Source organism: Equus quagga, chromosome 6 (assembly GCF_021613505.1).
Source record: "Equus quagga isolate Etosha38 chromosome 6, UCLA_HA_Equagga_1.0, whole genome shotgun sequence".
In the NCBI taxonomy this organism is placed as follows: Eukaryota; Metazoa; Chordata; class Mammalia; order Perissodactyla; family Equidae; genus Equus; species Equus quagga.
In genome coordinates this window covers 107,808,570-108,058,068 of record NC_060272.1, presented here as the reverse complement: position 1 = coordinate 108,058,068, position 249,499 = coordinate 107,808,570, and the positions used below count along the sequence as shown (strand labels likewise).

Below are 249,499 nucleotides of genomic sequence, written 5' to 3'. Positions count from 1 at the left end.
AAGTTGCTGAAGACTGAGAAAACCTGAGACTTCTGGGAACCTCCTGTGAATGTTAAAGAGCCCTGAGCGGCAAAGCCTAGGAACTCACGCTCAGCTGTGGCCCGATGGCTGCTAAGTGCTAATCAGCTAACAAGTCATTGCCTGTGGAGTAAAGGGGTGTTGGGTGGAGAAGTTCTGAAGGTGGAGGGGCAGTGTTGGTAGAGACGGGAACAGGGTGAAGATATGTCTAGTGAGGGCCTGAGGGGGAACCCCTAGCCGGCTGGGGCCACTGGAGGACAACGGAGCCCCCTCCTGCCTCAGACACCCAAGAGCAAGAGTCAGCCTCTGCTGCCTCAGGCTGGACTCTCAGGAGGGAGTTGGGAGGACTTTTCAGTTTCCCCTCCATCAGGAAAGTTGATCCAGGAGAACCAGCCTCAGCCCCGACACAGGCAGTGGCTGGCTCAAGGTGAGAACCATGGCCAGTTCCCAAGGCTGTTCAGGGCGGCAGAGAAGATCACCGATAAATCAGAAGTGGGATTTAATAATCCCATGGCCACTTCTGACCAGTCACTATCAAGAAGGATGGGATTGCAGGACTGGATTAGAATGACCTTTGGGGTGGAAAGATATTGAGGGATCCACCTCAGTGTCTTCTGTGATGTCAGATAATGCTAGAGACACCCCAGATTCCTGCCCAGGGTACAGCGGGGATATTGGTCCTACTTGGGGGCAGGAGGCACAGGAGAGATTTCTCAGGAAGGTGAGCTGCATTTGAGTCTGGAAAGGTAAGCAGGGGTTCACCAGGCATGGGGGGGGGGGGCATTCCATGCAGAGGATGAGTAAATGTTCACCAGTCACAACTTGGGGTGAGGGTGGGAAGGTGACATCCAGGTGGAGGGAGGGCTCAGAGGCGCAGAACAGCCTGGCTGGTTTGGGGAACTGCAAGTAATTCTATATGGCTGGAGCTCAAAGTACCAGAAAGCGTACCTGAGGCCCAGGTCCTGAATCTCAGAGTACCTGGAGCATTATGCTGAGGCTTTTGGACTGACTTTGCAGGCTGTATTGAATCACAGAAAGGGTTTTTGGTTTTGTTTTTGTTTGAGGAAGATTAGCCCTGAGCTAACATCCGTGCCCATCTTCCTGTACTCTATATGTGGGACGCCTACTACAGCATGGCTTTTGCCAAGTGGGGCCACGTCTGCACCCAGGATCCGAACCGGCGAACTTCGGGCCACCGAAGCAGAACTTGCACACTTAACCGCTGCACCACTGGGCCAGCCCCCACAGAAAGGTTTTAAGCAAGGGAAAAATGGGGGCTAAGACTTGAGGTCAATCTACTTTCCAGGGTCATGAAAACATTCAGGTGGCTGTGAGGATTACATGCATTATTGTATATGAAAACATTTTGTAAACTGTAAATCATATTGACTTGAGATCTAGAAGCAGCAGCTTGTCCTTAAGTGGCAGGGCATTGGATTGGTGACATGGAGGGATGAGTAGGAGAAAGCCTGGGCTTTGGATTCTGCTTCAAATGCTGGCTCCAGCATGGACTGGTTGTGTGTCCTCGGGTACACAAGGCTCTCAGCATCAGTCTCTTCAGCTGCAGAATGGGAACACAATATTTCTGTCTCTCAGGGAGGCTGTTAGGTGAGGGCTCCTATGCCTCGGTTTTCTTTGGGTGCTTGCAACAGAAACTCAACTCTGGCTACTTAAGGATATAAGGAAATTAACGGGAGGTTATGAAGGTGTCACAGAGATCTAAAAAAAAATGTGAGCAAACCAGGCCTTAAAAAGGAATAGAATGGAGCAGTTCTGTGGACACAGAAGGAATTAATGGAAGACCCTTCAGTTGTTGCCATCAGAAAGAAATCAGCTCTAATCATGTTCATCCTTGTTTGCGTACGAGATTTAGATTCCTTGGAGAATCTTGAGTAGCTTGGGTCTCATGCCAAATCCTTGCCCAGGCATGGAGTAGTCTTGGGTGTGGGGGTGTTTGATGCCCCCTCAAGGCTGATAAAACAGGCAAGGAGAAATTTTCAGAGGGAATCTGGGCTGTCGTTACCAAAATAAGAAGGAAGGGACGCGAGAGAGACAAAGACAGAGCTGCCCTCTACAACATTTGGCAAATGGTGACTGTCACAGTTCTTAGGGCTCATCAAGCTAGGATTTCTCCCTGAGAAGTCTCCTAGTCTTTGCTGCTCCTACTAAGCACTGGGAGAGGAAATCCTGTCGGGACTATGGAAGGCTGCCAGGTGCTTGCTGTGTGCACTCCCATCCTACCACTTACTGCATGATGTTGACATCTGCTCATCTCTCACATTTCTGTGGGTTCCTGAGCTTCTAGCGGGTAAGGTTTACATATCGTTGTATTTCTGTTGCCTAAAAGAACTGGGTTCAAAGCCTGGCATGTGGTAGAACATCAGTGAGCTGAACCATTGCTCACATCTCATCTCCAATGAGGTTTTTAAGAAGTAGCACAGTCAAAGAAAATGGGATGATATTTCAACACTAAGGACAACAATTGTCTGCTTCAGTATATTTTTCTCTCTTCAGTTTGAAAGAAGGGGCCAGCCTGATAGTGCAGCGGTTGAGTGCGCACGATCCGCTTTGGCACCCTGGGGTTCGCCGGTTCGGATCCCAGGTGTGGACATGGCACTGCTCATCAAGCCATGCTGTGGCAGGCGTCCCACATATAAAGTAGTGGAAGATGGGCACGGATGTTAGCTCAGGGCTAATCTTCCTCAAAAAAAAAAAATCAATTTTGAAAGAAATCTTCCTTTCCCTACCAAACTACCATCACCCAAAGCCTGAGGTTTGATGCTGGGAAAGGGTTTCACTCACTGTTCACAACTCTTCAACAGCTCCTGTCAAGCAGTGTTCAGAGGGGAGAAGGGCTCCGGAGCACGCAGCCCTGAGGGTCCCCAGTATCCTGGCACCCGCTGGGGGAGGCAGCTATGATCTCCACGCCTCCCTCTTCCGCTTTAGCATCAAAGAATAAAGGGGTTCAGAAAGTTTTTGTAATCTTTTAAGTATTAGGCTGCCATCTTCCCCTCTGTCTCTGGACGCTCTTGTTCCCAGGTTTCCCTCCATGGCCGTGAAATCTACAATCCCACGAGAAATTCTGGCTTCCAAGGGTTTTGAGGTTCCCATAGTTTTTGTACTTGATGTGAGTCACCATTTGTGACTGAGGCTCTTGACTCTGCTTCAGTAAGCGAGGGGCATTTGGCTCTCCCATAAGCCCTGCTGAGTTCTGCCTTCCTGCTGTTCCCCTAAATTGCTTGAAAATAACCCCCAGACCTTAAACAGGTGAAAACACCAACTATCTCTATGCAAATGAATATTTTTTGTGTGTGCCGGCAGAAAGAACAAACTTAAAGGGGAATTAAGTAATTTCATCCATCTGGGGTGAGATCTTGTGATGTCAAGAGTACTGTACTAGTAGGGGAGAGGGTAAGAATGGAAATTGAAATTGCTCAAGGTCAGAGTCAGGCCTTATAATTTCTTCCTGACCATGTCTTCGTAGATCATGGGGCAGGGAGGGGGTCAGAATATGTGGTCTAGGTCAGACTTTTTAAGAGTTAAAGAACTCACTCTCAGTTTCTTTTTAAAAAGAAAGTTCTACATAGCATTTTGATTTTGTTAAAAAATAATCTGTTTAACTTGAGTTATCATCTGAATGGGAGATCCCAGCTATGGGCTTTTTTAGAATAATCGTCACGGATTGAATAAATCTGTCATCTCTGACATTCTGCTGGTAAACAAGCTGAGACCTAGAGAGACTGACCTTGTGAGTCAGATCATCCATTGCCTTATCTCTCTGTTTTCTTCCTGTGAGTTATCCCTGAGTTTTTTCAATTGGTCCGGCCCAGTGTCCATTTGTCAGTTAATTAAGGGAAATTTCATGGGCCCAAGTTTGATGCCTCATTTTAAAGAGGCAGTCATGGCCCCCAAGACCAGTGAGGGAGATCCCCAAGGGAAAGGTTCCTTCAGAGGACAAGGGTCAGGGCTGCTGGCTTTGGGGATTAGAGTTGAATTTGATCAAGAGAATAGCAGCTCTCCTTTTGCCAGTTACTGTGCACATAGGTTTGTGCAGCCCTTTGGGGATGAAAAGAAGGCAGCTCAGCCAGAGTCTTTTTTTTTTTTTTAAGATTTTATTTTTCCTTTTTCTCCCCAAAGCCCCCCAGTACATAGTTGTGTATTTGTAGTTGTGGGTCCTTCTAGTTGTGGCATGTGGGATGCCGCCTCAGCATGGCTTGATGAGCAGTGTGGTGCTATGTCCTCGCTCAGGCTCCGAACTGGCGAAATCCTGGGCCACTGAAGCAAGTGCACGAACTTAACCACTCGGCCACGGGGCCGGCCCCTCAGCCAGAGCCTTAAAGGGATGAAGCCTGAGAGCATCTGACCATGGTGGGATCAGGGACTTACACCCCAGAAATGAGGCTGTTGGTATGTTTCTTGATGTTTCTTTGTATTTTTCTAGAGGTGTTCGGTAAATCCTTTGTAATATTTCAGCCATTATTAGCTCTACCAGGAGGAACCAAGAGTTTTAATGAGACATCAGAATAGCCATGGAGGTCAATGGGATGGCAACAGCAGAAAGTCAAGTGAGAAAACCCTAATGGAAAGGAAAAAACCCAGAAAGAGGCAGGACCTCTTTCTCCGGACCCGACCATTTCTCTCTGCCTAGAGTTTCCTTCCAAGTCTAAATTTCAGGAGTTTTGATTTTTCCAGAGTATGTTATTGGTCTAATAAGGTTGGAAAACACTGAGTTAAATAGACATTTCTTCATTACAACTCTTCTGACATCCTTAATGTATTAATGCACATTATGAATCTTTAAGGGAGGCAACCGCCAGGAGTCTCTCAAACCATTTTATCATGGCGTAAGATCTCGCCAGCCCCGGTGCTCCAAGGAACACCCTTTGGGCAGTGTCACCATGAAGAGCCATTATAAGTCCAAATTCTCGTGTGATTGGTCTTTTCCCTCAAGTATTTAACAAAAAGCCTACAAAGCAGAACCTTTCCACAAAGAGTTCAGTCCGTAAATGTATATTAAATGTATTTTTACTGTGTGCCAGAAACAAAGTGATTAACATGGATTTTCTCATTTCCTCCTTGAATCCCCACAGCTGCACTGTCAAGTGGGTGTTGTTATTACCTGCACTTAAGGGAGGAGGAGACTAAGGCCCCTGAAAGTTGAATCACTTACTCAAGGTCGCTAGATAGTAGTAACTGGCAGAGTAGAGATGGCCAAACTCCCATTCTGAAACACGGTGCCTCCCCTGGGGGAAAACTGCCCAGGAGTTGAACACAGTCCAGCAGAAGACAACTTTAAGACTAGTTACTCTTCCCCAGGGTCAGTTATTTCTTTAGAACATGTGTCCAGGAATCCTCCACATCCGTTAGTCCTTGATCTTCTCAAGGGCAGGACGGTGTCTCACTCACCTTTGCATTATCAGTTGCTGGTACAAAGCAAGGCCTCAATAACTATTTCTTGAATGAATGAATAAAATAATAAATGAATGAAGAGTTGGCTTTACAACTGACCCTGATGATACATATTTCCTAATAGAGACATTGCCCGAATTGTTTCACCCAGTCAATAAATATTTGTTGAGCACCTACAGAATGCCAAGGACTGAATTCAGTAGCCACCAAAAATATTTGAGTTGCTTTTGCCCTTTCTGAATCTGTAATGCTCCATGTCATGTGAGAACGATGTGACATGTGAGAAATATGTCCTTCTCAGACTATACATGGACAACATGAGGCATACACCCCTTTCCTGCATGAACTCATCATATTAGTTGCTTGGGGAGGTGGGTACTGGGCTAGTGGTTAAGAGTCGGAAGGATAATGCCTCAAATGAAAGAATTGCATGAACTATTCTCTCAAAGACTGGGAAACATAGAAGGCATTTATGTTTATTAGAGAAATACATGCAGAAGTGCAGAATTGAGTCCTGTTCTGGGCCCCCAAGCCAGAGAGGGAGTGATCACCTTCTTAGCAGCTTGTCACAGTCACTACCTGCTGGGCACCCTGCCCATGGTGTGGCCATTTTGTGCCCTTCAAGGGGCATTGACTGAAATATGGGATGCTAATAATAGAATCCACCTCACCTGAACAGTCTTTGCTTGGGCCTTTCCCCTGAGAGAATATCAGTTACAGTGGTAAAATAGAAACCAGGAGTTCAAGTCCGATTATCACAGTTTATTAGCTATGTGACCTTGGATAAGTTGCCTAACCTGTCTGAGCCTCAGTTTGCTCAACTGTAAAATGAATATAATAATTTTTTAATTTAGAATTATTCTCTTTTTTAATTGAGTTGATAGGTTACAAACTTGTAAAATTTCAATTGTACATTAATGTTTGTCAGTCATGTTGCAGGTGCACCACTCTACCCCCTGTGCCCACCCCCCACCCCACCTCTCCCCTGGTAGCTGCCAATCTGTTCTCTCTGTCTACATTTTTAAATTCCTCATATGAGTGGAGTCATACAGAGATTGTCCTTCTCTAACTGCCTTATTTTAGTTAACATAATTCCCTCAAGGTCCATCCATGTTATTGCAAATGGAATGCTTTTGTTCTGTTTTGCAGCTGAGTAGTATTCCATTGTAGATATATACCACATCTTCTTTATCCATTCATCTGTTGCTGGGCACTTAGGTTGCTTCCATGTCTTGGTTGTTGTAAATAATGCTGCAATAAACATTGGGGTGCATAGGACTTTTGGAATTGCTGACTTCAAGCTCTTTGGATAGATACCCAGTAGTGGAAAGGGTGGGTCGTATGGCGTTGCTATTTTTAATTTTTTGAGGAATCTCCATACTGTTTTCCATAGTGGCTGCACCAGTGTGCACTCCCACCAGCAGTGTATGAGAGTTCCTTTTTCTCCACAACCTCTCCAACATTTGTTACTATTAGTTTTAGATATTTTTGTCATTCTAATGGGTGTAAGGTGATATCTTAGTGTAGTTTTGATTTGCATTTCCCTGATGATCAGCGATGATGAACATCTTTTCATGTGCCTATTGGCCATCTGTATATCTTCTTTGGAGAAATGTCTGTTCATGTCTCCAGCCCATTTTCTGATCAGGTTGTTTGATTTTTTGTTGTTGAGTTGTGTGAGTTCTTTATATATATATATTATGGATATTATATAATATGGATTTGTCAGATATATGACTTGCAAATACTTTTTCCCAGTTAGTGGGTTGTTTTTTTGTTTCAGTCCTGTTTTCATTTGCCTTGAAGAAGCTCTTCAGTCTGATGAAGTCCCATTTGTTAATTCTTTCTATTGTTTCCCTTCTCTGAGAAGGCATGGTGTCTGAAAAGATCCTTTTAATACTGATGTCAAAGAGTGTACTGCCTAGGTTTTCTTCTAGAAGGCTTATGGTTTCAGATCTCACCTTTAGGTCTTTGATCAATTTTGAGTTTATTTTGGTGAATGGTGAGAAAGAATGGTCAATTTTCATTCTTTTACATGTGGCTTTCCAGTTTTCCCAGCACCGTTTGTTGAAAAGACTTTCTTTTCTCCATTGTATGTCCTCAGCTCCTTTGTCGAAGATTAGCTGTCCATAGATGTGCGGTTTTATTTCTGGGCTTTCAATTCTGTTCCACTGATCTGTGCGCCTGTTTTTGTACCAGTACCATGCTGTTTTGATTACTGTAGCTTTGTAGTATGTTTTGAAGTCAGGGATTGTGATGCCTCTCGTTTTGTTCTGTTTTCTCAGGATTGATTTAGAAATTCGGGGTCTTTTGTTGCCCCATACAAATTTTAGGATTCTTTCTTCTAATTCTAAAAGAGTGTCATTGGGATTCTGATTGGGATGGCGTTGAATCTGTAGATTGCTTTAGGTAGAACGGACATTTTAACTATGTTTATTCTTCCAATCCATGTACATGGAATGTCTTTCCGTCTCCTTATGTTGTCATCCAATTCTCTCAGAAAGGCCTTGTAATTTTCATTGTATAGGTCCTTCACTTCCTTAGTTAAATTTACCCCCAAGGTATTTTATTCCTTTTGCTGTGATTGTGAATGGTATTGTGTTCTTGAGTTCTTTTTCTGTTAGTTCATTATTGGAGTATAGAAATGCTACTGATTTATGCAAATTGATTTTATACCCTGCAACTTTGCTGTAGTTGTTGATTACTTCTAAGAGTTTTCCAATGGATTCTTTGGGGTTTTCTATATATAAGATCATGTCATCTGCAAACAGCGAGAGTTTCACTTCTTCCCTCCCTATTTGGATTCCTTTTATTCCTTTTCCTTGCCTGATTGCTCTGGCCAGGACCTCCAGTACTATGTTAAATAAGAGTGGTGATAGAGGGCATCCTTGTCTCATTCCTGTTTTCATGGGGATGGTGCTCAGTTTTTGCCCATTGAATTTGATGTTGGCTGTGGGTTTGTCGTATATGGCCTTTATTATGTTGAGGTAGTTCCCTTCTATGCCCATTTTGTTCAGAGTTTTTATCATAAATGGCTGTTGGATCTTGTCAAATGCTTTCTCTGCAACTATTGAGATGATCATGTGGTTTTTATTCCTCAGTTTGTTGATGTGGTGTATCACGTTGATTGATTTGTGGATGTTGAACCATCCCTGTGTCCCTGGTATGAATCCCACTTGATCATGATGTATGATCCTTTTGATGAGTTGGTGAATTCTGGTTGCCAAAATTTTGTTTAGAACTTTTGCATCTATGTTCATCAGCAATATTGGCCTGTAGTTCTCTTTTTTCGTGGTGTCCTTGTCAGGCTTTGGTATCAGTGTGATGTTGGCCTTGTAGAATGTGTTAGGAAGTGTTCCATCCTGCCTAATTTTTTGGAATAGCTTGAAAAGGATAGGTATTAAATCCTCTCTGAAAGTTTGGTAGAATTCCTCAGGAAAGCCATCTGGTCCTGGGGTTTTATTCTTTGGGATGTTTTTGATTGCTGTTTCAATCTCTTTCCTTGTGATTGGTCTGTTCAAATTGTCTGCCTCTTCTTGAGTGAGCTTTGGGAGATGGTAGGAGTCCAAGAATTTATCCACTTCCTCTAGGTTATCCATTTTGTTGGCATATAATTTTTCGTAGTATTCTCTTATAATCCATTGTGTTTCTGCAGAGTCTCTTGTTATTTCTCCTCTTTCATTTCTGATTTTGTTTATTTGAGCTTTCTCCCTTTTTTTCTTTGCAAGTCTGGCTAGGGGTTTGTCAATTTTATTTATCTTCTCAAAGAACCAGCTCTTTGTTTCATTGATCCCTTCTACCGCCTTTTTCGTTTCAATAGCATTTATTTCTGCTCTGATTTTTATTATTTCTCTCCTTCTGCTGACTTTGGGCTTTGTTTGTTCTTCTCTCTCTAATTCAGTTAGATGTAGTTTAAGATTGCTTATTTGGGATTTTTCTTGTTTGTTAAGATGTGTCTGCATTGCGATGAATTTTCCTCTTAATACAGCTTTTGCTGTATCCCATATGAGTTGGTACGGCATGTTATCATTTTCATTTGTCTCCGGGTATTTTTTAATTTCTTCTTTAATTTCTTCAATGATCCATTGCTTGTTCAGTAACGTATTGTTTAGTTTCCACATCCTTGTGCCTTTCTCAGCTTTTTTCTTGTAATTAATTTCTAGCCTTATAGCATTATGATTGGAGAAGATGCTTGTTATTATTTCAATTTTTTTAAATTTGTAGAGGTTTGCCTTGTTTCCCAACATATGGTCTATCCTTGAGAATGTTCCATGCACACTTGAGAAGAATGTGTATTCTGCTGTTTTAGAATGAAGCACTCTATAAATGTCTATTAAGTCCAATTGTTTTAGTTTTTCGTTTAGCTCCACTGTTTCCTTGTTGGTTTTCTGTCTGGATGATCTGTCCATTGATGGGAGTGGGGTATTGAGCTCCCCTACTATTATTGTGTTGTTTTTAACATCTTCCTTTAGGTCTGTTAATAGTTGCTTTATGAACTTTGGTGCTCCTGTGTTGGGTACATAGATATTTATAAGCATTATTTCTTCTTGATGAAGTGTCCCTTTGATCATTATGTATTGTCCCTCTGTGTCTCTCTTTACCTGCCTTATTTTGAAATCTGTTTTGTCTGATATAAGTATTGCAACACCTACTTTCTTTTGCTTGCTATTAGCTTGAAGTATTGTCTTCCACCCCTTCACTCTGAGCCTGTGTTTGTCCTTGGGGCTGAGGTGTGTTTCCTGGAGGCAAAAAATTGTTGGATCTTGTTCTTTAATCCATTTTGCTACTCTGTGTCTTTTTATTGGAGAGTTCAATCCGTTTACATTGAGGGTGATTATTGATGCATGTGGACTTAATGCTGTCCATCTGTTGCTTGTTATCTGGTTTTCCTGCATTACCTTTATTTCCCGTCCTGTGTGTTTTAGCCTACCCATTGACTACTGCAATTTCTTTTGCTGGGTTTCTTAGATTTTTCCTTATTTATGTTTTGTGTCTCTGTTCTGTTTTTTAGTTTAGTGGCTACCCTGAAGTTTGTATTTAGAATCTCGTGTATAATATAGTCTATTCTCTGATGGTGTCTTACTTACTTGGCCTAGACTAATTTAGTCCCTTTCCTCTTCCTCTCCTAAATTATTATTTTCATTTCTTATTCTAACTCGTGTTATGTTTGTAGTTAGGGTGATAAGATCATCTTTGCTTTGGTGGTTTCCTTACCTTTATCCTAATGCTATAGTTGAATATTTGCTATCCTATTCTGGTTCTATCTATCTGTCTCCCTACTCTGTGGTTTGTGACCCCTTTCTCCCTTTTTTTCTTTTTTCAGGTATGAGAGCCTTCTTGAGGATTTCTTGTAGTGGAGGACTTTTGGTTACAAATTCCCTTCACTTTTGTTTGTCTGGAAAAGATTTAATTTCTCTCTCATATCTGAAGGATATTTTTGCTGGATAGAGTATTTTTGGCTGAAGATTTTTATCTTTTAAAGTTTTGAATATGTCACTCCATTCTCTCCTAGCTTGTAAGGTTTCTGTAGAGAAATCCACTGAAAGTCTGATAGGAGTTCCTTTGTAGGTTATTTTCTTCTGTCTTGCTGCCCTGAGTATTCTTTCTTTGTCTTTCATGTTTGCCATTTTTACTACTATATGCCTTGCAGTAGGTCTTTTTACATTGACAAGTCTAGGTGATCTGAAAGCTTCCTCCACACACATTTCTCCCTCAATCCCTAGATTTGGGAAGTTCTCTTCTATTACTTCATTAAGCACACTTTCTGCTCCATTTTCCTTTTCCATGTTCTCAGGAATTCCGATGATCCTTAAATTCTTTCTCCTCATTGAATCCGCTATTTCTCTAATATTTTCCTCATTCTTTTTAATCCTTAGTTCTCTTTCTTCCTCTGTCTGTAGCCATTCAGCCTGTCTATCTTCAATTATGTTAATTTGCTCTTCTATGGTGTCTACCCGAGCATTCAGGGAATCCGTATTCTGTTTTATCTGGTCCATAGTATTTTTCATCTCTAGTAGTTCTGTTTGATTCTTCTTTATAATTTCAATCTCTTTTGTGAAGTAACTCCAATACTCATTGACTTGTTTCTCTATCTTTTCCTCTACCTCATTGAGTTTTTTGATGATAGCTACTCTGAACTCATTTTCACTTAGTTTACCTATTTGCAAGTCCTCAGGACTTAATTCTGTGTTTTTATTGTTTTCCTTCTGGTCTGGAGCTTTTATAAATTGCTGGATGGTAGAGGGGCGGTTTTGCGCATGATGTTAGTATTCGGTTGCAGTTACAGCCGGTCGCCACTAGATGGGGGTTGAGAGCCACGTGTTCTGAGCTCTCCACCTTCAGGCAAGATGGCGGTGCCCAGCGCAGGTTGGGGGAGGAGGGGCAGTTTCTCTCACTCGCAGATCTGGATTCCCATCAGCTCTCGTTCTCTGGTCTCCCAGGACCCTGGCTCAATGGGGTCCCCGCACACGGCAGCTTTCCTCTGTCAGCGGGTTTCCACTGCACTGGTGGCAGGAGTCCTGGACCATCCCCCTGTTGCGCGGCCCCTCCCCCACTCCTTCCCTCACCAGCAGCAGCAATCCCAGTCTCTAGGGGAGGGAGTGAAGTTCTCTCCTACCCCATTTCATCTCCTCCAACGCTGGCAGCAGCCTCTCCGTCTTCTGTCATCTTGGTGCTGTGGGTTTCTGATGGTCTGGCATTAGGTTTATTGGCTGAAATTCAGTTTTTCCAATCCTTTGTTGTAGTTTGGAGGGGAGAGAGTCCCAGGTCAGCTCACCCTGCCATTTCGCTCTGCCCCTTACCCCAATTTAGAATTATTCTTATTTGTTCAGGCTCTTCCAGGTTGCAAACGGAGACCCACAAGTGGTCTCTGATGAGGAAGAGAAGTGTATTGTTAGAAGGGACAGGACATTTCCAAGGCTGAGCTGGCAGCTGCTTCATGGAGACCTGGGGCAAACCCCATCTTCATTAAGGCGATGACTGCAGCTATAGTGACTTATCAGCAAAGGACACCCACTGCTCCTTCTGATACTTCTCATTACCTCCTTATCACTCTTACACAGGTAAAGGATCCGATTGGGCTGGTTTGTCACTCTCCAGAATGGAGCTCCCCCATTGGGCAATGTCTTTGCACCAGGCCACCTCACATCCATAGCTCTCCTTGGCTCAGGAAGGGTACCCTGGTCCTGCCAGTTGGAGTCAAGGCACTTGAAGAATGACAGTCATCTCGAGAGAACAGCTCAAGGCCAGTTTGGCTTGTAGTGTGTGTTAGTTTCCCAGTGTTGCTGTAACAAAGTAACACAACCTGGGAGGTTTAAACAACAGAAATGTATTGTCCCTCAGTTCTGAAGGCTACGACTCTGAAATAAAGGTGTCATCAGGACCTTGCTCCCTCAAACCCATAGGGGAGAATCCTTCCTTGCTTCTTCTAGCTTCTGGTGTGTGCTGCACTCCTTGACCTACAGTGCTTCCTTCCAATCTCTGCCTCTGTTGTCAGGTGGCTGTCTTCTCCCCGTGTGTCTGTCTTCACATGGTGTCGCCTTCTCTCTGTGTGTCTGTGTCTTCTTATAAGGACACCAGTCATATTGGACATAAGGCTCACCCTACTCCAATAGGACCTCATCTTAACTAATTACATCTGCAGTGACCCTATTTACAAATAAGGTCACATTCTGAGATACTGGGAGTTAAGACTTCAATATATCATTTGGGGGACAGAATTCAACTCAGAGAGTTTCACAGACTTCCAAGCATCTACCCAGCTGGGTTGTGGTGAGCATAATATGAGATGGTATACATATAGTATCTACGATGATGTCACATAAAATAAAATTGTTTTCCCGTAGTTCAGTGCTTCTCAAAGTTTAGTCCTCAACAAGCAACAGCAATAGCCCTTGGGGACTAGTTAGAAAAAATATTCTCAGCTCCCCACCCTCAGACCTACTGAATCAGAAACCCTAGGAGTGGGGCCCAGCAATCTGTGTTTTAACAAGCTCCCCAGGGGATTCTAATACAAGCTCAAGTTTGAGAATCATTTGCTTTATTCAATTCTCTGCCCTGGGAAGAAATGCAGGCTGGTAAGAAAAGTCCCTGAAAACCCATCCCAACAGATGAGTCCACCCCCAGCTTCTTAGGAAAGCTGTCTGAACAGCCCCAAGCCTGGGCCTTCTATTTCTTAGAGGACAGGAATGTCCCTTAAGCTGCCCCTCCTTGGCCTTAGGTCAGTCCATCCTGGCAAGGCCTGTTGATACTCTCACATGTTGGGCCAGGTCTAGTCTGCTAAGACTATGTCTTTATGGAAATATTCTCAACCTTACAATCTGGGGGCAGTAGCTCTAAGGACAGAGGCACACCCCACCCTTCCATCAGACGTCTGGCCAACTCTGCCCACTCCTCCCTTTCACTGTCCCCTGCAGAAAGAGCAGGCTGGCCTAAATTAATTTAATGCAATGAATGATCTCTTCCTAGGGCAGTGGCAGAGACAGAGAAGTGAGATGACCTGCCTGGGTCACACAAAGGTCTCTGGCAGAGCCAGGCCTATCTCCAGTGCTCCTGGCATCTGCTCAAGAGTTCTTCCACCTAGCATTGGGAGTCCTGTCCCTGGCATCAGATTGGCTGATACTGTGACATGATTAGACAAATACCTTAACCGACAGATTTGTTCTGAACTAAGCAGTCCCACCATCTTTGACGGAAGATGACCAAACTAGGAGACCGTGTTTTGGCACCAGAGTCCCTGGCAGGAGGGACCCGGCCTGTCTTTGTTTCTGCAGGCGTGTTCAGCTCTGAGAGCGGGCAGGTCTCTGAGACATAAACCTAGCAGGCCTTTCTGTTTTTGGTACGAGCTCAACATAAGGTTGACATAGAGGAAGCCATATTATTAGAAAAGAAACTATATTGTAACTTTGAATGGGCTCTGATTAACTAACCCTGACATGCTCTATAGATTTTACAACTCCTCCCAGCTGCTATAAGTTGATAACTTTATTCTTTTGAGTTCCTTAGGAATGTGATGACCCTGGGGCAGAGAGTCTGTGCTGATAGCCATCATCAATGACAACTGAAAGATCAGGGTGTAGGGCGTTGCTCCAGTCTCTGATGCACATCCAGCAAAACAAAAGACTATCAGGACCTAAGACCAGCTGCCTCCCCGCTGGGAGAACAGTCCCGTATATAACTGGCCTGTAGTCTTTGTTCTGGAAATGGTTCTTTCCAACGTTAGTCAGCCATCTTCCCTCTTGCTAGCAAGCTGTAATAAAAACTCCTTTCTCTCCTACCACCTTGCTTCCTGAATATTGGGATGTCTTGTGGCAGGCAGGAGACGCCCCTCCTTGGGCAGTAACGGTTTCATTTCCCAGCTTCCCCCTCCTGCCCCAAAAATGGCAGCCTGTGCCCTCTTGCTCCATTTCAGTTCTCCTGAGCATGGGACTTGACGTTCTAATCTCCAACCTGGGGATTTCCCTGTCTTTGGCTAACAAGAAACAAAAATAGGGAAGAAAGCTGTGAATCATATATTTTCCCCTGAAGGTTGCTTCAAGCTAGAAGTACTTGCAAGGACAAAATGGAGGCAAGCTCAGGTAGATGGCTGTGCCTGCAGTACCTGGTCCATTGCTCTGATACAGAGCCATCTCTGGGCTGTGGGAAATTTTCACAGCCCCCGTCCTCACGGGGCCTCTGGTAGGCACTGGCTCGTTGCCTCAGTGTTGCCGCTTCCTGTGGTCAGAGGACTCCCTTCCATAGCCTTGCTTGCTTTTTTTCTTTCCTTGGGTCTAGAGAGAGACTGCCGCCCTGATTGCTAACTATCCAGCTCCTGGCTGGAGAGGAGGCTGTTTTATGGGCAGGTTTGGGCCTCCCTTTCCTCCTCTCCCCACCCAGGGGAATTCCAGGCCCTCAGCCCAGGTGGAAGGAAGAGGCCCTCACCCAGGCCTGGGCCAACTCACTGTGCCCTGACTCTTCACCCTGGGAGACTACCTCCCTCCTTCCCTTTTCCTTGAGGGGGCACGTCCTTACCCCAAGGACTCTGAGTCATCCTTCCTGCCCTCTTCCAGCCACAATACTCAGTCTAAACGCACATGACCAGGGGAATGTGAAATTTTGCCTTCATTTGTTCCTTTTCTAACACTCTTCCTTTCCTTACCTAGATCTGAATTTCTTACCTATATCATTTTCCTTCTCGCCAAAGAATTTCTTTTAACGTGTCTTGCAAGGCAGATCTACTAGCAACAAATTCTTTTTTTTTTTTTTTTGAGGAAGATTAGCCCTGAGCTAACTACTGCCAGTCTTCCTCTTTTTGCTGAGGAAGCCTGGCCCTGAGCTAACATCCGTGCCCATCTTCCTCTACTTTATATGTGGGACTCCTACCACAGCATGGCGTGCCAAGTGGTGCCATGTCCGCACCTGGGATCCAAACCTGCGAACCCCGGGCTGCCAAGAAGCGGAACATTCGAACTTAACCACTGAGCCACCAGGCCCGCCCCACAAATTCAATTTTTGTTTCTCTGATTTTCTTTATTTTTCCTTCACCTTTGAAAGATAATTTCACAGATACAGAATCCTAAGCTGGTGGTTTTTTTCTCTCAACACTTTAAATATGTCACTCCAGCCTCTTTCGTGGTTTCTGAGGAGAAGTTGGATTAATTCTTATCATTGCTCCTCTGTAGGTAAGGCAGTTTTTTCCTTTGGCTTGTTCAAGATTTTTTCTTTATCTTTGATTTTGTTCAGTTTGAATATGATAGGCTTAGGTGTAGGGGGTGTTTTTTTGGCATTTGTCCTGCTTAGTGTTTTCTGAGCTTCTTTTTTTTTTTTTTTTAAGAAGATTAGCCCTGAGCTAACTACTGCCAGTCTTCCTCTTTTTGCTGAGGAAGACTGGCCCTGAACTAACATCCATGCCCATCTTCCTCTACTTTATACGTGGGACGCCTGCCACAGCATGGCTTTTGCCAAGCGGTGCCATGTCCACACCCGAGATCCTAACCGGTGAACCCTGAGCCTCCAAGAAGCGGAACATGCAAACTTAACTGCTGCGCCACCAGGCCAGCCCCTTCTCTGAGCTTCTTGGATCTGTGGTGTTGTCTGACATTAATTTGGGGGAAATTCTCAGTCAATCTTTCTTTTGTTCTTTTCTTTCTTTCTTCTCCTGCTGTTGACATTTCTAAAAATAAAATAAGAGATCTTTTTCCTTTAAAATTTTACACTGATGAGCTTACTATGTGTCCAGCACAGGAAAAAAAAAAAAAAATGCTTGGGCTTATAAGCACCCTTCCAGCCCCATCTGCCCACACACAGATAACATCACCACTTGGCCTTTGTATGAATGAAGTGCAGACATCACATGGAGTCCTCACTGCCCCAAAGGGATATGGTTGAACTTATCTCCAAATCTGGTTCCTGGCCTAGTGGGAAACCAGCCCTTCCCAGATTTCAGCACACTCCTTAGCATTACTTCTTCATGCTTCTGCTCCATACTCTTGTGTCCACATCTGCTGCCCTGGTTCTTCCCCGTGTCAGTTCAGAAGCAAAGCCAAGCACCTTCTGTGGTTCACACCAAAAAATCCACTCAAACCACTCCAGCTAATAATATGCATGCCAAAAATGTTTAGGAGTGAAGTATACCGATGTCCTAGTGCCCACGTCCCCATTCTCCTGCCACTACAGGTGCAGGAGGGAGATATGCATTGGGGACACTGCACGCAAAAGCACAGCGTTTGCTATTGACTAGCTTTTGGCTCCAGACTGCTGTGTGGATCCTCCAGACCTGTCAAGCTGAGCTAGAGCTCACCGGAGCCCAGAGCTCTAACTTTATACCTTTGAGCTAAGGCTTAGCCCCTCTACTGATTGCCTTCACGGCTGTTCCCAAGGCCCATGCCCTGATCTTGGTCTTGGAGGACTCACCACAGGAAGAAACAGGATAAGACAACCTAAAAGAAAATAGAATGTTCCTCCCTAAGGCCTTGAGCAAAACTGGACTAAGTGCCTCCACTCCTAGACTTTTCCAGGACATGGCTGAGGTTCAAGTGGGAGTCAGCCTCAGGTGTATCTTGTTACTTCAAGTTCCTGGAAAAAGAGACCCCAAAGGCCATTACCTTTCCCTTTCTCCATGGAATAGCACCCCCTTCTTCTGAGAACCTCCCCTCCCAATGCCATGGGTAGATGTGGGAGTTTTTATGTTCTTATAGAACCTGTCCTTCTGGCTTGGTTGATTGGTCCAGGGGTAGATACCTGATGGGGGAAGTTCTGATATCACTTGACTCCCTGGTCCCTATTTCCCCTGAGGTCCAACTATATCCCGACCCTTCCCAGTTTGATTACTTTGGTAATCTTCTTTTGATTACATAAGATACTCCAGTATTCTTCTGATTGATTCCCCTTTTGCTTAAGGCAATTTGAGATGGGTTCCTGATACAGCAGGCCAGGAGCCTAGAAAACAGAATCTCCCAAAGCAGGGGCACACACAGAGCGGCCCCTGTGTGGACACAGAGTTTTCCACCTGTCGCCATTGAGAGCCTCACCTTTTAGCACTGTGTTCTGAAATGATTTTGCCTGGACCTGTGTCATCTGTCCCCCTCCTCCTGTTCATTCCCAGAGCGCCCTGGAAGGGGGGCTTTGCATTCTCCCTAAGGTAGGAGATTGCAGAATCCTAGTGAGTCTGTGTCTGGGATTTCAACCCTAGGACACAATCAGAGATGTGCACACATATTGAACTACGAAAGGTTTAGGGCTGCATTGCTCACAGCTGTAAAAAACTTGGAAATAACCTAAATGTCTAATAATGGTTAAAAGAATTATGGTCCGGTCATTCAATAGGATGTTGAAACTACTAAAAATGATATTTTGAAGAATATACTTAATCACCTGGAAAAGTACTCATGATATAATATGTGAAAATCAGGATATAAAGTTTAATATGCGTTATACTCTCAATTATATCAAATTACATAATATTATGTATATGTACTTGAATGGCCAAAAAGAATCACACCAAAATGATAATTTTATTTTCTTCGTTGTTTTCTGGACTTTCGAAATTGTTTATGATGAGCAAGTTTTATTTTTTAATTCTGTTATTATGTTGTTTTGTTTTAAATTAGAACATTTTTTCCTGTAGAAAAGTCAGATTTCTTTGTCTGCTGTTTGCTCTTGGCCTTTACCAGACAGCTACATGACCTGTTGTGACTGTGAGGCCCCATTTTTTGCCTTGCGGTTCCTTCCGGAGCACCTGTTCTCAGGTCTCCTGTGTCCCTGGAATGCTGGGCCTGGTGGTTCAGGAGGGCTGCCGTTCCACCCCCAGGGGCAGGGTTGTTTCTTTAGCTGGCAGATGGCTTTTAGCAGCAAACTAGTAACCAACCTTTCACATGAGCTTATTTGCAGTCCAAAACTACCTCCGGTAACTTGGCTGATCCTGTTACCTGCCTTATTGCAGCTCTCATTCCAGCCGAGGTTGGGAGCCTATGAATTCCTGGGCCCGACAGATGTGACAGAGCTTTTTTTTTTTTTAAAGATTTTATTTTTTTCCTTTTTCTCCCCAAAGCCCCCCGGTACATAGTTGTATATTCTTTGTTGTGGGTGCTTCTAGTTGTGGCATGTGGGACGCTGCCTCAGCGTGGTTTGATGAGCAGTGCCATGTCCGCACCCAGGATTCGAACCAATGAAACACTGGGCTGCCTGCAGCAGAGCGTGTGAACTTAACCACTTGGCCAGGGGCCAGCCCCAACAAAGCTTTTAAGGAGCTCATGTCTGACACCTAGGACAGATTTTAGCCTGAAGTCACCAGTGTGGCAATACAGGAAGCACAAAGGACCCAGGCTCGTGGAGCCAAGCTTCTCAGCCTCCCTGCGCTGCCCATGTGAGCTTGGACAAGGCCCTCTTCGAAGCTCGCTGCCACCTGTTCACAGGTGCAAACCGTGATGTGAGGGATCGTGCAGTCTCCAACACTTTTCCTGACCAAGACTATGTTCTGTTCATTCCACAGAGTATGACCAATAGTAAGAGCGAATGCTTGCCATGTGCCAGAGTTCTAAATGGTTCATATATATAAATTCATCTTATCTTCAGACAACTCTGCGAGCCAGGTTCTGTCGTCATCATCGTCATCATCTCTGTTTAGTCGATGAGGAAGCTGAGGCACAGGGAGGCCAAGTAACTTGCCCAAGTGCACACAGTTGGGGCATGGAGGGACAAGGATTCAAACCCAGCAGACCTGAATGTCTAATCTAGGCCATTAACCACTCTGCTGCCTCTCAGTGACATGATTTCAGCTAACCTATTTTCTGCCTTCATTCCGAACTTGGCCAGAAGTGGTCAGTAGATCACGGTGACTCACCAGCAAAACCGCAAAGGAGGTGAAGCCCATCTCCCTTGCCGTCTAGCCACCCAAAGTCGGCCTCCAGGGGCCCTGACCTATGATTCTCCTTCCTCCCCGGCTCTGCAAGGATGGCAGAGGCCTCCCCCTGCCATCCAGACTCCCTAAGATATGTCAACGGGTTGTGGGTTTCCCACTCACTTAGGCCTCATATTCTGAAGTGAGAAAGCGCTAATTTCCTGGTTTGGGGAAAAAGAGGAAATACAACATGCATCACTTAATGAACACACTCTGCACGTCCACATATATGTAAATTAACTCATTTGGTTTTCAAGTCAACTCATTCTTGTTACTTGTCCTATTTTACAAATTAGGCCAATGAGGCTTAGGGAGCTTGTGTGACCTGCCCACAGGCCCACAACCAGAAAAGGAACAGGAAACACTGCCCAAATATATGGACCATACTCTTTCTCTCCGTCTCTCCACCCTCTCTTCCCATATCTGGTTGTCTCATCTCCCTGACTCTCTCATCACCAGTCTAATTTGTGTGTGTGTATGTGTAGGGGGGATCTTTAATAATATTATTAATTCAAATTAAGTATTTTGGGTTTAAATACCTTCTCTTCAAATTTGATTGTAATTTTCCTGGAGTTTTTCATGTCTCCAGTTCTATGAAGTTGAAAGTTGAACCATCCCTGACCTAAATCAGTGTTTTAGAGTGGTTGAAAGAGAGGTAATGCATGTGCAATGATTTCAAAAGCATCAAGTCATCTACCAGTGCTGGGCTGCTGTTTTGTCTCGTCTTTGTTAATGGCGTCTGGCACAGTTGCCAGGCTGTGCGGAGGAGCACTCCTGGGAAGCTCCAGAACAGCGCCAGCATCATCCAAACCTGATATGTTTTATTCCACCTAAAACCACAAAGGCAACTGGGACTTGTTCTACCAACATCATAGTCCTAACACTGGTGGAAACTGACGTAAACGGAGGGGCTCACTACCATCAACCCCAAACCTGAGGGGCTTTCATTTCCACGAGCAGCCTCAGAGTCTTCTCCACATATAATGAATATGCATATGGTAATAACATGGCTAAGTTTTTGAAATCTTTTATTCATTTATATTCTATCATATATACAATCACATAATAATAAAAAATGTTGATAATTTCTTTGATTAAGAAATGTTATTTTAAAAGTAACACTTGGTTATTGCCAAAAACTTGGAAAGTGCAAAAAGAATAAGGAAGAAAATTTAACTCAATATTAACTTTAGAACCCAGATATATAACCCCTGCTAACTTTCTGTTCTATTTCTTTCTGGACTTTGATTTGCATATGTATTTTAAAGTATAATTGGGCATCATATATATATATACTGTTTTGTATGTATAATTTTTCACTTACCTTTATATAAAGAAACACTTTTCTATGTCCTGATAATCATTTTTAATGATGGCATAACTATTTTTCCCGGCCTTATTGAGATATTATTGACATATATGTACGTTTAATGTGTACAGTGTGATGATTAGATACATGTATGTATTGCAAAATGATTACCACAGTAAGGTTAGTTAACATCTTCATCCCTTCACATAATTATGATTTGTGTGTGTGTGTGTGTGTGTGTGTTGATAACATTTAAGATCTACTCTCTTAAAAACTTTCAGGAATATAATACAGAACTGATAATTATCGTCACCATGCTGTGCATTAGATTCCCCAAGTCTTATTTATGTTAAAGACGGGGATCTGTACCCTTTGACCAGTATCTCCCCATTTCTCAACCTCCTGGCAACCACCATTCTACCCTATTTCTATGAGTTCGGCTGCTTTAGATTCCACATATAAGGGAGAACGTACAATATTTGTCTTTCTCTGTCTGACTTATTTCACATAGCATAATGCTCTCAAGGTCCATCCATGTCATCACAAAAGGCACGATTTCCTTTGTTTTTAGGATTGAATAATATTCCATTGTGTGTGTATGTATATACATATGGTATATATACTGTGGCATATATATATATATGGTATATATATACTACAGTGACTGCATAACTTTTAATCCAGCAGATGTACCATAATTTACTATCCCATTTCTGAATGGTTGGCCAATTGTTTTGCAGTAAACATCTTCGTGAATACAGAGTTTTTTCCCCCATAGTAACTTTTTCCCTAAAACAACTCCCAGGAGAAATATTGGGTCAAAGGTTAGGACCCCATGTTGTATCTGAAGCAACCTAACATCTTGCAGATATGGTGCCAGCTTATTCATTTTAATATTAAGTGACTGTACTGCAACTCAGCATCAGCACACACATTAGGCACCAATAGTTGCAAAGAACTCTGCAGAGGACCTGATAACCCAAGCTCAGAACCTAGGCTCTGGGGGTACAGAGGCTAACAGTAAAATGCCAGCCTCCTGTCCCATGATCATCCTCTTCTAACAGGCCAGCCTATCTCCTGGCAAGGAGGGTGCTAGAATTCTTATAGATCTGGAAAGGTTGATTTCTTCCCTCACAAATATCTCTACCATCCCTTGGTGAAGCTCTGTCATTTTGACAGCTTTGATCATTTAGCTTAAGGTTTTTAAATGTGTTAAGTGTAAATACCCGAGGAAAGGGTAGCTCAGCAAAACTGCTATCAATCCCTTCTTCTCTGGCATAAATGAGCCTTCAATTTTTTTTTTGACAATGAGTTTTGATGGGTGAAGGAGGGGTATTGAAGCCTCATGTGGGAGGATGGGATTTTTTCTGCTTTACAATGTTTCTCCAGGCTGGTCCCCTTTTCTTTTTCTTTTTTCTTTCTTTCTTTCTTTTTTTTTTTTTTTTTGAGGAAGATTAGCCCTGAGCTAACATCTGCTGCCAATCCTCCTCTTTTTGCTGAGGAAGACTGGCCCTGAGCTAACATCCACACCCATCTTCCTCTACTTTATATGTGGGACGCCTGCCACAGCATGGCTTGCCAAGAGGTACCATGTCTGCACCCGGGATCCGAACCGGCAAACCCCGGGCCGCCAAAGCGGAACTTGCGCACTTAACTGCCTCGCCCTTAGGCCGGCCCCTGGTCCCCTTTTCTGGAGTGAGTAAATAGTGGCATCCACTGATCGCATTAGTGGAGGCTAGAAGAATGTAACAATTCTCACTCGGAGATATTGTTTCCTTTTGAAAATGGCCTCAGGCAACAAATCCATGAGCAAAATATACAACGTCATTGGACAATGAAATATAAATTAAAACAACAATCAGTCAACAATTTCCAACAATCAAATTAGCAACATGATACTCACTACTAGTGAAAATGTATGATATAGTAGACATTTTTTTCTGGAGGTCGGTTTAGCAATATCTATCAAAAGTGGTTTTTTGGTGGCCAGCCTGGTGGCGCAGTGGTTAAGTGCGCACCTTCCGCATCGTGGGGCCGGGGTTTGCTGGTTTAGATCCTGGGTGTGGACATGGCACTGCTTGGCGAGCCATGCTGTGGCAGGCATCCCACATATAAAGCAGAGGAAGATGGGTGCAGATGTTAGTTCAGGGCCAGTCTTCCTCAGCAAAACGGGGAGGATTGGCAGCAGTTAGCTCAAGGCTAATCTTCCTCATTAAAAAAAAAAAAAGAGGAGGATTGGCAGCAGATGTTAGCTGATTTTCCTCAAAAAAAAAAAAAAGTGTTTTTTTGTTTTTTTGGGGGGGGGGGGGTGAGGAAAATTAGCCCTGAGCTAACATCTGTGCTGATCCTCCTCTATTTTATGTGTAGGATGCCTCTACAGCATGGCCGATGAAAGGAATAGGTCCCTGCTCAGGATCCCAACCCGCGAAGCCAGGTCACCAAATCGGAGCACAAAAAACTTTAACCACTCAGCCACAGGGCCAGCCCCAATCAAAAGTTTTTTTAAGTGGACATAGACAACAGAAATGTATTTTATAAGGCTGTCCACCAGAATGTTCTTTATAAAAGTGAAAAATTGGAATAATTGAGTTTTGAACTATCTGATAAAAGATCTCATAAAAGTATAGTAGATCTATATTACTAGACTATTACTCAGTCACTAAAAATGATGTAGATAAATATTTGTTAACACACACACACAAAATGGCCTATACTGTATTGTTAGGTGAAAGGTGCAAGTTATAGAACAGAATGACCTCAGTTTTGTAAAAAAAAAAAAAAAATTGGTATATGTGTCTGGGAAAGATATAACTAGTATTCTAAGTTTTGATAATGAATAAATGTGGCTTCTGTGATAAGAAAATTGTATTTTAAAGTTATTGTTTGAAGGCTCTAAGAATCTCTGCTCGGCTTGCAAAGGGCAGGCATGCCCTTCATCTTCCCCTGGCCCTTATTGGTGTGTCAACAATGAGGCTTGTGCACCCAAGCTAGGGAGGGGGCCTGTGCCAGCCTCAAAGAAAGCCTTCTGGGCATTCTGCCCTCTCTGCCCCTCAATACACCCTCATTATTGTCACTGCTGGGAGGAGCAGGCTGTGCCTCACAGCTCTTATCAGTTTCATTTTCTTACCTCAGTAAAAACAACAGTAGTCCTTTTTTTTTTTTTTTTTGAGAAAGATTAGCCCTGAGCTAACTGCTGCCAATCCTCCTCTTTTTGCTGAGGAAGACTTGCCCTGAACTAACATCCATGCCCATCTTCCTCCACTTTATACATGGGACACCTACCACAGCATGGCTTGTCAAACAGCACCATGTCGCACCCGGGATCCGAACTGGTGAACCCCAGGCCACTGAGAAGCAGAACGTGAGCACTTAACCGCTGCGCCACCAGCTGGACCCATAAACAACAGTAGTCTTGATGCAAGGAGTGAAAATGGGAAATTGGCTACTCTATGCTTTGGTCATGAAAACGTGATGGTGATGGAAAGGCAATCCTTGGAATGTTCCAGGTCCCAGGTTATGGCACAGTGTATTTTTAAGTCACTGCGTGACAACATTTGCAGAGATTCCTGCTACAAACGTACTGTCTTTAAATTCTGCTGCCCTGCAGTAGCGCAAACGCCCTGAAGCTGCCCGGTGTCAGACATGCGACTTGTCTAACATTATATGTCTGATGGGGCCCTTAAACTGCCATTAGTCAAAGACAGCAAGGGCTTTGTCCTCTCCCTAAGGACATGGGATTTCTCACTCCCGTAATTATGAGATACTGGTGGAATTTCCATTGCCCCCAGAGCTGGCTCTCCAAACTCAAAGTAGAAATTGTATTTCCACTTTGACCCTTTCTCTGAATCCCTGTGCTACCAGAAACAGATGTTTCAGTCTGTTCTCCTACACAAACTTGGCTCCATTAACTCTGCCACATCTAAGGGAGACATTTGGATTCTTGCTTTTCTATTGCATTTCATTGTATTGTCACACACCGTCTTGGTTGGTGTCCCTGTAAAGTCCCTTTATAGGACTTGAGACTCATCTCATGGCCCCAACAAGTAAATACCCCTTTGTCATGAGATCTTGCTTTAGGGATCAGCTTGTGTTCTGCAAAAGTGAAAGCTGTGGGCCTTAAGGATTAAGTTGGCTGAGAACCTTTGATTTTAATACAGGAATTCAGGTTTAGGCACCTATGCTGTATGTGAAATGAAAAGTGTGATTGTCTTTTAACTCTATACTTTTAAGGGATTGGTGGTTGCCTTGTGTCTAGGCGGGTAGTCTCTGAACATCTGGCCACTTTTGATAACTGGAAGGACTACACTCAACTGGCCCCTATGAAGAGAGGGGCCAGGAGCCATCTGCCAGGGTGGCGTGGGGAAGCAGAATGAGCAGTGTCCCTCCCTGATGCTGCTAATGACCTACTGAGACCCTTGGGCCTTGGAGCTTCATCCCGTTTCCAGGATCAACACTATGAGCTCTGTCTACACTGGGAGAGAGTACACTCTTGGCTTCCCCCACTGGCTCAGTACCTTCCATCTCCTTTTTTCGCCAGGTCTCCAGAGGCCCTTGTGGGTCTGAGTCTCCAGTTAACTGTCCACGCCTTAGAGAGAAACGAACCTGCGGTTAGTGCCATCTTGGAAACTAGACAAATGGTCTTTAACCAAGACTGAGGCTCACGGCTCCTGCCTCCTCCTCCTTAAATGCCTCAAAAAAGAAGTAAAAAAATCAGCAGGTATGACTGTGAAAACTCAGCCATGTACCCTGAGTAGAAAGAGGCTGGAATATGTTTCCCCAAATCTTCCTTTTTGAGTCGGTTCCAGCAAAGCCTGAGGCCAACAATGACATTCTGGGACAATACTTTGAGTTATTAACTGATTTTTTCCCTCCCTGGTGGTTTATTGTTTTCTTGGATTTTACACACACACACACACACACACACACACACACCCACACACCCATAGGCTATTGTGTGTTCAGTGTCTCTCAGAGAATGCAGAAATATCCCGTCAGAGAGCGCAGCATCTTAGCAACCCCCCACCTCCTCCCAGACTAGGAAAGAGTCCCTGACCTCAAATGGGGGCAAAATAACAGAAGGGAAGTGATGAGGTTGGTGGGTTCCAGACAGGCTCTGGGCTCTGCTTCTCTGGCAAGACCTCAGACAGGGGACCACCGTAGAGGCAGCTCAGGCAGGCAGGGCCTTTGATGACTTCCCTGAGGCACGAGAGGGCAGAATGACTTCTGTGCTCTGCTGCTGGCAGGGTGGGAGCAGAAATATCCCCCAAGCAAAGGGGCCAGGAAGGCAAGAACCCAAACATCTCAGCAGGCATTGACAAAGACACACAGCAGCGGGGCCCTGATCGAGCCCCTGTTTCATGAGGTTTATTTCAGCTACTCCTGGGAATTGGGCACTTGACACAGAAATTGAACTGAGAAACTGAAAAATAAAGCAAATGCCATTTCTTGCTTCCTGAGTCTACGCCTGACACGCCCTGCTCCACACTATCTGTTCTCTTGGGTGAGCAGGTCATCCCAGGGTCACAGGCAGGCCTGCAGGGAGCTGAAGAAGAAATGGTATCGGAATGAGGATAAATTCAGGGATGTTCAGGCTTTCTAGGAACATGATTTGGGGGTGTACCTCTTCCTGGTGCTCTCACCAAGCAAAACTCATGCTTTGGATTCAGGATCTCAGGGAAGTTGGTTCTCTCTTGCCCTCACATAACACCTTGGCCAGACTCAGAGCCCCACACTCTCTCTCCCTCCCCTGGGGCAGAGGCTGTTGTCTCATACGTGGCAATCGGGGATCTGAACACTACAAGAGCACCTTGACTTTCTGGCCTTGCTTGTGGCTATTTGCTCCTTGGTATTTGTAACCACATTTGCACGCACCCACATCCACACATACACACAGAAAGCACTCACCAATGACATCATCTGAGAAGTCTAAAGTGTTCTTATTAAGAGCATTTTAAAAGAAAATGTGCACCAAAGGTGTAGGAATTGTCCTGGCAACTTTCATGGACAGTAGTTAAATGTCCTAGTCACTAGTTAAATTATCAGCAAATGGCTCTCAGCTTCATTCATTCGCTCACTCAGTCGTTCATCCTCTATTAATGCCCACAGTGGGCCAGACATTGGAGACGTAAAGATATATAGAACAAAGCTCCTGTACTCACGGTAAACCTCACTGGCGGTGAACTTCATGCCTAGAATATTAACAGTTGCATTTATCCTATATGTAAGTGCTGTCTTTATAATTTGATTTAAGCTTATTTGGTGTCTAAGAAAGCTTTATTAGGGTTCTTTTAATCCTGGTATTGAAATCTGTGTACAAAAGAGATGTGTTTTTCTAAGATATGTCTAAAGCCATGTGTGAGAAATATGTTTGGTCTTTTTCCCTGGTTCCTGGCACAGAGCTCCTAAAACCCTTGGACTCTCCAGAGTCATAAGAGCCTCCCATATGCTAATGAATGACTGGTGGCTGGGGGCCACTAAAGAGCTTCAGGGTGGGTGCTGGTCTCCAAAAAGGCAAGGGCATGATTGGGGGTCGGAACATTCACCCGACCCCAACCACCAGGGAGGGGAGTGGGGCTGAAGATTGAGTTAATCACCGATAGACAATAATTGAATCAATTGTACCTAGTAATGAAACCTCCATAAAAACCTCTAAATGACAGGGTTTGGTGAGCTTCTGAGTTGGTGAACACATCAGGCGCTGGGAGGGTGATATTCCCAGACGGGACTTGGGAGCTCCACGCCCCTCCACCGTACCTTGCCCTATGAATCTCTTCCATTTGGCTATTCCTGAGTTGTATCCTTTAATAACAAAACAAAACAAAAAAAAATAGGAAATGTAAGTAAAGAGTTTTCCTTAGTTCTGTGAGCCATTCTAGTGAATTATCGAAGCTGAGGAGGGGGTCATGGGAACCCCCAATTTATAGCCAGTTGGTCAGAAGTACAGGTGATGACTTGGAACTTGGGACTTGAGACTGGTATGTGAAGTGGGGATGGCGTTGTGGGACTAAGCCCTTAACCTGTGGGGTCCCTGCTAACTCTGGGTAGTTAATGTCAGAATTGAATTGAGTTGTTGGGCACCTAGTTGGTGTCCAGAGAGCTGCAGAACTTATTGGTGTTGGGAAAAACATCACACATTTCATTACAAGTGTTGAGTAAAAACAACTCACCATGGGGCCGGCCCAGTGGCATAGTGGTTTAAGTTCGCAAACTCTGCTTTGGCAACCCGGGGTTTGTGGGTTCAGATCCCAGGTGCAGACCTAGCAGTGTTCATCAAGCCACTCTGTGGCAGCATCCCACATAAAATAGAGGATGATTGGCACAGATGTTAGCTCAGCAACAATATTCCTCAAGCAAAAATAGGAAGATTGGCAACAGATGTTAGATCAGGGCCAATCCTCCTCCCAAAAAAAGACAACACACCATGTTTAAGTTTAGCTGAATCTGAATGTTTATGAGCAACTTGAATGGCTATAAATGTAGCAATGTAGCCTGCCATGGTACCTGATAAATAGTAGACTCAATAAATCATCGTTGCTCTTGTACAGAGCATCAACTATGTGCCAGGCTAAGAGAATTAACATAATTCTTCATTAAGGTAAGAAATAACATAAGCCTTTGAAATAGTTATGGTAAGTCAGGATAGCAAATACTAAGTATGTGTGCCTCCCTTTATCTCTTTCCCCACCTTGGCAGACATTGCTAATCAATTGCAGGTCTCGTTCCCATTGAATCTGAACTTAGCCTCAGAATCCTTCTTTCAGTAAAAGATAGAGCCCATTTGCCTTTCCTAGGCCAGGAGAAAGAGACTGGAAGTCTAGAGATTCTTTCATGTGTTGTCTCAGGGTAAGGGTGCATGACTTTGAGATAAGTCACTACATTCCTCTGAGTGTGTGTTTACTCATCTGTAAAATGGAGATCATAACTTCCCCTAACCTATTCAGCTCTTGGAAGGTTTAAATGCTATGAGGGGTGGGAAATGCTTGAAAGGTTAAAAGATCAAGGCTCTCCCAAGAGGGTAGCAAGAGCTCTCGGAATTCATAGAAACAAAAATAGCATCTTTACTAGATGACAAAATTCCATTAAGACCCGTTTTAAACAGAGAAGATAATTGTTTCAAAAGGACTTCCTTCTTACTGATTAGAAAAAGGAAAGGAGAAGAGGAAGGAAAATGGAAAAAAGAGAGAGAGAGGACATGACTGGAGGTAGAGGCTTAGATTCAAGTCTCAGATCTGCCTCTCACTGGGCATGGAGTTGGAATGAGTTTCTAACCTTCTCTGGGCTTCACATTCCTCACCCATTAAATGGAGGAAACAATGTCCACCTCTCATGGTCATTGGAAGTGTGAAATGAGTTCGTGTCTGTGAGAGGGGCTTGGCAGAGCCGGGCACACAGTAGGGACTTGGTGAACTCCCAGCCTCAACGAGTAGAAGGAACCACAGCTTGGAGCCAGCCCAGTCCTACACAGTTTGAGAATGTAGGTTTTGCTGTGTTCCCATCCATCCATTCTTCCTCCCAACCTCTACTGAGTGTGCCCACTTGATGCTAAGCAGGGAGAATCTGTGCATTGTTACTGAATATTTCCCTTACCCCAAGGCTGCCTTGAGGGCAAAGAGGTCCGTGTTGCGTGATATGATTTGAACAGCTCCCCAGTATCCCACTTGCCCACTATTTTATCCTCATTAAGCTTTTGAGTCTCTCTTTAGGGAGCTTTGCTTACAACCCTGAACCTTGAGCTTCACAGGGGCAGGGTGGCCTCCCTGGGCAATTAAAGGCAGCTATGGGCTAGAAGAATGAGTACCACTGAGTGGGGATGTGTGGGCGCTGTGTGTGGCAAGCACAGAGGATGGGGCTTTGTAAACAGTCCCTTTAGGAAACTCCCTTCTAACCCCACTTAATTATGCCATCTTTTTCCTGCCGGAATCCTGACTAATACTGGCAGTTTATGGAAAATTCCAGCTGTTTTCTTTCTAGCTTCTAAATACCAACAGGAGCACGGCCCCATCTCCTCCCTCCAGTCCTGAGTGGATCTTCCCGCACAGAAGCTCCTTTCTCTCCATTGTCAATCCAACAGGAGGATGGATAGTCCTTGCTCTAGGGCAGTGCTACTCCACGTGGTCCCCTGACCAGCAGCAGGGGCAGCCCTTGGGAGCTTGTTAGAATTGCACATTGCTGGGCAGTTTTAAGCAGGGCATGAATTTCCCTTTGTGAATGTGGTATAAACTTACCCAATCTCCTGTACCAGGATGAGAGAGCTGCCACCAAGATGAGTCTGCATAAACAGACTAAAATAACACTTGTCTTCTACCTTCCATTAATTTCCCCCAAATATTTCCTAGTCACTTGCACAGTTTATTGCCCCTAGACAGCCAAACCCTCTTTCGTTTGTCTAGTCACTTCTCCACTATTTTTCACCCTTTGTTAAAATGGTACATAAGCTCCCAAATCTAACTGCTTCTTTGGGTTTTCACTTCTTTTCTGTGAAGCCCCTGTGCACATAAATATATTAACATCAATAAAATGTGCATGCCTTTGCTCCTTCTGTCTTTTGGCAGTTTAATTCATGGGTCTCAGTGACTGAACCTAAGAGAATAGAGGAAAAGTGTTTATCCCCCCTCTACAGTAGAAAGAACTGACAAGCGGGATGGTCCTGTGGCTTTGAAAGAGGAAAAGACTTTCCTCCCTCTTATAAAAACATGTCTCAGTGTAGTAAATGGAATCTCTTCTGTTGCTGTTATTAATTTTCTATAATCTCTCTTATTCCAAAATGCAGCTTTGAGGCAGATTATTAAGATACATATACTACAAGGTTAAAAAATAAATAGATATCCTTGGGGCTTATAAGTTGTTCACTTAAAACATTATTAAAATGATTGTCTTCTTTGCCGATATAGTAGCAACCAAGGATTCCAGTGTTAGCATCTAACAGACTCTGCTGCTTACCTGTGCTGGAAATAACAGCATCTACAAGGAAAATTTAAGAAAAACTTAGTGACTGCTAGATTATTCTTCAGGTTCTGCATTCTCTGCAATGTTCTTGGTTATTAAAAAAAATATTTGTCACAGAAATTCAATTAACATCTGACAACTGAATATGGATGTCACTTAGATAAATGTAATTGCTGTAAATGTCTGTATGATCTGGGATTTTTTTTTAAATGAGTGCCTTTTTGTTTACGAGGCCTTAAAAATCTAGAAGTGTTTCGGTAAAGAAATGAGACTTTTTTAACAAAAATGCCTTGCTGACTCACTGTGAAATCAAAATCTCCCCAATTTGTTAATAGACTACTTCATGCTATTTTAGTATTTCTTTACAAATCACTTTAAATGTAGTGTTATAACTTTCCCTCAATTTTTTTTGCTTTACTATAAATTTTATAGTGTGTGTGCATGTGTGTGTGTGACTGTGAAAAGGAAGGGCATTCCTTCATGTTCTTTTTTTAATACATAGTCCCGATACCTAGTACTCCAACTGCCAGGCCTTCGTGTTGCAACTCCTGCTGCCACTGACTTAACAGCTGGACTGACTTTTAATACGAATGAAAGTGTTAAAGAGTTGACTACAAAGGGAAGTTTTCTAAAATTCTTGTGAAATTGCTATGAGCAGATTGACTCTTGTCCTTGGAGACATCACACTGTGTAAGGTTCACACAACCTTGACCTTGGCCCTCTTTCTGTGTGCAGGTGCTTCTTTTCTCAATCTTATTTGCATGCGCCTTTCTCTCTCTCTCTCTCTGACCCAAGAGAAAGAAAAGCATATTGACAATAACTCTTTCAATAGTGTAATTCGTTCATTTACAGCATGTCAAAAAAAATTAAGAGAACATTTGTTTGAAAAAAAAAAAAAGGATAAACAGAGAAACAAGTGAAGGAAAAATCATGGAAGGAAAATAAGATGTGGCCCAGAGGTAAGATCATACAAAATGCATAGGTGCTGTATAATTGCTGACAGTGAGCCTCAAATTTGGCTCTGAGCTTCATAATAGAGCAAAGAAGAGAACAAATCAATTATAAGATTCACTGTGTCCATAAAATGGAAACACTCCAGAAGCTTTGCTTGATTCTAGAACAGCTGAGATGTCTCCTAAGCGGCCTCAGAGGGAACACTCTGGAATCCCGGGAATATGTCATTAGGGAAGGACGTCAGGTTTGGGCAGTTCCTTCTTCTCTGATTCTCTTCTCTGAATGAGGTTACTGATCCAAAGTGCTGGCGTTCTCAGGGGACCCAAACTTGCTCCTCATTCGTTCCCCATTCTCCCTAAGTCCCGCACTTCCTCCTCGGAGCCTGCAAACTAGGATGAGGCCAGACGGATAGGGTTGATTTGAAGGATAGGGTTACCCTGATTTTGGAGTGTAGTGTTTGTTACCACTGTTCACAGGCCTGTGAGTTTCCAACTCTACACATTAGAATAAGTTGAGAAACTTTCCAAAATTATATAATTGCCTGGGTACCACCCAGATTAACTAACTGTAGACCTCTGGGATCAGGCCCAGGAATTCATATATTTTTTAAAATGCTCCAGCTAATTCTTATGTACAGCTGAGTAGAGACCCACTGACAGTTGGGTATACTCAGAGGTTTACAAACTTGAGTGTGTATCAGCGTCACCTGAGGAGTTTGTTAAACATTCAGACTCCCCGGCCACACTCTTCCTCCTAACGCCCCCAACCTCCCTCTCAGAAGGGCAGGGAATTCTATATTTTGAACAGGAACTCCAGGTAGTTCAGATGCAGTACGTCCACAGAGTCACACTAGTCCACAAAATTTAAAAGTGGAAAGACCTGGCCTCTAGCCTGCTCTGACAACAGCAGGCTGTGTGACCTTGGGCCTATTACTTAAGCATTCTAGTTTTGTTTATTCATTCTTAAAAGGGTTATAGAAATAATCTGCTATGACTACATCTCAGGTTGTTGTAAGGATTTCCAACTGCCTCCCAACTAGAATGGGAGCCCCACTAAATTAGGGACTAGGGTCTGTTAGTTTTTGTATCCATAGCACCTAGATCAATGCCTCGAACATAGTAGGTACTTAGCTAAGTTGAAAGTGAGCCCATATTTGGGGAAGCAGATTAGAAAGAATTAAGTAGGTCTTTGGCCACCAGGTATGTATATTTATTCGGGGGGTGTGAGTGTATACAGGGGACTGCATTGAAATCCACAAGCCCATGATGGATATCCAGTTCTCTGGTTTCATTCATCTCAAGCCTGTGGGTGTGAAATTGGGGCATGGGTGGAGGAGTGCTCTTTGGTCTGGTTTTGTCTATCTTATGTCTAAACGTGTGTGGATTTATATGTCATCCAACAGGCAGATGGTTACATTTGCCACTACCAGCACAGGCACTTCTGCAAGAACTGAACATGCCAAAGATGTGCTACAACCGAATGATTTATTTTTATAACACATGTGGCTCTGAAATAAGCCTGTTATAACAGCATGGGTTTTATTGGCCAAGTATAATAGGACAATTTATTGACACATGGACATCTCTTGGTGATCTGAAAGAGTGTCTACAAATACCTCTTTCTGAACAGTGACCAAACCATGACCTTGTTTATGTGAAATGCCCAATTAGTGTACACAAAACTTCACCAAGTGCCAAGATGAGAGAAATAGGTAAAGCAAGGGACTGGGGCCAGGGTCTGGGTCTGGGTCCAGGACGCACTGTGTGCCTTGGGCAACTCAGCTCTCCTCCCTGGGACCAAGTTTCTCATCTATAAAATGAAGGGGCTGAATGATTATCCCCAAAGGTCCCTTCTGTCCCCCGCAGGCTGTGACTATCTGATTGGAAGACTGAAGCTCAGAAAGTCTTCTCCATTCATTTTCTCTGCTAGGTCAGAATTGCCGCGTCTGATCATCATGAGCCACATGGGTCCCTCCTTCTCTTTCTGGCATCTACCTGCACTCAAACTGACACCCCTGTAAACCAGTCCACACCATTCACTCTTTTATAAAGGTGATATTCAAGTGGCCTTATGAATAATTTCCAGTACAAATGGTATATATTTTATGTAGCAATCCCTATTAAACCAGAATTCTAGATACAAACAACAATCTTCAAACAACAAGGGGCTTTTGGGGGAGTGGAGGTGGGGAGAGGCCATTCATCTCAGTGGTTAGAAGTTCAGGCTCTGAGCATTAAAAAACAATTACAATTCTAGGGGCCGGCCCAGTGGCGCAGCGGTTAAGTGCACGCCTTCTGCTTCTTGGTGGCCTGGGGTTTGCTGGTTCGGGTCCCGGGTGCAGACATGGCACCGCTTGGCAAAAGCCATGCTGTGGTAGGTGTCCTGCATATAAAGTAGAGGAAGATGGGCATGGATGTTAGCTCAGGGCCAGTCTTCCTCAGCAAAAAGAGGAGGATTGGCAGTAGATAGCTCAAGGCTAATCTTCCTCAAAAAACAAAAAAGTCCACACATAAATAAATAAATAAAACTTCACCTATATAAAAAAAAATTACAATTCTAGAGGCTGGCCCTATGGTGCAGTGGTTAAGTTCGGCATGCTCTCTTCAGTGGCCCAGGTTCATGGGTTTGCATCCTGGGTGGAGACCTATACCACTTGTCAGCCATGGTGTGGTGGCAACCCACATATAAAGTTGAGGAAGACTGGCAACAGATGTTAGCTCAGGGCTAATCTTCCTCAGCAAAAAAAATAATAAAAATAAAAATAAATAATCATAATTACAATAATTGTAATTGACAAAATCACTGAAACTTTTCCCTTTCTGCCACTTCTTATATCAGTATGTGTTTTAGTTTCCTATTGCTGCTGTAAGAAATTACCACAAATCTAGTGGCTTAAAACTACCCAAATTTATCTTACGGTTCTGGAGGTCAGAAGCCTAAAATCGCTCAGCTGGGCTGTGTTCCTTCTATTGGTTCTAGGGAAGAATCCATTTCCTTGCCTTTTCCAGCTCCAAGAGGTTGTCTGTACTCCTACGCTTGTGGCCCTGCACCATTCTGACCTGTGCTTCCATCATTACTTCTCCTCTTCTGACTCTCCTGCCTCCCGCTTTCCCTTGTAAACTATCTTGTGTTTCCATCAGGCCCACCCAGATAATCCAGGATAATCTCCCCATCCCAAGGTCCTTAATTTAAACGCCTCTGCAAAGTCCCATTTACAAAGCAAAGTAATATATTCACAGCTTCTCGGATTAGGGTATAGACGTCTTTAGGAGGCTATTAATTCTGTGTACCACACAGAGGTATCTTCAGATCCCACCTTGGTGACTTATTGTCTGTTTGACCTTTGGTAAATTATATCCTTTCCCTGAGGCTTAGTTTCATCAATAAAAGTGGGTTAGTAACAAATCCACCTAATGGGGTTTTGGGGGTTTTTTTGCTTGTTTGCTTGTTTGGTGAGGAAGATTGGCCCTGAGATAACATTTTTTGCCCATTTTCCTCTTTTTGCTTGAGGAAGATTGTTGCTGAGCTAACATCTGTGCCAATCTTCCTCTATTTTGTATGTGAGTTGCCACCACAGTGTGGCTCGATGAGCAGTGTGTAGATCCATGCCCAAGATCCAAACCTGCAAACCCTGGGCCACCAAAGCAGAGCATGCAAACTTAACCACTATGCCACTGGGCCAGCCCCTTGTTTTGTTTTGATTGGTTGCTTTTTGACGATTAAATAAGGTAATGCTTGTTGAGCATGTGGTATACTGCCTGCCTGGTATATGTTATTCATAAGAGAAGGAGAAAAATTGAAGTTTTAGTTTAAAAAAAGAATCTGGGGCCTGTCTACAATCATCAACATCTTAGCATCACTGTGTAATAAGTGATGATATCCAGGACGATGACTCATGTATGGGAAAATGTTAATCTTCAAAAAACCCTAAGTAATTCTTCAGGATATTTTCCTAATTAAGGGAGTAAATGGAAGAGCAATGTTTTAGAGAGACTTTTAATTACAAGAATTGGGGGGCAAGTATTTTCTAGATGTAACAGTGAGAGAAACAGAAAATTCCATTTGCCAGAGTTTCCTCCCCTCTCCCCTGGGCGTTCTTGGTCGCTGAGGCCTGCCTGGGGGTGCCTGTGCACTAGTGCTGAGGGGATGTGGTAGGGAAGGTACTGAGACTGGTGGAAAGGGTGCCATCACAGTCTCTGGTAAACTTGAAAGAAATGGGTCCTGTTTTCAGGAGAAGGCATCTGCAACCCGTCTTTGTAGCCTACCCATTTGGAGTTTTCTAAAGAAAGGGCCTCTAATTCCATGTCAAACGGGAAAATCAACTATTCTGCCCAAGAGGAGAGTGAAATGTGAGAGAGCCCAAAATAGAAAAGAACACTTTCCATCAACACAAATGAGTCTTTCATCCTTTCAGAGAGTAATCATTATCCACCAAAATAAATTAAGTGATTGACATTGAACTAGAGGGATAGCCAGGTCCGGGGACACGGACCAGTGAACATTTTGTTGTTGAGTCTTCGCAAAGGCTCTGAAGGATGATGAAACAGATCCTGGCTCCTGCTCTCCACACTCAAGGGCGCAAGTCCTCACCAGTCCTCTGAGAAACGTAGTTAGAGATGGCTATTACTCATATGTGGGTGAAACTTTGCAATGTGATTGACAATCATAGATGACGTTTGCAAAGTACTTTGGCAGCTATACAGAGCTTCCTCACATGTATTTCATTTAATCCTCAGGGTAACTCTGGGATGTAGCCAAGGGAGATTTTATTATTCCTGTTTTTACAGATGAGGAAACTGAGACTCCGAAGGATGAAATGACTTTCTTAAGGTTACACAACAAATAAGTGGCAGAGCCAGGATTTGAACCCAACTCTATCTGCTGTAGGGGGTCTTGTTCTACTCTTGGCTGTCTCCCTGTAAGACTGTCCATCTGTTGTTTTAACAGTGAAGTGGATGCAGACTGCTTTGTCTGCTCTCTCCTGCCTCTGCCATCCACCTTACCTTTATGCTGTCTCTAGCTCCCCATATACTCTACCATATTGCTTCACAAAGCAGGGTTATCTAGTGTGGTAAAGTAGCAGCCCCAGAATTATCAGGAAGCCTATCACAAGATGCAGAATCTCTCCCACCACAGACTCAGATCCTGGGTATTTCCCATGCACAGTCAAGTTCAAGAAGCCCTGCTTTACCATACCTGCCCACCCAGGCTGCCTGATACTCCAAAGTGGCTTCTCTTCCCTTCTTCCTGTCCCAAACCCCGTGAGGGCCTGAACAACTGAGTTTCACTAATTCCCTCTCTCCTTTTGGAACTTCCCCTGACTTTAGTCAGTGGCTTTATAACCTCAGAAGAACTCCTCTGGCCCACTCAGCCCCCCTCATTTTCCCTTAAGCCCTCCCACCTTGGAGTCCTGGCTCACTCTAGCAAGGAGTTCACTCAAGGAAGTTTCCTCACAAAAGTGCTCAGGGAGCCCTGAGGAAGGCTGTGCTCCCCTGAGAGGCAAGAGCTGACCCCACTGTTTGCTCTAAGAGGGGCCAAGATAAGACCTGGACACCAGCGACCTCTCTGGTATAGTCAAAGGGAACTAATTTGAGAGTTTTTTCCCTCCCCTCTGGCAGAAATAACAAAGGCACTGGCAGCAACAGGAGAGGGGAGAGAGGGGGAGTGTGTGATTAACCCACAGGTGGGAAGAGCCTGAATAATCAATCATTTGGGAGTGAGTTTGTGAGAGAGAAAAGAGAGAAGATAAATAACTTGAGCAAATTATTCTCTCATTCTCATGCTTTCTCTCTTTCCTCCCCACTCCCCCAAACTTTAATAAATTTCTTTTTTAAGTGCACAAATAACTGTCAAATCCTCTCATGGTCACAGATCAGGAGCATTACAAGTTTAAAAATAAACAATGATTTGAGGGGAAAAAAACCAACACAAGAAGAACACTAAAATTTGCCTGGTGAAAACAGACACAGTAAAACATAGTGATACAGGTTTTAGGCTCAGCAAATGTCAGTTTTAAGTTTCAGAGTCCCAACACTGTTCTCACGGAGGGGCCAGACAATGTGGAGGGGGCATTTTCCCCTGTTCGTGTTAGCAGGAAACCCAGCTAAACCACCAATGAAGCTAGGGTGTATCTAGCACTCTGGAGAAAACCAGAAGGCCAACGTGCTCAAACCAGCCATAATTTATGGTAGACCAGTTGGAAAGAATGTGGTGTTTGTTGATTTTTATCTCTATAGCCAGAACTGTATCTCTGGAAGGAAGAACTGGGGTTGACATACCAGAAAGCATGAGTGTCAACTGAATATCTATTTATGGTTTCCTGTAGGGCTGATAAAGCTGCAAAACTCACCCACATATAAACAAAATTGGAGGAGGAGGGATGTGGGTCACACGCCTAGGTTTCTTCTAGAGGGGCCAATTTTAGTTTGACCCAAGTGGCTTATTGTCAGGTCTCAGCAAGGTGGACTGGAGAGGTTTCTCTTTAGCTCTCAGGAAAATAGAATTTAATCTCCTTTGCTGGGTCACTGTAGCTACCTGACCACTTATGTCTGAGCCTAGGCAGAAAGAGCTAGAAGAGTGCAGGAAGAAAGTCTCAAGATTTAAGATATTTTCTAGTTGAGGGTGTCTAATTTCAAGAAGAAAGTGTTTTCCTTAACATCAGAACCAATTTGTAGGTTTGATTGAGTCTCAACTGCTGGAAATGCCATCATAGTTTACAGATGATTACACTTCAAATTAAGAGTCTGTGCTACTGATGTTGGCCAAGGACTGGAGGGATGCTGTTTATTTCCAGTACTGTGGGCTTTATTCTGGGCCCGCTCACTCTCTCTGCTTCCCTTCTTTCCTCCTCATAGGACGCACAGGAAGAGTAAAGCTGCCTAGTCCCAGGCTTGGTCCAAAATCTAGAAAGGTGAGACAGGGCTATAACTATGCTTTTCAGTTTCACGCTTCAATGTGTTCACAACTGTACCGTGTTACAGGATGGGGGTGAGAGAGAAGGATCCAGTTCAGAACCTTCAGCTCTGTATCAGCATAAACTTCAGAAAGTGTTCTCCTCTTTATTCCTTGTTCAATGCAAAATAAACAGAGCAGTGGCTAGAAATGGGGGCTGAGGAGTAGGGGGAGGGAAACATTTGACGAAACTCACCTCCCCTCTAAGAGAGAGAGAAGAAAGAGGCCTGGCTAGCTATATCTGATCTACTCCAGTGCTGAGAACGCTCCCTAAATTGAGAGATAAGAACCCCGAGCATACCTTGAGTCTCACTCAGGGAAAATTTTATCTCTAACAAGAACGTCCTTGAAGGTTTAAAGTGAGGGCTCAGAAGTTCCAAACTGGCAGCCAGTGGGCGGGATCCAGTCTGCAGACCTGTTTTGCTCGGCGCACACATCGGCCTTTTCTTTTTAAATTAGTTTCCAATGTTAACGAAGCAGAAGGTTTCACATAAATGTCTGAATTTCTTGAAAAATGAGATGATCTCTCTACAGTGAGCCTCAAATTCCACAGAGCAATAGTCACTGATACTGGTTTGCGTGAGGCTTGGGGGTTGTAGTTCACCCAGGCCCTATCACTCCCTGCAACCCTAATCGAACCTGTTTTATTCTGACCTTATCTGCCCATATCAGGAAGTGGTTTGTAAATGCTCTGTTCTGTCACTCGGGCAGTTAAGTCACAACCACCTTGCTGACACAATAGCATATTTGAATAACCAAAGTCTGTCACTTGGGTTTTGATCTCTGAGTCTCTCAGTGTGGGCTCCCAGTCGTGCAGGAGTCCCTTAAAGATTAGCCTTACCCATGGCTAGGATATTTGGGTGGCTCCTTATGTTAAGAGAAATTAGAACCATGGAGGAATCAAAACTTGAGGCTATGAACGAAACTCCTTCCTGTGCCTTCTCTAAAGAATCAGCCTCTCTGCCACAGATCTGTTTATTGATTTTCTGTAAAAAATCTGAGAGCAGAAATCCTAATTTGAGTTGCTTGGAAGTACGAAGCTATTGAAACTCAAGGCCTTTATTATTATCATCACAGTTTATAATGATAGCAGGGGAGTAGCAAATTGCTTTAACGCTGAGCTTGGGCAGGCGTCTGTCTCTGGAGCTAAAAATTCTTTTTAAATTCTATTTGCAATAGTCACCCGTGAATAATTTATAGTGAATAACATTTTAAATATTGTTATTGAGGTGAAATTCACGTAATATAAAATTAACCATTTTAAAAGTGAACAATTTAGTGGCATTTAGTACATTCGCAATATTGCATAAGCCACCACCTTTACCTAGTTCCAAAACATTTTCATCACCCCAGAAGGAGACCCTGTATTCGTCAAGCAATTGAGCCCATTCTCTCCTCTTCCCCTATCCCTGGTAACCACCAATCTGCATTCTGTCTGTATGGATTTACCTATTTTTGATATTTTATATGATCAGAATCAGACAATATATGACCTATTGTGTTCATCTACCTTTTGAGAGTCATCCACATTGTAACATGCATCAGCACTTCATTCCTTTTTATGGCTGAATATACTGTAAATGAGTTTTAATTATTAAAAAACCCAGAGCACCTATTCTTTTTTCTTTTTGAGGAAGATTAGCCCTGAGCTTACATCTGCTGCCAATCTTCCTCTTTTTGCTGAGGAAGACTGGCCCTGAGCTAACATCTGTGCCCATCTTTCTCTACTTTATATGTGGGACGCCTACTACAGCATGGCTTGCCAAGCGGTGCCTTGTCCCCACCCAGGATCCGAACTGGTGAACCCTGGGCCGCTGAAGCAGAATGTGTGTGCTTGACCACTGTGCCACCGGGCCGGCCCCTGGAGCATCTATTCTTGCTACTTAGGGGGTGTTTGCTCATTGATTGCTTATGTACCAAGGATGATGAAGACTTGAGATGAGAGAGGAAAACAGGTTTTTTACAAACCCTCTCACCAAGAAGGTAGGAGTAAAGAGGAATGTACACATAGAAACACATAGGGATATGACTGTGTGTATTTGAAGGGGTGGAGAGAGCAGAGTGGTGATAAACACTTAAATAGTTCCCCCCCTTTTTTTAAAAAAAAAAAGATTGGCACCTGAGCTAACATCTGTTGCCAATCTTGTTCTTTTTTTTTTTTTCCTCTTCTTCTCTCTCCAAAGCTCCCCAGTACATAGTTGTATATTCTAGTTGTAGGTCCTTCTGGTTGTGCTATGTGGGACACCGTCCCAGTGTGGCCTGATGAGCGGTGCCATGTCCCCAGGATCCAAACTGGCGAAACCCTGGGCGGCAGAAGCAGAGCACGGGAACTTAACCACCTGGCCATGGGGCCAGCCACTAAACATTTGCTCTTTAGGTTAAGATAGAAGTGAAGTTTCCCTCAAGTTTATGTTGCAAACTGCCTTTCACAACTTTTTAACTTAGGTCGCTATAAAAGAGTTTGCCAAGAACGTTCTAGTTTCCTTCCACCCACATGGCCACCTACAGAGGAGTGATTGCAAGATTTGGAAACTGAGTCAGAGACTCAGAGATGTTATCTCCCCAGCTTCTGAATGTCCTGCAGATGAGGTCCAGATCATGGAATAAGGGCAATAGCTGTCACATCTTGAGCTTTTACTGGGTCTCCGGGTCTAGGGCCCCAAAGCAGCCCCATTAGCCCCACTTCTCAGATGGAAAACCTGAGGCACAGCAAGGTTAAGTACTTCCCTGGAGGTTACACAGCAGGTTGGTGGTAGAGTAGCACATATCGAATGGTTTGAGTACTCTTAACTACTATACCCATCTGCCTCTGGCATCCTTGTTTTCTGACGTGGTATGGCAAGGTGCTACACAGTTCTCCTGGCCATTGAGGTTAGGGGATGGGCGTGGCAGGGAAGAAGAAGGCGGGGATGCTGACTTGATCTTCATAAAGGTGAAGGAGGGACGATCTGGCCCAGGTTCCACTCACAGTCAGCACATGTGTAGTCTTGGACATGTGGACCAGAGATGGAAGACCCTTAACTACACTATGGTTCACCATTTTGGAGTATGTAGGAATCACAGGTTCCATGGCTGTATCTCCAGAGAGTCAGATGCACTAAGTGGGTAGGACACAGGAAGATGATTTTTTACCAGGAACCCAGGTAATTCTCGTGTTACGTGGTCCTCAGGCTACACTTTGAGAGATATTTGTCATTCTCATCCAAGATCCACTGTTGTCCCTTTTCTCTTTTGAGCATCTTGGAAAAGCAGCAATTACAGAGGCTATTTTCAGCCAGTAAGGACCCGATGAAGGTCACAGGCTCACAGGCCATGTGAAACTAGTCCAGGACAAAGCCTGCAGGAGGGGTTCAGGGGCTGCAGGAGAAGATAGCTACTTAAAGGGGGCTCAGGAAGAGATGGGGTCTCCAGGTGTGCACTCCTAAACACCCCGAGCCTTTGGTGATGCACAAGGTCATTAATTTTTAGTAGACTAAAACAACCGAGCTTCAGCATGGAGTCAGCACCCAGCCCCAAACTGCTGAGTCACTCCCCTCTGTCCTGGCTCACCTGCCCTGCAGCCCAGGGAGAAATGCAAACAATTTCTGTATGTGACCCCCCCAAATAAATCCCTAGAGACTTTTGGCTTCCTAGGTTCTTTTCCTCTAATACAAGGAATGTGCTATGAAGGAGGGAAAAGAAAATTCAAAATCCAAAGCCATTTAAAAATCTATGTACCAATTCTTCTGAGTCACAGGCTGAATTTAAAGAATGATAATTGGGGCTGGCCCAGTCGCGCAGCGGTTAAGTGTGCACATTCCACCTCTGGGCAGCCTGGGGTTCGTCAGTTCAGATCCCGGGTATGGACATGGTACTGCTTGGCACACCAGTCTGTGGTAGGCGTCCCACATATGAACTAGAAGAAGATGGGCATGGACGTTAGCTCAGGGCCAGGCTTCCTCAGCAAAAAGAGGAGGATTGGCAGCAGTTAGCTCAGGGCTAATCTTCCTCAAAAAAAGAATAAAATAAAAAAAAATAAAGAATGATAATTAAGTGAAAATTCTCTCAAAAATTTATTGGTTTAGCAATTGATTAATTCCTGAATCTTTACTGTAAACTTTTTTACTCTAGAAATGTGCTTGAGGAACATAGGCCAGAGATGAGCTTTTTGACATTGCCTTCTTGTTGGATAACATCCATGCTGGAATCAATTTATAAACTGCCTTCCTAGGGATTAAAATGCAGTCAGTTTTAAGTGTCTTCCTAGGCACAGGGCTGCTGGAGCCTGACCTCACGGCCTGAGGCTTTTAAACGGAACATTGATGTCAAGGTAGAAAAGGAGGAAAATAGAGAAAAGAAGAAAGAAGAAAAAAATCACCCATGGATAACCACTGTCACTGCTTCAGTGTATTTCCTTCCATGTATTTAATAGTCATACAGAATATTCTTTACTTTTGTATCTTTATTCTTTCTCAGTATTTATAACATAGCCTTTCTCCCATATAATTGAATGGACTTTGGTAATGTTGCATTTAATACTACGTGATGTTCCACACTCTGGATGTACTCTAACTTATTTGACCTTTCTTTTATTTTTATATACAGAAGTATTTTCCTCATATTTGATTTTTATAGATGAGCATTCGTTTGCATTTTTCTTTTTTATCACATCTTCAATAGATTCCTACATCTGACAATACTACTTCAAAAACTGTGAATTCTTTTAAGGCTCCTGGTACATATTGCCAAACTGCTTTCCAGAAAGGTCACTCTGATACGTATCCCACTTGCATCAAGTAAAAGTGCCCATCATTATCCTAGGCCAGCAGTGCAGATAATAATTAAAAACAAAATTCACAAAACTTTTTCAATGTGCTAAGTTAAAAATGGTCCATATTTAAATGCAAATCAAAACTACACTAAGATATCACCTTACCCCCGTTAGATTGGCAAAAACATCCAAAACCAAGAACGACAAATGTTGGAGAGGTTGTGGAGAAAGAGGAACCCTCATACACTGTTGGTGGGAATGCAAACTGGTACAGCCACTATGGAAAACAGTATGGAGATTTCTCAAAAAGTTAAAAATAGAAATACCCTATGACCCAGCCATCCCATTACTGGGTATCTATCCTAAGAACCTGATATCAGATATCTCAAGAGTCCGTTGCACCCCTATGTTCATCGCAGCATTATTTACAATAGCCAAGACGTGGAACCAGCCTACATGCCCAGAAACTGATGATTGGATAAAGAAGATGTGGTATATATACACAATGGAATACTACTCAGCCAAAAAAAAAGATGAAATTGGCCCATTCACAACAACGTGGATGGACCTCGAGGGCATTATGTTAAGCGAAATAAGTCAGTCAGAGAAAGACGAACTCTATATGACTCCACTCATAGGTGGAAATTAGTATATTGAGAAGGAGATCTGATCGGTGGTTACCAGGGAAAAGGGGGGGTGGGGGGAGGGTACGGAGGGGGAAGTGGTGTACCCACAACATGACTAACAAAAATGTACAACTGAAATCTCACATGGTTGTAATCTATCATAACATTAATAAAAAAAAAAAAATGGTCCATATTTTCATGTGTGCCTTTGAGACAAAGGGTGAATGGTTTACACATTTTTCTATTGAGGCTTTGGTATTTTTCTTACTGATTTTTACTATCTATTAAGTATATTAAGTAAATGATAAATTATATAATATACAATCAAATATAAATATATAAACTAAATTTATCATCCATCTATATGGAGAGACAGAGTATAAAGCATATTATCCCCTTGTTTTTAAAATTTGTTGAAAATAATGTTCCAAGCTTGTCATTTGACTTTTCATTTTTTTGGTGATTGTTTCTGACATATAGAAGTTTTCCATTTTGTGTAGTCAACATGTGATTTTTCCCTTTATGATTTGTTCTATTTCTTTTTGATTGAAGAGTCCTTGTCCCTTTTGAGTCTTAATTGTTATAATTTAATTACGTTTACCTTATTTTTTATCAGTTAAAAAGCCGTGTTGATGTTTAATTCTGAATTCTACTTAATTTTTTTTTTTGGTGTGTAATATGGTGTGAAGTTCCAATTTGACTTTTTCACCCCAAAGAGGCAATTTTCTCAGCCCCATTAGTTTTTTTTTTTTAATACATAGTGTTCTATAGAATGTCCTTTTTTTTTTTAAGATTTTATTTTTTTCCTTTTTTCCCCCAAAGCCCCCCGGTACATAGTTGTATATTCTTTGTTGTGGGTCCTTCTAGTTGTGGCATGTGGGACGCTGCCTCAGCGTGGTTTGATGAGCAGTGCCACTTCCGCACCCAGGATTTGAACCAATGAAACACTGGGCCACCTGCAGTGGAGCACGCGAACTTAACCACTCGGCCACGGGGCCAGCCCCAGGCCCATTAGTTTGCAAAAAGGCGTTTTCAGCCAGATACAGGTTCTTCCAAAAATCAAAGAACGTCGTTTCCAGTTGGCCATGGAAAAAGGTAGTCTGACATGGTGGTTTCAGCTAATAATGTAGCGGGACTGGTTTTCTACCTCTTAGGTGGTTACCAGCTATAGAGAACTAGGGAGCAGGAGGGACCAACTTGGAGTTTGAAGGGGATGGAAAAGTGGGGCACCATCGTTCTCTCCCTGGGCTCCAAGGACAGCTCAGCACTGTCAGCTGTCAGGCTGCCTGGCTTATTGGAGGTGCTTCCTGTAGCTGACCGTTGTCACCAGCTCCCAAATGTTCCATTGCAGAGCTCTGTAGTTAGGAAGACAATTGTCCACCAGCACCCTGAGGCCCCTGCTTAAGCCTGAGGGGGTCCAACACTTCCCTCCTCACCCCCCAAAAAACTCAGGACATGAGCTCCATCCCTGGCCCTTTAAACAAAGCTGGCCCACCCTCATGCCACCTCAGTGAGCACATAAAGCCCAGCTGTAGACAACAGTACCTGTCTACAACATTTACACAAGATCCCTTTTGCATTTGTAATCTTTGTTCTTGGTTGCTCAATCTTTGACTTGTTCTGCCTGTCAGCTTTGGACATCTGCTTCTGTCTTTTGGGGCTGGTTTGGCTTCTTTTCTCATCCCTTGGCTTGACGCCTCCCGGGATTTTAATGTCACTGTAACATCAGGTAAAAGGCGTCATTCTGCCAGCCTCCGTCCCAGGGAACTTTCACCGGTGCCCTAGTAGCTCCTCTCCAAAGAAAGAGGCACACAGGGGCCGGCCTGGTGGCGCAGCAGTTAAGTTCATATGTTCCACTTCTCGGTGGCCCGGGGTTCGCTGGTTCAGATCCCGGGTGTGGACATGGCACCACTTGGTAAAAGCCATGCTGTGGTAGGCATCCCGCGTATAAAGTAGAGGAAGATGGGCATGGATTTTAGCTCAGGGCCAGTCTTCCTCAGCAAAAAGAGGAGGATTGGCAGTAGTTAGCTCAGGGCTAATCTTCCTAAAAAAAAAAAAAAAAAGAAAGAGGCACATAGGCTGTGGGATGACCTCTGTGGAAGACAGAGACTGGCAATTCACCTGAATCCTGACAGCTTACATGTCCTTCCACTCACCTTGGCCAGGTCACTAGGAAGTAGTGGGAAGATGGCAAAACAAAAGGGACTTGGGGCATCTCTAAGCCTGTTGGTCAGTCTAGCTCTCACTTTGTCATAAAGGGGCACACAAGAAAAACATAACTGTCTGCCAAGCCAGATGAATTGAGTCAAGCCCACTGATCAACAGCTCACCAGATGGGGCAGCTGAAGCCTTTCACAGCCTGTTCCATCCTCATCAGCAATTTGATGTGTGGGAACTAGAGTAGGTGTTTCAATTCGCTGTGGTCTACTTCCCACACAAATAAAACTACAGGTCAATGGCCTCAAACACTTCAAAGGCCAGACATTAGCAAAGTCTTTTATTAGCCTCTACGATCTAGGTGTAGTCATCATGATGCTCTGCCCAACACTGAGACTCTGAGCGACCTCAAAAAACATAACTTAGAGCCTGACCTTTCACTGCCCAAAACCACCCCAGAGTCCTTGCTGTGACCTGGGAGGCCCTCCTTGCACCAGCCCCTGCCTACTTCTCCGACCTTCCCTCTATCACTGCCCTCCTTGCTCAGCCTGTTTTAGCCACATGTCACTTCTGAACATCCCAGTTAATTTCCCTCTGCCTAGAACATTCTTTCCTCAAGCTTTCATGGCCCCATTCCTCACTTGATCCACATCACCTGAATTCTCCTCTCCTCAGAGAGGTTGTCCCAATCACCATACTTAAAACAGCAGCCTCCATCAATTCCCTGCTCTATTTTTCTTTTTTTGTTTGCTTTTGTTTGTTTGTTTTTGAGGAAGATCAGCCCTGAGCTAACATCTGCCTCCAATCTTCTTTTTGCTGAGGAAGACTGGCCCTGAACTAACATCTGTGCCCATCTTCCTCTATTTTATGTGGGATGCTTGCCACAGCATGTTTTGATAAGCCGCTGTCTAGGTCCACACCAGGGATCCAAACTGGTGAACCCTGGGCCACGGAACCAGAATGTGTGAACTTAACCGCTGCACCACCAGGCTGGCCCTTTCTATTTTTCTTCATAGCACTTTATCTGACATTTTATTCACCTCCCTCCACCCCCCCCCCGACACTCTTGTTTATTGTCTCCCCACTAGAATGTAATAAGCTCTGTGAAGGCAGAAATATTGATTTGTTCTTCTCTATGTTTCCCCACCTGGATCAGTATCTGACAGAGTAGATATCCAAAAACCAGTAGCTTAAAAATACTTAAATGTGAATACCACAGTTTGCACAAATCTAGAGGAAAACTCCCTTCTAAGAACCCCACTATAACAATTCAGCTTTTGCCACCTGGGGCTCTCTGATTAACATGACAGGAAAATGGCTTTTAATCCAATCTTCAAAGGATTGTATATGAAGGAAAGTTCTGGAAAATAGTATTTAATGAGATTTATGTGTGAAGATCTTTCACATGCCTTAGCTGATTAATCCTCATTGAAGCTCTTTAAGCCAGGCATTATCTCCATTATCACAGATTAAGGACACAGACTCTGGGACTGGAACTTGTAAGGCCATGCGTGTCGAAGGTACACAATTCAGGAACTCAGATCTATCTGACTTTAACAGCCAGGCTTTTTTTCTGTTATCGTACACTGCCTCCCACAAAATATTGTCACAGATGCTTAACATACATTATTCATTCAGAAAAAGCTCAAATGATTTAACCAGTAACACAGCTCCTGAGAGGTGCATCTCATCCTTGGGTTTTCTGACATGTACCCAGGCCAGCAAGTGACAGCATAAGAGATGTAAAACTGAAAAGACCAGGGAACATTTGTGCCCTTCCCCTAGGCATTAGAGACCTCCACATCTTATTATGCTGCCGTGGAAGGAGTCGTTTCTAAGATCTTATCTTCTGAAGATGGTGGAAGCACCAGAGGTTTTGGAAAGAGAATAGCAGGACAGCTGGTTCTTATAAAGACAATATACACTCATCTGTTCATTCAGTAAACATGCACTGAGTGATGACCATGGGCGAGGCACAGAGCTAAATACTGGGGACATGGTGATGAATAAATAAGACATTGTCTTTGGTCTTATGGACCTTACAGACCAAAAAGGATCTCATCGAGCTAAAATTACGCTGCTGCCATAAAATTGTGTTTTCATTTATTCACTCAATCAGAAAGATTTATTTTCTACACAGTACACGGCATGCTTTGTTGTGTTAAGAGGCGGGAATAAAATGGTGAGCAAAACCAGACATGATTCTTGCCTTCAAGGAGTTTACAGTCCCATGAGGAAGATATTAAGTAATTACATGCATACATGGTGCTATGAGATCCTACAAATAGGGGAAACTGGCTTCATTAGATTAGGAGATTCTTGCTTGAGGAAGTACCACTTAAGATGAGAGATGTGAAGAATAAGTAGGGGTTAACTAGGCAGTGCGAGGAAGGAAGGACATGCCAGGCAACTCAAAGAGCGTGTAAGAACTTCTTGTAGAAGGAAAGATGGTGAGCAGAAAGGACTTTGAAAGAGGCCAGTGTGAGTGGAGAGCTGGCAATAATGAGCAACCTGGTGTCAAGTGGGCCTGAGCAGTAGGCAGGAGCAGACCTGTAGGGTAGGACACCGTCCAAGTGGGTCTCCAGGTTAATGATCATGCTGCCACAGCAACTGCGTGCTGGAGCACAGAACTCTGAAGCAGAGAGGCTCGCCGCATCGGCAGGCAAGAAGACGAGATGATTGTGAGGACCTACCAAAATCAAGGCTCTGCCTCCTACCACCCAGGGGGACACGGAGGGAGGAATAGCTTTTCTAAACCTTCCTTTCCAGGTGCCATATTCGGTAGTGGGACAGAATGCTGTTTTGGGAGCCGGCTGAACTAGATTTAAGTTCTTCATCTGTTACCTGTATCAGCTATTAAGTGGGAATAAAAATATTTCCTTTTCAGGGTTCTTAGGAGAATCAAATGAGATAATGTATTAAAGCACTTAGCACAGTGCTTGGTTCATGGCAGGTGTTCAATAAATAATTGCTATTATTTTTCTTCATCTTTTAAATGGAGACAGTGGTACTGCCAGGGACCCCACACGGTTATGAAGATCTGTGATTAGATGACGTGTGTGGACGCATGAGGCTGGGCCTCCTCTGCGCCATCCTATTTCTAATTTTAAGAGCCAGGAGCCTACTGTTTCCAGAGCCTGTTCTAACGCTCCTTATGAAAGCTGGGCCGTGGCCTTCATCGGCGTGGTGCACCACGCGCATTCTTTTAAAAGCAGTACCTCATTTTTCTCGGGTTTCTTGGTATCTTTCCATTTGGAAATCTCTGTCCCACGCCAGGCAAGGAAGCCCTGCAGGAGATGGCACATCCATTACGCTCAGCCAGGGCCGGTCCTGCCGCGGTGCCCGCCAGCCATCTGCCTGGAGGCTGGGTCGCAGCGCGGCGGGACGGGCCAATCAGAACAAGTTTGGCCCTCTGCAGTTTCCGTCCGCTCACTAGGAGGCGCTGCTGCCGCCGCGGCTACTCCCGGGGCTGTAGCGGGCTGGGGTAGTTGTGCTGGCGGCGGAGGCTCGTGGCTATGGAGTGGGGTTCGGAGTCGGCGGCCGTGAGGCGGCACCGCGTCGGAGGGGAGCGCCGGGACGGCCCGGGGGCCACGCCGCAACCGGAGAGGGAGGCCCCGGCGCAGGATTCCCTGGCGGACTCGTGCGGTGGCGGCGCAAGGACGCGGAAGCGGAGCGGGGCGGGCAGCGCGCTGTCTGAGGCGCCCGCCGCGCTGGGGCTGGCGCTCTACCTGCTCGCGCTGCGGACGCTCGTCCAGCTCTCGCTGCAGCAGCTCGTGCTGCGCGGGGCCCCTGGGCACCGCGGGGAGTTCGACGCGGGCCAAGCCAGGTACCGGCTGCTCCCTCCAACGCCGAACGTCCCTTTGCGGCCCCTGCCGGGGCCCGGGCACCACACCTGTGTGCGCCCGCCCCGCGGGACCGGCCGGGCTCGCCGCCTCCGCCCGGCTGCACCTGTGGTGGGGTGGCCTTGAGGGTCCCTCTTCTGGAGTCCCAGTTTACCTGACTCGGGGCTTGCGTGCGCCCTTGTCAAGCTCGTGGTGCACATAGGGGTAGACAGGGGAATTGCGCCTGCTTTTCTGCCCCACTTTACAGATGTTTGGTTGTTAGTCGTCCCCCATCTTCTTGAGCAACTTCCACTTTTTACTAGTCGTCCTGCTTTCCAAATGAAATGAAGGAGAGTGACATTTGTGTACCTAGACCATTTTATAAATGCGCTTTTGGGGGAGATGTCGAAGGGGATATTACAGTGATCTAACTTTTGGGGGACACAATCCTGAAACCTGGGAGTTATGGAGACTGCCTGCAAGACCGCATGTTCAAAATTTTACAATTTCAGAAGTGCTCTGGTTCCTGGAGCTTGTCCTTGGGCCCCTGGTGTGTAAGGTTTGACTTTTTTTTTTAAGAAAAACAAAAAAGACTGTACTAGGGAAGATGATTAAGTCAAAGGTATGGTAATGTAAGTGTGTCAAAGCTCATAAAATCGTTAAGCTAGAAGAGTTTTCAGTAGCCATTGTGTTTTAAAAACTTTTGAGTACAAAGTGCAGGAAGTTTATTTTCCTAAGAACTTTCTAGAACCCCCCTCCTCCCACCTTTTTTTCCTCTCTTGGAATGCAGTGAAAAGACAAAAAATGTTGTTTGTTTTAGGGGTAGAGTTGGTTTGGGCCTGAATTGAAGTTACAAGGCCTTGTGTGCACACCAGGAGGGCTAAGTCCATTCCTCACAATCAAAAGTTTTTCTTTGCTTATCGGACCTCTTGACTTAATTGGCCTTCTTCATTGGTTTCTGCTACTTAGAGTCAGTAACCCTGGATCAGTAACCCTCCCCAGTGTGGCACAATGGAGTTGTATCCTGTCCTGTGTGGCCTTCAGCAGTTACACGTTTTGAATGGAATCCCTAGTCTTTGTAACGATTGGATATGGGGATTGGGAGAATTTGGGAATAGAGGGGGTGGAGAAAACTCTGAAGGGATGAAGCCATGGGGGAGGCAAAGTAAAATGATGGAACTTGACAAGTGATTTTCACAGGGTGCCTGAAATAATAAAAGGCAGCCTTTTTTATGTGAGAAGTCCAAGAACTTGTTTTTGGTGGGGAGGGGGAGTGTGGGGGAAAGTTCCTCTGTGCTAAGCGTTAAGTCTAGCATGCCTGGACATCATTCTTTTGGTCACTTCCAGGGATTATCTTGAACACATAACAGCTATTGGCCCCAGGACTACAGGAAGTCCAGAAAATGAAATTCTGACGGTGCATTACCTCCTGGAACAGATTAAACTGATTGAAGTTCAAAGCAGCAGCCTTCACAAGATTTCAGTAGATGTACAGCGGCCCACAGGCTCCTTTAGCATTGACTTCTTGGGTGGTTTTACAAGCTACTATGACAATATCACCAATGTTGTAGTAAAGCTGGAACCCAGAGATGGAGCCCAGCATGCGGTCCTGGCTAACTGTCATTTTGACTCAGTGGCAAACTCACCAGGTAGGTACCTATTTTTTAGTCATTTTGAAGTTGTCACAGCCCAGAAAGCTTATTAACTCCGAGCTGCTTAGGCACCTGTGGGGCACTGTTTTCACAGACAGCCCTTTTTTCATTGTGATGGAAGGCGGGATAATTAGAATAGTATCATTTAGTTTAAGATCTAACACCTCACTGTTTTCTCAATGCTTTGTTTATTTATTTTGTAAACGTGAGTACCAGCAGCCCAGTGACACTGAAGTAGTTTTATCAGTGTTACCAGGAGATGTCCATGAGTCCTACAGTTAGGTTCTGCCGCTTCAAGTGTTTACTCAGCTAGGTGTTGTACTAGGCTTTGGGGATACAGGATAAAGGAACAGTCCCTGCCTTCAGGGGACACAGGGTTTGGAGGACATCTCTCCTAGCAGTTTCTTTCAACCTGTGAAGTGAGAATTTTGGTCTCCTGGGGATGCCGGACTGTTAAGGTACCTCATTAATCCATAAATTTTGCTCTGAAAATACTTTGACAAAATAGAACTCTTGATGTGTAGGACAGTGCGTGACACAGTGAATATTTGTTGAATGAATGAGAATCCCCTAAATTGAACTTCCATTTTTAAAAATAAGACTCATCAGAAAGTTGTCTTCAGTAGTTAGATTGTAAGTAGGGAAAAATAGAAAATAGTAGCATTTTACAATGGAATCATAGCATTTTAGAGGTAGACGAGACTTAAGATGGCATCTGGTTCAACCTCCTCATTTGACACAGGAATCAACTTAGTTGATCACCACTGATCAGAGACAGAGGTGGGACCATGTGCTGGGTTTCCTGGCCAGTCAGTTCTTTCAGCTGCATTTGAAAGGGTGGAGAGTAATAGAGTGTGGTTAATGACTCCTTTGGTAAACTGCTTACCCTCTTCTTTCCTCAGTTTCTCATCTGTAAAATGGAGATAATAATAGTACTTTGCTATTGGCATTGCATAGAGGATTAAATGAGGATTATATACAAGTAAATTACTAAAATAATACCTGGCACAAAAAATCCTTTTTTTTTTTTTGCTATTAATTGTTATGTAGTATTAGTATTTCCAGATTGCTTGAATTTATAGCAGGCCCAACATGAACATCTAGAGTTATGCCAAATATAAAATAAAATTTATTTGCTTGGTAAAATGATTCATACTAGGAGATCTTTAATAAGAAAGCTTGCCAGTTGCATTCAGAATGTAAAATGCTTTTTCAAAAATCAGTATTCACACATCTGTTTTATAAAGTCAGAAATACCTTTGTGTGTGCTGGGGAAACCAGAGATCTTTTATGCCTATTTCAAAGCAGTTATAAAATAAGTGTCACCCTATGCCCACTATTATTATGCTTAAATTCTAGGAAGGAGCAAATTAATACCACGGTTATTTAAGAACATTATATAAGAAAGATGTGTATACAAATATCAGAAACATAGTGCCAGATGTTACACACCACATATATGGAATCCAATAATGAAAGGATGACATTTTTGTGGGTTTTTGGAACCCATTTTTAACTAAAATTTATTTATTTTTTTTGAGGACAATTAGCCCTGAGCTAACATCTGCTGCCAATCCTCCTCTTTTTGCTGAGGAAGACTGGCCCTGAGCTAACTTCCGTGCCCATCTTCCTCCACTTTATATGTGGGACACCTACCACAGCATGGCTTGCCAAGTGGCGCCATGGCGACATCCGAGATCTGAACCTCGAGCCCCAAACCCCGGGCCGCTGAAGTGGAACGTGCGAACTTAACTGCTGCACCACCAGGCTGGCCCCTAAAATTTTATAAGAATACCTGTACCAACAATCTCAAGGACATTTCTGTCAATAATAAATTGTTAAAAATAGTTTAAAAACAGACTCATAAAATAGACTATCACCTAAATCCTTTTAGTGGATGAACTAATTGAAACATGGGTATTTTTTAAAAGTTCTTCTTGGCATTGTATCTGGAACTCAGGGACTGATACCAATTAGGAGTAATATTACCCACAGAAAGGCTTTAAATATTTTGGGTTTGCTGTGTGGTTCCAGGTTGTTGGTAGAAGAGACATTGAGTTATTTTACGGGTGGTTTCAATTTCAGGGTTAATTCTAAATGGAAAGGGATGGTTGGTTAACCACCCAGCCTTTATAGATACTGTCCTCTAATTTACCTTCACTTTCTTAGTGATATATGACCCTTCTCTAGTTCTGTTCTCAGACACCAGAACCATTAAAATAAAGGAAGATAAATGGACAGTTTAACTATTTTTTTTTAAAGATTTTATTTTTTTCCTTTTTCTCCCCAAAGCCCCCCGGTACATAGTTGTATATTCTTCGTTGTGGGTCCTTCTAGTTGTGGCATGTGGGACGCTCCCTCAGCGTGGTTTGATGAGCAGTGCCACTTCCGCACCCAGGATTTGAACCAATGAAACACTGGGCCACCTGCAGTGGAGCACGCGAACTTAACCACTCGGCCACGGGGCCAGCCCCACAGTTTAACTTTTTAATCAACCCTATCTAGATATATCTCTTTCAGTTTCCCTCTTTGAATAAAGAAAAATTTTATTGTTTGCTTTTTATATTAAAGTTACTCACAGTCTGAAAGTTAAAAACCATTAATTTCATTTGGTTCCTGAAAGGTGGCACTTTTTACTGATAGCTACAAATACTTCCTACTTGATAGTAATTAGATAATTATTGATTAAATTACAATCCTGTACTCACAACCGAGACAGTTATAGCTAATAAGTAGTTACTTCTTGGGTAGGGATGGAGTCTGGAATTTACTAATGCCAAGACAAGCATCTTAGCTGGCTGCAGAGCCTTCCTTAAGTTTGCAAAGAGAAGAAGGAAAAACTAAAATTGAATGTGGACCACTTTATCTTATAATCCTCACAATACACCTGTGAGGTAGATATTATTAGCCTGCTTTCTAGACCAGGAAATTGGGTGAATGACAGAGCTAGAACTTACTTCCAAGTCTTTCTTCAGAAACCCACGTTAAACTCTGTAGCACCCTGCCTCCTACTGTGTAAAACCAGAAATGCAATTGCTTGTGTTATTGCTGTGCCTGCTTACTTTGATGACTCTTTAAAATTTTTATTATGGAAAATTTCAAATATGTACAAAAATAGAATGTTTAATGAACCTGAGTTTACCTATCACCCAGCTTCAACAGTCTGATCTTGTTTCTTTACCCCATCCAGGCAACCCTTGATTATTTGAAGCAGATCTCAGCTGTATCAGTTTCTTCATAAGTATTTCAGTCTATATCCCTGAAAGATGAGGACTCTTGCTTTTTTTTTTTTGAGGAAGATTAGCCCTGAGCTAACATCTGCCACCAAGCCTCCTGGTTTTTTTTTCTCCCCCTGAGGAAGACTGGCCCTGAGCTAACATCTATGCCCATCTTCCTCTACTTTTTTATATGTGGGACGCCTGCCACAGCATGGCTTGACAAGCAATACAGAGGTCTGCACCCAGGATCCAAACCAGCAAGCCCTGGGCCGCTGAAGCAGGATGTGCGACCTTAACTGCTGAGCCACCGGGCCAACCCTAAGGACTCTTTTTTGGCATGCCCATAACACCATGAAGTACCTCACCTAAAAAACTTAACAGTAATTCCTTAATATCATCAAATATTCAATGAGTTCCTTTAACTGCTCTTAAGCGCTTTAACAAAATCAAGACACTAAAAGTCATCTTTATAATCAGTTTTAAATTAATATGTAAAGTTTCTGAATCAAGAAGAAGTTAAGTGATTGATGAGGTCCTCTGCTTTATCAGTGCTAGGACCAGGGATAATACTTAGGTCATTAGTCTCCTTCCCTGTATCTTACTAGATTTGGTTCTTCTTTGTACTTTTGATCACATGATCCCCTTGGAGAAAGCTTAAAAATTGCTACACCAGGGCCTGACCCCCATGGCCTAGTGGTTAAGTTCAGCACACTCTACTTGAGCAGCCTGGGTTCAGTTCCCAGGCATGGATCTACACCACTCGTTGGCGGCCATTCTGTGGCAGTGACCCACATATAAAATAGAGGAAGACTGCACAGATGTTAGCTCAGGGCGAATCTTCCTCAGCAAAAAAAAAAAAAAAAAAAAAGCTACGCTTTCCAAACTGACCCTCCTATCAATGTGGAGTGATCTGCAGCTTTTATGATTTTGGCGGGAAAACAAGCAGGAAAGGAGAGGGTGGCAGTGGGAGATGATATAGGAAGCTGTGAACACGAGAAATGAGAAGGTTACAGAGGATGTGGAATAAGGATAAAGAATGAAACAAGTTACCTTGGGTTGATGAAAATGCCAGTTTTCAGTGTCAAATTTAGGTCCCATCTGGTTGGTTATTCAAAAAATATTAAGTGAGCATCTACTTTTGGCTATGTACAGTTCTTGACATTGAGAGTAAGTCAGCAAGCAAACCAGATAAAGATCCCTGCCCTCATGGAGTTTACTGCTGGTAGATCTACTCATCCCCAGATGACAGAGTGAGCTGTGCTTCTGCAGCTTCTGTGATGAGAACACCCCATTCCTAGCCATGATGGTTCCTACTGTGAAGGTTTTAAAGTCTGAGAAGCAAATCTCTTTTTCTGATTTAAAGGTGCCAGTGATGATGCAGTTAGCTGTTCAGTGATGCTGGAAGTCCTTCACGTCTTGTCAACGTCTTCAGAAGCCTTACATCATGCTGTCATTTTTCTCTTTAATGGTGCTGAGGAAAATGTCTTGCAAGTGAGATTTTACTGTTTTAAGTACTAAGCTTGACTAATAATAATGAGAGTAATAATGATAATAGTTAACACTTATGCCTTTTGGTTATTCATTTAAGTGGTATTATAAAATGACGTGCAAAAGAAACATTGTACCTGGCAGTAGTTTAAAAATTCCATAGTTATGCACACATGTTCAGTATTTGAAAACTCAGCTTAGAACAGATCATCTTGTCAGTGTTTGATTCCTAAAAGGATTCTGCGATGGCATAATTATTCACCTCAGGGTTTCTTTGACAGCGGAGTTTCGGAGATGTTTTGAGGCAGGCACACAGTGTGAGGCAGGCACCCACCCAGGCAGATCATCCCTTCTCCCCTATTCTTTTGCGCTTTCTTTTGCACAGCCTCACGCTTACTAAGGACGTTGTTGGCATCACTCATGGAACTCCGGCTGCCTCCTGTGATGACGACTTTCCGCTCAGCAAACTGCACACAGCCATCATGCGTAGAGAGAGAGCCAGATAGATGTCTGTTAGATACCACCTTTGAAAAAATGGTTATTTTCCTGTTCTTCCCCTCATCAACGTAGATGTTCTGTCTTTAAAGTAAGCAAAATAAAGACTAGTAATTTAAGATTATTTAACCTCTGCTTGTTCTGTTTCCTTCCTATTCAGGCCAGTCATGGTTTCATCACTCAGCACCCCTGGGCCAGCTTGATTCGTGCATTCATTAACTTGGAGGCAGCAGGTGTAGGAGGAAAAGAACTTGTGTTCCAAACAGGTATTTGAGGCTGTATTTTATATTTTAATGTAATTGCATTGTATATTTTAATGCAATTCTTGTTTTTATAAAAGTGGAAATTTTTTGAACGTAAGTAATCTCTCTAATGAAATGAACATTCTTTTTAGAGCATGAGATAGTTTTAGTTTGTCTTTGTAAAAAAATTTTTTTTTTTCCAAGGAAAATTTGCCCTGAGCTAACATCTGTTGCCAGTCTTCCTCTTTTTGTATGTAAGCTGCTGCCACAGCATGGCCATTGACAGATGAGTGGTGTAGGTCCACGCCTGGGAACTGAACCTGGGCTGCTGAAGAGAAGCGTGCTCAACTTAACCACTAGGCCACCAGAACTGGCCCTGTAAAAAATTTCTTTTTTTCCTGAGGAAGATTTGCCCTGAGCTAATATCCGTGCCAGTCTTCCTCTATATTTTAGTACGTAGGTTGCCAGCAGAGCATGGCTGCCAACAGAGTAGTGTAGGTCCACGCCCAGGGAAAAGAACCTGGGCTGCTGAAGTGGGCTGGCCCTGGCTCTGTAAAAACTTTTAACAAAATAATATTAATAGCACCTGTGATATTATGATTTATTATAAGAACTATGTATTTGGTCTTCATCCAGTTTCTGGCTCACGGCTCCTAAAACCCATGGGATTTCTTAAGTGTTGAGAGTGATATAGGTGTCTTGTTTATGTTAATGAAGGTGACTTTTGGATCCCACCCAAGAGTGGGGGCTGGTTGCCAGGAGAACTAGCCAGGCGATCAGAGGATTGGAACCTTCAGTCCCACCTCCTGATTTCCATGGAGGGGGGCGCTTAAGGTTGAATCAGTTGCCAGTGGCCAATGACTTTGTCAATCATGACTGCGTAATGAAGCCCCCGTAACCCCAAAGGACAACTCATTGCCTCTATTTTGGAGATGGGGATTGGTGAGCACATGGAAGTGCTGGGAGCGTGGCATGCCCAGAGAGGTCATGGAAGCTCTGTGTCCCTTCCTACATACTTGTACTATGTTTCTTCCATCTGGCTGTTCCTGAGTTATATCCTTTTCTAATAAACTAGTGATCTAGTAAGTAAAATGTTTCTCTGAGTTCTATGAGCCGTTCTAGCAAATTAATTGAACCCAAGGAGGGGATTGTGGGCACCTCTGATTTGTAGCCCATCAGTCAGAAGTATATAGGTAACAACCACGACTTAATGATTGGCGTCTAAAGTGGAGGGTGGTCTTGTGGGACTGAGTCCTTTATTGGTGGAATCTGATTCTGATTTTGGGTAGATAAGGTCAGAATTGAGTTGAATTGTCAGCTACCCTGCTGGTCCAGGAGCCCTTTGCAGCACCTAATGCTTGTATAGCACTTATTATGTGCTGGGTGTTGTTTAAACATTTTTATATACTATATTGAGTCACTTAATCCTCAGAACAATGTGAGAAGTTATGTGATAAGAGGGATAAGTACTGTCATTACCTTTATTTTACACATGAGAAAACTGAGGCAAGAGAGATTGTAACTTGCCTAAGGTTTCACAGTTGGTAAATAGCACAGTGAGATTTGAACCTAGGCAGTCCAGGTGCAGAGCTGTTGTTCTTAACCACTAAGCAGATTATCATATAGGCGGTGAACTTTCTTTTATCCATTATGGGTGATTATGATATAAATAAATGACAAAAATTTCATGAATTAAAATGAGAAAATCTCCTTGAAGTTAAAGGACTTTATCATTGAATTAATTTGAATGTTGTAATAATCCAGCAATATTTAATCAGCCAGAGAAATATTTTTGATCTAAGGATAACAAGATTAAGTTGATAAGTATCAGTTGTCACCTTTCTTAGAATTCAAAGCTCAGATTTGTTCAGTCAGGGTATACTAAAATCTGACGTTGGGAGTTCCATGCCATTTCCCCACTCTGTTAGAAATTTGGGTAATGCATTTTAGCCAGAGAGGTAGCCTTTGCTGCAAGTTTTCTGAGTGTGTTTGGGACCTGAGATGGGCTGGGAGAAGTTAGTAAGGTGATACGGCACTTGGTTTTTAGTACTCTTTACAGATGTTGTATTGTTTGTTATGAAGATAGCCTGAGTGCTAAGTATGTCTTTATAACCTAAACAATACCACATTTTAATATTTTCCATCCAACTTATTTTAAACCTTACCCTTCAAAATGCAAATATATTTTACTTCAGCTAACCTTTGAGAATCTCAAGGTCATAAGGTCAGAAGTGAGGTTCTACTTTCTTTTCAACTCGCAAATCTTTCTGCTTACTCTTGTCTAACTAACGAGCACCTGGTATCTAATATCTATAGGAGTAAGTAGATGCTACACTATTAGCCTTTTCCCTCTAATTCTTGGATTCAGTCATGATACGAGGAACACTTAGTATAACAACCACTACATCAAAAAATAGTGAGAGAAAATTCTGTTAGCAAAGAAGAGACTGTCTTTCTTCGCTCTGGTGAAAATGTCAGGGCTCCACATGGGCAGGAGCGTATGTTAAATGCCTTCATATCCATGCTTTTAATTTATTATGACAGCACCCTACCCCTGTACTCCTCCGAGCCAGAGAAAAGCCAGTCTTAAGGTTTAGTTTGTAACTTTCCTGAATTTTTTCTGTGGATGTATATGAATGCATACATATTCCATGCATATATGTTAATATATTTTACATATATTTAGTCCAGAGAGGTTAAAACACATTTACCTAGGGTTAGTGAGGTCTTGTCCAAGTCAATTCCTCTATTTACATTTATTGAGCAGTCACTTTCACTAGGCCTGACTAGCTTATAGTCTGTGCTCTTTTTACTAAATGTAGATCATTTTACATAAAAATTGTACAGTTGCATACATTTTTAGATATAATTACATTATTTGGGAGTAAACAAACCGTATAATAACAGTCACTGCCAGATGGTACATATTGGCTGGTGGAGCTGTGGTGGGTGTGACTGGAGTGGAGGAAGGGGCAAAATGTGAAAAACCAGTTTGAACTCTCCATTGCTTCATGAATTTAAAGCCAGACCTTGTCATTACTGCTTTACTTATACTCTTTATAGTTTGTAGTAGTCTTTAAATTTTTGCATTGCATATGATTGCTTTTAATAATAACGCAAAAACAGACTTGTTACTAGTTAGCAATATACATAGATATAATTTAAATGTTTTACTCATTCTAAATAAAATCCCCACATTTCAAAATTAATTTTTTCTGGAGTGGCATCCTACAAAAGATTTGGAGAGAATGTTTCCTCCTTTTTCTAAGTTTTATACAATGTTTTCCCTCTAGGTTTTGGTAGCTTCTTGGGGCTAAACTATACCCGACAGCTTTCTGGGCACTTTCTGACCTTCCAGAACCTGTCCCAGTACCTCTGTCACTTCCAGATGCCGCTGCCCACAGATGACTAGTGTTCTTGTGGGGATGGCGTTCAGAAAGCTAATTAGTGTTGCTTCCACGTTTGACTGAAAGGAGAAAGGCCTCCTGGATTTGGGGTTCGGCGTGAGAGTGTACGCTAGATTGCTCTGTCCTCGGCTACTTCAACAGGCCCTTTCTTTCCTGTGCGAGTAGCACTTGTCCTGTCCTGGAAACTTTTCGGTTAAAACAGTTTGTACTCTGTAGTGCTCCATTGTCACTTCAGAGAGAGACGTTCCTTGGGGAGTTTTTAGTGACTAGGATAATCATTGCTACCTAATTTTTAAAAGGCCAGAATGCATGAAAGAATGACTTGATTTAACAGACTAGTGATTCATATTGTAAGTCAAGAAGGTTTGATTTAATAATTTTGAAGGTGTTACTATTATTTTAAAATTTAAACAGATTAAATTGGTAATATATCTTGTGAAAAATTCAGCTACTACCAACCTTGAGTAGAAGAAAGCCCATAAGCAAAGGGGTCAGAGAATCCTTTTTTCCCTCTTGTGAAAAATATCCATGACCCTGTAATCCTACCACCCAGAACAAACTAGTGTTATAATTTAGTCTCTACCCTTCTGGAATTTTTTCTATATGTATACATTAATATATTTTATATATGTGTGTGTAGGTATATATATATTTTTTTCTTACAAAAATGGGATCATACTCTAACTGCTGTTTTATAACCGGCTTGAGACTGCATTCTTCTTTTAAAAATTACAGTGTTATTGAGATATAATCCACATACCCTACAATGCACTCATTTAAAGGTAAAATTCAGTGGTTTTTACATATGTTCACAGAGTTGTGCAGTCATCCTTATAATCAATTTTAGGGATTTCCATGCTCATTACCAGTCTGGCTTCTTTCACTGTGTATGTTTTTTGAGGCTCATCTATATTGTAGCATGTATCAGTGCTTCATTCTTTTTTATGCCTGAATTATATTCCATTATGTGGATATACTGCATTTTGTTGATCCATTCATCAGTTGATAGACATTTGGATTGTTTCCACTTTGAGACTATTATGAATAATGCTGCTATGAACATTTGTGCGTAAGTGTTTGTGTGCACATATATTTTCATTTCTTTTGGGTGGATACCTCGGAATGGAATTCCTGGGTCATGTGGTAAATTCATGTTTAACTTTTTAAGAAACTGCCAAACTAAACAGTTAAGTTTTATTTTAGAAGAAATGTAAATTCAAATAACAGTAAGAATTTTTTATATTAGATTTGCAAAAAGTAAGTGGAATGATAATGCCCAATGCTGATGACTATGGAGCAACCGGCATTTTCATACTCCATTGATGGAAATGTAGACTGATGCAATTTGGGGCTGTTTGGCTATATGTACCACTTTAAAAAATGTGCAGACCCTTCTCTCCAGCAGGTCCACTTGTAGGAATTTATCCTACAGAAATAGTTGCACATAAACACATAGGTCTAAGTACTGCATCATCTTCTTGGCTCTTTTATAAGAGTGAAAAATGGAAAACGCCTTCCAGGTCCACACATAGGAGACTGGTGACTTAAACATTTTTTTTCTTTCTTCTGTCATTAATTTTTCCCTCCCTGTGCTTTTTCTCTCTTCTTAAACATACATTTGACTCCCCGTTACCCTCCAACTACTGCTCATTTCTCTATTCCCATCTATTGCAAAGTTCCTTGAGAGAGTGGAATTCCTTTGCTTCTGTTCTTGAACCAGTTGTAGTTAACTTTAAATTCGCTCTTGTAAAAGTCACATTGCTAAATTCAGTGGTCAGTTGTCAGACCTCATCTTACTTGGCTTCCATAACAATATTCACTGCTGTCAGTCTCCTTTATTAGTTCCTTTTTTTTTTTCCTGCTTCTTCCCAGAGCCCCCCCCAGTACATAGTTGTATATTCCATTTGTGGGTCCTTCTGGTTGTGCTATGTGGGACGCCACCTCAGCATGGCCTACTGAGCGGTGCCATGTCCGCATCCAGGATCCAAACCATGGAAACCCTGGGCCCCCAAAGCGGAGTGCATGAACTTAACCACTCGGCCACGGGGCCAGCCCCAGTTCCTCCTTTTTTTTTTTTTTGTTTTTTTTTGTTTCTTCTGGGTGTTGATGCCACTACCTGAAGTTAGAATGAAGTAGAGCAGTGGGAATGATGCTGTTTGACTGAGTTGGGTCTTCTTTTACTGGACTTCCAGGGAACTTTGACTTTTCATTCTTGACGCTGAGATCTGCCTCCCCTCAACATCACACATACCCATATCCATTGCATTAAGGAAGATGGGGCTCATTCTTTAAGAAGAAATGAATGCACAAGAAATGGGAAGCATCATAGGATTTACATGATGGCAGGAGAAAGAATGTAAAGTGAAAATATTTCTGTATCTGCCCGCCACCTTTCTCTACGAGATAATTAAGAGCTTTCTGGGGGAGGCAGGATAGGGTTGTGATTAAGAGCACAGGCTGTACTCAGATGACCCAAGTTCACATCTCAGCCATAGCACACCCTGTGTCTCAGCCTTGGACAAGTCACGTAACTGCTTCCACACTTCAGTTCCTCATCTGTAAAAATGGGGTAGCATTAGTACCTACCTCTTAGGGTTAATACTCACTGAGTGAAATCCTCAAGTGTGTAATTTCTTGTCAAAGGGCTCTTTTTGCCTTATTTAAATCATGGAGAGTATCTTACTCAGGAACTGATCTGCCTTCCTCATCCCAATCTTCCTAGTCTGCCTTTTTACACCAAAAGTTGACCTGTGGATGACCTCTACACCTCAATGGACCATCAGTGAGAGGCTGGAGTAGGGCTGGAGTACCAGCATGCGGCAGTGGGATCTATGTGGGGTTAAAGGCCAGGTAGTAGATAATTTAAAACTGTAAATCTGTTTCCTGCTAATGGGTCTTATATTTTTCTCAAGTATTTTTTATGGTGCAATGCATAAAATGAACTTTATCATAAAATGAATTTTATCTTTAGGTGTCTTTGTTTCATCTTTTATTATAATGTAAGAAAAGCACACAGCTCTGAGTGTTCAGCCTAAGGAATTTTTACAAACTGAATATAACCATATAACCAGAACTCAGAGCAAGATTGAGATTATTGCTGGCACTCCAGAAGCCTCCTTTGTGGCCCTCCCCAGTCATTCCTCCCTCAATAGGTTACCACTATTTTGACTTATGTCTTGATGGATTTAATTTTGTTTGTATTTGAACTTTCTATAAATTGACTCATGCACTATGTTTTCCTATGTGTATGGCTTTTGTTCACTCAACATTATGTCTGTAAGACTAATCTATGTTGTGTTTGGTAGTAGTTCATTCTTTTTCATTGCTGAATAATATTCCATTGACAAGGATATCCGTTCTACTGGGGGTGTTAGATTGTTTCTAGGTTTTGGCTATTATGAATGATGCTCTTATGAACATTTTTGTAAATGTCTTTTGGTACACGTGTGTATACACATTTCTGAGTGGAATTACTGAGTTATAAGGTGTGCATATGTTTAGCTGTAGTGGATACTTTTGGTAGATAAGTGCCATACTTAGATGCAAAAATCCTAAATAAGATATTTGCAAACTGAATCCGGCAATGTGTGTGTGTGTGTATGTATATATGTCTGTATATACGTAAAAAAAGATAATGCTTTCCACCAAATTGAGCTTATTCCAGGAATACAAGATTTTTTTTAAGTTTCAGGTATACCATATAATGATATAATATTTGTATCTACACTCATGCACTGTGTAACATTTTGGTCAGTGATGGACTGTGTACACGACGGTCCCATAAGATTGAAGTGGAGCTGAAAAATTCCTGTCACCTAGTGATGTGCTAATGTCATAGTGCAGCGCATTACTCAAGGCTTTGTGGTGATGCTGCTGTAAACAAACCTTTTGCACTGCCAGTTGTATAAAAGTGTAGCACATATAGTTATGTACAGTACATAGTACTTGATAATGATAATAAACAGCTGTGTCACTGGTTTGTGTATTTACTATACTTTTTATTGTTATTTTAGAGTACAGTCTTTTTACTTACCAAAAAAAGTGTACTGTAAAACAATGTGCTGTGTTAACACCGGCAGCAGCCTCATACATCTTATGCTTACCACGTCTCTTGATTATTTCATTTTCTCTTGTGCTTGATTTAATCTTATGTTCTTGTTCATCATGGCCCCTGAGCATACCAGATCCACTGCTAATGTTAAGAGACCACATCAAGTGATTGACCTGGAAATGAAATTAGAAGTGATTAGGACTATGAAGGTGGAAAATCAGTAATGGTTATTGCTTGCCAGTTAGGCATGTCCCATTCTACCATAACTACGATCTTAAAGAACAAGAACAAAGTGATGGAAGCTGTTAAAGGATCTGCTTCATTGAGGGTAATGAGACTAACAAAAATCGAGAAGGGCCTATATCAGACATGAAGAAACTTCTGATGACCTGGATTGAAGACTAGACACAGAAGCATATCCCTCTTAGGAGTATGATGATCATGGCCAAAGCAAAAAGTTTGCATTGTTGAAAGAGAAGACTGGACCCAACTACGATGTTGAATTTACTGCTAGTTCTTGGTATTTAAGTGATTCAAGAATCGTTAATCATTACATAGCATGAAAGTGAGTGGTGAGTCTGTGAGTGTTGATGTGAAGGTAGCTGAAGAATCTTTGTAAACTCTAGATAAGCTGATTGTGGAGGAAAATTACTTGCCAGAGCAAATATTCAGTATGAGTGAAGCTTCTCTATTCTGGAAACAGATGCCTGAAAGGACTTTCATCCATAAGGAGGCGAAGTCAGTGCCAGGTTTCAAGGCTTATATTGAAGCAGTGTTTCTCCTTCCAAACGCTGCCACTTTAGTCCAACCGGTGGACCAAGGAGTTATAGTAGATGTTAAGGCCTACTACCTGAGGAGGACCTTTGCCCAGGTTATTGCTGCAGCTGAGGAAGACACTGATGCACTTCTGGAAGGATTATGACACCTATAACTGCATCAAGAACCTTGCTTGCACCTGGGGTGATGTCACCAAGGAATTTATGAATAGCGCCTGGAAGAAGACACTCAAGAGGTTTGTCCATGACTTCAAGGGATTTTCCAAGGATGAGGAGGTTGCAAAAATCAGGAAGGCTGTGGTTGAGATGGCAAACAACTTTAACCTGGGTGTGGATGAGGATGACATTGAGGAGCTCCTCGAGGTGGTTCCTGAGAAATTGGCTAATGAGGAATTGTTGAAACTGGAACAGGAATGCATAGCTCAAGAAGAGGCAAGAGAAAAGGAAACTGCAGGAGAAGAAAAAGAACAACGTTCGAGAAAATTCACAGTGAAGGGTTTAGCAGAAGCCTTTGCAGGCCTCAGCAAGTTCCTTAAAAAGTTTGACAACGTGGACCCCAACACTGAAAGGTTTTCGTTAATAGAGAGGAATGTTCATGGTGCATTATCTGCTTACAAGCAAATCTATGATGAAAAAAGTAAACCAAGCAAACCACCATGGACATATTTCTGAAAAGATTGACACCTCCTGAAGAAGAGCCTCAGGCAGGTCCTTTAGGAGGTGTTCCAGAAGAAGGCATTGTTATCGTAAGAGATGACAGCGCCATGTATGTTATTGCCCCTGACGACCTTCCAGTGGGACAAGATGTGGAGGTGGAAGACAGTGATATTGATGATCCTGACCCTGTCTGGGCCTAGGCTAATGTGTGTGTTTGTGTCTTAGTTTTTAATAAAAAGGTTTAAGAAAAATAAATATTTTTTTTAATAGAAAAAAGCTTAAACAATAAGAGTACAAAGAAAAAATATTTTTGTATAGCACTACAATGTGTTTGTATTTTAAGCTAAATTATTACAAAAGGAGTCAAAAAGTTTAAAAAAAGTTTATAAAGTGAAAAAGTTACAGTAAGCTAAGGTTAATTTATTCCTGAAGAAAAAAATAATTTTTTAATAAATTTAGTGCAGCGTAAGTGTGCAGTGTTTGTAAAGTCTACAGGAGTGCACAGTCATGTCCTGGGCCGTCACATTCACTCCCCACTCACTCACTGACTCACCAACAGCAACTTCCTGTCCTCAAAGCTCCATTCATGTAAGTGCCCTATACAAATGTACCATTTTTCATCTTTTATATCATAGTTTTACTGTACCTTTTCTGTGTTTAGAAACACAAATAGCATTGTGTTATGATTGCCTGTAGTTTTCAGCACAGTAACATGCTGTACAGGTTTGTAGCCTAGGAGCAAAAGCCTATACCATATAGCGTAGGTGTGTAGTAGGCTATCTAGGTTTGTGTGAGTACACTCCGTGATGTTCACGTAATGATGAAATCGCCTAATGATGCGTTTCTCAGAGTATGTCTCTATCATTAAGTGACGCATGACTGTATTGCAAAATCATGACCACAGTAAGTCTAGTTAACTTCTGTCACCATACTTAGATACAACTTTTTTCTTGTAATGAGAACTTTTAGGATCTATTTTCTTAGCAATTTTCAAATATGTAATACAGTATTATTAACTATAGTCACCATGCTGTACTCCCCAGGACTTATTTATTTTATGACTGGAAGTTTGTACCTTTTGTCTATCTTCACCCATTTCACCCACCCCATATCCCCCACCTCTGGCAACCACTAATCTGTTCTATCTGTGAGTTTGAGTTTAGTTTAGTTTTTTAGATTTCATATATAGGTGAGACCATACAGAATTTGTCTTTCACTGTCTGACTTATTTCACTTAGCATAATGCCCTTAAGGTCCATCTGATGCTGTCACCAATGGCAAGATTCCCTTCTTTTTTATGGCTGAATAATACCCCATTCTGTATACGTACCACATTTTCTTTATCCATTCTTTCATTGATGGATACTTAGCTTGCTCCCATGTCTTGGCTGTTGTTACTAATGCTGCAGTGAACAAGGGGGTGAGGTATCTTTTCGAGTTCAGTGTTTTTGTTTCCTTCGGATAAATACCCAGCAGTGGGATAGCTGGATTATAGGGTAGTTCTATTTTTAATTTTTTGAGGAACCTCCGTACTGTTTTCCATAGTGGCTGCACCAGTTTACATTCCCACCAACTGTGCACAAGGGTTCTCTTTTCTCCACATCGTTGCCGACACTTACTTCTTTTTTCTTTTTTTTGTAATAGCCATTCTGACACATGTGAGATGACAATCTCATTGTGGTTTTGATTTGCATTTCCCCTGGTGATTAATGACATTCAGCATCTTTTCATGTACCTGTTGGCCATCTGTATGTCCTCTCTGGAAAAATGTCTATTCAGATCCTCTGCCTATTTTTTAATTGGGTTGTTTGTTTTTATGCTGTTGAGCTGTATGAGTTCTTTATATATTTTGGATATTAACCCTTTATCAGACATATGATTGGCAAATATTTTGTCCTGTTCAGTAGGTTGTCTTTTGATTTTGTTGATTGTTTCCTTTGCTGTGGAAATGCTTTTTAGTTTGATGTATTCCCATTTATTTGTTTTTGCTTTTATGGCCTTTGCTTGTGGTGTCAAATCCAAAAAATCGTTGTCAAGACCTGTGCCAAGGAGCTTACCACCTATGTTTTCTTCTAAGAGTTTTATGGTTTCAGGCCTTATGTTCAGATCTTTAATCCATTTTAAGTTAATTTTTGTGTATGGTGTTAGATAGTGGTCCAGTTTCATTCTTTTGTGTGTGGCTGTCCAGTTTTCCTGGCACCATTTATTGAAGAGACTGTCCTTTCCCCAGTGTATATTCTTGGCTTCTTTGTCAAAAATTAGCTGTCCGTGTATTGTATGGGTTTATTTCTGGGCTCTCTGTTCTGTTCCTTTGATCTATGTGTCTGTTTTTATGCCAATACCATGCTGTTTTGATTATTATAGCTTTGTAGTATAGTTCAAAATCAGGAAACATGATGCTTCCAGCTTTGTTCTTCGTTCTCAAGATAGCTTTGGCTATTCAGGGTCTTTTGTGGCTCCATACAAATTTTAGGGTTGTTTTTTTCTATTTCTGTGAAAAATGCCATTGGAATTTTGATAGGGATTGCATTGAATCTGTAGATTGCTTTGGGTAGTATGGACATTTTAACAATATTAATTCTTCCAATCCATGAGCACAGAATATCTTTCCATTTATTTGTGTCATCTTTAATTTCTCTCATCAGTGTCTTAGAGTTTTCGGTATACAGATCTTTCACCTCCCTGATTAAATTTATTCACAGGTATTTTATTCTTTTTGATGAAATTATAAATGGAGTTGTCTTCCTAATTTCTCTTTTGACAGTTCAGACAGTTCATTATTAGTGTATAGAAATCCAACTAATTTTTGTATATTGATTTTATATCATGCATCTGTACTGAATGGTAAATGAAGATGGCTTAATATTTGAAGATCGAGTTATGTAATTCACCACATTATCAGAATAAAGGAGAAAAATGATCTCAATTGATAATCTCAACATAATTGTCACAGTAGAGAGAGAACAAGGATATATTCCTTCATAACAGTACATTTATCACACTCCAAAAATATTCCATTAATATAAAACTATTAGCTAATAGTGCATATTCAAATTTCTCCGATTGTTCTAATAATGTCATAGTTAGTTGTATTTTATTTTTTAATCTGAGTTCCAATCCAAGATCAAACATAGCATTTAATTGTCGTGTTTTATTAGATATATCACAATCCATTATATAACACACTTTTAAAAAATATGAAAGTGTAAACTTAATTATTGTAAGGTGGCTACCCCTCTAATCTCACTCATGAAAGATAGACTTTTGCTACACCCTTTCAGAAGTTTTCCAGCTGCCCCTTCTCAAGTACAACTCCTTCCTTCTAATCTTATCCTGATTTTTATGACACTTTCTTACCTTTATAGTGTTGCTTTACCTGTTTTTTCAGTATGGTTTTAATAATACCTTAATAGTATAATTTTAATTATTAATATCTAATTGTACTATTACAATTAATTATACAATAATTGTAATTATTATAATTATTAATCAAATTTTATTATTTAATAATAATATTTTAACGTGATAAGGTTTGGTAATCTGTGTTTCCCCACCTTTGTTTTTCTTTTTGCTTTTACATTTGTGTCCTTTTCACTGCATCACATTAGGGGGCACATAATGTCTGTCTGATTACTGATGATATTAACTTTAGATCATTTGATGACAGTATTTGTCAAGTTTTTCTACTTTGTAAAGTTACTATTTTCCCCTTTGTAATAGGTACTTTGAGGCTATGAAAATCTCTCATTTCTCATAAAACTTTGATCCTAGTTTTCTAGCTCCATGATTCCATCTATAGTTAATGTTTGGAATTCTGCTAGAAGGAAGGCTTTCTATTCTCCATTGAGTATGTATTTCAGTGTTTCGTGTGTTTTTATTTTATGAGTTATATATTCTGTTATTATCATTTTGATGCATGAAGTGTCCCAATTTGGGCCAGTGGCAGCCCCTTCAACTGGTGCCTGAGTCCTTTTGACATGTCTCTGACATGTTCCTTTGAGCACTTTCTGGCCCCGGATCTGGAATTAACTATTTCTCTAAGGAGACCTGGTCCTTTTAGTTGATAATGGTATTTAGAAGCAAAGATCTTGGTGCTAAGTTTGTTTTTTCTTTATATTTATCCTGTTTAGGGTTTGTAGAGCTTTTAAATTCACAGCTTGATGTTTTCTTGTGTTTTGGAAAATTATTGGCTATCACCTCTTTAAACATTGCTTCTGCTCCATCTGTCTCTTCTTTTGGGACTCCCGTTACTTATATGTTAGACCTTTTCACTATATCCCATATGTCTCTTCTACACATTTCTATATTTTCCATCCTTTTCCTTTTTCTACTTTAATTTTGTTGATCTATAATCCTTTCTTCTGCTGTGTTTAACCTTGTATTAAACCATCTATTAAAATTCTTTTTTTTTTTTTTTTGAGGACGATTATCACTGAGCTAACATCTGCTGCCAACCCTCCTCTTTTTAGTGAGGAAGACTGGCCCTGAGCTAACATCCATCTTCCTCTATTTTATATGTGGGACGCCTGCCACAGCATAGCTTGCCAAGTGGTGCTCTGTCCACACCCGGGATCTGAACCAGGGAACCCCGGGCTGCCGAAGCGGAATGTGCGCACTTAACTGCTGAGCCACCAGGCTGACCCTATTAAAATTCTTAACATCAGTTATTATGTTTCTCAGTTCTACGGTTTTCATTTGACTTTTTTTAATAGATTTTACTTGTCTGGTAAAATTCTTGCTATCATCTGTGTTTTAGGACATGTTAATCATAGTTATTTTAAAATCTGTGTCTGGTAACTCCAGTATCTGGGTCACCTGGGTATCTGGTTCTATAATGTTTCTCTATCCCTCCAGCCCTTCTATGGTCATTTTTAAAAAGACTTTATTTTTTCCTATTTCTCCCAAAGTCCCCCGGTACATAGCTGTGTATTTTTAGTTGTGGGTCCTTCTAGTTGTGGCATGTGGGATGCCTCCTCAACATGGCTTGATGAATGGTGCCATGTCCGTGCCCAGGATCCAAACCATCAAAACCTTCGGCTGCTGAATCAGAGTGTGCAAACTTAACTACTCGGCCATGGGGCCAGCTCCCCCTTTTTTGTTTAATATTTTATTTTTTCCTGGTCATTTTTTCTGTAGGAAAGCAATTTGATTATCTGTTTATAAAGGTATAAAAATGTTAATATTCTTAGATTTCCTGAAGTACAGTTACTCGATCTCTCGATATCAGTCAACTTTTTGCTAAATTTTGTTGTAACCACCCCTGAATCTCAGTGGGTTACAACAGCAAAGCCTTACTTCTTGCTCACATTACATTGTGGTTCCTGGATAACTGTAGTTATATTCCATGGTTATTGTGTTCCATGTGTCTTATTTATTTTGGGGATCCAGGCTGAAGAAGGAGGCCTCATAAAGGATGTATTGATCTCAGGGTCAGAGTTATTGAGAGGGATGGACCATGTGATGTTTCCTAAAAGTCTTCTTCGTTGAGGTTCTTGTGTCTCCCTTTCACAATCTGTTGGCCAAAGTGATTCATGTGGCCGAGCCCGCAGTTAACAGGGTGAGGAAGTGTATGTGCTACTTCCACAGGGAGGCATTACAAGTTACATGGGAGGGAGGAGTGAATAATTGGGAGCAATAATACAATTTATCTAACTATCCTAAAGACAAAGCTCCCACATTTGGAAAAAGCTGTGTATGTATGAAGATGTTAATGCAGAATTATTAGTAAGGATAAAAAATTATAAGCATTAGTAATAAAGAGCTTTACAGTATATTCAGTGAAATGTTATAGTGAAATGTTGTACAGTTATTAAAATGATCTTTGTAGTATCTAGCAACATAGGAAAATGCATTTAATATGATATTAAGTGAAAGAACAATGTACAGAGTATATATACTCTGAGTACAGCTGTGTACACACAATCATACATTTGTAAGAAAATCGAAGATATAAAAATGATAATAGTGGGGCCGGCCCTGTGGCCGAGTAGTTAAGTCTGCGAGCTCCACTTTGGCAGCCCAGGGTTTGGATCCTGGGCGTGGACATGGCGCTGCTAATTAGGCCATGCTGAGGCGGCGTCCCACATGCCACAACTAGAAGGACCCACAGGTAGGATATACAGCTGTGTACTGGGGGCATATGGGGAGAAAAAAGCAGGGGGAAAAAAAATTGGCAACAGTTGTTAGCTCAGGTGCCAATCTTTAAAAAAAAAACATGATAGTAGTTATCTTAGGATGATGGACTTATGAGTGATTTTTCATTATAAACTTAAACTTTTTATAGTGCTTTCATTCTATAATTAAACATAATTTTGTTTTCTGAAAGATTATTTTTCATTCTAAAAGCCATACACGTTATCAAAGAAATGTTCGGAGGAAAAGCCTTAAAAAATCAAACTCTGGAGCTGTCTCCCCAAACTACCACAGTAACTATTTTAAGTCTGTTAAAAAATTAGTATTTTAAAAAAATTAGCGGATTAACCTTGTATTGTTGTGTTTCATTTCAGGTCCTGAAAATCCATGGTTGGTCCAAGCTTACGTTTCAGCAGCTAAACACCCTTTTGCTTCTGTGGTGGCTCAGGAGGTTTTTCAGAGTGGAATCATTCCTTCAGATACTGACTTCCGTATCTACAGGGATTTTGGGAACATTCCAGGTATTTTGTTAATTGTTATGGGTTATAGTGTGACAGTGATTAATCAAAAGCGAGTTAGACTTTTTGGAATTTGTGAGTAAACAGCCTTTTCTGAGAGCGTGTTCTCTGTGAGAGAGCGGTATGTTCTGACTCACGAGTTCCTAGTGTTTTCCTCTTCTTTTGAACTCCAGTCTAATTTAAATGCTTGCCTTTGTTAAAATACGTCATCTTGCCCCAGTGTGGCAGAACAGGGGAGAACTGTTTAGCACTTCATTTCCAAAAGACAAGGTCTTTGACTTTCGCTGTTATCTTGCTTTGCCAACTCCCTTGGCAGCTTGTACAGCTTATTTGAAGTAAAAATTTGGCTCTGGCCTGGCAAGGATGTAGATGGCAAAGTTTTGATGACTTCTCAAGCTCAGTGTTTCTGCTCCTTGCCGTGTGACTCTTAATGCCTCCCTGTGCAGCAGTGCACTTCCTCAGTCCTTGTGAATTGAATTATGTACCATAGCTATAGATTTTGTAAAACATTAGAAGAGCGTTTACATCATTTGTTCATAAATGTAACAAAGCAATCATGCCCTGGCTTTGGCATTCTGTCTTTTAGGAAGTTGATACATTAAACAAATAGGCCTAAAGCAAGGTTGATCTTTAAAACAAAATGACTTTTTTTTCCCCCTGTATGTCTTAGGAATAGACTTAGCTTTTATTGAGAATGGATACATTTATCACACCAAGTACGACACAGCGGACAGAATTCTAACAGATTCCATTCAGAGAGCAGGTTGGTATTCTCATTTTGACTTTTGATATATGGCAAGATGGAAGGTTAGGGATTACCTATAGATCTGTAAATAGTCCGTGGCCTGTGCATTAGGGAGGCTAATGTATGGTGTGAATGAGCTGGGGCTTTGGAGCTAGAGAGAAGAGGGTTTGAATTTTAGCTTTGAAATCTAGTTTAACAATTAGGAACATAAGACTATTTATTGTGAGGAATTGGAAAGGGAGAAGAAGCCGAGTCAGGGCTGTTCCAACAGCAATTTAAGTCTGGAATAATGAGGACCCTAGACTGTGGTGTTGACAAAAAGTAGAAATGAAAGGGGAGGCATGGAAAATTAGATACACTTTGAAGGTAAATTCCACAAGACTTGACAGGTTAGATAAAGGGATGAATCAGATGGATGGCAGCAAAGATGATTGCAAAGTATAAAGCCTGGCTGGCTGGGGAAAGATTATGCCATTGACCATATGTGGATGTGAAAAGGCAACCCTCATCCAGAGCAGTGATAGAGAGGGAAGGAGACCATGAACTCTGTCAGACATATTAGATGGAGGGGGTCTGTGAACTAGATGAAAAGATAGATACAGTGTTAGAGTTCTTGGCAGAACTGTGTATATGGGTTTAGGAATTAAAGGCATAGAGAAAACCACAAAAGTATGGAGAATGGAAATGTTTTTTGAAAGAATGAACCAAAGGTGGAGGACTAAACCTGAGCTTTGGGGAAAACACATTTTAAGGCAGATAGAGAAGCCAATGAAAGAAAGCCCTCTGGAAGACAGTGTGGTGTCTTAAGTGAAAAGAAGAGAGAAGGATGGGATGAGCAGCAGGAAGAAATGCCAATTATTCAAGGCTTCTTAGTGCTCCTTTGTTGAAGCTCAAACTCATTCATTCATTCATTGATAACAAATAGTCATTATAGACCTCTGATGTGCCAGGTTCTGCCTGATAAGCACTTCCCCGCTTTCCAGCTTCATTGCTGAATACTCTCTCCTCATTCCGGACTTTCTTGCCTGTATTTGGAACTTTCCCTCCTCAAGATCTTCATCTACACAGTTCTCTCAGTCTGGACGGTCTCCCCCATTGCAGCTAGCTTCCTGTTCATCCTTTAGCTATAAATACTGCTTCCTCAGGAATGCTTCCCTGACTTCTCAAACTCTATCAGTCTCCCCTGATATGTTCCAAGGGGACTTTAATACCTCTCCTTATTAATTCTTTTTTTTAATTGAGCTATAATTGACATTCCTTATTAATTCTTAACACACCTGTAATGGCTTGTTCGGTGTCTGTGAGCTTCATGAGAGGCCTTTGTCTCTTGGGTCAGCACTGAGTTTCTGGTGAGTAGAGCAGTGTCTGCTACATTAAATGTATATTAAATGAATAGGGACTAGGAAACAGCCTTTGGGTTTGTCAACAGTGAGGGCACCATTGATCGGAGAATAGTTCTAATAGAAGGGAAAGGATGAAGGCTGTTTGGCTGGGTTTCTAAGTGGAGAGGAAACAGAATATGGGGTGTGGACCTTATTTGAGAAATTTAGTAAGAAAAGTAGGAGAGCAGTAGGATAGTAGAAACTATTTCTGTTCACATTCTTTCTAGGTATTACTTTACTAAACACTGGATGGTTTATTCAACTTTGTTATCTTTTTATTAATAGGTGACAACATTTTAGCAGTTCTTAAATATCTAGCTACATCTGATATGTTGGCCACTTCTTCTAAATATCGACATGGAAACATGGTCTTCTTTGATGTGTTTGGCTTATTTGTCATTGCCTACCCCTCTCGTGTTGGCTCAATAATTAACTACATGGTGGTAATGGCTGTTGTTTTGTACCTGGGCAAAAAATTTTTGCAGCCCAAACATAAGAGTAAGTATTTTCCTTTAAAACCGCAATACTGGCATGGGTATAGAATTTGCCTGAAGTTTTTAAATCAGTTTGCTTATATCTTTCCAAGAAGTTAAAAATCTTAAGAAAAATAACATTTGATTTATATTGTAAGAAATTTCTAAATGAATATGAGATTCATATGCTCATTATACTTTTAGTCTTGGTAAAGCAGGCAATTTTGATGAACTTATGCACTCCATGGAAGTACTACATAGATGGGGGCCGGCCCGGTGGCACAGTGGTTAAGTGCACATGTTCCACTTTGGCATCCCGGCGTTCGCCAGTTCGGACCCCGGGTGCGGACATGGCACCGCTTGGCAAAAGCCATGCTGTGGTAGGTGTCCCACATATAAAGCAGAGGAAGATGGGCATGGATGTTAGCTCAGGGCCAGTCTTCCTCAGCAAAAAGAGGAGGATTGGCAGCAGTTAGTTCAGGGCTAATCTTCCTCAAAAAAAAAAAAAAGTACCACATAGAAACTGGTTTGTACAGATTGGCTTTTAGTGAAAAGTCCCATTAAAGTCTTACTCACATTACAGACCAGTAGTAGCACACTGTTCTGAAGTATGAAAGAACTGCTTCTGGTTAAATTGGTCTCCTTCTACTTGAAATGTTTTGTAGTGTAAGTTGGTATGTGCTGTTAAAAGATAAAATATTTAGCAGCAATTTAAATAATCCTTTATCACCAGTTATTTTCCCATGCTCCTTCTCTTCCTATGTTAGCTCCTTTTGGCAAGACTTTATATGGAATTTTGCCTCCCATTCTTGCTGATAGTTTGATATACACGGCATCCCAAAGGTGATGAAGATTAAGACGGCCCATTTCCCTAGTCAGGAATATATCTGAACTATTCCTGGAAGACTTCTCTCTTTTGAGTCTTCAGTGCCCACAGACTCTTAGTAAATGTTACTTGAATATTATTCATCGATACCTTTCCTGTTCCAGTGTTTAACAAACCCTACCCCTAGGACATTTCAGTACTTTTCAATGACAATGGTGAATTTTTTAACATTTTCCCATTAAACCCTACTGACTGGTTATGAAATTGATTTGATAAAGATGGTGCTCTCCACTTTGTGTTTTCTCATTAGCTGCTAACTACACGAAGGACTTCTTCTGTGGACTTGGCATCACTCTGATAAGCTGGTTCACTAGCCTGGTTACTGTCCTCATTATAGCAGTGTTCATCTCTCTTATCGGACAGTCTCTCTCATGGTATAACCACTTCTATGTCTCCGTTTGTCTGTATGGAACTGCAGCTGTAGCCAAAATAATATTCATACATACCCTCGCAAAAAGATTTTATTTTGTGGTAAGTGATAGGCATATTTATTGATTTCTTTTTGCTACCTTCAAGGATTGAAGACAAACTCAAGTGGGATTCATTGTATTTGGCCTTTTGAGCTATAAACCGTTGTTTTTCATGGTTATAGGAAACTGGCTCCCAGAAGCGTGTTAATTTTCTGGAAAGTTTCTTATTCTGAGGGTTTCGTTGCAGACTTTAAATGTGGCTGTAAAGCTATAAACAGTGTTTGGGGTGGTGGTGACAGCCTTCTGCCTCTGCTGAATCTGCTGCAGTTTTTGTAACTATGCTTTTGAATCTACCGGCCCTCCCAGGGCTCACCTAATTATTCATGTTTGAATCGCTCTGTTCTCTACTGGACGGTCAGCTCCCTGAGGGCCGGGGTGGTTTTGTTCATTATCCCCTGTACTGGGGTGTGTTTGACAAATAGCACTAACACACAGTACGTAGTTGCTGCCCTAAGCTTGTTGCACTTAAAGAATGTTGCACTTAGAGCTGCACTTAAAGTTTTCTCTGTAATTTCCTTCACTTTTTTTTTTAAACCTGTATGTTGTTGATGCAGATTATGACAGCACGCATATTTGTATGGGGGTTAGAGACACATTGCTAAGGAAAAAAGAGGGAAGGGAGGTAGAGTTCCAAAATGATTTATGCTGATTTAGAGAATATTGCCATATTGTTATGGTTTCAACTGTATAGATTTGTTTGGTAAAAATAAAATTAGGAATTAGGGTTATGAAATAATAGGACTAAAAATAAATTACAGTGAGAGAGCAAGCCATGGTTTTCTGATTTTCTGAGTTAAAGGGAAAATCTTTCTTACCTCCATTATTTTCAAGACAGCCAATGTACGCCTGTTTTTTCAGTTTGTCCTGCTAGGGATTAGAATGGAGGCATGGAAGATTATACTACAGCATCCTTCCAAAAGGATGTCTTTGGTACCTGAAGCTTGGTCTCAGTTTCAGGTAATGCTGGAATGTGGTCTGAGGAGCCCTTCCATGTTAGCAGGCTCTATTGAAGAAAGGTTCTTTGAGGTTAGCCATCTGTTTATTGTTGAGCTAATACTTGTATCTTAGTGGCTTCAGATTCCAAAAGAATTACACCGTGGGGTTCAGTTTCACATGCTTATTCTTAGTGCAACGGTGTGTAACCAGAGTGTGGCTGACTATTGTTGATGTGGCGGGGTGGGGGAGGGAGAGATAGAAATGCTTAGTAAAATTCCATTTACTGTGACTAATTTCAGTTGTTCGATCATAAGACTTTGGGCTGAAAGCACAATGGAAAGCGTAATGTGTTTCCTTTTCATTTCACAAATATTCTTTGAGCATCCAGTGGGCTTTGTACCATGCTAAGGCCTGGTGATACACAGATTCATAAAGATGTGCTCTCTTTCTTTGAGGAGCTCACAGTTTCATTTGGGAAGATAGGGAAACCACAGTGATTACAGTACCTTGGGATGAAGTGAAATAGAGTGACATATTTACAGTGCTATAGGAATATAGGGCCAGAAGAGATGAATTTTGTTTGTGGAAGTCAGGAAGCCTTCATGAAAGAGGTGGTGACATTTGAACTGGACTTTTGAAGCATGAGTAGAAGTGTGCCAGACAGAACAGCCTGATGGGCAGTCAAAGGTGGGAATGTACAAGATGCATGTGGGTCACAGTCAATAAAAAGACACCTTGAAGACAAGGTGGTGGCACAATCACTGGAAAAGTAGGCCAGGGCGAAGTTGGAGCATGACCCTAAAAATCAGTGGGGCTACCATTAAAATTTTCTAAGCAGGATAGTGAGCGAGAGAATTTGTGATTTAGTATGAAAACTCTGGTCACGGTGTATAGAATTGGAACGGGCAGAGGTGGGAGGGATCAATAGAGATGGGGAGAAGAGAACTAGATTTGAGGTATATTTCTTTGATCTTTGGGTGCAATTTGGGAACTTAATATAAAACATATTTTCAGTTATTACAGTCTTCATTGTTGAGATCTTTGTTTTTAAATTTCTCAGTGACGTTCGGCTTCAAATTTAATCCTAAGAATTATTTTCTTCTTTTTAAAGACGATGTCTCTTGATTAACACTGTGTTGAACATCTAAGTATTTAACGACCATAGCCTGTTTTTCTTTGTCCAAGGGGGTTTGTCAAATGAACTTTAACTTACTTTGAAAACATGTGACTGAAACTCTTTTGAGCTCTCAAAGTAGGGTCCCATATCACAGACATGCCCTGGGCTATACAGAAATGAGAAGGCAGAGGAGAGAAAAACTTAAGTGTATCTATTTCCATTTTGGTATTTCTGCACTTTATAACTTTCATGTTTACATTAGTGGAATCACTGGTGCAGATGTTAAAATGTATTAAGTTCATATGACAGCTTTCTTCTGACGAACTCAAGGTGCTGCACAAGAATCCTCAGACTTCAAAGTTCAAAAAATATAGATCAAATTTGATAATGTGAAAGCACCAGGAATCCAGGACGTGGGCAGAAGTGCACTACAAGACCAGAGGAGATAGAAAAGACTCAGGAATCAAGCAAAAAAAATCAAGCAAAAATATGGCCCTGTGCTGTAAAGTCCTGCAGTTTTCCAGGTGTGTGGTCGGTGGCACTGCAGCAGCCCATACTGTTCTTCACAGGTCATTTCTCTAGTTTGCTTGAAATTCTTTGGAAGTTGCATAAATAGAAAAGCTTACAGAGGTGAACGTGTTTTAGAAGTCTTTTCTTCTATTTTAGAACATTTCCAAAGGTTACTTGTAGCCCAGTGGAGGAAAAGCTCAGATTCTATGCAAGTAGTGATGTTTTTACTGTCTGGTTAAATTCCCTTTCCTGTGCAGCAGTGTGAATTTAGTGCTTCGTAATAGGAGCTAGCTTTGTTTCTTTTAGAGTTTAAAGGACAGATTCTGCTAAAACAAAATGCAGCTCTTCTGAGCACGGAAATTACATGACAGTAGAAGATCTTTATGAGTAGGCCCCGAATGAGACCACTTGTGTCTTTTTCTTTCTTTCAGAATGCCAGTGGCCAGTACCTGGGAGAAGTATTTTTTGACGTCTCGCTGTTTGTGCACTGTGGTTTCCTCATAGCTCTCACTTATCGAGGACTTTGCTCGGCCTTTATCAGCGCTGTCTGGGTGGCGTTCCCGTTGCTCACAAAGCTTTGCGTGCACAAGGGCTTTAAGCAGCACGGTAGGGTATTTTTGGTTTTGATATAAATGGGAAAATATCTTAAAATACATAAGATAAGGCTTCCAGGGACTATTTCTTTTTTTGATCTTTTTGGATGGGCTTTCTAAATCGTTACTGTTTTGTTTTTTTAATTTTCAGATCACACGGATTTTTATCTTATGCCTTATACCCTATCCCATTCTCACATTTATGAATACATGCTAATATATTACTTATGTATTTTGTTAATTCTTATTTGTATTTTATCCTCTGTGAGTGAAAGTATTTTATCTCACCAGATAACAAGTCCCAAAAGGGCAGGAGACACATCTAACCTAATTTCCTCTAGGTGCCGAGGTACCTCAGCACTATAAAAATCTGTATCTCATTGTAGAATTTCAGAGATGTGTGTTTCCTTTCTCTTTTTCCCTAGGTGCTCAAGGAAAATTTATTGCCTTTTACCTTTTGGGGATGTTTATTCCTTATCTTTATGCATTGTACCTCATCTGGGCGGTATTTGAGATGTTTACCCCTATCCTTGGGAGGAGTGGTTCGGAAATTCCACCTGACGTTGTGCTGGCTTCCATTTTGGCTGGTTGTACGATGATTCTCTCTTCCTATTTCGTAAGGAAAAAAAATTTTTTTTTTAATTTTCTTCTTTCTTCATTTTTTATATAAATATGTGATGAGTTTAGCCATACTAGATTCTATGACATAGTGTTGCTTATACTTTATTGAGAAAATCTTAAGCAAAAGACATAGTGAATGGCTGTGCATATTGTGGGATCGATATGGTAAGAAAATGTAGAGTGGGGTTTTTGTTATTTTTATCTCCTTATGCTCCCACATACCCTGATTATACTGCTTTTCAGACTACCTGAATGTGAATTCATAGAATGCGTACCAAGCGAGAATTGGTAGAGCTTGCTTGGTGGTAGATTTTTAGAAAGATTGCTAATCATGTGTTTTGAACTTTAATTAGAGGCAAATGTTAATAATGGTAGTTTATTAGTGCTGTTAGAGCTAACGAAGGAAGACTAATTCTGATGAGGCTTCTTCCCTTATCATTCAGCTTCCTCGCTGCTGGTGCAGCAAAGTTCATTAATTGAGTCTGTCTCCTTGAGTGATATACACTTATGATACCCAAATATGCGTTCATCTACCAAGTAATGAAAGAGTATAACGGCCTTGTCATTTTGCTGTATCAGTGTTCTGCCCTTGTATGGAGAGCCCTACGTTTGCCATCACTGCTTCCTTTCCCTGGGACTCTCCAGAGGGAGAACGAGACATGATGAAGAGTTGACAACCAGACACCCCTTTGTTAGAGCAAGCTCCAGGCAGAGTTCTGCTCTTGGCATGGTGTCAGCACTCTCCAGGACTCAGGCCTGGCTCCTGTAGAGGAGGCAAATCCTTGTTTTGTGGTTCTTTTCATTGGAATTCCTAAGAATAGGAAGTACTTACTGAATACCCCTAGGTACACTCTGAGATTTGAGGCTAGGGGACTAAATAGAAAGGTAGTTATGACTTTATTATAGTTCTTTCCTCAGTGTGGATGATAGTGAGTTTTTCATGTTGATATAGAAAGGGCCTTTCATGGGAGGTGAGGATCTAGAGACAGCAGGTAAGAATCCCACATGCATGGATGGTCAGCACTATCCATGGAAGTCCCTTAAACAGCCACTAAGTAGCTGTATATGTGACTGCAAGTATAGCCCTGTAGAGCAGTTCTTACACACGCTGTGGTTTGAGGTCAGCTGTACTAGTCCTCAAAGAAATCTGAGCATTCTAGCCATTTTACCTTTAATATAATGATTACGGCCTTACAGGTATTTGCAAGGATTGATGGAATTCTGAAATGTTCTTTGTTGCTTTCAAGGTTTACTTCTTCTGGTTTTAATATTAAGCCTTTAAATCCTCTGTGCTTGTTAATAGATTGCTGTTGTGAGGATTAAAGATGTTGGAGATTTGTCATATGTAGATTAGGTTCTGATCTAGAGTTGGTTAAATTTTGAACTGGACCCCCCAGTGTATTTAAATTATGGTCAATGAATGAAAGCTATTGATGCTCATAAAAGATTATCAAAATGTGGGACATTTCAATCCTGTTCCATATGGAAGGGGATAAAATGAACCCTGAAAACTTCAGTTTGGAAATTGAAAATGACCCCAAAGCATGGAAATCTTGGAAAGCATAAGAAAGAGGGTTAAAGTATATTATCTTCTAAGTTATATTTTATTAGGAAAGCTTTGGAGAGTGCCTCTTGGAATACTTTGAGACTTCATTTAGTTTTTATTATAATGTGAAATAGCTTCCCTGCTCTTTGATGCTGTGAGTTATCACTGTCTTCATTATTTTCTTATTTGTGTGTAGCAGTGATGATGGCTTGTTAACAGAGTGAGCCCATTCTCCTTGGGTAATGGAGAACTGAACCACGTGCATATTTCAGAGAGTGTTTCTTTCAGTCCTTGGGGATTTATTAAATATATTTGCTAGAAAGCAATTAAATTCCTGTCAGGTGCTCAGTTACCAGGTTTCCTGTGGTTATCCTGTGCTGGGGCTGTTCTGTGAGACTGCGGACAGGAGTGGGATCAGGAGGAGCCTCTCAGAGAGAAACAGAGAAACAGCCGGGACACGTTGGGCACGTCACAGTCCCTTCTCCTGCTTCTCTTCATTTTATTTTGTACCGCTTTAGAACCTAGAGGGTTGTAAGATGTAACATTTACGACAGTGGAATCCAAACGCATTGTTGCTTAGGCCATCCTCTTCTTCCGTCTCCTCTGCTCTGTGATTGCCATTTCACGTGTCACCATTACCAGACGTCTTCCAGAAGGTGGGTGGAAGAGGCGGAAGATGAGCTTCATGATTTGGAGAAGAGGGGATGTGGATGTAGCAACTGTAGCTTAAACCGAGGTTTTAGGAAACTTTGGGTAGTAGCTGGCTTGAGAATGGCAGGAACCACAGCGTTATGACAGGGAGGTTTGATTTTGACCTGAAAGACTCTACCTAAACTTACCAGCCTTCCAGTGGAGGGGAAGTTCGTTACTTGGCACGATACTTGCTACTGTTCTAAGGAGCCACATTTTAAATATTGTGACTGCGAGGGGAAAAAGGGACAGACAGGGTAACAAATTTTGTTTTGATAACTCACTGCCTTAAGTCTTTGGGTGCTTTCTCTTATTTCTGTGCTCACAGTGTCAAAACATCCGATCTTTGACCTAAGATAAGTACTATTTTGCTGGAGATTACCCTGGAGGGGAACCCCTAAGGGATCTGTGAGTCATGTGTGTCCTCAACAACTTTAATTCAGTGATTTCATTACAAGTAAAAAGCTAATATAAGCATAGCTAGGATTTTCTGGATGCCCTCCTTGAGACTGAGCCACTTGCTTTTCCTGCTCGAGTTCAGTGTTGTTGTCTTGATTGTTGGCTCACTCAGCACTGAAAGGGGCAGTCTGACTTTGTATTGCAGTTGTTCCTCATATGCAGGTCCACAGGCAGTCTTGAAGGTACGTCTTAATGCTCCTTTAGATGAAGCAGCACCTTGACATACCATACAAGCATTATGAGCAGAACTCTTGAGTTTTGTTGAAATAGGCCTGCTTATGCTTAAAAGCTTACTTCTGGTTCTTTAATGAAAGCCTAATGTCATGATGTTTGGTACAGTTAAATAGTGTCTAATGTGCAGTGTTAACTACAAGGCGTTGATAGGATCAGAAATAAAATAAGGTCATGGTTTGACTGGTGATGGATCTACATTCTCTAGTCTCTGCCCACTGAGCAGAGACACTTCTCAGTTTCCTTTTTGTTGTCTGGCTGCCTGTCCAAGAGGCCCTGTCATGGAGTTGGGGGCATCTTTCATTTATCTAGGCTCTGACTCATGATAGAAATCCCTTATAATTAGTGCTGTATTTACTGGGTGTTGGAGTATGTTAGCACATGCTGATAAATATTCTTCACTGTCTGTCAGATATTATTGTTACAAAATAAAGTCAATTAAAGCCACCTTTTTGCCAATGGTAATTTTTCTATTTTTGTGTTTTAGATTAACTTCATCTACCTTGCCAAAAGCACAAAAAAAACCATGCTAACTTTAACTTTGGTGTGTTCAGTTACATTCCTCCTTGTTTGCAGTGGAACATTTTTCCCATATAGCTCCAATCCTGCCAGTCCGAAGCCAAAGAGAGTGTTTCTTCAGGTAAGGGCAATTTTGTGTGAGCTGTTTGAGATTCTGGAGAGGAAAGCCTTGTCTATTTTGAGCTTCACTAGTTAAAAGGAAAATTAACTGACTTTTCTACTGTTGACCTGTTGTTTGTACTCAACCATTTTGTGTAAAGCGGTGAGGAAAAGACTGACCATCCAGAGGTGTTCTTATTAGCTAGACACACTTCTCCCAAGAGACTGAATCGGAAATGTCCTCTTGTTGTTTTTATTACTGTTCAAATTATAAAAATGCACCTGAAAAACAGAAGCAAATATGTATCATGGAATAATGAGCTTTTAGAAGTGTAGATTGTAAAAATGTCTGCAGGCTGAGTAAAAATCTGAACTCCTATCAATTGGCAAAATAAAATAGATATTTTTAAATGCTAGTAAAATTGACCTTAAGTATAATGTTCAAAGAATGTGTGATAATGAAAATATAACTTAGAAAGGGATCAATAAAATGAGATTTAGACTTACTTAGGTTTCAGATTTTTCTGCAAACTTTTTAGAGCTGGTACTGTAAAGCAGTAAAAAGGACTAAGTTGCCTTATTTCTAGTCATCCTCTTTGTGGAGGTTTGTGCAGTGGCCAAACAGAAAAACCAAGAGTCCTAATATAGATAATTATTCAAGGACTTGAATAAGTAATAATAGTATTTGAACTTAAATATCAAAAGTTTTGAAAAAGGGCCCAACTGTTCCTTGTTTGTAGTCCTGGAGGACACAGTGATATATTTTATGTGACAAATTTTAACAGTTTGGAAAAGCTTTAGTGAAAAACAGTTTTTAGGATATTCAGTGTGTTTTTAGTGACTTGCTAATTTTTATAATTATGTCAGTAGTATTGAGGAAAAGCTAGATTTTTATTTTTAAAAACTCCTGATTTGTTTGGGGGGGTTCTCTTCTTCTCCAGTGCCAGAAGTTGGCCAACTTTTCCTGTAAAGGGCCAGATAATAAATACTTTAGGCTTTGTCAGCCCTGTAGTCTCTGTCGCAGCTACTCTGTTTTCATAGAGTGAAAGCAGCCATGGACAGTACCTAAACAAATGAGCGTGGCCATGTTCCAGTGAAGCTTTATTTATAAAACTTGTAGTGGGCCATTTGGCCTGTGGGCTGTAGTTTACTGACCCCAGCCCTATGCAATCCTTTTTCTTTTCCTTTTTGATATTCTTCAGGCTGGTTTCTGCTGTTAATAAAGCGATTCCAGGTGGAGCATGGTGCCTTTTCATAGCATTCTGTTAGGCACAAGTCTGTCTTCTAGTGGTGATCTGTGAGTCCTGTTTTTCTCTGCACATGAATTAGCTTCATGTAATACATGGACAGGGCAACGTGTATGTGTGTGTTTGTGTATGTATATTTATCTTAGGATGTATTTGTTTTCAGTCCTTATCTAAAAGGAGTTCTAGTAAATCCTAAATAGTAGGTTTTCAGAAATTTTTATATGAAATTTAAATATATAAATATACTTGTAAGAAATAATAAAATGATCATCTGTATGTTCATTATCGAGTTTACAAGAAAATACTAACAGTATCTTAGAAAGTCTGAGTGTTCCCTTTGTGATCCCAACTTTCCCGTCCCGTTCTCTCCCCACTCCCCAAAGAAGTACTCACTATCTTGAAGTTTGGAGTTAATTATTACCTTACTTTTTTTTTATTTTACCACATAAAATGAATCCCTAAACAGCAACATATAATTTCGTCTGTTTTTGAACTTCTTACAGATAAAGCCATACCCTAAATATTCTTTGTGACTTGCTTCTTTTTGCCCAACAGCATGTGAGAATCTTCCATGTCAATTTTTGTCACTGTAGTTCGTGATTTTTCATTGCTGAATAGACATCTGTCATAGGATGAAGCCCCAATTTATTTGCCCATTCTACTGTTAATGGACATTTGGGTTGTTTCCAGTTTTTGCTAATATGGACAATGCTGAATGAACACTCTTGTACCTTGCAGGAGTTTCTCTAAGGTCCATATTCAGGAGTGGGCTTGCTGGTTTGAAGGGTATGTGCATGTTAACTCTATTAGGTAACACTAAACAGTTTCCTGAAGTGATTGTGCCGCCACACTCCCACCAGCAGTGTGTGAGGGTTCTTGTCACTCCATAGCCACATCACTTCTTGGTATTGTCACACTTACTCATTTTTGTTAATCTGTGGTGAGGATGTAGGTGACGGAGTTGAAACAGTAGTTTTCTCATTAGTCTTGTTCTTCTCAGCATGTGACTAGAACATTTCATGACCTGGATGGAAACATAGTTAAACGGGACTCCGGAATATGGATCAATGGGTTTGATTATACTGGAATGTCTCACATAACATCTCACATTCCCGAGATCAACGACACCATCCGAGCTCACTGTGAGGAGAGCGCGCCCCTCTGTGGTTTCCCCTGGTATCTTCCAGTGCACTTTCTCATCAGGTTGGTTCATTACTTTTCTGCTTTAATTAGGGTTTAGTTTGTTCTCAAGTCCTATCACTGTATTAGTACTTCATTATTTAGACTGGTTAAACAGAAGTGAGGCATCATGTATACTGTTTTTTCTATCACTACAGAAGTTTTACGTTTTTTTTTCTTTTTTTTAAAGATTGGCTCCTGAGCTAACAACTGTTGCCAATCTTCTTTCTTTTTTTTCCTGCTTTTTCTCCCCAAGTCCCCCCAGTCCATAGTTGTATATTTTAGTTGTGCGTCCTTCTAGTTGTGGCATGTGGGACGCCACCTCAGCATGGCCTGATGAGCCGTGCCATGTCCGCACCCAGGATCTGAACCAGCGAAACCCTGGGCCGCCGAAGCAGAGTGTGCAAACTTAACTACTGGGCCATGGGACTGGCCCCAAAGTTTTATTTCTTTAGTGGCATAAAGCACTCACAAGTGTAAGTTTGCTTTTTCAAATTTAGGAACTCTCACCATCTTCTCCCCATTCTGTATGGGAGGAGGTAGCCATTATTTGTCCCAACCTGAGGCCCCCTCTCTGGTTTCTTATTTGCAGTTACTTCATTTAAAAAAAATATCCTTTTCTGGAAAAAAAAATTAGGAAGTCTTTCCTCTAGAAACCTGAGTAGTTAGAAAGGGTGGCCCTCTTAACTCATCTAAAAGATGGTAGTTAGTGTCCATTACAAACTGCTTGTCTTATTTTTGGCAAGTTTTTATGGTTTGGCAGTGAAGGACTAGACGAGAAGAAATAGGACGGGTAGTGAAATCAAGATCACCTAGGATCCTCTGTTCTTAACTTTGGTAAAGTTTTATTACACAACAACCTGGGCTTCAGAGGAATTGGCATGTTCTTTAACACATCCATCAGAGTTTATTTTCATAACCCAAAATGTGTTTCATATTTTCTGAGCATTTCCATGAGATAGATAGTTACCAACTAAGAGAGCATCGTAAATATTGAAGCTACCTTCCCAAATAGGAAAAACTGGTATCTTCCTGCCGCAGAAGTTTCTCCAAGAGATCCTGCTCACTTCAGACTTGTGTCCAAAGAACGGACACCCTGGGATTCTGTAAAGCTGACCTTTGAAGCCACAGGTGAGTCTTAGGACAGTTTTTTCTTCTCTCCTTCATTTCTTAAAATTTTTAATAAGTAGCATGTATGTTTTTCCCTCAAATTTATAATAGTAACCAGCAACTTAGGAAGAACTTAGTATTTCTAAAAGCAATTGAAGCTGGTTGTAATTGTTTACAGAAAATTTAATAGACTTTATTTTTTAGAACAGTTTTACATTTACAGAAAAACTGAACAGAAAGTAGAGTTCCCATATCCCCCTCCCCTCTCTCGGCTTCCCCTCTTAGTAACATCTTGCGTTAGTGTGGAATATTCATAACTGATGAGCCAATACTGATACAGTATTATTAACTGAAGTCCTTAGTTTACATTAAGGTTCAGCTCACTCTTTGGTTTGTATGGTTCTGTGGGTTTTGACAAATGCAAAATGTCATGTATCCACCATTACAGTATCATACAGAATAGACACACTGCCCTAACAGTCCCCTGTGCCCCACTTATTCATCTCTCTCGCCTCCCCACTCCCCTTGGCAACCACTGATCTTTTTACTGTCTCTATTGTTTTGCCTTTTCCAGAATATCCTATAGCCGGAATCATACAGTGTGTAGCCTTTTCAGATTGGCTTCCTTCATTTAACAATATGCATTTAAGGTGCCCTCATGTCTTTTAGTGGTTTGATAGCTCACTTTTTATTGCTGAGTAACATTATATGAATGTACCACAGTTTATCTCTTCACTTACTAAACAACATCTTGGTTGTTTCTACTTTTTGGCAATTATGAATAAAGCTGCTATAGACATTTGTGTGCAGGTTTTTGAATAGACATATAAGTTTTTAACTCATTTGGATAAATACCTAGGAGCACAATTACTGGATTGTATGGTCAGCCTATATTTACCTTTGTAAGAAACTGCCAAACTGTCTTCCAAAGTGACTGTACCATTTTGCATTCCCACCAGCAATGAATGAGGGTTCCTGTTGCTCCACATTCTCACCAGCATCTGCTGCTGTTTTAGTGTTTTGGATTTTAGCTGTTCTGATAGTGATATCTCGTTGTTTTAATTTGCAATTCCCTAGTGACATAATGTTGAACATCTTTTCATATGTTTATATGCCATCTGTATATCTTGTTTGGTGATGTGTCCAGATCTTTTGTTTTTTATTAATTGGGTTTTCTTATCGTTGAGATTTGAGTTCTTTTTTATGTATGGATATAAGTCCTTTATCAGATAAGTGTTCTTGCACATATGTTCTCCTAGTTTAGCTTGTCTTTTCATTCTCTTAACAGTATTTTTCACAGAGCATAAGTTTTTAAATTTAATGAAGTCCAATTTAATAAGTTTTTTCTTTCATGGATCTTGCTTTTGGTATCATATCTACAAATTGTTACCCAAGGTCTCTAGATTTTCTCTGGTGTTATCGTGTAGAAGTTTTTTAGTTTTGCAGTTTACGTGTAGGTCTGATATATTTTGAGTTAATTTTTGTGAAAGGTATAAGGTTTGTGTGTAGATTGTTTATTTTGCATGTAGATTTCCAGTTGTTCCAGTACCATTTGTTGAGGATGATCCCGTCTCCATTGAATTGCCTTTGTTTGTTTGTCAAAGATCAGTTGACCATATTTGTGTGGGTCTATTTCTGGGTTCTCTGTTCTGTTCTAATTATCTATTTCTCTATTCTTTTGCCATTACTGCACTATCATGATCATTGTAGCTGTATAGTAAGTCTTGAAGTTGGGTGGTATCAGTGCCCCAAGTTTATTCTTCTTCAGTATATTGCTAGTCTTTCATATATCAGTTCATCGAAATCCATAAAAATAACTTTCTGGGGTTTTAATTGGAATTGCATTGAATCTATAGATCAAGTTGGGGAAAATGACATCTTAACAATATTGACTCTTCCTATCCATGACATGGAATGTCTCTCCATTTATTTGTATCTCGTTTGATTTCTTTAATCAGAGTTTTGCAGTTTTCCTCATATGGATCTTGTACATATTTTGTTAGATTTATAACTATTTCATTTTAGGGTAACTAATGTAAATAGTACTGTTCACTGATGGTATATAGGAAAGCAATTGAATTTTGTATATTAATCCTGTATCTTGCAACCTTGCTGTAACTGTTTATTAGTTCCAGGAATTTTTTGTTAGTTCTTTCTGATTTTCTACATAGAGGATCATGTCACCTGCAAACAAAGAGACTTTTATTTCTTATTTCCTAATCTTTACACCTTTTATTTCCTTTCCTGTCTCATTGCATTAGCTGGGACGTCCAGTATGATTTTGAAAAGGAGTGGTTGAAGGGATGTCCTTGCCTTGTTACTAATCTTCACGGGAAAGCTTCTCGTTTCTTCCTAACTATGGTGTTAGTTTTATCAGGTTGAGGAAGTTCCCCTGTATTTTAAGTTTGCTGAGTGTTTTTATTGTGAATGGATGTTAGATTTTGTCAAATTCTTTTCTTTCTATTGATATGATCTTGTGATTTTTCTTCTTTGGCCTGACAATGTGATGAATTACGTTAGTTGATTTTCAAATGTTGAACCACTCTGACATATCTGGAATAAATCTCACTTGGTTGTAGTGTATATTTCTTTTCATACATTATTGGATTTGGTCTGCTAATATGTCAAGGATTTTTGCATCTATGTTCATGAGAGGTATTACTTTGTAAGTATTCTTATAATGTCTTTGTGTGGTTTTGGTATTAGGGTAATGCTGGCTTCATAGAATTAATTAGGAAGTATTCTCTCTGCTTCTGTCTTCTGAAGAGATTGAAGAGAATTGGTATAATTTCTTTCTCAAATGTTTGGTAGAATCCATCAGTGAACCCATGTGGGCCTGGTTCTTTCTGTTTTGGAAAGTCATTAATTATTGATTCAATTTCTTTAGTAAATATAGGACTACTCAGATTTTCTGTTTCTTTTTGTGTGGGTTTTGGCAGATTGTGTCTTTGAAGGAATCGGTCCATTTCATCTGACTTACCAAGTTTGTAGGCACAGAGTTGTTCATAACATTCTTTTATTATCCTTTTACTGTCCATGGGATCTGTAGTGACGTCCTCTCTTTCATTTCTGAAATTAGTAATTTATATCTTAGCTCATTTTTTTCTTAACCTGGCTAGAGGCTTATCAATTTTATTAATCTTTTCAAAGAACCAGTTTTTGGTTTCATTGATTTTCTCTATTGATTTCCTGTTTCAATTTCATTGTTTTCTGCTCTATTTCTTTTGTGTGTGTGATAAAGATTGGCCCTGAGCTAACATCTGTTGCCACTCTTCCTCTTTTTGCTTGAGGAAGATTGTCCCTGAGCTAACATCTGTGCCAGTCTTCCTCTATTTTGTATGTGAGACACTGCCATAGCATGGCTTGATGAGTGATGTATTCATCACTGGCATCTGAACCCACAAACCCTGGGCCACCGAAGCAGAGCATGCAAACTTAACCACTCTACCACTGGGCCAGCCCCTAATTATTTGTTTTCTTATGCTTAGTTTGGATTTAATTTGGTCATCTTTTTCTAGTTACTAACATGAAAGCTTAGACTATTGGTTTCTATATTAGCCTGTTTGTTCACAAGTTACCACACTTTTAATTATAGAAGCTTTATAATTTAATGATTGGGAGGGTTAAAATCCTTCAGTTTTCTTCTGTATTTTCCTTGCTATTTCCTTGCTATTTTTGCATGTTTGTTTTTCCATCTGAACTTTAGTATTAACTTGTCTAACTTCAATATAAAACTTACTGCTAATTGGTATTTTGGGGAGCATGAATGTATAAATTAAGGAGAACGACATTACAGTGTTGAGTCACCCCATCTGTGAACTGGGAGTGCCCTTGGATTTGTTCAAATCTACTTCTGTGTCTGCCAGGAGTGTTCTAAAATTCCCTCATCTATTATAATTGGGGTTTTCTCCACCATGATGTTCTCTAACTGGTTATATTTTGTGTGTATGAAGGCAGTTGACCCCTGTATATTAGTTTTGTATCTTGCTACCTCACTGAATCTTTTATTTTTTGAGTTAATCATTGATAGTTTAGGTTCTCCAGGTATACCAGGAATTGCCAAACTTTAAAGGGCCAGAGAATAAATATTTTAGCCTTTGCCATATGTCTCTGTTGTAGATTTTCTTTTTTTGTTAACCGTTCTTTAAAAACCTAAAAACCATTGTTAGTCTGAGAGCTGTACAAAAACAGACCTCAGGTATAGCTTATTGACTACTGCCTATCATCTGCAAAAATAGTTTTATTTCTTCTTTACCAATTCTTATGCCTCTGGTGATTTTTTTGTCTAACTGGCTAATACTTCTAGCACAGTGGAGGACAGTTGTGGAGACAGTGAGCATCCTTGCCTTGTCTTGATTGAGTGCAAAGGTTTCTAGTGTTTCCTATTATGTAAGATACCAGCCTGAGGATCAAAGTACATATTTTGTATCGTGTTAAACTAGCATTCATAAATTCTGATTTCTTGAGCATTTTTGTAAGGAATGGGTTTTAATTTTGTGAAAGGCTATGAAAAGATAATCACAGAATTTTTCTTCCTTGGATCTTTTAACACGTTTTATTCCACCAGGCCACAACCTATTTATTTTCTTAGTGTGATGTTGGATTTTGTTTGCTAGTATTTTATTTAGAAATTTTGCATCAATACTCATGAATGATGTTGGTCTTTGTGTGTGTGTGTTTCTCTTGTTTTGGTACTCTGTCAGATTTAGGTATCAGTGTTATACATTATAAATGTGTAAACATCATAAATGTTATACATCATAAAAACAGTTGGTAAGTTTTCCTTAATTTTCAGTACCTTGGAACAGTTTATGGAGCGTTAGCACTATTTATTTGGCAGAAAAATTGGCCTGAATTCCTCTCTGAAACTGTCTTGGCCCAGTGCTTTTTTTGTGTTGTAGTTTAACTTTTTCTAGGGAAATTGGTCTTCTTAAGTATTATGTCTGTGTTCAGTATTGGTAATCTGTATTTTCCTAGAAACTATGCATTTCATCTGGGTTTTCAAATTTATTAGTATAGAGGTGTGCAAAGTAGTCACGTGATTAAAAAAATTTTCTTTTAAATTATTTTTCTTCTCTTTTGTATTTCTCTTCTCCCCTCCACCTCTTTCTTAATCAGGTTAGCTAGTAGTTGTCTCGTTAACTTAAAAAAATAACAGATTTCTAATTGTTTAAATTAGATCTGTTTTGTTCTGTCTCTATTTCATTGATTTCTGCTTTTATTTTTAATATTTCCTTCCTTGTCCTCTTTACTTTGTTGTCCTTTGTCATTCTTTTATTTTACTGAAACAATGTTTATTACTCTAGATTTCCCTCTTATCACCACTTTATATGTATCCAAGTTTCTATTTTCATTTTTAAAAAATTGCCATAATTTTTCTATTTCCTCTTTCACCCATGAGCCTTTTAAATAGAAGACCTTTTGATTTCCAGCTAGAAGGCCGCTTGTTTTGTTGTTGATAATTTCAAGTTTTATTGAATTATGATCAGAGTGTTATTTGTAATATTTCAGTTTTACAGAACTGATAGTTCCTTCTTCATTGATCATTTTCTTTAATCTTTTATATCAGTTTTTTGTTCAATTGATGTGTCTTGTATTGAGAGTGGACTATTACAGTCTTTTTTTTTATTTTTTAGATTGGCACCTGAGCTAACAACTGTTGCCAGTCTTTTTTTTTTTTTTTGCTTTTTTCTCCCCAAATCCCAAAACAGTACATAGTTGTATATTTTCATTGTGAGTCCTTCTAGTTGTGGCATGTGGGACACCGCCTCAGCATGGCCTGACCAGTGGTGCCATTTCTCCGCCCAGGATCCGAACCAGTGAAACCCCGGGCTGCCAAAGTGGAGAGTGCGAGCTTAACCACTTGGCCACGTGGCCGGCCCCTACAGTCTCTTATTTGTGTGTTTATATATCTTCTTGCATCTCCTGTGGTTTTGCTTCATAAAGTAGTTGCTGTGTTATTTGCTGCACAGAATTCACAATTTTTATATCATTGTGAATTACAGCTTTTGGTATTACAAAGTGCCTTTTTACGTTTAATGCTTTTTGTCTTGAATTCTGTTTTTTCTGATATCAAAATTGTGTCCACTTGCTTGGAATGTCTTTGTTCATACCTTTCTTTTTACCCTTTCTGAATCTCTGTATGTTTCTTGAACATAGTATATGACTGGGTCTGGCTTTGCAAGCCAAGTTGTAATTTTTTTTCTTTTAGTGGCTGAGTTAGGTCTACTCAGATTTATTTTTATGACTGATAGTTTCACTCAACCTAGTCACAATATTTTTTATAACTGTGTTTTATTTGCTGTATTCCTTTTTCTATGATGTGTTATCTTTGCTCTTTAATTTAAAAAAGTATTTTCTGGCATTTAAGGTGGTTTATATTTTTCTTTTACTCACCTATTATTTAACCTTCTGCTGTCTAGTGTCATTCGCTCATGGCCTTCTTCACTGCCGCCATGAGCCTGTACAGTTTGCTGATTCTGTTTCTCCTTCCCTCTCTCTGTGTCGGTTACATGTAACATTTGCACATTAGTCGTCCGCCCTCACCGCAGCGTTTATCTGTCTTAGTAATCTATTTGGATGTAGTCAGATTCTCACTGTCAGTTCTTTGGCTGTAGTTTCTGAAGTCCTCTCTTGGTTAGATGAAGCTTATTTTCTAGATTTCTGAAGAAGGGCTCTTGGATGTTAGGTTCTTGTATGTTGAAACGACAGGGCCAAGGCTTACATAGGTTTTCTCATTGTAAATTCTATGCCTTTTCTGCTGCACCTCATTACTTACCCTTTTTGATACGCTGAATGTCCAAATTGGCAAACCTCCATTAGGTTTGCAGTGAGTGTCTTTAAAGTGATAGAAGGCATGAACTTCACTGGTTTGGGTGGCAGGTTAATTACTTTTTTTTTTTGCTTTCTTAAAGACTGTTTTAACTAGTCTTCCTTCCTATTATCTCACAGGACCAAGCCATATGTCATTCTACGTTCGAACCCACAAAGGGTCAACACTTTCTCAGTGGTCTCTCGGGAATGGCACCCCAGTGACAAGTAAAGGAGGGGACTACTTTGTATTTTATTCCCATGGACTTCAGGCCTCTGCATGGCAGTTCTGGATAGAAGTACAGGTGGGACTTTCCCAGCAATGCTGGTATCATTGATCAGGTTCCCAGTTGGTATTTGGTAAGAACCTTGGGGATCAGTATTCTGCCTTCACAGAACTAGAGAACTAACTAATTTTCTCTGCCAGGTCTTGGAAGAACAGCCTGAAGGAATGGTTACTGTTGCCATTGCTGCCCATTATCTTTCTGGGGAAGACAAGCGATCCTCCCAGCTGGATGCTCTGAGAGACAAGTTCCCAGACTGGACATTTCCCTCTGCCTGGGTGTGCACCTACGATCTCTTTGTGTTTTAATCTTGTGGATGAGCTCTAAGTACGTGCCCAGTGGGATACTCCATGTGACACTGGTTTCTCCCTATGTTTCATGGATGTTTGTAACGTCAGTCAGTGAATTTTAATGAGCATATGTTCAAAGAGCTTTGTGGGTAACTCTTCAGGGCCAAGCAGTATAATGGTTATGCTGTGGGGTACTGATTCATGGCCTTTTTGAAACTTGAAAATGCCAGTTTTCTGGCGCTTAAGCACATGTGGGTACTGCCACTACACACGTATGTCATTTTATATGACCTCAAGGACAAGAGCCAACAAACCACTTTAATAGTTGTCCCCTTAGGATCTAGAAGGTAGTCTAAGACCATTTGTTAATGAGACATGACATTTCCAATTAAAGCCCAAGACCACTGGTTGCGTCTGTGGATGGGAGGTAGAGTATCATTCACTGGGGTGATGATTCCCCCCGGACTCATTAGAAAACAACTGAAATAAGGACTCGGGAAGAACCATGGGCCTTTTGAGGCCCTAGCCTGTGCTGACGGCTGTGCTGCCTCACGCAGCCTCTAGACTGCGCTGCATCTCTGTAGTGAAGCCCGTGACCTCTGATGTGGAAACCTTGCTCAGCTGGTGACTCCTGTCCTTCTAGAAAGTGTGCACTGAGATCCATCGTTGTGATCCTCTTGAGGTTGTTTTCAATGCCTCTTTCCCTCTGAAACATCTCTGTTCCCCGCGTCACCTTATCATTTTGAGAAGAGGAGCATTTGTCCAGCTCCATTTCCCTCTGCATTTTCACAGGCTCTTTTGGTTCAGAATGGTGGCTTGCGCAAGTACACAACCTTAACTTCCTTCCTCAGAGCACTGAGTTGCCATAGTGGCTATTCTTGGCGGGGAGAGGCTGGGCATTTTATAAATATTTATTCTCTTTGTTTTGTAGGAGTCTTCTGTTATCCAAGGTTAATCCTTTAGGGCATCCTTTTATTGATGCACTGGGTCCTTATTTGTATCTGTTTTCCAGCCAATTGAACAGATTAGTTTCTCAGTAACTTACTGTCTGGAAGAGCTGCCTTTCCTGAGACTTGAGCGTGTGGCTTGTACTGGAACGAGACCACTATACCTACAGCTGTTGGTGTTCAGATCCTGCGCAATGACAGCCCAGGTTAAAGGTGCTTTTCATTTTGAAGAAGATGGCTGTGTAGCTGGGAGGTTGTACCACAGCAGTGCCTCTCATGGCTTCTTGGCTCCAGCAGTGGAAAGGCTTGGTGAGATCAGTGATAAATTCCACTAGCTTTCTTTTTTCCATTAACAAATGTAAAAAGTTGGAGGAATTTTGAGTTGGGCAAGCATCAGCCAAGCAAAGCCATAGTAAAACAAACAAAGTAGCACTTGGATCCGCCTGAACAGAAGAGCATTTTAAGTGTGCGTTGCAGGAGGAAATTCTTTTTGAAGCTGCTTGTGTGATGTGTACATTGTGCTTTCTTAATCATGCTCCTCACATTGCCTGCCTAATCTGTGACTCCTTAAAAACTGACAGGGCCCATACAGACAGCAGGGCTGCAGCCATGGACACTGGAGCCATTGCTTTTCCCAGACTTCGTAGAAACTACATCTATTACTAGTCTCAAGTGCTTCAAGCGTCTCCTGCTACATGTATCTGTCAGGTGGTACATAAGGTTTGCAGTGTTTAAAGCTTGAATAGAATCACAGTTGTGGAGAAAAAGTTAGAAACATCTCAATGAATTTAAAAATACAGGCATATTTCCTGTGGTGACTCTGAAATAGAGTAGAAATTATTTATGGGGGGGGGGGAAGCAAAATCCCAAGTATTGAGGAAGGACATTGTATGAAAACAAATAGTTTCCTGTGATTTTTTTCCCTTGGGAAGTAAATAAGCATCATAGGATTCCTAAAATGTTACCACTGAGGGGACCATAAGCCAGTTTGCTGACTCAGGAAGCTGTAGAAGAATGATCATGTCTGTCCGTTTCTTTTTACTGGTTTGCTCACTTGTTAATTGTTGCCTTACTGTTACTGAAATAAATTTTTAACATACTAAGGTAGTATCGTTAACAGAAACACAGATCTTTATTGTGTTCTCCTGTAGCCCCATATTTGAAGTTATTTCAAGTCTATAGAGCCTTTTAAAGCCTTTTTAAAAATAATTGCTGTAGAAGACCTAGATGGCTTATGTTATTTTAATGGGTGATGTGAGCAAAGAACTCAACTCAACATGGAAGTGCTAGTTTACTTCACCTGGAATCCTTTTTGCCATGGAATGAAATTGTGCCGCTCAATTTCACATAAATTAATGACCTGCTTGGTAAATGTTAAGCTTCAGCACACTTAGCAGTTTTAAATCATCTCCACTGTCAAAGAAAATCACTGAAGGGCTCATAAAGAAGGATGTCTTTATTGGTGGGTAGGGATGGGAGGGAGGGAAAAAGAAATTGTCTTTCAGTCAGAGTGACCTGCTACTCATTCTGATCTCCACACAAGGGAAGGGCACCACTACTCCCCAAAATAGAATTGTGAGTCCAAGGTCTCTGTGCAAGTTATTTCATTTTCCCAGTGAATTCCCTGGAAACAGTTCAGCACAAGGTAAAGCAGCTGAACAACTTCTATTCCTAATACACTTTGCCTTCTTTTAGGGCCAATAAAGCCAGAATACGTTTATTTATGCCTCTTTATGTCTTTTTTTATTTGAAAAATATCTAAGGTAATTTTGAAGTGCGTTAATTTTTTTTTGATACTACTACTTCCTTGATTTGTAAAAATGTTGATAATTTCTCCAAGTTTGGCCCTACACCCATGAGCAATTGGGATTTATCCCAGGAATGCAAAGTTGGTTTGACACTTGAAAATAAGAGAAAAGACAACCACCATATAATCATCTCAATAGATGCTAAAAAAAATTTTGACAGAGCCTAACACCTTTGCATGATAAAAACACTCAAGAAACATAATAGAAGGGAAGTTCCTTAATTTGATAAAGGTCATCTATGAAAAACTCACAGTTACATCATAATATATTGATGAAAATCTGAAGACTTTCTCCCTACAGTCAGAAAGAGGATAAGGATGTCCACTATTGCCACTTCCAGTGAACATGGTACTGGAGGCTCTAGCCAGGGCAATTTGGCAAGAGGCATGCAGACTAGAAAGGAAGAATTAAAACTATCTCTAGTTGCAGGCACCATGATTGCCTATACAGAGAATCCTAAGGAATCCACAAAAAAATGATTACAGGGGCCAGCCCAGTGGCATAGCAATTAAGTCCACATGCTAAGAAGCTTCAGCTGCCCAGGGTTTGCAAGTTTGGATCCTGGGTGCAGACCTACGGCACCATTTATCAAGCCATGGTGTGGCAGGCATCCCACATATAAAAGACAGTAAGATGAGCACAGACGTTAGCTCAGGGCCAATCTTCCTCAGCAAAAAGAGGAGGATCAGCGGTGGATGTTAGCTCAGGGCTAATCTTTGTCACCAACAAAAACCCCCAAACTATTACAATAAGTAAATTCAGCAGTGTTGTAGGATCCAATGTCAATATACAGAAATCAGTTCTATTTCTATATAATAACAAAGAACAATCCAAAAATAAAGAATAAGCTTAACAAAAGTACAAGATTTTTACACCTGAAACTATAAAACATTGTTAAAGAAAGTAAAGACATCCCATATTCATGGTTTGGAAGGCTTAATATTAAGATGGCAATATTCTCCAAATTGATCTACAGATTGAATACATTCCCTATCAAAATGCCAGCTGCCTCGTGTGTGTGTGTGTGGGTGTGCACATTCACATGCACAAATTGACAAGCTGATCTTAAAATTCATATGGATATGCAAGGGACCTAGAACAGCCATAACAGTTGAAAAAAACAAACGACTTATGACCCACACTTTCAAAACTTCCTACAAAGTAGCAACAGTAATCAAGACAACGTGGTACTGGCATTAAGGATCGACATATAGATCAATGTAGTACAACCGACAGTCCAGAAATAACACCCAGAACATTTATACTCAACTCATCTTCGACAACTCAATAGGAAAAAATCTTTTCGGTAAACGGTGCTGGGAAATGAATATCCACATACAAAAGAACAAAGTCGGACCCCTCACTTCATATCATATATAAAAATCAATTCAAATTGGATTAAAGACCTAAATGTAAGAGAGAAAACTATAAAACTCTTAGGAGTAAAACATAGGCATAAATCTTTATAATCTTTGATTAGGCAATGGTTTCTTAGATACGACACCAAAAGCACAAGCAGCCAAATGTTAAGTTGGACTTTACCAAAATGAAAAACTTTTGAATGAAAAAAAAAAACCAAACCTTTTTTTTATGCTTCAAAGGACAGTTATCATGAAAGTGAAAAGATAAATGACCCAGTTATGAAATGGGCAAAAGATGTGAATAGACATTTTTCTCCAAAGATATACAAATGTCTAATAATCATGAAAAGACATCAGCCATCAGGGAAATGCAAATTTAAACCCTAATGAGTTACCACTTCATATATAACTCGGATGGCTATAACCAAAAATACAGACAATAACAAGTGTTGATGGTAGAAACTGGAAACCACCTCCAGTGCGAGTGGGAATGTAAAAAGTGGCACAGGCACTTTGGAATACAGTTAGACATTTCCTCAAAAAATAAACCTGTTATCAGAAGACCCAGCATTTCCATTCCTAGAGAGAACTAAACACATATGTCCACAAAGAAACTTGTACATGAATGTTCATAGTAGCATTATTCAACGTAGTCAAAAAGTGGAAACCACCCAAATGTCCCTCAACTGATGAATGGGTAAACAAATGTAATACTATGCATAAAACGGAATTAAGTACTGATATATGAAGATGAACCTTGAAAACACCATGCTAAGTGAAAGAAGCCAGACAGAAAAAGCCACATATTATGAGATTCCATTTATATGAAATGTCCAGAATAGGTAAATCCATAGAGACAGAAAGCAGATTTAGGAATATAGGAAAATAGGAAAAATTCACAATCATTTTTAATCCCACCTATTAGAGATGATGCCTAGTCTCCTCTACACTTAAATATAAAATTTTGTTTGGTGGAAATCATGGTATGCATAATTATTTTTTCAACATTTTCTGCTTCATCAACATGGACTGTCTGTTCCACTCTCCTACTGTCAGGCATCTAGGATGCTGCCAACTCTTGGTTCTCCTATTCTAAGTAATTCTGCATATAAACAAATTTTAAATAAATCGGTCTGAATTTCTAGTTATTTCATAAGGAAAACTCTAAGAGGTGGAATAATATAAGGAGAGTATTTTTGTGGCTTTTAATACATACACTTTTGCTGTTAACCTGAGATGATGAATAAACAAAAGTTCATGTAATGGTTTTATTGCCCTTTACCAAGCAAAACAATACACATTACAGTAGTAGCAGCAACTTTAATTACAAGCACAGGTTGACTCTACCCCCCAAATGATTTCTTGTTTTGGTATCAGCAAATAATTTAAATGTATCTAGTAAACTTTAAATAGTTATACTAAATATTTAAATTCACTGGTTAAAATTATGGCTTGGTTTAAACAGTTGATATGTGAACCAAACAAGGCAAAATAAAAAGGGGAAGTTTTAAAAATAAGAGTATATGACAAATTACCAAAGAGAAATTTTCTGTAAACTTGCCATTTTTTTGCCTTGGGGCCACTCATTTCTGTTAGTTGAAAAACAAGTATTTTATAGAAGAAAAGATTCATTCATGGCATTAACACCAGGAATACAGTTAACTTATTGGTGCCCTGCTTTAAAGAGTGCAAGATGAACCCAGCAGCATATTAGTGTATTTGAAAAGATCACAGCTGTTTACAATGGTAAATAATTTTTATTGACAATATTCACATCAGACACAAAAATAATGCTAGTTCTTCTCCTAATGGACTAGGACAGGAGAAGAAATTTCAGTTTAGTTTCTTGCTGGGCTGCGTGTACTCACATGGAAACATTATTTTCTAAAGATTCAGAGAAAGGTGGTTTAAAACAAAGGTTTAAATAAAAGTAGCACCAGAAGGACCAGGTACCAATAATCACATATTCCACCCATTCAGGAGTTTTAGTATGTGAAATTATTGCACTTGTAAATGTAAAAAGTAAATGATAGTAAATTACCAATCTCAAGAATTTAAAATAGTTTGATGAATTTTGAATTAAGCAATTTCAAAATATTTTTGAGTTTCCCCTCAAAGGAAACCTGGCTAGGACAACTAAATCTAGCCATTTACTTTAAAAAGCTAGGATAGAGGACCAAGCTTTATTTCTAAACTGTAATTGCACTAGGAGGAGAGAGGCTGTTTTACATAGTGGTACGAATTTGGTCCACATCAAATACGTTGTCATTATAAAAATAAACAAGTTTGTTTTTGTAAAAAATAACATTGCATTCCTTTGTTCAAATTGCACAGTACAAACAAGCTATCTAAATTAATACTGTTATAAGGTAATTAGAAGTACATACAGTGGATATGTGTTTAGTCTGAAGCAATTAAGGAGTATGCAGTTATGTTTTCATAATGTATGAAAACTAAAATTTGTCATATCTAGAAATACATAAAATATTTAAAAAGTTCCAATGAAGAATGCATTTGTTACATACTAATTTTTAGTAGCCGTGATAATGCAGGATTCAGCAGTCTATTTACATAAAAGTCCATTTTTATTCAATTTACAAAAGCAATAAATAAGAAACATTAATTTGCACAAAACCTGTTTCATTTCATGATCAGTGTGACCATTTCTCTATGACCAAGCCAAAAAACCTGTCTTCCTCCAATGAAGACTGCTCATATCTGGAAAGAGCAAGCCCTGTCTTTATTCCAAGAGTGAGTATCTATAGCCATGCAGAATCCAGCATAAAACCTTACAAATTATAATACAAGCCCTAAAAATATGAACAGTGCCTGTGAGTATATTTACACAAGAGTATTCACAAAAAGATACAGTTCTTTGATACAAAATAGTTCAGTGGTATCTAACAGCATAATTGGTAAGAACCCCTCAGACCTCTGCCCTCGCTCACCTAGCAGGACTCCAGCTTGCTACAGCGGGCACACTGACTCACAGGTCAAGAGCTCCCCTCACTTCAGGACTGCAATTTAACAGGCTAGAAAAGCCACGGAGCGCGTGTTGTGCCAGGGCAGGCATCTACTCAGGAGGCCCAAGGAGGGAGTCCACGCTTGATCCAAGGGGCACGCAGGCAGCTCAAGTACCTGATGAGCTACAGCAAGCACCTTAACATTTATTTTTAAAAAGCAGTCTGGACACTTGCTGAACCAGAAAACATGTAAGAAGCTATCAAGTAGTGAAAAGTAAGCTCATCCGGGGCAAAACATTCCCTATGTTTAAGAGCTACCATCCTTTAAATAAAACCAAAATATTCTTGTGTACATCTGTACAATATTCTTTATTACTTTCCACTGCAGCTTAAAAAATTTTTTTATGAAAGATGATTTATTTGATATCACATTTTTATGGAGTCGAGATTTCTTAGAAGAGAAAGAGTTAGTTAAAATTTACTAATACCTTACCAGAGTCTCTGAGCTAAGTTCTCTCCCTGGTTCAATCATCCACCTAGGTCACAGTGTCCTCAGTTGCACGCGGCTGATTAATACTGCCCTTGGTGATGGTACCCACTGTTGTTAAGATACACAACAGTCGTAAGTCCCGTCCTGAAAAGGTTCCTCCTCTTCTGCTTGGGTTGTGTCCTCCTCTTTCCGGCTGACCATACTGCTACCTCCGACCTCACCCTGGGGGATGCTTCCATGGCCAGAGGAGCCCCTGCTCTCCTCCGCCCGGGGGCTGGTCTGTTCAGGAGTCTTACCCGCAGTTATTGGCTGGAAGGCTTCAAGCTGAACCTGCTCTTCTGTTATCTCACTGAGCTTCTGTAGTTGTGGCTTAATGATGTTTAAAAATGGCTTATATCCAGGACTAAAGAGAGGAAAAAGGAAATTAGCTCTCATCTGCTACATTTAGACGGCTCCACAGAGTGCTATGGATAAATCCCTACTAAACACTGATACAGTAAGGTCAGTGATAGACTATGGGGGAGGGAGCAGGCGCAGGGAGGAAAGGCTGCTTTGATGCCCTGGGCAGCAGAGGGGAGCTGCACATAGCATCAGTGTGATTCAAGTTTCTGAGCACTAAGAGCAGAGACTGACATTCTTTATTTCAGTATTGCAGTTAAAAATCATAGTCTACAATCTAAGGACCAACAGGACTTTAGACTTGAAAAAGGACCTTCGGAGAACATCTAACCTAAATGAATCTGCCAGTGAAGGAAAACTAGATCCAAGGAAGGGAAGCCTCAAGTCCACACTTAACTGGTGACAAAGGGCTAGAATCTAAGACTCCTGACTTCCACTCACTACTCTTAATTTTGGCTTGCCAGTAACTGCCATGGAATGTTAAATGCACATAGACCTTAAATTTTTATCTTTTCAAGAGACATTTTTAGATTATTACCTTCAATTCCACAGAACGACAAATCTCAAGTTTCAGTCTGAGATCATTGGGACTGCATCAATCTTAAGTCAGTGACATACATTCACATATAAACTGACCAACAATATCTAAATGGACATTACTCATTTAAATAGTTGGGTATAGAATGGTAACTAAAGAAAAGAGCCTTAAAAATGAACATATGAAAGCATCTTTCTCCCAACCTAAAAATCTCCAAATAAAGGAACCAGAACTGAGCCTGAATGTGAAAGGGCAGGATTTACCCAAGGACAGCCAAGATGATAAGCTTAAGGAAAGCAGCACTTACCAATCTGTAGAGGCCCATCGGTCCACTGCATGTAGCCCTGTCTTTATGTTCTGTAACATCTCTCCATCTACCTCTGAAGACTGTATAATAACCAAAATCTGGTTGATTATTGAGGATTCTCTAAGAATCAGGCCTATGACAATGCACCAGTCCAGACATCCTGCCTCCATGAAGATGTGCAGCAAATACCTACATACAAGCAGAAACAAAATGACTGATGCTAAGAAAGGTCTACAGATGGACAGAAGGGCAATCGTTATCAGGTAAGTAGACCCTGTACCCTATTTGCCCAAATACTGAGGAGGCATTCTGTGCTTTGAAAATGCTGAGAAACTCACCTAAGCTGGACCTGGGATTTGTGAGGCCCTTTACTTGCCAACTCCATGGAGATGTGCTCCAGCTCTGACTGAGTTAAACTGAGTGTGGAGAAATTTTCGTCCACCATTGTCCAGTCTCCATCCACCATGGAGCTACTTTCAGTCAAGTCTGTGGCTGAACCAATACTGCATTCATCACCTGCTGAAGAATTGCCAAAAGTTATAAACTAGGTTCACGTAGAAAATATGTTTTCCTTTAACTTTAAATATTAGCTGTTTCTCAGATGTTCATTTCTCCACAGGAGTTTGAACCCAAAACATTAAATCCACTGCTGAGATTCCCATGTTACATTAACAGTGGTAGATATATATACATTTTTTAATCATTAGAGAGATAACCAGGCATTATGTGCCTTTGGATGGAAAAACATGCTCCTACCTATGAAGTGGCCTTACCTGCCTCCAAAAAATTCTAGGTATAATTTGATCAAGTCTTTAGCTTCAATTACCAATTTACAAGAAATAAAGAGGAAACGGTTCAACTAAACCATGAAGATGCAACCACCAAAATCCACATTATGAGAAAACCCACAGAAGCAAGTTTCTTCAATGAATAAATTACAAGGAGGAATAAAAAAGAGATGGGGAGGAGAACAATCACTAGTCAGAGAATTAAAAACAACAATCACAATGTGTGAACCTATTTGGATCTTGATTCAAACAATTAAAAAAATTTAGGACATTATGAAGCAACTGGTATTCAAATATTACTGGATATTTGATGGTATTAAGGAATTGTTAAATTTTTTGACGGGTGATAATGATATTATGGTTACATATATATTTTTTTCAAGTCTGTCTAGAGATACATACTGAAATATTCAGATAAAATATATCGTGTCTTGGATTTGGTTCAATAATATAGGGGGGAAGTGGATGAAATAAATTTGGTCATGAGTTGGTAATAAGTGAAGTAGGAGGCAGGGTGGGGAGGTAAGGGGTCCATTATGCTATGATCTCTACTTTTGAAATATGTTTGAAATGGTCTCTTTAAAAAGTTAAAAAAAAAAAAAAACCAATGTGGTTTATACATACAAGGGAATATTATTCAGCCTTAAAAAGGAAGGAAATCCTGATACATGCTACAAGAGGGACGAATTTTGAAAACATTATGCCAAGTGAAATAAGCCAGTCACAAAAAGACAAGTACTGTATGATTCTGCTTATATGATGTATCTAAAGTCAAATTAACACACAGAAAATAGAATAGTAGCCTCCAGTAGGTGGGGAAGAGAGGAATGGGGAGTTGTTATTTAATGGATATAGAGTTTTAGTTTTGCAAGATGAAAAGAGTTCTGAAGGTTGGTTGCATAACAAAGTGAATGTAGTTAACACTACTGAATTGTACACTTAAAATGGTTAAGATAGTAAATTTTACATGCATTCTACCACAGTTAAAAAAATAAGTAATGGCAGCTATAAGCCTCTGCACAGAGCAGAAGCTCAGGTAACAGTAATAACAGATATAAAATCAAGTATCAGGTGAATGCCTGCCTGCCCATTAGAAAACTGCAGAAATAAACCTAAACAACAAAAATCAATTTAAAACTTCTTTAATTTGTAATTTACCCATCATTTTTTGGTAAAGGACCAGACAGTAAATATTTAGGCTTTGAAGGCAAAGAGTCAAAATTAAGGAGATTATGTACGAACTCACAAGAGAAAAAAGAAAATTTCCACAAATTTTTATTGATAAAATAAAAAATACAGGATAATCAAGTATAATTTTTTTTATGATACAGGTCTACTTTTGAGTAGAATGGAATTCTTTGTCCAGGGATAACCCTTTGCTTACTTGAGGTTCAAAGTTAGTGTTTCTGTGTCATCAGAATCAATTGCAAAGGTTCATCTATTAGCGCTGATCTGGGATGAGATTTTACCTATTTCAGTTATCCAAAATAAATATGGTAAAGTATAGTCAAGGCCAATTTGGCCTTGTTCTAGTAACTACACCCCTCTCCAGCAACAGCTAATCCTCAAGGACACACCCTGAAAAAGCGTGAAGCTCTATCTCTGAAGTGCTGCTGTACATAAATAAGCTCTCCTCCAAAGGAACTGCAGAAGAGCCAGGATTTAAAATGACATTTACCTTTATTAGACAAAGGTGACAGGAAAGCATCTTGCATTTGTGGTCCATGGGATGAGGCCGTGTCTATCTCATGATGAGTGGGGCCGATGTTGCCGAGCCAGCTCTGACTTCGCTGGACATTAGAGACTCCAGAGTCTATCTCTAAGTTTAAAAAAGGGTCAGCTGACTGAGACTTTAACAGCTGCTCTCCCACTGCAAGACAGGTCCAAAAACAAAACACAAAAGGGAATTCAAGATGCATACATTGCCATTTCCAGTTTAGTTTTTCTGCTTCTCTCCCATTCAACCCCAAACACTCAAAGTTCAAAGCCAATTACTGTCCTGCACTGCATCATCCACCTATTAAACCAAGGATGTGGGATTGTAACAAAATAGACTGACTACATAATGCCGTCTAACAGTCATCCTATATCATCACATTTCTTCTTAGAACCAGGCCACAACTGTATTCTGTTCATCTTTTAAGTGATCTTCCTTGGTTCTTAAGATGACATGAAGTTTCCTAATGCCAAAATAACAGGTTTCTGTTTAAATTTTCCTAAGTAATTAGAACATTCTTCTCTATTTTTTTTGAGGAAGATTAGCCCTGAGCTAACATCTGCTGCCAATCCTCCTCTTTTTGCTGAGGAAGACTGGCCCTGAGGTAACATCCGTGCCTATCTTCCTCTATTTTATGTGGGACGCCTGCCACGGCATGGCTTGACACGTGGTGTGTAGGTCTGCACCCGGGATCTGAACCAGTGAACCCCGGGGCCACCAAAGCAGAACATGCGAACTTAACCGCTACGCCACTGGGCTGGCTCCAGAACACTCTTGTTTAAAAGGCCTGAACTATAAAACTTTATCTTTTATCAAAATATAGTTTCACTTTGTCCTCTGCTGTTTAGAAGATGGCCCAAAGCTCTCAAAGATGCATTTTTACCATTTCTCTGGAATGAGTCCTGTCAGGTAAATCACTACTTAGCTTATTTTGTGGTTCATGACTATCCAATTCAAGACTCCTTCCCACAATAAGATAAGTGTGGTAGCTACTATAGCCAGCCAACTCTCAACTTGTTGATAACATGAGATAATAATGGTTGGATTCATAAACTAGACTTCAAGGTCACAAGACTTAGAGACATAGGTTCTACCTTATTTACATCCTTGGTCAAATGGTGGATGTTCCAACTGATGTACAAAAAGTTGGCTTTTATCTGTTCCTGAGTTTGGAATGAAGCCTTCCCTGAATATCAACTAACAGCAAAATGTCTAAATACTTGGACTAAAATACAATTCTCCTTGTACAAGTGATACAAAGCCTACGTTACCTGTTCGGTATTTTCCATTCTTGAAAGGAGAACTGAGAGAAGAGGCTGGGATGATGGGAAGTGGCCACAGGAAATCTTTGTGGAGTCTCTTCAGGGCTATCACAAAGTTGTCTACCCGGGCAGCTCGGGTACGTTCCTTGCATAGCCAACTAATTAGTTCAAAGCCCAGCTGGGCTGCAAAGCAGCCGAGGTCCTTTAGCCGAACTTCTTCTAAGAGACGCCGAGCATGTCTCCAGAGCATCATGTCAATATACATGTTCTCAGCACAGTCACTGTCTTTGCTCCATCTGTAAGTAGGAACACAAGAAAGCTAAAGAACAATCTTTACTGGAAGACTTCACATACTTTTATGCAGTAGCATTGATAACACTGACAAGGAGGTAAGAGATCCAAGATCTAATTCTGACTGAAGAGGAATATAAAGTATCAGGGCTCTCCTCCATATGATACCATGACCTGTTGAACAATACCTGGAACACAGCAGGCTCTTAAAACATATCTGTAGAATGGATACATGGAATAGGAAAAAACAGGAGACAAAGCCAAACCAGGAAGAGGGTGGTGACTGGCCGAAGCAAAGAACAGGAAAAATAAATGCTCTATTTGAAAAGACCAATGAAAAGAGGGAAGGAGAACAGATCAAAGAAACCAAGGAGGGAGGAGCAAAGCGAAATGAAGTCTTCAACATGAGTTATGCAGATGCATAAAAATAAAAGTGATTTTTAAAAATTAATGACTTGACTAAATACAGTCTGTTATCCCTTACTCACAGGAACGTATACCTGGTTTGGTAACAGTAATGTGGTGGTTTCAGTGAGAGGCAGTACTGGAGCACAACTGCCTAGAGTCAGATCTTGGCTTTGCCACACATTAGTTGTGCAAACATAAGTTTATTTTTCTGGGCCTCTGTTTCTTCACCTGTACAATGTGGATAACAACAGCATCTACCCTTACGGAGTTGTAAGGATTAAAAGACATCAGCAAATGCTTAGAACTGTAAGTGGTACACAGTGAGCACTCAATGTGTATTTGCCAGCATTTAAATTCAGGGTATGGCTGAGAGGCTCCTGTTTGCCTGGCAGTTGTTTATAGTCCTCTGTGGTTGCATTTTACTTGTATACAGCCCTGACTGTGTGTATGCTGGCAGTGGGGTGGTGTTAATGGCTGTGATAAGAAAAAGCAGTATCACAATAAAAAATGTTCAAAATGCTCTCACTATGTGCCAGGCACTGTAGTAAGAATATAGCATATAAAAGAAAGGATTAGGGAAGAGAAAAAACAAAAGCCAAGAACATGTAACAACAGAGGAAGGAATACAAGGACCTCACAAACCAGAGGAAATTCTATTTTATAATGTCCAGTACGAGTTCATAGTTACTTCTCAGGAGACAATAACCCACCTATGGGTGATATGGTTTCAGTCTCCAGGATACATTTCCTCTTGGCTCACGGTCTCATGACTTCTCCAATCAAGAGTCCCAGGAGAGTCAAGTACATGTGCACTAAATTTTTACTTTTTGTCAAGAGGTATCGTTGGAAAGAAGAGTAAAACTATTGACTGTAAGAGGGCTTTTGGATTATCTGCATATTTATTTATCTTCCTTTTTATTCTGGTCCTCTATTGTTAGAAGTAATTTAAAGTTAGTTGCATTCAGAACAGGTACATCAAGACCTACTCTAGTACAAGGCGCAGAATCTATACGAAGAGTAAAGAAGTGAACTTTGGAGGAAGAAAAAAGGGAAGCTTTTTGTGTGGTCTCTAAGCCTTCTGGGAATGGAAAAAGTAATTACAATTGGATCAAATAGTTGTTTTCATAAGAAGCAATTTCACAAACGTCCTGAAATGCAATGTGTCACAGAAACGCCCTAAAAGCAGTAACAGCTCTTTATTCTTTTACCTTTTTCCAGAAGGACCAGATGGCATACTTAGTGTTTTCTGTAAGCTGAATTTACCAGCAGGAACAGTGTCAGCTGACTGGGATAAACTGATGCTTCGATTCCTGAAGAACTCAAATCCACCACTTGAACTGGGTTCCTATGATTACACACAATGCGCAGTACAGTTAGAGAAAGATACCATAGAGCTGTATGGCCTAGAGAAGCAGTGCAATTTTGCAACTAACCTGAGCTGTAGGTGTGGGTGGAGGTGTCTCAGATTCTCCAGAGCCAATGGCTTTAAGAAATCGAATCATGTGTCGACATAGGTCCCACTTGCCTTGTTCCAGGGCTGTGTTGAACAGAAGGGTGGCATGCTGCCTACTTACTGCTGGGACTTCCATATTCTATAAAAACAACCAAGACAGACAAGCATAGCATTCCTTTTATACTGCAAATGATTTGGGAAGATATGAGCAATTCTTTACCTCCACTCAGAGAAGGAATACAGCCAAAACACTGTAGGGAATAGTTTAATAGTAAGATTAAAAGGAGCATTAGAAAGCACCATACAAGGAAAAATGAGGTAAATACTCTGCTGGTCTAATGTAAGTTACAACTTACTGAACTCCCAGGACATGCCAGCTACCCTACTTTAACCTTACATACATTCTTTCATTTCTTCTAGTGACTCTGCAAAATAGGTATATTATCCCTATTTTACAGATGAGGAAAGTGAGTTAAGTAACTTGCTGATGATCAGCAGAAAAGCAAGAATTTTTTAAATCTAGATTTGCCTGACTCCAAGAAACCTCAGGTCTGTCTCCTGTGACAAGAGAGTTTTCTGAGGATGTGACCTAAAAAAATCTCTGCTTTGGGCAATAGTGTGTACTGCTGCTATGAAATCAGCACCTCCCATAATTCTCTCACAAATCTGAACTCACCGCCTGCCTCGGCCTTAATGGAAAGGCGCCTAATAGACAAGTTTAACTGTAATTATTATCTGATAATGCACAGCAACTTAGGAATTCTGATAGAGAAAAAGTTCCCAATTCCATTACTTGGGAGATCACTGAAAGTCTAAGGAGTGACCTAAAATGAAAAAACAGCTGCTTTATTTTGTTTCTATTTTTATGATTCAAAGAACACATTATTTTGAGAAAAACCATGTCCTCTGAGGGTAATTCCTGTGGAAGGACCGAGTCTTCTCAGCTTGCTATGGGGAGCCTAACATGAGGTGCTCTGTTATGACCCATGCTTGCATCAGAATCCCCTCAGCAATGCCACACTATCAGGAAACAAATCTGTTATTGTGGGGGACTCAGACAAACCCAATAATATTCAAAATAATTATTATTATGTTTCTTATGTAATGTCTGCATGTTGTTATATGTATTATAATACATACATTTCTTCAATATTATTCAAAATAATACTGTAAACTCATTAATCTGTTTTAGGCCCATTTATGGACAAATAGGATTAAATACCCTGCAATGTTACCTTATGATATTCAAAGAAACTTTCTGCCGTCAGACTGAGCTCTTCAAAAAGAAAGACACAAACTGAACAGAAACCTGACTGTATTAATTCCTTAAACACAACCACAGTGCCAACACAGAACCTTTTTTAAGTTTAAGCTCATTAATTCTTGTACCTTTATAAGAAGAGAATTGTACCTGTAAGATAATAAGGTAAGAGGCAGCAGTGTCCAAATCCTGAGCCATCAAACATTCCTCAAACAAGTCCTTGGGGTTCCCAACAGCTGCAAAAAGGTAATTCCACAGGGCATATTCAGTCTTCCTGGCACAATGAACAACCGTCTGCAGGAAGAGGGGGAACTCGGTGATAAATTTCGCCACAGTGGGAAGCAGAGGGTCGGGAATGGGCTCCCGTGAGGTAGCTTCTTCTTCCAGCACTTCATGGAGCATGAGCTCCAGCACGTGAGGGAAGTAAGGTAACGCGGTGCAGGACTGGGCTAAGAGCAAGGCTTGCTCCCCAAGGTTCCTGACCAGCAGCTGACGGAGAATGTGGTGGAGGTAGATCTGAGAGGTTCTCTCCACAACACAGAAAGGGAAGAGCACCTCCAGCTGTTCCCTAGCACTGTTCCGGGTGTACAAAGAATCATAGAGTAAAGTGTCATTGACAGCACCAAGGACTAACGCGTCTTCAAATAGAACAGCCAGGGGGTAAATATTGATGTGAAAAGGCAGCATGATCCGCTGGGACAAGAAGGAATGGGGCTTGCGGTGATCCCTAGGGAAGAGAGGGAGCCAAACTTTCATTCCTGCACCTCCACAGCTCAGCCAGAGGGCCTCCAGTAGGTGACGCTTCTGTTTATTTGCTCGACATGTGGTCCAGACATTTTCAACAGACTGGGCTAATACAACAGGAGGACAGAATGGCAGCTGGAGAAGGAGAGACAAGAAGTGGTTGTTTTCATACTAATCTTGTAAGTTCATAAGTTTCTAGGTACCCGTTTTCTAAGTCTTTCAAAACAATAGTACAACTTCTTGGGAAAATTAGGAGAATCCATTTAGTACCCTGCCTTTCAAAGTATGTGTATTCAAATCTAAAAGCAAAACAAAACAAAACAAAAGCAACCCCCAAGAACTTCACCAGTTTATCCTATTTTCCCATTAGAATTCGCAAATGTAACACTAAAGCAGCAACATCTGGAGTATGGAACATTTTATCATCATTTTGGGACCTTATCCTTTCCCCTTCACAAATAGTCTTACACCCACAGGCTTAAGACTAATTTTCAGTACTTTCTCAGTTTCCAAATCACAAGACGATATTCTCCTCTTAAATTCTTTTATTCCTTCATCCCAATACCATATATTCTTACTGTTCTACATCACTTGCATTTTACTCACAAGTTTCCTTTGGTTGGGGTGACTGTCCTTCTCCCGGATCTGAGGGCCTGATCTGTCTCTTTGCATCATGATAAGCTGTCCTGCAAGATTTAGCATAATGCTCTCTGCATCACGAGCCTGAAAGAAAAATAAATCAGATTCATACTCATTAACAGGTATGTTTTCAGCATTTTCCCCTCAATCCATAATGTTTACAGGTTAAACAATCAACAATATTTACCATGTGTGTACTATAAAAAGCCATTCTGTTAGGCTTTGTGGGACTATGAGGAGCTTTCCGGCTAGGGTAGAACAAGCTAAACACAATTCAATTAATGAACAATGCAAGTGAACATAAAACAGAGGGCAGAGCTGAATTATCCTGGAAAAACTAAGAGAACGTAGCACGTTCATAAAAATGAGAGATCACTTCAGTGACCTAGCTGGCATGGCTAGAGAAGGCTCAAAGATGAGGTGGAACTTGAAGGGTGAGGAAGACATACATGAGTAGAAGAAGGGATGGTACTTAGTTGAAGGATACAATGTAAACGACACGGAGATAGGACAGAACAGTTCCACTAGGAAAGTGAGAACAATCTGGCTAGATTAGGGATATTATGGGAAAAATGCTGGATGGCAATACACCTTCAGGGAGGGCTTGGAAAGCCAGGTAAAAAAACAGCAGGAAATAAGCCACTACTTAACAGTTGCTGAATAAGGGAGTTATTAAAAATTCTGAGTTATTCAGGGTGGGTTACTGGCGAGAGGCAGATATTATGGGTGTTGACTTCAGGAATGAAGGAAATAGTCTGCCTTTTTATTATGGAAAATTTCAATCAAACCTCAAAGTAGAGAACCTAGTATAATGATTTCCCATTGAACCCTATCACCTAGCTTAAAGTTTGAGAGGAACTGTTTTAAAATGAATCTCAGATATTAAGTCATTTTCACTTGCAAAAGGAAGAGCATTTTGATTAAAAAACAAAAAACAAAAGCTTACTGATATTCTAGACATGAAGAGTAGAAAATGAGAACTGAATCAAAAATGATTTCAGGGTATCAAATCTAAGTGCTAGAGAAGTTGAAGTTATCACCGATAGAAGTTAGGAGGAGAAATTAGAGAAAACTGAGCTGTTTCATTTTACTGCCCATTAAATCTGAAAGAATCTTAAGACCTTCAAGTAAAAATGTTATAAGAGATGACTGAATCAGAGATGCCTATGCCAGAATCAACCATAAAGGCGAGGCTGGTAAACTGAAGCAAACAAGTTTGGGGCTGAAAGAGCAGAGGACTATCATCTAAGCTTCTGAAGACAGGAAGAGAACCAGGAGAGGATGCTGTCACATAAACCAAGGAAGGAAAGGATTTTAGGAAGGAAAGGATGATTATTCAGAAGATGTGGGATGGTGTCCCAGCTTTGACACTTGCTGGCTGGCCAAATTTAAGCTGCCAATATCATTTACAGTTTAGTCAGGAAAATGGCAGCCACCCTATGTATTCTACTTGCAAAAAATAATCAGATATACAAAATGCTCTTTTGTACTCCCTTCAGACACTTACAAGGGACTGCGTACGAAGAAACAGCAAAAGGGTCCAGAACATTCAAGGACGGTGTCATTTTTTTTAGACCCTATCTAGGTAAGTAATAAGCATGGTATGAACTGTTGTTAATTTACAAAGTACAAATGTAAAAAATAAAAACCATAAAATCTCCAAGAAGCTGTCATAAAGCCCAAGAACTTTACTTGGAAAGAAGTCTTCAGTTCTCCATTTAGCACATAAAGACATGAAAACTAAAAATTTGAATATCGTCCATATCACGTGAGAAACAGCAAACAACTTGGAGGTAGGAGAAGGAAAAATGGAATTTAAAAGGTGTGTGGGAACTATAAGAACTAGAGGCAGAGGAAAAGGAAAAATGAACATGCAAACACAAGAATCAAAAAACAGTATGACTGTTGGGGGACAGGCATAGGAACAAACTCTTTAAACACTTCAAAAGACCTTAAGAGCACTTACTGCAATTCACCACAATGTGACTAATGTTCATAATGACCACTTTTCAGTTTTAAGATGGTAAACTTCCTACTACCTCATTAGGGGGAAAAAAAGGTAAAACACTTCTCTTTTCTTCAGCTGTATCCATGCATTCAACGTTTTCTACCGATAATACTGCAATAGGTAAGAAGAGACGAGAGCAACAGCACTCTCGGGCAGCTTGAATGAGCTTTTCAGAAACTTGTTGTAACATAAAAGCAAGGACTATCTGTATCCTCGAAATCTTAAATTTGAAGGAACCCAACACACCATCTCTTAGCCTTAAAAATCCCTGGCAGATGATTCTCATTGGGAGTTTCAGGGACAAGGAGCTCACTCTTTCATGAGGGAGGCCATCTTACTGTTGAACAGTCCCATTGTTAGTTTCCTAAAATTAGCTTGCTTTGCTGTAGCAATCTTCCCTCTGTGAAAGATGTAATCAGTCTATTTCCTATTATATTTTAACTTCTTAATCTGCTCTTCACCAAGTGAGATATCTCCTTTTTTGTAAAAGGCCCTCTTAAAATGGGGTACCCAGTACCACTCATGCCACCGATTGCCTACTATATCTGGGATATAGAAGGAGTCCCTTTTTTTTCCTAGTATGAAAACTTCAAACATGATCAAAGTATAGAGAATAGTACAATGAACCTCCATATTTCTATCATTCAGATCCACAACTATCAAGATTTTGCCCTATTTGCTCCATCAATCCCTTTCTTCTCTTTATTTATTTTGCCAAAGCGTTTTAAAGGATGGTATCACGTCATTTTATCTCTATACACTTAATATGCATCTCTAAAATATATGGATATTTATTTATATAATCACAGTGCCAGTATCACATCTAATAATATTTATAATTATTTCTTAGTGTCATTTCTCAGTCTATATTTAAATATCTCTGATTGACTTAACAGGGTCTTTTTACAGTCAGTTTGAATCAGGCTACAAAATAACTTACACATTGCATTTAGTTGTTTTGGCTTTAAAGTCTTATTTAGAAGAGTGTTTTTCCCCCTTATGTTACTGACTTCTTGTAGCTGTCCTATAGAATGTTCTACATTCTGCCTCCCTGTAGTGTTAAACTAAACCTCTATCCTTGTATTTCCTGTGAATGGAAGATGATTCTGGAAGCTTGATTCAGTTCAGTTTTAGTGTTTTTGGTAGTAATTCTTCATATGAATGTCATCTTGCCTCACCCAGGATGCCACACCTGGTTCTTTCACTTTTAATAATGTTGAGATTGATTAATAAGGGTTGGGTATGACAACCTGATCCCTTCATTGTGAAGTTCCCCATCAACCTTTCATCTGATGGTTTCATCTAAAGACGACCACTGCCTGAATCAGTTATTTCCTCAGGGGCTACAAAAACGGTGATTCTTTCTTACATTCCTTCCACATCTTTTAGCCAGAATTCTTCTGTAAAACAGAACTTTCCCTTATCAACTGGGACCATCTGGTTACTATGAAATATAATTTGCAGAGGAAATGGGACCTATATTTTAAAGAAGATCAATGAAAGTGACTTAATAGGAAGTAAAATACAGACTGGGAAGACAGGGATGACAAATAAACCTACACACAGTTTTCCTCTGATGGGTTCCACCTTGACATGAAGTTTGCAAAACACTGGTATAATGGAAGGAACCTTGGAATAGGAAGTTACGCAACGTGGGTCCTGGTGGAACCACTACATACACAGTTACTTTAACCAGAAACTATGGGATTATCCTCTTTCCTCCTAATTAACTAGTCATGGAGTCCTCTGTATTTTACATTCATTCCATTTCTTTCCATCTTTTTCACTGCCCAAGTTTAGGCCACTAATACCAGTCACTTAGATCATTACAATGGCTCCCAGCTATTCTCCTCTTGTCCAGTTCGTTCATTTTCCTTCTTACAGTTAAAGCATATGTTACAAAGCTTAGGTCTAGTAATACCCAGCTTACAATACTTTGGATTTTAGACTCATATCCTCTCTCATGCTTTATGTTCCAATCACTCTGAAGTTCTTCCAATTTCCTGAATGTGTCATGTTCTCTCTTATCTATGGGCCTTTACACTCCTGTTCCCTCTGCCTGAAATTCCCCCTCTCTTACTTAGATAACCACCACTTGTTCTTCAGGTTTCAATCTAAATGGCAAAGAAATCTCTGATTGTTTAGACTACTCCAGGTTTTTGTTATACACTCTTAAGAGTAACCTGCACTACTTTTTGGTACACACATCACAATTAGGATTAATTATTTATGTAATTATTTCTTTACTGTCTGAGCAGAAACCATGTTTGTTTAGTCTGCTACTGTAAACAAGCATCTTTTCGCACAAGGCACATTTTAGACACTTAGTATTTATTTGCTGAACAAATAAATAGTTCCTGATATCAACTTAAAACACTAAAAACCAAGACGAAATGGAATGGTACCTGCTGTGGCATTTTCAGGGTGATTCCATTCTCTGTACTCACTGAAGTCAGAGTGACAGATACTACAAGGAAAGGGTGAGGAATGTAGCGTGACATGGAGACTTCCTGAAGAACCTGAATACTAGCAGTAGTATTTGGACTGCAAAAAAAAAAGAGAGAGAAAGAAGCCCACACACCTCAACAACAATGCTAACAAGGTTTTTTTTCCTTTTCTGTTATTAATAGCATTAGAGTTCATGCTTATGGAGGCCCCAAATACCTTCTACCTATTGTTCCCTCCTCCCCAGGTGTCCTTCAAGAAGCAGGCTGACAAGGGTGAGGCATCCAAAGAACACACATGGGGATGAGGGAGAAAGAAAGGGAGTAAGATGAAGAAGGGAAGAAAAAAACTGGGAAGCTGCTATAGGAATAGCTTAGTTGGTTGAGAAATAGTTGGTTAAGAAAGGATATGGGTTCTGTCCGAGGCTAGTGAGATTTCTTAATTTGTATCTTTAAATTACTCCTCAATCACTAAGCTACTTCAGCAAATACACAATCCACGGCTGTTTAAAAAAAGAAACAGAAAACATGGGAGAGCCAGCCGTGATGGCCTAGCAGTTAAAGTTCAGCACTCTCACTGCTTCAGCGGCATGGGTTCAGCTCCTGGGCGTGGAACCACACCACTTGTCTGTTGGTGGCAATGCTGTGATGGCAGCTCACACAGAAGAACCAGAAGAAACTACAACTATACATAACTATTTACTGGGGCTTTGAGGGGAGACGGGAAGAAAACAGGAGGAAGATTGGCAACAGATATTAGCTTAGGGTGAATCTTCCCCTGCAAAAAAAAAAAAAAAAAATCTGAGAGCGAAAGACAACTTAAGAAGTATGGTCTAAATGCTGCAAGACAACCAGATGACAAGAAGAACAGAGGCCACACACAGCAGCAACGGGACTGCTGGTTTTCTCTGCCCCAGAATATAGCCATCTAGCTCAGCGGAAATGTGAGTGAGTCTGCTAAGGAAATGCTTCCTAAGGGCTTAAAGCTGTGGAACTCCTTCGAATTTCCCCAAGTTTTTAGAACACTAGCAAACAGTTAGTAATCACCTGTTTTCAAGGTTGTGGAAAAAAATCCAAACTATCCCAAACTCTATCCCAAACTAGATTTTTTTTCAACTGAATCCATTAAGATTAGCTGAAGAGGTTAGTGCAGGCTCTTCTATCTAATCTATCTATGTAGCTAAAAAATAACTACTACATGAATATCAGTAATTAAAATTCATTGCTTTTTTAACTCTTAAGGCAAAGGAAACTAAATATAAAGTTAGAATAACTGTTTTGAGAAAATGAAAACTACAGAGGAAACATGATAAACAGGACCAAAAAGTGATCTGTCATATACTATATACGTACCCATCAGATTTTCTTTCAATACTGTAAAGGCATATTGAACAGTCTGCTCTAAATACTATTACCATGTCCCGAAAGACACTAAGCAGTAATGTTTCTGCCGGTGCTTTGGTGACGTGAGCAAAGGCATTGTCCAGATTTGATGTTCGCAAGTAAACTCTGAGCTGAAGGAAACAAAAATAAACTGTAAAAACAAGATGCCTACCATGGATGAGTAAATACTTTAGACACAGTGTTTATCTACTGACTTTTTTTCAAGTAAGAGGAGTTAAAAGACTAATCTGAGCATTAATAATAAATGGATAATGTTTACATTTTGACAGGGGATGCTCATTTTACAAATAACCAAAAGATGAAGTCATCACAACTGTGAATGTACTATTACAAGACACTCCTTTTAGACCTCCATACTAAGACATGACATAAGGAGACCAGCAGTTTCTCAAAAAATAAACATACGCATCAATAAATTAATAAATCTCTAAGGACAGCCATCCTTATACTTTTCTGCTTTTAACTATTTTTCATTATTTACAAACTTTATAGAGAATATCTAACAGCTAAAATCCTTAGAGAAGCTCTCAGAAGGCCTTATTACCCCTTTAAAATTTTTTAAAAAGTAGTAAACTGAAATGAAAATTCCATGTTAAAAATACCAAATTCTTACTTGAAAATAAAAGCCAAATTCTTGAAACATGTTTTGTTCATTTTGCACTAGATTATCTTCTATATAAAACCAAACAGTAGTGCTTAGTATCTTTAAAATATAAAAATATGTTATTTCTGAGAGAACAAAAACTTACCTCTTCTTGATGGTCACTTATGTTATAACATGCAAGGACAATAAAATCATTCCACCAGGCTAAGCCACCTGTCACAATCATATTTTGCTCCTTAAAAGAAAATTTTAAAAACCATATTTACTTTTATTTATGCTGCCAGAAATTACGATAAGTAATACACTTATAAAATATTCCTAAGCAAAGTTCAAATTATTTCTGCTCTACTCTCTATCTCCCCAATTAAATATTACTATCGAGCCTTTATTAATAATGATTTATATCCTATTCTGAAAAAATAAACATTTCTCTAAGACAGAAAATATATCATTCAAAATAAGTGGGTACCATGCAGCATCATTATTCCCACATTTGACAGACCTTGGTTTAAATTTTGACTTTATCTTTTATCAGCTGCTTGACTCTGAATCCTAGTTTCTCTTTTACAAAATGGTTAGTAACAATAGTGCCCTCACTGAGTTGTTATAAAGATCAATAAAACAACATTTTTGAAAGCACGCTGAAGTGCCTGATACACATTAGGCACCTATTAAATGTTAATTTCCTTCTCTTTTCCTATTTGATTTTTACAAAATCCAACTGCATATGTTTGTATGCTACCCAAGTATTTCTATCACATACAGAAAAGCAGGGAATGATCTCAAATTTTGTGGAAATTTATTCTGATCTTATTCTGATGAACTCAGCCTGGAATGTAAAAGTAAATCCTCAGGTTAAAGAATTATAGTGCCTGATCTTAACGAGAATTAAAAACAAACCAAATATCTCGATATGATCCTTTATCAAATATGAAGTACCTTATCAGAATTAACTCAGAAATAATCCAACATCAGTTTTTAAATATTTGATTGTATTTTTTATTAAGTAAACAGTGGTTTACTTTATAGTTATTTCATATTGTAGTTCTCTTATACTTTGAGAAATAGATTTCTAATTTCAAAAAGACTAACCTGGGTTATGTTTCCAAAAAGCTTCCATTTTTTGGTGAGTAAAGAGTAATGTGCAAAACCAAACTTGCCAACCACAGCGATATTCTGTCCAAGCTTATCAATAGCTGAAAACTGATTGAAAAAAAAATTAAAAACTCTTCCTTGCAAACTTATATACTTTATTAGATATAAAGAGCTTAGTATTGTGTCAGGCAGATAAACTATTAATAAATGTTTGCTAAGTGAACTAAATGTAAAATGCTAAATTTAAAAATCTGAATATTTATACACAAGTTATGTTTGACGAAATTATGGATGCTAATACACTAACAATGTACAAGGGACCAAGCATTAAAATTTTACTTTTATCAATGCACCCACTGAAAGGCTCAATTTCCAGAATGCCACATGCAGTAAATGCTATCCAATGAAAGTTAACACCAGCAAAATAACAACTCACCCGTATAGGCCAATTGCTCTCTAGATAGATGCTGGAAATCTATAGAAAATAACACATCAGTTTCATAAGACTTCTGAAATGCATTTAAACCGAAAGCATTTAAAGCATTAACATCACAATATGATATTCATCTTCCTGTACAATGTTTAAAGTGCTCCCAAATAATGGTATTACTAGTAGAGTACTTGGAATTTACCATTTGTAAACCAGCCAGTATTTCACATCTCCTGTCTTAACCACCTCATTCTAAGTTTCTAGACATCAGGATTTCCTCCTTTTTCTCTACACTGTTTTTGTTTGTCTGTTTTAAATACTGAACATTCAAAAATACAGACTGACAAAAAGATTTTTAGAGACGCACCCATGAGGTCAGCCAAGAACTGTGCAGATGAACAGTTCGCGTTTGCTGATCTGAACCATCCCAAAACAGCCTTATCTAATAAAATCAGAGCCTCAGCAAGAATTTTCTTTTTGTTTTTTAATGGAAATATTTTTATTTTTTCTGATTAAAAAAACATATGCTTATAAAACAATATAAAAATGTACAAAGTACAAAATGAAATTCTCCTGTTATATCACTGCTCAGGGATAACCAGTTCTTACTCTATCTCTAAACAAACGTCCATATACCTGTAAACATGTGTCTAGGCTACTATTTTTGGTTGAGGTGTTCAACTTACTCAGCTACAAGAACTTTTAATACATTTCAGATATTAACTCTTTATCTGCAACCTAAGTAGTAAATATATCTTCCTATGTTGTCTGTCTTACATCTTTGTACATGGTGTCTTTGTATCACTCTAACAAGAATTTTAAATTTAAAGAATCCTCTGTGAGATATTGATGTAAATTAAGTAAATTCTAGCTTTACTGAGACTGTGATCTCTCTACAAGCCTACTGATTAAGAGTGCAGGGTGAAAATTAACAGAGCAACAGCACAAGGGAAGAATCTTCTGTTCCTGGAATAAGAGAACATTCAATTTACTCAAATTTATTTTTGTTTTACTCAAAGAAAAATTATTACATATTTAAAAAAGAAAGCCAAATTAAAAAGCCAAGTAAACAGAATCAAATCCAATAAGATTCTCTGTGTAATGCAAAGACAAAACAAAAATCAAGTAAAAATATGAAGAAAACATCTGTACTAACCTTGATAAAATTTATTCATAAAACTACTTTTGTTAGACTTCACTTATTATCTAGTAATTCAACCTAAAATCTAAGTAAATTAATAGCTTTTAGTACATTAGGAAGTTCTTAACCCTAGTGCTTGTTTGTGGAAGCCTTACCTTACAGAATTAAAGATAACAGTGTCACAATATATTCTTGAAGAATGCTTAACTTTTATCTTAACAGATATGCTGTACCATTCAGGCCAATTAATAAAATTCACTATAATGGATAAAATTAGTTCAAAAGAATGGTAATCTGAGGTAATGATCAGGTGGCAAAATAATAGTTGAAAGTAGTTTTGTAGGAGGCTGTAAGTGAAATTCTTTTTTTGAATGAAGAAAATAAAAACAGTCACTTGCAGAAGGAGATACTTGGAGTATTACTGGGCTAGCCACGCAAGACACTAAAAAGAACCCCCACTGAACCCAAACCTTGGTGTTTCCTAAGTACTTAGGAAATGTGTGCGAGGATAAAGTGTGAGGTGGGATCTCACCGACAAAGTGGACTGCAACATGAAGAATTTCCAATCATGGGAACCAAGGTTAAATCTTATCATATGATCACACTCTGATGAATATCGTAGGGGAAAACAATTTATTCTTTTAACTTCCAAAAGTGTATGAGATGCCACAAATGGCAAATGGTTTATTTTTAAACTTAAAGTTTAAGTTTAAAATGAAGCCTTATTTCTTATGCAGATGCTATGAAATGAGAAGAAAACTTCTTCTCCAGTAGGTCACCTTTATTGATGTATGGGTCACCTGAACTTTGAGCTCTATCCCTAATACTGAGAACAGGAAATGGCAGAAGTAAGGAAAGAGGCAGCTAATGAATAATGAAGAAACTCAGGTCAGGACTGCATACTCAGGGCACAAAAGTCATGCCACATCACTGGGAAATGAGTGCTAAGGTACAGAATCTCTACTCTTAACATCTTAGGATTTTTCAAACTCTCAAAGAACCTAAATCTTCCTCCCCTCGCCCCCAACTTAAAGTCATTCTGCTAAAATCCTGTCTCTTGCCTAGACTACTTTAGTCTTTAATTGGTGAGACTACGAAAGCCATCCTCCCAAAGAGATTTGACCTGTGCCAAATACCACGCCTAGTACATTTTATAACTGTAGGAATGAGAACAAATTGTTTATAAAGGAAATAGCCTTTAAAATCTTCTCTGTTGACACCCCTAACGTAATGCTCGATACATTGTAGGTGCTTATCTCCCACATTTTGTGAATCTTATTCTTTCCAAATAGTTAGCCAGGTTAACCATAAAACCAACATTTCAGAATGCGGGGTGATAATGATTCATGCACCTTCCAAAAACAAATGTTTTATACCATACAAAATACTGAGTATTAACATAAATGGCAGTTCAAGAAGGAACACACATGAAAACCATAAGGGTGTTGTTGCTGTTTTTTTTTTAAATTTCACATTATTTGTGCTCCATCTGTCAACAAACTACTTTCAAAATTTTAAAAATTTATAGCTAGAAAATATAAATTAAAAAAAACCCCAAAAAACAAAAAAAGCACCATCTCTACCAGCAGCTACTAACCCTGCTTCTGACAAGTACGTGTTTGTGGGGGTTTTTTGCATGTGAGGAAGACTGGCCCTGAGCTAACATCTGTTGCCAATCTTCCTCTTTTTGCTTGAGGAAGATTGTCAAAATCTGTGCCAATTTTCATCTATTTTACGTGGGATGCTGCCACAGTGTGGCTTGATGAGCGGTGCTAGGTCTGCACCTGGGATCTGAACCTGCGAACCCCAGGCTGCCAAAGCTGAGTGTGCGAACTTAAGCACCACACAACTGGGCCGGCCCTGTATCTGTGTTGTTTTAAAGGAAAAAACATAATTAACAGAGAATCTTCTCATCAGGAAACTAACGAGTGTAAGGTTTCTACACTTAGGCTTAAACAAACAAAAAAATCCAGTAGTCTACATGAGGAACAGACAGAGCAGCAGAATTAGTTGGAGCTCATTTGATGAACTCTAAGCTGTACGAGAAGCATACAAAGAATAAATCACGCAAACAAAGCCACTTTGATGGAGGATGCGGGCACTTATCCTAGAGGAGAGCATATGCTGAAGAGGGAATTGAATTATAGACACCCATGTTCTTCAGGGAATCATTACTAATTGCTAAAAAGCCTGGAAGGTAAAGCATTAGCATTGTGAGCACATTGTAAACCAGCTACCAAAACACCACCATAACACTGTGTTGACTCGTGTGGTGGGTGTGCCAGCAAACAAAATGTAGGGCAACTCCAAATAAAAACACTGCCAAATAGGCTCATTCTATGTTTTAGCTCAAGGTCAGCAGTATTTTATATGATTCAGCATTTAGTATCTAGGTTTTAAAATAGGTTAGATTGTTACTTTAATTTATATCATGATAAGGATAAGTCTGCCACTAACTGGCTGTGTGACCTTGGGCAAGTCACCTAACTTCCCTGAGCCTCAGTTTCCTCATGTATAAAATCCAGTTGGACTACATGATCTCTAAAGTCCTTCCAGCTCTAAAAATTCTATGAGTCTATTAAAACTTAATTGTTTGGGGAGTGTAATTCTGGCATTATTTTTATTAGTTTTAAGGAAACTGAAAAAATTAGGTAAAGCTAGAGTTAAACAAGTTCATCTTTCTGAATATTTTAGATATCTAAAGAACAGAATGACAGAAGAATCTTGCTAGTACCTACTTTGTCCAAAGTTGTAATATTAGTGTTATATGCTTCTACTATGGGATACTTCATAGATGGCTAAGAATCACAGAATCACTGAATTTTTGAGCTGGAAGGAATTCAATTTTTGTTATTGCCTGATGGATTTTTGAGTTCCAGACCTACCTTCTTTGATCCTCTGCTCTACTTGGCTCTCTGGCAACACAGACCTGGCTAGGCAGAACTGGCATTGATGCTAGGTCAGTGTAGAATGAATAGTTCAAAGTATGGGGAAATGAAAATAGCAGAGAAATGGCTATAGGAGAGAAGGGAGCAGTGGAAAATTTTAGTCAAGGAAGTAGCTGATGCAGTTTTATTTAATAATTGTTACTAATTATAAAATGGTATGCACATTGTTTGATTTTATGAATTTATTAATGTAAGTTAAATACATTTTCTTTTAGTGTATACCACATGTCATCGTAGGAGATACTCCTTCAATTTGCACATAATGACCATTCTTCTGTCTTTCATTATCTCCACTCAAAGTCAACTGAAAATAACATGTGAGCTGAAGTAAGCTAGTAAGGTAAAAGTATAGAATGTAGGAGGCAGGCAAAGAATTGTGGAAACAGAAACTGACTAAAAGAAACTAATCCGAGAGTAGGCTCTGATGTACCTAAGACATTTTGGCATCAAAAGGGGGAAAAAAGCACTCAGGACTTTGAAATAGTCTATGAAAGTTTCTTTCAAGAAACTCCAATTTATTGATTTACCCAAATTAATTTTATTTGGTATCAAAATTCAGAATTAATTTCCACGTTAAATGCCAATTTATCAGAATTACTAAAAGAAACTGCTAATTTAAAAGTTATGTCAGAATGAGTAAATTATATGGAACAAGATTAAATAATAACAAAATTATTAACCATAAAGTTCTAGACTGATCACAGGTCTGCAATTTGCATCCAAAGTCAGGTAATTAACTTCAGTGTTAGGAAGTTAATTAGGACCACAAGGTCAGCTGCACAGGTTACTAATCCATATTGTCACTTTCCATGAAATAATTACACTTCTGAATATGCAAATCCTCAGAGCTAAATTTACACCCAAATAAGGCCAGAAGTAAAATACAGTTTTGCTCAATAAGAAGGCAAAACATAAACTTCCAGTTTTTGAAACTGTTCACTACTAATGGACTTACAGCAGGTGGGGATACACTCTAATCATGTGGAAAGCAAGGAAGGAGAAGACACGAGGACAGAACACAGAAAAGCAGGAGAGAGACATGACAGTCAAAAAGGTTAAAAAGCTTCTCAGTTTTCTAAAGCAACAGACGAAATATTTAAAAAAAAGCTCCATGTGCTATCTTACCAGGGACTAAGCAATAGGCAACCGTAATTGAAGACTTACCTGTACCACATGCCAATGCCGATGTCCAAGTAAAGTGCTTAAACCCTGAGACTCTAAACCACCATCTGCAAAAGGGCTCTTTTCCCGACTGGGCTTATGCTCACGGCGTGCTGAAGAACTCCTGGGATTCTGGGTTTGTGAGGCCTCTCCACAGTTCAAGTACAATCGATCTTCTCCCTGAAGCAACACTTGCTCTTGGTTACTCTAGATGAGGGAAAAAGGAAGCAGAGGGGCAAAGGAGGAAAGCAAACAAAAACAACTCAATATTAGGTGGGGGAAAGTAAGTAATACATCAACTTAGTTTTATTATAGGAAATGTACCATATATCTCAAAGCTGATTTTCCTCACAGAGAACTAGATGACCCAATGATCTCACGTGGAACAGGTGATATTTTAATGATCACTTCTCAGCGTAAATTAATCTTTGTTAAAGTCTGTTTTATCACACAGATTCCAAAACATGCCCAGGTTTACAACTGCTACAGCACTATCTTTCATTACTACTTCAAAATGGCAACGCTATAAGAGATTTTCCATATCAAAACTGAACATAACTACTCACTGTCTACAGTTTACAAACTAGTTTCACATAAACTACCTGAAGAATGGTGGTAAGAAAACATGTCTGGTCAAATAGTTTGCGTGTGTACGCTCACCCACGTGCCCACATGCAAGGAGGAGGGGTGGACTGGGAACAGGAATAACTGGATGCTGCAGGACCTTTTAAACCATGGAAGGTTTAACCAGGGGAGGGGAAGAGGAGCCTAAGTCTGTTGTCCTGGTTCAGAACAATGGAATACTTGGTTAGCGCCGAGGACTGTGCCAGGTTCTGAGGATATTTAGACAAATAAGATAGTTTCTATTCTTAGTGATTATGTCTTGGTTTTTAATTAGAAGGCCAGTGTTCTCAAACATGGGCAGATTCTTTACTGACTATTCAAATCAGACAGATCAGCACCCCAGCCCCTCACCTTTCCATTGTAGTTCAAATGTGATCTTGACATAAAATTCAAGGGTGCTTTTAAATTATTATTTGGCATGGGGGAGGGGAAGGAAGAAATACTCTATTCTTCTTTCTCTGGGGATCCTTACTCTTCAACTGCAGTAATGAGATCTGAGATCCAGGCTATTTTCACATTCTTTCTCAATGTGCTGTAAATTTGTTTTTTTTATTTAAAGATTGGCCATGAGCTAATATCTGTGGCCAATCTTTTTTTTTTTTCTTCTTCTCCCCAAAGCCCCCAGTACATAGTTGTATATTCTAGTTGTAGGTGCTTCTAGTTCTGCTATGTGGGATGCTACCTCAGCATGGCTTGATGAGTGGTACTAGGTCCATGCCCAGGATCCAAACTGGTGAAACCCGGGGCCACTGAAGCACAGTGCGTGAATTTAACCACTTGGCCACAGGGCTGGCCCCCTGTCTTGTAAATTTTAATTAGACACTGCCTGCATCAAATATTTAAAAACCCATTGGTGGTCGATATTATGATATGCACTCCTAACATGTAACATATACTATTATTATATATTAACAATATTAATACGTGTTATTTCAGATTGATAAAACATGATGTGTTTATATTATACTTTGGGGCAGTGTTTCCCAAAGCAGGTTTCTAGACATACTTTCTTCAAAGCATTCCTTAGAAATTCACAGTTAAATAAGTTTGGAAAACACTGCTTTTAATATACCAACTCCTGGATTTTCATGATGCACATTAGCATATTAAAGACTTTGGAGTTCAACAATAAAGAAATCTCTAAAGCTTTAACACCTTTATTTCCCACTTACATGACAATATAACTTTTTCTTATCCTGTGTAATTGCTATTGATATCTCTCAAGCAGTGTCTGGTGGAACACACTTTTGGAAATGCTATTCAGATAAAGATCAAAGTTTTTTAAGTTATTCAAGTAAATGTGTAAATAATGCTTTCCCTCCAGTTGCTTGTAATTCTATTAAAAAAGACACCCAAAACCAAAACCTGCTCAGAAACAAAATTTTGGTGTAAATTAAAAAGAAACATAATAATTACAGAAAATAGACAAACGAAGATAATACGACAATTTTAGGAGTATACTCAACATATTTGTGTCATAAGAAAGAGCCTGATATTCCAATATGAAAGCCACTAAAAAAAAAAGCCCAGACTTTTAATTAAATAAACTTACCATACAAGGATTTACGGTGAGCACACTCTTGATAAACTGAAATAGCAGAATGCCAGGCTGTTTAACTAAACTCTTGGGGTCAGACTCAATTTCAGTATTTTGAGAACCAAATCCGCTGATTACCCATAGGTGATAGCCTTCCGCACCCCAGCTCTTGGAGAGAGAAGGAGGGGGGAAAAAATCAAAGCAATAAAAAGTTTCTTGTTATCCTTTCCTATTTTCAAATATTCCAATTCTGACATAACCAACAACACCATTATTAATAACTTCTGAAGGTTGGAGAAACCATGATGGACAACGCAGACAAGAATCATACCTTCAACTAGTACATCTCAGCCATCTCCAGTGGAAACCATCACTTCTCTCTACCTATAACAGTGCAAATACTACATACCTATCTTAGCTCCAAATCCTAAGAAATGCCTACTGCTCTCTGTAACTTCTCCATTAATTTAACTGCCTCTCAAATAGAGTCATGCATTCCTTAATGACAAGGATATGTTCTTAGAAATGCACCACCAGGTGATTCTGTCGTTGTGGAAACATCATAGAGTGTACTGGAGGGGAATGAAATTTACCACCCCAAAATGTATCTCCTTTATGTGAGGATTATTTTAGGCTGATTATTTTATTTATTTATTTATTTTTTTAAATATCTACATTCTCCAGAGGATTTAATTTAGTTCAATTCAGTGATTTTTTTTTAAGATTTTTTTTTTAAAGATTTTATTTTATTCCTTTTTCTCCCCAAAGCCCCCCAGTACATAGTTGTATATTCTTCGTTGTGGGTCCTTCTAGTTGTGGCATGTGGGACGCTGCCTCAGCGTGGTTTGATGAGCAGTGCCATGTCCGCACCCAGGATTCGAACCAACGAAACACTGGGCCGCCTGCAGCGGAGCGCGCGAACTTAACCACTCGGCCACGGGGCCAGCCCCTAGGCTGATTATTTTTAAGAAACAAAAGACTCAGAAAGCTTTTCTTGTTACCTCTTCCTTAACTGCCTAAAAGAATTCAGATTAAAAAAATCTGTCTCAGGAAGAGAGCTATCACTTTAGCATAACATGAACTAGGTGGCAGACAAGGAGGAACCTAGAAAAGCCTGTTTGTTGGACTCCCATCTGTGTTCTTCTGTTTCTGTATGGCCAAACAGTTGTTTTCCAAACACGTGCACTCCTTTTGACCCTACCTATGAATTATCTTTCCTTCTCTTTGAAGTCCCTGACTCCCTCCACTCCCAACATCTTTTGTTTTTAGCTGAGGATGGTATTTAAGGTGGTGGCCTTGGTCATCTTGGTGGGTTATTTGGTTTTCCTGGGTTTCTCCCATGTATACATATATTAAACTTTTGCTTTTCTCCTGTTAGTCTGTCTCATATTAATTCTTAGACCAGCCAGAAGAACCTAGGGTAAAGGGGAATTTATTCCTCCCCTACTGTACTTACACAAACCTAGATGGTATAGCCTACTACAAACCTAGGCCATAGGGTACTAATCTTATAGGACCACGTCATTTATGTGGACTGTCATTTACCTAAATGGTGTTATGCAGTACACGACTGTACAAAGAAATTCCTTACAGGGGAAGACCCATGTTACCTAGCGGAAGCTTGACAAGGAACCACCCCAAACAGATAGTTTTGTATAGAGCAAAGAACACTGGATTGGAAACTAGGAGGCTAGGGTTTTCATTCCAGCTTGGCTACCATTTTGTTGTATGTATTACCTTGGCCAAGCTATTTGGTGTCTCAGGGTATAAGTTTTCTCCTCTGTAAAATGGGAAGGTTCAAATAAATTCCCCAGGCCCAGGCAATTTTAATATTCTATAACTAGATTTCACAATAGTTCTTTTTAAAGATTGATACTTTCCCAATCTGCGAGGCCAAGAAATTAGTAACAGCAGGGGTGAGGAGGCGGGGGTCCCCTGAATTGTTGCAAAATTTCAAAAGCTTAATAGAAGTTTTGCTTTCCTATGATAAAAGTTGCACAAGCTAACTAAAATGTTTAGATTCTTAGTTTGTGACTGAAATATCAACTAAGTGAGGCTGATAACACTGGTTGTTGCATGCTGCTCAGGAACATTAATTGGTAGTTATAGAAATGGTATTTGTTCAAAAACATTTTAAAATATGGAAGTAGGGAGAGACATCGAATGGGGTCCTTGGGGATGAAAGGTTGGAAACCACTATTTAAGGCAACCATGGTGAGAAACACAAGATCAGAAAATACCTTCCTCTACAGAGCAAGAGAGAAAGGAAGCAATAAGCTTCATAGCTACTAATTTCACAAAGATGGCACATGGAGGGGCTATAGTAAGAAAACGTTTTTTATGTAAAGATAGGGGTTACACTTCACTGCTTTCTACAGCAACTCTTGAAAATAAGTAATAAATAAAAACATTGTTACAAGAGTGACTATAATTCTCCTGACATACATCTATGGAAGTTTTAAAAATATGCTGAAATACCACACACATGCATGTCCTCCAGTAAAAACACCCAAATGAGCATTTTACTTTAGATTAAAAGAAAGGAAGGGGGCTGGTCCAGTGGTGTAGTGGTTAAGTTCGTGTGCTCCGCTATGGCAGCTGGGAATCGCAGGTTTGGATCCCAGGCATGGACCTACACACTGCTCATGAAGCCATGCTGTGGCAGTGTCCCACATACAAAAGAGAGGAAGACTGGCAACAGATGTTAGCTCAGGGCAAATCTTCCTCACCAAAAAGAAAAGAAAGGAGGCCATGAGAAGTGAGTGCTAGGCTAGTGAGTCACATAAGAAATGGAGGTATGCTTTGGAAAAACCAAGGCCTAATTTCAACAGTCACTATGTTCTCAAAGACGTCAGGGGCTTGATGGACACATCTAAGCAAAACCAAAATCAAATACTGAAAATTGGGCAGCATCCTGATTCTTAAAAAAATACTTTTATCAAAACAAGAACTATATGAGTCTGCTAGGACTAAAATACCTTGTAATTTTATCAGACCAACATGAGAGAAAAAGGAAGAGGAAAAATCCAAGTTTTTTTATACCATACCAATATTTTATAGAAAGTACTTACCATAGAGTTGATCTTAAGGGGATCTTTTTTGGTTCCATCAGATCTATAACTGAAACAGAAGAGAAAGTTAATTTAAGAGCGTCCTCTAATTACATATAACAAGCTTTAATTTAAAGAAAAATCAAATTGATTTTGTTGCTTCAAAATAGAAATACATAATAACACATGAAATGTGAGACTGCTGGTTAATATACCTAGGCATATCACCGAGACACAGTCTTCCAGTCCTAAGTAACTTCTTGACAGGGTCATGTAGTTTGGGAAGGTGTGCGCATTTCATCAGGACCGAAATTCAGGGTAGTATATGAAGTCAGCAGAGATATCAACCCACTCCTATCAACCCACTAGGTTAACATACATTAAACCAATGAGATAATGTAAGTTTCCATTTTCTACTAGTTATTCATATACATGGCTTACCGCTCTTATTAGATAATAAGTTCCTTGAAGGCAGAACCATGTTGGATTTAGCCTTGAATCTAACATGCTACCATATACACAATTAGGGATTCAATAAATAAATGCACTTTTACTGAATGAACAGTCAGTTTTAAGAGGATGGATCTTCAGAGAAACAATACATTCTGAACAAATTAATTCTGAACCTTACAAACTGTTTTAGACTAAGAGTCAAATAAAGCAAAAGGGTAGCTGTATGACACAAAGTTTCTGTGTATGTATACTGTCTGGGAGATAATGGAGTAATTTTATCTAAAATTTGTCTTTATTGACTCACGCAAAATCTCCTCCAAGTGTACAAATCAGCTGGGCTCCAAACACACTCCATAAAGAAAGGCCTCCGTATTCCCAGGTCACTATTACAACACTATTGTCAGGAGACCATCTGACCAATTTAACAGCTCCTGTTTTATTCCAAATGTCTGTTAAGAAATCACAAGAAGAGTTAAAAATAAATGACAGCTATAGAAATACTTAGTATTTACTACAGTCTATATCTTCAAGTGAAATAAGCAGAAAGGTATGTCTGCTTCAAATAATGAGATGAACCCTGCTCATTTAGGGCTATTTAAAATCAGTAAGGCCATTAGCCTTGACTTGACCTAAGCAGAACAAACTCAGTGCCCAAGTGATTGATAAGAAGTAAAAGCCATCTGGCCACTATTAGCTTGAATAACTACAACTGGTGGTCTTAAAAGTCTTCGGGTTTGGGAAAATTAGTTTCTGTAAAATGTGGGATAATAGCTCCCTTAAATGATTTAACACTGAATGTCAAAAGTACTTTGCACAGTACTTTTGAGGTGTTTTAAAATGTAAAATAATATTTTACCACTATCTTCATGATCCATTGGCAATATCAGAGGGATCCAAGTTAAAATAAATTGAAATTTAATCTATTAGGATTAAGTAGGTAAACTCCAGCTTGAGTATTCCAAGGTGCTCATATCTTCTTTTAACTAATAATAGTTCTTTCAATGCCATATATAATTACTAAAGGAGAAAACTTTGTGTAGTAAAATCCAAGTTTCCTTACAACAGAGTTAAATGAAATATGCCAGCATTTCCTATCAGCAATTCAAAAGCTATCTACAGCATCACTTTCTTTAAAAATAAAATTCTTTCCATTTGCAGTATTAACACATTTTTGCTATATTTGTTACAAAGGGGAGATATACAGATTTTAGCCTACAGAAGACAGGCTAAGTTAACAGAGTAAGAACTTTTTTACTCTGCCTGTTTGAATCCTCACATTAGCACTTCCCACCATAATTCATATACATTTTCCAACCATTATACATATATTAAATCTAGTCAAAGAGATATACAATAAAATATTAATCATGATTAACCTAATCTTCAGGCAGCAGGATTACAGGAAATTTATCTAGCTGGTAACCTACAATAAATATAGATTATGATAATCTGCATAACGAGAAAAATGTTAAAAAGTAATCCAAAGACTTTGTTACAGAGTTGAACTTCCAAAAAAGGAAGATCTCCAGGAGCTAAAAGAAAAGAGAGAACTGAAAGCAAGACTGGTTAGCGCTTGAGCTAAGGGAGCTGGGGGGCGAGGTTGGAAATATAGGGATAGAAGGTTGGGATGAGCCCTAGAAATGACTAGGGAGTTGGGGTTTCTCATCTCTTACAAAGACAAAAAAGGAGTCTCAGGCCAGCATGAATGAAGGAATCTGAATGGAAGCTGCTGGATCATGTAAGGACTCTGGAAGCACTGCAACCTATAAAAAATCAGCCAATGGAGCCAGAAGAAAAGAAGGAAGCCTTGTCTCAGTTCAAGATGTAGGAGGACAACAGAAGTCTCCCAACATCTCAAGCAGGTTTATAGCCTAAAGTTATATAACTCAAGGGGGCAGAATTCTCCCACAACAAAGACCACAAGAGTGAGAGTCAGTAGATAACCAAAGGGAGCAATTGTATTCCATGAACCTGAGAAAAGAGAACAATCTAAAAAACTCAACACAGTCTTGTCCAACAGAAGCAATCAACAGAACTTCCTCTAATGATGTAAACATTCTATATTTGCTCGGTCTAATAGCTAGCCATGAGCTATATGTGGCTATTAAACATTTAGATGTTACTGAGGAAATAAAGTTTTAATTTTCTTCAATTTCAATTAATTTAATTTAAATAGCCACATGTGGCTGGTAGCTACTGTATTAGACAGCACAACATAAGTATGGATAAAAAAATAAACAGATAAAAGGGTCAGAAACCACAATTAAAAATACACAGTACTCTGTTCTTGTAGGTTACAGCAAAAATTGTCCATAGAGAAAAATATCTGCAGGTTTTTAAAGGGCGTACAATAAGAATCACAAAACTTAAACAAATTTCTATTTCTGGCATGATAGCAAATTAGACACCTTGAATAACTTGCTACACTGAAACAACTAAAATGTTGAAAAGAACACTTAAACATCTCAAAACAATCAAAAATACTGAGAAGTAAGTGAGTGTACAAAGTACTTCTGCCCTGAATTTTTCTGCCAAATCCTGCAGACCCTGACTTCTATCTATCTCTGATTACTCACAGCATGTGAGGAACAGGAGACAAAGTTCAGAGCTTGGTCAAGGCAGGGAATCTAACAGAAGATATCCATGTAATGCTGGGACTATAAAGGGGTACATCCATGGTACAAGGGAGAATGAGAACTAAACTCTACCATGTGGAAGATCAAGAAACAGGATGGGACACTTTCATGTTTTGTCCATGGTACTGAATGGAAAAATAAAGAAGCTCCCCTGAGAATCTGCAACCACAAGTCAGTCCTCACTCTGATCCATAATTTGTGCAACTTGTAAAATTCAAAAAAATCTCTGAGAATATAATACAAAGAGTTCCAGATTGATGTAGTACTCCCAGGTGACTGGCAGAAACAAACACAAATCCTCTCTGGAAGAACTCAAATTCAATCTAGGTCTCAAAGCATTCACATAAGTAAGTATCCAGGAAAATACTCAGCTCTCAGTCAAAAATTCTAAAATACATAAACAAATGAATGAGAACTCAAACAACCAAGACAGCAAAAATAGAACTCAGAAAGGCTTCAGATATTGAGATTAACAGAGAATATAAAAACCATTTTTTCTATCTAAAGAAACAAAAGAATATTGCAAGTAGGAGCAGGATGCACACAGATTAGAAAAGACCTAAGTAAACCTTCTAGAATTAAAAAAATACAATAATTGAAATTTAAAACTCAATGGACAGATTAAGCAGCATATAAGACTCAAAGGAAGAGAGAATTAGTGTACTGGAAGACAGATATGGAAAAATTTTCTAGAATGCAGTCTAGAGAAACAAAGAAATGAAAAATTTAAAAAGGTTAAGAAACATGGGAAAAAGTACAACATAAGTCTATTAGATTTCCAGAAAAAGAGATTAAAGAAGAGGAAATATTTAGAGAGATAATATTTACATATTTTGTTTTCAGAACAGTTGAGAGAGAGAAATTCTCAGATCCACTAAGTCTGAGTCTCAAGTAGAAGAGAAAAAAAAAAGTATTCACCTATCACATCACAGTGAAACTGCAGAACACCAAAAACAAAGAGAAGGTCTTAAAGGTAGCTAAAGAGAAAAAGCCAGTCTCCAGAAAAGGAAATAACACTTGACTGGAGATTTCCCATTAGTATCAATGAAACCCAATGACATTGGAACTTCTTCAATGTACAGAGAGAAAATAACTGTCAATCCAAAACTGTATACCAAACCAAGTTAAACTATAATTAAATCACAAGGGAAAAAGTACATTCTCAGACAAAAAAAAAAAAAAGAGTTTACCACCACAAAAACTTCACTAAAGGAAATCCAAAAGGATGTATTTCAGGCAGAAAATGGTCTCGAGTGGAAGTTATGAGTTGTTAAAAGAAATCACAGCAAAAATATTGGTGTTCATGTGGGTAACACTAAGTACTGTTAACAATTAAATATTCTAATGTTTAACTGAGATTACAACATGAGATACATCAGCTTCCTGCTTGAGGCTAATAAGATTTTTATTATTGAATTAGATTAGATGTAGATGGGTGCTCTTTTTTATTTGACCTTTCTTTCCTGATGCCAAACATGAGAAAAATTTGTATAGTCTTATGGCAATTATTCTTAATATGGGAGCATATCATTAACTGTACATTAAAAACGTTAAAATAAGAAGGAAAAAAAGGAGGACTCACCAGGATATTGTTTTGCTGTTAGCTCTAGCTTATGAGACAGCAGCATAGCTCCAGTGGTGTTATCTATTGTATAAACCTGCACAGAACCACTGTGAAAAACAAACAGGCTTTCAGTGGAAAAAGACAAATACAAATATGAAAAGCGTTATTATGGGAACTATTACGTTCTGCTGGTAGGAGTGTAAACTAGAACAAAATCATTTTGTAAATAATTTGTAGTTATCTCAAATTTGAACAAATGTATATTCTGTAACGTAGCAATTTCACCTCTAGATATACCCCAGAAATAGCCTTGCCTATGTTTAACAAGAAACACGTGCAACATTCATTACAGTATTGTACATAAGTGAAAAAAAGGGAAAAAAAATCTGAGTATCAATAAGAGAAAGAAAAAATAAGCTGCAGTATACCATATAGCACTGAAAATGAACTTTAGTCGTGCATTAAAATGGATAGCAAAAAAATAAAATATATATATATAGAGAGAGAGAATCATTCTGTTTCTATATAGTCAAAAACATTCAAACACAGTAGTTATATACATTTGTGGTAAAGATACAACAAAGAGCTAATGTACACAAATTCCAGATTATTGACTGGCTGGTGGAGAAAGGAGAATACTAAGAAGAGGAGAAACAGAGGGCTGCATCAGCACTGGTAATGTGCTATTTCTCATGCTGGATGGTAATTTATACAGAATTTCATTTTATTATTTTTTATATCTTATATTATTTTTTATATCTATACACATGATACATGTGCTTTTGTATATATAGTATATGTAATTATTTCATTTAAAAAATCTTTACAGTGGCCAGCCCAGTGGCACAGTGCTTAAGTGTGCACGTTCTACTTTGGTGGCCCAGGGTTCACTGGTTCAGATCCTGGGTGCGGACATGGCACCACATGGCAAGCCATGCTGTGGCAGGAGTCCCACATATAAAGTAGAGGAAGATGGGCACAGATGTTAGCTGAGGGCCAGTCATCCTTAGCAAAAAAGAGGAATCTTGGGAGCAGATATTAGCTCAGGGCTAATCTTCCTCAAAAAAACCCAACCAACCAACCAACCAACTCTTTACAAGAGTCAAATTTTAAGGACCAGAAACCAAAACTAGAAATCTACATATTACATCTAAGCTACATTTCAAAATTGAACTAAATGATCATAAAAAATAGTGTTTTTGCTTATGGAGCTATTTTTAGATCAAAAATTTAACAGAAGTGTTGTTTTTAAAATACTTTACTTTTCCACACATTAGAATGACACTGGCTTATGACTGCTAGAATGTTCTGGCACTTATGTGCACTCCTTCGTGGAAGGAGAAGTCAGATGGTTTCCCCAAAGCAGCTATGATCCATTTCCGGCCAGGTCTGACAGTCCTCAAAGATTAAGACTGGGACTAAATAAAACATCTGCAATAATAGGCCACTTGAAGTTATCCCACAGCTTACTGATGCTTTGTTTTTAATTCTTTTCTCTGTGTTTCATTTTGGATAATTTCTCTTGTTATGTTCTTCAAGTTTATTAATCCTTTCTTCTGTAGTGTTTGATTTGGGTCTTTTCTATATCTTCCACGTTTCAGTTTAATACTGAAAAGGGACCCTCTACAACTTTATGGAGTCCTTTGTGCCACTTTCTCCTCTTTGGTGTCTGTCCTGTGAGCCCTAGCTGCTTTGGTCTCTCCAGACTCTCATTTCCACATACTCAACTCAGGAAATCTGCTACGCTCTGTCTCCCCCTCCTCATGCTGCACCCTGGAAACTCTCTCAAAGTAATTAAAGTTGGGGCACTCGAAGAGTTTTCTTAGTTTCTAATCTTTCAGGGATCACTGTTCTTTCTTGCCTGATGTCCTATGTCTTGAATTCAAAACACTTGTTTCATATTTTTGTTCATTTTCTTGGTTGTTTCAGGTAGTTCTCTGAGAGAAAATCTGATCTGCTATTCCATCTTAGTCAGAAGCCAAATGCCTGGAACAGATATCTTTCTAGACTACCTGCCCAATGAGACACCTCGCTGAAAGATGGCACTAAGTGCCTAGCAAGTATTTACTTGTTTTTGCTTTGCACTTGACAACTCTCAAGTGTTAACTCTTGGCTGCTAAGCTCTAACAAGTCAGTGAGGATCCAAATATTTCTAATGTAAGAAGCAGGTGCTAAGTCAATACATACAAAAGACTCACAATTAACCTTTGAGGTATTCTATAGTGCCTATATTCTGTAAATTATTTTTCTTTCCATTTCTCATCAGCCCATTAGGAGAAAAATATTTTTTCACTAAAAAGACACAACTTACTAATTTCAAAGCAAAAACCACATCTCTATAATAGAGATATAGCTATTATCACCGTAAGAGATCAAATTTAGCACCATTAATACTGGGACAATTCAACATTATTGCTACATGATGCCACAGGAAGTACACACATCACCTAATAACAAAAACATTTAACCAGAATCTAACTATTAAACATGAACAGGCTGTAAGACACATGCCCTACAAACTGGCATCCTAAAAGAAACCTGGCTTCTTTTTTTTTCCTCAAAGATTGGCATCTGGGCTAACAACTGTTGCCAATCTTCTTCTTTTTTTTTTCCTCTGCTTTATCTCCCCAAACCACACCCCCCGCCCCCGTAGACAGTTATACATCTTAGTTGCACGTCATTCTAGTTGTGGGATGTGGGACGCCACCTCAACGTGGCCTGATGAGTGGTGCCATGTCCGTGCCCAGGATCCAAACCCTGGGCCATCGCAGTGGAGCATGAGAACTTAACCACTTGGCTGTGGAGCCGGCCCCAAAAGCTGGCTTCTTATAAAACTCTAAGGACATCAGCTACAGCCTAGTGTTCCAGGCAATTAATTGTGTAAGTGCTGACAGATGAGGGCTAGAAGTCACTGGTCTGTTATGTCACACAGCTACAAATCACTTTCACCCCAACCCATGATCATGCCAGAAGAGCTGTTACTCTCCCAATCAATGGAAACTGAGGTGACTGAAAGGCTGAAGGTCCAGATTCCACCTTCACTATCCTGGGGGAAGGGGAAGAGTACCTCTCCTGGAATAGACATCTAACATCTGGCCTTGCTAGACCCCTGGGTGCTAGCCCAGAATGTAAGCGATGTGGAACTGCACACCCACCACTGCTTCTGTCTCTGTGAATTTCCTCTAAATGCTGATGTGGTGTGAGCTTCCTAGTCATCTGACTGTACCTGCTCAATAAGAACCAGCTTCAAGGTTCAAGTCATCACAGGTGTTAGAGAAACCAATTAAATGCCATTATGAGGAAACAATGAGACAAATTTAGAATGTAGGACAATCTATAAACAATTCTGGACTCTTAAAAAGTTAATGGCATGAAAATAAGAAGAAAGGTGTAAAGACTGTTATAGGCAAAAGGTGAACAAAGAGAAATAAACCAAATATAATTCATAAGTTTTGACTGATTCTGGTTGGAACAAAGGCACTATAAAAGAAATTTTGTGACAACTGGGTTAATTTGAATATGAATTGAGTATTAGATCTTACTAGGGATTTTTCATTAATTTTCTCATGTGTGATAAAGATATTGGGTTTATATAAGAGAATCTCTCTTGTTTTGGAAGCCAGGAAATAATGTAAATGTCCTTTAACAGAAAATCAGATAAATTATGGTATATTCATACACCAGAACACTATTTATAAATCAATCCAAAAAAACTATTTCAGCTACTGGCAAACAACATGGATGAATTTCACAATGGTAACTGAAGAGAAGCAAGACACAAAACATAGAATATGATTCTATTCATATAAAGTTCAAAATCATGTAAAAGTAAATTATGTTATTTAGGAATTGCATACATGGGAGGTAAAACTATAAAGACAAGGAAATGATTATCACAAAAGACAAAAGTCTGATTACGTTTAAGTGAGTCAGGGAGGGGAATGGATGGGAGCTATGATTAGAGAGTGGCAAGGGTAAAACTTCTATCAGCTGGCAATATTCTATTTATCAACCCAGTTGTGAACAGATGGGTGTTAATATTAGAATTGTTTTGTAAAACTATGAATATTTGAATTATGCACCTTCCTATAAGTTGCGGGTTTGTTTGGTGGTTTTTTTTTTTTGGTGAGGAAGACTGGCCCTGAGCTAACATCTGTTGCCCATCTTCCTCTTTTTGTTTGAGAAAGATTGTCACTGAGCTAACATCTGTGCTAATCTTTCTCTATTTTATATGTGGGATGCCACCACAGCATCGCTTGACGAGTGGTATGTAGGTCCACACTCAGGATCTGAACCTGCAAACCCCGGGGCCACCAAGGAGAGTGTGTGAACTTAATCCCAAGGAGAGTGCGTGAACTTAATCACCATGCCGGCCCCAAGGATGTTTTTATTTTACAATGTGAAAGTTAAAATCTAAATATTCTTACATCTATTTTTAAAACTGAACTGAATCAGTAATCCAGAAAGTTCCTACAAAGAAAATTCTAGGCTCAGACTGCTTCACTGAAAAATTTGATCACACGTTCAAAGATGAACAGAGAAGAGAAAGAGAGGAACCCTTCCCCAACTTTTTCTATGAGACATGTTAACCAGGAGAGGAAGAAGAAGAAAATCATCAGCAAAATGCACTCATGAACATATATTTAAGAATTCTAAACAAAATGTGACCAAATCAAATCCATGAATATGAAAAAAATATAGGCTTTTCCTTCTTTCTTGTACTAAGTTAAATTTACTTATATTTCTACATTTATCTCCTCAATAAGAAGCAGTGTGTTGAGGATGAGGATTCCCCACTTTACAAAGAGATTACCGACAGTGCAATGAAGGCAGTAATTTATAACGTGTATTACTTATACTAATAAAAATATTTTAATACCTAACTTATGCAGCTGGAGATTATACTAGATATATATTTTATAGAACCACTAAGTTTTACTGTAAAGGCAAAATGGAATTTTGCGTTTAAGAGTTCTGAAGACTAAAAAGCACTACACAATGTAAGGCACTAGAAATATCTGATAGAATCTTTTTATTTGAGCCAAAATATAAACTTGACAAAGTCAGTTATCTTTGTTGTTTCCTAATGTATCACAAGTGCTTAGAACTGTGCCTGGTACATGGCAGACACAAAGATATTTGTCAAATGAATAACTGGTATGCAACTTTACTTCTTAAACCTGCATTATCCGAATTAAAGCAAGAAACTAATTTATAAAATTCGCTAAGGCACACACACTAATTCAAAGGCAACGTCAATACTGATGTCTTAAAAAGAAAGGATTATTTAAAAAAAAGAAAAATATCTTACTGATCCTTTTTTTTTTTAAAGATTGGCACCTGAGCTAACATCTGTTACCAATCTTGTTTTTTTTTACTACTTCTTCTTCTTTTCCCCAAAGCCCCCCAGTACATAGTTGTATTTTCTAGTCGCAGGTCCTTCTGGCTGTGCTATGTGGGATGCTGCCTCAGCATGGTCTGATGAGCAGTGCCATGTCCACGCGCAGGATCCAAACCAGCAAAATCCTGGGCTGCTGAAGCAGAGTGCGTGAACTCAACCACTGAGCCAGGGGGCCGGCCCCTGTGATTCCCTTTTAAACAGTACCTAAATTTTAACTGATTTGCTCTTTTAACTTGTAACTCAACTTCCTACCACTGAAGAAAAGCTCACTTTTACAAATTCAAATGCTTAATCTCCAAAATGTGCCCAACTTTAATTTGTTGGCTTCAAATTAATAAAATACTTTTGAATTTTATATTAAGGCTGACTCACAAGTTATGACGGGCATGACAAAGTTTACAACTATGTTAAGAACATCTCATGTTTAAAAAAACAAACTATTTCTGGCATAACTTTTAAAATGCAGAAGTCTATACCAATTACCTTGCACAACCAAATGCCATTAGTCGATACTTGTTATTTACTGCTACACAAGTTCCATCAACAACATCTTGTGGCCAAACTCCATGAAGCTGCTATAATAAAGAAAAATAGTTAAGGTTTAAAAAGTGTTCTCCAAAATATACTGTACCCAATATATTTCTCCTTTAATAAACATAGTTTCATAAGGCTTTATTTGGTTTCATGTACATAGGAAAATATCCCATCAGGACTATCATCTGAATTTTCTCCCCAAATTTCACTAAATGGTTCAATAAATATTCCCAAATGAGCTCAGTCTAGTACCAGCTAATCTATTTACAAAATAATAAAAAAATAGATATTTGATCTTCAAATCTTTTCTAAAATTCTTGATAGCAGAAACTGCATCTAACTTGCTTACTATTATTATTCTCATCATCTAGCACATACGCAGAGTTTAACGTCCCAATGAGTGGAAAACAGTAAATTTTATGTGGTCTATCCTTTAGAAGCAATTCATGATTTGCAATTGCTTACTATTCTCTATTACTCCTTTGCTTTATGGTATAATGGTTGATAGCATGGTATCTTGCAGCCTGACATAACATCTCATTGTCTACCACTCACTTGCTTAAATGATTATTTGGCCTTTCCAAGCTTCTGTTTCTTATCTGCAAATTACTCACCTCTTAGAGTGTTTTGAAGATTAAATAAGAACACACATACATGTAAATCACTTAATACAATGCCTAGCATTCAACAAGTTAAGCATTCAATAAATAAAAAGCTTAAATCTTAAGCTTAAATGCTATTTAATTCTGAATATAAATACAGAATAGATCAGCTCCATTGTCTTTTTTTATTTGTAAAATCAAGAGTACCTTACATTATAAATTCTAAGGCAAAAACTATAATGACTGTGAGTTAGTAAGCACTAAAAATAGCACACTACAATACAGCACTTTTATTTTTGGATAATCCCAATAGTAAACATTAGAGAATCCAATATAATTACAATTCTGTTTGAAATGTAATACTACAGATTTTATTTAATTCCCAAATGAGTTATATATTCTACTATCTAAACACGGAATATCTGCTTTTTTTTTTTGCAGGAATTTTATTTATTTTTCAATTTTAATAATAAAACTAGACATTATTTTAGATAACAAAAAATGGTAAAGATAGCATTGAGCATTGTTTCTCTGGACCACTGCTTCAACTGAAATTCATTCATTCATTCCCATAACAAATATTTTCCAGATGCCCACTATTCTCATCAGGCACTGCTCTAGGAGCTGAGGATACATGGCAGGGATTCAAACACACCAAAATCCCTACCTGTATCCCTGCCTTACATTTGTCAGGAGACTGACAAGTTAAAAAAAATCACAATGTGTACTGGAGGGTGGTAAAAGCAGTTACAGGAAAGAGAGAGTATGGGGGAAAGATTTAATATTAAATGGTTTTCCCTATGAAAGTGTCTTTTGAGGAAAGTACTGAAGAAGATGTAGGAAATATAAAGGCCCTATTGTAACAGCATTTCTGGCATGTTCAAAGAACATCAAAGATGGAGTGAAGTGGAATGGAGGAAGGAAAAGTAGTAGATGAGGTAACAGGTAGAAGGCCCGATTTATAAGGCTTTGAAAGCCACTATAAGAACTTTGGCTTTTTCTCTAATTTTTATTTGGGTAGTCACTGGAGTATCTTTAACTTCTTTAACCTTTTCTATTTATGAACTATAATACATCAGAGAAGAATGCACATAACAAAAATGTACACCTCAGTAATATCACAAAGTAAACCCTTGTGGAGTTACCACTCAGGCCAAGGATTATCAGTACTCAAAAGTCCCCCAAGTGTCCCTCCTGATCAATAAACCCTCACCCCTACAACAAAAGTAACCAATATCCAGACTTACGTGGTAATCACTTCCTTCTTTTCCTTTAAACCATTACCACTTAAATATGTATCCATACAAACTCTAATTCAGAACTGCCTATGTTTTTATTTTTCCTTTAATTTTATATAAAATAGAGTCACAGTACGTATTCTTTTGTGTCTAGTGGTTTTCACTCAACACATGTGTGAGATCCATCTGTGTTACTGGATCTAGCCGTGTTTGTTCACGCCACTGGGCTTAGCTCACTGGGCCTCTGGCCTCCCCTAGCCTGGTAGTGCTTTACTCTCGTTTGTTCTCCAAAGCCCTTAAGTACATTAAAAAAATATTTTTTCTCCAGCCTTTCTAGTTGTCCTCAGCAGGTTTTGTCCTAATTATCTAGGTCTATTGAAGGGTTCTGAGCAGAGGAGCAGCATAATCTGACATGTTTTAATACATCTTTAAATGTATTAAACAATGCCAAATAGAATTTTTCCAAAGCACTTAAATAAATGCCTAATATAAATATGACATTAGTGTATTTCCCAATTACTGGTAATACATATGTTGTTTTCTTGTAATTTATAATTTTTATTTATAACTTATTTAATAATGTCCATCTATTTTTCATTATTTTTTTAAATCCTTAATTTACTGGAAAAATTTCTTTAACCAAATAATAATAAAAGCTGATACTCAGAAATGAGTCAATCACTTCTTCAGCTCTAATATTTTTGTTTTCAGTAAAAACACTTAAATGCTTAGCATACATCAACAAAACAAAAAGGCAAGCTACTGAACAGAAGAAAATAATTGCAAATCATGTATCTGATAAGGGGTTAATATCCAAAATATGTAAAGAATCCATATAATTTAATAGCAAAAAAACTCCAAAACAATCCGATTGAAAAAATGGGCAGAGGATCTGAATAGACATTTTACTAAAGAAGAGCTCAGACAGGCACAGGTACATGAAAAGATACTCAACATCACTAACAATGAGGGAAATGCAAATCAAAACCACAACAAGATATTACCTCACACCTGTTACAATGGCTATTATCAAAAAGAGAAATAACAAATGTTGGCAAGGTTGTGGGAGAAAATGGAACCCTTGAGCACTATTGGTGGGAATGTAAATTGATGCAGCCACTATAGAAAATAGTATGGAGGTTCTTCAAAAAATTAAAAAGAGAACTACTATATGATCCAGAAATTCCACTTCTGGGTATTTATCCAAAGAAAAAGAAAACACTAAATCAAAAAGATATATGCACCTCCATGTTCACTGCAGCATTACTTATAATAGCCAAGATATGGAAACAACCTAAGTGTCCATCACAGATGAATGGATAGAGAAAATGCGATATATAGATACAATGGAATATTATTCAGCCATAAAAAAGAATGAAATCTTGCCATTTGTGACAACATGGATTGCCCTTGAGGGCATTATGCTAGGTGAAACAAGTCAGACAGAGAAAGACAAATACTGTATGATCTCACTTATATGTGGAATCTTAACAAAACAAAACCAAACTCATGGATACAGAGAACAGATCGGTGGTTGCCAGAGGTGGGTGAAATAGGTGAAGGGGGTCAAAAGGCACAAACTTCCATTTATAAAATGTATAAGCCATGGGGATGTAATGTATAGTATAGTGACTATAGTTAATAATACTGTATTGCATATTTGAAAGTTGCTAAGAGAGTAAATCTTTAGAAGTTCTCACCACAAGAAAAAAAACCTTTGTAACTAAGTATGGTGATGGATGTTAACTAGACTTACTGTGATGATCATTTCTCAATATGTACATATATCGAATCATTATCTTATATACCTGAAACTAATATAATGTTGAATGTCACTTATACCTCCAAAAAAACCCTAAAAAATCCCAAACATAATTACAAATATATGCACCTTGTAAAAAAAATTAGATTCTTCAGAAGCTTATTTTTATTCTTATTTATATATTGACATGTTTTGATCACAAATGTATTATTTAGTAAATTACCACTTGAATAAAGTTGTTAATGGAAAATATTTTATTAGGAATCAGAAAGCTGATACGATGTAGAGAAAATATGCCCTTCAAAACTTAAAATCCTTTCCAGTTTAAAAGAGCAGACTGAACATGAATATTTAGCTTCTTTGACTCTTAAAACACCAATTTTTGTAACAGAAAAGATTTTTTTCAAAAAGCATAAACTGGTAAGGACAAGAATGGGAGAGGAGGTAGCATCAAAAATTTTGGAAGCTGAGAAGCATACGGATGAATAAAATCCTTAACTGGCAGTAAACAATGTTGAGAAACAGTTAAATTTACATTGTAGGGTACACAAAAGGCTTGGGAATTTAGATGTCTCTGAAAGGCTGAACTAAAAGCAGTAGGATTGGCTCAAAGCCTACTTAAGCAGCTAGATCTTCTTAGAGTACCTCCCAATTTGAACAGCTAAGAAATACCCTACCTCCAATCCAACAAAAAAACTGGTCTCTAGACCACAATGAAAACAGGGATAAGTAAGTGAATGTTTACATGCTGAATGTGGTCCCTCTATGCTAACACTGGATACAGAGAGGGCAGGAAAGGAGATAACTCAGTTACCTCCTGAAGCATGGTGAAGATCAACCAAACCCAGAGAGGTTCCAATGAATCCAAATTTTTATTTTAAGTCTCTGTCACAGTAACCAAATTCATATATTAATCAATCATATATTAACCATTAACTATGAAAGAATCTCATCCAAATAAAGAATAAAAGGAATCCTCAGGATGATGATGATGGAGAGCCCAAAAGTACAATTGTGTTAAAGGTATGTATAGTGAGCCACCAATCCAGTTGGGAGCACGTGAGAAGGTTCCAAGAGAAATTTCTTCAAGAAGATGAAATGGACAGAACACCTAACGTGTTTGAAAGAATCAAGCGGATATTTACATAACCAGCAGACAGTTTGAGGTTGAGTTATGGTATGTACATAAAAACTAAGCAAACGTAAAGAACAATTATTAATGCCCAGGGGGAGGGGAAATCTGCAGTAACGGAAAAATAATCATAACTTATCATATGGCTCAGGTACTAATGGATTTTACATAGCAATAACAATATAAACAATGAATAGTAATCTAATCAAAATCACAATAATCAAATTGAGACGGTGAGAAGAATATGAGTGTGGTGCCAACAAGGAAGAGGAAAGCAAGTGGTCATTTTCCACAGTGGGAAGTCAATGAACACAGCCTAAAAACTAAAAATTACAGGAAATATTCAGATTATTGAAAATAAATATCAAAATAAGCAGTAAAGGAATAAAAAGTAGTTGCCTCTGAGAATGAAACTGGGCCCAAAGAGAGCAGGGAGGAGGGCAGGAACTATCATTTTTCTTCAACATGTCTAATACATTTGTCTACTTACACTATTTATATGTATAGTTTTGATTAAAAAAATTAATTGACAACCATCACTAAAATCTCAAATAAGGAAAATGGCGGAGAGATTTAATAACAAAGACTAAAATTAATAAATGTAAAATAAAGAAAATAAACAAAGTTTTAGTAAGTCATACCTCTGCAGTAAATCTACTCGACACTGGCGTAATAAATCCAACTTTACCATCGTTAAACACAACAGCAAAACCATCAAGCGTGGCACAGTATTCCATGTCTCTGATGTGCACATCTGCAAAGCCCAAGAATGAACCTGCTGATGAAAAAATAAGTATGTGAAATATGAATACAAATACAGTAAATAATTCCCTCACATTTTTGCTTGCAAACTCTGTAAGGACAGATAAAAGGACAAAATAATGAACTAACAACACTAAACAACTAAAGTACTCCTTCCTATTGACACACACACACTCCTCTCTTGCATAATTAATTCCAAAGTAGAAAACTCAATGTTCATCTGTAGAAAATGTCTATATCAAATATTAAACATCTGGTTCTACCCCATGCAGAAAGTATAACTACCTCTAGATGACTGCAGATCTACTGAAAAGGGTACTGTGCAAAGATTAATAGCTTTCCTTCCATTTGTCATTCCTTCCCAGTGAATAAGATGAAGAAGTCCATCAGAAGTAGCAACCAGGAGATCTTCCAATACAGACTGCAAACTGTAGGGAAGTAAGCAATTTAGAATCAATTACCTTTTAAGGGAGCGTACTGGGAAAGCAATGAGTAGCAATATAACTGCTCTGAAGAATATTCTTGCAGAGAAGATCAAGAAACTACTTACAAAACTGCCATTTATCTAAAATATAGCTATATTACAGCTTTATCTATGTGTAATTCAATCTAGAATCAGAAATTGTGGAAGAAATGAAAGACTATGGGTGGCAATAGTCACAGATGGATTAAAAACTAGAAATGCTGCAACAGCAAATTAGAAGATGGAAGGATAAGTGATAGCTGACAAGAAAGAAAAGAGGCAGAGAAACCATAAAAAGAACTTATGACAGGATGACAATCTGGAGCCATGAAGTATAAATCTAACAATCCTCTAGCACTGTCCAACAGAACTTTCACCAGCGACGGAAATGTTCTATATCTGTACTAACATGGTAGCCACTAGCCACATGTGGTGATTGTATGTTTGAAATATGGCTAGTGTGACAGGAGAACTGAGTTTTTAATTTTGTTCACCTCTAACTAATTTAACTTTAAATAACTTCATTTGACTAGTGGCTACTGTATTGGAGAGCACAGTCCTAGACCACTGGATTTCTAGGGTATTATTTAGTCTCGCATTGTTCATTCATTCAACAAACACTTATTAAACCTGTGCTCTCATGACAGGTGCTACGTTGTGTGTTGGAGATTCAAAAGTGAATAAAACATGGTTTCTCCCTTCAGAAGACATCTCAGTTGACTAAGTATTGAAAAGTAATTATGGAGTATGATCTCAGCACTTATTGATACGTGCAAGGAGATTTAACATTTACTTACCTAATGGCACATAAATGCCTACTTGGCTTACTCTTATATGCCCAGCCCCTGGGGCAGTACTAGTTTTATCTGGCATTAACTATTTGTGGGAAGAAGCAAAGAAGAGGAGAAAGGACAAGAGAAAAGGTGAATCCATAAATAAGACTGCAAAAGTACTGGCAGAGGAGCCAGCCCAGTGGCATAGCGGTTAAGTTCAGCATGCTTTGTTTTGCTGGCCTGGGGTTCATGGGTTCAGATCCTGGGTGTGGACCTACACCACTCATCAAGTCAAGCTGTGGCAGCACCCCACATACAAAATAGAGGAGGACTGGCAAAGATGTTAGCTCAGGGCCATTCTTCCTCACCAAAAAAAAAAAGTACTGGCAGAGAGAAAGAAAAAGAGACCCAGGGAAACCAGTGGAAATTAGTATCAAGAAAGCTAATGGAATAAGATGGATTTAAGAGTACTCAAGAATATCACATGCTATAACAAATTTAAGTATAAGAAAGAATGAAAAATGCTGTGTCTATAATATATACTCTATTACATATTATTAAATTTCCTTTCATACTTAAGAAGTTAAGAATGTATTTCAGAAATATTTTACTCCATAATGATGAAAAAAATGTTGTTAATGTTTTAATTCTTAAACTAAACCTTCAATTCTTTGTAAGGTTGAGTTCAATCACTCATTCCCCAAGGACTTCAGACAATGAATAATCTATTGCATTTTCTTCCCCAATTATAAAAATACTGAAAAAGATTAATGTATCCCCTTACCCAGCTTCATCTCTTGAACTTCAGAGCATATGTAATCAATTAAAATTCCCAGTTTATAGAAAGTTCACCTTTTAAAATATTACACAAGTCAGTCCTTCCTATCTGTGGGTTCTGCATCTGCAGATTCAACCAACCATGATCTTGTAATGCTATGTTACCATCCATGGTTGGTTGAATCTGCGCATGCAGAACTTTGGTTACGGAGGGCTGACTAAGGGACTTGAGCATCTGGAGATTTTGGTATCTGCAGGGGTCCTGGAACCAATCACCCATGGATACCAAGGGACAACTGTATAGTCTTTCATTTCAAATATATATTTTAGGGATAAAGTGTATGTGTAGCAGGTGGTGGGTAGAATAGATCTGCTACAACATTTCAAGAGAGGTAATTTAGTGGTCATTGGCTTAACAGAGGTCTTCATTCAGCAAGAGTCACACTAGGTTTATTTATTTATTTATTGGTTTTGTTTGTTTTTGAGGAAGATTGGCCCTGAGCTAACTGCTGCCAATCCTCCTCTTTTCACTGAGGAAGACTGGCCCTGAGCTAACATCCATGCCCATCTTCCTCTACTTTATATGTGGGATGCCTACCACAGCATGGCGTGCCAAGTGGTGCCATGTCTACACCCAGGATCCAAACCGGCAAACTCCAGGCCGCCAAAGTGGAACGTGCACACTTAACTGCTGTGCCACTGGGCCAGCCCCCAGACTAGGTTTTTTAACACTATACTCTCCCTCTCCCTGCTCTTATCTTCCTGGAAGCATCACTGCATATGAAAGTTAAGAACAAGATGAAGGTTACCCTCCAGTAATTTAACTGTCTGCAAGGCAAAACTCAATACTCTTCTGACAAAATTAACATAATTCAGAATCTCCACATTATTATCCACAATTCTGTGACAAAAAAAATGGCCAGACATACGAATAAACAGGAAAACACGACCCAGAGTCAAGAGAAAAATCCATCAATATAAATAGACTCAAACACAATTTTGATGTTGTAATTAATAGATGACTGTGACTGTGATAAACATGATGTAGAATCTGTAGAAAAAGGTAGATATATCCTCCTCAATTAACTGAAAGTAAACAAACTCATTAAAACATAGGCTGATGTCAGTTATTAAAGTACTGAGTATTTCCATAAAGTTTAGTTAATAAGCCTTGTTCCAAGCTACCCAAGTGCTGGCCCACCACTGATTCCCTCCCTCACAAAGATATAACAATTAAAGAATTAATTCTTGGCATCAGAGGATGTCAGGACCCTGTACCAATAATCAATATCCCATGTACTTTCATGCTATACTGGTTTTTAAATATTTTGAAAAGCACCCTTGGGGTTAAGTACACACAAAACACACATAAATGTACTCTAAGTTATGTCCTCAAAGAACTTCTCCAATCACTGACTTCATGGGCTTTATAGCAGCTATCTGGTATCCCACAGATGGTGTTTTTTGTTTGTTTGTTTGTTTGTTTTTAATTTAGGATCTTAGAAGTAGAATCGTAGGATCTTGGAAGTAGAATAGTTTTTCTGATTAATCAAATATTCTTAATAGGGAAATATATAATTCATAACCACTAATCCTCAAATATGTAAATATATTTAATACCTAATATTAAATACTATATACTACATAGGGCTTTCCTAAGGGCCTGAGATGGAGGAAGACACAAAATAAACTGTGGTATTTATTAGTATTGATTATGTGGTATTAGTTAGAAATAGACTAAGAGTTTTAATTATAAATTACATTAGTAGTGTTTACCTTCTCCACATTCTCTATCTTCAATTAATAACAAAGGTTGGATGCTTAATCCTATTCTTTGTTCAAACAAAAATTAAAAGATGGCAGCACCACTGCAATCTTATGCCTATAAGCAACAACATAACCATTATCCCTAACTTCATCTGACATATTTTTGGTAGTGGGAGGGAAAATAGTTGGTTATGAAGCCCACATATCATGCGGTCTCACTCAATTCAAAGTCATACAGGAAATCTCTAATCAAATTTCCAGCAAGTACATGTTATAGATGCTAATAATAATATAATTCTAAAACCATAATTATTTTACTGAGTTTTGAGAGAAATCTAAGAGATTTCCAATCACCTAAATTTGTTGATTAAAAACTAGCACCTGATCAATTAAACTTGTACAAGATGGCAGGAATGTTTTTTTTAAAGGTTCTTTTTCTATCCCATTTCCATGAACCAAATATTTTTTACCACCAGATGGAAGTAGAAAGCCATGCTTGTACAGTTCCACCTAGCTTGTACCACAGAAATTCAAAATTCCTTATGCAACAAGTTACCTTCTTGAAAAGGATCTTTATGCTGAAATAAAATCTGAGGTGAAGAGTAACTTTCTGACCAAGGTGATGAGTAACCTGAACTCAATCTTTTGTAACCTGATCACATTTAAACAAATAACCAAAAAAGGGGAAAGGATTCTTTTTCTACGAAGAGAATAAAGTAGAAAAAGATAGATTAAACAAGGCAAGGCAACAGTCAGCCACTTGCATACGATTTTATTTACTATTTTCTAGTATCTGTATTATATTCTAACAAGAGAAATGGTGAAAGAAGCCTTTTATTAGAACTGTGAATCAGAAGGGTTTAAAAAACATGGGTATTACGTTCATATAGTTCAATATATGCATACATTACATCCACACAGCTCAATATTTAATAAGAGTATATGGTAAAAAGTCTTCTCAAACCCATCTCCTCAGCACTGAGCTCTCATGCCCAGTTTCTTATGTATTCTTCCAGAACAATACATACTCTAACACCACCAGCTGCCTCTTAAAAACAAATAGTAGCATTATTATATAGAGTACACCTTGCTTTTTTTACCCAACAACATATTTGGGAAGTTTTTTTCAGTAGAGAGTGCCCCCTCATTGTTTTTACAGATGCATATCAGTATCTTTTTCAGTAACATCAACTGTGTTATACCGTTCAAACAATTTTAGATCTTAACAAAAAATACAAATTTCTAAATAAAATTACAGTTGGTATACCCAATTATGGGCTTTATTACAATAATTTAATAATGTACCATCTGTGAAACTTCACATTTTTTATAAGAGCTAATCAAGCATTTCTAGGACTAAAAAAATTTACCTCAATGAAAATAAATCAACTTTTTTATTGGTCATGTGATTAACCAACTATATTGTATACTGTATATTGTCATCACAAAATGCTAAATTTAACCAAGGTACTGTACCTCATGATGGGTGCTTGTAAATCCAATATTTTCCTCATTTCTAAATCTAATGCTGGAGCACACTGTTCTTCCTTAAAGTGGGGTGTCCCCTTCATTTGTGGACTTCCTCTAAAAAAAAAATAGCAAATACAGAGGATCAAAGAGAAATATATTGAATTCTCCTCCACTCTATGACTAATATATACCCAATCAAAGTAAAAAAAGTCAAACTTAACAAATCAGGTGTTCGTCCTTCAGGTTCTCAAACGAAAAACAGATAAATAGCAGACATATCTACCTATCAACTAGAAAAAAATGCATGACCAATGTAGCTTGTGTTATCAAAGAATCCTAGGAAAAAATCCTTAAGATAAAAGCAAACTCTCAAGGAAATCAATAGATATTCTGTTTAAAATGATTGATGGCCCTTTCTGCTTTGGGAAGCTATGGAAGATATATACCATTCCACATAGTGCATGTCCAAAGTGATCCAAATCCTTACCTCATCTTACCTTACTCCACACCTTATCCTTGACTGCTATCCTTTGGGTATGTTATCAGAATTAAGGTCAGATTCAGGGATGCAATTAAGAGATGTTTCACATAAAACTTGGTAATAAATAGCAAAATGGCTAAATGTGAAAACTTCCTGGCATTAAATGGTTGCACTAGAGTGAGTGGCTGGGTCAATGCCAACACAACTGAGCTATCACACACAATCCCTCAAAAGGACTATAAACCTGTTTTGGAATCTTTATCTCCACATGGCACAGAACCATTCTTTCTCAATGCCTGTGCTGGAATTTAACAGCTATCTGTCTCTTCCCTTACTATCAGCTATCACTTACTCTTGGCAACAAGTAGCCTGCCTACATCATCTTTCCCTCTTCAGTCACTTACAATCCTGGAAACCAGTCTGCAATTATTAAAATTATGTATAAAGAGTCTAACACATTCAATAGCTTTTAAGGTTCCTGGCTTTACGAAAATTATTTTGATGCTCAGAAACCTTTTTGCTTACTTTTTAGTTTTAGATTATTTTCCATATAGAAGCTTGTGGTGCTTTATTACCATCCTGTTCTGCTACTGCCATGACTTGGAATATTTGATTCCTTCTATATGTCTGAATGGCTAATGTTTAACTACACATGTCCACGTTTGATCTGACAGCCCCTAAAAAGAACACCATGAGTTATTAGTTTATCAGAATCATATCTAAACTGCTAATCACACACACACACTGTGATGAATTCCCTGAGACATTCTCCATGTATATCTAATTTTAAGGTTATTTTTTCAAAGTAAGACATACACATAATTTAAACAGTCAATAGTGTTAGAAGGCTTATGACAAACAAAAAAACCCCACAGCAGTCATTTAGTGAGGAGACAACCAGCTTCAATTCTTTTAGCTGTGTTCTTTATTTACCTGCATATTTTTAAACAGTATTTTACACTGCTTTACATCATTATTATAGACATTATCTGTTAACTTTTCACTCTCATTCCCCATTTTTTCCCCATTCTCCCAACATAATTCTACCAAATTGTTGTCATGATGATGATTAAACATTTTTCACTTCTGGGTCAAGTAGTATTCAGTGACTACATTTCTTTCTTTACATAATTTGTTAATTTTCCTGAAGTTAACTTTACCACATGCTTTCATTTCCTTGGTTTTCTTTAAACTTATACCTAAGTATTCTCACACCCTTAATAGCTCGGATAAAAACAAATCTCAATATAATCTTCTCTACGGTCAAACCTGTTACTAAACCTATTATTCCCTTTTTTATTTCCCCCTGGAAGCATCGCTCCTGATGCCCACTGCCCTACTAAGTCTGCACAGCTATCATCCTGATATTTTCCTTTGTCATCATCCTAATGACTTCTTTGTTTCCTTCCTATGTTAGATCATTTATTTTATAGATCCCATACCTTCTACTTACTTGCTTCACATACTCTTGGGGCTTTACAGAAAGGTGTATGAGAAGCAAATTTAGAAATCTCAAGTCTGAAATGTCTTTATTTTGATGCCTAGATGAATGTTTGGGTGTAAAATTTTAGGCTGCACATAATTTCTCAAAAATGATGCTCACACAATGCAATTTATTACAGGAAAGACTAATAATCAAAATATGTATCACAATAGGGCTGGTTGAATTCATACAACAAAATATTATGCAGCCAAAAAAGGAAAAGTAGAAAAACTCCCTGAAATGATCCGCAGCATCTGTTGTTAAGTGAAAAAGTAAGGTACACAATACTGTATACAGTATGCTACATTTGTAAGACACGAAGGGAAATATGTTTATATGCATGCACTCCTATTTTTAAAATGAATGACAACCAAAACCAAATGAAAATGTATACCTACAAGAGAAGGGAGACTACAGGGTGAGGGATGTTATTACTATCATTTTTTTTAACTTTGGGACGTGAAAATGTTTTATATAATTAATAAAGGAAATTAAAATGAAAATCAACAACAATCTCTAAAAATAGAAAAGAAACAAACCTAATTGTACATCAAGCTAACAGCAAAAATAATTATTTCAAGTAACTTTGGAACACAGTAGTTTGTGCATCCTTAATGGAAAATTTCCTAAGGAAAAACCATAAAAGAATCAAACTGTATTCAGCCATAATACTGTTATAAGAATATTGATATTATTTTGGAGCTACTATGAGTACAATAGGATAAAGTAAACAAGCAATTATGTTTATGTTCTTGGGAAACAAGGTTATCAATAAGAAAAATACACAAATATAAAACTAGAGAAGTAAATCTTTAACTTCACTTTTAAAACTTAAAAAAATTTCAAAGGTTTTAAAAACTTTAACTTATAACAATCTTTGCATTGGAGATATCAGTATTAACTCACAATGTATTTTTTCCCTTTCTAAAATTTACTTCCTGGAGAGATGCCAAGATGGCGGAGTATGCAGACTCTGAACTCATCTCCTCCCACAGACACAACAAATTTACAACTACTCTGGGAACAATTACCTCTGAGAGAGAAGTGAAAACTGGATTAAAAAAAAAAACCCCTGCAACAAGGGACAGTCCTGACTGAGGTGGAAAAGGACGAAACTCCTTTCTGGAGAGAAAAAAAGCCACCTTCGCAAGCCATGAAACTTCAAGGCCAGCCAGGAGCAATCCTAAGGTATGTAGCCTTCCCTGGAGGAACAGGGGCCCTGAGTAGGGGAGCATTACCACTATAAGCATTCTTTGGACTCAGCAGAACTGAGACGAGTCTCATAATATCTGGCTTTGCTGGCTACTAACAACAATAGGGAATACCCTGAGAAAAGCTTTTGGACATAAGGGAAAAAAGTTGGTTCTTCAAGGGTCCATGCACAAATTCACCCATTTTGGAAAGCAACAGAAAATCACAAGAAAGCCACAGTCCTTTGCTGAAAAGAGAATAACCTGATAGGCTCTGGGTACATCTCAGTAAGAGATGAGACCCCTCCAGGGACTGAGACATTGGCAGCAGCCATTATCGTGACTGAGTACAGGTGTGCTGATGCAAATACTGGCAGACACCATTGGAGTTCTTCCCCTGGCCCGTTAGCCCAGGGTCTGCCCCACCCACTAGAGCACTGATTTAATCCAGCTCAGCCAGGGCAGGCAGCCCACCCTAGGGACTGGTCCCACCAACAGCAAGCCCTTGGGCAACTTGTGGGCCTGCACAGGCTGGGTGTCTGGATCCTCTGCAGCCAGACGAATGGGTCTGCCTCTGAGGGACAGGGCCTGCACGAGGAGCAGAAGGACTGTGTGGCACGTCGATGAAGTGTGTGGGGCCTCTGCAGTGGGGTGAGTGGGTCCGATTCAAGGGGTCAGGAGGCGCATATGGGGCAGGACTGCATTGACGGTGTGTGTGCCCCTGTGGGCAGTGGGACTTGTCAGTCACAGAAGACTTGTGCTTTTCAAACAGCCACATAGGGGATCAGCCCCACCTTTCAAAGCCTAAAACAATTAGGTGCTCCCATGCCTGGGGCCAGCTCCACTCAGCTGCAAGCCTGAGAGAGCTGATAACAGTCTTGCAGGCGGGATGCCTACAGTAATTATAAGCCCCTGAGCATAGCAACCAGCCAAGGTGGGGGCCTACTCATATAACAGAAAAACTGCAACAGGAATGTGCTATCAGACCTTGTAGCCAACTGTGCTGGGGCTCCCCATGCTCGATAAAGTGACTGGAGAGTCCACAGCAGCCATGTGCAGCTGAGAATTACAACCAGTCGGCCAGGGGGACAGCCTAGCCTCCCTGAGCACCGGCAACAAGAGCAACCCTGCCACAAGAGAAGGAGACACAGAGCCCACACAGGGGTCACTTCTGGAACATTTGGAACTGGTGATGAGGGGGTAGCACACTGCTGGGCGTCATGAAGCATCTCTTACAGAAGGCCACCTCTCCAAGATCAGAAGATGTAGATGACCTGTCTAATAGACAGATATAAGCACACAGAAAGAAGGAAGATGAGGAGGCAAAGGAATAATTCCAAGTAAGGGAACAAGGACAAACCCCCAGAAAAGGAACTAAATGAAACAAAAATAAACAATCTATCTGACAAAGAGTTCAAATAAAGAGTCATAAGGATGCTCACTGATCCTGGGAGAAGAACGGATGAACTCAGTGAGAACATCAACAAAAAACTAGAAAATATAATAAAGAACCAATCAGAAATGAAGAATACAATAATGAAAATGAAAAATTCACTAGAGAGACTAGAGGTAGAGTAGATGATACAGAAGAATGGATCACTGAGCTGGACGAAAGACTAGGGGAAATCACCCAAGCTGAATAGGTAAAAAAGAATTAAAAAGAATGAGGACAGGGGGCAGGCCCCGTGGCACAGCAGTTAAGTTCGCACGTTCCACTTCTCAGCAGCCCAGGGTTCGTCGGTTCGGATCCTGGGTGTGGACATGGCACTGCTAGGCAAAAGCTATGCTGTGGTAGGCATCCCATGTATAAAGTAGAGGAAGATGGGCATGGATGTTGGCTCAAGGCCAGTCTTCCTCAGCAAAAAGAGGAGGATTGGTGGCAGATATTAGCTCAGGGTTAATCTTCTTCAAAAAAACGAAAAGACAATCTAACAACCGGGAGAAGATATTTGCAAACCATATAGCTGATAATGGCCTAATATCCAAAATATATAAAGAACTCATATACCTCAACAACAACAAAACAATCACCCAATTAAAAAATGGGCAAAAGATCTGAACAGACCCTTCTCCAAAGAAGATATAGATATGGTCAACAGGCACATAAAAGGATGTTCAACATCATTAGCTATCAGGGAAATGCAAATCAAAACTACAATGAGATACCACCTCACTCCTGTCAGAATGGCAATAATTAATAAGACAGGAAACAAGTGTTGGAAAGGATGTTGAAAGAAGGGAGCTCTCATACACTCCTAGTGGGAGTGCAAACTGGTGCAGGCACTATGGAAAACAGTAGGCAGATTCCTCAAAAAATTAAGAACAGTTGTACGATATGATCCTGCTAATTTCACTGCTGGGTATTTATCCAAAGAACATGAAAACACAAATGCATAAAGATACTTGCACCCCTATGTTCACTGCAGCATTATTCACAATAGCCAAGACTTGGAAGCAACCTAGGTGCCCATCAAGGGACGAATGGATAAAGAAGATGTGGTATATATACACAATGGAATACTACTCAGCCACAACAATGAAATCTGGCAATTTGTGACAACATGGATGGACCTTGTGGGTATTATGCTAAGTGGAATAAGTCAGAGGGAGAAAGTCAAATACCATATGATCTCACTCATAAGAAGGAGAAGATAAAAACAACAACAAACAATCATATAGAGACAGAGATTGGATTGGTGGTTACCAGAGGGAGGAGGGTGAAGGGGTGATTAGGCACACGTGTGTGGTGATGGATTGTAATTAGTCTTTGGGTGGTGAACACAATGTAATCTACACAGGAATTGAAATATAATGATGTACACCTGAAATTTATATAATGTAATAAACCATTACTGCAATTTTTAAAAAAAAGTTCCATAAAAGAAAAATTTACTTTTTACTTTTAGCTCTGTTCATTAAAAAGTCCTAAAAGCAAATACAACCAAGTAACAGCATCAAGTCATGGTCTTCAAAATACCATTGAGCACTGAAAGAAACAAAAGTTCCTTGGAGATTTGACTTATTCCAAATCAGGGGCAGGAAATGGTAAAACGAGCCTTGTGACTGAAAGCAAGGATGCCACTTAAATGACAGCATTTTTATCAGCTCCTGCATAGGCTAAAGATGTGACAATTAGATCACTGAAAAGAATGACTGCAATTGATTAAAATTCAAATATATAAAAACCCCTACATTCACAACAATACTAAAAACACTCAGTTATCTCTGGAAGTTCTTAGGACTTATTACTGTAACAACAAAAAGGGAAAGAATCGAACATCTCTCTGTCTTTCCTGTATGGACTATATCTCAGGGTAAATATCAAGGAGACAATGAAAGAAAGTTCTTCTTTATATGATCACAGCTAAAGAATGCAGAAGGAATGGTAGAATAAAAAAAAAAAATCACAATTTCGTAATCCTTAAAAAAATAACAGATCCAGGGAACGATCATCAGATACAGCAGACAAAACCATTAGGTAAAAGTGGAAACTTAGGACATATCCATCAAATGCAATGGATCCTGGTTTGAAACAACTCCTAAAAAGACAGTTTTGAGTTAACATGGAGAAAACTGAACACAGACTAAGTATTTGATAATATTAATAAATTATTGTTAATTTTGTTAGGTGTAATAATATTGTGGCTGTTTCTTTAAAATGTCTACCTGTTACAGATAAAACTAAAGGATTTAGGGTTGAAATGATACAGTATCTGGAATTTGCTTCAAAATACTAAACGTATGCATGCATACAGGAAAGGGTGATGTTGGCAACTTCTGAATATGGGAGATGGGTACAAGAATTATCATTATACTGTTCTCACTAGTGTGTGCTTGACGAATTCCATAAAAGCACAAGTCAATATATTTCTCTCAGCATTTTAAAGGCTTTGCACCAATGTCATTTAGACTCTGGTCTGTGGCTGTGGAGTTCAATGACAATTTTTATTCACAGAGTTTACGATCTGTTTTTTCCCATCTGGAAGTTCTTAGGATCTCCTCTTGATCTCTAGTGAGTTCTGAAATTTCAGAATTAATGTCCCTTTCTACAAGTATGAGGACCTATCACTGTTTGCACCAAGCACTTGCAATCTAGTGACTGATGTCTTTAGTTCAGGTCTGGAAAATCTACATGTTTTGCTTCCTTAATATACTAATAAGGCTCTCCATTTCCGTTCTCTCTTTCTGGAACTCCTCCTACTGTTACATATTGAACCTCATATTAACCTCTAATTTTCCTTTTTCTCTCTTATTTTGTCTTTTGTTCTATATCCTGGGAGAGTTCAACAACTGTTTCTTCCAATGTTTTCACTGGATATTTTCTTTCTGCTATTGTACTTTTCATTCCAGGAACTTTCTCACCCACCTTCCCTATTTTCTTCTAGCACCCTTTGTTTTTACTAAGCAATATCTGTCTGAGGTTAATTATTATTTCCTCAAAGTTTTTGTGTTCCCTGCATGGCCTATTTCCTCTGAGTTTCCTTTTTTCTGTTGTGTGTCTCTCTTTTATATTGGAAACTTTCCTAAGATGGCTAATAATCCTTGGCTGTTTGTTCAACAGGTTAATAAGAAAAAGTTAATTATAAGCTCTGTGTATTCAAGTTAGATGTCAACTGGTGAACCTCAGGGTAGTAGCCCACTGGCATTTTTGTCGAGGTCTTCAAATATCAGGGCATGTTAGGTCATTTTCCTGGAGTGGTTTAATTTCCCCAAGAAGGATCCCTCAATTCTGTCTGGGATATCTAAGCATGGAAGCCAAAAGTCTGGAGCCAAGCAGGGGAAGAACACTTGACATCCTACTGTTCAGTATGACTACTTTCACTTAATTCCCATCTTTAGTTTACATCTCACCCTTGCCCTACTCTGTCTGGAATCCTTCCGGTTCAGTCAGACAATATATTTCCTGTCTCCTGTGAGGTGGAAACATAGTAATACTTATTCAGATTTTTTCAAACAATTCCTCTGTTTACAGCCCCCAACTATATTCTGTGGTACTAGCGCATCTAATTCCTGAGACTCTCCAGGTTTTTACAGATCAAACAAGTTGTTTTTCATCAATATCATGTAGGTAACCTTAGGCTCTCAGGTTTGATATTCTTCCTAAGTCATTTTATTCTTTCTCATCCGATTTTTAACTCAAGGGTTAGAGATATCTCTAGCTTTCATCAAAGATGGAAATAGTATTTCAACTTTTTGTTCTGTTGGTGATTTTCATGAGACAGATGGAAACTTCATTATCCATCTTGAAACTGGAAACCCTCTATTTTCCTTTACATAAACAGTGATTTATTAGTGCTAAAGCATTATGATAAGAATTTAACAGCAAATTTAAGTAAATCTTGACTTCTCAATGACTTTCATTACAAAAATTAGAGAAAAATTTCACAGGAAAGTTGATATCCCTTCTTCCGAACATAGTAATATGCAGTAAACTATTAAAAATTACATTGATTTAAAAAAATCTAACTTTATGATCAAAAATATTATTAGTTAGGTCAACGATAATTTGAGAGTATAGCATCAGATTTTTGGAAGGGAGTCATGGAAAATGAGACTGGAAGGATAAGTTAAAGCCAGATTATGAAGAATTGGATGCCAGGAAAATAGTAATAAATTGAGCATTTACACAAGTGTGAGTGTGCAAAATGTTCTGCACACATTATCTCAACTGATTGTTTATAATCCTTTGTGACAGGCATTACTATCCTCACCTTTCCAGAAAAGAAACCAAAGCTTAGAAATATTAAGAATTTTGCTCATGGTCACAGAGCTATTAGGTGAAGGAGTTGACATATGAGCCAGTAGCTTCAATTTCAGGTCCTAAGAAACTGAAAAATATTAGAGAATTAAGGAAATGAACAATAACCTTTGTCTGCACAAAGAAGTATTAGAATAAGTGCTAAAGAATGGATTGAGGATAAAGTGGGAGAGGGAAAAGAGATTGTAGATTAATTAGGAGACTGTTAATAAGAGTATACAAGGGCCTGGACTTGGGCAGTAGAAATGTCTTTTCTGAAACTTTATCATAGACTTTTTGAAGGGAGATAATAAAAGCACATTGAGAATTATAGTTCTTGCTTAGTAAGAGAGGCTTCTCAGAAACAGACAGGTATAATCACATTGCATGCATACCTGGTTGTCCTTCAAGCCACTGACAAATATTAGATTCTTCATTCCTGGGCACATAGAAGAATTGTGCTTTTCTGCCCACATAAAATTAAGTATGGCCACATGATTTACTTTGGCCTAGAAAACATGAGGGGAAGCAACTTGTGTCACTTCTGAGCAGAAGCTTTAAGAGTCAACACTTGGTACACAATGCTCTCTTTTTATCCTCTACCACAGGGACTTAAGGTATACCGATTTATAGTTACACTACATCAAATAATGGATGGTTGTTAGACTGTGGTCCAGTAAACCCAACAAATTAATAGTTAGTGATTATAATTTATGAGTGATTTTATTAACTATGTAATCTGAGGAGCAGAAAGAAAAAATGAAGAAAAATGAACACAGTTTAAGAAATTTGTGAGACACCACCATGTATAACCAACATATGTATAATGGGAGTCCTAAAGGAAAGGCAAGAGAAAGGAGCAGGAAGAATATTTGAAGAAATAATGGTTGGAAAATGTCCCAAATCTGATAAAGACATGAATCTAACCATCCAAGAAGCTTAGCAAACTCTAAGAAGGATAAATTTAAAAAGATCCACAACAAGATACATTGTAATCAAACTACTGAAAGACAAAGAGAGAATCTTGAAAGCAGCAAGAGAAGTGACTCATGTGGAAGGGATCCTCAGTAAGATTTGCAGCCAATTTCTCATCAGAAACCATGGAGGCCAGTGGGATGAAATATTTCAAGCGCTGAAAGAAAAAAAGGGAAGAATTCTATATCCAGAAAACTATCCTTCAATAATAAAGGAGAAATTAAAGGATTCCCAGATAAACAAAAGTTGATGGATTTTATCCCAAGTAGTCCAGAACTATAAAAAACACTACAGAGTCCTTCAGGTTGAAATGAAAGGACACTCACTAGACAGTAATACAAAGCCATATGAAAAAGCAAAGAACACTGATAAAGGTAACTACATTGGTTAAATATAAAGCCAGGAGTATTGTATTTTTGGTTCAGAAATCCACTTTTTTAACTATATGATTTAAAAGACTAATGCATAAAACAGTAATTATATAGCTATGATATGGGCACACAATGTATAAATATGTAATGTGTAACAATAAGAACACAAAAGAGGAGGGACAAAGATGTACAGGAGCATAGCTTTGGTATGCTATTGAAGCTAAGTTATTAATTCAATCTAGGTTGTTCTAAGTCTAAGATGTTAATTGGAATCCCCAAGATAACTACTAAGAAAACAGCTAAAACATATACAAGAAAAAGAAATGAGAAGAGATGCAAAATGGTACACTGCAAAAAATCAATTAAACACAAAAGAAGGCAGTAATGGAGCAACTGAGGAACAAAAATGATACAACACATCAGAAAACAAATAGCAAACTTGCAGAAGTCTTTCCTTATCAGTAATTATTTTATATGTAAATGGATTACACACTCTAAGCAAAAGGCAGACCTTGTCAGAATGGTTTAAAAGAACATATGATTCCATTTCAAAGTTTTCTAAAGGAGACTCACTTTAGATCCAAAGACACAGATAGGCTGAAAGTTAAAGGATGGAAAAAGAAATTCCATGCAAATAGTAACTAAGAACTGGGTGGTTACAGTAATATCTGAGAAAATGTTTTAAACCAAAACTTGTTACAAGAGACAAAGAAGGACAATATATACTGATAAAAGGGTCAAATCCACTAGAAGATATCACAATTATAAACAGATACACAGCTAACAACAGAGCCCCAAAACACATGAAGAAAATACTGAAAGAACTAAAGTGAAAAACAGATAGTTCTACAATAATGGTTGGAAATTTCAATACCCCACTTTCAATAATGGATAGAACTACTAGACAGAAGATCAGTAAGGAAATAAAGAACCTGAACAACACTGTAAGTCACTTAGACGTAAAACACATACTGAATATTCCACCCAACAAGAGAACACACATTCTTTCTCAAATGTACATGGAACATTCTCCAGGATAGAAGGTATGTTGGGCCACAAAAATGTCTTAATAAATTTTAAAAGACTGAAATCATAAGAAGTATCTTCTCTGACCACAGTGGAATGAAACTAGACATCAATAACAGAAAGAAAAGTAGAAAATCCACAAATATGAGGAAATTAAACAACACTTCTTAAACAACCAAAAGGTCAATGAAAAAAAAAGGGAAATTTGAGACTAATGAAAATGAAAACACAACATCATGGGATGCAGTGAAAGCAGTACTTAGAGGAAAATTTATAGCTAACATGCTTACACTAAAACAGAAGAAACATCTCAAGTCCATAAGCTAACTCTACACCTTAAGGATTTAGAAAAAGAAAAGCAAACTAAACTCAAAACTAGCAGGAGGTTGGAGTGGATTAAAGACTGGAGTAGATATGATCAAAACAGAGAAGAGAAAAACAATAGAGAAAATCAATTAAAGCAAAAATCGAAAAACCTAAGGAAAAAAGAGAGAAGATTCAACTTGCTAAAATCAGAAATGAAAGTGGGGACATTACTACAGACCTTAGAGAACTAAAACTATTATAAGAGAACCCACATAGTTAGTGAATCCACATATTTAGTTAACTTGAATGCCCTTCTTTTCTGAACACATACCCATTGTCTTAAATAACCAGAGGAGGCAGATTACATTTAATAATCCAAAAGACAAGCTAGACATTAGTAACAACTGAAACTTATTAAGAAGCTACTAACACATTTTTCTCCTTTTATAGCATAAAAAGTAACTCAAAAAGTAGCTTTTCCAAAGTCACTGCCAGTAAAAAGTGGAACCTGGATTGGAATCCAGGTGCCTCTAATTTCAAATGCCATTCTCTTCTCCACATCTATAAACTGCTGTATATTTATTCGAAGCAGTAACACCAGTCCAATATCATAAGAAATAAGGAAAAATGAAATTAACCCAACTTGAGAAGTTTTACTTTACTAATGTATTCTTCATGAATTAAAAGTAATGTCTCCCAGTTTGGCATTCATGTCAATGAGTGGCCCCTAAAGGGCAATGAAACATGAAATTCTCTCATAAGGCAGGTCAACTACTAGTCAAACTTCTCATAGCCTTGAGGAGGGCGTACTTTGCCATCAAATTGACAAAAATGAAAAGTCAAACTACAGTGCTCAAAAACATATCATAAAAATTATAGAGAAGTCTTAAAAGAAAAAAAATCGCCCCTAATATATGTTAAGTATGCTTTGAAGGGCTAAACAAGGTGATACAGAAAACTGTCACTACCAATTAAATTCAACAGGCATTTACGTCAGCAAAGTCTATTGTCCAGGAGATCTCTGATACTTTAAGTGCCAGTTACAGAAAATAATAATGTGGCAGGTAACCTGATGGACTGGAGAAGAGGGGAGACAAACAGAAACTTCAAGAGTACAGCTAATTATACAATGTTCTTCCTAGCAACATAACTTACCTAAGGCCTATCTTTCCTTCCAGATGTAACTCAAATCTCCTTATCTACAAAACTTCCCCCAACAACTTAGCACTTTCCCCTGAAATGCTATTACCACTTTTGGAGACATTCACTCACTTGGCATTTGCCACTTTATATTGCCATTAATTTTAAATACTTCTCTCTTCATTAGCATCTTATATCTTTTCAGCACCAGGATAGCTAGTGTCTTACAAATTATAGTAAATATACCGTAAGTATTTGATGATGATAATGAAGAATTTCATTCCAGATCTTCAAATCTTTTTTTCCCGTTTTATTGAGGTATAATTGACATAGAAGGCTGTATAAATTTAAGGTGTACAACATAATGATTTTATATATGTATATACTGTAAAATGATTACCACAATAAGATTAGTTAACATTTATCACCTCACATAGTTACAATTTTTTTTTCCCTTGTGATGAAAACTTTTAGGATCTACTCTCTTACAACTCAGTTTTTCAAATTTTAAAATTATCTAGGGAGTCCTGGCAGTCTTAGGTCAATTCTGGGATCAAGAGGCTTTGGTTCTCCAACCACAGTTCTCAAAAGGCTCAGAATGGTTTCTTTCCTCAAACTGCATACCTAATATTTCATCATCTGCAGTCAACACAACTGTTTACTAGAATATTAACACTGAAAGTATTTCTGGATAAAATAAAATAATGGTATCTTGGATGTGCTAAAACATACTCCAGTGGAAAAAAGCCTTAAAATTGTTCACACTAACTGATAGGCACACAGATGGTCACTCAATTATCATACTAATATGATATTGTCACCAGCCATGGACTCCAACCTGCTTCTCTTGTCTTGCCTAAACTCTAACCTTTTGTGTTTGACCTAATTCTCTTACCTTCTTGAAAGGTGCAGATGTTGCTTTCTTTATCAACTTTGGGGTCTTGAGCTTATGCGGTTTCAGCTATGTTCCCGGAAGAAGCTCTAAAAGACAACGGCCCTGGACCCAACCACTCTGAACCAGACCAGACTGGCCCAGAACGCAACCAAAAGAATGATACCTGCACAAATAGACAGAGAGTTGTACTAAAGCAACCTTGCCCTCATTAACATCGTAAATTCTCCTCCTCTGGGAGGGGTGAAGCAGCCATTTTGAGATCATGTGATGTATGTAAAAGCATGATTTCAAACCACATATGCAAGCTTATGCCTATCTCTACGTGTGATGATGAAACTTCCTCTTTGAATATTCATTCCCTACCCCAAATAAAGGTACCCACCTCCCCATACTCAGGGAGCCATAGTTTGTGAAATTATTGCCTATGGTCTCCATTTTATTTGCTGCATGTTGTAAATAAAATCTATACTTTGTGTGACAACTACTTCTGGTGCAATTTAACTCGCCAACAGGAGGACTCACATTTGGTCTGGTAACAAAACTACAAAAAAACCTGGATAAAATATATGAAACAACCATATTCAGACATTGGATAACAGGTAGCAGAGGACTGTGATTCTGAGTGAAGGGAGACAAACAAGGTTTTCCGGTAGAAGTCACTTTCCAGACTACTATGTAGGGTGGGAGAATTCAAGCAGAGTATGGCAGTCTCATTGAGGAGAAAAAGATTAAAGTTCAGAGAAGCAGAAGCAGCTACTCAAGGAACAGAGTACCAGAGAGGTGGGAGATATAGAGAAAGAGCCCTAGAAACCTGCAGGGGTTCCCCAAGAGTCTTGCTGAATACTAAGCTATGCAGGTATATGGTGAAATCTCACAAGGCCAGCAAAAGACTAACTACCAGGGTTTTAGGCTGCACAGTTCATCAAGGGCTAGGACATTCCTGTTCTAATCAGCCAGAGTGAAGAGACCTCATTAAAGACCCAGGACATTCAGTAGAGAGCTCAGAAGAGCTAAGCTAGCCTAGAGTAAAGGTTGAACCCACTCTAAAAACATACAAACATCCTTCCTTCAGAAGGATCAAGAAGATCTCCAATTTAACTGTCACCCAAAACAAACCTCAACACTCTTTAAAGGAAAAGAATAAAAATCAGACAATTATGTAATACAATGTCCATCATCCAATCTAAAATCACTAGATATGTGATACAACCCAGTAATTCTACTCCAGGGTATTTATTTACCCAAGAGTTATAAAGCTAACTGGAGAGTGAAATTGGATTGGAATCTAAAAAAGCAGACAAGGTTCACAACTTCATTTTTTAGTCTTTACATGTCTCTAATTGTTTGTTTTTATAAGAATGTATTCATGGATTACCAGTATAAATTTTTAAAAAGTACAATGGGGAGGCCAGCCCAGTGGCACAGCGGTTAAGTTCGCAAATTCCTGCTTCGGCGGCCTGGGGTTCGCCAGTTCAGATCCCGGGTGCCGATATGGCACTGCTTGTCAAGCCATGCTGTGGTAGGTGTCCAACATATAAAGTGGAGGAAGACGGGAACGGATGTTAGCTCAGGGCCAGTCTTCCTCGGCAAAAAGAGGAGGAATGGCAGCAGTGAGCTCAGGGCTAATCTTCCTCAAAAAGAAAAAAAAAGTGCTATGGGTTTGTACATGCGGAATCAGCTATTTCTTGGGCACAAGAGAGGATAGGAAGGTGGGGGCAAACATTTATAGATAAGATGTATGACTTGAGCCTGAGAACTAAGTCAGATAGCTTTCTTACATAAACAAGTGGGTGAGGCATACCAAGTACAGCAAATACATAAAAAGATGAATTAAATTTCATAGGCATTGTGGGTTTAATATGCTAGAGATACAGGAAAATTAGGTTCTACATGCCAGGCCACAGTTCTTGGTCTTTATTGTGTGGGGATTGGAGAGCAACAAAAATTTATGAGATAAGGGATTAATATCTCGAAATATAGAAAACTCCTAAAACTCAACAACAAAAACAACCTGATTCAAAAATGGGCAAAGGACTGAAATAGACATTTCTCCAAAGATATACAAATGGCCAATAGGCACATGAGAAGATACTCAATATCACTAATTATTAGGGAAATGCAAATCAAAACTAAAATGAGATACCACCTCATACTCACTAGGATGGCTACTACCAAAAAAGAAAAAAAGAAAACATCAAATGTTGGTAAAGAGGTAGAGAAATTAGAACCCCTGTGCACTGTTGCTGGGAATGTGAAATGGTACAGTTATTGAGGAAAACAGTATGGCAATTCCTTAAAAAATTAAAAATATGGGGTTGGCCCTATGGCAAAGTGGTTAAAGTTCTGCGTGCTCCACTTCCACAGCCCAGGTTTTCAGGTCCGGATCCCAGGCATGGACTTACTCCACTGATCAGCCATGCCATGGAGGAATCCCACATACAAAGTAGAGGAAGACTGGCACAGATGTTAGCTCAGGGTTGATCTTCCTCACGAAAAAAATAATTAAAAGTAGAATTATTGTATGATACAGCAATTCCACTTTGGGTTATATATCCAAAGGAACTGCAATCAGAGTCTCAAAGAGATATTTGAACACCCATGTTCATAGCAGCATTATTCACAATAGAAAAAACATGGAAGCAACGCAAGTGTCTATCAACAGATGAATGGAAAAGCAAACTGTGGTATATACCTACAATGGGCATTACTCAGCCTTAAAGGAAGGAAATTCTTTTTTTGCCCTCCCCAAAGCCCCAGTACATAGTTGTATAGCTTAGCTGTAAGTCATTCTAGTTCTTCTATGTGGGATACCACCACAGTATGGCTTGATGAGCAGTATGTAGGCCCATGCCCAGGATCTGAACCGGCGAACCTCAGGCTGAAGGGAAACACTTAACCACTCCACCACAGGGTCGGCCCCAGGAAGGAAATTCTGACACAGGCTACAAAATGGATGATCTTGAGGACATTATGCTAAGTGAAATGAGCCAGTCACAAAAACATAAATATTGTATGATTCCAGTTTCATGAAGTGTAACTATACACTTAAAAATGGTTATGATGATATGTTATGTGTATTTTACCACAATAAAAAAAACTGGAAATTCAAGTTTACTGGTAAGACCTTTCCGAAATAATTGATTACTCCAGAAAGTACTCATGTATAATGTTAGTGGTTTTGTATCTTTAGACCCAGGTGTTGAAACGATTTAGAATAAAACTAACCTAGACTTAAAAAAAAAAGTTTGAGACAGGAATCACATCACCAAGTCTCTGTTTTGAAAAATAAATCTGGTTATGAATGCAAAGGACAGATTTCAGTATGCAGGAGAAAGAGACTAGAGGAAGAGAATGAGTTAGTAAATAAGCTTTTCAATAGGCAAGGAGAGGCCATGAAGGCCCCAAAGAGACAAGTGAGAGTAAAATAGAGAGAGGCAAATTCTAGAGACACTGGAGAGTTGTAAGCAATTGATACAATCTGATTACTGAACAACTACGAGAAGTGCAGAAATAAAAGTCACAAGGCGTTCAACATCATAGAGCTCTATAAAAGATCACGGTAACTGCAATAAATTTTACAAAAGCAATAGCATGTTTGGCTTGGTATGGAGGAAATGAGTTAGGTTTAGACATGGTGAATTTGAGGCTCCCTACAGGGACATCTAAATGGACTGATCCTGGAAAGGTGGGCCTGAAGCTCAAGAAAGTGGTACTACATTAAAGAAACAGACCTGGATCTCATCCACATAAATTGATTAAAGCCAGGAAGAACATGCAGAATGGAAGAGAATTCAGAACAAAACCCTAGGGAACACTAAAGCATTATTTTAGGTATTATATAGTAACTTAAGGTGTTGATTTAAACCTAATCGCATCTTTATGAAGTAAATGGCAGTTCCTCATTTGGAGGAATTAACTCCATTTTCACATAAGTAAAAAAAAAAAACTCAAAAAAAGTAAGCAACACAATCAATTCAGAAAGCCCCTGAAAAATTTTATGTAGGGAAATGGCAGGCAAATTTTATGTCAGAAAATTCACTGAGGAGAAAACTGTAAAAGGTGGGTTAAGAAGACATTACAATAATCCAGGAGAAAAGTGACAAAACCCAAACTAAAGCAGTGTTGCTGGGAATTAGGAAAAGACATGAGGGATACATACAAGGTAGAATACATAGAATATATAGAAGGTAGAGTATACTATACTTGTTGATAGAGACTGACTACTGGAGTTATTAAGTGGTTGTTAGTGCTGTTGAGTTGATTACGACTCCTAGTGACCCTGTGTACAGCAGAGAGGAACTTGGCTGGGTTTCTGCACCATCCTCTCACCTTCTGGTGCTGTATCACACAATGCTCTGCTATTCATAGAGTTTTCATGGCCAATAGTTTCAGAAGTGGGTGGCCGGGTCCTTCTTCCTAGTCTGTCCAGTCTGGAAGCTCTGTGAAACCTATCCACCATGGGTGACCCCCTGCTGGTATTTGAAATACTGTGGCAGAGCTTACAGCATCACAGCAATACCCAGCTGCCACAACAGTCTGACAATCGACTGACAGGTGGTGTGGTTCTCTGATGGGGAAACGAACCCAGGGCATGGCAGTTGGAGTGCTGAATCTTAACCACTAGACTAGCCCCACAGCAGGAAGAGCAAATAAACTCAAGTAAATGGTAGTGCCGTTTACAAAAAAAGAGAATTAGTTATAGGCTTTTCCAAGATGAAGTTACTTAAAAAATCAGAATGCAATCTTTTGTTTTTATGCTGAATAAAAAATTTCCCCCTTCTGACTTTTTAACTATAAGTTATTAGATAGGACCTAAAATTTATTCACAATATCTTCTTAATAACTTTGTTACTTGCTAAATCTCACCAATCTAGAATGCTCTTCCCCTGGGTGTATGTTTTATTTCCTCATATCTTTTAGACCTTTGTAAATGCCATCTTTTCATGGAAGACCGTGACCACTCTACACGTGGTGTTCCCACTCCCTATTCCCTTTCCCTGCTTTATTTTTCTCCACAGAATCTATCACCTAATTTGTAATCTATTTTACTTATCATCTACTAGAAGAACATAAGCTCTATGAGTCGAGTTTTTGGTTTTGGGTTTCTTTTTCTCTTTTCTCCACTGCTGCATCCCCAGGTATCCACAACAGTCCTGGAGTCTGATAAAATTCAATACTTAAATGGACAGATGAATAGCTGAAAACAATTTTTCAGAAGAATTTTCTGAAAGTAGTACCCTTATTACCAGGCTTTTCAAATTAAAAGAAAAAGCTTTCCTTTCACATTATCACATATTCAGACAGCCTTCAGAGTGATAAAAAGAATATGTAGGGCTCTCTGAAATGGGAAGATCTTTTAATACTTCTATCATTTTTTGGGTTCAGGTGCCAGTCTTAGAGCTGTGGCCAACAGGGGAATAATTTTCACTGCCCAGAATTTATACAATAATATCGCCATCAATTCTATTAGAAGTGCTCATGCAATTATGATGTAAGCTAATGGACACTTAAAAGATACAAAGTTCAGTAGCTAAAGGTTACACATGTACATTTATAGAATATATACACATTGAAATCAAACTACACTTGTGATGTTTTGAGACGATCAAAGGGAATCAAAACTGTTAGGATAAATAACATATTTTGTCAAGTTCATAAACTGAACTTAGAACAAGGAATAGCATCAGAAATAAGTTTCTAACTCTACAGAACCTTAAGGGAAAAAAAGTAGTTAAGCTTATTCTCCAGAAAACTAAAACTCAATACTTACTAGCAAAAAAGAAAAAAGAACAAATGTTGAGGGAAACCATCACATCTGTAACCAACTCAGACCTCTTTTCTCCTCTAAGTTTGATACAATTTAGTAAATGTTTCTATTGCTTAAATGTTTCGTTCTTCTTCCTTGCAGGTTTCTCTGGCAAAGAAGGAGAATTTCTGAAAAGGGTTAAGTTAGAAATTGCTAACCTCAATTAGTTACTCTCTTCTGGTTTCCCTCTTAACACTAATTCATGAACAGTCAGCTGGTGACATGTCCCACAGTCTAACAAAATACGTTGGAGTCGTTGGGGAAGTGGGAGGTTTGAGTTTTGATAGCTGCTTTGGAGTGATTTTTTTTCAGCAAAGAAAATATGTATATCTTTAATATTTGATAATTAAATGTACTGAGAGTTTTAGTACAGTAACTTTCTTTTAAGAACTGTGGTCTCAATAAAACTGGTCTCACAAAAAAGGCTAACAGTAGAAGTAGAAAGATAGAAAGAATAAGGGTAAAAAAATCTCTGCTCTCAAAGAAGTATAGATTATGATGACATAATTGTTGAAATTACTTTCATTATGATAAAATTAAATATGATTAACAGTTTCAAGATCTACTAAACTCATAAACACATTCCAAAGTTAAACACAAATTATTTCTGATTTATCCCTAGCGGAGTTTCCTTCATTAGTCTCACTGCAAGTTTCAAGACATGAAAGAAAAAGTCGATGGCCTTCAGTAGACAAGTTTGTCCACTGGTCTGTGTAACTAACACGAAGGGATATTTTAATATATAACAGAATTTATAAAGACACCAAAAATGAAAGAAGTGAAAATTCATTAATCAAAAGAATAAATGACTTTTGAGGGAGAAAGAGTCATTTAATAAGAGTGCCAAACATTGCTGAAGGCTGACCCCCAACAACAACAGAAAGGATGCTGGGAACAACACTGTACTGGAAGCCATGAAATATCATGAGGGCATCTGACCTGTTCCAAGATGAAGCATAATGAAAAAGGACATGCAGTCTGAGGGTAAGATGCTGTCACATAATACAAGAAAATTGAGATACTCTAGAAAAACTCCTGTGGTGAAATCATAAGACTTAGAGAAGAGAAAGAAAGAGATAACAGTGTTTCTATAATTGAGAAGAGGACAGCTAAGTACTGGCCTCAGTTATGCTGCATCTATTCTTCAGGATTATTATAAACCACTTTTTTTTTTTTGGTGAGGAAGATTGACCCTGAGCTAACATCTGTTGCCAATCTTCCTTTTTTTTTTTTTTCCTTCTCCCCAAAGACCCACTACATAGTTGTGTATTCTAGTTGCAAGTCATTCTAGTTCCTCTATGTGGGATGCTGCCACAGCATGGATTGATGAGTGGTGTGTAGGTCCACACCCAGAATCTGAAAGAGTGAACCTCAGGCCACTGAAGCAGAGCGCATGAACTTAACCACTGAGCCACAGAGATGGCCCCTGGCCCCTTTTTCTCCTTTCTTTTTGATTCCCTACTCCCCCAGAAAATCCCAAAGTAGTACATGGCTAGATGGCTATAAACAGGGTTGAGGCAGTACAGTATTGGTGGTTAAGAGCTCAGAATTTGAAGCTACAACAGTTATATCTAAATCCCAGCTGTGCCACTTTCCAGTGTGTGACCATGGGTGATTACTTGGCCTCTCTGTGTTGCAGTTTGTATAGTAATTGAACAGTGCCATGAACTGCATAAGTGTTTACAATAGCACAGGTGTCAAAACCAAACATTTTTTTAAACTCTCCACAATCCGTTATGTGAACCACTATTTTCCAGGTTTTAAAAACTTGAACACACATAATCGTTCAAACAATTGAATAAGAAAATATTTTTATTCTCATTTTACAAATAGGTCTACAGAAAAACTAAGAAATTTACTATACTAAGTAATCCAGATAGAAAGCAGTCCAGCACACAACAGGTTCACTCTAATCTGCTCTGCAAAATTATTTCCATATAAGAGACTTTGTTTGATTTTATGTAGCAGTTACCAGAAGTTAAACTCTGGGAAAAAAGTACATTATCAAGTCAAATATGAAAAAACTAAAAATCACTTAATATATATTTTAATATATATTTAAAATCACTTTATATATATATATAAATATATAAGATCACTTAGAAGTAAAAATTTGGTGAAGGAAAAAATACATTAATAACAGCAGCAGCTTCCTTTATTAATTTTCTCATAAGCTGGGAAAATTATCTAAACTTATCTAAACATTTAATATGCATGATCTCATTTAATACTATGAAATAATTACTACTGTTATCTCATTCTACAGATGAAGAAACTTAGGTTTTGTACATATTAAATAACCTGATAGAAGTCATACAGCTGAAAAGCAACAGACCTGACATTCAATTCCAGGTCTATATGATCCAAAGCCTACCCCTTTAACCACTATTCATGCTGCTCTAAGGCAATATACACTTTACTGAGCCACATTTCTTTTGAGGAAGATCAGCCCTGAGCTAACATTTGTTACCAATCCTCCTCTTTTTGCTGAGGAAGACTGGCCTTGGGCTAACATCTGTGCCATCTTCCTCTACTTTATATGTGAGACGCCTGCCAGAGCATGGCTTGCCAAGTGGTACCCCGGTGCACACCCGGGATCCAAACCGGCAAAGCCTGGGCCACTGAAGCAGAACATGTGAACTTAACCACTGCGCCACCAGGCTGGCCCTTGAGCCACATATTGAAACCCCAAATCTTCAATATAGTGGAAGAACGCCCAAATTAAAAATAACAATAAAGCTCTTTATTTAGTTCTCTAGCCTAACATATACAGTCAAACACAGCAAAGCTCAGGCGCTGTCAGGACTATTACTTAGTTAAGTGGTATCCCCTGGAGACTCAGAATCTGAAGGTAAGAAACTCTTTTTAAAACTTCTCCAGAACACAAAAAGCAAGTCCCAAAATACTACTCCAAAGCACGGTAAACATATGTAAATCATGTTAGTGAGTTGAAGTAAATAGTATTTTTCACTGTTTCAAGAGATGCTATTTCCCTACCCTGCCGATCTATAATAGCATAAGTTAATCTACCTAAGTTCAGATGATTCTGACTATTGCTCTATTTACAGGAGCATGTCTAAATCAAGCATTAAAATGGGTTTACATGCAGCAGTTCAAAATGCACGAGTACGTGAAATATCAGACACTGAATACAACAGTTCTTCAAAAGACTCAGAAAATTACCTCTTGGAATAAAAAAAATAGTAAGTCTATATTATACACAAAACTGAATTTAAAATTTCTAAATACATCAACTTCATATCACAACGGCTATACCATTTTAAACAGTACAATTTATATGCCAAAAGGGTTTTCACAGTAAAGATTCCTATTGAAAAATAAGCTAATTACCTTAAATTCCATCATCAAAAGAATGTCTGTACTTTACAAAAGACTTCTAAAATTCAAGTAACATCTCAATTAAAGCTATATTTATTACAAAAGCAAGTGGCTACAGCATCAAGACAATCTAGATAGTTCCTTAAAATTATGATAAAGGGATCTGACCTACAGTCTGCATGGCCTACATTATCCTTTCCCAAAGTGTATTCTCAGAATATTAACAAATGTTATTTGAACAATTTTCATAATGCCATTTTTTAAAATTGCGGCTTTTGTTTTAGATTTTTCAAATACATTAATTTTTTCTACCACATTAAAAATAATGTAGGTATATCAAAAATTTTGGAAATGTCAAGAGTTGACAAATCACTACAGTTCTACCATTCAGGAGCCTGTAGCTTACTGACATTTCGCCCCTTCCCCTCATGACCTCTTAGCTCCTCCCCAGTAAGGAGTGGAGAATGCCAGATCTGGAGTATGTTAATAGTAATTCTGAATGCCTAAGAAGGGATATGGTATATTCATCCAAGATTCTCAGACTTACTTAATTACAGAATTCTTTTTTTTGGGCACCTGAGCTAACAAATGTTGCCAATCTTTTTTTCTCCCTGCTTTTTCTCCCCAAATTCCCCCAGTACGTAGTTGTATATTTAGTTATGGGTCCTTCTAGTTGTGGCATGTGGGATGCCACCTCAGTGTGGCCTGATGAGTGGTGCCATGTCCGTGCCCAGGCCGCCGAAGCAGAGCGCGCGAACTTAACCACTTGGCCATGGGGCTGGCCCCAATAATTACAGAATTCTTTATTCAAATAACAATAGTTCAAAGACCTGGTAGTTGTTTAAACACTATTTTGGAAATGCTGGCTTAGCTTTATTGCAATCACTTCAGACAACCCAAAACCGTTAATATTTTTTTTTTTTAAAGATTTTATTTTTTTCCTTTTTCTCCCCAAAGCCCCCCAGCACATAGTTGTGTATTCTTCGTTGTGGGTCCTTCTAGTTGTGGCATGCGGGACGCTGCCTCAGCATGGTTTGATGAGCAGTGCCATGTCTGTGCCGAGGATTCGAACCAACAAAACACTGGGCCGCCTGTAGCGGAGCCCGCAAACTTAACCACTCGGCCACGGGGCCAGCCCCAAAACTGTTAATATTTTTATGAATACAAAGTATGCACATCAGATATTAAAAGAATAAAAGACAACAAACTTACTTGGGATACACTGGTTCATAAAGGTACTTGTCACCTCTTGTAGATGTAATATGAAAAAACAAGATGTAGCCATTTGCCGTCTGAAAGATAAATTTTATTTATCATGAATTAAAGGATAAGGCTATGACTGTAACTCTAAATGCTAATTTTATATATTCTTACTTTAAAAACACTTCACTCTTAAGAACCCTCTTTTGAAGAGCTATAGTTTAATCATGTAAATTAAGAAATGACTTTGTTTTAATATAACCCATCTTGTTTAATATAACCCACAAAAAGGGTTTTTTATAGATTTTAAAATATTTCCTAGAAACATAATTGAAATCAATAGTTCATAATATATTGTACACATCAAAATTCTAAAATAATTATATTATTCAATAATTATTTTGCAAGATGTACAAACCTTTTTGAACTCTGCAATAATACGGCTAATATTTTTCCCAAGTTCTTAAAGCAACGTCACCAAATAGTAATAGTATGATGAAATTCTTGACTGTATTCAATGTTTATATAGTTTCAGAATATCATATTTATATATTTCAAAATCAATTAACTGGCTCTGATTTACTACAAAAGATACCCTGAGACACAGAAGAAAAACAGAGCAAACTTTCAATTTCCAAAATTTGAACCTGAGCTAGTTTATTTTTCTTAGTTAATAAAATGTTTTTAAAATATAAATTGTATTGAAACAAACAGGGCCATTATATGATCTTGGCACATATCTGTGACTTGTGAAGCCCAAGCAACCATTTTACATTTATATAAATATTGAAAATACTATATTTAGCTGTTTCTAACCAAACACTTTGAAGTATAACAGAATGAAGTGGAAAACATTTTGCACAAACTACTTTACATTAATACTGAATTCTTATCATTTTAGAGGCAGATGGGCTTTTACTCAAAGTACAACCAAAGAAAACTGAAAATATTATTCAAGGTTTCATATTTCTTTCCAGTACTGGCTGTTTTTCACTTAAACGAATGCCAGAGGAAACACTTACTTAACTTCTCCAGCAAAGCAAGTGTTTTGTTTTTAAGCTATAAACTTTACTATTTCATAATGTATTCCAAAACTCTAGTTCAACATATTGAGACAAAATAAAAAAGGCTAAGATTCTTCAGATAAGATCTTCATTCTAATTTCAAATGTGCAATTTTATTATATTCTTCTAATGTGGAGAATATGGGATCAAAAAGAAAATGGATTCAAATCAAACCATATCAGATAGTATCTCTCTTTTTTTTTTTTTTTTTGAGGAAGATTAGCCCTGAGCTAACTACTGCCAATCCTCCTCTTTTTGCTTAGGAAGACTGGCCCTGAGCTAACATCCGTGCCCATCTTCCTCCACTTTATATGTGTGACACCTGCCACACCATGGCTTGCCAAGCAGAGCCACGGCTGCACCCGGGATCAGCTAATTCCACATTTTAAAAAGAACAGTTTGAAATCTGCAGGAGGTGGTGGTATTGATGTTATTATCACTCTTACTAACTGCTTGTTTGTATTTTGCTTTGTTTGGGCATTTGAGAAGTTTACTCTTTCTACATAAAGTGTATTTTAAAAATTATTTTATGATTGATGCATGACACAGATACTCAAAGTAGCCATTTTCTGTAAACAGAAGGAATTTAAATCTGCCTGTGTCATGAGACAAATCAACTGTTACATATAACTAATGCTTAACCTGTAGGCAGCATCCCCGTACCTTTCTCTACCTTTACCCAATGCTTCTATCGCATGTGAATTCACCAGACACTTCAGAATTCCAAATCGTAGTGCATTTCTTCCTTAGGATATACTATTTTTGTTACGAAGACTAGGACAGATTTATGCGTCTGCCTCCAGTGATTTGAATGATGCATCACAAAGGTTTCTATTATAATTTAAGTGGTAAAGATTTGATGATTTAGAGGTGTATCTTCTAGCCCAACATACTGTCATGTCAGGCTTCAAATAAGGCTGAAATAACAGACTAGCACTTTTTAATTCTTTACGTTGGTTTGTAAATATTGTTTTTTGTTTTTTAACTTTACTTCTTTACTATACATCATCAAATATATAAAATTAATCACCTCAAATCATACCACTAAGAAATGACCTAACATTTTTATATAATCTTTCAGACTTTGTACATTCATACACATGAATATATTTAAATGGAAAATGGTAAAATGTTGTAAATCACACACTCTCAAACACATGTGATGAGTATCTTTTGACATGAATAGTCATCAAAATTTATTATTTCTAATACTATCACATTGTTTTACACCAAAGCACTAGTTAAGGGGGAAAAAAAGGACTCTGCTTCTGACCAACATAGATTAAGCTGAGTCAATTTATGTTCCCATTTGAAAAAACAAACAAACAAACCCAGACAAAATATACGAAACAATGGATTTCAAAACAGTGACATCAAACAATGAAGGCCAGTGATCCCTGAGAGATAGGAAACAAGAGAGACATCCTACGATTGCTCCAGCTTACTCCTTTGAGAAAGTTTCCAGGTCACAGCACTGAGAAGGAGAACTGATGGAGAGCCTGGCAAACTCCGAGTTGAGGAGATGAAGCTGACAGTCCAGGAAGAACAAGGCAGCTAAAATTCATATGACAGAGTACCAGAGAGGAGACAGCTGCACAGAGAAAAAATCCAATAGTACCAATAAGCACATGCATGCGAGGAACTATCCAAGGCAGAAAACAAACCAAAAAGTTTAGTAAAGAAAACAGTGCATGGTGCTTGAACAGTCCTGATAGCAGTGCCTTTCCCACCAGCAAAACTGAGGAAACATCATTCACAGCGCACTGGTTAGACTGCACAGGAAGATGTCCCAAGGTATTCCTGTGGTGATTCTAGAAAAGTTTTGTCTTAGCAGTGGAGAATAATTAGCTCTAGATGGAGCACTGTTCCAAACCTGCACTACAAAGCATAAAACAAGACATGAATCTATCAAACTGTCTCCAAGTAACAACTACATCCCAGGACATAGCTCAAGATTTATGGGACCACAAAAACATTCAGCATACAACAAAGTAAAATCACAATGTCTGGCGTCCAATCAAAGATTAGTACACATGCAGACAGGCAGAAAAACACAGGACATACTGAGGAGAAAAACCCAACCAATCAAAATTGATCCAGAATACAGTCAGACGCTAGAATTAGCACAAAAGGGCATCAAAACAGTTAAAACTATATTCCTTATGTTCAAAAGGTTAGGGAACATAAAAAAATCAAACCAAACTCTAGAGATAAAAACTAAAATATCTGAGATAAAAAGATATACTGGATAGGATTAACAGCAGATTAGACCATTGCAAAAGAAAAGTTTATTGGTCATAAAAGCATAATAATAAAGACTATCCAAAATGAAACACACATATACACAAAAACAAAACAAAAGTGAAAGAGCATCAGTGAACTGTGGGACTTCAAGTGGCCTGATATACATATAAATAGAGTCCCCAAAGGATAGGGGTAGAAATCAGAAAAAAAATTTGCATTAAATTGAATCCAAATTTCCTTTGTTTGACTTAAATTTCTTTAAAACATAATTGACTTTTCAAACAAGAATAATAGTAACGTATGCTGGGGTTTTACCACATATAAAAATAAAATGTGGGGGCCAGCCCAGTGGCACACTGGTTAAGTTCACACGCTCTGCTTCGGTGGCCTGGGGTTCGCAGGTTTGGATCCCAGGAGCGGACATACACACCACTCCTTAAACCATGCTGTGACAGCGTCCCAGAGACAAAATAGAAGAAGATTGGCACAGATGTTAGCTCAGTGACAATCTTCCTCAAGCAAAAAGGAGGAAGACGGGCAACAGATGGTAGCTCAGGGCCAACCTTCCTCATCAAAATAAATAAATAAATAAAACGTGTACAATGTATGTTTCTTGACCCCAATAGAATTATTAGAAATAGATAACAAGATTTTTGGAAAACACTCAAATATTTTGAAAGTAAATAATGTGCTTCTAAATAACTCATGGATCAAAGAAGAAATAAAAATGGAAATTAAAAAAATACAGCATTCTAGTGAGTGATGTAAGCATCATGGCAGAGTAAGATTCCCCAATAATCTCTTCCCTCCAACATACAATGAAAAGGGCATTCATACTCCAACAGAGGCCATCCAAACACAACATAAAACATGTCAGAGAGACCCATGTAGCCATACAGCAAAGGGCGGAGACTGGAGGCCCCCTCGGAGGAAGTGGAATGGGGTAAGAGAAACCTTTGCTTCCTCCCCTAAAGACTGCAATCTGGGATAGCAGGAGGCCTCCGAGAGGGAAGGAATGAGGGAGGGGATGGTCGTTCATGGGGACATCAAGGATCCCCAGTGGGCCCTGGCAGCCTGGAGGGAAGCCCTTTACCAAGGCAAAAGGATCCACGGGGGGTGAACTTATCAAGTCCATACCCCAGGAGAGCAGACAGTGAGAGCAGAGCAAGAAAACCCCAAGAGCACACAGAAGAAAGGACCCCTCCCCCCACCCACTCAGTGCCCAGCTCCAGGCCCTGGGATCTTGGCTGAAGGCAGAGGGCTCAGAATACGTGGTTCTTGACCCCCACCCACTGGTGATAGGCAGTAACTGTGACCAAATAACACCAGGATGTGAAAAACAGAGCCACTCCCTCTAGCAAGATCAAATGTTATATTAGATCTCCAGACCAGAGAGAAAACGGCAAGCACCCAGAAATCAGTCCTGAGGACACAGAAATATGTAATCTAAATGACAAAGAATTCAAAATAGCTATCATCAAAAAACTCAACAAGTTAAAAGAGAATGTAGAGAAACAAATCAACAAGTTCAGGAGCTACTTCACAAAAGAGATTGAAACTATAAAGAAGAATCAATCAGAAATATTAGAGATGAAAGACACAATGGAAGAAATAAAACAAAATATGGAATCCCTGAACACTTGAGCAGACATCACAGAAGAGCATATCAGCATAATCAAAGACAGACATGTTGAAATGCTCCAGACAGAGGCAGAGAGAAAACTAAGACTAAAAAGAAATGAAGAAAGTCTCTGAGAAATATCTGACTCAATTAGGAAAAGCAACATAAGAATTATAGGTATTCCATAAGGAGAAGAGGAGAATGGAGCAGAAAGCTTGTTCAAAGAAATAATAGCAGAGAACTTCCCAAACCTAGGGAAGGAGATGGAAATCCATGTGGAAGAGGCTATCAGATATCCCAAATATGTCAATATAAAAAGACCTACTGCAAGGCGTATAGTAGTGAAACTGGCAAAAGTGAATGACAAAGAAAGAATACTAAGGTCAGCTAGGCAGAAGAAAATAACCTACAAAGGAACCCCTATCAGTCTTGCAGCAGATTTCCCTGCAGAAAGCTTACAGGCTAGGTGAGACTGGAATGACATATTCAAATCTTTGAAGGAGAAAAACTTTCAGCCAAGAATATTCTATCCAGCGAAAACATCCTTCAGATACGATGGAGAAAGGAAAACTTTGCCAGACAAACTTAAGCTAAGGGAGTTCATAGCCATGAGACCCACCCCTCAAGAAATCCTCAAGAAGGCCCTCATACCTGAAAAAAAGGGGGAGAAAGAGGTTACAAAGCACAGAGTAAGGAAATAAATAGGTAGACAGAATCAGAGCAGGATAGCAAATACTCAAGTAGAGCATTAAAGACAAAGGGAAGGAAAACAGCAAAAACAAAGATAATCTTGTCATTTTAACCACAAACTCATAACACAAGATGAAATAAAATGTGAAAAAAACAACTTAGGGGGGCAAGAGAAAAGGGACTGAATTGGTTCAGTCTAAGGAAATAAGAGGCCATCAGAAAAGGGACTCTTACCCACGAGATTTTGAATACAAACTTCATGGTAACCACTAAACAAAAAAGCAGAACAGAGACACAAATAATAAGGAGAAAACAAAGAAACACAACATAAACAACTACATAACTCAACTGGTAGACCAAAATACACAGGAAGAGAAACAAAGGAAATGCAGAAGAACGGGAAACTGAGTGATAAAGTGGCAGCTTCATTAAGCCCTCATATATCGATAATCACCCTAAATGTAAATGGACTGAATTATCCAATACAAAGACAAAAAAAGACAAGATGGATTAAAGAACAAGACCCAAAAATTTGCTGCCTCCAGGAAACACATCTCAGCTCCAATGACAAACACAGGCTCAGAGTGAAGGGAAGGAAGACAATACTCCAAGTTAATGGCAAACAAAAGAAAGCAAGTGTAACCAAACTTATATCAGAAAAAGTAGACTTCAAGACTGGTAAAGAGAGACAAAGAGGGGCAGTATATAATGATCAAAGGGACATTCCACCAAGAAGAAATAACACTTATAAATATCTATGCAGCCAACACAGAAGCACCAAAGCACATAAAGCAACTATTAACAAATCTAAAAGAAGATATTAATAAAACAATAATAGTAGGGGAACTCAACATTCCACTCACGTCAATGGATAGATCATGCAGATATAAAATCAACAAGGAAACAGTGGAATTAAATGAAAAGCTAGAGCAGTTGAACTTAATAGACATATATAGAACACTCCATCCAAAAACAGCAGAATACACATTCTTCTCAAGTGTGCATGAAACATTCTCAAGGATAGACCACATGTTGGGAAACAAGGCAAGCCTCAATAAATTTAAGAAGACTGAAATAACAACAAGCATCTTTTCCAATCACAATCCTATAAAGCTAGAAATTAATTGCAAGAAAAAAGCTGAGAGGGGGCTGGCCCCATGGCCGAGTGGTTAAGTTCACGCGCTCCGCTGCAGGCAGCCCAGGGTTTCGTCGGTTCGAATCCTGGGCACCGACATGGCACTGCTCATCAAGCCATGCTGAGGCAGCGTCCCACATGCCACAACTAGAAGGATCCACAACGAAGAATATACAACTATGTACTGGGGGGCTTTGGGTAGAAAAAGGGGAAAAAATAAAATCTTTAAAAAAAAAAAGAAAAAAGCTGAGAAAGGGACAAACATGTGGAGACTAAACAACAGGCTATTGAATAACCAGTGGATGATTGAAGAAATTAAAGGAGAAATCAAAAAATAGCTGGAGACAAATGAAAATGAAAATATACCGTACCACCTCATATGGGATGAAGCACAGTCATATTAAGAGGGAAATTCATCGCAATATAGGCTCGCCTTAACAAACAAGAAAAATCCCAAATAAGCAATCTCAAACTACACCTAACTGAATTAGAAAAGGAAGAACAAAGCTGAAAGAGAGGAGAGAAACAATAAAAATTAGAGCAGAAATAAATGCTATTGAAACAAAAAAGGCAGTAGAAAGGATCAATGAAACAAAGAGCTGGTTCTTTGAGAAGATAAATAAAATTGACAAACCCCTAGCCAGACTTAGGAAAAAAGAGACAAAGCTCAAATAAACAAAATCAGAAATGAAAGAGAAGAAATAACAATGGATACCACAGAAATACAACGGATTATAAGAGAATACTACAAAAAACTATATGCCAACAAAATGGACAATCTAGAGGAAATGGATAAATTCTTAGACTCTTACAACCTGCCAAAGCTGAATCAATAAGAAATAGAGAATCTGAACAGAACAATCACAAGGAAAGAGATTGAAACAGCAATCAAAAGCATCCCAAAGAATAAAAGCCCAGGACCAGACTGCTTCGCTGAGGAATTCTACCAAACTTTCAGAGAGGATTTCATACCTATCCTTCTCAAGCTATTCCAAAAAATTAGGGAAGACTGAATGCTTCCTAACACTTTCTACGAGGCCAACATCAGTCTGATACCAAAGCCTGACAAGGACAACACAAAAAAGGAAAACGACAGGCCAATATCGCTGATGAACATAGATGCAAAAGTCCTCAACAAAATTTTGGCAACCTGAATACAGCAATACATCAAAAAGATCATACATCATGATCAAGTGGGATTTACACAAGGGATGCAGGGATGGTTCAACATCTGCAAATCAATCAATGTGATACATCACATTAATAAAATGAGGAATAAAAACCACATGATCATCTCAATAGATGCAGAGAAAGCATTTGACAAGATCCAACAGCAATTTATGATAAAACCTCTTAACAAAATCAGGATAGAAGGAAATTACCTCAAGATAATAAAGGCCATATATGACAAACCCAGAGCCAACATCACACTCAATGGGGAAAAACTGAACACCATCCCTCTGAGAACAGAAACTAGACAAGGACGCCGACTATCACCACTCTTATTCAACACAATACTGGAGATTTTGGCCAGAGCAATTAGGCAAGAGAAAGGAATAAAAGGAATCCAGATAGGGAGTGAAGAAGTGAAACTCTCACTGTTTGCAGGTGACATGATCTTATATAGAGAAAACCCTAAAGAATCCATGGGAAAACTATTAGAAATAATTAACAACTACAGTAAAGTGGTGGAGTACAAAATCAACTTACAAAAATCTGTTGCATTTCTGTACTCTAATAACAAACTTACAGAAAGAGAACTGAAGAATACAATTCCATTTACAATCACAAAAAAAAAATAAAGTACCCAGGGATAAATTTAACTAAGGAGGTGAAGGAGTTATACAATGAAAACTATAAGACATTATTGAAAGAAATAGATAATGACATAAAGAGATGGAAAGAGATTCCATGCACATGGATTGGAAGAATAAACACAGTTAAAATGTCCATACTTCCCAAAGCAATCTACAGATTCAATGCAATCCCAATCAGAATCGCAATGACATTCTTCATGGAAATAGAACAAAGCATCCTAAAATTCATATGGGGCAACCAAAGACCCCGAACTGCTAAAGGAATATCAAGAAAAAAGAACAAAGCAGCAGGCATCACAATCCCTGACTTCAAAACGTATTACAAAGCCATAGTGATCAAAACAGCAAGGTACTGGTACAAAAACAGACACACAGATAATGGAACAGAACTGAAAGCCCAGAAATAAAACCACACATATATGGACAGCTAATCTTTGACAAAGGTGCCAAGAACATACAATGGAGAAAAGATAGTCTCTTCAATAAATGGTGTTGGGAAAACTGGACAGCCACATGCAAAAGAATGAAAGCAGGCCATTATCTCACCCACACACAAAAATAAACTCAAAATGGATCAAAGAGTTGAAGGTAAGTCCTGAAACCATAAAACTCGTGGAAGAAAATACAGGTAGTACACTCTTTGACATCGAACTTAAAAGGATCTTCTCAAATACCATGTCTTCTCAGACAAGGGAAATAAAAGAAAAAATAAACAAGCGGGAGTTCATCAGACTAAAGAGCTTCTGCAAGGCAAAAGAAACTAGGATCAAAACCAAAAGAAAACCCACCAACTGGGAGAAAATCTTTGCAAATCATAGATATATACGATAAAGGGTTAATCTCCATAATATATTGGGAACTCACACAACTGAATTACAAAAAGCAAACAGCCCAAGCAAAAGATGGGCAGAGGATATGAATAGACATTTTCCAAAAAAGATATACAGATGGCCAATAAACATGAAAAGATGTTCAATATCACTAATCATCAGGGAAATGCAAATCAAAACTACACTAAGATACCACCTTACGCCTGTCAAAATGGCTATAATCACTAAGACTAAAAATAACAAATGTTGGAGAGGGTGTGGAGAAAAGGGAACACTCATATACTGCTGGTGGGAGTGCAAACTGGTGCAGCCACTGTGGAAAACAGTATGGAGAGTCCTCAAAAAACTAAAAATAGAACTACCATATGACCCAGCTACCCCACTACTGGGTATCTACCCAAACAACTTGAAATCAACAATCCAAAGTAACATATATACTTCTAAGTTCACTGCAGCACTATTCACAATAGCCAAGACATGGAAACAATCCACGTGCCCATCCACTGATGACGGGATAAAGAAGATATGGGATTTATATACAATGGAATACTACTCACCCATGAAAAAAATCATTCCATTTGCAACAACATGGATGGACCTGGAGGGAATTATGCTAAGTGAAATAAGCCAGACTGAGAAAGACAAACACCAGATTATTTCACTCATATGTGGAATATAAACAAACACACAGACAAGAAAACAAGTTCAGCGGTTATGAGGGGAAGAGGAGTGGAGGGTGAGCACAGGGGATGAAAGGGAGCCCTTATGTGGTGACAGATAAGAAATAATGCACAACTGAAAAAAAAATACAGCATTCTAAAATTTTTGGGATGTTGCTACAGCAGTACTTAAGGGTAACATGCTGAGAAGAAAAAATCATGATGAAACAACAGGAATTCTAAGTTAAACTGACATCTTTCCCTTATTCACAAATAAACTACATTCTAATTCATGTTACAGTAACTCTCATATTGCAGCAGAACAGACTACACTTCCATTTAGCCGGGTGTGAAGGAGAATAGTAAGAGTAGCAGTGGAAAATAGAATTGGAACGGCAGGCTGGGGCCAGATCACAAGAGGCCTTGAATACTAGGCTACGCAGCTTGGAACACACTTAGTATGCAATGGGAAGCCACTGAAAGGTTTGAAATAAAAATATAAGAGCTGTAATTTAGAAATAGCTATGCATAATTTACATCTGTTTCAAGTGGAAGAAAAAAAACCTAAAATTTTGTGTTCTAGGCAATCTAGATAAGACATAAAAAGGCCTGTACTAAAGTAATGGCAATAAGAATAAAGACAAGAGGATGGCAGTAAACCAGAGACAGGACTTAGCAACATATTAGTGATTGGATGGAAATGCAGAATCAAAGGACTCTAGGATTTTTTCCCCTAATAAGCAAAGTTGTAATAAAAATACAGACACATATGCCTAAATACACTGGTCGCTACTATTCGTTAGACAGAGTCCTAGTACTTAAAATCCATTTTAATCCTTCTTGTGCCTGGATAGCTATTAATTCTCTAAATTGAGGAAAACTTTAGGGATAATTATGGCTTGGTATCATGCCTACAAAATGATATTCTACTTCTGATACTCAGAGAAAACAATCTCCCAAACACTAAGGACCAATTCTTAAAATGGTTAAGAATTTTCTTTCCCACAGTCCATCAAAAAACGTCAGTGAGATTTCTTTTTAAAGTACAAGTTGACAAGGAGGTGACTGTTATTCTGTTGGTGACACAGAAATAGAATTTTGGATATAACTGACATGTCAGAGCACACAATGATATTTGGTTGGGGAAGGTCGGGCAGTAAGAAAATTACATGGGGATGGTTGTGTTGCTTTAACTTAATATGCAGAAAAAGAGTTATGCTATATTGTTCTACAGGTTATACAATTGTATACCCTTCCCTACACGTTCTACCAATGACGTTTTGTGAAAGCAAGTTTCCAACTATCTCCTAGATTCAGCTTTATTCCATACTAGCTAGCAGGATTAAACAACCATGCTAACAGTGAAAGGCAGTAAAGGAGAATTATTAAGACTCTGGAACTCTAGAACCAGGCTTCATGAGTTAGAATTCCATTATCAGCAATACGATCATAAGCACATAGTTATCTATGCAATCTTGGGCAGGTTACTTACCCTCTCTACCTTAGTTTACTCAACTGTATGATGGGAATAATAAAATTACCTACCTTTAGAGTACTGTTATGAAGAATAATTTTAATTTACATAGAGCACTTAGAAACAGTGCCCAGCACAGTAGACACCCCAAAAATTTACTACCATAATAACTCTGAATCTACAAGTAAATAGTTAATTCATGATTAATATATTTCATGTATGGAGGCTAAGGAAATGTACATTTGAGGAAAAGGACCAATAAAATTAGTAAAGCTTCGGAATCAGATTAAACTTTAATTATCTTGGAAGTTCACTTATCTAATACCCATTCCATGATAATGTACAATTCCTTAACTTTATTTTTATTTTTTCTAAAAGAATGGCCCTAACATCTGTTGCCAATCTTTTTTCTTTTTCTTCTTCTTCCCCCCAAAGCTCCTCAGTACATAGTTGTATATTCTAGCTGTAGGTCCTTCTAGTTCTGTTATGTGGGATGCCGCCTCAGCATGGCTTGATGAGCAGTGCTAGGTCACACCCAGGATCCAAACCAACAAAACCCTGGGATGCTGAAGTGGAGCACTTGAACTTAACCACTCAGCCATGGGGCCAGCCATGTTAACATTATTTTTAAATGCACCTTGATAGATTATATTTTAGTACAAATGGTTGTTGGCAAAGAAGAGTGACTGACTTCCTGAACAGAAAACACAACAATATCGCTGACCTTTCTAAATTATTACCATAAAACTGATGGTTCTCCATCTGTATGATGTATATTATAATGTAAGAAGGAAAATTAAAAATAACCTCTTTTGCAGGCAGAGACAAATAAAACATCAAATAGAAATGGTTAACTTTAATTTATAGCTATGGATCCCAGTAAGATAGAAAAGACTGAGCCCAAATTCCTAACCTCCTCCTTCTCTCAGAGTACAACTACCACCAAAATGTGTACTGGATGAGTTTGGAGGATGCTGCCAGAGTCATCAAGATATCTTGAGTTCTCTTGAGAAAGAATAGGTGCTGAGGGACCAGAGAAAAGGAAAGGTTTGCTTTGCCACTCCTTGAGGCTGTGGACCAAGACCAGGGATTTCACAGTTCCCTAAGTAAAGTGAAAAAGCAGAACCCCATGGTGCCCCTCAGAAAAGGGCTACATGTGACTCCTCCCAGAAGTGGACACTAACAGGGCTGTCCTCATAACCCTGCTGACTTCAGCATGCTTAGAGTAGAGGTTGCATTGGTGAACTGAATTGCTCCCAGACCTCATGGTCTGGAGAAGCCTTCAGCTTAAGCCCCTTTCACTCAGAAACTGCCTCAGGGTAGAGGAGATTCATCCTAAGCCTCAACAGAGGACAAGAGTTTGTAAGCTTGTCTGCCTCTGCAAACCACCATTTTAACTAACATCTACTGATTCGCATTGCGAGAGAAACCCACACAAAACTCTGACCTCTATGGATGGCTAACAGAACACAACAAAGAAAAATTCCACTTAATGGAAGCTCAATAACTTTATGATGGAAGACCAGACTACACAGCTAAAATATATTGATCCTACTAATGTGTCACATAGATGAGACAGAAGCAAGTAAATTAAGGAAAAAATATTAAGGACTTTCAGGAGATACTATTAGAATGTAAACAAGACTTTTCAGAGCTAAATATTTCCTAATAGAAAAATTCACCAGACGAACTGGTAAAGAATAACTCCTTATGGGAGCTGAACCTTTTATTCCAGGTCAAATGGAAACAATTTCATGATACGGAACACATAAAGATAAAATCATTATTGAAAGATGAGAGAATTGGAGGACAAATTCAGGAGGTTTGCAAATAATGAGTAATAGAAAGAAAACAAGAAAAAATACAGGACAGGACAAGTCTTGTTCTGTTCTCTTATTTAGGAAATAATAGAAGAAAAATTCCTTAGCTGCAGAAACACTTAAGTGTTCAAATTGAAAGGGCTGAGACTCAGATTTAATTTGGGGGGGTGGGTGGGAGAAGAGTGCAGAGAGAGACAGTTAAACGAAAAAAGATACATATCTAGAGAAAATAAGCAGAAGTAATTGAAATTCAATCAGAAAGAGAAAAATCATTCAGAGAAAAAGAATAGGTTGCCTGCAAAGGAAAGAGAATCAGATTAGCACTAGACTTCTCACCAGTAACACCAGAAACCAGAGGGCATTAGAACAGTATCTCATGGCTGGAAAAAAAGAATCTCAATTTAAGAATCCTACACATAGACAGGATATCCTTTACCATGAACAAAGAACGATATGTTCAGATATTATTTATTTCACTTAATATGCAAATACCTACCATGTGCAGAAAAATGTTCTTTACATTGGACCTATAGTCAAGAGGACAAGCAAACTGACATGGAACTAACATTCTAGGTTTGAAAAATGGACAAACACCGGCAATTTGCAGAAGAAAAGCAAAGGGCCAATAAACATATGAAAAGATCATGGACCTTACTAGAAACAGAAATTAAACAAATGAAAATTAAAATGATACGACCATTTTTCATCAATCTAATCAGGCATAAAAGTAGGTAAATAGGAATTTTAAATACTCTAAGGAGTAATTCTGGGAACTGACAGAATTTTACTAAACAATAATTTGGCAATATTTATTAAAAAGAATATACAGATACACTTTGACCCAGCAATCCTACCTAGGAGAAAGTGATCTAAAGAAACAAATACATTAATACAAAAGGATACATGTATAATAACGTTTACTGTAGCACTGTTTGTAGTTGCCAAAGACACATCAAGAAAAGAACAGCAAGGACCGGTCCCATGCCAAGTGGTTAAGTTTGCGCCCTCTGTATGGGCAGCCCAGGGTTTCACTGGTTCAGATCCTGGGCACGGATATGGCACCCGCTCATCAAGCTATGCTGAGGTGGTGTCCCACAAGCCACAACTAGAAGGACCCACAACTAAAAATACACAACTATGTACCGGGGGGCTTTGGGGAGAAAAGGAAAAATAAAATCTTAAAAAAAAAAAAAGAACAGGAAAGTAAATAAGAAACTTTCATAATATGGAATATCATACTAACATTAAAATTAACAAGTTAGAAGTATATATTTATCTGGAAGTATAGTGATAATATACTAAGTGAAAAAAATCAAACTGCAGAATAATGTGTAAATTAAGATCCCAATTTTGCATGAAAATTCCTTTATCTATTTGGCAATTTTAAAATCCACTCCTCTGTAAAATAAAATCCTACGCAGATATTGAAAATCAAGTTACAGAAGAATGTTGAAGTGAGATCCTGTTCATGATATAATGATATGTCAAGGAAGCAAATTACAAAACTGTATGATGGGGCCGGCCCCGGGGCTGAGTGGTTGGGCATGCGCTCTGCTTCAGCAGCTCAGGGTTTCGTGGGTTCGGATCCTGGGCACAGGCATGGCGCCACTCATCAGGCCATGCTGGGGCAGCATCCCGAGTGCCACAGCTGGAAGGACCCACAACTAAAAATATATACAGCTATGTACTGGAGGCCTTTGGAGAGAAGGAGGAAATAAAATAAAATCTTTAAAAAAAAAATAAATAGGTGCCGGCCCGGAGGCGCAGCAGTTAAGTGTGCACGTTCCCCTTCGGCAGCCCGGGGTTCACCGGTTCGGATCCCTGGTGTGGACATGGCACCGCTTGGCATGTCATGCTATGGTAAGCATTCCACATATGAAGTAGAGGAATATGGGCATGGATGTTAGCTCAGGGCCAGTCTTCCTTAGCAAAAAGAGGAGGATTGGCAGCAGTTAGCTCATGGCTAATCTTCCTCAAAAAAAATTTAAAAAAATAAATAAAAAATAAACAGTATGATAATTTTCTACAAAGAAAAAAAATTATGTTTTAGAGAATGCTCTACTTATGAAAGTCACAGATTTATTAAATCTACTCTTCATGAACAAGTGACATTAGCAGTGAACAAAAAGATTTCAGTAACCTCTCAAAATCTATGTGCTATTAAGTATAAGAGTATCTGCAAATATCCGTGGGAAAGACATAACGAAAATTAATGATTATCTGTGAGCAGTCGAATTATTAGTGATTTTTTTCTTATTTCTCTGTTTCTCAGATTTTCTTCATCAAACGTAGCACCCTTATAAATTAAAAATTAACTCTTTTAGAAAATCTAATTCTGAAAACTATAAAACTCCTAGAAGATAACAGAACAGAAAATCTAGATGGCCTTGGTTTGGTGATACAACACCAAAGGTAAGATCCATGAAAGAACAAACTGGTAAGTTTAGACTCTATTAAAATTTAAAAATTTCTGCTCTGTGAAAAACCTATCCAAAGAATGAAAAGACAAGCCACCTACTGGGAGAAAATATTTGCACAAGACATATCTGATAAAGGACTACTATCCAAAATAAACAAAAAACTCTTAAAATTGAACAAGAAAACAAACAACTCAACTACATAATGGGCCAAAGACCTTAACAGACACCTCACCAAAGAAATACAGACAACAAATAAGCTTATGAAAAGATGGTCCACATCACATGTCATCAGGAAAATGCAAATGAAAGCAACATTGAGATACCACTATTGGAATGGCTAAAACCCAAAACACTGACAACATCAAATGCTGACGAAGACGTAGAGTAACAGGAGCTCTCAATCACTGCTGGTGGGAAGACAAAATGCTGCAGCCACTTTAGAAGACAGTTTACCAGTTTCTTACAAAACTAAACGTAGTCTTACCATATGATCCAGCAATCGTGTTTCTCGCTATTTACCCAAAGGAAATGAAAACTTGTGTCCACACAGAAACCTGCACAGACATTTATTGTAGCTTTACTGATAACTGCCAAAACTTGGAAGCAATCAGGATGTCCTGCAGTAGGTGAATGGATAAATAAACTGTAGTACATTCAGACAATATATTATTATTATTCAGTGCTAAAGAAAAAAATGAGCCATCAAGCCTGAAAAGACATGGAGGAACCTAAAATGCTTACTACTAAGTGGAAGAAACCAATCTGAAAAGGCTACATATGATTCCAATTATATGACATTCTAAAAAAGGCAAAACTATGAAGACGATAAAAACTGGTTGCCAGGGGTTACGGGAGAGGGACAGATGAACAGGTAGAGCACAGAGGATTTGGGAGGCAATGAAACTACTCTGTATATATTATAATGGTGGATACATGTCATTGTAAATCTGTCCAAATCCAGAGAATGTACAATACCAAGAGTGCACTGTAATGTAAACTATAGATTCTGGGTGATAATGATGTGTGTATGGAGGTTCATCAACTGTAACAAGTGCACCACTCTGGTGGGGGATGTTGATAACAGGGCAGGCTATGCATGTGTGGGGGCAGTGAGTATCAGTAAAATCTCTATACCTTCCCTTCAGTTTTGCTATAAACCTAAAACTGCTCTAAAAAAGTGTTTATTTTCCTAAAGTCTACTTATGATTCTACATGTATACAGATGGTCCCCAACTTACGATGGTTTGACTTACGATTTTCAACTTCACAATGGTGCAAAAGCGATACGTGTTCAGTAGAAATCATATTTGGAATTGTGAATTTTGATCTTTTTCCCATGCTAGAATATGCGGTATGATACCTTCTCGTGATGCTGGGTAGCAGCAGTGAGCCCCAGCTCCCAGTCAGCCAAGCAATCACAAGGGTAAACAACTGATAACACTTACAATCATTCTTACCCAGACAACGATTCTGTTTTTCATTTTCAGCACAGTATCCAATAAGTTACATACGACATTCAACACTGTATTGTAAAATAGGCTGTGTTAGATGATTTTGCCCAATTGTAGGCTAATGTAAGTGTTCTGAGCACATTTAAGACAGGCTAGGCTAAGCTATGATGTTCAGTAGCTGACAGGTATTAAATGGATTTTCGACTTAGAATATTTTCAACTTACAATGGGTTTATTGGGAAGTAACCCCATCACAAGTTGAGGAAGATCTGCACTAAAATTCATATAAGCTAAAACATTATTTCATGTTATAAATTATACAAATAGAGATGAATTAACTTAAGCCACCTGAATCACATATTTATTCAACCATATTTAATATAAACCAGACTACAATAGCTAAAATTATATCTCCAGAGTTCTAGAAAACCACTATAAGCAGTAACTAGATAAAATAAAAACTGGATTTTCAATAGCCAAAAATAGTAAACTGTTTTGTTGTCTTCTCCTATGTGCATTTTATCTCCCCAACTTGAGGACAGAAATAATGTCTTCCAACTTGTTTTCTTGATATTTAGTACAATGCAGAAAGTTAATAAATTAATGTGAAATCATTCTTGCTCTAAAAATGAAGCTAACAGACTGTTTCCCCTTTACAGGGGTGTAGGGACATGTCTCTAGTTATCAGGTATGTGGCCCAGGGTAATTAGGGCAGGAGAACAGTGGCCTGGAAAATAAGAGCTCCAAAAAGGAGGTGGTTGGGGCTAGAGGCTTTGGAATGGTTTATTTGCATATGAAAGGCCCCTTAGTAAGGAGTCCTTTACTACCTCTAGGAATTAGCCAGCCCACAGGCCAGGGAGGGGCAGTCTCTCCAGGTTCAGCAAGGCTCCAAGATGTCAAAGTATCAGAAACAAAGAAAAATAAAGAAGAACGATTAATACAGAGAGAAAACAAATTTTCATAAATTTTATTGTTACAAAATTCTAAATATAATAGTATTGAAAACTGAGTACAATTTTTCTTTGTAACACACATCCACTAAAGAGAATGAAATTCCTTTTACGGGGATAACATTTTTGCTTAACTGGGGTTTAAAGTTACTGTTCCCTCTCATCAAAATCAACTGCAAAGTCCCCTTTATTAATGCTGGTCTGTAATGAGATTTTACATATTTCATATTTGAAAACGTCTTTTCACACAAGTCCTACCAAATACCCATATCAATCCATGAGCATATGATTTTAATTGACCATATTCATCACTTGGTAGACAATTATGGAAGTCTACTAGATTCTTCTCCTGATATTTGCCTTTTAATATGTTGTTACACTGTAGATTAATCACTTCCAGTTGAGGATTAGGTGAAGCACTCTTCATTTGCACAATTAAATGGATTTTGAAACATGGAAATTTCCTTTGCAATTGCATCAAGGTCCAAAAAATGCTACTGAAACTGTGGTTTGAGCTCAGAAAATACTTCTACTGCTAATTTTTACTGGAAATAGAGATCTTACTCCTTAACTTTTGACAGCAGTGGAAATATAAAAAGCAGGCTGACATTACTTGTGATTAAAACATTAGTTGTCATCAAAATGGCTTTACCACACACAAGCAATGCTTTGCTTTGTAGTTTTAGACTGAGTTCATTAGGAAACATTACCAAGTGTGCAGCAAAAGCTATTTTCTAAAGTTATTCAGTGTCCGATAAGTGGAGGAGGGTGGTTCTTCAAGTTCAAAAAATTTTAATCTCAGCCCTGAGCTCAAAAAACTCACAATAAACCTTTACCACAGACTGCTAAGCCATCAAACAGCTGTGAGGTTGGGCAAGTCAGGATATATAGCTTCTATTTCTGACAAAAACTTAAAATAGCCAAAGGCTTTAAATGCTTACATGTGCACAAACTTTGTAAATTTGTCCAACTAAGCATTTTTCTGTTCTACATATTTTTTTACCACTATCAGTTGAAACACACCTTAGTGGACTCTACTTCAGGTTGTACTGAATTAGTGTTTTCTCAAATGCTTTGAAAATCTTTTCACCTGAAATTGTTCTATACATGCTATTTATAGGGAGTAATTCTCAGTCATTTCACACACTGCGTTGACTATTCAAATAAACAGCTGAGCAGTATCATAACATCTGTCAATTCATCAAGAACCAAGCAAACTTACTTTGGTTGTACCTTCATTTTCACTTTTTACTTTTCTGAAGAAATTCTGGTGTGATAAGGCATTGTTTTAAATTTCTAATTTTTCTGATTATTCATTTCAGTGAGGTGGGAATACTATGAAGAGTACATAGTTAGGAAGTGTCAATTTATACTGTATTCTTTTGGCATCACCGGAGGGTCATTTGCAAAATAGGCAAAACATTCTGCTATCTAAATCGATAATAAAAGAATCCACATTCCCATGTGCTTTAAAAGCATGACACTCGAAGACTATTTTTCTCTTCTTTTGTTCTTTTGACATGATAGGTATATACAAGTAATAAAAACAATATAAAATGTCATGGTACGGTGATACACATGGCACTTGAAACAATGAATTTATAAATGCGTTACTATAATTTATAGTGCACTGAGCAGGAGAGTAAGAGATGAAATGTCACATATGGTTGCTGTCAGGATTACTCAAACTCAGCTGCTGTAGCTTGAAAGCAGCCACAGACAATATGTAAATAAATTAGCATTTTCATGCTCTAAGAAAAATGTTATTTATGGACAATGAAACTTTCATATAATTTTCAAGTATCAAAATTATTATTTCTCTTTGATTTTTTTCGGTCATTTAAATACACAAAACTATTTTTAGTTCATGGTCCACACACAAATAAGCAGGAGGGTGGATTTGGTATGGCTGGTAGTCTGCAGACCCCTGCTGCAGGAAATGAGGAACTACCCAGTATTTTTGACCATGTGGAACATTTTCAGATGATTAACCCAGTCAGCAATATATAGCATGGACCAGAGAAAGACTGAAAGCAGAGAGAGAAATTAGTGTAGTAGTTAAGAGTACTGTAAATGGCATCTGAGTACCTAAGTTTAAATCCCTTCTTTCCAATATAACTTTGGATAAACCAATTTCTCAGATCGTCATATACTCATCTACTATGAAGGATAAGTAATAGTGTGAACTTCAAGGCGTAGATTTAAAGAATAAATGAGATGATCCACATAAACTGATTATAACACTACTTACAGAGAAGATCCTCAATAAATGTTAACCATATATATTATTGCTAATTCAAATTAGGTGATGATGACAGCCCAAGAGATGACAGTGACAAAAGAGAAATTGAAAAGGTAAAATTAACCAGACCCTAAGCACATTAATGGAACAGAGGAGAAATGCAGAAATAGATCCAAATGGATATAAGAATTTAGTATGACATAAACACATAAAGTTTATCATTTTTGTGAGACATCCTTGGAACGGAGGGCAAGACTTAAAATACAAATTTGGAAGTACCATGAGAATATAGATGAAAGCTTTAAAAATCTGGATTAGACTTCAAGGACAAAAAAGGAAAGAGAAGAATACACAGAAAGGATATGGGCACTACACTTAGGGATGGGAGAAAGCAGAAGAATCAAGAAGGAAGATATAGTAGGCGTAACCTGAATAGAAGAAATGGTACTGGAATTCCTATCATAGAAGAAAGATGCTAATGGGTGTGAAAGACTAAAAGGAAGTCATTTAAGAGAATCGAGTTTAAATGCAATGTACAGATTTCATAAGAAAACACTATAAAAGTTGAAAAATCTACTTACTGACACCGCTATCATGGTACTATCTGGCCTCCATTCAGCTTCCTTATAGGATCCAAACTGAGAAGATGATTTTGCAGGTTCCTTGTAGGTTACGATTAACACACTAGGCTGGAAGGAAACAGTTACAATTTATTAATATCTCATAAAAATATATAAAAACAAAATTTAAGAAAACTTATCATAGAATACTCTGAGTATTTTAATAATTCTAAAAGTGTAATAAAAGATAACATAGTCTAATATTAAATCATCAGCTCTAAATAGTCCAACCAAATCAACTAAAAAGAAAGACAAACTGAATGGGCCTATATCTACTGAAGAAATTGAATTGCTAATTAATAACCTTGAAAAACAGAAAGAACTAGGCTCAGATGAGTTCACTGGTGAATTCTATGCAAGATTTAAGGAAGAAACTATACAAATTCTCTACAATCCCTCCCACAAGACAGAAGCAGAGCAAACTCTTCCTAACTCTTTCTATGAGGCCAGTATCACCCTAATACTAAAACAAAACAAAGATATTACAAGAAAATAAAACAACACATCAATTTCTCATGAACACAGGTGCAGAAATTCTCAACAAAATATTAGCAAACCGAATACAACAATGTATAAAAAGAATTACACACTATAACCAAGTGGGACTTATTCCAGCTATGCAAAGCCAGACGAACATTTGAAAATAAGTTAATATAATCCATCACATCAACAGCATAAAGAGGAAAAAGCACATGATAATATCAATAGACGTAGAAAAAGAATTTGACAAAATCCAACACCCATTCACGACAAAAACTCTCAGCAAACTAGGAATAGAGGGGACCTTCTTCAACCTGACAAAGAATATACAAAAAACCTATAGCTAACATCATACTCACTGGTAAGAAACTGGAAGCTTTCCTGCTAAGATCAGGAACAAGGTAAGAATATCCCCTTTTCTCCACTTATTTTCAAAATCATACTTGCAGTCCTAGCTAACACAATAAGACAACAAAAGGAAATAAAAGATATACAGATTGGGAAGACAGAAATACAACTGTCCTTGTTCACAGGTGACATGACTGCCTACACAGGAAATCCAAAAGAATCAACAAAAAAACTTGTGGAAATGAGAAGTGATTACAGCAAGGTTGCAAAATACAATGTTAATAAAGTCAATTGTTTTCCTATATAATAGGAATAAATAAGTGGAATTTGAGGTTAAAACACAATACCATTTGTATTAACAACAAAAAAAGAAATATTTAAGTATAAATCTAACAAAATATGTACAGGAGCTATATGAGAAAAACTATAAAATTTGATGAACAAAAGAAAAAAAGAACTGAATAAATGAAAATTTATTCCAAGTTCATAGATAGGAAGACAATATTGTCAAGATGTCAGTTCTTCCCAATTTAATCTACAGATTCAAAACAATTCCAGTCAAATCACAACAAGTTACTTTATAGACATCAACAAATTGATTCTAAAGTTTACATGGAGAGGCAAAAGACCCTGAGTGGCCAACTCAATATTGAAGGAGAAGAACTAAGTCAGAAGACTGACACTACCCAACTTCAAGACTTAGTATAAAGACACAGTAATGAAGACAGTGTGGTACTGGCAAAAGAAGAGAAAACAGATCAGTGAAACAGAATGGAGAGCCCAGAAATAGACCCACATACATACAGTCACCTGACCTTTGACAAACGAGCAAAGGTAACACAATGGAGAATACAGCCTTTTCAACAAATGGTGCCGGGACAACTGAATATCCACTTTCTGGCACTACAAGAAGCTCCACAGGGTCAACTTGTACTTTGCCAGCTCTTGCCCTAGAATCAGACATTTTCCAAGGATTCTTCTTTCTTTTTATTAGAGAACAGTATTTTGGAGACAAGATGCTTGTCGCTAGTGGGGGATCATTGCTTCTAGGTCCTCTCAGCAAACACAGCAGGAAATCTATGTACCTACACTAACCCATGTATACACACATATCTCTGTATATTTCTTTCTATACAGACTGTCCCTGACTAACAATGGTTCAACTTATGATTTTTCGACTTTACAATGGTGGGTTCCAGCATGGGAGTTCAATCGATTGCTGAATTGCACAACTCTGAGATGAGGTCAGCTTTGGGATTCAGCTTCCTTCAAAGATTTACTGAAGGATGAATATGTCTACATGATAAGGGGCTGTTTTGGGGGTTTTTTTTTTCCTTTTTTTCTTTTTACTTCTGAAATACACAAACGTACTTAAATCATCTCGTGAAATGACACTGCGTGTGCGCAAAGGTTTCTACTGCTTTAAAAAATCTTTGAAAACCGTGAATCTTGTCCAACTCCTTGCTCAATGCATTTTCAACTTACGGTATGTTTATCAGAGTGTAACCCCATCTTAAGTTGAGGAAGATCTGTATATGCATATGCAGATATGCATATACAGAAACACATACAACTATGATCAAGTAAACTGCAACTCATGCTAGCCTTCTCTGTTACTTGTAACTTTTATCTGACAGTGAGAAACCTGGCTATCATTTCATACAAATAATTTACTTCTTTGTCCAAACTTACCACATACATGGAGTAGTTTGGAATTGTTAACTACATCCCTATAAAAAACAAACTTACCAACTAGAATAAAGTTCTTATGGACAGGTTCTTTTATTCTAGCCTTAGAATAACCAGTTAAAACACTGTTTTCCAAAATTATGTAAGTCATCCCCTTGAAAGCTTTTCCTAATCTCTAAAAGTAAAATATAAAAGTTCCTAAGAAGTTAACAAAGCTCCAAACACGTTAAAACTACTATACTTTCATTGCTTGTACTTCAAATATCAACTAAAAGTTAAAAATAAGTACCCTGGGAGGAATGACATCAACAAGATGGCATAATAGAAAGCCTTGGACTCTCCATTCCCTTACAAACACATGGATTCAGCAACAATTCACAGAAAAATTTCCTTTTGTAAGAAATCCAGAAACTAATTGAAAGGCAGCTGAATGCTAGATGAATGCAAAATCAGATTCTTCAAAGCTGGTAGGGAGATACAGGACACCCTTCACCAGAATTCCTACCTCCAACACAGTGCTATACAATCAGGATGAAACCCTCCAGCTCCTAGCTTATCTTTGAGGAGGAAAAGAGGTGATCTGCATGTCCAATGTCCCAACACTTTCACAGGGGCTCCCTAGAGGACTAGCTTCTGTCTTGCTAGTCTTGCAGCACTATCGGAACTGACATAATCTAGCCACCGGGGGAGAAGAGAAATAGTGGCTTGTACTGGTAGTCACCATAGCTCCTCCCTGCAGCTCAGCATAAGAGCAAATAGAGGAAAAATTCCAGCTCATAGCTTCTTCCTGGGAAAAGAAAGAGTTGGTCCACATGCTCAATACCCCAATTTCTACAGGGGCTACCCAAAAGAATGGTTTCTGTCTTGCCTCAGAGTGCTGATGGGATCTGGAAAAATCTAGCTGCCAAAAGGCTAGTGAGAACAGATAGAGAGATGTGGGCAGGCAATTGCCATTGCCCCTACCCCCACCCCCACCCCAGCTCAGCACAGAGCAAAGAAACAAAAACCCCAGCACCCAGCTTCTCCCTGGGGAGGGAAAGAATCTACAACTCCAATGCCCCAACTTTTCTGGGGGCTGCCCAAAAGGAGGGTTCTGTCTTGCCTTTCATGGGGGTATTGATGAGACCTGGCAAACTCTAACTACCAGGGAGCTGGTGAGAACAGAGGGATTTGGGCTGGCGGCTGCCACAGCAACCCCACCCCCAACTCCCAGCTCAGCATAGAGCAAGCAGACAAAAAAACCCAGTTCCCAGCTTCTTCCTAAGGATGATGGATGGAGCATCCAATGATCCAATTTTTCTGGAGGCCACCTGAGGAATGGCTTCAGTCTCACTTGTTCCAGTGCACTGAGGGAATCCAGCATACCCAAGACACCTGGAGGCAGCACAACAAAGGAAGCATGCTGGACTATCATGAAGGTCTAAAAGGCCGCCAGAATCTTTGGCCAGGCTGACTGGTGGAAGTCTTCTACTATATGAGGTCAATCTGTGAAGACTGAGAAACGTAGCTGCTTTGCCTGGTGCACAGACACCAACAGAGAACATCAAGGAAGATGAAAAAACAAGCAAATATGTTCAAAAGAAAACAAGATAAATTTCCAGAAACAGATTCTAGTGAAACAAAGATATACGACTTATCAAACAAATAATTCAAAATAGTCATCATAAAAAGGCTCAGAGATCAGGAGAACAGTGCATGAACAAACTGAGAACTTCAACAAAGACACAGAAAATATAAAAAAGTACCAAACAGAAGTCACGAAGCTGAAGAATAACTGAAATGAAAACCTCACTAGAGGGATTCAACAGCAGACTAAATCACACAGAAGAAAGGATTAGCAAACTCTAAGAAAGGTCACAGGAAATCATTCAATCACAAGAGCAAAAAGAAAAAAGCAAAGAGTGAAAAAAGTTTAAGGGACTTAGGAGACAACAACAAGAATACCAATATACGTGTAGAAGGAGAACAGAGAGAGGAATGACTAAAAGCTTATTCAATAAAGAAATAATGACTAAAAACTTCCCAAATTTGGGGAAAGAAATGGATATCCAGATCCAAGAGGCTCAAAGAAGCCCAAACAAGAGGAACTCAAAGAAATCCACACCAAGACAATTATAATCAAATTGTCAAAAATCAAAGCTAAAACTTTTGACAGCAAAAGAAAAAGGCAATTTGTCACATACAAGGGAACCCCCACAACGCTATAAGTGGATTTCTCAGCAGAAACCTTGCAAGCCAGAAAGGAATGGGATGATTATTCAAAGTGCTAAAAAAAAAAAAAAAAAAAAAGAGCTGTCTACTAAAAATACTATATCCAGCAAAACTGTCCTTCAAAAATGAAGAAAGATAAAGTCTTTCCCAAGCAAACAAAAGCTGAGGGGGTTCATCACCACTAGACCTACTTACCAGAAATGCTAAAGGGACTTCTTGTTGGAAAAGGTAGCTAAACAGCAACACAATAGCACAAAAAAGTATAAAATTGGTTGATACAGGTAAGGATATAGACAAATACAAAATACTGTAACACTGTAATGGTGGTGGGTAAATTCCTTTTAATTGTAGTATAAAAGATAAAAGGCTAAAGTATTAAAATAACTTTACTAAAAAATATACTAATAGATGCACAACATAAATACATATAAATAACGACAAGAATAAAGTGTGGGGGAGAAGTAGAAGTGTTGAGTGTAAGCAACTTAACTGAAATTGTTTTCAGCTTAAGATACTGTTACAACTACATTTTATGGAAGCCCTATGATAACCACAAAAAAAAATCCATAGAAGTTACACCAAAGAGAAATGAATCAAAACACATCAATACAAAATATCAACACAACACAAAGGAAGACAGCAGAAGAGGAAAAGATGGACATAAGAACTATAAGACTAAAAGAAAACAATGACAAAATGGCTAAAGTAAATCCTTCTTTATCACTAATTACTTTAAATGTAAACAGATTAAACTCCCCAATCAAAAGACAGAGTGGTTGAATGGATTTAAAAAAAGAAAAAAAGACCAAATTATGTGCTGTCTATAAGAAACTCACTTTAGATTTAAGGATATACATAGGCCGAAAGTGAAAAGACGGAAAAGATATTCCATGAAAATGGTAATCAAAAGAGAGCAGAGGTGGCTATACTTATATCATACAAAATAGACTTTAAGTCAAAAACTGTGACAAGACAAAGAAAGACATTATAAGGATAAAAGGATAAATCCACCAGGAAAACATAATTATAAACATATATGCAAGGCATACATGTTATGTGTAACATCACCTAAATATATAAAGCAAACACTGACAGAACTGAATGGAGAAATAAACAGTAATACGATAATAGTAGGATGCGTCAGTACCCCACTTTCAATAATGCATAGAACACTGTTAAGGATAGTGAGGACCTGAACAACACTACAGACTAAATTAACCTAAGAACCATGTACAGAACATTTCACAAACAGCAAAAAACACATTTTTCTCAAGTGTACATGGAACACTCATCAGGATAGATCACATGTTAGGTCAGAAAACAAGTCAACAAACTTAAGAAGACTTAAATCACACCAACTATCTTTTCTGATCACAATGGAATTAAACTAGAAGTTAACAGCAAAAGGAAAACTGGAAAATTCACAAATATGTGGAAATTAAACATACTCTTGAACAACAAGAGTCAAAGAAGAAATCAAAAGAGAAATAAGAAAATGCCTTGAAACAGAAAAAACAATACAATACAACATACCAAAACTTATGGGGATGCAGCAAAAGCAGTTGTTTATTGCAATGAACGTCAATTAAAAAAGAAGAAAGATCTCAAATCAACCTAATTTATACCTCAAGGAATGAGAAAAAGAACAAACCAAGTCCAAAGTTAACAGAAGGAAGGAAATAGCAAAGATGAGAGTAGAAATTAGTGAAATAGAGACGAGTAAAACAACAGAAAAAAATTAAACTGAGCTGGTTTTTTGAAAAGATAAAATTGACAAACCTTCAGCTAGACTTACTAAGAAAAAAAGAAAGAAAACTCAAGTAAATAAAATTAGAAATCAAAGAGGAAATACTCCAACTGATACCACAGAAATACAAAGGATCATAAAAGACCACTACGAACAACTGTATGCCAAGAAACTGGATAACCTAGAAGAAATGGATAAAGTTCCAGAAATTCGCAACCTACCAAGACTGAATTATGAAGAAATACAAAATCTGAACAGACTTCTAACTAGTATAGACACTAAATCAGTGATCAAAAACCTCCCAAGAAAGAAAAGCCCAGGACTACATGGCTTCACTGGTAAATTCTACCAAACATTTAAAGAATAATTAATGCTAACCCAAAATACTGAAGAGGTGAGAGCACTTCCAAATTTATTTTATGAAGTCTCATACCAAAGCAAGACAACACCACTAGAAAAGAAAACCACAGGTCAACACCCCTGATGAATATAGATGCAAAAGTCCTTAACAAAATACTAGAAAATGGAATTCAACAGCACATTAAAAGGAGCATACACCACAATCAAGTTTGATTTCATTCTTGGAATGCAAGGATGGGTCAACACACGAAAATCAATTAATGTGATATGCTACATCAACAGAATAAAGAACAAAAATCAGATGATCATCACAGTAGGCGCAGAAAAAGTGTTTGACAAAATCTGAGACCCTTTCATGATTAAAAACTATCAACAAACTAGGAATGAAGGGAAAGTACCTCCAAATAAAGGCTAAATATAAGACCCACCGCTAAATCATACCCAACAGCAAAAAATGAAAGATTTTCCTCTAAGATGAAGAACAAGGCAAGGATTCCTACTCTCACCACTTCTACTCAAAATAGTACTGGAAGTCCTAGCCAGAGCAATTAGGCAAGAAAAAGAAGTAAAAGGCATCCAAAGCAAAAAAGAAAGAAGTAAAACTGTCCCTGCTTGCAAACGTGATCTTATATATAGAAAACATTATAGATTTAATAGATTTCATTTTAAAAAAACTTAGAATAAATGACTTCAGTAAAGTTTCAGGATGCAAAAATCAACATATAAAAATCCTTTGCAGGGCGGACCCCTTGCTGAGTGGCTAAGTTTGCACACCACACTTTGGCGGCCGAGGGTTTCACTGGTTTGGATCCTGGGCCCAGACCTAGCACCGCTCATCAAGTCATGCTGAGGCAGCGTCCCACATAGCACAATCAGAAGCACTCACAACTAGAATATACAACTATGTACTGGGGGGCTTTGGGGAGAAGAAGGGAGGAGAAAAAAAAGACTGGCAACAGATGTTAGCTCAGGTGCTAATCTTTAAAAAAAAAAAAAAATTATTTGCATTCCTATGCACGTAACAGCAAACTACCTGAAAATAAAATTAGGAAAACAATTCCATTTACAATAGCACCAAAAATAATAGGATACTTAGGATTAAACAACTATAGAGGTGAAAGACTTGTACACTGAAAATTAAAAAATACTGACTGCTGAAAGAAATTTGGTAAAAGACACAAACAAATGGAAAGACATGCCATGTTTATGGAATGGAGAACTTAATATAGTTAAAATGTCCATAATACCCAACGCAATCTACAAATTCAATACTGTCCCTATAAAAATCACAATGGTATTTTTTACAGAAATAAGAAAAGAACTCTAAAATTCATATGGAACCACAAAGACTCCAAATAGTTAAATCAATCATGAGAAAGAAAAACAAAGCTGGAGGCATCACACTTCTTGATTTCTAAATATATTACAAAGCTACAGTAATTACAACAATATGGTACTGGCATAAAGACAGACATATAGACCAATGAAACAGAGTAGAGAGCCTAGAAATAAATCCACACATATATGGTCAAGTGATCTTCCACAAAGGTTCCAAGTATACACAAAGGGAAAAGTATAGTCTCTTTAACAAATGGCGTTGGGAAAACAAGATAGCCACATGCAAAAGAATAAAATTGGACCTTTACCTAACACTCTCCGTAAAAGTCAATTCAAAGTGGTTTAAAGACTTAAAATATGACCTGAAACTATAAAACTCTAGAAGAAACCAGAGGTAAAAGCTTTATGACATTGGTCTTGGTAGTGATTTCCTAGATATAACACCAAAAACACAGGCAATGAAAGCAAAACTAGACAAGTGAGACTACATCAAACTGAAAACCTTCACAGCAAAGGAAATACCAACAGAGTGAAAACGCAACCTACAGAATAGGAGAAAATATCTGCAAACCATATACCTGATAAGGGGTTAATTTCTAAAATATATATCGACTCCTATAACTAAATAGCAAAAAACTAATAACCTGACTAAAAAACAGGCTAAAGACTTGAACAGACATTTCTCCAAAGAAGACATACAAATGGTTGACAGGTATGTGAAAAGATGCTTAATGTTACTAGTCATGAGGGAAAGGACACAGTGAAATATCACTTCACACCTTTCGGGACAGCCATTACGAAAAAACCAAAAGATAACAAGCGTTGGTGAGGATGTGGAGAAACTGGAACCTTTGCACACTGTTGTTGGAAATGTAATATGGTACAGCCAATATGGAGAACAGAGGTTCCTCAAAAAATTAAAAACAGAACTTCCATATGATCCAGCAATCCTGCTTCTGAGTATTTATCCAAAGAAGCGAAGTAAGGATCTGGAAGAGATATTGGTAACACCCATATCCAGTGCAGCAATATTCACAACCACTAAGATAGAGAAACAACCCAAATGCCTATCGTCAGGTGAACGGATAAAGAAAACATGGTATAGCCACAGAATAAAAGATTATTCAGCTTAAAAAAAAAAAAAGAAACTCTGCAATATGCAACTACATGGATGAACTTTGAGGACTACTTAGTAAAATAAGCCAGTCACAGAAGGACAAATAATACATGATTCCACTTATATGATGTATCTAAAGTAGTCAAATTCACAGTATCAAAGAGTGAAATCGTGATGGTGATTGCCAGGAGCTGGGAGGGGGGTGGGGAGGGGGGAGGGAAATCAGAAGTTTCTCATCAATGGGCACAAAGTTTCAGTTAAGCAAGATGAGTAAGTTCTAGAGATCTGCTGTACAACATCCTACTTACAGTTAATACTGCATTGTAAAGACGGCTGATTTCATGTTGTGTTCACATCAGAATAAAATAAAATTTAGAAAAACCCTTTGCAAACTAACATAATTCTATTTCTAAAACAGAAAAAAATAGTGAGGCAGTGGAACTATTTTACAAATCTCTTTGAAGTCTAGTACAATAAGACTACAAGCTGGGTTCTCAGATTTACTCCTACAGTCTGTTATGACATGTTTTAATTAAAGTATATGAAGAAAACCCAGTCTCACACAGAATTATAGTTGGGCTTTTAAAATAATGGTAGCTATTCTTCGATACTACACCAAAACTAGAAAAGAGGTAGTTTCTTAAAGATTAGTTGTAGTGTGGAATCTGAGTCCTTATCTATAAGGTTTTTGTACTGTTTCAAAAAAAATTACCTTGGATAGTATGTGCAATGGATGAAGAGAAGAAAAATATATTTGGGAGACCATTTGGAATTCATTTTAACAACCTAGAAGAGAATCTTGAATCTGAAGGACAAATATGAATAGCAAAAAAGCTTTAAAAAACAACAGTTGGAAGACTTGCACTATCTCCCTTCAAGACCTATTAAAAGTTATAGTAATCAAGACAGTTTGGCACTGGCATCAAGACTGACAGATCAATGAAACACGTAGAGTCCAGAAACAGAAAAGTCAAACGGAAGGTGCAAGGTCAAGTCAATGGAGGGAGGATCATCTTTTCAACAAACGGTGCTGGAACGATAGCCATATGAAGAAAAAGAACTTGGATCCATACTTTGCACCATGCAAAAACATTAATTCACAAGGTATTATAGACCTATATATAAAACCTAATCTGTGAAAGTTCAGGAATACAGGAGAAAATTAGGTTAGGCAAAGATTTCTTAGATAAGACAAAAATCATGATTCACAAAAGAAAATAATTAAAATTGATAAATAAACATTAAAACAGAATAAAAAGACATGCCACAGACTGGAAAAAAAAATTTATAAATCACCTATCTGCACCAACGACTTGTATCCAGAACACATAAAGAATTCTTAAAACTCAGTAAGAATTAAAACCCAATTTTTAAAAATAGGCAAAAAATTCAAACAAAATAATCACAGTATCAGATTTTAATAAGTAAATAACTACGAAGCCATACTGATATAAGTAACTGAATAAACGAACGCAAAGGGACAGCTCTTTCTTACATTAGAATTCCAATTAATATGTGAGAAGGAAAAAGGGACATAGAGAATCATCATTAGGTAAACACCACAAAATAATAGTTGCAGACAAAATCCAGTGATGGATGCTAAAATCGGTGAGCAAAAGTTTCAGGAAAAACAGGATATGCATAGTTTCTCCCCCAAAATACTTTTTAACTACAAAAGGAAAGACTAACTTTCAGTGGAGAAACTTGGAAGACACCAACTAACCAAGTGATCAAGGTAAGCACCACCAGTAATGAGATACATGAACATCATCAACTCTTTGATATGATACATTGAGAAGAATACAACATTTTTGTGGTATTTTTGTCAAAAAAACAAATACTTATTCGATTCATGAGAAAAATCAAACAAACCTAAGCTGATAGATTCTACAAAATAACTGATCAGTACTCCTCCAAAGGATTAAAGTCATAAGACAAGGAAAAACTGAGGAACTGTTACAGGATGGAAGAGACTAAGAAGAAATCACTACATGCAATGTGGGATACAGGATAAAAGTGTGAACAGAAAAGGAACATCAGTGGAAAAATTGGGGGAAATTTCAATGAGACTTGTAATTTAGTTAATAATGTCATACTAATGTTAACTTCCTCTTTATAATTATGCTAAGTGAAAGCTCTACAACAAAAAACAAGTATATACTGTATGATTCCATTCATACAAAACTCTAGAAAATACAAACTAATCTACAATGAGAGAAAGGAAGCCGGTGAGTGACTGCCTGGAGAAGGAGGGCAGTAGGAAGCAACTACCAAGAGGCAAGAGGAAACATCTAGGGGTGATGGCTATGTCCACTATCATGATTATAGCAATGGTTTGATTGGTGTACACATGTCAAACCTAATCACATTTACACCATAAACATGTGCAATTCATATTATATCAACTATATCTCAAAAAAAGCTGTTAAAAAAATTAAAAAGTTATCTTGGATGGTCTTTTGAAGAACTCATTAAAGGAAGAAAAACATACTTAAGGAGACCTACTTAGAATCTGTTGCAGGGGGCTGGCCCCGTGGCCGAGTGGTTAAGTTCGCATGCTCCGCTTCAGCGGCCCAGGATTTTGCCAGTTTGGATGCTGGGTGCGGACATGGCACCACTCATCAAGCCATGCTGAGGCAGCATCCCACATGCCACAAGCAGAAGGACTCACAACTAAAAATATACAACTATGTACCGGGGTGCTTTGGGGAGAAAAAGGAAAAATAAAATCTTTGGGGGAAAAAAAAAAAAGAATCTGTTGCAAAAGCCTAAAAGAGAATCCTCAACTATGACAGAAGGTAGGAGAAACCAAAAGAAGACAAAAACAACAAAACCTGGTGGTAAATGGTTTAGCAACCAAAACACATACATACAAGATACAAGTTAAATTGTTTCTTTATATTTACTTTTGGTGGTTTTTATTTCTTCAACCTATTTACCTGAAAGATGATTTTTTAATGTTGGTGACAAAGGAGACAGTAACCAATTCAATGAGAAAACGGGCTTTTTAAAAAGGTTTCTATGGGCTGGCCCAGGGGCACAGCAGTTAAGTTCGCATGTTCCACTTTGGTGGCCTGGGGTTCGCCAGTTCGGATCCCGGGTGTGGACATGGCACTGCTCATCAAGCCATGCTGTGGTAAGTGTCCCACAAATAAAGTAGAGGAAGATGGGCATGGATGTTTGATCAAGGCTAATCTTCCTCAAAGAAAAAAAAAGGTTTCTATCGTTATAATCAGCAGTGATAACTTGCACATTGGATTATAAAGGTAAAAGCTCAACAGTGACCATTATTCATTCTTAGAAATGAAAAAAGTTTATAAAATACATGAATATTGGAATATTTAGAATTAAAAATTAGTAAATACTGAAACATACTATAGTTTTAAATTAGAGCTAAGGAAATCTGTTTTAATAGCATGAAATTTTATACAAAAAGATTCATGCATAACTTGTACTCTACTTTCTATGTTGCCATGTGTCATAAGGAAATATCTCATAGACTTCTTTAGATGTACATGTGTTTAGAAACAGAAGCAGTGCTGTAAGGAGTAAACTGCTTCCTAGAAAGGTTTTTTCAGAGTCAATAATTAATTCTTGGCCTTTTAAATATGTTGATTTCTGCTATTTACAGAGTCAAAGCAGTACTTACTAACATCTGTGCAAAATGTAAGTCTGTAGAGGAGAAGTGAAACTTATGACTCCTGATTGCTTTACATAAAAACTTAGTTTCATAAGCCCATATTATTGTACATTATTCTTGGTTTCGATATGGGTACAAGCAGAGTAAAAACCTCAGATTTGGTATGCTTTCTGATTCCCAAATTAGAGAAATTATCAATCACTAATTTAAAACCATAGTATGTTTCAGTATTTACTAATTTTTCATTTCTAAATATTCCAATATTCACGTATTTATATAAACTTTCAGTTTCTAAAAATGAATAATTTCTCTACTTTGGGAATGAGAAAGCATACCAAATCTGAGGTTTTTACTCTGCTCGTACCCATATCAAAACAAAGAATAACGTACAATAATATGGAAACAAAGAATAACGTACAATAATATGGACTTATGAAACTTAGCATAATGTTTTAAGTTTCATCCATGTTGTAGCATGTATCAGTACTACATTCCTTTTATGAATAATACTGAATGAGTGTTCACATACAAGTTTCTGTTGCAACACTTGTAATCAAATCTTTGTGGTGTATACCTAGGAATGGAATTGCTGGGTCATACGATAACTCTATGTTTAATTTTTTGAGGAAATGTCAAAACCGTTTTCCACAGCGGCTGCACCATTTCACATTCCCACCAGCAATCCTTGTCATTTCATTCCAGCAGTTCATGAGGGTTCTAATTTCTCCACATTCTTGTCAACACTTTTTATTGTCTGCCTTTTGATTGCAGCCATTCTAGCAAGTGTGAAGTGGTACCTCGTGGTTTTGATTTACATTTCTCTAATATCTAAATCATGTTGAGCATCTTTTCAGGTGTTTATTGGCCATCTGGATCTCGTCTTTGGAGAAATACCTATTCAATACCATTGCCTATTTTTTTTTATCTGGGGTCACCAACTTTTAGAGAGATTCTGTTCCAATACTTAAGTTTTTAAGTTGAATATTGGAGTTCTTTTGTTTCTACAGAAAAATTCATTATAAATCGTGATTAGGTTCCCTGGCCACTTCAAAAAGTCTATTCAGTCACATATACTAACAGGGAATATAATAGAGTGAGGTTAAGAATATAGGCTCTGAAGTCCGAACGTGAGGTTCAAATACTGGCTCTGCCATTTACTAGCTTTGGGAGCTTGGGCAAATTAGTTAATTTCCCAAGTGCTTCAGGTTCTGCATCTTTAAATTACATGTAACAACAGAACATACCTCATTAAATCTCACTGCTACAAAGATTAAATAAATAATACATTTAGCAGAGTACCTGGCACTCAATAAACATTCTAAATATTATTTGTTGCAATTTTATTATTTCAATGTCTCAGGATCACATTACTAAAAATACAACAGAGATCCCAACTGCTTCTTTGAGATGATTTATTCAAAATTCCTAGTTAGGATAGCAGTAACATATCACTTCCACCTATAGCTTAGGCAATGATGACAAGATCTTTAAAAAGGTTAAAGATCTTTAAAAAGGTCAGAGAGTTGGCATTATAGGGCTTGGACCAAGGCAAACCACCAGATGCCTGGAAGGGGAGAGGGGCAGCAGACTGGCTTAAAGTGGGCCCAGGGGACTTTCTGGGGTGACGAAAATGTTCTGAATCTTGATTGGGATAATGGTTATATAATATATACACGTCAAGAACTACTTACCATCAACACTTCACTGTACATAAATTATACCTCAAGAAAAAATCTAAAATTAAGTAAATAAATAAGCCATCATTTAAATATACTGAGTGCTGTTTAAAAAGGCAGGAAAGATTACTAACATATTTTAAATGATTGTCAAAAAAGATTTTCTGGTTAATTGTCAACAATCTATTAGGCATTGTTTTCAAAGTAAATACAGGGCACTTTTATCAATAACAAGAAGTTTCTTCTATTGTTACTGTGTCAGTAATAATGAGTAACTAACTTTATGCTTCAATTTTCCTTAAGGGCAGGAGCTACTGACTGTGGCTGATGTCTCAAATCTCAACACCAATACGCTTGGCACTAAAATGAGACAATCAACCTCATGTACAGGAAGAGGATAGCCAACAAACTTTGCCTATTTTCATTCTCTTCTATATGAAATCACTAATATTTGAAAAATATATGATTCCCATTTTCAAGTTCTTGAAATCAGGCTGTTTTCTCTCCCACCCTGTTACCATCCTTTATCCTATGAAATATTACCTCAATTAACAAGTGTTCCTGAATAGAAATTGAAGTTAATTTCATAAATACAACATCGTCCAAAAAGTATTCATACTGTATATGTTTAACTTTAACCTAACCAGGCCTTTAAACATAACTTCCAGTTTACAAGAAAAACAGAGAACTCAGAAACACATTAACACCTAGACAAATTCAAAGTGTGGGGGTGGTCTGCAAGAAAAACGACCTAATCTACTAAAAATAAAATAAATCTGGAATGTTGTCAGCACAATGGCAGAATGAATTGCTCCCTTTGCCTCCCTCCTCTAAGTTACAACTAAACAGACATCCATTAACCAACAAAGAATTCTCTATACAACACAACAGGATGCTTGAGAGATCCACACAGCTATACATCCGAAGGTGGGTTGACTGGACTGCCAGCAAGCAGCAGTTAGTGGACACTTCCACCTCCCTGGTGAGAGTAATCCAAGTTATGGATCCTCTCATAGCAACCAGCGTGACTGTGAGTGGAGGCAAGGGCAGCCTGGCCCCAGTAAGAATGCTTTCGGAGTGGTAGCCCAGTCCACAGGTACACCCACCAACTATGGCAGCCCATCCAAGTGAACTCTCCCTACTGAGTGACACAGCTCAGCCTGCACAAAGGCGCCCCACCAAGTGCAGTGGCCCAGGACACAGGAAGGTGCCCCATCTGCCTAGTACAGCAGCCCAGCCAGATCCACCCACTGAGCGCAGAACCTGCCCATGTGAAGGTACCCTGCCAATTGAGCACAGTGGCCCACTTGCAACCAGCCTGTCAAATGGAGTACCCAGCCCATATGAAGGCACCCCACTCACCAAGAGCAGCAGCAGGGCCACAACTCGCCAGCTGAGCACAGCAGTCCCACCCATACAAGCGCTACTCACCCAACAAGAACATCAGCCTTACTAGCACAAGCACTACCCATCAAGTGGCTGCAGACAGCCAACCCAAATGCAGACTGGCCAGACCACCACAACTACAGGCAGACAGGGCAGGAACAGAGAACACAAGCCCTGCTCCCCCACCCTCAGTGGTGACAATGGAATTGTGACAGTGGAATCTGTGACCAGATACTAACACAAATGCACTGGCAGAGAATCAATTCATCAAATACCATGAAGCACTACAGCAATACTGCAGAAAGGAAGGAAAATGATTATTCTCGAGAAACCCCAGAAGACTACAATCTCAACGACAGAATTCAAAATAGCTGTCGTAAAGAAATTCAATGAATTATCAGAAAACACAAAAAGACACTTCGATGAGCTCAGGAATACAATTAATGAACAGGAGAAATACTGCACCAAACAGATTGAAGCCTTTAACAAGAACCATACAGAAATTCTGGATGTGAAGAACAGAATTAATGAGATAAAAAAATAATGTAGAAAGCACAGAAAATAAAGCAGGCCTTATAGAGAAGAGAATTAGTGACCTAGAAGATAAAAACCTAGAAATGCTTCAGGTGGAGGAAGAAAGAAAACTAAGACTTTTAAAAAATGAAGAAACCCCTTGAGAAATATCCCACTCAGGAAAGTAACATAAGAATTATAGATATCCCAGAGGAAGAAGCAACGGAGAAAGAAGCAGAGAACCTGTTCAAACAAACAATAGCTGAGAACTTCCCAAACCAGGGAAAGGAACTGGACATAGAAGTGCGTGAGGCCAAAAGAACTCCCAATTACATCAAAGCAAAAAGACCTTCTTTAAGGCACATAATATTAAAACTGTCAAGACTCAATAACAAAGAAAAAATATTAACAACAGCAAGGCAGAAGAAAATAAACTACAGGGGCTGGCCCCACGGCCAAGTGGTTAAGTTCATGCACTTTGCTTTGATGGCCTAGGGTTTCACTGGTTCACATCTGGGGTGTGGATATGGCACTGCTCATCAAGCCATGCTGAGGCAGTGTCCCATATAGCACAACCAGAAGGACCTACAACTAGAATATACAACTATGTACTGGGGGACTTTGGGCAGAAGAAATAAAAGAAAAAATTGGGGCTGGCCCAGCGGCACAGCATTAAGTTTGCACATTCCACTTCAGCAGCCCAGGGTTCACCAGTTCAGATGCCAGGTGTGGACCTACACACCTCTTGTCAAGCCATGCTGCAGCAGGCGTTCCACATACAAAATAGAGGAAGATGGGAATGGATGTTAGCTCAGGGCCAATCTTCCTCAGCAAAAAGAGGAGAATTGGCAGCAGATGTTAGCTCAGGGCTAATCTTCCTCAAAAAAAAAAAGAAAGAAAGAAAGACAATAAACTAGAAAAGAATCCCTATCAGGCTTTCAGCAGATTTCTCAGCAGAAAACTTACAGACTAGGAGAAGATAGAATGATATATCAAAATATACAGGCTAGGAGAGAATGGAATGATATATCCAAAACACTGAAAGATAAAAACTATCAGCCATGAATACTCTATCCTGCAAAAACAGCCTTCAGATATGATGGAGAAATAAAAGCTTTCCCAGACAAACAAAAGCAGAGGGAGTTCATGACCATCTGATCTGCCCTACAAGAAATGATGAAGGGAGTCCTCCTACCTGAAGCAAAAAAAGCAAAGATTTACAAAGCTCTGATCAAGGAAATAGACAAACTCAGATAATTGCGACTCTGTCAAAACAGGTTCACAAACAATTATACAATACAAAAGATAAAGGGAGACAGTGGCCAGTCCAGTAGCATAACAGTTAAGTTCACCTGCTCCGCTTTGGTGGCCCAGGGTTTGCCGGTTCAGATCCCAGGTGCAGACCCATGCACCACTTACCAAGCTATGCTGTGGCAGGTATCCCACATATAAAGTAGAGAAAAATAGGCATGGATGTTAGCTCAGGGCTAATCTTCCTCAAAAACAAAACAGAACAACAACAAAAAATAAATAAAAGAGAAAACATGAAAATAACTGCAAACACATCAATTTAGTCACAAACTCACACAAAAAAAGGAATATTTTGTGACAACAATAACACAGAAGGGGGAGAGGAACGGGATGGAACTTGCTTAGGCTAATGGTAACAGTAGGCTATCAGAAAATGGACTACCTCATCCAAGAGATCTTTCATATAAACCTCATGGTAACCACTAAACAAATCAGATTCACAAGTCATAAATAAACAGAAAACTGAGAAAACCACCACGCAAAACCACCAAACTGAAATGGCAGTCAGAAATAAAAGGGAAAAGAAATAATAGAAATAAAGAACAAGAAAACAGAAGATAAAATAGCAGTATTAATTCCTCATATATTAATAATTCCTACAAATGTAAATAGATTGACTACACCAATCAAAAGAAACAGAGTGGCTGGATAGATTAAAAAACAAGACCCAACAATATGCTGTGCCAGGAAACACGTCAGCTCTAAGGACAAACACAGGCTCAGAGTGAAAGGATGCAAAATGATACTCCAAGCAAATAGCAAGTAAAAGAAAGCAGGTGTAGCCATACAGATACCAGACAAAGTAGATCTCAAAATAAAAAAGATAATGAGAGACAAGCAAAGACAGTATATAACGATAAAAAGGACATTCCACTAAGAAGACATAATACCTACCAGCATATATGCTATGCTAACGCTAAAACACGAAAGTATATAAAGCAACTATTAAGAGACCTAAAGGGAGAAATTGACAGAAAACACACTAACAGTAGGGGACCTCACCACCCCACTTACAAAAATGGATTGATCATCCAGACAGAAAGTCAACAAGAAAACACTGGCCTTAAATGAAACACTGGACCAAATGAATATAACATATATACATATACAACATCCCATCCAAAACCAACACAATACACATTCTTCTCAAGTACACACAGAACATTCTCAAAGACAGACCAGGGGCCAGCCCTGTGGCCAAGTGGTTAAGGTTCTGCAAGCTCTGCTTTGGAATCCTGGGTTCACAGGTTTGGATCCCAGGTGTGGACCTACTCCACCCATCAGCCATGGTTTGGCAGCATCCCACAGATAAAGTGGAGGAAGACTGGCACAGATGTTAGCTCAGGGTGAATCTTCCTCATCCCCCCAAAAAAACACAAACAACACCATTATGTTTGGGAAGAAGGCAAATCTCAACAAATTTAGAAAACTGAAATCATATCAAGCATCTTTTCTTACCACAATGCTATGAAACTAGAAATTAATTACAAGAAAAAAGCTTGGAAAGTCACGAGTATGTGAAGACTAAACAACATGCTACTGAGCAATCAGTGGATCAATGGAGAAATAAAAAAATACCTGAAGACAAATGAAAATGAAAACACAACATATCAACTCTTCTGGGATGCAGCAAAAGCAGTACTAAGAGGGAAATTTTCTACCAAAACCAGTCTATCTCAACAAACAATAAAAATCTCAAAAAAGCAACCTTAAACTACACCTAAAAGAACTAAAAAAAGAACAAAGCCCAAAGTCAGGAGAGAAATAATAAAAATTAAAGCAGAAATAAATGAAAGAGACTAACAAAACAATAGAAAGGGTCAATGAAACTAAAAGCTGATTCTTTCAGAAGATAAACAAAATTAACAAACCCTTAGCCAGACTCAATGAGAAAAAAAGAGAAGGCGCAAATACAATTAGACATGAAAGAGGAGAAATTACAACAGACACCACACAAACACAAAGGATTATAAAACAATACTATGAAAAACCATATGCCAACACATTGAACAATCTAGAAAAAACAGATAAATTCTTAGAATCATACAACCTCCCAAAACTGAACCAAAAAGAAAGAGAGAATCACAAGAGATTGAAACAGTCATCAAAAACCTCCCAAAAAACAAAAGTCCAGGACCAGATGGCTTCTCTAGAGAGCTCTACCAAACATTCAAAAAAGACTTAATACTTATCCTTCTCAAACTATTCTGAAAAACTGAAGAAGACAGGAAGCTTCCTAACTCATTCTATGCGGCCAACATTACCCTCATCCCAAAGCCAGAGAAGGATAACACAAAAAAGGGAAATTACATGCCAATATCACTAGTGAACATAGAAGTAAAAAATCCTCAACAAAATACTGGCAAATTAAATACAGCAATATATTAAAAAGGTCATACATCATGATCAAGTGAGATTTACTTCAGGGATGCAGAGACGTTTCAACATCTGTATATAAATCAATGTGATACAGCACATTAACATAATGAGGAATAAAAATCATGTGATCTCAACAGATGCTGACAAAGCATTTGACAAGATCCAACATCCATTTATGATATAGACTCTCAATAAAATGGGAAAGAAGTATCTCAACATAATAAAGACCATATATGACAAATCCACAATGAACATAATACCTAACAGTGAAAAACTGAAAGCCACTCTTCTGAGAACAGGAACAAGACAAGGGTGCCCTCTCTTGCCACTCTTATTCAATATAGTACTGGAAAACTTGGCCAGAGCAATTAGACTAGAAAAAGAAAAGGCATCCAAATTGGAAACGAAAAAGTAAAACTCACTACTTGGAAATGACATGATTCTATATATAGAAAACCCTAAAGGATCCACCAGAAAACTATTAGAAATAATTAACAACTACAGCAAAGTTGCAAGGTACAAAATCAACATACAAAACTCAGTTGCTTTTCCACAAACTAATAATGAACTGGCAGATAGAGAAGTCAAGAATACAATCCCATTTACAATCACAACAAAAAGAATAAAATATCTAGGAATAAATTTAACCAAGGAGGTGAAAAGACCTTTACACAGAAAACTATAAGACATTATTGAAATAGAAAAAGATGTAAAGAAATGGAAAGATATTCCATGTTCTTGGGGTTGGAAGAATAAACATAGTTAAAATGTTCATATTACCTAAAGCAGTCCACAAATTCAATACAACCTCAAGCAGAATCCCAAAAACATGTTTCATAGAAATAGAAAAAAAAACTCTAAAATTTATATGGAACAAAAAAGACCATGAACAGTCCAAACAATCATGAGAAAAAAGAACAAAGCTGGAGGTATCGCAATACCTGACTGCAAAACATACTATGAAGCTATAGTAATCAAAACAGCATGGTACTGGTGGAAAAACAGACACACAGATCAATGGGACAGAACTGAAAGCCCAGAAATAAAACCACACATCTACAAACAGCTAATCTTTGAGAAACAAGCCAAGAACATACAACAGAGAAAGGAAAGTCTCTCCAATAAATGGTGTTGGGAAAACCGGACAACCATGTGCAAAACAATCAAAGTAGACCATTATCTCACACCACACACAAAAATTAACTCAAAATGGATTAAAGACTTGAATGTAATACCTGAAACCATAAAATTCCTAGAAGAAAATATAGGCAGTACACTCTTTGATATGGGTCTTAGCAGTGTGTTTTCAAATTTCATGTCTACCCTGTCAAATGAAACAAAAGAAAAACAAATGGGACTACATCAGACTAAAAAGCTTTTGAAAGGCAAAAGTAAACCATCAATGAAACAAAAATACAACCTACCAATTGGGAGAAAATATTCGTAAATCACATATCCAACAAGGGGTTAATTTCCAAAATATATAAAGAACTCATACAACTCAGCAACAAAAAAGAGAACCTGATCAAAAAATCAGAAGAGGGGGACCCAGCCCTTTGGTGTAGTGGTTACGTTCAGCATGTTCTGCTTCAGCAGCCCAGGTTAGCAGGTTCGGATCCGAGGTGCAGAACTATACCACTCATCAGCCATGCAGTGGCAGTGATGGATATATAAAGTGGAGGAAGACTGGCTCAGATGTTAGCTTACAGATAATTTCCCTCAAGCAAAAAAAAAAAAACAAACACGAGCAGAGAATATAAACAGACATTTTTCCAAAGAAGATACAAAGACGGCCAACAGGCATGTGAAGAGATGTTCAACATCACTAATTATTAGGGAAATGCACAAAAAAACAAACCCTACAATGAGCTATCACATTATACTCATCAGAATGGCTATAGTTAACAAGACAAAAGATGACAAATGTTGGAGAGGATGTGGAGAAAAGGGCACCCTCATACACTGCTGGTGGGAATGCAAAATGGTACAGCCACTATGGAAAACACTATGGAAATGTCTCAAAAAATTAAAAATAGAAATACCATACAATCCAGCTATCCCGCTACTGGGTATTTATCCCAAGAACATGAAATCAACAATTCAAAGAGACTTATGCACCCCCATGTTCACTACAACATTATTCACAATAGCCAAGACATGGAAGCAACCCAAGTGCCCATTGACAGATGACTGGATAAAGAAAATGTGGTATATATACACAACGGAATATTACTCAGCCATAAAAAGACAAAATCGTGCCATTTGCAAGAATATGGATGGACCTTGAGGGTATTATGCTAAGTGAAATAAGCCAGAGAGAGAAAGACAAACACTGTATGATTTCACTCAAGTGTGGAAGATAAACACATGGATAGGGAAAACATTAGTGGTTACCAGAAGAGGGTGGGGGGAAGGGTAAAAGGGGTAAAGGGACATATAAATATGGTGATGAGTAAAAATTAGAGCACTGGTGGTGAGTGTGATGCACACTATACAGAAACTGATACATAATAATGTACACTAGAAATTATTCAATATTATACGCCAACATGACCTCAATAAAATAAAGTAAAATAAATCTATGTAACAAAGTGAGAGAGGGAGGGAAGACAATTCTAGGTTAAGAGACTAAAAAGATAAAACAACCCAATGGAATGCATGAACCTTGAGTAGATCTTTGTTTTACAATAAGAAAAAACCTATGTAAATAATTTGGGGAATACTGGGGAAAATTTCAAGTCAAACTCCTTACTAGGCGATATTAGGGAATTATTAATTTTCATATCATGGCTATGTATATGAACATCATTTTTAGAAGATGCAGACTGATGCATTGAGGTACCAGTGAAGTGTCTTGATGTCTACAACTTTCAAATAGTTCCCATAAATATACACACACAGACATATGAGCACAAGCAGATAAATGATAAGGAAAATGTTGAGACCTGTTGAATCTAGGTGGTGAGTATCCAGGTGTTCTATATGTCTTAAAGTCTCATAAAACTTTATAAAGAAAGTAAGGGTGATTGGTTGTATTTTCTTAAATCAGCAAACAATACTTAAATTCCATAAATTACAGAAACGAGTATTGGTCCCTCCAAACAAGCATTTCAGTTAAGTACTACGTGTGTACACAATTGGATATAATTAGAGGTGGAAATTTCTACACACAAATTCCATACAGAGCTGAAGGTAATTCAGTCCTATAATTTATCCTTACTTCCCAGCATATAGTTAAGTGTCAACTGTGGGTCACAAGACCAATATACGTCAACAGCACATCATGATCTCAATAATGACGACTCTAAGTTTTATGTACTATATGGCCTAGACTCCTACTATATACTATTTACACACTGTAGAAGGAAAAAATACATAATAGGCTTCAGAAAGATGTTTGTAAAAATTGGTTAAATTTTTTTTAAGTTGCACTTAAAGCATAGTCAGTTAACTGGAAAATAAACTTAGGCAGACTACCTAATTTCACTATTCCAGAAAAACAGCAAACATTTTAAAATAGACTAAACAATACAGAGAATTCTAGTTTGAAATATACATCCATTTTGTAAGACTCTTCTTCTTCCTATATGCCATCTTCCCAACTCAGTTTTATAAGTTTTCCCTCAGTTCAACGTAAGAATGGTGGAACCCAGGCTTACCAACCATCTACCCTTAGGCCTCAGTTTCCTCATTTATGAAATGAAAAAGAAATGTCTGCAATAGAAATAAAACCACTTTACTTCACATTATCATTTCATTTAAACAGCATAATATCCTAAAAGGTTCTAGGCACTGTGCTTGGAATTTATTGGCCATTTATTAAACAACCTTTAAGTCTGAATAGAAGTGTTTATGTTTTTTTAAAGTCACCTGCTACTACGATATCTTTCAGATTGTTTCAAGTTTTATTGTTCCTACTTTATATGAGAAGCAGCATGGAACAATCTCCACAAAATAAGCTTTGGCAATAAGTGTGGGTTTGAATCTCAGCTCTGTCACTTATTAAATAATTTCTTCTAAGTGGCACAATTAGTATTTTATTTGAGCCTCACTTTTCCTATTTAGAAAATAGAATTAAGATCAATTTTCCAAAGTTATTGTAAGGACTGCATGAAATAACACATATAAAAAACATAAAGACTGACATACAATATGCACTCAATACTCGTTAGTTTGTATTTGTTCTCCTTTAGTTGTTTTTTTTTTAAGGGCAATGGAATTTGTATTTCATGTGATTGATAGTGAAGAAAAATTTTATCACCCTTGTGCTTCAGAAACAAGTGATACTGATGATGCCAGCAGAGATGATGGTAGTGGATCTGGTTTTTAAAGGAAGCAATGACAACTGCGGCAGTGGTAGAAAAATGAGACCTACAAACTATTGAATGCTGTATCCTAAATAACCACACTTCAAAAATATTCTCTCCCTACCACCTTCCCCTCGTGTACACGTACAGACACAAACTCACATGGGAAGCAAACAGCTCAGTTTCCCAAAAAGAAAGAAGACAGCTGCAATTACATCAACAATTATCTGCTTGAAGAGAAAAATTAAGGAATTATTTCTTCTAAGTGTATGACTGAGAATTATGACACAAACAGCCAATTTGATCAGTTTTACCCCATTAGGAAACCATAAAATTGCCTAGCAAAAGTTAAATCACAAGGACTTCCAACAAACGGCAGAGGGAACAGATTGGCAAATCTTCTCCCCCAAAACCAACCATAAAACTAAACTGTCAAAACAACCATCTCACATCTGGAAACTGACCAAAGGCAAACAACAAATTAAGAACCTCTTATCCATGAAAAACTGCTGAACTTCAAGTAAGAAGAAGGGGAATAAATGATGTTCTTGTCAGGACTGTTCCCACCCCCTCTCCAAAGCTTGGTAGGCAGTAATGCCACATACTGAGGCTGTTACTGAAAAACCAGCAGCTTTGCTGCTAGAGGTGGGCTGCCTTGATACGGAGTAAAGGGCAAACACACCCTGCAGCACTGTCAGCAAAAACAACAAACTTCTTAGAAAGCAAACAGGGAAAGCTGACAGTGCTGCTAGCCAGAGATTGCAAACCTGCTTTGGGCAAGAAGCACATCCCTCAACCAGCCAGAAATTTAACAGGGAGATCCTGGAAATCTGAGCCGGAGAGGGAACAGATAAGCTTGCCACATGTCCTTGGCTCATTGAGAGACAGTACTCATGAAAAGGAAAAACTCTGAAGGACCCAAGCTCTCGACTCATCCCTGTCTGACAGGGAGGGTGTGTATACGCACAATTAAGAGCAAAAAACCACCAAGCTCCTCACACATCACTGGCTCACCGGGAGGCTGTTCACAAGAAAATCCCAGAAGGGCCCAGCAGAAGTAAAAGCTGGGACAGACTTAAAAACATCCTGAACTTTGCTTGTACTCCTCAATCCACAACCAACAAAGAATGGGCACCTTATTGGCTCAAGATATTTGGAAGAAACCTCTAAACATTCACTATGCAGACACAGAGGCAACCCCTAGGAAGCTAAGATAAAAATTAAAATAAGCAGAGACATCAGTCAGTGGCTGCATGTTGCAGGGGAGATAAATTTTGCAGATTAAGTCCAGGCAAGTTACTAAAAAACAATATTAAAACTAAAAGTCAGCAACAATGAGTCTCAGGAACCCAAAAACAGACTCTAGAGTTATTATAATAGGTTATCTACAATGCCCAATTATCGACAAAAAAACTAGACGATGTACAAAGAAACTGGAAAGTGTGACCCAGACTGAAGGAAAAAGAAACTATCTCTGAGCAGGCCCAGAACAGCAGACAAGGAATTCAAAACAGTAAGAATAAATATATTAAAGAAACAAAGAAAAGCACATATAAACAACCAAAGAAAAATATGATGATAATACCTCAACGAGTAGGAAACCTCAATAAATAAGTAAAAGCAATAAAAAAGAACCAATCCCAGAAATTCTAGAGTTTAAAAGTACAATAACCAAAAACTTCATTACATGGGCTCAACAGCAGATTTGAGATGGCAGAAGAATCAAAAAGCAAGAAAACCGTTCAATAAAATGATCCGATGTAAAAAACAGAGGAAAAAGACTGAAGTGAAGACAACCTCAGGGAGCTATGGGGCATCAAGTGCACCAACATATGTATAGCAGGGAGTTCCAGGAGATGGCACAAAAGACAAAAAAATATTTGAGAAAATAATGGCTGCAAATGTCTCAAGTTTGATGAAAGACATTAAGCCCCAGATTTGGAATGCTTAATAAAACTCAAATGGGATAAACACCTACATATGTACATATACGATACACAAACTACTGAAAGCCAACAAGGAAATGTGGAAGGAGTAAAAGAACTGATCACATGTGAAAACAAAAATATGATGATTGGCTGACTTCTAATCAGAAACAGGAAGCCAGAAGGCAATGAAATCACATAATTAAATACTAAAACAAAAAAACTGTCAACCATGAATTCTATATCCAGCAAAACTGCAGGCAAAGGAAAAACATTCCCAAATAAAGATTAAGAGAATTTGTTGCTAGCAAATCTGGCTTATGAGACATACTAAAAGAAATACCTCAGAGAAAAAGAAAATGACAGCAAACGGTATGAACAGTTAACATAGCAGACCTAAGACTACTATACTAAAAAAAGCCTGCCTGAAGGTTGGTCCTTGTCTGGCATCTGGGAACTTGGATTTTGGGAGGGTTCTCACCATTTTTTAACTGGTAAGAGTGGCTGACTGTGCCCAAACTGTTGTATAAACCATATGGTTTATGCTGAAACATCAGTTTTCCTTCAAGGAATGTGGAATTCACTATATGCTAGCCAGAGACGCCCCAGTAAAAACCTTCAAGATTGTCTATAATTAGCTTCCCTCGTAGAAAACACTGCACATATGTTGTCACAATTTGATGCCAAAGGAAATAAGCACATCCTATATGACTACATTGAAAGAGAACTATCAGAAGCTTGCACCTGGCTCCTCCAGATTTTTCCCAATGAGCCTTTTTCCTTTGGCAAATTTGCTTTGCATGCTTTCTCTTTTAATAAACCACAGTCATGAGTATGACTATATGGTGAGTCCTGTGACTCTTCCTAGCAAATCACTGAACCAGAGGGTGGTTTGGGGGACTACTGACACAGATGGTAACTTAAATCCAAAGGAAGAAACATAAAGCACAAGAAATGGTAAATATGTAGATAAATATAAAAGACTGAATAAACATATTTCTATCTTTTCTCTATTTAACTTCTCTAAAAGATATTAGGCTTTACAAGACAATAATTTGTAGAAATACAATACGCCATGATGTTGGGTTTATGATACACATAGATGTAACATACATGGCAATACCTCAAAGAATGGGCTGAAGGATAGAATACCGAAACAGAGCATCAATAAGGAAACAGAAAACTTGAACACTATAGACTAAGCAGACCTAACAGACATACATAGATCATTCCACACAACAGAAAAATGCACAATTTTGTCAAGTGTACATGGAATAGCACTGTCCAAGACAAACTATAAGGTGGGCCACAAAAAAGCCTTACTACACTTAAAAATACTAAAACAATCCAAACTATTTTTTCGGATCACAACAGAATGAAACTAAACATCAACAGCAAACGGAAAACTGGAAAATTCACAAATATGTGGAAATTAAACAACACGCTGTTAAATAACCAATAAGAAGAAAAGAACCACAAGAGAAATCAGAAAATATCTTGAGACAAATAAAAATGAAAACAATATACCAAAACATATGGGATGCAACAAAAGCAGTGCAAAGTGGGAAACTTACAACTGTAAATGCTTACATTAAAAAAGGTCTCAAATCAATCGTTCTTACATCTTATGGAAATACAAAAATAACAAATTAACCCAAAGCTAGAAGGAAGGACATAATAAACATTAGAGTAGAGAGAAATAAAGTGAAGGACAGAACAATAATAGAGAAAATTTAAAAGACAAGAGTTGGTTCTTCAAAAGGATCAACAAAATTGAGAAACCTTTAGCCAGACTACAGAAAAAAAAAATGAAAGGAACATCACTATTGATTTTACAAACATGAAAAGGACAGCAAGAGAGTACCAACAATTAAATTCTGACAAAAATGGGTGACCTAGATGAAAAAATTCCTCAAAACACATAAGCAACCAAGACTAAATATTGAAGAAATAGAAAATCTGAACAAACTTATAACTAGTAAGAAGACTGAATCAGTAATCAAAAACCTCCCAACAAAGAAAAGCCCAGGACCACATCGTTTCACTAGTGAATTCTACCAAATATTTTTTTTTAAATTTTTATTTTTTTTGGATGTACATCATATTTTGAATTCTGTATACATTACATTATGTTCACGACCCGAACACTAATTATAGTGCATCCCCTCCATGTGACCCTAATCACCCCTTTTGCCCTCCCCCCTGCCCCCTTCCCCAATGGTAATTACCAGTCCAATCTCCAATGCTATGTGGTTGGGTTTTTTTTTTTGTCATTTTTATCTTCTACTTATGAGTGAGATCATATGGTATTTGACTTTCTCCCTCTGACTTATTTCACTCAGCATAATACCCTCAAGGTCCATCCATGTTGTCACAAATGGCCGGATTTCGTCATTTCTTATGGCTGAGTATAGTCCATCGTGTATAAATACCACATCTTCTTTATCCATTCGTCCCTTGATGGGCACCTAGGTTGCTTCCAAGCCTTGGCTATTGTGTATAATGCCACAAGGAACATAGGGGTGCAAGTATCTTTATGCCTTTGTGTTTTCAAGTTCTTTGGATAAATACCCAGCAGTGAAATAGCTGGATCATATGTCTACCAAATATTTAAAGAAACGTTAACACCAACCCTCCTCAAACTCTTCCAAAAAAATTGAAGATGGAACACTTATTCATTCTGTAAGGCCAGCATTACTGTCATACTAGAGCCATACAAAGACACTACAAGAGAAAAAAAAGAGCCAGCCTTGATGGCCTATTGGTTAAAGTTTGGCCTTGCTCTGCTTTGGTGGCCCAGGTTCAGTTCCTGGGTGCAAGATCACCCATTTGTCTGTCAGTAGCCATGCTGTGGTGGCAGCTCACACAGAAGAACTAGAAGGACTTACAACTAAAATATAGAACTATGCACTGGGACTTTGGGGAGGAAAAAAAAGAGGAAGATTGGAAACAGATGTTAGCTCAGAGCCAATCTTTCTCAGTCAAAAAATAAAAATAAAAAAATAAAACAGGTCAATATCCCTGAAGAACATAGATGCAAAAGTCCTCAACAAAACACTCACAAACCAAATTCAATAGTATATTTTTTTTCTGCTTTTTCTCCCCAAATTCCTCTGGTACATAGTTGTATGTTTTTTAGTTGTGGGTCCTTCAAGTTGTGGCATGTGGGACGCTGCCTTAGCATGGCCTGACAAGTGGTGCCATGTTCGCGCCCAGAATCCAAACCAGAGACACCCTGGGCCACAGAAGCGGAATGTGCGAATTTAACCACTCGGCCACAAGGCCAGACCCCAACAGCATATTAAAAAGGATTATAAACCATAACCAGTGAGATTTATTCCTGGAATGCAAGAATGATTCAATACACGAAAATCAATTAATGTAATACACCACAATAACAGAATGAAGGAAAAACACATGACCATCTCAGTTGATTCAGAAAAAGCATCTGACAAAACTCAACACCCTTTCATGATAAAAACATTCAACAAACTAGGAATAAAAAGAAACCACCTCAACATAACAAAAGCCATATATAAATAAACCTACAACCAACGTCATACTCAATGATGAAAAACTGAAAAGGTTTTCTTCTAAAGTCAAACAAGGATGCTCACCTTCACCACTTCCACTCAAAATAGTACTGGAAGTCCTAACTAGAGAAATTAGCAAGAAAAAGAAATAAAAGGCATCCAAACTGGAAAAGAAGTAAAATTATCTCTGTTCTCCAATAACATGATCTTATATGTAAAAAACCCTAGTGATTCTACACAAAACTGTTAAAAGCGATAACATTAGTAGACTAGAATATTAACACACAAAAATCAGTTGCATTTCTATGTAATAATGAACATCCAAAAATGAAATTAAGAAAACAATTCAATTTACAGAATCATCAACAAGCATCAAAAAGAATAATTAGAATTAAATTTAACCAAGAAAACAAAATACATAAGTTGAACACCACAAAACATTGCTGAAATAAGAAAATGCAGATAAATGAAAAGACATCCCATGTTCATGGATTATAAGACAATATTAAGATGTCAACACTACCCAAAGCCATTTACAGATTCAACACAATACCTATCAAAATCTCAATGCCATTTATTTTTTGCAGAAATATGAAAATTCATCCTAAAACTAATATGAAATCTCAAGAGACCACAAACAGCCAAAACAATCTGAAAAAGAGCAAAGTCAGAGGTCTCACACTTTCTGATTTCAAAACTTACTACAAAATTATGGTAATTATAACAGTACCACACTGGCATAAAGACTGGCATATAGAAAAAAAGAACACAAGAGAGCCCAGGAAAAATCCTTGTGTATATAGTTAACTGACTTTTGACAAGGGCTCCAAGACGATTCAGTGTAGGCAAAGGACATTCTTTTCAACAAATAGCACTGGGAAAACTGGATAGCCATATGCAAAAAAGATCAAATTTGATGCTTATCTTACACTATATAGAAAAATTAATTCAAAATAGATCATGGACCTAAACATAAGAACTAAAACTATAAAACCCTTAGAAGAAAACACACGGCAAAAACTTCACAACATTGGATTTGATAATGACTTCTTGGATATAATACCAAAAGGACAAGGAACAAAAGAAAAAACATTTAAGTTGGACTTGATCAAAATTAAAAACTTTTGGACATCAAAGGACACGATCAACAGAGTGAAAAGGCAATCTACATAAGAAAATATTTGCAAAATATACATATATGATAAAGAACTGACATTTAGAATATATAAAGAACTCCTACAACTCAACAGCAAAAAGACACCCCAATTTAAAAATGAGCAAAATCTGAACAGATAGTTCTCCAAAAAAGATATACAAAGGGACAATAAAAGGTACTCAACATGACTTGTAGTTAGGGTAATGCAAATCAAAACCACAAGCACAGTACTTGACACCTTTCAGGATGGCTATCATCGAAAAAACAGAAAAGAGCAAGCCTTAGCAAGAATATGGAGAAATTGGAACCCTCATGAATCGCTTGTGGGACTGTAAAATGGTGCAGCCACTGTGAAAACGGTACATTCATTTCTCAAAAAAAAATAGCAATTTTTCAAGACATAGAATTACAATATGACCCTGCAATTCCACTTTGGGGTACAAGCATACTTCATTTAATTGTGCTTTGCTTTATTGCACTTCGCAGATAATGGGGGTTTTTTGGGGTTTTTTTTTGTTTTTTTTGGTTTTTTTAACAAATTGAAGGTCTGTGGCAACCCTGCATCAAGTAAGTCTATTGGCCATTTTTCTAACAGCATTTTCTTACTTTGCGTCTCTGTATCACATTTTGGTATTCTGCAATATTTCAAGCTTTTTCATTATTGTTATATTTGTCACAGTGATCAGTGATCTTTGACGTGACTACTGTAATTGTTTTGGGACACCACAATGTCCACATCAGATGGCAATCAATAAATGTATGTGTTCTCACTGGTCCACCAATCAGCTGTTCTCCTGTCTCTCTCCCTCTCCTCAGGCCTCTCTAGTCCCTGAGATACAATAATATTGAAATTAGGCCAATTAATAACCCTACAACAGCCTCGAGGTGTTCAAGTGAAAGAAAGAGTCACACATCTCTCACTTTAAATCAAAAGCTGAAAACGATTAAACTTAGTGAGAAAGGCATGTCGAAAGCTGAGTTAGGCTGAAAGCTATGCCTCTTGCACCAATTAGCCAAGTGGTGAATGTAAGGGAACAGTTCTTGAAGGAAATCAAAAGTGCTACTCAAGTGAACACACAAATAATAAGAAAGTGAAACAGCCTTACTGCTGATATGAAGAAAGTTTTAGTGGTCTGGATAAAAGATCAAACCAGCCGCAACATTCTTTTAAGCCAAAGCCTAACCCAGAGCAAAGCCCTAACTCTCTTCAATTCTATGAAGGCTAACAGAGGTGAGGAAGCTGCAGAAGAAAAGTATGAAGTTAGCAAAGGTTGATTGATGAGGTTTAAGAAAAGCAAGCATCTCACCAAAGTGCAAGGTGAAACAGCAAGTGCTCATGTAGAAGCTGCAGTATGTTATCCAGAAGATCTAGCTAATTAATGCAGATAACTAGACTACACAACAAATTTTCGATGTAGATGAAACAGTCTTATATTGGGAGAAGACGCCATCTAGGACTTTCACAGCTATAGAAGTCAATGCCTGCCTTCAAGGCTTCAAAGGACAAGCTGACTCTCGTTAGGGGCTAACACAGCTGGTGACTTTAAGTTGAAGCCTATGCCCATTTAACATTCTGAAAATTCTAGGCCCCTTCAGAATTATGCTAAATCTAACTCTGCCTGTGCTTTATAAATGGAACAAAGCCTGGATGACAGCACATCTGTTTACCACATGGCTTACCAAATATTTGAAGCCTACTGTTGAAACCTACTGCTCAGAAAAAAAGATTCCTTTCAAAATATTTCTGCTCATTGACAATGTGCCTGGTTATCCAAGAGCTCTGATGGAGATGTACAACAAGATTAATGTTGTTTTCTTGCCTGCTAACACAATATCCATTTTGCAGCCCATGGATCAAGGAATAATTCTGACTTACAAGTCTTATTGTTTAATAAATATATTTCATAAGTCTATAGCTGTCATAGTGATTACGCTGATGGATCTGGACCAAGTAAACTGAAAACCTCTGGAAAGGATTCACCATTCTAGATGCCACTAAGAACATTCGTGATTCACGTGAAAAGGTCAAATACCAACATCAACAGGAGTATGGAAGAAGTTGATTCCAACTCTCATGGAAGACTTTGAAGGATTCAAGATTTCAGTGGAAGAAGTAACTGCAAATGAGGTGGAAATGGCAAGAGAACTAGAATTAGAAGGGGAGCCTGAAGATGTGACTGAACTGCTGCAATTTCATGATAAAACTTTAACAGATGAGGAATTCTTTCTTACAGATGAGCAAAGAAAGTGGTTTCTTGAAATGGAATCTATTCGTGGTGAAAATGCTATGAACATTGCCAAAATTACAACATAGGATTTGGAACATTACATAAACTTAGTTGATAAAGCAGCAGCAGGGTTTGAGAGCAATGACTCCAATTTGGAAAGAAGTCCCACTGTGGGTAAAATGCCATCAAACAGCACCACATGCTACTGAGGAGTCACTCATGAAAGGAAGAGTCAGTTGATGGAGCAAACTTCATTGTCGTCTTACTTTAAGAAACTGCCACAGCCGCCCCAACCTTCAGCAACCAAACACTCTGATTAGTCAGCGACCATCAATACCGAGGGAACACCCTCCACCAACAAGAAGATCATGACTTGCTGAAGGGTCAAATGATGTTTAGCATTTTTTCGCAATAAAGAATTCTTTTTTTAAAGATTGGCCCTGAGCTAACATCTATTTTTTTTCTTCTTCTTCTTCTCCCCAAAGCCCCGCAATACATAGTTGTATATTCTAGTTCTAAGTCTTTCTAGTTGTGCTGTGTGGGACACCACCTCAGCATGGCTTGATAAGCAGTGCTACGTCCATGCCCAGGATCAGAACCAGCAAAATCCTGGGCCGCTCAAGTGAAGCATGCGAACTCAAGCACTCAGCCATGGGGCTGGCCCCAAAGAATTTTTTAATTAAGGTACGTACATTGTTCTTTTAGACCTAATGGTATTCTGCACTTCATAGGCTATAGTATAGTGTAAAAACTTTTATATGCACTGGGAAGCCAAAAAATTCATGTCACTCGCTGTATTGAGATACTTGCTTTATTGTGGTGGCCTGGAACCAAATTGGCAATATTTCTGAGGTATATGCCTGTATATATGCAAAAGAATCAAAGCAGGGACTCAAACAGATATTTATACACCAATGTTCACAGCAAGATTATTCACAATCACCCAAAAGTGGAAGGAACCCAAGTGTCCATCAATGGATGCATAGATAAATATAACAGGTACATACAATGGAATATTATTCAATCTTAAAAAAGGAAGCAACTTTCGGTACACACTATAACACAGAAGAACCCTGAACACATGCTAAGTGAAATAAGTCTATCACTAAAGGACAAATATTGTGTTTCCACAATAGTCAAATTCATAGAGAAAGAAAGTAGAACGTGGTTGCCAGAGGCTGGGAGGAAGGGAAAATGGGGATTTACTGTTTACTGGGTATGGAGTTTCAAGTTGGAAAGACGAAAAATGTTTTGAAAATAGACAGTGGTGATGGTTGCACAATAATGTGCATATCCTTAATGACAGAGAACTATACATATAAGAATTATTAGGGGGCCGGCCCCATGGCCAAGTGGCTAAAGTTCTGCATGCTTTGCTTTGGCAGCCCGGTTTCGCAAGTTCAGATCCCGGGTGCAGACCTACTCTACTCATCAGCCATGCTCTGGAGGTATCCCACATACAAAGTAGAGGACAACTGGCACAGATGTTAGCTCAGGGCTAATCTTCCTCACAAAAAAAATAATAAAAATAAATAAACAAAATGGTAATTTTATGTCATGCATATTTTACCACATTAAAAACATGAAAAGATAAGACGGCTGAAAAAACTGCTATATTTTACCAGACCAAAGTCAGTATTAACCTAAAGTATTCTGTAGTAAGATGCATTTTGTAATTGCTAGATCAACAATTATTAAAATAACTCAAAAAGTAAGGTCAAGAAATCAAAGCAATTAAAAGAGTAACAGGTAAACAAAAGACATGAGAGAGATACAAAACAAACAGTAAAACAGTTAATGTAAATCCAACAACATCAATAATTTCTTTATATGTGAATGGACTAAACACTCCAATCAAAAAGCAGGGATCATCAGGCTGCATTTAAAAAAAAAAAAACAAAAACAAAGCAAGATATAAATATATGCTGTCTATACAAGACGTTTCTGATTCAAAGATGTAAATAATTTGAAAGTAAAAGGATGGAAAAGATGTCACACAAGTGGTAATCATAAGAGAACTGTAGTGGCAATATTAATATAAAACAAAGTACACTTTAAGAAAAGAAACATTAGTAGAGAAAAGGACATTTCATAATGATAAAAGGTTCAATACCAAAGAAAGAGATAACTATAAATATATAGAAACCTAACAACGCAGCCCAAAAATACATGAAGCAAAAGCCGAGAAAACTGAAAAAGGAAACAGACAATTCAACAATAGAGTTGGAGATTTCAGTCTCCACTCCCAAGAACTAGCAGAACTAGACTGAACATTAGCAACAATACAGAAGACTTGAACAACCATGTCAACCAATTTAACCTAACATTTAGACAACACTATGTCAATAGGAAAATACACATTCTTTATAAATGCACATAGAACATTCTCTTACACAAACTATATACTAATCCGTAAAACAGATCTTAACCTTAAAAGAACAAAAATCATTCAAAATATGTTCTCCAACCACAATGGAATTAAGTTAGAAATCAATAACAAAGAATTTGGGAAATTCTCAAATATTTAGAAATTAAACCATTCACTTCTATGATTCAAAGAAATGGTTAAACAAATCTTAAAAACTAACTGAAGGAAAACAGAATTGCAACTGTCAAAAGTTAGCAGAGGGAGCCGGCCCTGTGGCTGAGTGGTTAGGTTCGCACGCTCCACTTCAGTGGCCCAGGGTTTCACCAGTTTGGATCCTGGGTGTGGACATGGCACTGCTCATGAGGCCATGCTGAGGCAGCATCCCACATGCCACAACTAAAAATACACAACTACATACCAGGGGAGCTTTGGGGAGAAAACAGAAAAATAAAATCTTTAAAAGAAAACATTAAAAAAAAAAAGTTAGCAGAGGAGGCCGGCCTGGTGGTGTACAGGTTAGGTTTATGCACTCTGCTTTGGAGGCCCAGGGTTCGCAGGTTCAGATCCTGGGCATGGACCTACACACTGCTCATCAAGCCTTGATGTGGTGGCATCCCACAGACAAAAGAGAGGAAGATTGGCATAGATGTTAGCTCAGGGCCAATCCTCCTCACCCAAAAACAAAAACAAGAAAAAGGGTTAGCAGCGGAGGAAGGGAGATGAATAGGCAGAGCACAGGGGATTTTAAGAGTAGGGAAGACATTTTGTATATTACAATGATGGATATGCATCATCATATATTTGTCCAAACCCACTGAACACACAACACCAAGAGTGAACTCTTAGGTAGACTATGAACTTTGGGTAATTATAATGTGCCAATGTAGGTTCATCCTTGGTAAAAAAAATATACCATTCTGCTGAATAATGTTGATAATGGGGGGTGGCTATGCATGTGTGAGAGGAGAGAATATGTAAAAAATCTATGTCCTTCCTCTCAATTTTATTGTAAATCTAAAACTGCTCAAAGAAAAAAAAGTTATGGGATACAGCTAAAGCAGTGCTTAGAAGAAAACTTAGAGCTTAAAATGCCTAAACTAAAAAAAGAAGAAATGTCTCAAATTAATAATCTAAGCTCCCAACCTAGCAAAAGTAAAGCAAATTAAACCCAAAGCAACCAGAAGAAAGAAAATAATTTTAAAAGTCAGGGCAGAAATCAATAAAACAGAAAATAGACTAAGATCAATAAAAGCAAAAGTTGGTTCACTGAAAAGATCTACAAAATTCATAAAGTTTTTGCTAGACTGATGAAGGGAGTCTCGAGATTTCATATTAATTTTAGGATGGGTTTTTACTTTTCTGCAAAAAACGCTACAGGGATTCACTGAATCTGTAGATCACTTTGGTAGTACTAGTATCTTAACAATACTAAGTCTTCCAGTCCATAAATGTGGGATGTCTTTCCACTTATTTGCATCCTCTTTAATTTCTTTCAACAATGTTTTATAATTTTCAGCATACAAGTATTTCACCTCCTTAGTTAAATTTAATCGTAAGTGTTTTATTCTTTTTAATGCTATTGTAAATGGAATTGTTTTCTTAACTTTATTTTTGGATAATCACTGTTATTGTACACAAATGCAACTGATTCTTGTGTCTTGATTCTGTGTCCTGCAACTTTGCTGAACTTGCTTATTAGTTCTAGCTACAAATAACCACTACAACAAACAAGTTTTGGCAAGGCTGCAGGACAGCAATATGTAAAAGTCAATTTTACATCTATATTTCAGTAACAATCTGAAAATGAAATTAACAATGACACTCTCAACAGTATCATAAAAGATAAATTTATTGCCAAATATTTTATTTAACAAAGTGAAAGATCTGTACTCTAAAAACTAGCAAATATTGCTAAGAGAAATTTTTTAAGATCTAAATAAATGGAGAGACACTACATGCTTATGGATTGGAAAATTCCGACTTGTTAAGATGGCAGTTCTCCCCTACTGATCTTCAGATTTAGTGCAATCCCCTGAAAATCCCAGCAAGATGTTTTCTGTACAAATTGACAAGACCATCCTAAAATCTACATGAAAACGCAAAGGATCTAGAACAGGAAAAATAATTTTGAAAACAAAAAGTAAGACTTTCACCACCCAATTTCTAAATGTGCTGTAAAGCTACAGTGCAATGCTTGCATGGTGAGAGACATATCGATCAACAGAACAGAACAGAAAATACAGAAATAAATCCTTACTGATTTTTGACAAAGGTGCCAACGCAATTCAATAGTGAAAAAAGTCTTTCCAAAAAATAGTGCTAAAACAACTGGATCGATATGTGGGGGGAAAAAAAGCCCCTGAACTTAGATCTTTACCTCACACAACACATAAAAGTCAACTCCAAACAGTATGTATAAGAGCTCAAACTATAAAATTTATAAAAGAAAACATAACAGTCAGCCCCACTGCTGAGTGGTTAAGTTCACATGCTCCGCTTTAGCGACCCAGAGTTTTGCAGGTTCAGATCCTAGGTACAGACCTAGCATTGCTCATCAAGCAATGCTGAGGCGGTGTCCCACATACCAGAGCCAGAAGCACCTACAACTAGAATATACAACTATGTACTGGGGGCTTTGGAGAAAAGGAGGAAAAACAGTAAGATTGGCAAGAGATATTAGCTCAGGTGCCAATCTTAAAAAAAAAAAAAAGAGAAAACATAAAAGATGCTTGTGACCTTGGATAGGCCAAAGGTTTCTCAAATAAGATACAAAAAGCATAATTCATAAAGCAAAAAAAATAAGCTAGACTTCACCAAAATTAAACTTTTGCTCTCCAAAAGACACCAGTAAGAGACTGAAAAGACAAATCAGACTGATAAAATATATGCAAATCATATATCTGACAAAGAACTTGTATCTGAAACACATAAAAATAACTCTTACAATAAAACAAATACTTCAATTAAAAAAAGAAAAAAATAGACAAAAGGTTTGAATAGCCACTTCACCAAATAACATATACAAAAGGCTAATAATAAGCACATGAAAAGATGCTAGACATTTTTAGTCATTAGGAAAATACAAATTAAAGCCACAATGAGATACCACTACAAACCCTCTAAAATGGCTACAATAAAAAAGACTATCAATACATAGTGCTGATAAGGACGTGGAGAAACAAACCTTCATACACTGCTGATGGAGATGTAGGATGCTACAGCTACTTTGAAACATTTTGGCAGTTTCCTAAAAAGCTAAACATAAACTTAGCATACGGCTGAGCAGTTCCACTCCTAGGCACCTCTCCACAAGAAAGGATAATATATATCCAGAGAAAGACGCATACATAAATGTTTATAGCAGCATTATTCATAATGGCCCCAAATTAGAAACAATCAAATACCCATTAACTGGTGAATAAATTTTAAAAATGTGGTATATCCAAACAATGGAATAATAGTAATAAAAAGGAGTACTACAAAAACATTATGCTAAGTAAAAACCAAGAACAACAGATCACATATTATATGATTTATATGAAATTCCCAGAAAAGCCAAATCTAAAGGGACAAAACGCAGGCCAATGATTTCTTGGGGCTAAAGTGGGAGCAGAGGTTGACTGTAAATGGACATAGTACTTTTTGGGTTGCTACAAATGTTCTAAAACTAGATTGTGATGATGGTTCACAACTCTGTAAATTTACTAATAATCATTATACACTTACGATAGAGGTATTTTATACTCTCAATAGAGCTGTTAGAAAATTAAGCCACAGCAAATTCTACTGTGAATCAACAATAATATCCAAACTTTCGCATGTAAATTTAAGTACGATTTATGACTAAAATAAGGCAAACAACTTGGGGCAACAGATAGGTCTGTGAGAGCAACTCAAAGTAAAGAAATTATAGTGAACTTAAAAGTAAGATACCTTGATTCCAACCAATTGATGCTTACTGGTCAATGAAAACATTTTAATTAAGTAACTGTCTCACTTTGTGTCAAGTCTGAATTCTAGAATATTTAAAAATATTTTTAAATTGTAAGTTTATTTATTCTAATCTGATAAATTATATAATAAATGCTTTAGCAGTAAATGGAACACTCTGATGCAGTACTTCCTACACCATCATTTTAGGTAAGACACAAATACTGTATTAAATATTTAATCATATGGTGAGAAAATAAATTTTTTCAATTCTTCTTCAATCCTTACCTAAAGGTAAGCAGGAAATCAGTATGAGATGCTCAGTTACTTCTAAACACCACTCACGTATCTGCTAAGTACCCTTTTTAAGAAAAGGGCAAGAACCTTTGGCTGGAAACTAGATTTTTGAAACATTGTTTCCATTGTATTCCCTCATACAGTAACACTCTATTCATCCAAGTGGTGCTAGCTTTCCATTTGCAGCAAAGATATAAATTAGTTTATTTTGAAGAGAATTTCAAGTTTAAAAGTTAGATCAGGGGCGGTGATTAAGTTCATGCATTCTGCTTTGGCACCCTGGGGTACGCAGGTTCAGATCCTGGGCATTGACCCACACTGCTCATCAAGGCATGCTGTGGCAGTGCCCACATACAAAATAGAGACAAGATTGGCACAGATGTTAGCTCATGGCCAATCTTCCTCAAAAGAAAATAAAAAGATTGGATAAGTACTATGAGGACAGGGCAAAAACCATGAATGAGGCACATAAAGAACCTAAATTCAGGAAACTTTGTTTCCCATGATGTAAAACATCTAGTCCACAGCAAACTTGGCATAAATGTTTACCCGTGACATGGATCACGTCAATGATTCAAAAGCACCGGAAGATAGGTGAAATGTTTTTATTTAAATGTGTTTATACTGCTTCTTTTTGTATGTGACCTTTTTCCACAGATCTTGTCAATATAAACGCATCCTTGGAACCAGGAGTTCAACTGGTTATAAGACTGTACAACAATTTAAGTTTTGGTAAACTACAGATTATGTAATAATTATAGAAAGACCTTTTGCCATGTACTTTTCTTTTTTTCCAGCTTATTGAGATATAATTGACATACAACATTGTGTAAGTTTAAGTTGTACATGTTGACTTGATACACTTGTACTTGCAAAATTATTACCACCATAGTGTTAGCTAACACCAACATCACGTCACATAATTACCATTTCTTTCTTGTGGTGAGAACACTTAAGATCTCTCTTAGCAAGTTTCAAATGTATAATACAGTATTATTAACTATAATCACTATGCTGTACATTAGATCCCCAGAACTTATTCATCTTATAGCCAAAAGTTTGTACTGTTTGACCAACATCTCCCCTTTTCCCCCCTCTCCCCATCCCCTGGTAACCACCAGGGTACCACCACTCTAGTCTCTGTTTCTATGCATTCGGCTTTTTTAGATTCCACATATAAGTAATATCATACAGTATGTCTTTTTTTTCACTTATTTGACTTATTTCACTTAACATAATGGCCCTGAAGTTTCATCCATGTTGTTGCAAATGGCAAGATGTCCTTCTTTCTCATGGCTGAAGAATATTCCATCGTGTGTGTATATATATATATGCATATATATATATATACACATACCACATCTTCTTTATCCATTCATCTGTTGACAAACACAGGTTGTTTCTACATCTTGGCTATCATGCATAACAAGTACTACTTTTCTAATGTAATTTGGAGTGTATGTTATAAAAACGTATTAATTCACCTTCACTTATACAGCTCTAATAAAAGTTTTTCTGAATTTAAGTTGTAATTTAGTACTACCATATTTTTTAAATTACATGTCAACATTTAAAAATCTTCCAATTACTAAGCCATTAAAAAATTATGTGCTATGCATAAGACAGATACTCTAAATTCATTAATTTACTTATTTTTAATTTACATTAAAAATATTTATTAAGCGGGCCGGCACCATGGCCGAGTGGTTGAGTTCACGCGCTCCACTTTGGCGGCCCAGGGTTTCGCCAGTTCGGATCCTGGGTACAGACATGCCACCACTCATTAGGCCACGGTGAGGCGGTGTCCCACATGCCACAACTGGGAGGACTCAAAACTAAAATACACAACTATGTACTGGGGGGATTCGGGGAGAAAAAAAAATACGTAAGCACCTGCTTTGTGCAAGGCATTATGGATAATACAAAATAAGATCATTTCTGCCCTCCAGAAACTTATAATCTAGTTGAAGAAGTAAAGCATGTAAAGAAAACTTACAATATAAACAGAAGTTCATCAACAAAATGAATGCACCACTTCACCCTTTGTGCCCACCCCCCACCCCACCTTTCCCCTGGTATCCACTAAACTGTTCTTAGTCCACATTTTTAAATTCCTCATATGAGTGGAGTCATACACAGATTATCCTTCTCTAGCTGGCTTATTTCACTTAATATAATTCCCTCAAGGTCCATCCATGTTATTGCAAATGGAATAATTTTGTTCTGTTTTGCAGCTGAGTAGTATTCCATTGTATATATGTACCACATCCTCTTTATCCATTCATCTGTTGATGGGCACTTAGGTTGCTTCCATGTCTTGGCTATTGTAAATAATGCTGCGATGAACATTGGGGTGCATAGGACTTTTGGGATTGCTGACTTCAAGCTCTCTGGATAGATAACCAGTAGTGGAATGGCTGGATCATATGGTAGTTCTGTTTTTAATTTTTTGAGGAATCTCCATACTGTTTTCCATAGTGGCTGCACCAGTTTGCATTCCCACTAGCAGTGTATGAGGGTTCCTTTTTCTCCACAACCTCTCCAACATTCGTTACTATTAGTTTTAGATATTTTTGTCATTCTAATGGCTGTAAGGGGATAAAGGATGGATAATATTCTGACAGGCAGAGATGGGGCAAGAAAGCCTTCCAAGAGGGGAGTGTCTCTAATATCCAACTAAGGAGTTTCAACTTTATTCTTTAATCCACAATGAATCCTAAAAGACTTCCCAAGCAACGAATTTATAAGGAAGGCTCTCTGGAGGTAGTGAGAAACAGAATAGAGCTGAAAAGATAAGAAATGGGAGACTTGGAAAAACGTACGCACAAATTAAATGGCCTTCCTGAGGCCACACAGTTAACCATATACCTGATCCTACAACTTCCTTCTTTGAACGTCTATCTCATTGTTTTCCACTATTATCATTCACTAACAAGAACATAAGTTTCTACTCAGGGTTACTCAAAGACACAATTTATTTCATAAGCCCAGTAGTTACTTGCCTATTTCAGCTTCTTATTAGCAACCTTTGCAGGGATAACACAAAATTTTCATTTATCATAAGAACGCACTAACATCTTTGGAAAGGATGTTTGTTACATATAACACATCCCTTCATTCTTTTCATATACTGGCTATTTATGCTATCTTTCACAGGAGGTGTTCAAAAATACTTCTGAGAGTAATTTATACATCTAAAATAATCAATGACCTGAAAATTGAGGTAAGACTAATTTAGAATTACAGCATCCTAAGGTATCATTTTGTGGTTCACATATTTAGACTTTCATATTCACAGTTAAGCAGTATATTAAAGGAATAATTCTAGGCTCTCTGGTATAGTACAAAACATAATCCATCTCATACAAAACTCATGTCAATCATAAATCATAACAGGCAGCTTTATACAACAGCTTCATCATCAAAGCTGAAACTAGTCCTTTTACAATACCCCTTGGCAGAAATACATCATCAATTGCTCACCTCTACTCTAATCTAACATATACATACCAAACCTTTTTTGGGTTCCAAAATATATGGATGATCCCTGTAGTAAACTCTTGAGTAATTTTTAGAACTCCCTAAGTAGAATTACAAAGTAGAGAAAGCAAATTTACATCAACATGTTACAATGAAAACAAATTACACTCTCACGATAAAATTAAAAGGCAAAGTGAGTACCTACAGAAACTTTTCTGTTCATAAACACATCTAAACAGCACTATACTATATTTCTCAAATTTGGAAACAGAAAAGAATTTTGAAGAGATACGATTCTATAACACTGGGATTCCAAATAGCTACCTAGGCTATGTAATATAGTAGCTATCAGAGGTACATAAAAGTTCACTAGAAGACCCATAAAATGTACACAAGTTATTCTTAAGAGATTTTATTTTAATATTTCCATAGTCTTGTGACTAATCAACATTTTACAGATAGCAATTCTTTTGGACATTAAAAAAACCAGGTTAGACTATTAAATGTACGTTCCTTCCACAAGGCTAGTTTTCTCTTTTTTTAAAAAAAAAAAAAGATTTTATTTTTTTCCTTTTGCTCCCCAAAGCCCCCCGGTACATAGTTGTATATTCTTCGTTGTGGGTCCTTCTAGTTGCAGCATGTGGGACGCTGCCTCAGTGTGGTTTGATGAGCAGTGCCATGTCTGCACCCAGGATTCAAACCAACGAAACACTGGGCCGCCTGCAGCGGAGTGCGCGAACTTAACCACTCGGCGATGGGGCCAGCCCCCTAGTTTTCTCTTTTTAAAAATGCATCCCTCCTGGGGGCCAGCCTGGTGGTACAGTGGTTAAGTTTGCACGTTCTGCTTCAGGGGCCCAGGGTTCGCGGGTTCTGATCCTGGGTGTGGACCTACACACTGCTTGTCAAGCCATGCTGTGGCAGGCGTCCCACATATAAAGTAGAGGAAGATGGGCATAGATGTTAGCTCAGGGCTAGTCTTTCCTCAGCAAAAGAGGACTGGTAGCAGACATTAGCTCAGGACTAATCTTCCCCAAAAAAAAAGAAAATGCATCCCTCCTAAGTGACTTAACTTACTGAGAGAGCCCTAACAAAACATGAGTAAGTAAATCGTGTTACTATATTCTCTCTGATCTCTTTGAGCATGTCTCTTCCTGTCTTCAAATGCCCTCAAACAGCTTTTAAGACCTCAACACCATAAAACCCTTCTTTAGATCTTCAAAATTCCCTTTATTCTATAAAATTACTTGCATATACAATCTCTCCAAAATCAAAGCTTTCATGTTTTTATGCAAACATTTTAAACCAATTCACTCTAAATTATGCGGGGAAAACTGATAGTTCCTCAATTTAGATAGAGGTGTTTTCACTTTTAAAAGAAGTCTGTTAACCTAAATTTATTTTAACTTACATAGTTTCAGTAAGTTTAGAAATTAAAATATCAAAATAAAAACTTTCAAACTTAGTGAAAAAAGGCCTATCCCAGAAAGAGGAGACTGGAAGCTGAAGTCTGGCACCTGTTTCCCATTCATCCAGTTATATAATCATAAACCTTAAAATCACCTGGTCCAATACTTGATTTTTAAAGTGACAAAGCTGATGCCCGAGATCAAAGTTAGCCATTCATAAACCCACAGTACCATGCAGCCTTCCCTAAGGTATTCCTGCATTTCCTTTCACCTCATATTTCTGAACCTGTAGATTCCCTAAAACCTAATTTTTTGCACAGTGGATCTTAATGCTAATGGCCCCAGGACTTCTGTAGAAAGTAGCCATCTGTGTGTAGGGTGAGAGTTTCAAGGAAATAAGTACGAGTAGTTTTAAATTCCAGGGCTGCCTTAGGTGTATATAGTATCTAACTCCAAAAGCAAAAAACAGATATTCTTGAGGCTGGCCCAGTGGCACAGTGGTTAAATTCACACGCTCCACTTCAGCATTCCAGAGTTGGTGGGTTCAGATCCCGGGCATGGACTTATACACCACTCATCAAGCCATGCTGCAGCAGCATCCCAAATACAAAACAGAGGAAGACTGCCATAGCTGTTAGCTCAGGGAGAATCTTCCTCAAACAAAACAGAGGAACACTGGCAACAGATGTTAGCTCGGGGCCAATCTTCCTCAGCATTAAAAAAAAAAAAAAAGGATATTCTTAATAGTCACAATATTCCTAACAAGGCTGAGGAACATTTTTCTTTTACAAAAGAATAAAGGAGCCTACAGGCTTCTGGTCTATCCATCCCTCATTTTAGTTCAGTTCTGCCTAAAATTAAGTTTGCCTTTTTAGAGATAAGGAAAGTTAAATTTCAAGCTTTACAAACAATTTGTTACATTAGATTGAAATTACATACTAAGTTAATAAGACAATTTAAAATTCAAGTTCTAGTTATTTTTTCTGCATGTGCTTTAAAGATACAATATACACATTCAAAAATGCAATCAAGAGCCAGCCCTGATGGTCTAGTGTTAAAGTTCAGTGCTCTCTGCTTTGGCAGCCTGGTTGGGTTCCCCGTCAACCACACCACTCCTCTGTCAGTAGCCATGCTGTGGCAGCAGCCCACACAGGACTTACAACTAGAACATACAACTATGTACTGGGGCTTTGGGGAGAGGAAAAAAAGAGGAAGATTGGCAACAGATGTTAGCTCAGGGCTAATCTCCCCAGAAAAAAGAAAATGCAATAAAGCACCAGACAGTATAATCACATTGCTGGTTTTATAACAACTTATTTCGTTTTGATATTTATTTAAAAAATTAAACCAGCCAAATTTAACAGCGAATAGTCTTGTTTGCAGCCTAACTACAGTAGTTATATAAAAGAGATACCAGCAATATCTAAATCTCATCATCACTATTACCAGGGCTGTGTGTGAGGACAGTTAAGGGCCTTACAGACATTCAAATGGTCAGATCCAGAGAGATGAGGTTTTAATTAATTTAACTAAAGCCGGTATTTCAGAGAGATCTAAGCAAGCCAAGGTCACAACCTATTTCTACATAGCCAAGTTAGCTTCGAAGAGAGAAAAACTTCACTCTGACATCGATTAGTACTGCCTTCTTAGAAAAAAAAAAAAAAGAACAAGAACACTTTTATACTCTATTTTGAGGTTTTTATAAACAAACCTACAGCAGGGTTCGCGGAAAATAGGGAGTTTTCCGTCCACCACTTATTTTTGAAGTTTTTCTCTTATCTACTCGGTAATTAGATACAAGAAAGCAAAAACCAGGATTCACAGAAAGCAAAAATAGAACTCAGTTTCATGATATCCCCAAATCTTATTATTTCCAAGTGTTAATACCCCGGAGCAGCGCGGACAGATCTGAGTTCTACTTCCGCTCCTCCTAACCCCCCTACAATTCTCTACTCAAGAGCCCAGGAGCAGCAGAGAAAAGGACTAGCCTGAAAGTGGGGAGCAGATGCAGGGGTGAGGCGAACACTCGGATAACCAGACCCTTCGTCAAAAATAAAGAACTCTGGCTGCAGTGGCTGGAAATAAGTTATGACCGCCTGTAAACTCTGGCACCGGGTAAAGCCCAACAGGCTCTCCCTAACTCCAAAACAACGACCTAATTTAAAGCAAGCGAGGGCTGGGAACACAGCAGCGGCCAGGTTTCCAACTGTGGGAAGTTTAAACAAATTTGTTCCCCGGGGAATGGGGGAAGGGAGAGAAGGGCAAGTCTGGGCTCGGCCGAGGGAACGCGCGGGGTCTGCACTGCGCGCGGCGGTCGGTCCAACGCGGGGAGGCGCAGGGCTTTTCGGCAGCAGCGACTGCATCCAGCTCGGAGCCCCGGCCGGAGGACGCGCCCGGACCCGGGGGGACATGCGGCCGAGCGGGTGGAACGAGGACGCGGACGGCGAACACGAGTGGGGCTGGAGCGAAGGGGCAGGGGTCCGGGACTCCGGGTGGAAGTTGGGGGCGGGACGATGCCGGACGCCCGGGAGGGAGCGGCGAGAGGCGGCGGGCGGCTCTACTTACGCGGCTGTACCAGATGCTGAGGCGGGCCGGGGCCAGCACGGCGAAGAAAGTCCTCTGGGGGTCGGACTGGACGTGGAAAGGCGCCTCGGCGGGGCTCCCCAGAGGCCAGAGCAGCCTCTTGGGCCAGCCGCTCAGGAAATACATGATCCGCGCGGAGCCGCCGACGCCGCGGCGCCCGGCGGCCCCGGCCCCGTCCGTCACACTCAGCGGCCCGGGGCCGGACGCCTGCCTCCCACACCGCCACCGGCCGAGTCGGCGGCGGCGGCAGCGGCAGCTGGGGGCATCTGCCCGCTGGCCGGGCCGGGCCGGGCCGGGCCGACGCGATGCTAAGCGACGAAGGCAGCCCCGCGCTGACGGGGCCCAGTGTGGGGGAGGGAGTGGGAGGGAGAGTCCGGCCGGGGAGGGGGCGGGAGGAGCGCGGAGACCCGCCCCGGCCCCGCCCCTTCCTCGGGCCGCACGGGCGTCACCACGCCGCGCCGCGTGGGTCTGGCTGGAGAGGGCTGCCCTGCGCGCGCGCACTGGAGACTTCTCCCTCCCCTGCGCTCCGCTTTCTGAAGCTCCGCCCTAATCTTCGCCAGGGTCCGCCGCGCTGCGTCAATACGCATGCGCTTTTGCCCAGCGCTTGCTCCTCTGCACCTCCCACTTGCAATCTGGAGCGTACCGTCAGGGCCGGGAGGGCGGGACAACCGCCTGAGCGGGAGGCATGTGGGCTGAGCCGGGCTAGACGCGGCTGCGAGGCGACTCGGCCGGTGGGACACGCCCCTCGCCTGGCCTAGCCAAATTTGTCTTCCCTCTCAGATTGGTGAGGCCTCTGGTGGGGGCGGGCCCGGCGCTGCAACGCCGGGGAGGAGGGGGGTGCAGAGAAGCTCGAGTCACCTGACGTTCCCCGCTCGAGTCCTCGCCCTGTGCTCCGCGCTACGGCGTCTGTGTTGAGCTGTCGGGTCCTTGGGCGGGTGAGTCCCTGTTGTGTGCCAAGAACTTTGTGAAAGCTGGTGGTGAAGGTCCTGCCCGCGTGGAGTTTACATCCTAGAGGGCACCTTTATTCAGTCGGTAAATAAACCACCTACCATGAAAGTGCTTGAGGGCCGTCCTCTGTCCTTTAGGAGTTCTAAATCTAGTGTATATTTTTGAATTCAGTTTGCATTCGTCTGTCGCTTTACCAACCGTAATGTTAGACAAGGCGAGGCTGTCTATCTCTTTTCCACCCTCGGTAGAGGATATGCTGCAAAAGACAGACTTAACTTTAGAGCTGGAAAGAACTTTAGAGATTCTGTAGTTTGGTGTTTTGGACCCCAGGGATCACCTTAACAACAACTGTTTCTTTTAAAGTATTGACCCTATGATTACCTCTGAAGAGGACGGCAATAGTGGAGATGGAGTGTGGAGTGGGGGAAGGAGGACCTGGAATAAAAGACTTGCTTCTCGTTGTCTGTCGTTTTTGTACAGTTTGAAATTTTCCATGTTTATATTACTTTTTCAATTAAAAAATATTTGAGTTAGCCCAGGTTTATAAAAAATGTTAACTCATAAAAAGTAACAACATAAAGAGTAAAAAAGAAAGTTAATACTTATTAGATGTAGCATTTTAGCTGGAATTCAGAACAAAATATGTAACTCTATAATTTTTCTAAACATTCACTACGTTCCCCAGAAGGTGATCAAAGAACCCCAGGATTCCTCAAATCAAAGTTGAAACTGCCTCACCGCTCACCAGCCTCTTGTGGTCAGACTGTGCCTCCTTCCTGGTGTTTTTTTCCGACAACCAGCACAGCAGCTTGGAACGTAGTAAGAATAGTAAACTCAAAATATTTGTCAGATGAAACACTGGATGAAACCTGATCCAGCTGAACTTCACCGTTAAGCAAATAAGCCCAGATAGGTTTCTTGAGTTGCCAATATAAAATTGTAGAATAATAATACAGTTGCATCATACTTTCATCTTACTTGCTCAGATTCAGTTATGCACTTGGCAGAAAGAGAGAGGAAATGAAAAAAGTTACAGTGCAGCAATTCCACTGGCAATTTTACTGAGAGTGTGTTTGTCCCAGCTCTCCTTCAGAGGTTCTTTGTTCTCATGTACCTCCTAAATGTGAGCATCTTGCAGCGCTTGTACACAATTTAAGGAACTTCTACGTAATTTTTATTGCACTCAGCGTTAACTTTACTTGCGGACTTCAGAATCTAATTCCCTTGCCATACCCCTTTGTAGCACTTAAAGTTTCAAAATATTTTCCAATGTGTGACTTGCTTTAGTTTCACAGTAAGTCTTCAAAGTAGGTAATGGTGTGATGTTATTCTCCCTTTCCTAATGAGGAAATATGACCAGAGGGGTGGACATGCCTGAAGTCACATGGCCTGAAAAGAACTGGCCTTTCTTCTACAGACCCGGTGATCTTTAGACTGAATTGAATTGAATTGTGGCAGTTGCTCCTGGTGATGAGAGGGGGAGGAGGAGACGCTCTGGGCCTTTCTCCCCTTTAGGGGGGAAAAAGTGAAATATCTGACTCTCCACAACCCTTTACTTAAAAGTCCTTGCATTGTGATAGAAACTTTATGGACTGGATTTTCCAACTTTCGGATATCATATTCTAACTTTACTTTGTAAAATACACTAGCAATTTCCATGCCCTGGATCTTCCTCCTTCCCTTACCCTATCACCATCACTCTCTAGTCAAACTGATTGAACTCTACTCTGAGCTAAGACTAAACTGATGAATGAAAGTTAATAGGTGCATGTTTTCATCTATCAACTAACAGGGCTTTTTTATTACACGAAGTAATGTTGGTAAGGGTGCACGGAAACCGAGGTACATTTATAAACTGTTGGTGGGAATGTAATTTGGTGCAGTTTTTCTAAGGGTAGTTGGGATTACATTAAAAAAAAAAAGAGATCTGAAAAATATGGATACCCTTGGCCCCAACTATTTCTTTCCTGTGATTATTTTCTAAGGAAATTAACACTAAGTACAGAATTTTAGCTTTAAGAATGTACCCCATGTAGGGCTGGCCCGGTGGTGCAGCGGTTAAGTTTGCACATTCCGCTTCGGTGGCCCGGGGTTCGCTGGTTCAGATCCTGGGTGCGGACGTGACACCACTTGGCAAGCCATGCTGTGGCAGGGGTCCCACATATAAAGTAGAGGAAGATGGGCACAGATGTTAGCTCAAGGCCAGTCTTCCTCAGCAAAAAGAGGAGGATTGGCGGCAGATGTTAGCTCAGCGCTAATCTTCCTCAAAAAATAAAATGTACCCCACAAAGTTGTAGCTAAGAGGAAATAGTCTAAGTGACCTCGAAAAGACATTAATCATAGTCCTTCCTTACAATGGAGCATTTTGCAAAAATAAAAAATTGTGTTGGGGAAGAATATTTAATCATATATAAGTGTGTTCATTATATATTATGAAGTAATGAAAGCAGATTAAAGACAGTATGTTAAATATCCTGTGTTCATGAAAAAAAGTCTATATGTGCCTAGAAAAAAAAAATGGAAGAAAATGTACTAAAATATTGGTGTTTACCCCTGATTATGGGTGCTTTTTATGTTCTTTGAGGGCTTTTTTTGTATTTTCCAAATTCCCTATAATAAACTCATGTTACTTTTGTAATGAGAAAAAAAGTTATGTAAAACAGTTAAATTGCTAATGATTGAAAATGTCCCACTTGTTCTGCTCTAAATGGGGCCTGCAGTACTGGCAAATCAAAGGGAGTAATGTGTAATGTGGAGTTTCAGGCAGAGTCCCAAGACTAGTGACAGGAAGATTAGGAGGAAAGGCATTCTGAGTCACCAGACTAAAAGTAGGCACTGCGTACCTCTTCACACATTCAGACTTCTGATGACGATGTGACAGTACTGGGACCAGATTTTTGTTCTGAGCACACCACTCCCAATATTTGGGGACCTCCGTAAGAGCCTATGGTAATATTCACTGAAGATGATACTTCTTTAGTTTATGACTCTTTACTATGCTTTAACATTCAACCTTATTACACTTTTGTTATGTGCAACTGATGTATTTGCTTCTGGGTTAGACTCATTTTTTTTTTCTTGAGTAAGATTAGCCCTGAGCTAACATCTGCCGCCAATCCTCCTCTTTTTGCTGAGGAAGACTGGCCTTGAGCTAACATCTGTGCCCATCTTCCTCTACTTTATATGTGGGACCCCTGCCACAGCATGGCTTGACAAGTGGTGCGTTGGTCCGCACCCAGGATCTGAACCGGTGAACCCCGGGCCACCGAAGCGGAACATGGGAACTTAACCACTGCACCACTGGGCCAACCCCTGGGTTAGACTCTTGATTATCATTTATCCTCTTCTGAAAATTAGTAATGAATATCTCAGCTGAAATGATGTGATGTCTGAGTTTTGCTTCAAAATAATCTGAAGGTGAGTGGAGAGGTGGAACTACCTATGAAACAAAGTTGGGCATGAACTGATAAAATCCTTGAAGCTAAGTGATGGGTAGTTGGGAATTGATTGTGTCATTAACTGTCCTTTTCTATATGGTTGAGATTTTCAATAATAAGTGTAAACATTTAAATTGAAAAGGACATCTCATTAACTTTGGTCATATGTGACTAACCAGTCTACCTTGTCCAAAATCTTCCTCAGTAAACAGTGTTAAATATTGCTTGGAATCATTTAATTAACCATAAAGGCAGCATGGCTTATTATTAATAAGTCTTACGGATACAAACGAAACTCTAGGCTGGAGCATGAACACAAACTAGAAAATAAAGTGAGGAAGCCTATCGTTCCTAATCAAGCAAGATAGAAAGAGTCACTATTCCTTCTCTTCGCTTTGGTCTTTTTAGAAATTAAAA

At 38.7% G+C, this 249,499-nt stretch overlaps 2 protein-coding genes across 3 annotated transcripts; one reads left to right on the top strand and one right to left on the bottom strand.

Moving 5' to 3' along the window:
- Positions 1–49,976: 49,976 nt before the first annotated feature.
- On the top strand, positions 49,977–97,814 carry ERMP1 (endoplasmic reticulum metallopeptidase 1). Its single transcript, XM_046664307.1, has 15 exons — positions 49,977–50,319; positions 51,662–51,963; positions 56,548–56,675; positions 57,328–57,433; positions 72,807–72,953; positions 73,621–73,713; positions 75,363–75,575; positions 76,687–76,907; positions 79,901–80,075; positions 80,488–80,678; positions 84,097–84,249; positions 86,475–86,677; positions 87,669–87,784; positions 94,715–94,878; positions 95,001–97,814. Exons 1-15 carry the CDS (start codon positions 50,009–50,011, stop codon positions 95,163–95,165), a joined length of 2,688 nt encoding a protein of 895 aa, XP_046520263.1. The 5' UTR covers positions 49,977–50,008; the 3' UTR covers positions 95,166–97,814.
- A 4,015-nt stretch (positions 97,815–101,829) lies between these two features.
- On the bottom strand, positions 101,830–245,055 carry RIC1 (RIC1 homolog, RAB6A GEF complex partner 1). 2 transcript variants are annotated; one of them, XM_046664335.1, is made up of 26 exons: positions 244,680–245,055; positions 197,251–197,358; positions 176,265–176,344; positions 152,310–152,417; positions 147,339–147,481; positions 146,933–147,069; positions 141,507–141,598; positions 135,641–135,729; positions 131,727–131,871; positions 130,991–131,039; positions 127,935–128,087; positions 125,762–125,965; positions 120,515–120,553; positions 120,076–120,186; positions 119,129–119,218; positions 118,329–118,489; positions 116,937–117,075; positions 112,491–112,607; positions 111,291–112,019; positions 109,860–110,018; positions 109,635–109,771; positions 107,737–108,023; positions 106,427–106,618; positions 104,299–104,479; positions 103,961–104,149; positions 101,830–103,119 (listed from the first exon to the last, which is right to left on the bottom strand). In XM_046664335.1, exons 1-26 carry the CDS (start codon positions 244,821–244,823, stop codon positions 102,831–102,833), a joined length of 4,272 nt encoding a protein of 1,423 aa, XP_046520291.1. In that variant the 5' UTR covers positions 244,824–245,055; the 3' UTR covers positions 101,830–102,830. The 2 variants fall into 2 exon arrangements, with proteins under 2 accessions (XP_046520291.1, XP_046520292.1); XM_046664336.1 differs by having other exon boundaries at positions 104,299–104,476.
- Between the last annotated feature and the right edge of the window lie 4,444 nt (positions 245,056–249,499).

Excerpts from the sequence above, each read along its gene's own strand:
- RIC1 (XM_046664335.1), bottom strand. The coding sequence starts at position 244,823 with ATGTATTTCCTGAGCGGCTGGCCCAAGAGGCTGCTCTGGCCTCTGGGG. Across the intron at positions 135,730-141,506 it reads ATGGCATTTGGTTGTGCAAG|TGGTTCTGTGCAGGTTTATA; the intron begins GTAATTGGTATA and ends TGTTTTTCACAG. Across the intron at positions 108,024-109,634 it reads TCTGGTCCTTCTGGAAAAAG|ATGGAGCAAAGACAGTGACT; the intron begins GTAAAAGAATAA and ends TCCTACTTACAG.
- ERMP1 (XM_046664307.1), top strand. The coding sequence starts at position 50,009 with ATGGAGTGGGGTTCGGAGTCGGCGGCCGTGAGGCGGCACCGCGTCGGA. Across the intron at positions 56,676-57,327 it reads CTGAGGAAAATGTCTTGCAA|GCCAGTCATGGTTTCATCAC; the intron begins GTGAGATTTTAC and ends CTTCCTATTCAG. Across the intron at positions 86,678-87,668 it reads CCAGTGCACTTTCTCATCAG|GAAAAACTGGTATCTTCCTG; the intron begins GTTGGTTCATTA and ends CTTCCCAAATAG.